Genomic DNA, 256,509 nt, shown 5'->3' on the forward strand with positions numbered 1-256,509 from the left:
GATTTCCCTAGGGCTAGGGGTTGTAGGAGGCGGTGCAAACACGCTCCCCAAGCAACCCAGCCTATTGCTTCCCCTCGGCTAGCCTTTCGCTAGGAGTGGCAGGTTGGCTCTCACGGCCGTCCTCGAGGTGGGAGCGCAGGGGCACAAGATGAGGCCCTTCCCAAAGACAATGCACACAGTGATTATGTATTGGGTCAGAGTGATGAGTTTACAGAGTCATCTTCACAAAAGGATGTTGCATTAGGGCAGAATGACTATGTTGAGTCCTCCTTACTTGGGATGGACAATATGCAAGATGCATAGCTGCAAAAAAACGTGTTTTTTTGAAAAAATAAAAAATGTGTATGTTTCAAAACTTACCGTGTAACTCGTATAATACTTCCCGTTTTAAAAACGTCTGGCAACTATGGCAGGATGCAGTTGGTATGGATGCACAGACATGTTGCCATCTTATGAGGCCTTGCAGGATGTGCAGTAGGATTAATATCATGGTGTCGCGCAAGGCACCCATGCATCACGCACGTATGCAGAGACAGTGCAAAGTCTAGGTCAAAGTGAACATGCTTACATTGGAGTTTTCTCCAAGGATTAGCCCCGGCTACAACATTACGAGAGGCGGGTCCAAACCGGTTGCTTAGGTCCGAAATCAAAACCCTCTCTTTACCATGAGGATTATCTCGTGGAATGTGCAGGGTCTAGGGAGGCTTCCCATGCATAGTAGGAAGCGCCTTGTTAAGGATGAGCTCCACCTTGCCATTACAGGTGGACCTATGGATGCATTGCTTCTGTAGGAGGACAAATTGGATATGTTTCAATGTGGTAAAACTGGTAAGATCCTCTCTGGACACACTTTTTGGTCCTGTGCACAAGGGACCAAAGGTGGGGTAAGCATTTCAATGTCAGCATCACTTTTGCCTCATGTTATTGGCCATGGTCTTATCATACTTGCTAGAGTACAGTGGATTATGGTTATGTAGAAGCTGGGTATCTTGAATATCTATGCGCCTAACGTACGGGGGGAGAGGGTGGCCCTCTGGGGCACCATCTTAGATTTGCTACCCCTCAGTGATCAATGGATTGTTGGAGCTTGGAGGAGACTTCAACACGGTTGTGTAGCGATTCGACAAAAAGGGTGGCCGTGAGGGTAGAACACACCCCTTGGAGAGAGCTTCTTGGGAGAGATTTATACTTTCTTTCTATGGTAGGGATTGTTGGATAGAAGATGATTTCGAGACGAGACCTAATTCCTTATCTTACTCATGGCATAACCGTAGAAGCAGGGACAATGCATCTTTGCACGGTTGGACAGATTTTATGTGGATGGCTGGGACTTGGATAGAGGAGGCTCTATTGCCATCTTGCTAGGTACTACCAAATCAGATCATTGCCTAGTTGTCTTGTGTAGCTAGCCTCATACTTTGTTCTTCAAATTGATCACTGTCTTGCCCAAAACTGTTCCATATGTGAGTTGGTAATTACTAGAATCATTTGAACAAACCATGAACATGTGAATCTTTACAATGAAGCCTAGATTCAAGCTTTGATGGAGAGAAGAGCTGAAGCTAATTCTTTGAAGTCTTTCTTACTGAGAAGGCTATTGCGATTGATGGTGTTGCTACAGCGAAAGTCTTGAAAGGAGTCTACTTCAGAAAAGTCAAAGACCATGAAATTTACTTCACTAAGCTGTAACCTTGAAGTCCCACCATACCCAAGCCGCCTTATCTTGTCCTGAAAATCCTCATAAGGACAAGGAGAAAGCGAAAGAACCACAAATGTCCATGGTGGTTGATTTACCTATGGCTATTATGCCGAAAGGAGTAGTGGTTCATGTGGTTCATGAAGTAACTTTCCAAGTAGCTGCCAAGCTGGAGTTGAAGCCTAGAGAAAAGAGTGTCAAGTTTGAGAGATTCTCAAAAAGTTGTTTTTTAATTAGGCAATTCCATCTTGCTTTTGGTGGTGAAGATTATTCATAAAAAGTCCAAGATCAGGATGGCGAGAATGCACTTGAAGGATGCTGCCTTGAATTGGTGGCTCAAGATTGTCCATGAAGAGAAAGAATTGAAGACATGGAAGGACTTCAAGGAGATGTTCAATAAGAAGTTTTTACCTTCATCCTTTGAAGTTAATGTGCAACAGTAATGGGATGAATCAAAGCAGAAGAAAGGGGAGAATGTTGAAACTTATATCAATAACTTTTCTGCAACCTCTCTCAAATTCACATAGCTCAATGAAATTCCCTCAAATATGGAGATGAGGAAGTTTATCCTTGGCTTACATCCAACGCTTCGACGGCTGTCAAGATGGCAAACCCGGACACCTTGGAAGTAGCTCAAGATATAGCCATAGAAGGAGAAGGATTGCATATGCCTTGGACAATTGAAAAGTCTTACAAAGAAGAGTCCCAAGAGAAGAAGGCCAAGGTGTTTGACCAAAAGAAGTCAGAACAACAAGAGCAGAAGCCGAAGGATGGTGGTAAACCACTAAACCACCTCTGCCATCCAGAAGGAAGCTGAAGTATCGACAGTTGGCAAAGTTTACCAAGGAAGGTAAATGCTTCAACTTTGGAGAAAAAGGACATATGGCTAGATAGTGCCCCACTACACCAAAGAAGGAGAATCAACCGCAAAAATCTCGTCAAGTGAATGCTCTCCCTGAAGAACTCATGTAACTGGATGATACTCCTTCAGAGAAGAGGAAGTTGTTTATCGCTTGGGGAATGGTTGCCAATTAGCCTGTTCTCATCCACTTTGATATTGGTGCTACTCACCATTATATCCATCCTTGGATCATTAAAGCGCTCAAATTGCCTAAGGAGAGGTTTGGCACTCCGAAAACATTAGGTGTTTCCTTTGAAGGGATGCAATCTTAGATCACCCTGATCCTCGGGAAACTTGGGATTGAGATAGGGAAGTATGTAGATCTTGACAATTTTGTTATGGGAAATCTAAGTCATTGTGATGTTGTACTTGGTATGCCTTGGCATAGGAGAGTTGATCTAGCCATTGATTGGGACCGAAGCAAGTTTAGGTTCCCTTTCAAAGGTAAGAATGTATCTTTTGATGTGAGAGTTGAAGGAAACTCTATTCCCATGATGATATCCCATGTACAATTTCCCAAAGCAATGAAATCGTCTATTTCCTCGTACTTGCTTTTTGTAAAGACTCTAAAAATAAAGAGCCTGAGATGCAGTTGTGATTGAGACTGTCGACCTCGCCTGCGAGCTCCGCTTCACCCCCACCCGCTGCTTCTCGCCATCGCGCCCCACTCTCCCTCCCACCAGTCATCCGCTGTCTCCTCTGCCCTCTCCCCCGCCTTCTTCATCGCGCCCCTGCTCGCCATCTCTCCTCCGCCTCCTGCCTCGCGTACTCCCCCGCCTTCACTCCCCCGCCTCCCTCCTCGTTTCCGCTTTCTTTCCCCCCGCCTTCTCTTCCTTCGCCACCTTCCTCGCTGCCCGCCATTCCCCCCGCCGTTTGCTTCCTTCCCCCATCCTTTTTTCCTCCGCCTCTCTAATCACCTTCGCCTCTCTCTCCCCCGCCTCTCTTCTCTCCCCCGCCACCTCTCCCCCCTCCGCCTTCTCTCTCCTCCCTTCCGTCTCGCCCCTCCGCCCACCGCTAACTCCTCCCCGCCTCAGGCCCCCCCCCCCCCCCCCCCCCCCCCCCCCCCCCCCCCGCGCGCCCCGCCCCCGCTATCCTGTAGCCCTCCGCTTTCCTTTTTTCCTCGCAGGGCTGTGTCCCTCCCGTTGGTGACCCGGGTTTCTGGCTTTTTCCCTCTGGAGGACTCCATGGAAGCCGCTCCGACTAACCCTGCCGATTCCGGTCTCCGTGTGGAGTTCACAGCTGAAGATCTTCAGTTGTTTGTTTCCACAGTTTCCGCTCTTGAGGCCTCCTCCTTGGTCTGCAAGATAGTGGGTAGCCGTCCGATGCGGAGAGAGCTTCGCGACCTTCTGCAAGGCAGCCTTGTTGGCGTGCCCGCCAAGATCGTCAGCGTAGATTTTTTGAGGCGTGGCTACTATCAGGTGGATTTCGAGTCCCCACAGGCAGCTCAGATGGTGCTGGCTCGGAGCCCCATTGCCCTCCGCTCATCCCGGGCGTTCCTGGCGCAATGGACTCATGGTTTTCGACCCCGCTTCTGACCCGCTAGCAGGCGCGACAGGTTTCCCCGTCACTATCTGTTTTCCTGGACTCCGTAGGGAGTACTTGCCCCTCTTGTTATCCATTGGCAAGGCGTTCGGGCAGGTGGTGGAGACGCCTCAGACAGCGGCTTCAGTGATTGCTCGGGCAGCAGGACTCCCGGCCATTCGGGTTGTGGTTCCGTCACCGGAGTCCCTCCCGAAGACGATCCTGCTCCCTTGTCTTTCTGGAGGACATATGATACAGCGCGTGGAGTATTCGGGCCTCCCCGGTGAGTGTTACATATGTCGGGAGATGGGCCATCTCGCACGCGCCTGTCCCCGCAAGGGGGCTCATCCTTCACGCTATGCCGCCTCCGGACCCCCTGCAGGAGACCCGAGGGGTGGCCATCCACTTCAGAGACCGGACATCCCTGGCTCGTCACAGCAGGCGCCATCATCAGACGAGCAGACCCAGGCGGAGGATGCCGCGCAGTCCCAGGAGGCTGGCGGATGGCAGGAGGTTCGCCGGCGGAAATGCCCGGCCCGCAGGGACCGTCGTCGCAGACGCCAGCAGGCAGCACAGGCTGGCGGACAGGCGACTCCGGCTGGCGTACAGGCACCTATCCGCACTTATGCTCCTGTCAGGGATAGGCGGCCAGCAGGTCCCACCCCGATGGGGACGAGGATTCAGACTCAGTGCCCGTTGAGGCCGCTGGTGGAGCCTCCCACGTGGAGACCCCGCTCCCGCCTCCCCCCGCGGGGGCCCCGCCCCCTCCTTGGAGCAGATTCCTGAGGATCCTGGGCCGCACTCTTCGACCCCCGGCTCCCCTTCCCCTCACCCGGAGAGCACTCCTTCCACCCTCCCCTCTCCCCCCCCAGCCCCCCCCCTCCCGCCTCCCCCGGCGGCCCCCCCTGACACCTATCCTCTGGCAGATGCCTCTCCATCCTCTCCTCGCTCTCCCCCCTCCTCGCCACGAGCCCCCATCCCTCCCTCGGCCTCTCCAGGATACTTCGCCAGACCACCCACTGCCCCGGGGCAGCGCAGCTGGGTAGGCCAGAGCTCAGTCCAGCGGCTGTTCCACCGCCACTCCGGGCCGGTGGAGATGGCGATCCTCGCTTCGCCCGCCACAGAGTTCTCTCCAGCTTCCCCTGGGGGGCCCCCGCGAGTGATGGGGCTACCAGTGGATTACGGTTTTTTTCAGGTGCCTCCAGCTGGACGTTGGCCCGTTCGAGACACTGGTCGCGCCCTTGCGAGTTTGCGTGGTGTGCCATCCCTCTCGTTCTCCCTCTGTGGTGAGCAGCATGGTGGCTTTCTCCTTTCCTCTCAGTGTTGCCACAGACACAGCATGGGATTGCAACTCTGTAGAGGAAGTTTTGCGTGATCAGATACTGGAGTTTTCTCACCACTTCAGTGACTTGGGGCTCACGGACCTATTGCAGACCCGATTACACTCAGCCCGCATGAGCTTGTTTGGTATAGGAGACTGGCGGGCGGATCCGGTCCACACCTCAGTGGAGGCGGTGCTTCTGATTCTCCTCCATGCCGCCCCGAGGGTGCAGCCTACCTTTAGATACATATATGCAGAGGATTGGTCTCACGCCTATGCCCTGGACAGGGCGAAGGCGGAGTGGGGCTGGACACAGAGACAGGTCACCCTCTTTTTGGAGAGACTCCGCACCCGGACAGACAGTGATTATTCTCCCTCCAAGCCGGCGCCCAAGACTCACAGAGTGGAGGGCAGATCATCTGGGCCGGCTGAGAGGGGTGAGCCAGTGGAGGCTGCTTCACTTGCCATAGCTCATCCATGAGGATCCTCTCATGGAACACCAGGGTCTCGGTGGACATCGCTGCTACATTGGTCGGGGCAGACTTCGCCAGGAGATCCAGAGGGCTCTCGTTGGAGGACCCATAGATATCCTTTTCATCCAGGAGCACCACCTTTCTGCCGGGCGTACCCGCACCTGCGCGAAGATCTTGCCAGGCAGGAGTCACACTTTTTGGTCACCGGCATATGGCTCCCAGGGGAACCAGGGTGGAGTATGCATCTCAGTCAGCGAGCAGCTTCTATCCGAGGTTGTGGACTCTGGCATTCTGGTCCAGGGTCGTGCGCAGTGGATCATCCTTCGGGTTGGGGAAGACCGCATTGGCTTCCTCAACTTTTACGCCCCTAATGGGGTGACCGGGAGAGCTGAGTTCTGGAGCACCATTAGGCAGTCCCTCCCCTTGGCAGACCACTGGTGCCTCGGAGGGGATTGCAACATGCTGGAGGATGCAGAGGACAGGATGGGGGGCAGCCAGGAGACCATTCATGGGCCGGAGCTCGCTGCCTGGGAGGAACTAGTGCTACAGGTGAGAGGCCAGGATCCGTGGACTCTCCCGGAGTTTGGCAGGTTGCAGGGGAGTCTATCCTTCTCGCGCTCGGATAGACGGGCCACAGGAGTTAACCTATCCCGCATCGACAGGTTTTACATTGATGAGTGGGCCTGTGATAGAGGTGGCACAGTGGGCATACTTGCAGGCTCCTCGTTTTCAGACCACTATCCAGTGCTTCTCCAGATCGAGGACCCCACGAGAGGAGAGCAGGGCCAGAGCGTCCGGATTCCAGATTGTCTCATAGAGGAGCCCGAGATTGCGATCAGAGTTGAGCAGGTCTGGCAGGAGCTGCAGTTCAGGAGAGGATCGGCAGCCAGCGATCTTGCCAGTGGCTTGCAGGAGATCAGCCAGATGCTCAGACAGGCTGCCTTGGACCGGCTGGAGGCCTTCAGAGAGCAGGAGAGGAGCCTACGGAGGAGTCTAGTGTCCCTCCAGAGACTCCAGGAGAGGGATCCTACGAGCCCTTGGATCTCAGAGCAGATGGAGTCAGCTCGCACGGAGATCAGATCCATCGAGGAGAGGAGGGTGGAGTTCCGATTCCATACTCGGGCTTCTTTTTGGACACAGGCTGGAGACAGAGTGACTCGAGATTTCTTTGAGGCGACAGGGCCTCGCTTCAGACGAGAGGGTCTCAGGCGTCTTCGGCAGGCTGATGGCCAGGTTGTGGTGGATCCCCCCAGGGTTCGGGCTATAGCCACAGATTTTTTACAGGGACCTTCTCTCTGCTGAGCCAGCAGATGACAGGGTGAGAGAGGCTCGGGAGGCAGTCTGGAGCTTCACGAGACCGGTTGTGCCCGCCCATTTGCAGCACTCCCTTCTCTCCCCCTTCTCGGATACGGAACTGGAGGAGGCTCTTCAGGCATTACCTCGGGGCAAATGCCCAGGAGAGGACGGTCTTTCGGTGGCTTTCTTCCAGAGGTACTGGGGCCTCTTACACAGGGGCTTCGGATTGGCATTCCAGGAGATTATGGAGTCAGGAGTCATGCCGGACAGCATGGCAGAGGGGTTGATCCACGTGATCCCCAAAGAGGGAGGAGACAGACTGGAGATTAGACAGTGGAGACCGATCACCTTGCTAGGCACGGCCTACAAGGTCCTAGCTAAGGCGATCAGCAGGCGGCTTCAGCCTCACCTTCCGGACATCATCCACTCCACGCAGACTGGCTTCATCCAGGATAGGAGCATTCTGGATAACATTTTCTCTTTCTGGGAGGCTACGGCTCTGGCTAGATTTCGGCAGGAGGATCTGGTAGTGCTCCTTCTCGACTTCGAGAAGGCATATGATCGGTTGGACTGGGCCTTCTTGGAAGGCACTATGGAGAGGATGGGCTTCCCCCCTCAGTGGATCCGTGGGGTCTCGGCACTCTACACATCGGCTCATAGCCAGGTGCTGATACAGGGCGTGCGCGGAGAGAGGTTCCAGCTCTCGTGCTCGGTGCGACAGGGGTGCCCCTTGGCGCCCTTTCTTTTTCTTTTTGTGGCGGAGGCCATGATGACTTTTTTGACGGCACAGGATACAGGTTTGCGGGGCCTCCAGCTTCCCATCCGCACCTCGGAGGAGCTCCTAGACTCGGAGTTTGCGGATGACACTGCTATCTATCTTCAGGGAGGTGAGGAGAACTTCTGCCGCTTTGCCTTAGCCATGGACAGGTTTTGCAGAGCTTCGGGCGCTTTGATCAACTGGCATAAGTCGTGTGGGCTGTGGGTCAGCTCTATGCCCCCCCCCGACTTGGAGGCCAGTTGACGGTTTTCAGTGGCTGCCCCCCGGCACTACAGTGCGTTATTTGGGATGCTATGTGGGCATTGACATTTCTCCGGAGCAGCAGATAGCCCCCCTTCTTCTGAGCATTCGGAAGAAGCTTCTGTATTGGAGTACCGCTCGTTTATCTCTGGCTGGCCGAGTAGTTGTGGCCAACCAGGTTCTGCTTGCTACTATGTGGTACATCACTTCTTGCTGGGCCTTCTCTCGGGCATGCATTGGCCAAGTGCAGAGGCTCATCAGGAACTTTCTTTGGTCCGGTGGCGATGGGCGGCCCGCCAGGGCCAAGGTGGCATGGGCGGTGATCACTCAGCCGAGGGAGAGAGGCGGCCTGGGCATTGTTGATCCTATTTGCCAAAGCCGAGCATTGCTTGGCAAGTTGGTAGTTCGTGGCCTCCTGCCAGGCGCTGAGCCGTGGAAGGAGTTTCTTATTTCCAGGATGCTCAGCCGCACCCCTTCTCTTAGCGGGCCCTGGACCCCCAGCATCAGGTGGATCTTTACAGAGCAGCGATCCAGAGGAGTGGGCCTTGGCTTCGAGGAGCGTTTTGCAGCTAGCCTTCTGAGGGCCTGGTCGCATCTGAGGCCGTCACTCTTCCAGACTCCCCCGGGCACCGATCAGGAGCGTCTGAGGCAGCCTTTGATCTGGAACCCCTTGATTCGTCTCCCCAGTGGCCATATGGTTGGATCGCGGTCTCACGTGTCGTGGGGCCCGCTGAGCTCAGGCCCAGCCCAGTCCCTAGACGACTGGATAGGTTTTCAGCAGCTGCCTCTAGAGGCTCAGGAGAGGAGACTCAGTGGGATGAGGGGCAGAGAGTTGATGAGACAGGACATTGAGGCGGCCATCCCCAGGGAGTGGCGGACCCCAGTACAGGACCCTCCACCTCCACAGTGGATGGGTGTCTTTACTCGGCATGAGATCCTTCTAGCGGTCTGCGGCACTGCGGAGAGAGTCGCCCCACTCACTTTCGAGGTGGGAGAGGGTGGCCAGCTTCAGAGGACACGACTAGATCTGGATGGGCTCCAGGGATGTATTCTTCAGAGGGTGCGGGTGGTCGGCTTTCATCAGAGACAGTGGCATGTAGACCCCTCACCGGCCTCGATAGGGGAGGACTGTTCTTGGAGATTATGGGCTTGGGACAGCAGGCCTCTTATTCGCCTTCAGTGGGATCCAGGTGAGTGGTTTTGGCGAGATCCCTACTTGGCCCATACCAGCCCAGGCATCCCCTTTTTTCAGTACACAGCGAGGCTGGGGCGGCGGATTCAGAGACACAGGATAGCGAGCACCCCGGCGGCGGCCGAGCATTGGCGGCGACAGGGGCTCTCCCCTGCCTTTCTTCGGGACTTCTGGCAGCGCCTTTGGGCCAGCTTCCGGCCCCGGAAGGTGACGCTGTTTCTCTGGCTCACAGCGCATAGAGGACTGGCTGTGGGGGCTTGGCTAGCTTTCGGCAATCACCCAGCGTCCTGCCCTCGGTGCGGCCATGCACAGGAGTCGCAGCGGCACTGCTTATGGGATTGCCCACAGGCACAGCAGGTCTGGCAGCGCGCTTTCAGGATGGTTTTTGCAGGCTCCCCAGGTGAGATGCTGGTGACGTGGGGTGCGGTGGCTTGGGCCACAGACAGCGGCCCGGCCCTTGGATATGAGGATGTCCCTGGCAGTGCGACCATCCAGGTCTCTGACAGGGTGATGGCGGTGGTTCCGACGCCAGACTTCTCTTCGGCAGCCCCTCAGGAGGGGGTCGGGCACAGATGGGAGTTGATCAGCAGCATGACGGCTTGGCACATTTGGAGAGCCCGATGCAGGGAGGCCATCGACCGCCAGGCGACTCCACCGACGGAGGTCATACAGGCCCTCTGGGTGGACATCATTCACACCTTGAGAGGACACTGGGGGAAACTCCAGGGCGACTCGGATCGCATGAGAGGGCGCCGCAAGGCTTTCCTCCGCACTTGGCAGCCTGGCCCTTTCCTCACCGCGAGGGGCGAGGATGTCACTTGGCACTATAGGCCTCCAGTTTGGCTTTTCTCACCTCCCACATGTACTACTAGGTAGCCCCCCCCAGAGAGCGGCCAGCCACGGGGGTGGAGCTCAGGAGTTCACTGTGTTTTTATCCCTCCTTGCGAGGTGAGCTTTGTAGCCTTATGGCGTTTTCTCATTAACTAATAGAAGGATCTTTTTTCCGGAAAAAATAAAAAATAAAAAAAATAAAGAGCCTGAGTCTAAAGAGTCCCTCTCTAGTTTAGATACGGAGAGGATTGATTTCTTAAAGAGGTATAAAGATTGTTTTACATATTCTTTACCAGATGAGCTACCACCGGAGTGGCCACCTGGGAGTTCGCCTCCAAACCAGCCACCTTACCACATAAGCCTAGCGCAATAGGAGGAGATTACGAAGCAAGTAACTGAGTTATTGGAACAGGGTTTGATTAGGCCTAGTTCTTCACCCTTTTTCTCTCCAGTATTGTTAGTCCAGAAGAAACTTGGGTCTTGGCGCGTGTGCGTGGATTATAGAGCCCTCAACAAGATTACTGTTAAGAACAGGTTCCCCATACCTAGGATTGATGATATCTTAGACAGGTTGGATGGATCCAAAGTGTTCAATAGGATAGACTTAAAGATTGGCTATCATCAAATAAGGATTGGTCCCGCGGATGTGCACAAAACAGCGTTTAGGACTACCTTTGGGCTATATGAATTTCTTGTGTTACCGTTTGGTCTCACCAATGTCCCTCCTACATTTAACAGGATAATGGATAGAATCTTCAGAGCCCATCGAAAATTCACACGTACTTTTTTTGATGATATTTTAGTAAATTCTAATGATGAGGAAGAGCATAAACAACATTCGGATATTGTTTTTCAAGAATTGAGAAAGCACAAGCTCTATGTAAATGGCAAAAAGAGTGAGTTCTTCAAACGACACTTGTTTCGGCAAAGACTAGATGTTAACCCAATTCTAGGGTTAACAAGAGCTACCACTATTATCTTACATCAAGGAGTCACGATAGATACACCAAAGGGTCATACATTCAAGATATGAAGCAATAGTGTCCAAAGCTACAACTTGGACGGGCGCCCGTAATGGTGTGACGGAGTATTTATGGCGATTCCCGCTTCAAGAGCGTGTGGTAGCAAGCTAGGATGAAGTTCCCTAAGTGATGTACTTTATGGATATAGTATGAGAGTAGTCATTTTAATAGCATTAGGCCTCGTATGAGTCTAAAGTGCCCGGCCGGCCACAGTTTAAGTGAGTGTGAACACTTATGGCCATGTATATAAGTGAATCTCTCTCATAGCACAACATACTCTCCCATTGTGTAATCGACTCTTACTCTTGCTAATCTCTCTCCCTAATGCATGCTAGTGAGTGTCTGAGTGAAGTGAGGTGAGAGGAGGGACGAGTACCCGTAGTGCAATGCGGCGGTGTGACAACGCTCGCGGGAGGCGCGGTGGAATTGCTTCTCAAAGAGTTGTAGGGCTTGGAGACCTCAAGGGTTACGAGCTCGGCCATTGGAAAGATCCTCACGATAGTTGCGGTTCACCAGGTAATCTCTTTTTGGATGTGTTTCAAGGAGGGTTAGGGTGAGCCTTAGCACTAAAGTAAGCGATTGTCTTGAATACCATTCTTTACCGTGAGCACGGCCACTAGGTGTGCTTGGAGTGGTATATGCTGCCCTCGTCCGCTTGGAGAGATCGTGTTTGGAGGCTCATTTTTAAGCACCTAGTACCAAATGTTGGATATTTCATACTTTGATTCGCTTGGCAATGATGTATGGTGTGTCTTAGATTTGGGAGAGGATTGGAGGAGAGTGGAGAGACTGCAAGGATCACATGAAAGATTTCACTACCTCTTTTGGGAGGGGTTCGGGCCACTAGCACGGGTGATGCAGTATGAGGCCCGAGATTGTGTTTGGAGGCCCATTTTTAAGCACCTAGTACCAAATGTTGGATATTTGATACTTTGATTTGCTTGGCAATGATGTATGGTTTGTCTTAGATTTGGGAGAGGATTGGAGGAGAGTGGAGAGACTGCAAGGATCACATGAAAGATTTCACTACCTCTTTTGGGAGGGGTCCGGGCCACTGGCATGGGTGATGCAGTATGAGGCCAGAGATGTCTCGGGATGTACATGATAGAGCTCAGACAACATAGGGACGGAGTATTGAGAGGACATGCTGAGAGACAAGGCCAGCCCATACAAGACGTTGCCCAGAGATCCGTCAGTGATTTCTTCATGGCACAAGTATCCCCTCTTGTCTGAGATGCACTCTTTTAGACCATCACTTACATACAACATCTATATATATTGGCTAGAGATTGTCTCCTGCACTTGGCTCCATGCAGCTTACGTGACAAGGGCAGAGCAGGTCTTGGGTATTCACAGGTGGTTAGCTGGTTTGACAAACATGACCTTCAGATGGGCCACCTACCCCCCTTCGGGTACAGCCTTGATTCACCATTTCTTGATCTCTCCTGGTAGGAGATCAACCACCTTATCGACCTTGATTTGTCAGAGCTGCACACGTGTGTCTCTCCACCAGAGCTTAGTACGAAACTCCAATTCCACAGAGAGCATTTTTTACGAGTTTCAGAGGGTGGATTTATTGTGAGCCTCGGCGATCTTCAGAGGCACGTGTCAAATGGAATGCAGATTTCTGTGATTCCCTAGGTGCTGTCTGAGCACACTCTCTTGGTGGCGGCGAAGCTCCATTAGGTACAGACCAAGGCATCCTTGATCCTCATAATGCATAACCTGTGAGAGAGGACTGAATCCGTCTCAGAAAAGACAATGAAATCTTCCCCAAAAGGACGGGCATCTGAACATGTAATGCTCTTCCCTATTGACCTCCCCTATCGTGCATACTCTGCATGTCCTTGCCTCCCGGAGGGTGCGATCTGCTCTACCAGACTCAATCCGTAGACAATGGGATTATATCCGTAGTTAGCCCAGCGAGATGCCTCTTGGACATCCATTACAGACTTCTTCAGATTGCATTTTCCCACGCTAAGGGAGTACGATCCAGGCTTTGTAGGGTCCAGGTCAGAGACTACATCCCACCTGCTCATGGGATCCTTTGGCCCTGCGCACCCATGGCGCCACTAGTGAGAGAGTGCGATCCTTCTTGAGAGGCAGACGCTCTCCATCCAGGTATCCACGCCTACAGCCTGTTCGTTGTGGATCTAGAACATACTCCTGTGCCATGGAGCGGCCACTCCACAGGCAGGGGTTGCCATGGCAGCTCTAGGCTTGCTTATGGAGGAGGGTGGTATTATCATTGGATGAGGAGATCTGGGACACATTCTTTGGTCATCTTGCTCCGGGATTTTCAACACCACATGTATGTACATGGGAGGCACACGTATTACGCGGGTCTTCTTTTCATTCCATGTCGCATCTCTTTCTCAGACATTGTATCACATGGACTTGATGTAATTATTTTGGTCTCATAGGTCACTTTGGCCTTTTGAAGACGTTAATATATCTTTCTTTCTTTCTTTCTCTTCTGTCATGGCCCTGTGAAAATGGAGCAGGACAAGTGTGGGCATGGTGGTTGCAGGGTCAGAATATTTTATGATTCACATGGGGGGTGCCCGGACAGTGTTTAAAGATGTGTGGACAACCCTAGGTGTGAAGGGGGAACATTAAAACATTAACTTTTAATGTTTATAAAAGTTGCCCCTAGGCCTTAGTGGCCCTAGGGAACTTATTAAGTTGGGCCCTAGGGATTAACTTGGGAAGGAGGTTTTCTCTCTCTTCACTCTCTCTCCTCCCTTTTTGGGGAGTCGTGTAGCAAAAGAGGAGCCTCCCTTCATGCGTTGGAGTACAATCGTGGGAAAGCTGAGAAAGCACAAGGCGGCTGCAAAAGACTGGTTTTAGCTGCTGAACAGTGTGTAAAAGAAGCTGTACAACAGCCGTACAGTACTGTACGACTGTACGGACTGCTGTGGACAGATTGGCGCAGGTCTGTGGGGCTGGTACAGGCGCCTGCAACTGCAGGGTACAGGCTGTACAGCGCTGTACGACTGCAAGTACAGCCCTGTACTTGCTGCAGGTACACTGTACGGCCAGTTCTAGGCCAAGTACAGGTGCTGGACAGTGCTGTAGCAGGAAGGCGCAGGCAACCAGCAGCAGAATCCAGCAGGCGGCCACTTCTAATTTTCTGCAGAAAGACCGTACCGTCAAGTACAGGCAAGTACTGTCAGGTACAATCAAGTACAGTGCTGATTTTCAGATCTGTACTTTCAAGGACAGCATAGGAGTGAGCATCAGGAGGAAGATACAGGCAAGTGCAAGCACACGTGTGAAGCAGGATTGTGGGTTCAAGTGCCTGCAGGCACAGATTGGTGCTGTTGCTTCCTCCAGAGTTGTTTCACGAGCTGAACTTGGTAAGCCTTGACTCTGTTCATCCATCTCTCTTTCTATTGCTTGATGTCTGCTACAGGTATGTGTTATCTGGCTCCTTGTGAGAGGAGGAGTATAGCAGATTGACAAGAGATTAAGACAGGGATTGAACAGCATATGTATGTTGAGCTGAGAATATGTATCATGCTTATGAGTTATGCCAGATGTATGCCCATGGCTGGCCTGCTTTGTGAACTTGGCTGATCAGAGGGAGGCACAGTGTGTTGTTTGAAGACACAGATCTGTGTGCATAGATCCTCTGTGCTGAGAAGGATTTGTGGGCAGTCAGATTGGACTTACAGGTGTAAACTCTCGGCTGGTTTTTATGTTGTACTCAGCCATACATATTATTTTAATGGAATAAAGAAATACCGCAAGGGGCGCCAAGCTTTGGGGCCAACAGGTGTCGCTGTGTATTCAGATTTGGGCACTCTAGCCCCAATCTGTGTTTGGTTTTTCATCTAGACTACAAGTGGACGGGAGTTAGCTCTTACCGCACTCTGGTTTTCTATCAGAGGCCGGTTTCAAGGTTCCGTCCCCGGGACCAATCATCAACTTTCTGAAGGGGGTGAGCTCGTGGTTGTTTTGGAGAAAGCCATCGCTGAAAATTCAGCAATCATGTCTGATACAGAGGAAGAGTACTTCTATCAAGAAGAAGAAGAGCAAGAGTCTTCTCCTGAAAGAGATGTATCTGAGGATATTTTTGCAGGAGAACAGGCTGCAGATGTTGAGCCTTATGAGGATGTAACACAGCCAGAAGATGTGCATAGTAAAGAGGATGATGATGCTCGGTTCAAAGATCGCTTGGCTGGTGTTATGGATACTTTTATGCAGCTCACTCAGAGTGAGAGATTTGCTGAATTTATGAGATCTCGCATAGAACCCCGCACAGAGCCCCAGAAAAAGAAGAAGAAGGTTCGTTCGAAGAATCTTTCTCATGGTCATAGTGGTACCACTCCACAGGATCCATCTCCTGCCCAGTTTCCGAATATGCAGCATGCTTTTGGTGCTAACCCACAGAGTTCCTTCTATGGACAGCCACCTATTCCTCAGCAGAACATGCATCCAGGGTATTTTGGTGGTGGCTCAGTGTTTCAATCCATGACTGGGGGTTATCCTCAGGGAGGCATGGGTATGTATGGGCCTTTTGGAGCCAATTTTCAGCCTGGCATGCAAGGGAATATGTATGGTGGTATGCAGTCCGGTATGCAAGGAAATGTGTTTGCAGGCATGCAACCTGGGATGCAAGGCAATATGTTTGGTGGCATGCAGCCAGGTATGCAGCATGGAATGTTTGGAAACATGGCTGGGATGTATGGTATGCCTGGTGTTGGAATGGGAAATGTTGACCCAATGATGGGTATGAATGTTGGGGGCAGCAATCTCACGAAACCACTTCCATATGATAATCTAACGCCTATGGGAAAGGCGAAGGATTACAAGGAAGGGGGAGCTGCAGTGAAGTTTGACACTTTCAGTGGGGCCAAGGATAAATTGAAGGCACTTACCTTTTTACAGCAGTTTGATGCTGCTTTTTCTGGTGGGAATTACACAGAGTCTTCTAAGGTGAGGAAAGCTGCCACTTTTCTCAAGGGCAATGCTTTGCAGTGGTGGTCTACTCTTCTTTTGCAGGGCATAGCACCCACCACATGGGTCCAATTCAAACAGGTTTTCTCTTCCGTTTGGCTCACATCTACATTTGAGGTCGATGTTATGACAGCATGGCACAAGCTGGATGCTTCAAAGTGTGATAGTTTGGAGGATTATAACAAGAAGTTTTGGGAAGCTCTACTCCCAGTGACTTCTTATCGTGCCGTGCCATTATCTGAGCAGGTTGAGAAATATTGTTGTGGGCTGCCCAAGGAGGTACGAGATTATTGTATAAAGACAAGAGTAACGAACATGTCACAGATGATTGAAAATGCTATGACAGCTAATGCGTTACTCACAGGTGGTTCATCTGGATTTAAAGGCAGTAAGAAGTTGGGCAAGAAAGCTGAAAAATTTGGGCATGCTTCTCGTGATACTAAAGGGTCTTCAGAGACAAAGTATAAGAAGTTGCCAATGCCCAAAAGGACTTCTGAGGAAAGACAGGCTTTGAGAGATGCTCAAAAGTGTTTTTACTGTACTGAAGAGGGGCATATGTCATTCAATTGTCCCAAAAGAACGTCCAAGAAGGACCCAGACAATAAAGGAGAGCCCAAGCCAAAGAAACCAAAGCCTTCTGCAGGCTTAGTTCCTGATCTTGTGGGGGAGCAGCTAGGTGGTGAAGCTACGGAGTTGTGCAGGGCATGGGGCAAAGTGAGAGATCAGAATGCTTTGATCTTCTTTGACACAGGTGCTAGAGCCAACTTCATTTCACCAGATTTGGCTGGCCGATTGGGGATTCGCGCAGAGGAGATGGGGCCGTTACATGAGGCAAATATGGCTTGTCCAGGGTATGCAGAACCCGTTACTCCTATTATTGGGAAGCTTCGGCTTCATTTGCAGGGTTATGTGGACAGCGAGGAGTTCTTCATCATGCCTTTGGATGGCTGTGATGTTTTGTTGGGGATGCCATGGTGCCACAGGGTACATGCGGTGGTGGATACTTACAATAGGAAAATTACTCTGACTCATAGAGGGAAAGAGCATGTATTGGATGTAAAACTCAAAGGGGAATCTGTTCCTATTGTATCCGCTTCGGCGATTTCATCAGTAATGAAAAAGCATCTTTCCGCGTACTTGATTTATGTAAAGGATGCACAGGATGATGAGTCTAAGTCTAATTTGTCAATGTTAGATAAAGACAGGGCTGATTTCTTAAGTGGGTTTCAAGACTGTTTTTCCGAGTCATTGCCAGGAGAATTACCTCCTGAGAGGCCAGAAGATCATGCCATAGATCTGATTCCTGGTAGTACTCCACCGAATAGACCGCCGTACCGTGTCAGTGCAGCCCAACAGGAAGAGATTATGAGTCAGGTGCAGGAGCTATTGAATAAGGGGTTGATTCAGCCTAGCTCATCACCCTTTTGCTCACCTGTGCTCTTAGTGCAGAAGAAGGATGGTTCTTGGCGCATGTGTATAGATTACAGGGCGCTGAATAAGAATACCATCAAGAATCGATTCCCCATACCGAGGATCGATGACATCTTGGACCGCTTACAGGGCTCCACAGTTTTTAGTCGTATTGACTTGAAAAGCGGGTATCATCAGATACGCATTAGACCCGAGGATGTGCATAAGACAGCATTCCGAACCACGTTTGGGTTGTATGAGTTCTTGGTTATGCCCTTTGGTTTGACAAATGCGCCTGCCACATTTAACAGAATGATGGACAGGATTTTCAGGCCTCATAGAGAGTTTGTGGGCACATTCTTTGATGATATGATTGTGCATTCACGAACTGAGGAAGAGCATAGAAGGCATTTGGCCATTGTGTTTGCAGAACTCAGAATCCATAGATTGGTGGTTAATGGCAAGAAGAGTGAGTTTTTCTTGCAGGAGATACATTTCTTGGGGCATATTGTGTCTGGTCATGGAGTCCGTATGGATCCAGCCAAGGTAGAAGCAATACTTAATTGGCCAGCTTTGAGGACCGTGCATGATGTACGCAGCTTTCTAGGATTGTGTTCCTACTACAGGCGTTACATACGGCACTTTGCTGAAATTGCTTCGCCTCTTCATGCTTTGACGAAGAAAGCAACTCCGTTTAGATGGGCTGATCGGGAAATTACAGCATTCAAAAAGCTCAAAGAAAAGCTTACTTCGGACCCAGTATTGGTGTTACCGGACCTCCGAAAGGCTTTTGTTGTCCAGTGTGATGCATGTGGAAGTAGCATTGGTGCAGTTCTCATGCAAGAGGGACATGTGATAGCCTATGAGAGTAGAGTTTTGCAAGATGCCGAGAAACATTTACAGGTGTATGAGAAAGAGATGTTGGCTGTAATTCACGCTCTTTCTACATGGAAACACTACTTGCTTGGGGCTGATTTCACTGTACAGACAGATCATCAGACCTTGCGATATTTCCTCACGCAGACTAAGCTTTCAGAGAAGCATATGCGTTGGGCAACCTTTTTGTCAATGTTTCACTTTCAGATTGTGCATGTGGAAGGCAAAAAGAATGTAGTGGCAGATGCTTTGTCACGCAAGCCACAGGTCTCTGCAGTTTCACTTGCTTATCACCATGAGCTTGATGAAATGAAAGAGCAGTATGCCCATGATGAGGATTTTGAAAGGTTGTATGATCAGATGTCTGAGGGTCAGCGGCATGAGCATTACACTCTCAGAGATGGGTTTTTATTTATGCATGGCAGACTGTGTGTTACCAGGCCATTGCGCCTCAAGGTTATGATTGAAAGTCATGCTCCACCGTATGCAGGTCATAGAGGTATTGACGCCACGGTCAAAGCAGTGGAGACTTTCTTTTATTGGCCAACCTTGAGAAGAGATGTTGATGCCTTTGTGAGGCAATGCATCGTATGTCAGAAGGTAAAGTTTGACCGTCAGAAGACACCAGGGTTATTACAGCCTTTACCTATTCCGGATAGACCTTGGGAGAGCATTGCCATGGATTTTGTATTTGATCTTCCACGGACACAAACGGGAAATGATGGCATCTGGACTATCATATGCAGGTTCAGTAAGCAGGCACATTTCATTCCCGTGAGGAAGACAATTAAAGTGGATCATATGGTGAAGTTGTTCATGGCGAACATCTTCAAGTATCATGGCTTGCCTACGTCTATCATTAGTGACCGTGATCCACGGATGACGAGTTTGTTTTGGAGAGGGTTGTTTGACAACATGGGTACAACTCTCAAGTTTTCATCGTCATTTCATCCACAGACAGATGGTCAGTCAGAAGAGGCTAACTCTACAGTGTTGGATCTTCTCAAGTGTTATGTGTCAGAGCATAAGCAACAATGGGAAAAGTATCTTCCTCTAGTGGAGTTTGCATATAACAACACTGTACATAGCTCGACAGGCAAGGCGCCTTTTGAGATTGTAGAAGGAGGGAAGAAGGTTCCACCCATTTTGCATACAAAGGATAAGATCTTTGAGGCTGATCAGTATGTGGAGAGCTTGGATGAAGCTTATCGGAGAGTTAAGTTGGCCCTCCAGAAAACTCAGCAGAAGCAAAAGAAAGCCGCAGACCGTCACAGACGTGATTTACAGTTTGCATTGGGTGATTGGGTTCTTTTGCGTTTTGAAAAGGCTAGACTCAAGAAGATGAAGGGTAAAGAGCGCTTATTCCCTAAGTTGAGCATGCGATATTATGGGCCTTTTCAGGTTTTGGAAAAGATTGGTGAGGTAACCTATCGTTTGAAGTTACCAGATCACTGGAGGATTCACAATGCTTTTCACGTGAGTCTTCTTCGACCTTTCCGTGGGGATGTGCCTGAGGATGTATCAGATGAGGCTCAGCCGGAAGTTGAGGAACTTGATGAGGTTCTGATTCCAGAGCAGATACTGGCACATAAAGAAAGGAAGGTACGAGGCAAAGTTTCCCGTCGCTATCTTGTGAAGTTCAAGAACTATTCACCGATGGATGCGAAGTGGATGGAGGAAGGTGACTTAACAGATTCACCTCAGGTTTTGCAGCTTTATCTCGATGCCTTTGAGTTAGAGCCGACTCTTATTGTGGCTCATTCAGGTTCAGCAGAGCATGGGTCTGGAGCATTACCTGATGCTCAAGAGGGGGGTAGCACCTCCACTCCCTTGATACGGACAGGCTCAGATGACATCTAGAGGTCGCTTGGTGCAGATTTTATCTCATCCGAAGGTACTGAGGCTGACAGTACATCTGTTTATGGGACTTCTATGATATATGTGTACTAGTCACATGGAGATTTTTGTGGATATGTATGGTTCACAGTGGTATACAACTTGGACTATTACTATGCCATTGGTTTGCAGTGAATGATGATACATGTGTATGGCTCAGAGAGATTGGGACGCTGATCTTGCCATATTGTATATTTCACTTTGGATTTTTTGATGCATCACCAGAATGCAATCGAGGACGCTTGCCATCTTTCAAGAGGGGGGTATGTCATGGCCCTGTGAAAATGGAGCAGGACAAGTGTGGGCATGGTGGTTGCAGGGTCAGAATATTTTATGATTCACATGGGGGGTGCCCGGACAGTGTTTAAAGATGTGTGGACAACCCTAGGTGTGAAGGGGGAACATTAAAACATTAACTTTTAATGTTTATAAAAGTTGCCCCTAGGCCTTAGTGGCCCTAGGGAACTTATTAAGTTGGGCCCTAGGGATTAACTTGGGAAGGAGGTTTTCTCTCTCTTCACTCTCTCTCCTCCCTTTTTGGGGAGTCGTGTAGCAAAAGAGGAGCCTCCCTTCATGCGTTGGAGTACAATCGTGGGAAAGCTGAGAAAGCACAAGGCGGCTGCAAAAGACTGGTTTTAGCTGCTGAACAGTGTGTAAAAGAAGCTGTACAACAGCCGTACAGTACTGTACGACTGTACGGACTGCTGTGGACAGATTGGCGCAGGTCTGTGGGGCTGGTACAGGCGCCTGCAACTGCAGGGTACAGGCTGTACAGCGCTGTACGACTGCAAGTACAGCCCTGTACTTGCTGCAGGTACACTGTACGGCCAGTTCTAGGCCAAGTACAGGTGCTGGACAGTGCTGTAGCAGGAAGGCGCAGGCAACCAGCAGCAGAATCCAGCAGGCGGCCACTTCTGATTTTCTGCAGAAAGACCGTACCGTCAAGTACAGGCAAGTACTGTCAGGTACAATCAAGTACAGTGCTGATTTTCAGATCTGTACTTTCAAGGACAGCATAGGAGTGAGCATCAGGAGGAAGATACAGGCAAGTGCAAGCACACGTGTGAAGCAGGATTGTGGGTTCAAGTGCCTGCAGGCACAGATTGGTGCTGTTGCTTCCTCCAGAGTTGTTTCACGAGCTGAACTTGGTAAGCCTTGACTCTGTTCATCCATCTCTCTTTCTATTGCTTGATGTCTGCTACAGGTATGTGTTATCTGGCTCCTTGTGAGAGGAGGAGTATAGCAGATTGACAAGAGATTAAGACAGGGATTGAACAGCATATGTATGTTGAGCTGAGAATATGTATCATGCTTATGAGTTATGCCAGATGTATGCCCATGGCTGGCCTGCTTTGTGAACTTGGCTGATCAGAGGGAGGCACAGTGTGTTGTTTGAAGACACAGATCTGTGTGCATAGATCCTCTGTGCTGAGAAGGATTTGTGGGCAGTCAGATTGGACTTACAGGTGTAAACTCTCGGCTGGTTTTTATGTTGTACTCAGCCATACATATTATTTTAATGGAATAAAGAAATACCGCAAGGGGCGCCAAGCTTTGGGGCCAACAGGTGTCGCTGTGTATTCAGATTTGGGCACTCTAGCCCCAATCTGTGTTTGGTTTTTCATCTAGACTACAAGTGGACGGGAGTTAGCTCTTACCGCACTCTGGTTTTCTATCAGAGGCCGGTTTCACTCTTCTTTTGATATGTGTAGTAACCATGATCTTCTGCTTGTGCAATTTGGCAAGGTTGTAATGTGTAGATATGCCTTACCCCAGTCTGACTACGGTTCCCTGCTATTCCTCGGTCCTATTGGAAGCTTTTAGCTTCCATAGGGGCATCCTTTGGCCAGGTTCTAGAGGTACCAATCCTCCCGAGCTCTCCCGCCTCCGCTTCCGCGGCCTTTACCGCCACTCTTGATGGTGTACCCCGGGTCCTTGTGCTTGTTCTTGATCCATCAATTATTGATGATCATGTTATGCTTCAGAGACCTGACGGATCTCATTTCTGCCAGAGGATGGAGATTGCAGGCAGACTTGACCAGTATCGGATTTGTCGTCGACAGGGTCACATTGCTAGAGATTGTCCCAGATCGAGGGGCCATGCTAGGAGAGGCTGCGTGGTCCTGCCCATTAGAGGCCTTCTGCAGATGCCAAGACTCCAGTTGCTCCTTTGCTACAGCAGACCACACAGTGCTGGGTTGTGGTTAGGGATGGCAGGCACCCTCAGACCCCCGTACCTGCCCCTTCACCCACACCCCCTGTGGAGCACCCTAATTCCTATGCAGCTCTTGCCTCACAGGATGTTGATCCTTTTTTGGAGGATGAGGCCTTGCAGGCAGCACATTCGCATTGTCATGGTACCTCTCCAGTTCTGAGGACTAGCCCTGGCTTTTTCCCGAAGTGGGAGAGAGAGGTAAGGTTTACATCGTAGGCAAGAGGCCTTGGACTTAGAAAGGGCTATTAGACGTAGATTGGCTACCTTTTTGCAGAAAGAGCACGAGAAACATCCTCATGCTCAGTGGGTTACAGATTCTTTATGTACTGTTAGAGCAGAACTTCATCACTCTCTTGAGCAGCGCGCGGAGTACCGTTTCCATGCCCAGGAATCCTTTTGGAGACAGATGGGTGGCAGATGTAACAAACATTTCTTTGCTTCTCACGGCCCATCTCATGCCAGAGAGTGTGAGGCAATTGCAGGATTCACATGGCACTCTTCACTCAGATCCTCTTATGGTTAGACAGATTGCCACCGATTTCTATTGCCAGCTTCTTAGTGCTGAGCCGCATTCTAATTTGAGACATAGGGCACAAAGGAAGGTTTGAAATGCATTGCCACATTCGATCACTGAGGAGATGTGTGCCGCTCTCGATGCCCCTTTTTCTATGCAGGAGTTCAGTCATGCTCTTCATGCCTTACCTCATGGTAAGTGTCCAGGGGAGGAGGCCTCTTCCCTGTTTTTTTCATTACTTTTTGGGATGAGATTGGGGCTGAGATCACATCAGCTTTGCAGGAGATGTGGGACACAGGTTCTATGCCTTCTTCTCTCAGTGAGGGGCTTATTTATCTTATTCCTAAGAGCGGGGATAAGACACTAATTGGCCAGTGGAGACCTATCACCTTACTTGGAACTGCCTATAAGATTCTTGCTAAGGCAGTGAGCATCAGGTTGCAGCCAATTTTGCAGGATGTTATTCATGATACCCAAAATGGATTCTTACACGGTAGGAGCATCTTTGATGACATTTTCTCATTTTGGGAGGCCGTCGAATGGGCTAAAGCGAGCAATCAGCCCTTAGCCATTTTGCTCTTGGATTTTGAGAAGGCCTATGATAGAGTGGATTGGGACTTCCTTGAGGGTACTCTTAGTCATATGGGCTTCTCTCAGAGATGGATCAAGGGAGTTTCATGCATGTATTGTGATGCCCATCTTTCTCCGCTCCACCGCTGGTATTTCAGGATTGAGGTTGCCTCTTCGTAGTCATGAGGAGTTGGTTGACTCTAAGTTAGCTGATGACGCAGCCCTGTTTTTGGAGGCTTCACATATATGCTTATGTTCCTTCCGGGTAGCACTAGAGGAGTTCTGTTTGGCAGCAGGGGCACTCATTAATTGGCACAAATCTGTTGGTTTTTGGGTTAGTGATTCACCAAGAGTTGATTGGGGTGCAGAGCTTGGTTTTACTTGGATCAGCAAAGGATGCACTGCTAGATATTTGGGATGCCAAGTTGGGATTGATATTTGTCTTGCACAATAGTTTACTCCGGTACTTATGAGTATCTGGAAGAAGCTCCTCCATTGGAGCTCCAGGATATTAGATTTAGCCTCCAGAGCTTTGTTGGCTAATCAGGTTTTGCTTGCCTCAGCTTGGTTTATTGCCTCTTGTTGGTGCTTCTCTCGTACGTGCATTGGCCAATTGCGGAGATTGATCCGCAATTTTCTCTGGTCGGGCTTGGATGGCACCTCAAACACTCGTGTCAGGGTAGCTTGGCTCAAAGTTATTCAGCCCAAAAGAGAGAGGAGCTTGAATATTATCGATCCGGATGTTCAGTGCAGGGCGTTGCTTTGCAAACTTGGGATCAGAGGTTTCCTACTAGGCACTGAGCCTCGGAAGGATTTTTTCTTGTCTCAGATTTCCAGATGTACACCCAAGGTCGGGAGAGACTGGATGCCCAACACACGTTTTTTGTTCAGAGAGGTTGGTATTATGGCATCATCTTCCCCTCTTATTGCAGCCATTGTCAGAGCTTGGAGAAGCATGAGATATTTTTTGCGACAAAGGCTTCCTAGGTCTGTGGACAAGGTTGACCGACAACCTATTATGTGGAACGAGTTCATTAGGGATGAGGTTGGTCAGCCACTTGGTGCATCTCGTTATATGCAATGGTCAGGATGGGAGAGATGCGCATACACAGTTCTTGCTTGGAAGACCTTTAAGAGTCTTTCGGAGGATCGGAGAGGTGCATCCACTCAGTATCTTAGGGGCTCTCGCATTCGTATTGATTAGATTGATGCAGCTATTCCGCATGAGTGGCTTTCTGGGACCTTTCACGGAGACTATCATCCGAGTTGGCTGGGAGATTTTTCGAGGATAGGCATACCTCTGCAGGTCATTGCTCTGCCAGGCCAGGAGGATACAGATTGCCTCATTTATTCTATCATGCCTGGTGGGAGATTGAGGAGATGTAGTATGGAGGAGATCATCCCAAATACTAGGCTTAGTCCAGTGAGGATTGTTGGTCGCTCGGGGAAGCACTAATTCATTGACCCTTCTCCTCAGATAGTGACTCATGGCTCTTGGTGTTTGTGGCTATACGGTGGCAGTCCTATCAGATATCTTCACTAGGATCCAGGAGAGTGGGAGTGGATTGATGCCTTCGATCCTTTGAAAAGCCTTCCTTTTTTCAGTCTCACTGTTCGGAATGCCAGGCTTCTCCTCACTCGACAGATGCATAGGATCCCTACTCTCAGGCCTCATTGGGAGAGCTATGATATTTCTCCAGTGATACAGCGCAGATAGACTTTGGCACTCATACAGGAGGAGCTAGATCTCTCATTTCTTTTGGTTATTCTTACATGGTGCTCTCCCCACTAATCAGTGGAGATCAGTTTTCGGTGTAGCACCTTCCTGTCCTAGATGTGCGGCAGATTTTGAGTCTGTACAACATTGTCTATGGGGATGCAGCATTGCATAGCAGATTTGGGGTTTTGTAGTCCAACTTATAGGCAAATCGAGTGGCCGAGCCATGCATGTGACTTGGGGGGTAGTTGCTTGGCTCTCCCAGTCCAATCCGCAGCTTTTTTTATGAGGACAGTGGTACAGATTCTGCTTTTTTCATTCGTAGAGGTATTGCCCAGCATGGTTTATTGTAGGATGTTCCTCACTCTGATTATACACCCCCTAGACAGAGGATTGACACCAGTTGGGAGATTATTGCCAGTATTACAGCATGGCAGATGTGGAGAGCTAAATGCATGGAGGCTATTGAGGGTGTCCAGATTTTTGGGTCTTAGTGCATTAGCACTATATGGGGTGATATCATCCACACTCTTATGGCTACTTGGGCTCGCATTTAGGGGCCCTCTCCTTTTGCGTAGGCGAAGCGTGTGATATTTATGCGGGAATGGGATCATGGCATCTTCTTTTCCTCTAGTACCACAGGTCTTACATGGCATCATGATGCTCCTCAGTGGTTGAAATCACCTTACATATTGGGGTGATTCTATTCTTTTCCGGCTTATAGCTATGATTGTTGTATGTTTTTCTCATACTTAATAGAAGTCTCTTTCTGAAAAAGAAAAGAAAAAAAGATATGGCGTAACTAAAGAGAATAGGTTATAATGTTTGAGTTACTTGGCTATAATTTTTCTTGTTTTCTTGTATGTACTATGCAAAAGCGTGTTTCTCTGCTAAAACAAATATGTTTGCAGGAACCGTTTATAGGATACACTTCAAGTTCCAACAGGGAGAAATACCTCCTCAATACCCCAGGGAATATACCGGTAATTAAGGCTTCTTTTACTTCTTTAGATTTGAAAACTGGCACTTAACTTTCTTTGCAAGTTTTTATCTTTTGGAGGGGAGGGGGAAATGGAGGCAAAGGGGGTGCAGGGGGGATACGCTATGGGCTGGAGCAGGCAGAAAGGGATGGGGGGGGGGGGGGGAGTGGTGGGGTTTTGGGTTGTGTAAGGCTAAGAGCACACAGAGGTGAAGGGGGGTCACGACCCTCTAACTGGCAGTCTAGCAATCCTCTTTAGGTCCTTATGTGCATCTTGCATGAGGCTTGCGAGTGTGCCGTCAGAGTAACAGTGCTGTCCATCCTGTTTACAGGGCGACCAGTGAATTCCAACATGATTCTGACAAGTATACACCACACATGTGAGTTCCTGCTGTCCTCTGTGCCTTCTGGGAGTTGTACGACCAGATTTTGCAGTACAAAACAGCCTATATGCAGCATGACCAGCCCTGTTGTAGTAGACCAATAGATGGAGCAGCCCTAAATGTAGTCTACGACCAGAGGAGATGAGGCACCAGATGTAGTTGACCAGCACATATGAGTGCTGCAGATGCAGTCGACCAGCAGTTAGGAGTACCTTCCACAAGTTAGCCAGCTCCAGCTCACCTAGAAAACCCCAGAAAAGATACACGCTTAGATGGCGTAGGGCGTTCTTAATCCAGCCCATCCTTTTATGGGTGTCTACATGCTAAAATGGGGTGTCTAGGTGCCACACATGCAAGGTGCCCATCCCTCATGTATCCACTTGTTTTTAAATTCTGGTCCAACTTGTGTGAATAACTTTTAACTTGTCTAGCATTATTTTATGTGGTGTGTACCTGCGAGCACAAACCTTAGTAATTACATGGAAAATCTTTAAAATAAGTGTTGTGAATACTTACCACCTTCAAAACCCATAAGACAATGCATGAGTCCCAAACAGGTTACGCACACTAGTGTCCACAAGGTTGAAGGTGTCAAGCATCCAGCCCCATGGAAATTTGACAGGCAGAAATACCAGGCAATGTCCACACAGACAGACAATTTCACACAAAAGAAAATGATGCCAAAACATCTATCAGGTATGCATATGCACTTGTTGACTTGGAAAATCACCCATCCCCACTGTCTTGTACGCCATATGTCTTGCCTGGCCGCCACAGTACACCGTGTGTACTAACCAGTATCCATAGGTAACCACCCATAAGTCATCAGATGCTCAAAGAGTCACCACTCTCGATGGGATCTATTGTCATGCCATTGAACTCCTCATGGGCACCACCCAAGAGATGAATACACATGTCGAAATCGTCATGTCATGTCCTTGGACTCCTGATGAACCCGTCCATGAGATCCATACACAAACCCAGAGTGGACCTGTACACATATGTCAGTAGTTAGGGGGTTGGTGACACCTATGCCTTCCTTTTTACATCAGCCACACCTCATGGATTTGCCTAGCTGTTGAGATTTCCTAATCATGCATCCACCCTTAGGGAAGGACATGTAACACATACCCTCTTTCACCTTTTACCCACTCTATTTACCAGCCTGTTCAATGTGCTTTTTGTTATCATTTCAGGCCGATGTTTAGCCTCCCTTTTGCACTATTTTCTGTCTCTCTTCTGTGGGTTGCAGGATTTTGCAGCTCTTGCCTTGCATTTGCTTTTAGGGACTAGGGTGCTGTTTGCTGTCTTCCTTGCTGCCCTTTTAGCTTGGGCAGCTATGCCACCACATGCAAGATCATTTGCATCCAGAAGAAGGTTTTTTAACGTAGTGCCGTCGCATGCAGCAATATTCAAATCATGCAGGGTTGAAAAGCGTCATTCTAACTCTTTGTATTTAACTTTTCCAGGTTGCGTTGGAGGTTGTGATTCTATACTAAAGGAACTGAGTGAAATATGTGGAACTGGTTCATGGGGTCCTTTAGGTCATCGCATTCACAATTCGACCTTGGTTACATGTTTGATGTTGTGAAACTATTCCTTATCATAGCATGACATTAGATAAGATCTTCCAGGTGGAGGGCAACCTGGAAACAGAGGAGTACACAATGGGCAAGGTAACTTGAGGCAGGGCGAAGGACGGACCTCACATCAAGATCGAAGGTCAGCACCCCGTCAAACAGGTAAGTGTAGGTACTAATTTCTCAAACTTAGCCCTCAGGTATATAAGCTTCTTGTCACTGACGATTATTGGAAGCGTTCTCTAATGATCATGCATCTGCAACCATGTATAGAGGTTGTAATGTGCCACTGTCAAGAAATATGCTCCTTGCTCACAGCGCAGACAGAGAGTAACCGGGGGAGGCGGTTTTTTCGATGTCCTTCTAACAACTGTGACTTCTTTTTGTGCGTACTTATACCTTGCAGTTTGCATGGCTCTATTTTCTGTTTGTTTCCAGTACATAATGCTTTCAGTTTAGTGTTTGCTATATTGATTTTGATGATCTTTTAGGTGGGAACCTCCAGCAGCATTAAATGCCAATACATCTGACAATCCAGCAAACACGAGTAGCACTGACTATGGTCAAAGGAGAGCCAACTTGCAGACAAGAGCTCCTGGAAACCACCACACTCGTGAAGGGAGAGCAAGTAGAGGCAGACGGACAGGGGCAGGAATAGAGGGAGCATTTGTGAGAGCCACTGGTGAAACTCTAGTGAACGGGAGTTGTTTTGTGTGTGGAGAAAGTTCCCATTGGGCCAACAATTGTCCGAATTCCAGAAGTTGATCTTGCTTTTCAAGAAGTCATCTTGCAATTGAGGATAATACAGTTCAATAGAAGTGCTTATAATCAGCATTTTGGAAAGTGGGATGCAGGTTGAAGAAGAGATTGGAAGACAAGGTTTCTCTCTACACCCTCAGCTAAGTCAGTGACGAAAACTGGGCATCACCTCACTTTTGTTACTTATTGGCCAGTTCACATCTTCAAATTTTGATGTGAGACTTTTTCTGAGTAGATTTAGTGGCTGTGAAAGAATGTCAATGGTTCCCCAAAGAGATTGTGGCACTCTTTAAGATTAGAGGTCTCTTAATGCCCTTTTATTAGTGAACTTGATCTGCTTCTTTCTGCAGTAATCTGGAAGTAAACTGTTTCTTCTGTAAAACAACCTTCACGTGGCTATGAGGGTATCAGAGTGGGAGGGATTCTACCCTGGGTTAGTGAAGTACTGCTGCGAGACATGGGAAAAGGACCACAAGACGTGTGCAGGTGATGATTGATGGCTCTTCAGCACCAGCAGTCATGCATGTACGGTTTTTTAATTCTCTATGTCCTTTGTTTTCATTCAAAGGGTTTTCTGAGAGTACAGTTTGGAGTAGCTGTGCACAGTCCATCAAGTCTGTGCTAAGAATATTTGAGTATTGCGCTGGTGTGCATTAACCAGCCGATAATGTTGTTTAGAAACATGATTACGTGTGGAATCTCAGCAACCTTCAATAATGAAATTTTGAAGAACACCCTTCTCAGATCTTCCTATCGACATGTACGACGATGTATTCTGAGTTACGGCATGGCAGGGTCGGGCCTTCTTGCTGTCAGGCCTGGTGAAGTCCTCAACTAGTCTGTCAGGCAAGGGAAACAAACATGCACGTTCTTGAAGCAGACAAGGCAATCTGGCAGCACTGCTGGATAGCCCTCAACATTAGATCTCAAGGTCTTGCAAGATCATTGTGGAGGGTCGACAAGCTTTACCGGTGATGTCACTTCTTTTTAGTGTAGAGTGACCAATCCTTTTTGCAGCTAACTTCTTGGAATTGCATTGAGCCTCAAACTAAGGGGTTATGGTGTCTTGTATGTTGCAATTTAGTGGATTTAGTTGTCTTTTCTAAACTGGGATGTAGTACCACAGATAATGGCTAAAGGATGTAAAGGAGAGTACTATGCAGCTTTTTGGTAATGAAAGTTTAGGTGTGCTATGGATAATGGTAAGCATACAAACGAAGGACCTTTGTAGCATCTTGGCTATGGAAGATATGTTTTAGATTTCATTTTCTAGCTAGACAATTTCATAGAGAATTTGGGATTAATTCTTCAAGGTCTGGTCGAATTTCTACAATGCTTATGTCATTTGTTATAGCAAGCGTGTGTTAGCGTGAACATGTGGTGTTCCACAATGTATGTGGGTCTGTTAAAATGCTCAACTTGAGTGTTTCTTTTCTCGGTTGTTGGGATAATGACAAGGTTTCATTGGAGCATTGTTGGCAACTCGATCAAGTCTACAATAAATAATGGAGTAGGCCAGAATATGATAAGAGTGGTGGAGGAGTGCATCAAAAATGTAAAGGTTATGGATGTGAGGGGTAGGGGTGAACGTGTACATGCAGGCTTGAGTGTTAGTGGGGCTTTTTAAGGGTATTTGTAATGTGAGTATATAGAGCATGTGTTAGCATATGGCTAAAGTACTCAAGTATAAGCTTAAAGATTATGTGAGAAAGGAAAGGTGGAAGTAGTATTGATTGCAAAGCCTGCACCTCACTTTATTTTTTCTTTTGTTTTCTCGTTTATATTGATGAGAACCTATAAATTTTAATGGTGTGGTTTTTGAGTATTTAAAAAATGAAAAATGAAATTTGTGAACAAGCATATAAATATTAAAGAGAATATTTAAAGGGTGCTAACTCTCCAAAGAGTTGCAAAAGGTAACTCTAGCAAAACACCTCTCTCACTGAACTCCTCTTATTTCTTCTTATATTTCCCCGGGGGAGGGGGGGAGGCAGGCAAAGAGACTTAGGAGCATTAGAGCAGAGGAAGGTTGCTAGGCATGGTAGTGGATTTGTGCATGGTTGTGCCCCGGTCTGCAATGGAGCTTGGCGGCCTTTATGCATTGTCAAGCGCTTGGGCTAGAGGTAGGGTGGATTGAATGGGTGGAGTAGTTGAAGACGAGGCATAGAAGAGTTGTTATATTGATTGTAGAAAATTGTCCAGGCGATGGGCTGTACCTTGGGACAGGCTTACAACTGCCATGGTCCCCCATCTAGAGACGTACTTGGACGGTGTTGTCGGTGATAGGCTCAACGTAGGTTCATGAAAGAATAGTGCCTAATTATATACAAAGCTCGTGATATTACAGGTGGTGTGCATGGGCATTGGGCAGAAGGTGGGCCTATGTAGAATCTTATTCTACACATTGGGCATTGGACAAAAGGTGAGTCTGTTTAGAAGCTTCTTCTAGTGGAAACTTCAAGACGCTACTTTTTTCAACACTAATTTATTTTCTTTCTTCAACTCTTACACATGGTTTAAGATAGGAAACCGGTAGTTGATGGGTAACAAGGTTGGTCGATAAGGTGGGTATGAGGTTGGGATGTCCATGAGGATGGTAGAAGTGAGGACACCCTATTTTGCATAGACATTAGTAAGCTGCAAACCATGGGTGACTTTTTGGACATGGTTGAATGGATCCGAGCGCTTTTTTGAGCCTCTTTTTGAAGTGTTCGTGGCTCTTTAGTCCGCTTGCTTAAAGATCATGGAGATGGTGGATAGAAGGGAAGCATATTACAAAGCGACCGTAGCTTGGGGGTGGAATGTTGGAATGTCAAACACTGTCGGGCTTGCCATGTAGCATTTCTTTGACCTTTTTGGGGCAACTCAGCCTCACTGGATTAGAACTTGGTTCTATAATAAAGGCACTTCTAGTGGGCTCTTATGGACAGCGGGACTCCTACTTCTTGCGATGTGTGTGTTTTACTGGTGTGTATTGTGGGACATTTGTCCTTGGTGAAATGATAAAAGAAACATATTCCATTTACTTGTAAAGTGCAATTGTTGGAGTTATTGTCATTCATGGTTTGCTTGGGATAAAGCCAACTTAGGATAACACCAAATGTTTGAAACATTGTGGTGTTTGACATGGTTTGATTGTTTCAAGTGAGAGTGATCCTTAAGATTCTTGGTCCTACTCACGCTCCTTCACTGGAGCTATGTCCAAAGATAGGACAGCTAAATATTGTGGTGTCTGATATGGTTTGACCGCTTCTTGTGGGAGTGGACTTTGAGAATTCTAGTCTTGCTCCTGCTCCTTCACTGGAGTTACGCCCAAAGATAAGATGGTTAAACACCTTCTTCATAGAATTTAAGGCGGTGTTTATGGACTAAAGGCATGATTTGTTTGAGGTGTGGTTTGATGTGTTGCAATTCAGTGTTTTCATTTCCAAAGATCAGTCCTGATTGGGATTGCATCAAAGGTCCCTAGTGTTGTTGGATTATGTTTGAGAATTATTTCGAACTTTTTTTTGTTGATTTTTTTTTTTTGTTGCTAGACTCCTGTGTCCAGGTTTACACCTCCAAGCTCACATCATTGAACTCACAGCTCGTAACTTATGGCTCATGTGTCCAAATTCACGTCTCTAGTCTCAGGTCTCTAGGTAGGATGATGGCTATAGGCTCACACCTTTTTTGTAACTTAGCTCACATGCTTCCTTGGTGTGAAATTAGCTTATCTAGGGTACAAAATTCTAAGAACAAGGCTTATAACAAGGTTGGTGTGCACTTATCAGGTGATAAGTGTACTTAACTTCCCAATAATTATGATTTTTTTTGGAATTTATAGCTGGTGCAAATTGTATGATAAGTATATCTTTCAAGGACATGGGTAGGTGTGTCCATACGGGTTTTTATGGTTGTAATAGCTAGTACGTACTATATTAGGTATACGTACTTCTAGGCTTACTGCTCACATGGCAATTGTGAAAGTTCAAGTTTCTCCACCTTCTCTCTATCCGAAAGAAAGTAGGGTTGATTCTCTGTGTGCGTCTTATATATATATATATATATATATATATATATATATATATATATATATATATATATATATATATATATATATATATAAATAAAAGACATATATAAGGTGTGTGTGTGTGTGTGTTTATATTTATATATATATATGTGTGTGTGTGTGTGTGTGTGTGTGTGTTTATATATATATATATATATATATATATATATATATATATATATATATATATATATATATATATGAGGGTTTTTAACTTTAGAAAAAAAAATCTTGGGAGGAGGGGGTGTAGAAAAATAATAGAGTAAAAATATAAGGGAGGGGTTTGAAAGATTAAGGGGGGTGGGATGGGTGAAGATTAAAAGACGAGGGGGGATGAGGGGGTGAATAAGGTTTAAAAAAAAGGGGGGTTAGAATTATAGGTGGTGCAAAAAATTAAAGGGAGGGGCGATTTCAAAAAGTTATGTGTGTTTTGGGTGTAAATAGAGGTATGTGCATGTGTGGATATGTGTCTATAAGTGCTGTGTGTGGATAGAGAAAGGGGGAGGGATTGTGTTTTTGTTTTTTCTGTCATTCCGAAGTATATGTGTGTTCAACTAATAGTATGAGGTATTATGTTACATATGTCACATGGGGTTTAAGGCTTCTTGCTTCCCTTGTGGACTCAATGCACGAAGGTGAAAAACCACTCACTCATCCACGAGGAAAGTAGATCTACACACACACACACACATATACATACACATGTATATGAGTGTTTGTGTGTGTGTGTGTGTGTGTGTATGTATGTATACACACACATACACATATGTATGTATGTATGTATGTATGTATGTATGTATGTATGTATATATATATATATATATATATATATATATATATATATATACTAGAGTGGAGATCAAAGTAACAATACACACGTAGATGACACACATAGATGCAACAACCAAGGAGAGAGAGATGGAAGCACAACACGCAAAGTAAATTGATAAGAATGAGTGAAGTATAAGTAAAGTGACACTCACACATTCATAAGAGTGCACAAATGGCTACGAACCCCCCTATAGTGATGATGTGAACATGTATAGGGATTATATGGCTAATCAATCCTTGAATGGCTAATCAATCCTTGAATGGCAATAAGTCCAAGGCTTTTCGAAAAGCTTCAAATTTCTCTCCTCGTGAGAGAGCCTTCTGGATATATCTACCACATTTTTATATGTAGAGACATAAGGTGGGCTAATCTCTCCTGCAATGAGCCTCTCCTTGACATAATGATACTTCACCTCAATGTGCTTTATGCGAGCATGAAATAATGGGTTCCTCTTAATGGCTAACGTACTTTGGTTTGTCAGTGGGAGGCTACTATCCGATACCAAGATCTATAAAAGACGTTTGAGCCATACACACTCCATAGTCATTGTAAAAGCTACTGTGTACTCAGCTTCATAGCTCAAAGTGGCCATTGTCGATTGTTTCTTAATGAGCCACCATGCTATACACGAATCACTAAGGTGAAAGAAAAAGCCACTAGTGGACATGCGTGTCATGACATCTAGCCCAATCAAAATCACTAAAAGTATGTAGCTGAATAATATCAGGCCCACACTCGCGTGCTATAATATCAAGCTGAATCAGAATCATTGATTGTATGTGGCTGAGTATCACCCCCACACTCGTGTGCCATAACATCTAGCCCAATTAGAATCACTAAAAGTATGCAGTTGAATATGATCGGTGTCCCTTAGTATAGAATAGACCAAGGGACTGAGTGCTGAAAGTATATAGCTGACTATCATCCGTGTCTCTTAGCATAGAATAGGCCAAGGGACAGAGTTCCCTATAAGCCTGATAATACTTACTTTAGCATTGGAAGCTACTACTAATGCTTACTTTCAAGACTGTGCATAAACCTCCTCAATTGGGAGACCCCGACTGAATGTCTCGCATGTATTACATAGATAGATGAGGATTCAATAGCCTGCTAAAAAGTGATGCATCAAATGGTCCAGTTGCATCATGGAGACTGAGCCTAGCACCTGTCTCTACTAGTGTAATAACATGCAAACCGTGTAAGAAGCCTCTATACATGTGTATGTACTTTGACTACAACATCACAATACCATCATCACATTGCATAAACTATATGCCCAAATAATAATGTAACAAGTCCAAATCTGTCATATCAAATGACACATGTAATTCAACCATATGGCTAAAATCTTCTCCTCATTAGGGCCTATGGAGTAGTATGTCATCAATGTATAAAATGATGATCAATATTTATTCCTCATTACAAAGAGCATACTCTCAATTGGACTATTGCAATTAATTATGCATTTATCTTCTCAAAAACCATTTGCAACTAAGTATCCATTTATCTTCTCATACCATACTCTGGGAGTTTGCTTAAGGCCATATAAAGCTTTTCTTAACCTGCATACTTTAGACTCTTATCTCTCAATAAAACCAGGAGGTTGAGAAACATACACCTCCTCATGTAAATCACATATAAGAAGGTAGTCTTGATATCCAATTGATGTACATTCTAACCATGATACATTGCCAATGCAATAATACACCCGATCATAGTCATACGAGACGTAGTCAATCATACGAGACATGGGTATAAAAGTCTTATCATAATCTATGTCCTTATCCTAAGCATAAACCTTTACAACAAGCCTTAGCTTATAGTGGTCAATGCTATCATCTACTAAATACCATAAGGTAAATTTGTTACCAAGTGTCAATTTTCAAGATTGAGTCATACACATTCTGCTTAGCTTGCATCCAATGATCATTTTCCTATGCTTAAAGGAAACAAGTTTTCCTTCATTATATATACTTGCCAATAAGATCATGATCCATAAAATAATAAGATGCATGATGAGAATGTGCACGTGTCCAGTTAGGTAAAGGAGTAGCTAATTTGATGTCTTATAATGTCTACACCAGTCATTTTGGTATACTATTGGATACTTATATGGATGTCCTTTCCTTATCCACTACATCATCCATACTTTTGCCTCATCAATCAATTGATCTATGGGCTAAAATTCAAGCTAATTTTCAACCAACATGGGTTGATTTATAGCACATTATTGATAATTCATTTGCTCCACATATGGTTTTCTGACATTGTACAAAGGTAGGAGTGTACCAAAGGTATCTTGTGAGCATACATTTTTGCTGTTTTTTGCATTAAAGCATGGGCTAAACTAAGTTCTTAACAAAGGCAGTATCTCTACTCACGAAAATCCTTTTTGTGTATAGATGGTAAAGTTTATACCCTTTGCTTTTTGAGCTATATCTCACAAAAATACATTTTTTTGTCTTATCATCTAGCTTATTGCGTTGTTACTTAGACACAAGAGCATAAGAAACATAACCAAAAACATGAAAATGATCCACATAGGGCTTTCTGCCATTCTAAACTTAATAAGGTGTAATTGTGCAAGACCTTGGTGGGGCGTTTGTTTAGTGCATGTGGCACACATAACTACCTCTAACTAAAAAACATGAGACAAATTCTGGCCTCCACACAACATGCCATCTCCATGAGAGATCTATTCTTCCTCTTAGCCGCCATACCATTTTTCTAAGGTGGGTAAGGCACTATGCATTGATGTTTTATGCCTCTTTTAGCCATATATGCATAAAACTCCTTTGATATATATTCTCCTCTCAATTTGTACGAAGGGTACCACATATAGATACATTTTTAACAATATAAACAAAGTGTCTAAAGCATGTAAAAACCTTTCACTTTGCCTTCAGCGGATACATCCATGTTTTTAGAGTGGTCATCAAAAAGATCACAAAGTAGAGATATCCTCCAATAGATGGTGTCCTCATAGAACCGCATACACATCACTACGTATAAGTTGTAATCTTACTGATCCATCTTTTAGGAATGATACCCATTATAACTTGCCCAAAATTCACCCCTCATGTATATGTTTGAAAGGGGCCTCAAGCTTTGGCAACTCTATTGCCTTCTTGTAAGGCATAATATACTGCCAAAATTCAAGTAACCAAAGCGGGCACAACACGTGGTAGAGTAACTAAACAAGGATTATGTGCCAATATCTTATACACCTGTCCAACCTATAAATCCCATGACTTAGAGTATTGGAAATACCATAGTGATGTCTCCATCACTCCAATCATGAACTGTACATCTATCATCAACAAATCTAACCACTAGGCCTATCTTAGTAATGGTAAAGATCGACAACAAGTTGTTTTTAATGCTTGGCACAAAATAGACTTCTGAGAGAGTGATTGTTCCACCATTTGCAAACAGTGAGCACAACCTTACCAACTCCTTTCACTAAATACTAGGAGTTGTTTGCACATATGTGACTCTACCTCCTTGAGGAGCAGACTCGAGGGAGGAAAATAAATCATACTGAGAAGAAAAGTCCTTGCTACTAGTAATAGTATCAAAGTCACTTGAGTCTTACAAGATAGAGAGAAAGACATGAGAATGCAAGGGTCTTAACAGTTTGCACCTCAAGCCACTCTTGGTAGAGTAACTCCCTCTTGTGGAGAGCTAGGGTCCTTAACCTTGCCTCCTTTGTTATCATCACCACAAAGGAGCTTTTGAAAATGGGTGGGGAGAAAAGAGAGAGAGAGAGCTACAGAAAGCTCAACCTCTACTTCGATGCCACGGTGAGTAGAAAAGAGAGGGAGAAGAGAGCATACACCAACATTATCACTCACCCCCACACAATCCCTAAGCATGCATGTAACAAGAAGAAGAGAAAGAATACAAGATACTTTACCCCACACCAGCAAGAAGACTCAAATTTAACTATGAGAACGGGATTATGTCCTTTCTCATTAGCCAAAATTTCTTATATATAAGGCTCATTTGTATAATGCCTGACTATGCCACCTATGTCTAGGGTCCCAATAAGTTAGTTAAGGCTAATTTCCTATTCCAAATGTATATTACCGAGATATCACACAAGTCGTAAGCTTGATGTTTGACTATCTTTTGGCATTACATAAGTCGTAAGTTTGGACATTTTTCATAATCATTTTACGTAAAGCACATTGCACGATATAAAAATATGGCTTGAAGATGTTGCCTTGCGTTTTGGAGTGATGTTAGCCAATGTGGTTAACATATCATCCTCGGAATCAACAATGAAGTTCTGTGGGAGACTAGTGATGTTGCCTTGCGTTTTGGAGTGATGTTAGCCAATGTGGTTAACATATCATCCTCGGAATCAACAATGAAGTTTTGTGGGAGACTAGTGATAAAATCCACTACAATTCCAAGCAGACTTCGTATACTAGGTGGTTCGATGATGAAAGGATTTGTAGGATGTCTAGAAGGTTTTCTCAAACATATCTTTGAATGTGAGCATGCACTAGTCGTGCATCCACTGTACTCGCTTATAGTAGCTTGAGTATATGGCAAAGTATTGGATCCTTGATGGTGGAGGCCATGCCTTGTTGTCCTTTATCAAATGTATGCCAATCAAGGGACTCTACCAAAAGGACAATGATGAGCCTGAAAAAGTGGATAGTGATGACCATATCAATATCTAACATTGTATCATAATCTTGGAGGACAATGAGCTTAAAAAAGAGGATAGTGATGACCATATCAAGATCTAGCATTGCATCGTAATCTTGGATGAACGTTTATTCTCTAGCTCATACTCGAAGAGGTCCTAGGCCCATCTACATATTTGATCGAGAAATAAACAAGGCTAATCCTAAGATACCTTGGAGCGTAACGGTATTGTTTCCAATAGTTAACCACCACCACAGGTTGCTCTCCCATGAGGTCATACATTATTGGAGCTATCATGGCCTATGGTCCGAGATCTGGACCATTGATTGAACTTCTATTCTTCTAGATAAAGCTTGTTAAGGCATATATATATGGCAGGTAGTTCATGAGTCCTAGTCTATTTGGAATTACTTGTGTCCCATCAATACTCATCTGAGAAGCACTTCTTCACGTATGGTGCTTGTAGACATAATATAGAACTTCCCTTCCAAGGGGTTATTTCCAATGTAAAACATAACAGTGAACGATCCTATGCATGATGTTTTAAATGTGCGACTCATAAAAGAATTTTGTTGTTGCCTTGGCCTCAGCCTTTGTGGTAGCATGGGCCTTAGCCCGTTTGGTACAGTAGTCCATATAACATAAATCGTGCTTGAGTTCCTCAAGATGCTACTGCTAGACTAATTGACAAAGTCAATTGCCCATTTCTCAAATGGTTATAGAGACACTACAAGGTATAAGGGCATTTTGTCATGGTTGTGAACCCCAGCAAATTGATGACATTTGTTGTAGGATTTTATAAATTTCACTACATCTGTAAGAAAAGTGGGCTATCGCAAGCCTATTAATAGAATTTTTTTGGTCACGGTGTGTTTGCTGAGGAATGCCCTCCAACTAAGCCTAGTGGCCTTAAGGAAATTGAAATATTTAAATTCTTGAGGACAATGCTTCATGATCTCATCTTGGCCTAAATTTTATAATTGCCTTGTAATCAATTGGTAATAAGAGGCTGCCTTTTTTATACGGTGTCCTTTTGTGTCTCTATTAGGGAGCCACTCTAGGGAAAAACCGTTTAGCTAAATTATGGGCAATCTCAATTGAGGGTTCTCTCTAGGGGAAAACTATGTCTCTATTGAGGGAACTCTCTAGGGGAAAACCATTAGCCAAATAATGGGCAATCTCATTGACCCATTCTAGAACAATGCAGAGTTTGAATAGCAAGGCATCAGGTAGTTCGTCCTTCACTTCAACTAAAGTTTCTCCATTAGGGATGCATGATAAGTGATCAATGAGAATTTCCATGTGATCACACCATGAAATCAAACTCTAGTAGGATCAAGATACATCGGGTTATCCTTCTCATGGCACAACCCCTCTGAATGGTGCTATGCCAGTTCCAGTCCCAAGCTGTGGATGAAAACATCCACAAATTCTTTAAAAACATTTTCACAGCCCACACAAGTTCTTGGGCTTTGAGAGCAAGCTGTTCAAGCCAAAAAATATAGCCAAATCTCACCATAATGATGGTGGCATTTTCATCCTTTGGCATGAGCATCTCCTTTCCAACAGGTCCCGTTATTGCTACAGGCTCCCCTGGCTTCAAATCACCTGCGTTAAAAAACTGCTTGATGAGAAGGGCTCCTAGCCATTTGCTCTAAGAGGTGGTTTCCACTGAAGAGCCTTTTGCTCATAAAGCGAGCAAATGGGGTTCATATCATAATTCGTTGAGTTTATGATCGTGCGAGCTATGAGAGGGTGGGTAGTATGGCTCCTCCTTGAAGATGCCAAAATGATGCCTTAAGAAGCGCACACGATAACGACGCAAGAGAAAGAATGCTCTAAACGTGACCCCAACTCATCCCTTGGGAATCCCTCATGGAGGAAATGGCCAGGCTAGCTTAAAAATCACTTCAAAAGAGGTTTTTGGATTAATCGTTGATGTTAGCATTACTTAAGAAGAAGAAAGATAAAGGATGTTATTTTTTTTCTTGTTTTAAAAATATCAAATCTCTTATAGAATTGTTAATTTCTCAAAAAGATAAGGTGGTTTCTCGTATCCCTCATACCATTAGGAAGTTGGAACTCGCTAGTTTGGTGAGAACAATGGATGCTGCCTAGCTTTGTGGGCACAAGCTAATGCAGTAAATAAGCCTAGCCTAGTGCGTAGACATCCCTCCAAGGAGCAGGAGGATCAAGCAACGGAGCCTAAGAGGGCGACAAATAGGCTTGAGTCCTTACTGGCTACCAACAACGAGGTGTATGGTTGTATGGATTGCCTAGTCTATGGAGACTAAAAGGCCAAATTCTAGATTATTGGCAGAATAAAACATGGAATAAGGGAGCCTGGATCTGGCTATTGATGGAATTGAACCTTTATAATTAGTTTTAATTAAGTTATTTGTTTCTAGTTCACCACCAACAAGGTTCTTTCACAAAAGCCACTAAGCTTACTTTTCAAAAGCCAAATTAGTTTAAACTATGCTCTCAATTAGTTAACTAATTATGAAAATATTTTGAGCTAAGAATTAACTTACTTGCAATGCCAAGTCCATACGATAGAAATGAAGATGGCTAACCTAGATGCAAGTAGTAGAAGCCAACAATCTACATTCCCTTTATATGTTGCCTTGGTGGCTACCTTTTCCCTCGTCCCATCACCCCATCTTGTACCTTATCCTTTACAAACCCATCTTATAAGGAGAGACATAGCACCCAGGGTTGTTATAGATGTAGGTTAGCCACATAACCAACCCACGACTTGGTACAAAATGACCAATCGACCACATCATCTGACTTCCTTGATTCACTTCATTTTCTAGATTGCTAAACATCTTTTACATGTTATCACGTTGTTGTGCATAGATCCACCTGTCTTTGCTAACATGTGCATAGTTTTATATGACATTTGGCCTTCACGTACCTCCCATGTCATTGTGGGCCCATAAGTGACAATCTTCTCTAGCATTGTCTTCGTCTTCTTATTACTAGCCTATAAATCATTAACCTGGTTAATCAAACTCGCATTTTGCATTACCATGTCATGCATAGCATCTTGCAAAACATTGTTCTGTTCTTACTTCTTAGCCTCGTCGGTACTAGATCCATAAACCAATCCATGCTTGCACGGTTTTGCCTCACTTGGGATGCTAAGCTCTGGTGGAAGTAATGGTGCCATGATAAGGAAGTTATTGAACACTCCCAAACCTGGGATGACATCAAACAAGCTGTGAAGGAGCGGTATCTTCCCCCATCTCATGAGTCTATCAAGATGAATGAGTTCTTTAGCCTCAAGCAGCTCAGATTAACTCTGGAGGAGTACTACTCTAAGTTCATCACTCTCTGGAAATATGTCCCACCCATGACTACCTCCCAGCAAGTCGCTTGCTTCTACCAAGGCTTAAAGGAACCTTTGGATTCCCGTCTCAGAGCAATGAGGCCGAGTACATTGCAAGATGCTCTTATACAAGCTAAACCTCTTGTAAAGGAGCTGAAGTCTAGCAAAGCTAGGTCCCAAAAGAGATCTCACCCTGAATCAAACCCTAAGGACTAGTCTTACAAGACGCCTTAGCCAAATTCTCCTAACTACAACCGAGGTTGGTTTAGAGTCCTACCATTAGGCATTTATTATGGGATCCTTGGGATGGACTGGTTAGTTGCAAACAATTCCAATATTCACTATAACCATAGGAGGAGTATCACTTTTGAAAATGAGCACGGCCAAGTAGTACTAGTTTAGGGGAAGACAGGTAAACCCAAGTCTAGGGTAGTCAAAGCAAAACATCTTCTCAAGGGAGCAAGTAAGGGACAACAAGTTTTCCTTGTTGAGCTCAACAAAGTTGCTAAACCCAATAAAGAATCAGAACCCTCGGCTCCTAGAATTCTTTGACATCTTTCTTGATGAGGTTATAAGACTACCACCTCCTCGAGAAGTCGACCTAATTCTTAGTGGTCAACCTTTTCTCCAAAAGACTCTATATAAGATGTCTCTCCCTGATTGTGTTGATAATCTTCAACCTATTTACTGTGCTGTTGGCACTGGTGAAAGGTATTAAATCCCAGTGTCACTCTATAAGGCATGTGTTTTCATTACCTTAGAATGTTAAGCACCCACCAACTATGGTGGTATGTTCTGGAGAATGTATCCTTCACTCCTCCTTAGGAGCCCTTGATTATAAGCCCCATTAATTTGGAAATGTGAGGTGTCAAGGAAGCTTGGGTTATATGTGGGCAAACACTGTTGTGCAAGTGGGAATATCTCTTTGCTGCCTTTGGGAAATCCTCCTTCTGCATTGGTTGACTTATTACTTGGTAATGATAATGCAAGTAAGGAATATAGAAAGAATATACACTCTTAAAACAATGCCTTGGCATTTGTTTCACTGGGTGCTAAATTGGATAATCAATTCACTAGAGGGAGGGAGGAGTATTTAATTTTCGAATCCATGGTTCTACCTATCATCGTGTTGGTTTTGTAATATCTGATGAAACATGAGGTACGGCTCCTTAATTTTCCCAACTGTATGTGTATGATTCGGAGCATGAATTGGAGAATAAACTTCATGGAATGCCTTCTTTAAATCATATCGTGCTTCAAAGGTTGCAAACAATGATGTATGAACATAATCCGTACGCCCATGCACTTCATACAATGAGAGAAATGCTGCAAACAAGTCCACATATTGCTTTGAGAATGGTCATCATCACGAAAGCTCGACCAACCTCAAGGCAATACCTGGTTCCTACAGGGAGTGAAGTAGTTGCTATCATGACGAGTCAAGGAGATGATTTTCATGTAGGTCATAGAGATGTTCAAATAATTTCCCAAATAGGTGCTATAAAAAGAATATCTAACTTGCATCGTTCATATATGCCTCTATTATATGTTCTTCTGTTTCCTCTAGGAGAGGACGGCTGGAATCTTGGAATTCCACTTCATGGTAGGAATAGAGAAGGTTTAAATGAGGAGTCAAAGATTGTAACTAAACGACAATATTATGCATGTAGATTACAGATACGAGAAGATACAAATGCATGCCTTCTGCACGGTGGCTGACTTTTGCAATAATTCATTTGTTGATGCATATAGTAGCATGGAAGAATCAAGATTAGTATGGATACGTAATAACCAAAAAGCATTGCGTCCCGAACTAAGCGATGGGGTTAATAGAATCTCTAGAGGCATTGTTGGGACACATGATAGTTCTAACATCTTCATATACTGGGGGTCCTTGATATATGCATCAATTGGGAACTAAATATGTGCTCTCCCTGCATGGTTAATGAGAGTTACAAACATCGATATCCTTGGAATTTTTTTGAGACTACTATTGTTGATGACAATAGGTATCCAACATACATGTGGCGAGACAATGGTAGTTTCATCCAAGTAAAAAATCATAGGGTGGATAATCAATGGGTTGTTCCATATAATCCTTTTCTCTCTATGAGATACAAAGCACATATTAACATAGAAGTATGCTCTACTATTAGAGTAGTGAAGTATTTGTATATAAAGGACATGATAGAGTTACTATAGAGTTGTAAGATACACATGGGGTTATTGACGAGGTTAGTCAGTATCTGGATGCTTGCACGGTACGTGTCTACATCTGCTGAGGCATGCTGGCGCTTATACCAATATGATTTGCATAATAAAAACCTTGATATGAAAAAATTCCATGTTCATCTTCCGATGCAAAATAATGTGATATTCAATGACCATGATGATTTGCATGATATAGTTAGTTGTGAGAGAAACCAAAGAACTACTCTCACTGAATGGTTCAAAGCGCCAATGAGTTGCGTGTAGATGCAAATAGCCTGTTGTATGTTGATTTCCCTTGCAAGTGGGTTTGGAATTCAGCTCTTTGATCATGTACTAAAAGAAAAAGAGGAAATATGATTGGCCGTATGTATAATGCTAGCCCGAGTATGCAGGTGAGCAATATTACCTATACATGTTACTCACAGTGTATAAAGGTTGTAAATCTTTTGAGGATGTGCGAACTATAAGTGGACAATTGTATCCCTGCTTTTAAGGCTACATGTGAAGCCAGAGGAATGCTGGAGAGTGATAAGGAGTGGTGTATGTGTCTTCAAGAAGCTGCATTGCAGAAAACAGGATTCCAACTATGTCAACTATTTGTCACACTGTACTGGTTTTTTATGAGCCTATACGCCCTGGACAGCTTTGGAGAAAATTCTATACATAACTTTTAGGATGATTTTTTTCATGGCTTGCAAAAGAGGCTGTGCTGATAATGGTGTTTATCTTTCTATAGCAAAGAACCAAGCTCTGTTGCACATGCAAGAGCTCTTATAATAATATGATAAATGGATACATGATTTTGAAGGGTTGCCTATTCTTGATAGATAAAGTGTTGCTACTGTCAACAATGGTTTGCTGATGGAAGAGATGATGTTTGATTCAGTTCAACAGGCTGATTTGTTTATATCCATGGAAAGGAGTCTAAATAGTTGTCAATCAAGAGCATTTCATACTATCCTTGAGGCTGTTGCTTTGAACAATGGTGGTGGTTTTTTCCTTGATGGACCAGGTGGATCATGCAAAACATATCTTTATAATGCCTTGCTATCTTGATTATGTGGAGAGAATCAAGTTGCTTTGGCATGTGTATCATCCGAAATTGCTGCATTGTTACTATCAAATGGTCCTACAAAGCACTCACGTTTCAAAATCCCATTGGTTCTCAATGCTTCTAGCACATGTGGTATCAAAGGTAATAGTCCATTGGCTGAGGTGTTGAAGCTTGCAAGGTTTATCATTTGGGATGAGGCTCCAATGATGCATCGGTATGCCTATGAAACATTGGATAGAACATTAAAAGACATTATACAAAGTGAATTGTGTTTGGTGGGGAAATTATGCTCTTTGGTGGTGACTTCGGGAAAATCTTATCAATTGTGGCAAAGGGATCGTGTGAGAATATTGTTGATGCAAGTTATGCTGGTCATATATTTGGAGATATGTGAGTGTTTTAAAGCTCACCCAAAACATGCAGGTCAGACAGAGTACATTTGATTGTACAAAACTAGAATTTGTCAAATGGACTTTACAAATTGGACATGGCTCTTTAGACCATCCAAACAATCAAGGTAGAGTGGTAATTCCATCATGAATGTTGATCCATGGAAACTCCCTTTTGAGTTTGGTTAAATGGGTGTACAAAGGTGTTTAAAGAGTGGAGGACTATGCATGCTTCTTCAAAGACCGTGCTATCCTTGCACCACAAAATCTAGAGGTTGATGAGATCAATGAACTAGCCTTGAGTGCATTACCTGGTCCCGAAAGAGAATACCTCAGTGCAGACACGATTGTTTCATCTGAGAATGACAGAAAAATGTATCCAATTGAGTACTTGAATAGTTTGAATTTAGGTGGTGGGTATCCACCTCACTGCTTGCTTCTAAAGATGAATGCTACTATCATGCTGCTCCGCAATTTGGACCCTCAGCATATGAGCTTTGCAATGGTACCACATAGATATGCAAGAAATTTCACTCAAAGATGATAGAAGAAGAAATTATTACAGGTACAAACATTGGAGATAGGGTCTTTATTCCCAAGATAACATTCATACCAACTGTTCTTGAATTGCCTTTTGACATGAGAAGGAGATAGTTTCCTATGTGAGACTAGCTTTTGGTATGTCAATAAATAAGTCCCAAGGACAAACATTGAGTGTATTAGGACTTTATTTGGCCACACAAGTATTCACAGATGGATAGTTGTATGTTGCTATGTCACGTGTTAGATCATCTGATGTAGTGAAAGTGTGTAAAGGATACCGTGGGAACATGAAAGAAGTATAGAAGGTTCAAAAGAAGTCTACATAGCCAATGTTGTCTATAAAGAGGTATTAGAATGTAAATGTAATCTATGGCCAAAAGGTTGAGAGTGAGCTATTGATATTGCCACCTACAAATATGGCAGAGACTACATTCCTAGATATCTCTGTATTAATCAAGAAAGCATTTGAAAGTGAGCTATTGATATTGCTGCCTACAAATATGGCAGAGACTACATTCCTAGATATCTCTGTATTAATCAAGAAAGCATTTGAAAGGAGAATGCTTGCAGAGATGTGACATATGCTACCTTATGTTGTCTTTCTATAAGTGTGCATGCTTTTAAGTTTATTAATGTTTCTTTTAGAATAATAACTATTTTATTGTGATGTGAAGACATGAATTTTAATAGGAGTTGGATGGCAAATTTCCTTCAATTTATCTCACAATGGCACTACCCTTGCCAGTAATATTGAATTGATATATATAAATCTACTTACATTCTGTGGATTAAATGGCTGGCATTGAGGTAAAGCCGCCCCATAGAGAGAGAGAGAGAGAGAGAGAGAGAGAGAGAGAGAGAGAGAGAGAGAGAGAGACTGAACTCAAAATCTTGATTTGATATCACAGGTATATTACTTATCATGGATGTGGAAATGAGATCATTTATAGTTATTTATGGTGATAGACAAGATATTGAAGGTATCCTTCTTGACATTCGCTATAATATAGTGATCATTGTTTACCATAATGTATTTAATTTTCATGGTTCAATTATAGACCCACCATTTTGGAAAGGACAAGCAACATCTCTAATAATCGAACTATTAGAGAGCACAAGTGTATTACAGTATAAAAACTAGCTTTTTATGTAGCTTTTCTGTTTTATGTCAATAAAAAATATTATTGATTTTTTTGTAATAGAGAATATCTTTATTTTTTGGAACCTAAATTATTGCTAGGTTTCTATGGTCGAGACACTTACAACGATAGTTTTGGGCTCCTTGGAATTTGCCAACTAAGATAGCAAAAGATTATAGATCAACTTAATGTACATGTAATGTTTGTAGACTATGGAAAGCCTAATAAGTTAGATTTTTGGTGCATAGAAAGTCTAATAAGTTAGATTTTTGGTGCATAGGCACTGGACATTATAGAATATTCCACTTTGCTATCTACAAGCCTATTGAAACACCATTCGCTCTCAAATGTTGATCCACTGAATGAGTTTTGTAAGGTTTTTTCTTTTTGCTTCTTCTCGGCATAAATTAAATCTTGCAATAGCTAATGTTATTATCTTAAATATATTTTTTGGATAGATGGAGGCGAGGAGTTTAGGCTTCCAAGGAGAGAGAATCCAGTGGCCCGAAGATTGTTTAATATTTGCTCATGTGTGTTAAGATTTGTCAACACTATTTTGGTTGGATTTCTAGATGTATATCTTTATGCCAAGTTTGGTACTTTATTCAAAGAAATGTAAGTGCTTTAGGAACTTCTACATGGATATATATGGCAAGTATGGTGTGTGTATATATATAGGTTGGCAAGTTGAGGACCGCGAGGCCAAAAATGGGCTTCAAATATAAGGCTTATCTCTACTAACTCCCCACCCCCATGATGAGCCTTTTGTCTGTTAGGGACGAGTCATGTCACTCGGTACGGGTATAGCTGTGTGAGTGTGTAAATAAGTGTGTGTGTGTGTGTATAGGTACAAGTATGCTATGTGAGTGTGTAAAATAAGTGTGTGTGTGTGTGTGTGTGTATAGGTTTAAGTATGCTATGTTTATACTTATTTATGTCTAGAGATAGATAAATGTTGTTCATATGTATAGGTGGTCTATGTGAGATAGATAGACACACACCAACACACACACACATACATACATATGTGTGTGTGTGTGTGTGTATGTATACATACATACATATATGTATGCATGCATGTATGTGTGTGTGTGTATACATACATATGTGTGTGTGTGTGCATGTGTGTGTGTGCGTGCGTGTATGTGTGTGTATATATGTATATGTATATGTATATACATACATACATACATACATACATACATACATACCTACCTACCTACCTACCTACCTACATACGTATATACATACGTATGTAGGTATATACATACACACATACATATATACACATGAATATATGTATGTAGGTATGTATATACCTATATACATACCTACATACGTATGTGTGTGTATATATATATATATGTATATGTATATATATACATACATACATACATACATACATACATACCTACCTACCTACCTACATACGTATATAGGTATATACATACACACATACATATATACACATGAATATATGTATGTAGTATACATACCTACATACATATATACATACGTACATACATACACATGAATATATATGTATATACATACACACATACATACATACATACACACATATATACATACATACATGCATACATATATGTATGTATGTATGTAAAAATTTATAAAATTTAAAAAAACTTTGCACCCCCTTCCTCCCTCAATGGGCATGCAACCCCCCCTCCCCATGTGTATACACATGTGTAACCCCGTATTCTCCCATCCACACATCCCTAGCCACCAAGCTGCCCCCATCTATTGCGATCACCCAAGATAGCTTCCCTCATCTACTACTGCCACCGCCACCCAAGGTTGCTTCCCTTTGTCCACCCGCCATTGCCATATCCCTCGGGCCTCTGCTTTGCCGCCATTCCCACCAACAGAGTAAGGAGCTGTCGAGGATGGTTCCACACTATTGCAGGGGTGGGGTGGGAGAGAAAACCATGGCCATCATAGATCTCATATGCACCCAGTTCACCGCCAGTAAGTGTGTGTGTTTGTGTGTGAAAGTGAGAAAAAGAGCCATTGAGAGAGGTTGATTAGGGAAGTCAAAGAGACCAAGATATTAATTCTCCATGTCTAGTGGTGGTTGATTTAGCATGAGGGCAAAAGAGCTAGGGAAAAAAAAATTTGCTTCTCAGCAAAATTGAAAGGCTATGACATAACATGACATAACATCTTAGCAAGTTGAAAGGGTAGCATGTATGTATGTGTGTGTGTGTGTGTGTATACATACATATATGTGCATGTGTGCAAGTGAGTGTAGCATGACATAACATCTTAGCAAGTTGAAAGGGTATGTATGTATGTATGTGTGTGTGTGTGTGTGTGTATACATACATATATGTGTGTGTGTGCATGTGCGTGTGCGTATGTGCGTGCGTGCATGCATGCATGCATGTGTGTGTGTGTGTGTATATGTATATATATATGTACATACATACATATATACATGTATATACATACACACATACATACCATACATACATATATGTGTGTATGGTATATGTAAAAATTTATAAAATTTTAAAAAACTTTGCACCCCCTTCCTCCCCTAGCAGCAAGCACGCAGCCCCCCCTCCCCCTATGTTTTCATAGGTGTAACCCCGTATCCTCCCATACACGCATCCCTATCCACCACCAAGTTGTCCCCATCTATTACGATCACCCAAGTTAGCTGCCCTCATCTACTACTATCGCCACCCAAGGTTGCTTCCCTTTGTCCACCTGCCATTGCCATAGCCCACGGGCCTCCGCTTTGTCGCCATTGCCACCACCAGCAGAGTAAGGAGCTGTCAAGGGTGGTTCCGCACTACTGCTAGGGGTGGGGTAGGAGAGAAAAACCACGGCCAGCAGCATATGCACCCAGCCAGTAAGTGTGTGTGTGTGTGAAAGTGAGAAAAAGAGCCATTGAGAGAGGTTGATTAGGGAAGTCACAGAGACCAAGATATTGATTCTTCGTGTGTCTGGTGGTGGTTGGTTTAGCATAAGAGGGCAAGAGAGCTAGAGGAGAAAAAAATTTGCTTCTCAGCAAGTGAGTGTAGCATGACACAACATCTTAGCAAGTTAAAAGGGTATGAAGGAGACCATATGTAGCTACTAGGAAAGACCATTATCCATTACTCTATACGGAACATGTTTTGGAGAGAGTGGCTGGAGAGAAGAAGCTTACAGCTTCTTGGATGGATTCTCCATCTACAATCAGGTGTCCATAGCACCAAAAGACTAGTATAAGACAACTTTCAATACAATGTGGGGGACATTTGCATACAAGGTTATGCCCTTCGGTCTCACCAATGCCCCAGCAACATTCCAGCAACGATTGATGTGCACAGCCTTCAAAGACTACTTGCATAAGTGGTTGGAGGTATTCATTGATGATTTGTGTGCACATTCTCAGCAAGTGAGTGTAGCATGACACAACATCTTAGCAAGTTAAAAGGGTATGAAGGAGACCATATGTAGCTACTAGGAAAGACCATTATCCATTACTCTATACGGAACATGTTTTGGAGAGAGTGGCTGGAGAGAAGAAGCTTACAGCTTCTTGGATGGAGTCTCCATCTACAATCAGGTGTCCATAGCACCAAAAGACTAGTATAAGACAACTTTCAATACAATGTGGGGGACATTTGCATACAAGGTTATGCCCTTCGGTCTCACCAATGCCCCAGCAACATTCCAGCAACGATTGATGTGCACAGCCTTCAAAGACTACTTGCATAAGTGGTTGGAGGTATTCATTGATGATTTGTGTGCACATTCTCGACGAGCAGACCATCTGGCTTGCTTAATGAAGGTGTTAGAGCGATGTCGATTATATCGTATATCCCTGAATCCTTTAAAGTGTCAATTTTGGGTCAAACATGGTGTGATATTGGGACACATTGTCTCAAAGAATGGTATATCCACGGATGAGAGCAAGGTCAAGTTGATATTGGAGTTGCCATCTCCCACTAATTACAAAGGTGTGCAAAGATTTATGGGCCACGTGGGGTATTACCACCGCTTCATAATTTTATATGCTAAAATCGCCAGGCCATTGTACAAGCTACTCATTGTCTTTGAATGGACTGAGGAATGCCAGGAAACATATGATCGACTGAAGCAGGCACTAGCGCGCTAATTCTACGACCCCCCCAATTGGGACCTCATATTTCATGTACATATTGATGCATCAAACTTTGCTATTGGATGCGTACTAGCCCTCATGGTTTTTGTAGGAAATACCCTTGAACAAAGATAAAATGTGACGGCTTATCAAGCTTGCTGCACCTTATCAATTTATTGTAGGAGAACTATATAAGCTAGGTGAAGATAATGTGCTAAGAAGATGTGTGAGAGAAGATGAGTTCGTCAATGATATTGGATGAAGCTCATTCAGGGATAGCAGGCGGGCATTTTGCTGGAAAGATCACAGCTTGCAAGGTACTTCAAGTAGGATTATGGTGGCCTACGTTATTCAGATACGCCATAGAATTTGTCTAAAGGTGTGAAGAATGTCAGTGTTTTGCTATCCCACAACAAAGGGACAAGATGCCGCTCACCTCTATTATTGTAAGAAACCCTTCGAAAAATGGGGAGTAGATTTTGTTGGACCTATTAGTCCCGCGGAACACCCGTCACACAAGCCCGATATGTGATCGTGGCCACGGACTATTTCACCAAATGGGTAGAAGCTAGAGCCTCGAAAGCGAGCTGATGCACGAACAATAACAAAATTCTTATATGAGCAAAGCAAAATATCTCGAGGTTCGGCTACCCATTAGAATTAGTTAGTGATCACGGCTCACATTTTATTAATGAGGTAATCGATCATTTACTTGTTTGGTGGGATTCTTAGTGGTCCATTGGAAATCATCACCTTATTATCCCCAGGCTAATGGTCAAGTAGAGAGTACAAACAAAATTTTGTGTACTATCTTGACAAAAACCTTGGAAGCAAGTCGGACGGACCGGGAACATAAGCTAACAAACAACCCTATGGGCATATCAAACATCTTATAAGGTAGCGATGAGATACACTCCCTTCCATCTAGCTTATGGTGTTGAGGCAGTAATGTCTATGGAATACCTAGTTCCGAGCCTAAGGATTGCAATGCAAGAACGTCTGATGGATAATGCATTAGCTGAAAGGCTAATTGACTTAGAGAAGCTTGATGAGACCAGGCTAATAGCATTGCATGGACTCATGGCCGAGAAACTATGTAGGAAGCATTGGTTCGACAAAAATTTGAAATAAAAAGAATTGCAAATGGGGGACCTTGTCCTCATGTATGGTCTAGCAAGCACCAAGAAAAAGAAACTTAAATACAGAGGCCTAGGACCCTTCTGGGTGTCTGAGATCATACCTCAGGGGTTGGTTAGAATTGAGACAATTGACGGCATATAGATGGAGGGTTATGTCAATGGAAGCAAACTCAAAAAATATTATGGACCACTGACCCAAGAGATGCTCTTGCAATAACATCTCTTAAAACAACAAAAACAGCTCGCAACAACAAAGGAAAAATCCAACAAGCTCAAGAAGAGGCTAAGGCAAGGGAGGCCAAAGCTAAATAATTAATCCAGAAGCGGATGTTACACGTCAACATGGCTTCCTTGACTCTCTAGGATGAAGAGGAACTGAACATTGAGCCAGCATGACTCAGGGTGGAACTCTCTATAACTAAAGGTCATGCAATAAGCATTGCACTAATAGATATGGGATCGAGTCATAATTTGATCTCATATGAGATATGGGAAGCTTTAAATAGACCACACCTTGAACCCACTGATGCACAAGTATGCAGTGTACACTTGATAATTACGAAAGCTGAGGAATTTTAAGTGTTAACATTTCCATCAGAAATAATTTCTTGGTTGGGAAAGTGTTTGTCATGCCTTCAGCTTCCATGGAAGAGGAAACGATTCTCGATCTGCACCAGTAAATGTAATATCCAATGGGAGAAGAGGACAATGCTGTTGAACGAGGGCGACAAGGTCATGTCTATACCCTTATGGAGCCTGACAAACAGATCATGATTAATGAAAAAATGACACCGAATATAGTAACATCAGCTCATAAAAGAGAACAAGCATCAATCCCACAAAGCCTACACAAACAATACCCAAAGTCGTAGGGTACACAGAAGTGGGTGCCGAAGGTTCAACTCAAAAACCAACCCCACAAGAAGGAGAAGAAGAATAATATGGGGACAATAAGAAAGATTCAGAAAGGAATCAAAAGTCAGACTTGGCCTACACAAACAAATTGGTAGGACTCCAGACATATCAATATCCCACAAGGCTTTCTCATAAAAGCAATGGGTCCAAAAAGATTTACTACGAGCATAAGGATACTACCAAGGCAATATAGCAGTGTGGGTACCCAAACCCTGCTTAGTGGCCACCATCACAAGCAGTTTCGATATAACAAAGGAAAGAGTAGTAAAAGCATATAGCATCAACTACCAAAACAACCAATGTTGAAACTGCACTAACATTGGTGTGGAGGAAGAAGACAACTCAACAAGATGGGTTGGGAATTGCCAGAGCAATGTCAGTAACCACTTCGATCACAGAACTAGGACCCTAAAGGTAGAAACAAAGAAGTTCAACAAAGGAACATGGATAAAACCCCCAACCATAGGACCCAGTAATAACATTGTTCAGTTGGGTGGAAGGAAGAATCAAAAACTCCCACACAGAGCTAAAGCATATGCAGCAACACTTACCCCTAGGAGTGCCAAGGTATCACCTTGGTTTTCATGGAAATAAAAGATGAAGGTATCCATTTGTTGCACAATGGATACAAGGTAAACTGGGTATCATTCACTCATTTAATACATGTTTGAATGACTAAGCATGAAGGGAAAAATAGAAGGTATCAATCTTGCACATTCATAGTCTAAAAAAGTTCACGTCATGAATTGATCCACCAAAAATGTTCATGCCGTGAACTCGTTCAAATTGGCTCACATCGTGAGCCAACCCTAAAATGTTCATGTCGTGAACTGGTTCAAAAACGTTCACACCGTGAAACGATCATTTCTCAGAGGCCAATCGAAAGACTCCACGTGGGTTTCTTCATTAAGGCAGCTGCCCTATCTGACGGCTGCATTATTAAATAAAAAAATATTTCCTTTCTCGTCATTTCGCATCGTGCGTCCATCGCTACTCGCTTGAGCTCCCGTTTCTAATCATTGTGCATCGTCTTCCCCGGATTTTCCAACCATAATAGACAGTCATCGATTAAGGTGGCAGCTTGGTCCATTTCTCATTTCCTTTTCGTATTCTTTTTCCTTTTTTATTTTGATTCTGATGTTTACGTTCAATCAATATCTTCTCATTAACAATCTTGTACATAAGTATCACTCGTTTCAGTGGTTATTCTAAATAATTCCTTGCGGTATCATCACTTGCATGCATCACATTTTTTTATAAAAAATAAAAACGATATAATAACAAAAATATGCACCTTCACGCTTCACTGAAGTTTCATGGGAATACACAAACCTGTAATTTCACAAAATCACTGTAGTCTCACGGAACCTCATTTCACGAAACCACCTTCACGCTTCACTGAAGTTTCATGAGCCTAACACAAACCTGTAATTTCATGGAACTCCCTTTCACGAAACCACCTTTCACGAAACTTCAGTTCATGAAACCCCATCTCACGGGCTTTTGTTTCATGGAACTGCCTTTCATGAAACCACCTTTCACGAAACTTCCATCTCACGAGATTCCGTTTCACGGAACTCCTTTTCACGTAACCACCTTCCAACGGAACCTCATTACACGAAACCCCATCTCACGGGATTCCGTTTCACGGAACTCCCTTTCACGAAACCACATCTCACGGGATTCCGTTTCATGAAACTCCTTTTCATGTAACCACCTTGAAGAAATGCAAGAGGGTCAAGCTATCCTAGTCGAGACCCAGGCCATTATGAAGGAGATAAGGAAAGGGAGAAAGAAGAAGACAAACAAGAAAATGCAGGGCATCATCCTAAACATAGCTGCATAATCACAAAGACTAGAGGCTGAGGTGGCATTGGAAATCAGAAAGTACCAGGAAGCATTGACAAAGAAAGATGCCATAATCAGCCACGCCACTCAAGAGCAACCCCGCAACAAGTTACTCCCCCGACGACGAGCCCGCCACAGCTAATTTTCACGAACCTATCCCCACTTAAAGATTTAGCTTTGGTAGACACACCAGCAGAGATGGAGCTCGAACAAGCAGCATCAATGCCAGTATAGGCTAAGGAAACACAAGGCATTGAGGCAGCAACAGCTCAAGTGCATGAACCAACAGCCCATACTGATACTAGCAAAAGACCAAGAAGTGCAGAACCATCAAGCCCAAGCAAAAGAAGGGAGGGAGGAATACCCTAGTTGTCCTTCCTACAAAACGTCAACTATAAACAGTTCATGCAAGAAACAATGGAAGGTTTGGATGAATTGTTAAACCTGCCACATACAGAACTACAAGGAAGCGCAAGCACAAGCGCACCATGGGAGCAGGAGCAAAAAGTCTACATTACCACCTCCTCACAACACACATGCTCCATGATTGTAACGTTGCCCTTTGGCAGCAGGTTAACGCGTAAACACACAAGTGCGGACTTTAAAGGACCACTTGGCAGCAATAGAGGCCACACATCGAGATGTCATAATGAAAAGCTTGAAGGCCACGGAGGAGCAAGAGACCAGATACAAGGCACTGTGGAGAGAAATAATGTGGTCCTTAGCCAAACCATTGTACAAAGGATCAAATAAAATATAGACCTCAAGGCAAAGTTATTACAAGCTAAAGAGCAACTCCAGAAGGAGGTCACCCAGACCTATGAGCTCACAACCCTTCATGCCCAGCAAGTACAAGAACTTCAACACAATTTCATGGCCAAAGAAGAGGAGCTACAACGAGACATATCCAATAGCTATCCTCCAATCTGAAAGCACCTGAGGACAAAGCTACTCACTTATTACAACAAGAGAGAGAACAATCAAACAAGGCACATGCAGAGAAAGTAAGAGCACTTAACGATGCCATCAGTGCCAATCAAGTCGAAATGCAAAGGATGGTATTAGCACACCAATAAGAAATGGCACAAATCACACAACATTTACAAGACAGTCAAAGGTTGGTTGCCGAAAGGCTGCAAAGAAACACAGAAGCTCAAGAAAGCGAAGGAACATCCAGCCGTGCCCAAGAGGAAGCAACTCGGAGATTCAAGGAATTGGATGCTGCAAGGATGGTTCGTGAAACTGCAATATCAAACCTCCTCAGCAACAATGACTCTCGTCTACAAGAGTTGGAGCGCCAGTTGGTGATACAAGATTGAAGTCAACGGCCGGAGTCTACAGACGACCTATGCCTACTCCTTGAGCATGCTTTGGAGTTGGGTCAGTTTTGCTAGTAACTCCTCGGGCCCCTCCTCAAACTCTCACTCTGTTTTTGTCTACACACTAACTCTCTCTTTACTTCAATATGATATAAATCTATCTAAAGACCTAGGCCTAGGTGAACTAACCCTCATTAAGCAGAATACTGAACGCGATGCTGACCCTACAATAATAATGGAAATTTTGTAGGGGGACATAGTCTTATCTAATCCACAAGATATCTTCTTTTACCCATTACATCCTATTGTGTTAAACCTTCGTAGCTAGTTTCGGGTACTCCAAAATTTTGAAATTTTGGACAACAGTGTCGAAAAATTAGACCTGTTTGTTCTAGATGATATTCCTAAGACACCGGCCAACTATGAGGTGGTAGCACATAGCTATCACTGGATTATAAGCCATGGGTGGCTCGAAGTTTATAATACTCACCAACATCTTAACTTATGTGAGTTTACCTTATATGATCCTTTTGGAATTCTAAAGCTATACTCTAATATCTACAAACACTTAGAATCCAAGCTAATCAATGTACATTACAATTTTGATGCCACCCATATTGAATATCCTACCGTAAATCCTGAAGATATCCCTGACCTACAAGAGTTTATGAAATCTCACAAGCCTAGCCACCCACCCCCTAGCATAGGTCATGGTCAGGAAGAAACCTCGTCTTCATCTTCAATGCCCACTTACCCCGTCTATTCTAATGTCGCTAGTAAACTCCTTAATCCCTATTCTAATACCCCACCTACTAACACATCTCAAGCCGACTGCATCTTCTCTACTTTCACTCCTCAGCACAACAGATAGATTTTCCCACTAACCCTCTCGCCTCTGAGGAGATACTAACACCTCACCCGTCTCCCCAATGGTAACCTGAGGAGGTACGCTATCCTATTCCCCAGGACAAGATTGAAGCTTTCACTAAGACGATACAATTTTCAAATCATTGTCTGGTGTAGAATATCAGGGCTTCATTCGCGTTGGAAATCCTCTATTAAAGCCCAAGTTGATGTTCAAGGTGCTCATGCAAGTAACCCCCTTTGAACCAACTCAACGGATTATGCCAGAAGCCTACTCCGAGGTCACATCAACAAAGCAGCATTATGTGTTATATCCTCTACGAGCACCTCGCTCGGATTTAGAAGAATTACTTCCCTTGGCTAGAGAAGGCACATTATGGGCTAATGTGGCGCGGCACACAAAAAGAAAGGTTCACCCCGTACACACAAGAGACGGTTATGCCACAATTGTTACAAATGAGGCACAATTGGAATACAGCCAGACTGGTGGAAAGAGTACTCACAACAATTCCACAATACAGCCAAGTCTATATGTGCGCGCCACCAACACAACGGATTGACCCATTGTACATGCCCCTTAAGAGAAGGTGGACTCCATTGGAATTTCAGGAGGCCAAGCCGTGTGACTCCCATGTCTGTTACAACTTTCCGATCTTCATGCCAGCAACCTTTCCAAACATACAGGAGCAAAGGAAACAAATGCTTACTTGGATACAAGCATGGCGCCGTATCCCGGACCCAGTGATCGTGGCAAGTGTTAGATTTTTGAAATTGTTGGTGGTCATGATTGACCAACCTAAAGAGCCCTATGATGGCCATGACACTGAGCACCTGCAGTTCGACATGAATCAAGGCCCATCTGACGGGGCATGATGCTGTATCACCATCGTCTAAGGTGTCTTTTGGCTTACATGCATGTCATATTTGAGGACATGGTGGACACAGGGTTCTGGCACTCCCACTCAGCCTTCAGACGCATACTCAGGAAGCTTCAATCATGAAAGACTTTCGATCGACATGAGTTCGGTGACCAGGTCTTTAGACCTCGGTAAAACAGGTTCTGATGAACAGAACCTACATTAGGAAGGGGAGAATGTTAATCCTATTTTGGATTAACAAGCATACTCCTCCAATTGAGGACATTAATAAGTGTAATGAAACGACACTATAAAAGTTGTACATTATGAGATATTGGCCACCCAAGGCCTAGTTAAGTAAGTTTGGGCGCCCAAGTGTGAATAATGGCCAAATGTATATAAGGCATTTTCTCATAAATTAAAAGACACAATCCCCTTTTGTGCTATAGAGAGTTCTTCTTTGTGTCTTGAGAGAGGTTGAGAGAGAGAGAATTCTAGCATTGTGCCTCTTCTATGCTTGTTTGGGAGAGTGAGAGAGAGTGATTGCCTTACGCGACAATGTGAGCAACTCTACGGTGACAATGTGGAGGTGGAGCTTGGAGGTTTGGAGCTTAACAAGTGAACTTAGAGGCCTCAAGGGACTCAAGTTCAAAGCATTGGTAAGTGCCCTACGATGGTTATGATCTATTGCTCATCCTTTAGGTGAATGCATTGAATTCCCTCTTGGAGGTGTGGTAGCCCATAACATTTTTCTCGACAGCGGTGCCAAAAATGTTATGGGCTACCACACCTCCAAGAGGGAACTCAATTCATTCACCTAAAAGATGAGCAATAGATCACAACCATCATAGGGCACTTACCAATGCTTCGAAATTGAGTCCCTTGAGGCCTCCAAGCTCACTTGTTAAGCTCCAAACCTCTAAGCTCCACCTCCACGTTGTCATCGTAGAGTCACTCACACCGTTGCATAAGGCAATCACTCTCTCTCACTCTCCCACACAAGCATGAATCATACAAGCATAGAAGATGCACAATGCTAGAATGCTCTCTCTCTCAATCTCTCTCAAGACACAAAGAAGAGCTCTCTATAGCACAAAAGTGGATTGTGTCTTTTCATTATGAGAAAATGGCTTATATACATTTGGTCCTTATTCACACTTGGGTGCCCAAAACTTACTTAACTAGGCCTTGGGTGGCCGATATCTCATAATGTACAACTTTTATAGTGCCATTTCATGACACTTATTAATGTCCTCAATTGGAGGAGAATGCTTGTTAATCCAAAATGGGATTAATAGCATCTGCAAGGATCAATGTAGCTTTCACCCATGGATGGGAGTCCTAAATGAATGCGTGTTTTGTTTATTAAACTGGGACACGATGGTTGCCCGCCGACTGTTCTGTATCCAGGCCAAGTTTTCCTGTAAGTTTCGTGGGGCCTCACAACAAGCAGTAAGGATCCCCTTAATAAATAATCTGTTGAATTTAAAAAGCATCATAATTTGCAATTGTTTTTTAACATAAATTTTAGATATTTTTGTTTCTAATTTTTAGAGATTTGATAATCTCGCTCTCTCTCTCTCTCTCTCTCTCTCAAATCATAAGTACACAAGAGACCGCTATGATGGCTACACGCATTTGTGGAGTCACTAGAGAGAGAGAGAGAGAGAGAGAGAGAGAGAGAGACTCTCTGGTGAACTTGGTGCGGCATTGTCACAACTGCGCGCTTGAGGAACTCGCTTTGTAAGGATGGTCATACATTTGGATGAGACATGCATTCCGCATACACACGTATATTAGCCACATCTTCTTCTTGAGGGTGCTTATTAATTAATGCCAGTGATATGGCATTAATTAATATCACCCTTAGCAGAACCTAAGGGTGCTACTAATCAACTTGTCACCCGAAGAGTGTATGCTCTCGCCTACCAGATCCTCTGCTCCTAGCAACTACCACGTACAGTCATGCGAGTGAAGTGCCTCTCTTAAGACAGAAGCACCTCCTATGACTGTACGTCATCTCCCGCTTGCCACCTCATCTCCTCCCACACACCTACCACCTCCTCTCCTACAAACACAACACTCCTCGACAGGTTGGCGACTACACAAAGACAGAGAGAGAGAGAAAGAATCATGCTGAGAGAGGGGTTTGCGACTAGAGAGACATAGGAGAGAGAGTTATGCTACAAGAGAGGGAGAGAAGGGTGTACTGCGGAGAGAAACGTGTACGTAGGTTTTGGACATTCAACATTGCTTAGATTTTCCTTTTCCCAAAAAATAGAAAGCACGTGGACCCCAACACCATTTCCATTTTCGACTCAAATTTCGGTGCCTCCAACCAAACCTTCGCAAATCTAAATAATATTAATCAAACCTACCAAAAGAAGCACACAAATTAATTAATGCCCACCAAAAAAACGTTTTGGGGCCTTATTAGCCACATCTTCTTCTTCTTTTTTCAAATTAAAGGCTTTATATTAAGAAGTTAGGGAAGATTACATGGAGTAGAGAGCTTTAACCAGAGGTTTATCTTTAGTTACAATAATCTCTCTAATAAGCATGAGGTCCATAATTGCTCCAATCTTTCTATCATCCTTCTTTGTCTGAACCTTCTTGTGCAACTGTAGAATCTTGGTATCCAGCTCCTTTAGCCTCCTCCGCACATACTGCTCTCCTGCATGTGTCTTTCAGCCAGATGTGCTGAGAGGGTGAGTTGTTAAATATGAAATCCAATCTATTTAACAACAGCAGCCACAACATTTCACCTCTCAAGACAAATCAAAGTTCCATTGAACAACCTATACTTTCCTACAAAATCAGATTTTTCTACCCCAAGGTCTGACCATTCCATGACATAATGCACTTGGTTATAGAGACAAAACATTGTTGAGCCTATGGACAATGTATAAAGATATGCAGGTCATCCTCTAGCCCTTGACATCGGAGACATTTGCCATCTCCAATCTGGCATCTGAAATCTTTCTGTTGTGTCCACAAGGCTCTGTGCATTACCAACCAGGCCAAGCATGCTTTCTTAGGTTCAACATACCTATTCCATAATTTGTCAAAAAGGAAATACCAATGATATCTGCCCCACAAGAGATTCCATCTTCTGTTAAGGGTGCAGTGTACAGGCGGAGAGCTTTTCCTCGCCGGGATGGGAAGGAGGTTTGATTGATTATACAAATGAAAGGCTTTGGGAAGAGGCATGTCCCTATTGTGTAACAACCAATAGTCAGACTGAGCCCACATGCTAATTCTGTCCCCAATGAGCTCTAATTCTGCATTTGACACATTGAAACATCTGATAAGGTCAACTCTGGAGGTCCATCTGTTGCATCTCTTGTCCCACACATCCCACCAGCTGCATATGCCAGCATTGTGCAATCTGAGAGCTGCCTCAGTCTTGGCCTCCTCTCCACAGGGGGGAAGGGGAGCAGTGGCCACCAGATGGAATCTCTTCCATGAATCCCCCAGGTGTGTCTTGGTTTATCTGAGAGGGTAAGGTCACCTTTAAGAGAGTTCCAAGCATTCCATAAAGAGATAACTAAGGGATTGCCCATCGGGTTTAATAGGGTATTGCTTGCCAATATAGTGAGAGGTAGGAAGTTTTTCCACTTGGGGTGTCTTTTAAGCTTGAATTAGTTGAGATTTCTACTAATTAACCAAGCCCAATCTTCTGAGGGATTGAGGAAGCTTCTCAATATCCACTTGGCAACCATTCTGTCTGCTAGATTACTCACATCTAGGAGACGAAGCCCCAGTTTCAGTGCAGCACCAATCCCATCTCACTTTAGGTATTTTTTTAAACCATGGGTCCCCACCCCACAAGAAGTTCCTGCATAACCTAATGAATTGGTTGAGGTCATCTTCAGGAGGTCTCCAGCAAGCAGCTAAGAAAATAGATGAGTGAGGGGATAATGAAGTGATTGATGATCATTTTTTTGCCTGCAAGGTTGAGTTGTCTTTTTTGCCATCTGTTTAGTTTGTGCTGTACTTTACTAAGAATCCATAATCATCTTTGTTTCATGGTAACCTTGAAACCCATGGGGATACCCAATAGTCTGAAAATCACACCATCCTCCAATAAATTGCAGCCAGGCCTGCAGCAACCACTCAGAGGTTTGTCAACGAGAGTTCTTATCCCCGTTTTCTGATGATTGATAACAGATCCTGAGGCTCTACGATATATGTCCAAGCATGACCAAAAGCATTAGATGCTCTGCTCAGTGTTGGAAACCATTGCATTAGTATCATCTGCAAACATTTGTGTACATTGTTGCTTACCATTAGGTGAGGCTACTCCCTACATCTTCCCTTTGTCCATCCTGTCTTTGATAAGCCAATTCAATCCATCTGTAGCAATGGCATATAGTAATGATGCCAAGGGGGCAACCTTGCCCAATGGACTTGGTTAGAGGAAGGGGGTCAGACAGCAGTACGCAGGAGCTCAGGAAGCATCTGCTTTGTGCCATTGGGAACAAATAGCAAAATAAAGCAAGTTGGTTCCTTGCACAATAGACTTGAAATATTGATTGTTGCTGCATTAACAAGAGCACATCATGTTAAGTCCCATAACTTGGCATACATACTAAACAAGGGATTTACATTCAATGAAAACAAACCTAAAAACATTTACACACCGGCCTGGTTGGGTAATACCAGACTGGAAAAGAATAAGATTTAACGTTCTACACTTGAGGTGCGTTAACTTTAGTCTGCATCTGTTTCATCTTTTATTTGAGTACAAACATCTCTGCATGCCAGTATGTGTAGGTGCTTGAACACCCATTAAGCAGCAGTGGGTGCTTGGCATCCTGCAGTAGCATTTACAGGCTGCCCACCACCAGAAGCCCTAGCAGCAACTGTCTGCCAGCTGCATTGCAATTGACTTCTTGATCTGAAGACATGTCATTTGCAGCAGAAAACTGGAGAAACTTTGTACTATCCAACGTTGGAACATTAATTTTGCAAATGCAAAACAAACATCACTTGGATTCTGGACGAGGACCCGCATAGCTCACCAATCAAGTCTTCAACTACAGAAATTACACACCAAAGCTAGACACTGCTTATGAGTTTCATTAATGGACTGCATCCACCCCAAGAAAAATACCATCAGCGAAAAAAAATGTCTTCAAACATCACAAAGATACTTTACTGTCAATCCTTACACTTAGAATGCATAAACTAGAGCACAACAATTTATGGAAACAAAAACTTAGTGAAACAAAAGCTAAAAAAAGAACCTATCAAACCTCTGGAGATAAGCTACCCCTAGACCCGCTCTATTAGATGCAGCCCTCTTCAGGCCTAGCAAAAGAGAAGAAGACAAAGGAGTCTTCAACCGGCAAAGTGGACTTCAAGCCGGGAGAGAAAAGCGTAACGTTTGATACCTTTTATGGGAAGCGGGACACCCAGAAAGCTCTATCCTTCATCAAACAGTTTGACACCACCTTTGGAGGAGAGGACTTCTCTGTAAAGTCCAAACTCCGCACAGTCCGTATGCACTTAAAAGATGCCGCCTTGAATTGGTGGCTAAAAGTGGTCCAAGGTGGGAGCGAGCCTACTTCATGGGCTGATTTCAAAACCATGTTCAACAAGAAGTTCCTTCCCGCAACCTTCGAGGCAGATGTACAAAAGAAATGGGATGAGGTAAAGCAAAAGGCGGGAGAAAGTGTGGCAACATATATTAATAACTTTTCGACCATCTCATTGAAGTTTACCTCATATACTCCTATCCCACCATTAATGGAAATGCAAAAGTTTGTCAATGGATTGCAACCAAAGATTTTGCAAGCAGTCTATATGATGGGATCTAAAACCTTGGAAGAAGCCTAAGACAAAGCCTTGTAGGCCAAAGCTCTATATATGCCTTGGATGGTGGGCAAACCAAAGAATGAGAATCAAGACTCGTCACAAAAGAAGAAGTTCAAAGGGGGATCTCAAGCAAGGAACGAGCCACAAGAAAAGAAGAACAACAATGAGGATAAACCCCCATTGTACCAAAAGAAGCTATCTCGCAAGCAACTCGAGGAGTATGTCAAAGAAGGTAAATGTTTCCTATGTGGAAAGAAAGGACATATGGCTGCAAAATGTCCTGATAAACCAAATCAAGAAGCCAAACCGCCCCAAAGTAATGCACTACCTAAAGAACTCCAACAGCAAGATGATACACCACTTGAGAAGAGACAACTCTTCAAAGCTTGGGGCAAAGTGGCAAACCAACCAGTACTTATCCACTTTGATAGTGATGCTACCCACCACTACATCCATCCATGAGTGGTTGAAGCCATGAACCTCCCTTTGGATAGGTTCAGAACTCCTGTTACAACAGGTGTCGCTTTTGAAGGAATGTCAGCCAAGGTGACTTCTATTTTGGGAAAGCTTCACTTACAAATTGGAGACTGTGGATCATGAGAACTTTGTTGTTGGTAAAATTGGACATTGTGATGTAATTTTGGGTATGCCTTGGCATAAGAAGATAGACCCGGCCATTGATTGGACTGGAAATAAGATTAGGTTTCCTTTTAAAGGCAAGAATGTAACTTTTGATGTAGGGGTTGAGGAGTCATGTACAAGTTCCTAAAGCAATAAAGCAATCTATTTCCTCATACTTGATGTATGTAAGAGATCCAAAGGAATCTGAGGGTGATGAGTCACTCTCAACTCTTGATCAGTACCATCAAGAACAAGGACATGGGTCAAAGAAAGGCATAAAGATGTTGCCAGAGGAGCAGAAGGCACCACATATATGAGGAAAGACCAGATGCACAAGAGTACCAGATGGGGCTAGTATCACGATCATATGCATGCCACGATTGAGGACAACTGTGATGTAAGAGGGAGAGAATGTAACTATTTGGTCCTCCATGCTCTTTTCATATGATAGAACTCATACCCGGACACATGAACAGGATGATGGACACATGGAAACTGTTACCATATTATAGTAGTGATGTGTGTGAACACACTTAGGACCGCCGGGGCACTTTTTCCCTCACTAGGAGGTTTTTTCCCCCGTGCATTGTATATACGCCCATTATCTTCTAGGGCTTGTTATCTTTCATTTTTGGCACTCATAATACACTACTGTGTTGTGCTCAAGCTTCCTCATCTTCTTGAAGTTGTGTGTGCATTCCTGCAACCCTAATTCCAACAATTGGTATCAGAGCAGGCTTCCTCCTCCCGGGCAGCATCACCGGCACCTGCCGCTTCATCTCCTCCGATTGCGACGAGGTTTCACGAGCGTCTGCAGGTTAGTATATGCCGTGGGAGAGCCCATAGGGCTTGTTCGTTTCAGAATTTTGATCTGAAGTCATTTCGCCCTCCGTTTTCGCATTCCAAGTACTGCGCAGGCAAAATCGTCCTACTGTGCAGATTTTCTGTCAAGATTAAAATCTGCAGGACAGGTGCCCATTCGTCTGTTTTGGGCTGTGCTACATAGCACAGGTCAATTTTATACAGGTTTACCTCTTACAGACAGCATTTACATCTAGTAGTACAGTCATTGGCCATGGCTGACAACAATGATGTATTCCGCATGTTGGCTGCTGAGGATAAGTTGGATGGCACCAACTATCCATTGTGGGCATATATGATGCGACATGTATTGGTAGCAAAGGGGTTATGGAACATTGTGCAGGGTATTGATGCACGTCCTATTGTGGCTGGGAATGCTGCAAACACATCAGAAACAGGTACTGTTGATGATGGTGCAGGCACAAGTGCTGTAGCAGCTGTTCGAGAACCACCACTTTCAGTAGAGCAGATTCGTTGGGATGGTAGAGATGCGCAGGCTCATGCCTTGATTGCGCTGTCTGTCAAACGTACCATTATCCCACATATTCGCTCCTGCAGGACTTCTAAGGATGCTTGGGATGTACTTGCCACATTGTATCAGGCAAGAAATGAGGCTCGTGTTGCTTATCTCCGAAAACAGTTGGAGAGTGAGCATATGAACGAAGGTGATTCTATGGATAGCTTTTTGACAAAGATCAAGGATTTCAAAGAGCAGCTCATTTCTGCAGATGAAATCCTGTCAGACAGTTCACTTGTGCAGACTGTTTTGAATGGTCTACCAGATTCTTATCAGGGTTTTGCTTCCACTCTTCGCTTGATGATGAAAGGCAATCCCAATGCCTTATCATTTGAGGAGTTAGTTTCTGTTTTGCTGCAAGAAGACCAGTCAAGGCAAAACAGGAATATTATGCGTGTCGCAGATCAAGCTTTCGTTGCTAGTCAGAGAAGCGGGAAAGGTAAAGCTGGCTTTTCTTCTAGTAAGCAGAAATCTGCAAATGCTGCGCAACCAAAGAAGGAAGACAAAGATGAGAAGAAGGGTGACAAACAGAAGACATTTTGCAAGTACTGTAAGGGAAATGATCATGTCATCAAAGCGTGTCCTAAGCTGGCTGCGAAAGAGGCTAAGAAGAAAGAGGCTGGTATGGCTGTTGCAGATGCCTCTCCTTCTAACAATGAATCTGCTAATGTTGTGCTAGATACAGAATGGGCATTCAATGCGCAGTGCAGTTATGACCCATCTTTGCATGACACATGTATGTCTGCAGTAGATTCAGATGTATGGTACTTTGACAGTGGTGCCACTAAGCATATCACCTCGCAGCGCAGTTTATTCACTTTCCTTGAGTCTGCTCCCACAGGGAATACTGTCACTTGTGCCAATAACTCCTCTTATCCCGTTAAAGGAGTTGGACAGATTGTGCTGAATGTTGCAAATGGCAACACCTTTACACTTTTTGATGCATTGTATGTGCCAGGGATCAAAAAGAATCTGCTGTCAGTCTCCGCATTTGCCAAAACAGGTTTGGTTGTGAAATTTGTGGATGACAGATGTACTGTTCATGATCTCTCTTGTGGTGACATCATTGTAGCATCTGGTTCACTATGTCGAGGGCTGTATAAGCTCAATATGGATGGCAAATGTGTAGAAGATTCAGCATGTGCTATTATGGATACGCAGGCTATTTCAAATGCAAAACTGTGGCATGCACGTTTTGGTCATCTGAATTTTGCAAGTTTGCTGCGCCTGCAGAAATCTGAAATGGTGTCTTCTTTGCCTAAGCTTGAGGCACCTGTCAAGCATGTTTGTGAGGGCTGCATATTGGGTAAAATGCAGCGTGCTTCCTTTCCCAAAGATGGATCAGTGAGAGCTGAACGCAGATTGCAGCTTGTTCACAGTGATGTTTGTGGTCCCATGCAAACTCCATCATTTGGAAACTACCTTTACTTCGTGACTTTCATTGATGATTTTACCAGGCATGCATGGGTATATCCTTTGAAGGCAAAGTCCGAAGTGTTTTTGTGCTTCAAACGGTTTTTGGTTATGGCTGAAAATGTGTCAGAAAGTAAGATGGGCACCCTCCGTTCAGATCGAGGGGGGGAGTATATGTCTTCAGAATTTAATGCATTTCTGGCTGAGCGTGGGATAAAACACCAATGTACAGTGCCGTATACACCACAGCAAAATGGTGTGGCTGAGAGAAAAAACAGGTCTCTCATGGAAATGGCAAGATGTATGGTTAAGAGTCAAAGTCTACCACATGGTTTTTGGCTTGAGGCTGTCATGTGTGCCACTTATGTACTAAACAGGTGTCCCACCAAAGCATTACAGGTTGTCACTCCATATGAGGCTTGGCATAGCCGCAAGCCATCTGTTGGCCATTTACGTGTTTTTGGTTGCCTGGCATATGCATTAGTGCCTGTGCAACATCGCAGAAAATTGGATGACAAAGCTGTCAAATGTATTTTTGTTGGATATAGTGCTGAGAGCAAAGGCTATCGTTTGTATCATCCACAGACAAAGCGCATTTTGGTTAGCCGTGATGTTGTATTTGTGGAAGATGCAGTTCAGCCCTTGGTTTCATGTACTAAGGAGACAGATATCAGCTCACGTGATGTCTATGATACATTGTTGCCTCTTTTCAGTGGTGCACAGTCAAGTGCAATACCTCATGAGGCAGTTTTTCAGCCTATGCAGGTTTTAAATGATGGCACAGATCAGCCTATATCTGATGCAGATGTGCATGATGCACTTGAGGATGAGAGACAAGAGATTGAGGGCTCTAGGAACATGCCTAGATGGCTGGTGCAGACTTTGCGTGACAGCAAGTTGGATGCCCCTTTGTCTAGTCGCACTCGTTCTGGCTCTCATGGTGCCTCTTATGCGTCAGATTGTTATGCATTGGCTGTTTCTAGTATGTGCGATGAAAGTGAGCCTGTTTCATTTGATGAGGCACAAAGTTCAAAAAATTGGATGGCTGCTATGCAAGCAGAATACGATGCTATTATGAAGAATAGTACATGGTCTTTATGTGACTTGCCCCCTGGCAAGAAGGCCATTGGCACTAAGTGGGTATACAAATTGAAGCGTAAGCCTGATGGCACAGTGGATCGCCATAAGGCTAGGCTTGTTGCAAAAGGTTATGCTCAAGAGAAGGGCATTGATTTTGATGAGACTTTTGCTCCCACATGTCGTATGACCACTGTTCGTAGCATCTGTGCATTAGCAGCTCATAATGGTTGGAATGTACATCAGCTGGACATAAAGACTGCGTTCTTAAATGGAGATTTGCATGAGGAGGTGTATGTATCGCAGCCTCGTGGTTTTGTTCAAAGAGGGCAGGAAAACAAAGTGTGCAGGTTAAAAAAGGCTTTATATGGTTTAAAGCAAGCTCCACGAGCTTGGTATGAAAAAATACATGCATATTTGACTGCACATGGGTTTCAGAATAGTCCAACAGAAAGCACTTTGTATGTTAAACGTGTGGATGGTGTACATCTAATCATTGCTCTCTATGTCGATGACATGCTGCTCACAGGACCAAATGAGAGTCATATTGCTGATTTTAAGGCTGATTTGAATGCCTCTTTTGAGATGTCAGATTTGGGGCATTTGCATCATTATTTGGGGATACAATTTAAGCAGTGTGATGGAGGTATTGCTTTGTGTCAGACAAAGTATATTGAAACATTGTTGCGGAGATTTGGCCTTGAAGACTGCAAGCCTATTGCTACTCCAATGGAGACAGGTTTGAAGTTGAGTCTTCATGATGCTGGAGATCACTTTGATGTCACACTCTATCAGACAGCTGTTGGTTGCCTCATTTATGTATGCATTACGAGGCCAGACATTCAGTTTGCAGTCTCACAGGTGAGCAGATTTATGCATAGCCCAGGCATTAAGCATTGGCAGGCAGTGAAGCGTATCTTTCGCTATTTGAGTGGTACTCGGCATCTTGGGTTGTTTTATCCCAAGGGGGGATCATTGCCGCCAGATTTACATGTTTTTTCAGATTCTGACTGGGCTGGTTGTTATGACACACGCGTGTCCACGAGTGGTTTTTGCTTCATGCTTGGAAGCTCATGCATATCATGGTTGAGCAAGAAGCAGCCTACTGTGGCCACTTCTAGTTGTGAAGCTGAGTACAGGGCAGCTTTCACAGCTACGGTTGAGTGTGTGTGGCTCAGACGCCTTATGGCTGATTTGGGTGTTGGGCAGCCATCTGCCACCACCATCTTCACTGACAGTCAGAGCGCATTGGCAGTTGCGCGGAACCCAGTGTTCCATGCTCGTACGAAGCACATTGAGGTGCACTACCATTATGTCAGGGAGAGACTCTCTGCAGGAGAGATCAGTTTGGCTTATGTGCCAACACAGGATAACCTTGCAGACCTTTTCACAAAGGCTCTGCCTCGTGAGAAGTTCGAAGCTTTTCGCAAAGCTTTGGGCTTACTCCCTTTTGTGGATTCGTCCACATAGCTAGACACTTCCCTATACATGAGTGCTAGCTCTTGTTCACCGCATCACTCCAGGGGGGATTTGTTACCATATTATAGTAGTGATGTGTGTGAACACACTTAGGACCGCCGGGGCACTTTTTCCCTCACTAGGAGGTTTTTTCCCCCGTGCATTGTATATACGCCCATTATCTTCTAGGGCTTGTTATCTTTCATTTTTGGCACTCATAATACACTACTGTGTTGTGCTCAAGCTTCCTCATCTTCTTGAAGTTGTGTGTGCATTCCTGCAACCCTAATTCCAACAGAAACAAGGTTCCTAATGCTAGCATTGGAAAAAAAAGTACCTGTCTTGGTCAAAAAACAAGGAAAAAGCAAAAATCAACTTTGTTGACCAAAAAGCTGAGGGCACCGTTGGAAAGAGGACATCAAACTAGATCAAAAAGCTAAAAGCTGCTCCAAGGGCAAAAAGCAAGGCCTTGAAGATTGTAAAGGCATAAATCAAGGACTTCGACTATTGTTAAAACAAAAGCAAAAAGGCAAAGTAAAAACAAGAAAATAAAACAAAAGCCAAGAGGTAAAAGCAAAACCAAGGCAAAATAAAAGCAGGGACCTCCTATCTACAAGAGGCTTGGACCACTATGAAAGAGCATAGAGAAAATTCTTGGAGTTATTATTTGTGGAGAAAAAAAAAAAACCTTGTTGAAGAAGCATCGTCGTCCCTACTTCCTCACACCACCCATCGCCGACGGCAACACTCCTGCAGCACCAACCTTGTGGTTGCTCCGTCTCCAGTCACCGCCTCTGCTCTCTATTACGCGCCTCTGCTGTACTGCGCCGCCTCTGTTTGGTTGTGCCACCACTTGTGTTGCAGAGATGCCTTGAGAATCTAGCCACCTACGCCACTTGGAACAGCAACCCATCGTCGCCAGGGCCTGCAGCACCTGAATACGCCGCCCGCAGCACTCTGCCCAGCAACGCTTCATGTATTGCGCCGCCTCTACCAGGAGCGCCGCCGCCTGTAGCGCTCTGTTCAACCGCGTCTCCTATAGTAGCCTCACCCATCTCTGCCCTGTCCACAACCTGCGACGACCTGCCCAACAGCACCTCTTGCATATCCTCGCCGCCTGCACCATCAAGGCCTGTAGCACCCACCTCAGCCTGCAGAGCCTGTATCTGCCTTGTGCGCCATCCCCTTGTGTTGTCTTTAAACACTGTCTGAATGTTGGAGAATTCACACGGGGAAGCATAAACAAGACAAAAGAGAGAACAAGACAAAAGAGAGAGTAGAAAGAGCTTGTGGACAAGATCACCTTTTATATTAGCTTAAAGCTTTACAATGGCAATTGACCAACAAGAGAATGTTGAACTTGTGCAAGGGATTGGATGAAAATAGTAATAATGGGGGAACTCTTTATATAGTGCATTAGTGAGCTGGCCAACTGTCTCTAGGGCTGGCCGACTTCTCACAAGACAAATAAATAGGAAAAAAATATATAAAATACCCAATAAATGGTACAGATGCATCCCTCTGCAGCTCATAGTGTGTAAGAGTCGGAAGAAGATAAGTCGATGAAGATGCAACCATGGACCCTCCAACATCGCGAATATTGGAATCACCTCGGAGCAAGGTAGTTTCAAATGTACGAAACGGCACTAGTTTAGTACATGGTGTAGAACATTGCCGACCGAATAAAGTATGTCAAAAACGTCACGTACTTTACAATGTTAAAATCATATATATGTGTGTGTCTATGTGAGAGATTGGTCAAGAAAGCTCGAAGTCTATATCTAACATCCTTTGATAGACAAGGAGTGATGTGTCAACACGTCACATTTCAGCCTATCTAAGAATTTCAATATTAGCACTCACAACATAAACAATGTCTAGACATACCCAAATACACCATGATTGGAATTTGACAATTCAAGTAGATAGTAGAAACAAATGATAAATCAAAATCAAATGACAATGTCACATCTGTCTAATGTCATGAGCACAAACGGGCTATACAAAATGCTCGTGGAACATAATAAATAGAAAAAAGGACACAGTAGAAGAAACCAAAACACAAACGTTTTTTTAGGTTTGAAACGTTTGGAACCATTCGGAAGTCCAAAATGTACTAAATAATAAAAAGCAGGTTTTAAATACAACCTTGCCTTGGAGAGAGCACCCACCAACCTGTTTCCTCGAAACAAAATGCCACCACGAACAGCAAGGAACTTTACTTGGCCACAAATTCCCACACAAGTGTGCAGTGAACTCCAAGAATAGATGATGAGCTGCTGGACACACCGCGCCCATAATCCCCAACAATGGACGGAACACATCACATCCCAAAAGCCTCGAACAATGAACTCGGAATAGATCTAGTTCATAATCTCTGCTACACAAAAGTTAACCATGTCCTGCCAGATGCCTAATGCTCGGAACTCCGAATCACGGTTCCCATGCACCAGAAAGTGGAGCTTCAATCAGCCCCCACTCCTACCCACCACAAGCCTCCTCTAGTTAGAAGCACATGGAGGGGAATTGTATGTGTACTAGAGAAGTACACCATCTGGGTTCTCCTGAGTCGGAAGCGCCCTGGGAGCCCTAAAAGTGGTACTAGAATCTGTATCACTATCATGTGTCGTGTCTTTGCCTTTTCTCTGAGATGAAGCCTTGCCCTTGGTCTTGTCCTTTTTCTTGGACAAACAATCCTTGGACAGATGATCCTCTCTTCACTATCATGTGTCGTGTCTTTGCCTTTTCTCTGAGATGAAACCTTGCCCTTGGTCTTGTCCTTTTTCTTGGACAAACAATCCTTGGACAGATGTCCTCTCTTCCCGCAAGAGAAGCAGCGACTCCGACCTTTTTTCTGAACTGAGTAAAGTGCCTGGTCAGAACTGTTGACTAACACCTTCAACTTACCCTGTGAGACGAGAACGAACTCCTACTCCAAAAGTAGGGAGCTAAGATCATCAAAATCCAATTGAGTGGATGTGACCTGGCACCGCAAAGATCGAGAAATCACATCATAGTCCAGAGGAAGCTTGGTGAGGATAAGTGTAGCTAGCTGAGAAGAGGACAAATCAGCACCCATAGCCAATAACTGGTCATGGATAACCTTGGCCTTCATGAGAGGAACTGCCTTCAAGGAACAACAAACTGTAGAGCTGCCCTTGCAAGGTAACTACCCTCATCGACGATCTCGAGCAAAGAGATCCTCCAATTTAGACCATACCTAATGAGCATTGGTGAGAGTTTGCATTGCCGGTGAGACCACCTCTGTGATTGTCCGCACAAGCACAGAATGCGCCTTCGAGTCCCGATTCTACCAGTCTTGTAATTCTGCAACAAATTCATCCTCTTGATCCTGTGTCCACCTAGAGTTTTGAGGACGCTCGGGCTTCCTTTCAGTGCCCTAAATAATATCCCACAAACCCTTGTGGATGAACCACATCTGCATCTGAAGCTTCCAATGAGCATAGTTGGGTCCTTTCAACTTGTCATCCTTGTTCGTACAAGGGGGAGCCATATCCACAGCAACAAGAAACACAGATCTCAGCTCTCAAACACTTCTCTCAAGTGCTTTCCAACAAAGCGAGGCTCCAGAACCAATCAGCCCCCTCTCAAACTTGAGAGAGGAGGCGGCTGGAAGCAGCCAAACAGTCCAAGAAACCACTAGAAATATCCTACCAGAAGGGTAGGGACTCGTTGAGGAAGAAGGAAATGTACAGCCACTTGTCTGGCAACTCCACATGCAAGAGAACTCGCCAACACTGATGTCGATGCAGAATTTGCAGCCAAAACTCCAACGCTTGCCTCTGTAGAAGAAAATGCAGCAAAATATCTGGCTCGCTGGCCTTTGAAGGAGAAAATGCAACCACCAAACTGGTCGTCAGTAAGGGAAGGGCTGGCTAGACCAGAAAACGCAGTAGTGTATGACAACGCAGCCACTATTCAGGATTGATCTGCAACTAGGAGGAGCTAGGGCAGAAATCGCAAGATACAGATGAGAAGGCAGGCAAATTTGCAGAAGATGGAACAGCCTGAACCTAGGTGAGTGATACCATGTTGGAGAATGCACAGGTGGAAGCATAAACAAGACAAGGGAGAGAGCAGAGAGAGCTTGTGGATAAGATTACATTTTATATTAGCTTGAAGCTTTACAATGGCAATTGGCCAGCAAGAGAATGTTGAACTTGTGCAAGGGATTGGATGAAAATAGTGAATAATGGGGGAACTCCTTATATAGTGCATGAGTGAGCTGGTCGACTGCCTCTAGGGCTGGCCGACTACTCACAAGACAAATAAATAGGAGAAAAAAATATAAAAAACCTAATAAATGGTTCAGCCCCAAAACACTGAGATGCATAAATTCTAACAACCAGCACCTACCAGCTTCCTTGAACCCTTACAAAGGAGGGGATTACCTTGTGGAAACATAGACTCGTCATCTTGGTGTGGAGTCACTTGGGATTGCCTTTGTCCAGATTGAGTGTGAAAGAACTTTGTGGATATTTTGGGAACATCAGATTTGATTCAAACTTGGATCTTGGTACTAGACTGCTGGTGTAAGTCTCTTGTGGGTCATCCTTGTGGTAAGCTCGACCCGATCTCGACGTCGACACTTTTGTTTGATAGTGTATTCATTTGTTGTATTGGTCCTGGCTTGGAAAAGCCCGTGGATTGTTCTTAAAATAAATTCCTGAAGAGGGGGCGGGGCCTGTTCCCCGCTCAGCGTGGTGTACTGTGTGAAACCCCTATTCCCATCTCTCTCTCCCCCTTCTCTCTCTCTATCTTTATCTCTCTCTCCCCCTTCTCTCTCTCTATCTTTATCTCTCGTACACGTGGTTACATCTGTCATTGCATGCTCCATTGGGCTTACAATGGTAGACAGATTAACGAAGATGATACGTTTTTTACCTACAAAAGTGACTATGAAAACACTCAAATTGGCGCAATAGTTTGTTGATCAGCTTTTCAAGTTGTATGGACTACCTTTTGATATAGTCAGTGATAAGGATTCTATGTTTTCTAGACATTTTTGGCAACTCGTTTAGTTTTCCAGAGATTGGAGACTTCACTAAGTGTGAGTTCCTTTGATCATCCTCAGTCTGATGGATAAACAGAGAAGGTGAATCAAATTTTGGAGGATATGCTTTCTGCATACATCTGCAAAGAGACAACCAGATTGGGAGAAGTACATCCCACTGTGGACCTTACAAGATCTTGAAAAAGATTGGTGAGATTGCTTACAGAATAGAGTTGCCTTTGAATATGAAAGTTCATCCAATCTTTCATGTCAGTGGACTGAAAGAGATGCTGAGAGCTGAGGATAACCTTGTTACCCTTCATCAGGATCTTGTTGAGGTTGAGGACTTGTCCTCTCTTCCACACGAACCCGAGAGGATGATAGATTTCAAAGAAAGGCAACTTAGGAACAAGTTGATCCTTGAATATAATATTAAGTGGAAAGATAGGGCAGAGGACTCAACTTGGGAGTCAGCAGAGCTAGTTTGAGTAAGCATTTCCCAAATTTCATTTAAGAGTAAATATTTGAAGAGGGGAAGAATGTTATGTACCTGGACACTAATCTGAGGATTAGGAAACTAATCCAACGGGGTTTGGGGGCCCCACAATTAGGGATTAGCAGGCTGATACTTGGCTAGGGTTCTTGGATTGATAAAACAAGCTTCATGGCCTGAGTTAGTATTTATGGCATAGGTATCATCACTATATAAGTGAGAGCTTGGGTTATTATGAGACATGGTTGTGCAGACACAACACGGATGGTTTGGCTTGGACCCGCCGGAGTGCAGACATGCTCTTGCCACACACATGGCGAGTACGTAGGTTGGCGTGTTGAAGGCCTACGGGCAAGCTTGGGTGGTATGGGATGTAAGAGTTAGACACAAGTCTATGGGATTGTGCAAGAAGCCTTGGCCTTGGCTCGAGGGAGATCGGTGGATGCCGGTCGCGGTTGGGAGGTGAGCTAGCTTGCTACCTCATGATTTGGTTACGGACTAGCCTTGGTTTTCACCTATGTTTAGGGCAGATTCACGGATGGACTTTACAACACCAAGCACACATGAGATCTCCTTTGAATTAATATGGAGATGTATTTGCACATGTATCCACATTCTCACTATGGTGATAATGAAATTAGACATACAGCTGGTGTATCCTTTTGCATGAGTTTTTTTAGTTTCTTTTAGTCTTGTCCATGGCTCACTATTACCCTTGTACTACTTTTGGTCTCATAGACCCATTGGATCTTTTAAAGATGATTCTTTCTTTCTAAAACAACTCAATGCAATTAAGGGATTCAATAAATAAAAGGATTGGATGTAAATTTGACAAAAACCAACGTAATAATCTTTCAAACCTCCATGGTGAAAAGGATTTGGCATACCTTCAGCTACGGTGGAAAACATTTGGGAATAGTGTACTAATATACTTATCAGGGAGTCCCCTGCTTTTCTTTACATAAGGCAGTGGAGGTTCATCTTAATTAAGGTTATGGTTCCTTGGCACACCTTGAGAGGCAATGTTTGCAAGCTGATTCCCATGCCCGCAAACAAAGAAGCATCTTTTGACTCTGTGGTCCATGTATGGGGCGCCCATCTGGGACCATATTGAAAAGCTGCAGGTTATTATGCTTTCTAGGCTTATTAGGAGAAAAACATCAGTCCTCACTAGATCATCTTAGCTGATACGGTGTCTTAAACCTCACCGTTTCCCAAAGATCGCAGACTGCATCCATATAGCTAGCAAATAATGAAACAAGATGATACCACAGGACAACTAGACGGCTTTATTCTAGAGGCATTTGTAGAAATAGACTACCACCCTTCAAAAGTAGACTTAACGCTCCCAACCTCAACCTTACTATTTGGACAGAAACTCTCTAGCTACACACCTTTTGATCTGAGCCACCAAATCTCTCCATCAAGATTGGTTAAAATGTAGTACATAATACTATGGATGGATTCATTTGGAGGCAAGGATACAATCTCATTTGCTTAGAGGAGTGCCATTGAGTCACGGGAGACCTGCAGCATTAGTCAGTTGCCTGACATTGGGGAGATCGAGACAAAGGAGCAGTACCTTTTGGGATACCCTAGCTACTACAAAGGTTTTGGGCATCTCCATTGATCAACACTGTCTTGGCCTCTCTTCCAGAGATGAGAGAGCGTGGAGATGGTCTATTGAGAGCCTGAAAAACTAGTGGAGTCGTAAAGCCTCCTTACACAGGATTGCACAAAGAAAGTGGGGGTATTTGAAGGTCTTTGCTGTCTTCTACCTAGCATCCATAACTTTCAGCTTCTATTATCAAGAGCTGAAGAAGGGGGAAGTGGGGCCCGGAGGAAACTTGGGGTGTGTGGTTGAAATTGCATTGTTAAAGCCCATAAACATGGAACAACTTACATAAACAATATTGGCTAACTTGGATACCCTAAGAATGAACAAGAGACATTGTATGACACCTTACATATGTTCTACAATTTTTGAAAAATTCAAAAAGGTGGAATCATCCCCGCTTTTCGGGCATGGGAAATTTTCCCGGTTTCGGTTTTCGGACCAGCCTAGTCTCGTGCCCGGACGTTCGTGGGCGAGGCCTCGAGTGAGAAACTCTGCCCCGCGCATGAGGGGGCTGCTTCCGCTGTCAGCTCTACCGGGAATCCGGTGCGCGGAGGGGGCAGAGGGATCTCACAGTTGGTATCAGAGCAGAAATTGCCTAAATTTTTAATAGAAATCTCGAAAAGAAATGTTTTTCACTTGTTAATACTATGTGAATGAACTTCAAAAATTGAAAACTTATAAATTGAATTGGAAATTTATAGATGGACACCCAAACCTATCTTGAATTCCTGGACTCTCTCAGAGTCATGATATGATAGCTTTTGCGTTTAATCACCTCATCAACTCTGCTATGACCCGAATGAGCAGAGTGAGACTCGCTCGCCATTTTGAGAGTCTTTACTTTCCTGATCCTCTTGAGCGACGTCGGTATATATGGTTCTGTGGAGGACGGTGTATTAACATCAGTACAAGTCAACGTCAGAGGCTCGGGCAAAATATTTCCTTGGCCATGATTCTGATAAGACTAGGGCTTGTTCAGCACGTTCTACTCTGTGATCATTCACCCAGGAACTTCAAAACTTCATGCCGATTTTTTAGACTTCTTAGCCGCTTTATCCCGAGAAATAGAATTAGAGCACCTCTTTGTGTAATGAATCGTGTATACCATGGTATGTCTTCTTCGCAGTTTCGCTTCTTTATGTGATTACGACTGAGGCGGTGATTCTGGAGCTGAGCTGCTCTATGTACATATTACAACTTATATATAAATATAGAAATGTTTTTTGGAGAGAGAAAAAAAATTCCCTGTTGTAAGTGATTGTTTATGGACGATCTAATAAAGAAAAATCTGTTATCGGACATATGTCATAGATCTCCAATAAGATCATTGTCTTGTTTAAGAAATTGTTTTTCCGAACCTCTTAAGTCTTAGGATCTCGTGGCTGATATCAAAATAAAAATTTAATAATATATAAATTTTTGGCAGAATCATGAGACGAGAAAACCGTGGCCGTCAGCCAGACCCTCTCTCTGAAGATGACGAACTTGATCCTGATGTTCGCAAGGCTCTTCATAGGACTCAGCCAGGAAGGACCCTTCAAAGGGGAAGCGGAGAACCTGGGCGAGGCTGTGGAGAAATGGGTGGAAGCCATGGAAGAATATTTTGATGTCACAGGCTACAATGAGCAGAGCAAAATGGCACTTGCCCGGCTGAAAATAGTAGAAACAGCCAGGGTAGCATGGAGGAACCACTGTGACACCAACCATCTGGACAGAAATACTCAGTCTTGGAACGACCTAAAAACCTATTTGAGAAAGAGATTTTGTCCTCTTGGATTTCTGGAAATCAAAACGAATGAATTCTTAGAGCTAAAGCATGAGAGCAAAACCATCAAGGAATATCACCAGGCCTTTGCTCTTTTACTCAAATATTCACCACCTCTAGACGAAGAACAACTCATGGCCAGGTTTATTTGGGGAACGAACAAATCCTTGGACACACTGGTCAAAAATGCCAAGCCAGTGTCCATGGCTGAAGCAGTAAGAATGGTAAAAGATTTTGCCAAAGCCTTTGTAGTAAAGGTCCCGCAAAAGCCTGCACCCTCTAACTTTAAAAGATTCCAAGCCCAGGGAAGTACTTCAAACTTTCCACCCCCAAAGAGGCAGCAAGGCCCGAATCACAATTAGGATGCAGGAAGATTCCGAAGTGAAGGAAGACCCTTCCCCCAGAATACTTTCTCAGGAGCCCCACCTCTTTCAAGAAATCAGAGGGATGAGCTCAGAACTGAAAACCGATGTTTTGGATGCCAGGATTTTGGTCACCAGTTAAAAGACTGCCCGACTCCTGCCATGTCAAGGGGACAGGGAAGTCAAGGACCCCGAGTTCAAAGACCAACCCCTTCATACCAGTCTAATCAGGGTCCGTCTCGCCCAAGCCAGGGAAATCCCAGAAGAACTCCAGCTCAGCCATCTGCCTCTGTCCAGAGTAACCTTAGAACTCCTTCCCAGAACTGGGGCAACCAAAGAGAAAGAGTTCCGCCTCAGACTGCAGCAGCCAGAGCAATCACAATTTCACATGCAGTAGAAGAGGAAGAGGGCAAATCTATGCTGCAATTGAAAATCAAGGGGCTAACCACAGTCATCCATACTCCAGCAGAGTATCAGGGTAAGCCTTTTAAGCTTTTGATTGATTCAGGCAGTTCTCATTCGTTCATTTCCCCTAGATGCTTGCGTAAGCTAGTCTTAGAATAGAAATCAGGGAAACCTATGCAAGTTGAATTGGCCAGTGGGAAGATTCTTTTCACTCACCATGAGACAAAGCTTATCTAGTTCAAACTAGATGGTAATGTGACCGACTATCAGTTCAAAGTTTTACCTCTGGGAGTTTTTGACGGGATCCTTGGACTGGATTGGCTCCACAAAAATCAAGCTGACATACACTGTCACAATGGAACCATTTCCTTCCATGACCTTCACGGGAACAAAGTTCAAGGAACTAGAGTTTTCGGATCCCCAGACCTTCAGTTAGTAAAAGCTTCCAGGTTACTGAAAGGACTTAAGAAGCAGCAAATTTATGTTGTCAAAATGAACCCAGTAGACTCAAAGCTTAAGGCTAAAGAACCAGAATGGTTAAGTGAATTTGATGATCTATTCCCAGCAGAGCTAACTGAAATGCCTCCAATCCGGGAAGTAGATCATGTGATTGAATTGACCCTCGGAGCTCAACCAGTAGCCCAGCGCACGTACAAAATGCCAGTTCCTGAAGCCAGCAAACTCAAGGAACAGCTTAGACAGCTGTTAGAACAAGGGTTTGTAAGACCCAGTGTTTCACCTTGGGGTGCGCCAGTTCTCTTTCAGAAAAAGAAAGATGGAACGCTTAGACTGTGTGGACTACAGAGGTCTAAATCAGCTGACATTTAAGAATAAGTATCCTATCCCAAGACTTGATGAGCTTCTGGACAGGCTAAATGGAGCTCAGATCTTCACAAAGATAGATCTCAAATCCGGGTATTACTAGATCAGGATCAATGATCAAGATATACCGAAAACAACCATCAATACTCGCTATGGACATTATGAATTTACTGTCATGCCATTCGGATTAACTAATGCCCCAGCTACATTCAATCGCCTAATGCAGGACATCCTCAGAGAATACTTGGATGATTTTGTTCTAGTTTTCTTTGATGACATTCTGATTTACTCAAGGAATGCAGCTGACCATGAGACTCATGTCAGAAAAGTTCTTGAGATTCTAAGGAAGCATCAACACTTTGCCAAAAAGAGCAAATGCACTTTCTCTGCCAACCACATTGAATACTTGGGCTTTTTGGTATCCAAAGATAGAATTTCTCCAGATTCCGCAGAAGTCTAAGTCATAGATTGGCCCGAACCAAAGACAGTGAAAGAAGTCAGAGGATTCTTGGGATTGACCGGTTGGTATAGGATTTTTATACCAAAGTATGCTCTCATAGCTTCCCCCCTGACTAACCTTCTTAAAAAGAATACCCCATTTCAGTGGTCTGCCAGGTTGCAAGAGTGCTTTTGATAAACTAAAGACCGCCTTGGCAACCAGTCCCGTTCTAAAATTGCCAGATTTCTCTCTACCCTTTGAGGTAATAACTAATGCAAGTGGTTTTGCCCTGGGAGGTGCACTCATGCAAGAAGGTCATGCAGTGGCCTATGAATCCCGAAAGCTCAGAACCCATGAGAGGAATTATGCTATCCACAACCTGGAATTACTTTCAGTAGTCTATGCCTTAAAGTTGTGGAAACATTACCTACTCGAAAAAAGATTCACTTTGATGACAGATCATCAGAGCGTAAAGTGGATCTTTACTCAGAAGGACCTCAACATGCGCCAAAGAAGGTGGATGCAGACCTTGCAGGAATTTGATTTTGAAATCAAATACCGCCCAGGCGAAGAAAATGTGGTAGTAGATGCCCTCAGCAGAAAAGCCTCCTTACTTGCAATTACGGTGATATCAAATCCTTTGATTATTGAAGCAAGAGAGAAAATCATGCAAGATAGATTCTTTGGCCCTATTGCTACCCTACTTATGCAGGAAAGCAAAACTCCTCAGGAGTTGAACAGAGTTCAAGGGTACAGCCTGGATGATGGCATTATGTATTATAATTGCAGGCTATGCATCCCCAATGATAAGGGAACCAAGGATCAAATTTTGAATGAAGCCCATGACAGCCTTATAGAGCAGGACATCCAGGTTTCATAATGTCTGTAAAGAAAAGCTTCTTTTGGCCTGGTCTGAAAAAGGATGTACTAAATCATATACGTCAATGTCTGACATGCCAGAAAGTCAAAGCTGAAAGAGTAAAAATGCCTGGGAAGTTACATCAATTGGACATCCCCCAGATGAAGTGGGAATGTATCAGTATGGACTTTATTACTGGATTACCCTCAGTGCAATCAGGTTACAACTCCATTTTCGTGGTAGTTGACAGATTAACCAAAGTTACCCATCTAATCCTAGTAAAAGAAACCTACACTGCAGAGTGGATGTGGCCAGAGTGTTCCTCAAAGAAATCTTCAGATTGCATGGCCTACCCACCAAGAGAATAGTAAGTGATCGAGATCCCAAGTTTACTTCAAGGTTCTGGACTGCATTTTTCGAAGCAGTGGGAACTTTCTTGGATCTTAGCACAGCTTATCACCCTGAGACCGATGGTCAAACTAAAAGGGTAAACCAAGTAATCGAAGATATACTTCGGTCATGCTGTGTGGCAGGGAACCCAAGAAGTGGCTAAGCTATCTGCACCTAGTAGAGTTCGCCTACAATGCTTCTTATCACCGAAGTATCGGGATGAGCCCTTTTAAAGCTCTGTATGGACAAGATTGCTTAACTCCATTAACTTGGTCCGACCCACATTGATTAGGGTCGAGATGTCCAGACAAATGGTTGATGACATGGAGCAGCAGAGCAGATATGCAGGCAATTCGTAAAGATATAAAAGCTACCCAGGATCGACAGAAGCAGTATGCAGATAAGAAGAGGACAAACAGAGAATTCAAAGCAGCAGATATGGTCTTCATTCGAGTACGGCCCAAAAGAAGTTCTTTATCTCTTGGGAAGTACAAGAAGTTATCCCCCAGATATTGTGGGCCATATCTGATTACAAAGAAAGTAGGTGACTTAGCCTACGAGCTTCTTCTGCCTCCTCATCTCAAAGTTCATAATATATTTCATGTAAGCCTTCTAAAGAAATATGTGCCAAGCCCAAATCATGTGCTTGATGATGAAATCCTAACCTCTTCAACCCAAGGGCAGATGGAACTCCAACCTGAAGAAATTCTTGATGTTCGAGAAAAGATTCTCAGAAACAAAATTCTCAGAGAATTATTAGTAAAATGGAAGTTCTATCCTTTTGAAGATGCCACTTGGGAGAATGAAGCCGATTTGTTGCGGGATTACTCCCAGTTTGCGAGATGAGGACATCTCGCGTTTTTCAAGTGGGAGAGAATATAAGATTCCTCCCCAGCCTCTCAAGATGTCCAACATCTTTACCTGTAATCAAATTCCTCTTCAGAAATATAAAAGATCTTGTTTCTACCAGTTTTGGCCTAGAGAGAGAAAATATTTTAGAGAGAGAAAATTCAGATTTTAAATATTTTTGGATGGAAAAAATTCTCATCTTATTAAAATAAGTTTCCCTGAAACAGAAGATCAAAAAGATTTCAGAAGATGCATTAGAAATTAAGTATAATCTGTTCAAGAGGCATTATCCTAGGGGTGAAGATTTTTTAGAAATTTTAAATTAAGGTTCCTATGGACCAATAAGATTCATCCAAATGTAGGGAGGAGATAAATGAAGAAATAAAAGAAAAATCTCCCAAAAATGAGTAAATACTCACATAAGATGAAGATTTGACAAAGGACAAGGTTGATAGTTAAAAAATGGGAGATATTTAGAAGTAATGATGCATTTTTGACACCTCTGCATGGGGGAATTTCCCTCATGAAGGAGGCACCTATTTCACATGCTTGAATGAGTTTTAAACTCCCAAATAATGGGATATTTTTATCTCTCCTCTCTCCTGTTTCAACTAGATCCAAAAAGTGAGCAAAACTAACCTAAAAATGGTCAAAATTTGACCAAACTGATCTGGAAAATTCTAGAATCACTTGGCTTGGTTAGAAGCTCACTTTTTCCTATAAATAGAAGCCCTCCCCTTTGTTGAAACTCAATAGTGTTTTGCACTGTTACCCTGTCTCTCCCAAGTGCCAAAACAATGAATTGTACTCATAATTCATTAGTTTTTTACATTCCCTCTTCTAGAAGATTGGTGGCCACTCTTGTCTCAAACAAGAGTAGAACCCTCAAACCATCAAGCCAAAGGAAAGCTCTCAAATTATCAATGTAAGTTGGAGATTCTTCTCTTTTATATTCTTTTTATGGTTTTTTATGATTTTTGTCTTCTCTACATTGCAAATGATGTTATGCCTCATTGCAAAAGGCATTCCCCTCTCTTCTCTAGTAAATCCAACCATTCCTTATCCTAGGTGAATGATTAATGAATAAAATCAAGTTTTTCATAATGTTTCTCTTACAATAAGTAGAAAAATATTACTTTAGAATGATTTAAATACTCTTGGTGCATTTCTAATTAATTTTAGAGACTTAAAAATTGAAAAATGGTCAGCCATACAAAGGAGGTTATGGCAAAATTTTTCAAAAATTTGGAAATAAGTATTATCTTTCATTATTCTAAAAGAGTAATCCTTATGATTTCTATATTCTAAAGTGTCATTTTCATGCATAGAAGATGCATTTTGATTATTTGTATAAAAGAAATTTAGTTTCATTATAAAAGTATTACTTTCATTATTATTGATTTTTATGCATAAAAGATTATTTTTTATATAAAAGTGTTACTTTTATCATATTTGATTTTCATGCATAGAAGTATACATAAAAGATTATTTTTTTATATAAAAGTGTTACTTTTATCATATTTGATTTTCATGCATAAAAGTATGCATAAAAGATTTTTTTTTAATTATAAAAGTGTTACTTTTATCATATTTGATTTTTATGCATAAAAGTATGCATAAAAGATTTTTTTATTATAAAAGTGTTACTTTTATCATAATTGATTTTCATGCATAGAAATATGCATAAAATATTATTTTTTTATTATAAAAGTGTTACTTTTATCATATTTGATTTTCATGCATAGAAGTACACATAAAAGATTATTATTTTTATTATAAAAGTGTTACTTTTATCATATTTGATTTTCATGCATAGAAGTATGCATAAAAGATTATTTTTTATATATAAAAGTGTTACCTCTATCATATTTGATTTTCATGCATAGAAGTATGCATAAAAGATTATTTTTTTATTATAAAAGTGTTACTTTCATCATAAGTGATTTTTATGCATAAACATATGCATAAAAGATATTTTTTTATATTAAAAGTGTGATTTTCATCATAAATGATTTTTATGCATAAACATATGCATAAAAGATATTTTTTATATTTAAAGTGTGATTTTCATCATAAATGATTTTTATGCATAAATGGGTGCATAAAAGATATTTTTTATATTAAAAGTGTGATTTTCATCATAAATGGTTTTTATGCATAAACATATGCATAAAAGATATTTTTTTATATTAAAAGTGTGATTTTCATCATAAATGATTTTTATGCATAAATGGGTGCATAAAAGATATATTTTTTATATTAAAAGTGTGATTTTCATCATAAATGGTTTTTATGCATAAATGGGTGCATAAAAGATATTTTTTATTAAAAGAGTGATTTTCATCATAAATGATTTGTATGCATAAATATATGCATAAAAGAAATTCTTCATGCTAAAAGAGTGATTTTCATCATAAATGATTTTTATGATGATAAAAGTGTGACTTTCATCAGAATCAGATTTTATGCATAATTAGATGCATATAGAATCTTTATAATTAAATAAGGGTTCTCCTTAATTCTCTATTTAATTTTCACAAAAATTAGAAAAATGAATAAGTAGATAATCTGTGAGAAAAAATGCTACCGTTTCATATTCACTAAGATGGTAATGAGAAAATTCAATTAAACTATCGAAGTCGGAGATTGAGATAAATGATTACTTTATTCCTCATAAAAAATTCATGTTTTAGAAATCTATAAATAAATATTCGTTCGAACAAAATTTAGAAAAAGAGAAATTAAAATAGTACCTTTCGAGAAAGATAGTTTAAGAAGAACCTTTCCAGACCCAAACTTTGATTCTGACTATTGACCAAGACCTAATTCCTTCATCAATGACGATGTGCTCAGTTCAGGAATAATGCACTCAAAACACCCACTGAATCTGAAACTAAGTTAAGACTTTTGATTTTGATCTGAGGATCAAGTTGACCGAATTTGAGGAATTATGTTTGGAATTCAGACCTAGATCTAGAAATATTGAGATACGGATTTAAGATTATTCATGGTTTTCAAACAAAAATCAAAACTGAAAACTTACATAGAAACCCTATTTTCTTAAAGGACTGTCTTACGCCAGAATGCTGGAGGGAGCATTTGGCATATATGTTTATCTAAGGGAAGTTCGGTTGTGCAACAGCTGGCGGGGAGTGTTCGAGGGGGACAGCTCACGCGGCAAAGCCTGCCAAGGTCTTGACCAGCCTCGGTATAGTTAAAATGGTGTGCTTCTGGTACGATGGACGAGGGCCGACGAAGCGGTCCCTGAGTGAAGTGCCAGGACACCTAAGGAGGATCCTGGAGGGTTCTGACCAGGCGATGCACGGACTTGCGGTGCCGAGGACACCCATGCGTATGTCAAGGAAGATATTGTATGACAGACCAATGTTATTGTAATCTATCAAACTGGATCTCGTTGGACTCGCTGGTCTCAACAGAGAGTCCAGAGTGATTCTGTTTTGTGAGAAACAAAGACTCAATGGAAATTTTGAAGTATGACATGTGTAACCAGTAAATTGTTTGTCAATGGATTTTTTTATATATTAAAGTTTTAAAGAGGAGTGTGTGCGTATCTGTTTTCTAAAGCTAAAGTTAAGAAAGGCATTTCAATTATGGGTGGGTGAGTACTTGTTTGGATCTATCAATTCCAGTGGCAGGGTGGTGGCTAACCCATGGGTCGGATGGGGTTAGGCTGGAATCAGTGGAGTTTTAATAATCAAAGTGAAAAATCTTAGGATTACGCTAGGATTTGAGTAGATAGTTAATTCCCTGTTAAATTTCTCGATTGAGTGGATCAATCAAGACGGCTGTGCCTAATCTTGATTAGGAAAAAAGCGTTGAATTGCTCAGATGATCAAATTATATCAGTGATAGTTTCCTTCTATCTAGTTTATTCAGGTGGAGGATAGTTTAGATTTTGATCTCGTTACTCGTCAAGAAAAATTCAAAAAGGTGGAATCGTCCCCGCTTTCCGGACATGGAAAATTTTCTCGGTTTCGGTTTTCGGAGTGACCAGTCTCATGCCTGGACATTTTGGGCGAGGCCTCGAGTGAGAAACTCTGCCCCGCGCATGAGGGGGCTGCTTCCGCTGTCAGTTACCAGGAATCCGGTGCGCGGAGGGGGCAGAGGGATCTCACACTCTTGGAGTGTGAGATGATTCTCGGCATTCAATGGTTTAGGGAGTATGCATCCATTCTTAATTGGAGGCAAGACACTTTCACAATTATTAATGGTGTTCCTGAGCTTGTCTTGATTCTTTAGGATAGAAGCATTCCTGACATTCCTCTCATCTCTTATATCCAAGCCCAAAGAGCCATCAGAAAAGGAGCCAAATGTGCTTTGATTTATGTCCATAGTCAGCAATCTATTGTTCAACCAGAAACCCATTTGAAGAAAAGGATGGACGGTCTCAAGATATTATGTGGAAGGATGATCTTCTGTCTCAGCTCCCACCCAGTCGCCTTGAGGATCATTGAATTGAGTTGGTTCCTAGAACAGAACTGCCTAGTAAGTTTCCCTATCACCTTTCTAAGGCATCGCAGGGTGAACTCGAGCAGCAACTTTCCTAGGAACTATGAGCTGGATTTATCTGACCCTCATCCTCACCTTTTGCTACCCCTTTTTTATTTCTGCAAAAGAAAGACAAGTCCACACAATTATCCATGAACTACAGGGCACTCAATAAGCTCCCAATTAAAAATAGGTTTCCAATGTCCATAATTGAGTATATTCTTGAGTGACTCAATGGTGCTAAGTTCTTTTCGAACATGGATCTCAAAAGTGGCTATCATTAGGTCCAAATCTTTATGGGGGCAGACATTCCAAAAACAACCCCGTTAGGACTGAATACGGCCACTACAAGTTTGTGGTGATGTCATTCGGACTCACCAAAGCACTAGCAACATTTAACAAGATGATGTCTAGGGTTTTTGTAGAGCTACTCACAAGGAAGTGTTATTAGCATATATGCTATGACTTATGCCGCTTATGATATGAGTAGTGCCACATGTGAACATAGGCTAACTAAGGGCATTTTTCTCCCTTTGGGTGTTTTCCCTTAGATATTAGGTGTGAAAGGACACACCACTTATTATGTGTATTTTGATATTGTGGAGTCAACTCACTTGCTCCACATCTATCTTCTTTGAGCATCAATCATCATCTCTCTCTCCCTCTCTTGAGAGAGCTTGCTGCTGTGTACATCTCTATGTGTTCTCTGTTTCTCTGAAACCTTAACCCAATAGTGGTATCAAAACTGGGCTGCCTCCCCTTCTCCATATGCAGTTCCGTCACCTCCTGCGAGTTCCCATCGTCCCAGTCCGTTCGGCTGTCCTGCGCGATTTCGTCCGACAATAGCTACCAAGCTTCGTTCGCCGCCGACGACCATGACTTCCCTATCGCCTGTACTCCGCCCGACTGGCCCTCCGCCACCCCGTTTAGCCACCTCATCGGGTGGTAATATTGGAGAGGGCTCCACCGCCGCCCCACCCATGAGCGGCGCTCGCACTAAAGGAGGCGGGCCCTAGCAGTGTTTCAGCGTCACTTGGGGCTTACGTGGCCATAAACAGATACGTTTGACGTCCATACCCCGCTCTGTCTAGCACTTTCCTACCATCGCCGACTTCACGCTCTCCGACGCCATTTGCTCGCTGCCGTCTACACGGTGCTACCCACCGTCTACACAGTGCTACCCACCGTCTGCTTGCTGCCGCCTACAACTCCCACCGTTGCTTGCATGTGTCACCACCAGCTGCTCTGCTTGGCTCCTACCGCCGCTGGTCTTCTCGCCATCTGTGGGCTGCTTAGTCTTCCTATTGTCTGCCGTCATCCACTTCTCGTCGCCTTCAGCAGAGCAGTTGCTCCCGCTTGTTGCACCAGCAGAGCAGTAGCCCGCTTGACTCCAACATTCTCCAGCACTATGGAGAAGGGTCATTATTGCCAGTAAGCAGCTTGAAGACGGCGGACCCACTCTAGCTGACTACAACATTCAGGAGTCTACTGCAAAAATCAGGGTTCATTAGGTGACTGATTTTTTGTGAACTTATTGCTTCGTTGCAAAATTCAAGTGCAGGCAGCATTAGGGTGCAGGACATAGAGAAAATTTGGGGTTTTGGGGATTTTGAGGAAATTTGTGCTTTTGCAATTGCAGGACAAAGAATTTTGGGGCTTTTCTAAAATTAGTGCTTAATTGCACAATTAAAGCTCTTTAGTACATAGATTTCTGGAGCTTTTGTCAATTATGTGCAATTGACACATAAATGAAACCGGCCTTTAGTAGAGACTAAAGTGCGGTAGACTATCAGTCACCCAAACACAGCTGTAAATCAGCAAATAAGACAAACCAAAGGGAGCTAAAGTGCTCCTATACGACACCTGTTGGCCCCAAAGCTTGGCACCCCTTTCGGTATTTCTTTATTCACATTCAATGGAAGAGTTCAACTGAATTCATTATGGCCATGCATGGCTTATACATAAGCATGTCCAAATTGTCAGTCCTCTTAGCCCTGTGCCCAAAACACCACACTGTGATTCACCTCTAATCTACCAAGACAATACATCCACGAGGCCTTGAATGCGCATCCAATTGGCCCATGCACATAACCAAAAACATAGCCATACACATCAGCCCGTAGACTCTTCCAAAAACATGCTAGATATCCTCCTGTTTCTGGCCTCTTATGCTGCAAATCCCTCCTCTCACAAGGGACCAAGAGTAGCGAACAGCCCATGAGCCGGAGAAAGAGGAACCCTTAGCTTGTGTGCATTTGAAACCGCCAACTAACCTCTAAAAAGAAAGAGAGAGAGAGAGAGAGAGAGAGAGAAATTAGTAGTCAGCTATCTTTGTCTAGCACCACCCCTCCCCCCTATTTTCTCCTGCAACATGTCACCCTCCACGAGAGAGAGAGAGAAAGAGTGTAAGGAAGCTGCTTGCTGTCTAGCGCTGTCTGCAATTCTGTGGCTCAGTAGCCCAGTTCGCCCCAGCCTTCCCAAAAACAGAGAGAGAGAGAGAGAGAGAGAGAGAGAGATGCCCGACAAACCTACCAACGTGTGCAAAGAGGGAAAAGCCTGTGTGTGATGTGTGTTGTAGCCCGACTGTGTGCCCAGAGAGAGAACCACCCACCAGTGTTGTTGCCCGAGTGTGTGCCGAGAGAGAGAGAATCAGCTAGCATTGCTACTCGTCCAGTCCACCTGCTTTTCTACGATCCCCAGTACCTGCGTGTGTAATTGAGTCGCCAGCTCTTTCCAAAAACATGAGAGAAAAAGCACACACGTATCCACTCTCCACAAAAAAAGGGGTTTCTTTTTTCTATGCCAAAAAAAACATGAGCTCTCCCAAATAGGCCACAATGCTCCAAAAAAAAAGGATTCATTTGTTTTAAAGGTTTTTAACCCTTTGTTCCCTCTTGTGGTTTTAATAAAACCTTAGTCCCCTCCACACATGGGGTTGTTTTAATAAAACCCTTGCCCCTAGGATCACCTTGACCCCAAGTATGAACATTCAAAATATGTCTCACACACTGACAACCATGCTCACACATACACTACACAAATTTACAGGGTCGTGACACATAAATCAGCCCATTGGTGCTCATAAATTTGGGGATTTTCAACATTGCTTATCCGCAGCCTTGTATTTGGGCAAAAAATTTGCACGGGACTTTGTGGCATTACACTCCGGTGCGTTTGGGATTTTTCCTACTACAGGTTCTTTTTTACAGCATATTTGGTTGCACGGCATCTCTCTTGCAAGAGATTTTAGCACATGGCTAGAAATGAGACTGATATATTCGGGGTTTTGTCCCAAGAGGACAAATTGGATGGCAGTAATTACTCCCTATGGAGTTTCATGGTCCAAAATCTAGTTGTGGCCAAAGGATTATGGGGTTATGTGTTAGGTGAAGATGTACGCCCTATTGACATAGCACCTAACACGCCTGGCCATGGTGCTCAACAAGTAGCAGTACCCACTTCTCCCTCGTAGAGAGCAGAAAAGATGGGATACTCGAGATGCCCAAGCGATGGCTTTGATTGCTTTGTCAGTAAAGCGATCAATCATACCGCATATTCAGTCTTGCAGGACCTCACGATGAGCTTGGGATGTACTTGAGACCATGTATCAGGCAAAGAATGAGGCTAGGGTTGCAATTCTCAAGAAAGAGCTTGAGAACTTGGACATGAATGAAGGTGATCGTATGGCTGATCATCTTACAAAGATCCAAGATCTTCGGGAGAAACCACTCAACATTGATGATGTCATTTCCGATGATGAGGTCATTTCCGAAAAGGAGTTGGTTTCCAGAACACTATCATCTTTGCCAGAAACCTACTTGAATTTCCACACATCGCTCACTCTATCTATGCGGGGTAACCTTGAACCAATCTTGTTTGAAGAGTTGGTAGCTTTGTTACTACAGGAGGAGCAGAATCGAAAGAACAAATCTTCCAGCATGCATGGTGATGGGGCTTTTGCTGCCCAAGATAAGGACAAAGGAAAAGCCAAACACAGTTTTAAGCCAAAGGCTAATTCGGGACAGCCTTCACAAAAGGCTAAAAATGATGCAAACAAGCCCAAGAAAAAGGGCAAATGTCACTACTACAAGAAGCCATGTCATTACTTGAGTGAGTGTAGAAAGAGGCTTGCAAAGGAGAACAAAAAGGAAAGCGACATGGCTGTAGATTCTTCTTCATCACCTGCAAGGAAAGATGATGCATCAGTAAATCTGTGCAAGATGAGTGGACCTTCCTTACTTGCAGTTATGATGCATCATTGGAGCATATGTCTCTCAGTGTCATTGAAAGATACAACACATGGTATTTTGACAGTAGTGCTTCGAAACACATCACCTCATGGAGGGATTTGTTTAAGAAGCTTATGGCTGCCCCTAACATGTGCAAACAATTCTTTTTATCCAGTTCAAGGTGTATTGTATGTGCCAAGTATGAAGAAGAACTTGTTGTCCATCTCCTCTTTTGCTAAAAGATGATATGCAGTGAACTTTGAGGACGACAGATGCAAAGTGAAAGACCGTGAAGGTGGCTATGCATTGGTCACTTCTGGCACACTGTATCATGGGTTATATCAGCTTGATAGGTTTGACAGGATAGAGCATGATGCTCATGTGGTTACCACTCTTACACCTTCCATGCACGAGGCAGAATTGTGGCATGCCAGGTTTGGGCATGTGAATTATGGTAGTTTGATGCTATTGCAAAGGCATAATACGGTACAAGATATGCCTCATGTAGAGCTGCCCCCAAAACATGTATGTGAAGGGTGCATATTGGGTAAGATGCACAGAAATGCATTCCCAAAAGATGGAACAACAAGGGCTATCTGGAAATTACAGCTTGTGCATAATGATGTGTGTGGTCCTATGCGGACACCATCTTTTGGAAAGCATCTATGCTTTGTAACCTTTATCGGATGACTACTCCAGATTTGCTTGGGTGTATCCCTTGAAGCCCAAATCTGATGTATTTGCATGTTTTCAGCATTTTGTGGCACAAGCTGAAAATCAAATAGGTTGCACAATGCAAACCCTCCGTACAGATTAAGGGAGGGAATACATGTCCATTGCTTTCAAAGCATTTATGGCAGAAAAAGGCATAAAGCATCAATGCATGATGCCATATTCTCCTCAGCAAAATGGTGTTACTTAGAGAAAGAACAGGTCTTTGATGGAAATGGTTAGATGAATGGTTAAAGGCAAAGGATTGCCTCACAAATTCTAGATGGAGGCAATAATGTCTGCTACACATGTGTTGAATAGATTCCCTACCAAAGCATTGAAAACCATCACGTCATATGACGGATGGCACGAAAGAAAACCTAAAGTTGATCACTCTTTAGAGTTTTTGGATGTATAGCATATATGCATGTACCTCAACAGTTGAGAGCTAAGCTTGATGACAAAGTAGCTAAGTGTATATTTGTGGGTTATAGCAGTGGCAATAAAGGCTACTGTCTCTTTAATCCTTCCACACAAAGGATTTTGGATAGCAGAGATGTTATATCTGTTGAAAATTCAAACCAGCAATTGGCTGAATTTTTTGGACAGCCACCTTCGGGCACACATAACATGTTTGAAGGACTTCTCCTGTAGAGGAATTGATGGCTCAACACATCGGCCATCAACACTACCCAATGGACAGCATTTGGGTGCTCAAAATTAGCCCATGAATGAGCTCATTACACCTCAAAATGTGGAGGAAGTAGTGGAGCAAGAGCGGACAGCAACGGAGGAGGCTAGAGTTGTGCCTTGTTGGCTACTCCGTACTTTACAAGAGAGCAAACTTTGAGCTCCACTTGGTAGCAGAACACAGGCTGGTTCACATAATGCAAGATAACACGCAGATGTTGCTTGCATGAGTACACTTTGTGATGCAGATGAGCTAGATTCATTTGAAGAGGCTCATGAGGATGAGCATTGGGTGCAAGCCATGCAGAATGAGATGGATTCTATCCTTAAAAACATCACTTGGGATCTGGTAGACTTTCTTGCTGGCAAGAAGCCCATTGGCACAAAGTGGGTTTACAAGTTAAAAAGAAAGTATGATGGTACCATTGACAAGTACAAGGCCAAGCTAGTGGCCAAAGGATATGCCTAGCAAAAAGGCATTGATTATGATGAGACTTTCGCACCTACTTCTCGTATGGCCATAGTTAGATGTGTTGTTGCATTGGGTGCCCATCATGGATGGAAAGTGCATTAATTGGACATAAATTCAGCTTTTCTCAATGGGGATTTGCAGGAAGAAGTGTATGTAAATCAGCCCATTGGTTTTGTGATGCATGGTTATGAAAACAAAGTATGCAAGCTTCAAAAAGCACTTTATGGTCTCAAACAAGCTCCTCGAGCTTGGTATGAGAAGACACATACTTATTTGATCATGCAGGGATTTTGCAATAGTCCAACGAAGAGCACCCTCCATGTGAAGGAGGATCAAGGCACTTTGATTATGCTCATTATTTATGTGGATGACATGTTGCTAACTGGGAATGATATGGATACAATTTCAGCATTCAAAGCTGAATTGCAATTGTCATTTGAGATGAAAAATTTGGATTGTTGCATTATTATTTGGGCATACAATTTGTGCAGACAGATGTTGGGATTTATGTACTCCAATCAAAGTACATTCAAAAGCTGTTGCACAAATTTGGGTTTCAAGATTGTAAGCCCATCTCTACTCTGATGAAGCCACGGATGAAATTGAGCATGTATGATGTTGGAGAACCTTTTGATATGAGTGTTTACGGCCAAGCAGTGGGCTGCCTCATATATTTATGTAGCACACACCAAGATATTCAGTTTGGGGTTTCCCCGTGTAGCAAATTTATGCACCGCCCAAGTACAAAGCATTGGCAAGTAGTGAAGCAGATCTTCCGCTATCTTCAGGGCTCCCTAGATCTTGTGCTAGTATATCCTAGGGGGGGCAGCTTGGAGTTACATGCTTACAGTGATTCTGACTGGGCTGGTGACTATGATACACGGCAATCCACCACTGTCTTCTCCCTCGCTCCCTCCCTCCCTCCCTCCCTCCCCCCCCCCCTCTCTCTCTCTCTCTCTCTCTCTCTCTCTCTCTCTCTCTCTCTATTTTTTGCACATCTTCTTCTTTGTTTTGTGTTATCTTCTTTGCGAACGATTACTGAATTCAAAGTATTGAAGTTACCGATTCTTCCACCGAGCTTCCTCATGTTACGAGAGCAGCATGAGAGGGATGTTGAAAAGGTCTTGCAACTATTGCGAGACAATGAGCTCTATATCAATGCTAAAAAGAGCAAATTCGGAGTAGTGGAATCCACTATCTAGGATATATCATCAGTGTAGGCTGGATTAGCCTTGACCTTGAAAAGATAAGGGCAGCTCTCGAATGGGATGTTCCAAAGAATGGTCAACGAGATCCGCTCTTTTGTAGGTCTCTATCAAGCATACAATTCCCACATGGACAAATTTTCAGACCTTGCAACACCTCTTACAAACTTGCTCAAGTGCGTGAACAATTACATCTAATAGGGATCCCAAGTTTACTTCACGTTTTTCGAGAGCATTATTTGAAACTTTGGGACCAAGTTATTGTTGTCCAGTGCATTCCATCCTCAAACAGATGGCTAGAAAGAAATATATAATCAACTCTGGCATTTGATGTTCTCAAGGCGTATTGCCATGATCAGCAGTCGAAGTGGAAGCATTATCTTCCTTTGGTATAGGCAATCCTAAACGATACTCAGTCATCCAGTATTTCTTGGACTCCTTAATGGGGGCCTCAAGCTGTGGCAATTTAGACACCATATATCTTGCCTTTTAAGGCCCAACAAGCTACCAAAATTCAAGTGACCAAAGCAATTTGTTATAGCATCATGTACCAATCTCTCATAACTGTCCAGCTTGTAAAGCCCATGCCATAGTGTACCAGAGGCAACAATGATGTCACCATCAAGCCGATCACAAACTATACATCTATGATCCACAAATCTGACCTCTAGACCTGCTCTAGCAATGGCCGAGACTGAGTCCTGACAGTAAGTTCTTCTTTCTGCCAGGTACATACAAGACATGTTTAAATTTACCCCAGCATGAAGATAAGAAGCCTAGGTGTAGGCTGCACAATAATGATGATGAATTGATCTAAGCCATGTCTTTAAGAGAAGCCACAACATCGCAACATGGGAAAGGAGGGCTTGATCAAACCATGGGCTGAGAAGGCTCTAAGGGGGAAAGAAAATTACACCTAGTTCCCTTCTCGTGTCTGTCTAGAAAAAGCTGGGAGGTATAAGAAAGAAGCAGCCATCATCATCCAAGAAACTGTTACACCAGCCATCATCATCCAAGAAAATTACACCCAGTTCCCTTCTGGTGTCTGTCTAGAAAAAGCTGGGAGGTAGAAGAAAGAAGCAGCCATCATCATCCAAAAAACCGTTATATGTTTTTTTCATATGCACAGCAAGCAAACAAAGAAGTTTTCATGGCTGAAATAGAAGCATCAGAATCCAGAACTGAGCAGAGAGAACACACAGAATGTAAGAAGTAAGAGGATTGAAAGGGAGGAGAGTCAACACAGGGAGAGGCATTGCAATACTGTGGGTGGCATGCAGACTGTGCAGAGGAGAGAGAGTCAGGAACGAGGGGCCGAGTGCAAGTAAAGTGTAGAGCAGAAAAATCAGATGGCCAAACAGCAGCACAGAAGATGCATAATGATGCATATGGGGGTTGCCTTGAGCAAAACAGCCTTAAGGACACGTCAAATATAGCCGACCAGTTTGGCTTGAGGGACTTTGACAGGTTAAGGCCCCCCCTTTCTTGAGACCGGAACCAGAAAACCACCCTCCCTCCCAAAATATAACACACACACACACACACCCCTTCAACTTTCCATAACTGCTGTGAGAGTCTAAAAGCACTATGCATGCATGCCTTTGTGCAAGTCTTCCCTCCTGTTTTTTTTTTTTTTTTTGGCACCCTTAAAACAGTCCAGCACAAATGCAGCAGCTACAGAAAACAGCTTCCCAGCAACAAACTAAGCTTCACAGAAAGTACGCCAAGGAAACCCTATTGTAATCTAGGCCTGTCCAATCTTTGTATATCTCCCGCTTTTGCATTTTCTCAAAGAAAAGCATAATTTCACAGAATAGAAAGAATGTTAAATAAGCTTCTCTCACTTACCGATTCTATAAAATCATCTGCAATCTCCAACAGCATATCCTCCATCTCAGGATCAAGCCGCTCACTAGGATCTACCTGTGACATCAAAATGATATCCTCTCAAAAAAAATGTCACATAGGAAATATATACCACAGAGATTTCATACCTGTGCTGCAACAAGCTCCTGAATGCTCCGTTTACCCAAAATGTGATTCCCAGATTCTAAAGGCTGGGTCATTGCAACCCCTGGAGTTGTGGGTGTTCCTGTTGCAGGTGTGCCTGGTTAAATGCCAGTTGGGGTGGGGGGTCGTCGAATAGAGGAAGGCTGAACCCTCCCGAGCTGCTGATGCTGGTTTATTTGGAGACAGCTGGACCTGTTGTGTCTGTCCCTGCTGCAACTGTTGAGAGTAATGTGCTTGAGCTTGTTTCTGCAAAGCTGCTTGTTGCTGACTTACACGGTAAGATGTTTGAGCTGCTGACACCTGACGCATTTGCTTCTGCATCCAGGGCTGATGCGGCTTGCTTTGCAGGTTACCTGAGCCACCAGGTGACTGAGAAGATGCCGTGCGTGCATCTTCTTTAACGTTAGTGAGAAAGAACAAGAGAAATGATGAGAAACGAAGGAAATGGGTTCTTAATCGTCACTTGCCTGTTGAAGGGCTGATAATTGTTGTGAACATAGAAGGATGACCTGTCGCTTGCCCGCCCATTGCCGGTGCAGGTCTGGCCATTTGCTGCTGCTGCATGTATTGGGTTGGATAGATGAAACGAATCGCCGATGACCCCCCCATGATCCCGGGTGAAGTTAGCTGCCCAACTTGCATATGAGCTGTCTGGCCACTTTGAGCCGGTCTCTGCTGGGGAGTCACCACGGCTTGACCCTGAGACGCCCTCTGAGCCGCCAGCATCTGCTGCTGAAGCGAAGCCGCGCCAGGCATTGATGACCCGAACTGGGAGCCCTTACCGGCAGATGCCCTGAGGCCCGTGCTCTGTGAGAGCTGCATGATTCGCGAGGCAGACGAAGTGCGGGGAATGGACGCAGTCGGAGGAGGAGGGGACTGGACCGCCATTGCGGGCGACGCATTGCTGCTGAGAGGAATTCTGTACGTTCAGGCCATAATGGGGCCGTGCCCTACTTTTGCTGCCTCCACCCTCCATCGCTCCGGTTGCAGGATTCAAGGTCATCCCGTCGTTGTTGTGTGCTCCCCTCACTCCTTGGTTGGTTGCTGCTTTTGCTGGAAGGTTCTCTCTCTTTCTCTCACTCTCACTCTCACTCTCACTGGTGTTTGGTGGTTCTGCAAGTCTCTCGCTTGCTCTGGTGGTTGTGCAGGTTCGCTCTCTGGGGTGGTTGCCCTCTCTCCCTCCCTCTCTCGCTCGCTGTGGCCGTGGTTGTGCAGGCGGTCTCTCTCTCTCTCTATCCCCCTCTCTCGCTCGCTGTGGCCGTGGTTGTGCAGGTGCTCTCTCTCTCTCTCTCTCTCTCTCTCTCTCTGTTTTGTTTTGTGGTTTTGCAGGTATTGCGCACAGCCGTCAACCCGGCTTCCTCAACGTAAGCCTGCACCTCCGGCCATGTTAGTGAAAGCTTTTTAAAATAATATGAAAGTATTTTAAAATGTGAATAGCGCCATTTTTTTAAATGTTTTAAATAATATAAATGTTTTTAATTTTAAAATGTTTTAATAATGTAAATAGCACGCGTGTGAAACGTGTGTGTATGCTTTAGTTTTATGAAAATATTTTAAAATGTTTTAGTTTTATGAAAGTATTTTAAAATGTTTTAATAATGTGAATAGTAAGCGTGTGTGTATGTTTGTGTGTGTGTGTGTGTGTGTGAGAGAGAGAGAGGGAGAGAGAGAGAGAGATTACTAATTGATAAAATAAATGTGTGTGTGTGAATATGATATTACTTCCATGGTTAAGGCAACCCAGAAAAATGAGAAATTATAATACCGAATTCATGTTATAGCCGCTTAACCATCGGTGATCTAGGATTAATACGCACAGAAAACACTAGATTTAAGAGCCTAAACCACGCAGATATTGTGTTGGTTATCACCGGCCCAATTTTCAGAATCTGCCAAGTGTGTTAGCCACAACCATGCAGACCCGTACACATGCCATTTGCCGATTATCACCAAAATACCCAACCAAAAGTGGTGTTCCACAATTAGCTTTTGAGGATAAGCCTCAACTTGCCAATAAAATAGAAATCAATTTGTATAGTTCCAAAATATGATATTACTTCCATGGTTAATGCAACCTAGAAAAAGCCAGAAATTATAATACCAAATTCTTGTTTTATTAGCCTTGCTTAACCGTTGGTGATCTAGGATCGATACGCACAAAAAACCGGATTTTAGATCCGTGCTTTACATCTATGTTATATCAGCGTAGTTAACTCGTAAAATGTACATAACCTAACATTCTCAGTAAAATCCAAACACCAATATTCTTATTTGAAAAACAATTCAGAATTGATTGTAGTACAAGATCTGAGAAATATCTCAAAAACTTGCATGTAGATTATCCAGAGTCGGATATGTATTATGTATAGGATTCCCAAGGGTCATCATCCTATAATATAATACAAGTCATACACAGGCGTCAGCATACTACGAGTTTCCATGTAGTCATCAATCCATAGGTCTGCCATAAACACAAAGTACCACCGCTATGCGAGATAAATCAACAACAGTTACCTTAGAAGAGAAACTCCCAGTCGATTCTAATTCTAGAGACATGGCAAACATCCAAAAGGCAATTAATGGGCTAAGTGAGTGTCTCAGCACTCACCTGGCTCCTTTATATAGGTGGAGCTTGGAGGATGTATCCAAAAGCGATATTAAGATCTTTCGCTAGCGTATCTGCAGAGCCTTGATTCTTTCATCTCATCGGCTACCTCCATAACATGTGTAGTGCCATGAACATGAGCCAACTAGCACCAGCTAGCCAGAAAGAGAATGCAGCCAGAGTGGGCTTGTTGGAAATAACTATTTTGTCAGTCGGCGGAATATCTCACATGCATGGGGTTAGGTGAGAAGACTAACGAGTAACCATATGCAAGTCCTCCCAAATTTTAGTTCATGGTGTAAATCAATTTACAAACATTAAGTGATGCATCTAACCAAAGATGTGCAAGAGTGGGTGTTTGCGTGTTTGTGTGTGTGTGTGTGTTTGCGTGTTTGTGTTTGTGTGTGTGTGTGTGTGTGTGTGTGTGTGTGTGTGTGTGTGTGTGTGTGTGTGTGGGAGATAGAGTCAAAGGAATATTATTTAGTGAGTGTGAAAAGCATAGGTTTGTGTGTGTGTGTGTGTGAGAGAGAGAGAGAGAGAGAGAGAGAGAGTGTGTGTGTGTGTGTACATACATACATGTTGCCCATGTGTGTGTGTGTGTGCGTGTGTGCCTTTGCATTTTTGTTTCCTTTAAAGTGTGATAAAAGGTTATGTGGGGTTGTGATTTAGATGTGTGTGTGTGTGTGTGTGTGTGTGTGTGTGTGTGTGTGTGTATCACATGTATATTACTTAGGATAGATGTGGCAAGGAGATCATTTTCATTTGTTTATGGTGATGAACAAGATATTGAAGGTATTTTTCTTTGATAGTTGCTATGATATAGGCATCATTGTTTTCCATAATTCATGGCTCAATTGTAGACCCTCCATTTTTGGAAGGACAAGCAACAGCATCTCTAATTATCGAACTATTAAAGAGCACTGGTGTTTTACGGTATATATAGAAACTTTCTTTTTATGTAGCTTTTGCAATTTATTTAAAAAATAATTATTATGATACATTCTTTTTGCAATAGGGAATATCTTTATTTTTTAGAACCTAGATTATTGCTAGGTTTGTATGGTCGAGACACTTACAAGACGAGGGCTTCGGGCTCCTTAAAATTTACAATCTAAGTTTGCAAAAGATTGCGGATCAGCTTCATGTACATGTAATGTTTGTAGACTATGAAAAGCCTAATAAGTTAGATTTTCGGTGCATAGGCCTTGCACATGTAAGTATATACATGGAGTTTATAGACTTTCCTTATTTGACATTAGGTACAAGGTAAGGTCGTATATGTTCTAGTATTGTCTAAGGATAAGTACCCGTTCGAGCAGTTAAGATGAAAAAGTGCTTTATAATAGGTTGATAATGTATAGCGCCTTATGTCTTATTTAGATAGGTAAGGCTGCTTTATATGTTCCAACACTGTCGTATAAAGGATAAGTGCCTGATCAAGTGGGTAAGATGGCAAAGTGCCTTACGACAGTAGGTCGAAAATGCATACCCTCTCCTTTCCATAACGCTAAATTTTAGATCACGGTGTAGGGTGCTACAAAACTCCACAATCTTCAATGACAATGAGGATAGGTTAGAACTATACATGCTTGATATACCGTCAACTCCCACCTCACTAGAAAAGCTTCAACAGAGTTTTGATTACTTTTAAAACACAAAGTTGGGTAGAAGCTCATGATACTCATCAACATCTTTTATTCATAATAGCACCTTATATCATCCCATGGGAATTCTAGTATACCACAATATATATACACACCTAGGAAATTTATTAACTACTCTAGTGTATGACTTGTTCAAGTCAAGAGCTTACCTTAGCCATGCCAAAGCATATGTTGTTGGGTCTTGCCTTGGAGCCGCAAACTGCAACTTCTCTATGTGCGTATGCTAGTTGGTTCGATGCATCCTCACTCCATTGTCACATTCGAATGCTTCGTTGCCAAAATGGGGTGAAGGGAGAGCTCTCTGTGCCTAGATGGAGACCAAAATAGTTGGTCCTTCGCGATGGTTCTCTCACACAAAAGGTGGGGAATGAAGGGAAAGCTAATGCAAGAAGAAAACCTACAATTAAACCTATCTAGCATGCATCCACCAAGCAAGCAAGATTCAATGGCATATAAGCAAGTAAGAAGAGGGAAGAGGAGAGCTCATAAGTAAACTATTGCAAGGGAATGATTAGTCTTAAGAACTTATGTATATGGAGTCTACAGACTTTCTCTATTTGACATTAAGCATAGGGTAAGGCAAAGGATGTAAGTAAAGAGAGTTAAATGCATATTGGGAAATGTGTTGGATGGGCCATAAGGTAGGAAGGATGGGTCTATAATCCTAAGTGTGGTGGCAAAAGGATGTGAGTGAAGAGGGTTGAATGCACATTGGAAACGTGCAAGGGTCTGGTTATAAGTGGAATCTTATTTGGGTTTGGTATTAGTAAGATTTTCTTTTATTGTTTAGGAATCCATGCCATGTACTTGCAGCAAAACCCAACTATACCATCTCTACCCTCCGTGGGGAGCTAAATAAGCAATAAAGGGAGGGTGAGAAGGGTTTTACCTACACTTACCAATTGTCAGGAAGACACAAGGACATTGGCATTGTGTTGATTTTCATTTGCTAGAATGCCAACAATGGCCGGATGAGGTCTTCTTCTCACCCACCAATGGCTTCTTGTCGAGGGAAGTTTTGCCTTATTGTTGTCAGTGTTGATTTTGGTGTATCGGTTGCGGGAGGTTGGGGAAGGGGTTGGTGATGATGATAGAGAGGCCAATCTCTATCTTCCACTATAATAGCTTGAGCCCTAAGGTTCTTCACACGACTGAATATGGCTTCCTTAAACATTTTCTCACTTGCTTGAAATGTAGCTATAGTAAAGAGCATGTATAGAGTCTCTCTCTCTCTCTCTCTCTCTCTCTCTCTCTCTCTCTCTCTCTCACAGCTTTAAGAATCGATCTCTTCCTCTCTAGATCTCTTACTCTCAACCTCTCAAGCTCTCTCTCTTTTCAGCTCTCTTCTCTTACTCACAAGCTCTTTAAACTCTCTCTCCTTGTTCTATCTCTCATAGTTGAAATCCGCCGCAATGAGCTTGTCTATTTCCTCCTTTACCGCATACTTAGGATTCATTTAGTATGGTTTTTTCCTAGTTGGTCTTGATCCCTCCATTATTGGAATCATATGCTGCACTACCTCAAGTGGTACACCCTTCATCTCCTTGTAATTCCAGGCAAAACAGTCCTTAAATTCCTTAAAGAGGGCAATGCGCTCATCTTCTTTAGCCGAAGTCAAGTCCTTACTTAGCAATGTATACGGGTCTGGCTTCCTCCCCTGGTTCCGCGATGTCAACTTCCTTGACTTCCGTCGGGCCATCGTATGATGTGGATAGCCCATCCTCCTTAACCCTTGTTGTCGTCAGTCAGACCACTTACCGTTCATCAACAGTGTAGGTTCTAAAGTGGTCTGGTACTGAGAGCAATTCTGGTTTATCCTCATTCTCACTTTTTGTTTTAGCCATGACTTTTCTAGCCTCACGTTCAGCTTCTACCAAAGCTTTATTCCGTTTTCGACGCCCAGCTTTTGTAAGCTTAGGTGTTTCTAGCTCTTGATGAAGGGTGATTGTCTCCTTGTGTCTTCCTTCCAGTGATATCTTAACTCCTCACCCCAACCTTAGAAAACTCATCATGTACCTTAGTGGCTTCGAGGTATCTCAGCCACCCACTGGGCATCTGTGGGTTTTCTTTGTAATAGGGAATGTCATTGGGCAATACATCATTTCTATTTTTTGCCATCTTCTGAGGCGTTGAGCGTTAGTACGGCCTTGTGTTACGATCCCTTCTATGCTAGAGGCTTCCTCTTCTGATTCTTCATCAATGGTTTGCCACAACCATATAGATAGAGGTCGTGGGGACATTTCCAGATTCCACATACTGGGTTCCCTTGGGTTGCATCACATCTATGGTAGCTAGCACATGCATCCAGTTTTCATTGAAGTCCGGAATAGGAAGTGATGCATACATTTCCGTTTCTTCTTCTTCCTTGGAATTTTCCACTATGGTTTGGCATATGTGTACAAATGTGGTCCGCTCCATGTGACTGAATCATTACCAAACAAATGCCCTTCCATGGGATGTGCTTTCTATGTTCTCAAATCTATCTTTAAAATTTACAAATCCGTACTTACATACACATGATCTAATGCCCAATCATGCACCAATTGGGATTCTCTCATGAAGGGTCTCCCTAATATTATGTCATATGAGTCAGGTTGGCACAAGAAGTATGATGGTAGAGCGAAACGTAAAGAGTTTGAGTCAAGTTGGCACAGGAAGTCCATTACTACAAATGTATGATGGTAGCGAAACGTAAAGAGTTTGAGTATCACATTCTCCAGAAGTCCAATGGTCCTTGAAGATGTTCTGTCAGCCATTTTAATGATTAGATCTTCCCTTTTTAGATCGGGTTTTCTCTAGTTCTCCCAGCAATGCTTTGTGATGATGCTAACCCCCGCCCCACCATCCAAGATAGCCAGTGCCTGGTATCTGCCATGATAAATCAAGATTGTAGCTTTTGTGTCATCACTTTCTTAATAACATCCCAATTGATTAGCTAGTATCCTGAACGACTCGAGTTTTCCTTGTGTGTCTTAAGGTTCTTTCTGCCAGAGGTGGCAGAACCTTCTCTATAGTATCGACCGGATTTAATCCACCTTCTACCCATTCCTTCATGTGTCCATAGGGTTGGTGAACTGCGTAACAGTTGCCCCAATGGCATTTGTATAGGCGTAGCCAAGTACAGCGACTTCCGATATCGCTGGGTTGTCTGGCGATTGAGGATTCCTCCCAGGTGTGTCTCGTAATCATCCATAGGGAAGGAATGGATGAACTCACCCAGCGCATTTTCCTTAAACATTCTGGACATTGTGTTTGCTTGAGATCCCTCTTTTGTTACTTTTGGAATGTTACTTTTGGAATAGGAGTAGGTATGTCCAATTCCCTTTCCCTTGTTGGCTTGTTTCATGGATACATTGTATCCTTGACCCGGTTAGCCCTAAGCTTGGCTTCATGAAGCCGTTGACATTCTTCTACTAAGGCCTTGGCGTCTTTCGAGGTTCCTTATCTCCTCATTGGCATTGAGGTACTCACCAACTCCTTTTGGAGTTAAGGGTTGCTCCCTTTGCTCCTCTAGGTCCGGCTCTTTGTGGTTGATCCTTTGATCCCCTTCTTCTCTCGAATGGGTGGATCCGGTGTCGATCGTATCTTCTTTGGATCCATCTTGGATTGTGACCCTTGTGTCACCCTTACCCACTTTTTTCACTCTTCTCCTGCGGCTAGTTCTGGAAATTGTCGCATCTGCTCGGTTTTCCCCCTTGTCCCCTAATTGGGCTTGGGCTCATGTCAGGACATTGAGTGGTGTGATATTTCCAGGCTGCACACTAATGGTTCGGATGGTGGCCTGATTAGCAATGGAAGTCGAACCACTTGCGCAATATGGACAATCCTTGATCAAATGATCAATACCACATGTAGTACAAGTGAGTATACTGGCATGTCATTGGGCATAGCAGTCACTTGTTGGGGTTGGTGCGTATGAACCATATTCTTGTTTGGCACTCAGCAATTCGATGCGGCCCTCCACAACCAAAACATTACAGCGGTCCTCTCCTCATGTTCGAGTTCATGTCCTTGCCCTTCCACTGTATCATGGTTTGAAACACAAGTACTAGCGTGTTATTCTGTAGGACGTAGAATTCAGGCATGACCTCCATAGTTTTCTCATAGTACTCTCCACTAAGTTCTACTTCATGTATTATATCAACATCTTCTGATGGATCTTAAATTAATAGTACTCCCCGCTAAGTTTTCTCATAGTACTCTCCGCTAAGTTCTACTTCATGTATTATATCAACATCTTCTGATGGATCTTAAATTAATACTTGGTTGATTTTAACCTGTGGTAGTTGTGGTGGTAGAACTGGTGGTGGTAGAGGTGAAGCGTCTTGTACCCGGAACATCCCCCTAGGTAAATAGGAAGAGTTGGGTTGTCCTACAGTAGAAGTGATCTATCCAGGTGGCATTGGTAAAGCCAATGGAGCTCTAGGTTTTGGTAGCTGTGCAAAAGTTTGGAATCTTGGATACTTGCACATTGAAGTGTCATGATTCCCTAATTTTACATAGTGTGCACAATAGAGTGATGAATGGCCTTGATCTTAATTGTGGACATTCAGTGGTAGTGTGATTCAATCTACACATAGAGCACCACACCAATTCCCTACCAGGGTAAAGATGGTTATGCCCATGCCCAGATGATTCTCTTTCCTCCTTTATCTTCAATTTCTCTAGTATTGCGTTACTGAGCTCGTCCACAATTATGTTTCCGACTTGCTTGCTCCGAGTTCCAATTTCTTGGTGACTTGAGACACGAGAAGTCATAGTTGCTAAAGATATTATGACATCTTTCAGTTGTGGTAATTCCAGCATATTATCTTCATTTTCAGTTTGCAACATGTATCTAGAGTGGTTGATCGGGCTAGGACCAGATAATCATGCATCTTGTGGTCTTTAACCCCTCTCCGGAAGCAAGGAAATAACTAATCTTCAATTAACCTCTCCCGTAGCTTGCACCTTGAATTTAAGTGCTTAAGTTGAGATACATAGTCTCTCATTGACTCCATTTCCTTTTGTTTGATATTGTGCAGCTGTGCCACTGGGCTCCATCGGCGGTCACCACTTCTGGCAAAGCTGGGCACAAACACATTCTTGAGTTGTGTGAGGTTAACCTTATCCTCAAGTTTGAGGGTTTAGAACCACTGATGCTCTTTCCCTTCCAGGGTCAATGAGAAAGCATGAATCATTGTCACATCACTGAGACAGGTCCGCAGGTTTCGCATATGGATTCAAAAATCTCTACATGTTGGATAGGGTCTTCGTCCCCCCCCCAGAGAATTTTTGGACGAGTTTGAAAATGATATGTGGCTTCATCTAGGAGGGTCGGGATTCTAAAGAGGTGCCTAGTTCCCAGACCATTCCTCGGCCCATCTCTACAGCCATATTGAACAGATCCGTCCTTGTGGTTGGATCCACCCTTGGTCTTTGAGCAATAACTCCTACCCTTCTTAGACCTCGTCCTCTTCCTATGTTGCCTCTTCTTTCTAAGTATCTCCAGTCCATGGGATGTTCCTGCCACTACACCTTGGAGTGACTCATCATTAGTTGCCTCTGTACACCTTTGCAGAATTAAAAGTTCCATGTCCTGTAGGAACGGAGGATGATTGATCATCTGCTCAATATCTTTTTTGGTGTACAGACAGTCCTCCACTTCACCCACTATTCTTACTAGATTATCCTCTTCTTCTAGGGTTACAAACCCCTCCTCAGCTCTGGGCTCTTCATTTATGGGTTCCAAGTTTGGAATTTCTCCCTCACTTCTTCCCATGACTAATTCCGGCTCCTTACCCTGTGATTGGAGTAAGTTTACCCCTCCCATCTCCTTTAGTTCAACTCTCGTCCTTCGAGTGACACCCTAGAAGATCAGCCTATGAAGGCTCACCTCAATAAAGTCATTACTACCCTCACGTATAATGCCTATGTGCTCAAAGAGGCATGAACTATATCCACATGAATGCTTCCCCAAGAAAGCTATGAGAACTAGGAGTAGTGGATGAATGATGAATGTCTCCACATGTGAACACCCTAGAAGAGCACCCTGACACATCTAGCACAAGAAACTTAGGCCTATGATCCTCATGGTCCATCATATGCTCATAGGTATCCCATGACCCCACATGTGAAGTATCACCAATCCCATGTGTAACAATGGATGCATAACTAATCACATATGCTCATAGGTATCCCATGACCCCACATGTGAAGTATCACCAATCCCATGTGTAACAATGGATGCATAACTAATCACATACTCATTGTGATCCAATGCATCATTAATCCAATGCATCATCAATCAAATGCTCACTATCCTCTAATAAACCCTCATGATCATCTAATGCATCTAAATGATCTCTAGGAAGGTAAGTGGGCATAACTGTATCATTGCCCACAATGCCATCCTTGCCCTTGAGATCATGTCCACATGATCTAACTCACACACATCAATATCACATACATTATTATCATGTGCATATGTGTCAATATCATCACCATGTGTATGTGTATCACTATCATCATGTGCATGTGTATCATCGTGTGCACATGTATCAATATCATCATGTGCACATATATCAATATCATCATGTGTAATCATCATCATGTGCACATATATCAATATCATCATGTGTAATCATCATCATCATCATTTGAATCTGTATGGCATACATCCTTTGCTAGAACTTATCACAACGACTAAGGAGTGTAGGACACTTATGCAAGCCACAAAAAAAGAATCATCCCCATATAAGCAATGCCAAACCACCCATGTCGAGGTAGCCAAGTAATGAATCAATCAAGTCACCATGTGTGGACCATTTGGACCATGTGTCACAAATCCACCTCATCAAACAAATGCCTAAAGTGAGTAGGCATCAAACAAACAAGCTCAAACATCCAACCATGGCGGGATGAATATGCCACCATGTAATAGCATGAGGATCTAGAGGTCTAGGCCTCAAAGTGCCAAAGATATGTGTGAACTCAGCAAAAGATATGTGATCCATGACATAAAATGACAACTCAAAATACTGAGCATAGAGACATGATGACAATGCATGAGTGGATCTCTACGATCAAAATCTGAGATGGTATCAAAGTGATGTCAATGAGATGGTGAGAGTTCGCGCCATGGAAATCATAAGAAGGATAGAAATAATAGCCCATGATCGCATGTGAATGACCCACCAATCACAAAACCATACACCCTAAGTCACAATTTTGTGTGTGAACACCTCAAACATAGCATGTGAATGACCAAGATAATGCAAATCTGCCAGTCAATGACTAAGGATGTGTTAAAATCCCATAGATCTCTCTAGCTAATCACTATGCATAAACACGCATAATCTAGGCATATACTCATCCACCCGACCACCCCCGAGCCCAAGGGTGCACACATGAAAATAATGAAGAACCACATACTTTACCTTGGTGTCCATACCACCAAGAGGTAATACGCCTTCAATCCAGCAGCACGTAGCTCTAGTGTGAAATGGCAAGAGAGTAGATATACCATGCTCTACACAAGAGAACCCCCCTTGAGAGTTCCTCATGCTCTAATCGTCATTGATCATGCCAAAAGAATCATTAAAATCGATGGCCAACTCATTGATCCAGAGTATATGAACGTGGTGTCATTCAAGCAAAACTCTAAAGTAAGCAAGTGAAACACATATGTGCAGCACTCATTAAAAACCCTTAGACACAAGTGATCTACGCAGAAGCTGATGAGTCCATAAAAAACTTAGAAACCATCCAATCCAAAACAACTAGATCAACTAACCCATGATAGAATTTATCTTTAAAGGCTTAGGAAATTAAGCATAGACCCACACTTAAACAAGTGCAAAATAAACTATCATGAACAAGTGTCCAAGGTGAGACACACTTGGAACACAAATTCCAGCCATCATCAAAGAAAGCAAGGAGCAGGTCCAATAAGAAAGAATTCCACATGAGATAAACTCGAAAACAAATCATGGAAAAAGAAACTCACATGACCAATGGAATCAAACAAAGTTTCAACCATAACACCATCCCATTCACCAACTGTGAATGCGTGCGCCAAAATAAAATTTGTGTACAAAGACACACACGTGGCACAAAAAACAATTTTACTTTGCTACCAAGGAGCCTTGATACTACTCACCAACACAATGCTTGAAAAATCAAATAATAAATCATTTTTTATCATTAATAATATTAATGCCACCATAAAGAAAGTTCTTTTTATGCATTGAAATGCATAATAAACTTCAAATTGCACACATGGATAGACCATCATTAATGTGCCTTGAAAAAATGGACACAAGGTGGAACACCCACCTCTACCTACTAGCAAAGTCTTGCCAAAGATGGTTAATAATGTGCATCTATGCCATCAAAATATTTCAACATGCCACCTTTCAAGAAGACAAGAATAATCTTGACTTCATGTGCAAATACATCTCTGACAATTAATCACCATTGCCTGGTAGAATGACGAAGGTGAGAAACACCTCAAACTATCCACCAAAGAAGGCTGTGGCATTAAGAAGAATAAGGTTGCCTCTTTTGGCGAAATATAAGCAAAGTAAGCCTTTTAACAAAGTAGCTTGGTTTTTTTTTCTGCGGGGCGGGGATAACCCTTTTTTATTAAAAGGTTGATAAAAACCACCCTGCAACCGGCTCTCGGGCGTGAGAGAAAGGAAACGACAGCTTGCATCGAAGTCGAGGGCCGAGTGATTTGTCTTTGCTCTGATGCCTTCAGCTGGGAATTCACCATCCATCCTCTACTTCGCCTTCCACCCACCACGACATGCTGGCTGGCTCTCTCCGAGCATAATATATCTGGGTGGGTAGGCGCCTACACAGGAGGAGGGTATGTACAACTGCCACACGAAAACAGCCCCAGGTGCCATGGCGGGCAACAACAGGCGTCCTCTTTGCAGTGGACTTATTCATGCTCAAAAAAGCAAAGCTATTGAGCACGGAAAAAAAAACCGCTGAAAAGCCTCATTTTGCCGTTTCTATGGTTTTAAAAATGTCTAAAATTTAAGGAAAATTTTCCTTAAATTTCATGAGCAATATCATGTGCAGAATTCCGATTTAAAAAATCCATAAAATGCTTATTTTATCCATGAAAAAGAGAGAAAAAAAACATTAACACTCATGGAACTCCCTCGCATCGTCGATACGTCCATCCAAGTCGAGAAACACGTTCCCAACGTGTCAAACACCAAAATAAACCAAAAAAATAACATGTTTTTGCTTAGTAAATATTAAAAATATACTTTAAAAATGCTTAAAATTTAGTATAATGAGAGAATTAGAGGAGAAAAACATCAAAAAGTAGCTAAAGACCGCTCTCATACCACTATTAAAATCCCATAGATCTCTCTAGCTAATCACTATGCATAAACATGCATAATCCAGGCATATACTCATCCACCCAACCACCCCCAAGCCCAAGGGTGCACACATGAAAATAATGAAGAACCACATACCTAACCTTGGTGTCCCATACCACCAAGAGGTAATATGCCTTCAATCCAGCAGCACGTAACTCTAGTGTGAAATGGCAAGAGAGTAGATACCACATGCTCTACACAAGATAACCCCCTTGAGAGTGCCTCATGCTCCTATTTATAGGAGAGCTCAACTCTTGACCTTCCATTTCCAGAGTGACTCTTGGCCTTCCATTTGCATGTCTGACCCTTCGTTGCCTGACCCTAACCTCAACCCAAGGTCAGGCCTAACCCTAGTCCCACTAAAGCATGTTCCCATGCTCCCATGCTCACATGCCTAGGGTGGGTTAGCCTCCTAGTATATGCACATGATGTGCACATAACAGGATGACAAGAGGAAATGGGAAATGTAAAATGGCCAAAAGTTTGGATATAGCAAAGCTCGAGGGTGTGGCATGGCCAAGGTGTAAATGTGAATGGGCATGTCCTAAATGCTTAAAGTGGACAAAAGGGTGGAAGATGTGAAAAGGAAGGGTGTGAAAGGATCAAAAGGGGTTGAAAACCCTAACGTGTGCAAAAAAAACAAGTTTCTCTTTCTCCTTCTCACACTAGCGGGCCACTTTCCTTTATGAGTGAGCTAAGATGAGGTGAGATGACATTTGCTTAGAGCTCAAGCTCTATGATGTTGGGAGACTCTTTACACTAGTTTAAATTTTTAAAATTATTCATGTTTTTTTTTTCTTTATCCATTTGGTGTGCTTGGACTTCTTGGCTTGCTCCTGCAGATCGTCCTCCTATTTTTTGCTCATTCTTTCTCTGTGGTCAATTTCTTTGTTGAGCTTAGAGCTTCATAAAGCTCCATGGTGGCTATGATGCACTAGTTTTTACTGCTAGCTGGACATGAAATGTGAAGGATGTGTCTCCTCCATTCGCAAAGAAATTAGAGTTGCTTAAATTGTCAAAACATTTGATGTCGATTTGGTCAATCAAGTTGTCAGAGAGTGCAAAGTATAACAAAAGCCGTGAAGAACGAACATCTAGAGGAGATTGGTCGAAAAACAAGACTCATTAGGCCAAGGAACTCTATGTTTGCACTGCATTCTGAAACTCTGTGTAAAATTATTGAGAAGGAGTGAAGGATGTTTGTAGAAATGAAAAGCTTTATCTGTGAGGTAGGTGGAGGCGACATTCGAGGATGGGGTCTTCGTTTGTGAGGTAGGTGGAGGTGACACGACTCATGTTCTTGGTCTGAACATGAATCCTTAAAGACTAAGCTACTTGCAAGGAGACTATGATGAAGGTTGTAAAATCTTAAGACATGCATGCTTTGATATGATGAAGGTTATAAAATCTTGAGAGATGCATACTCTGATATGTTCTGAGCTTTTACCTCAACTATGGAATCTCAAGTTTTGAGGGAATTACATTTTCTTAACTGTGTTAAAACTATTTTGCCTATTTTTTCTTACTGATTGCTTGTATGTAACATAGGTTATCTTTTTCTGCTTGTTGCTTTCTTGTATATAATACATTATCTCTATTTTGTTAGTTTATTTCTTGTATATAACACAGTACGTTTGCCTAGCTTAATTTCTTTGAAGTTGTTTGTGATGAATAGTGAACTCTTCAAGTACACATTCTCTACACCCTTACCCTATTACAAATCCTTTTGCATGCACATTTCTTGCACAATTAGCCTACAAAACTCTTCAAGTACACATTCCCTACACCCTTACCCTATTACAAATCCTTTTGCATGCACATTTCTTGCACAATTAGCCTACAAGTCCTTTTGCATACACATTTATTGCACACTTTAGCATGCTCTACCTACAAACCCCTTTTACAGATTGATTAATGAATTGCATTTCTTCTCCAATAAATAACACTCCCAACCTTGTGGTGTATGGAGCATTTTGGTTTACACGAGTAGATTGGGCTCGGTTCCTAATAGGGTAAAATTGAAGAAAAAAATGTGTATAATTTAAGTAAAAATTGATTAAGCACTAATCATTCCTTAAATATGGATTTAAGTAAAGCTCTGATACCAATGCAAGAGAGGGATCTAGAGAGAGATGGAGATTGCACACTCATGAAGGCAGTACCACCATAAATCTACTCATCATAGTGAGTAGCACCTAGACATGGGAAGTCTGCCATGACACAACCATGAAACCTTGCATAAGCTCCAAGAAAGGTAAATGTGTATAATATGTCTAAAAATGTCCCTAGTACATAAGAGTATGTGCCTTTTATAGTCCCAAGGCCACATGTACCCAAATCGCACATGCATAAAGATGCCCTACGCCCCATGTGCATGTGCACCCTAAAACAACTTCATTACACCCTCCATCATAGAATGCATCATCATTATCATTGATTGTATCTCCATGCTCATTGGAGGGTTCTCTACATCATCATTATCATTGATTGTATCTCCATGCTCATTGGAGGGTTCTCTGCATGGGTATCCACATTCTCATCCATGTGATGCATTTGATCCATAGTATCAAGACTACCATCACCCAAATGCAACATTCTCTTCATCAATTACATCCATATTATCAAGCTCAACATTATCATCTTGCAACACTTCCAAAAACTTCTTGGATCTTCTCCTTGGCATAGATGAAAATCTATTCCAAGTGGTTGAACCTCAAAATGACGTTGGATTTAGGATTTCTTTAGCTTGATGGAAAGCTTATGATCTCTACTTTCTTAATATCTAGGCCATTTCACTTCAATTGAAGGGTAACTATTCTCTATTTTGATTTTTGTGATTCACAAATGAAAGTAGAAAAATGGCTATGTCCCCCCAACAAGTGATTTAAATGGGATGAATTAATGTGAAGCTCTTGAGGAGTACTAATAACCCTATGATGCATTTACCTTCAATACTCTCTAAAGCTCTATCCAACCAACACCCTAAATCTTGAAAATTTTAAGTGTATACAATGTTGCCCGAGACCTGCATGCCATGGAAAATTGCCAAGTTAGTCAAGAATTTGAAATCAAATTTCCATGTTTATGATAGCTTGAAGCTTATGGAATATGCTTTCAAGCTATGTAATCACTTTCATTTCTGTCCACATAGTTTTTTGACTGAATCAAATTTTTTCAATTCTGTGCATGGTGAAGTTTTTGCTACAGTTTTCTCCCAATTTTTTACTATAGTTGTGTCCACAATTGATGCAAAAGGTAATCCCCAACATCAAGTGATCAATCTGGCATGTAGTAGGTATCCAAGATTGTGCAAATACCAATGTATACATATCATACATGTGTCCCATCATTGCCATTTGATTGCACCAATTCATTTGAAATCAAGTTTCTATGTTTATGATAGCTTGAAGCTTATGGAATATGATTTCAAGATATGTAATCACTTTTACTTCTGTCCACATGGTTTTTAACTGAATCAAACTTTTTCAGTTCAACTGTGCATAGTGAAGTTGCAAAATTTTTGCTATAGTTTTGCCCAAAATTGATGCAAAAGGTAATCCCCAACATTAAGTGATCAATTTAGCATATTGTAGGTATCCAAGACTATGCCAATACCAATGTATACATATCATACATGTGTCCCATCATTGCCATTTGATTGCACCAATTCATTTGCCAATTGAACAATGCTGCCAAATAGCCAAACAAGAAGAAAGTTGATACCATGTGGCTCCTCTCCAGCTCACCTAATCTTCCTCCTTACCACTTTTCCATGGCACTCATGGAAAGTAAGATGCATGAAAACCCTCCCCCATGGGTCCCTCTTACTCCTCTAGCCAAAGGTACTCCTCTTCCGCATACTAGATTCTAGTTTGGAATGGAGATTATAGGTGAAATATTGCTCCAAAAGATAGAGTCAAGCCACTTACATATCAAGTGCGTGAACTCATGCTTATAATATTCCCATTGCGCCATCATCTTCCATAAATCCATGTTTCTCATCAAAATTGTGGAATCCATGTTTCTCATCAAAATATTCCCATTGCGCCATCATCTTCCATAAATCCATGTTTCTCATCAAAATTGTGAATCCTCTTACTAATAGGATTTTAAAAAAAGGATAACAATAATGTACCTAATCATGATCCACATTATGAATTTCCACCCTTCAATTGGCATCCGTAAGCATCATTGCACATCTATTGGCATTGATGACCCAATAGTTCTTGCAAATGCTTCCATCTTTACCAAGAAGGTTTGCTTTAGCTCCTAATCTTGCTAATCACATGAATGTTCACCCAATGCTTGTAAGCTATGGATTTTTGAAAAGTTTCATGAAATCCATCACATAGCATCAAATCAAGCACCAACCAAAATATTGGTACTTAATCTTGCAATATTACCATTAAACACCATTACAAGCATGATAGCCACTCATCTTGTAAAAGCCCTTTGATTAGGCAACCCTAGGGTTATGGTTTTCTCTCCAAAATACCATTACCATAAAGCTTTACAAGCTTTGATGAGTGACGAAAATTCACAAATGCTTCAAGAAAAGAAAGAAATGTTTGTAGAGTCTCCAAGAAGCAAGATAATGTCCAAATAGCTTCAAGAGAGAATCATATGCAAGTAGAAGCCTCTCTTTGTGGAAGAACCATGGAACTCCATAGCTATGGAGGAAGCTAGGGTTTTGAGAAGCACAAATAAGCACCCAATAACCAAGATCTAAGTTAAAAAGGCCAAGCAATAGAAAAAACCACTCACCAAGGCTTGCACATAAGTTATTGAATCCTTCATACACTTGATAGAGAGCATCACGGCCATCAAAATGCACTTATTTGCTTCTCAAAAATTTGCCTACAATTGTTTCTTAAAATTGCATCCTTGTTAGGGTTTGATCTTGACAAGATTAGAGTCTAAAAGGTTTAAATCAATCCCTTATAAGCCTACATAGGCTTGGTGAGACTTGGGAGAGGCTAGGGTAAGTGAAAAGGACAAAGAATGTTGAAATAATTTTTAAAATTTTGGGAATTTTTTAAAGCCTTGTTTTAAGAAATCTAAGTCAAGATTAGGCTCAATAATGCTCAAAAGAAGTCGATATGAAGCATTCGAAAGCTAGGGCTTACAAGATTAGGCCCAATAATGCTCAAAAGAAATCTCTACTAAGCATTGGAAAGCTTGTGGAGAGCTAGGGCTTGAAAATGGTTCAAGGATATTTTTAAAAATCAGGGAAAAATCTAAAAATTCATAAATTAGGGTTTTTGTGTAGAATGGATCAAGAGCCAAGTTCTAATACCAATGGAAGAGAGAGGGGAATGCACTCATTACATGGAGTACCACATGTTGTACTCTTGTGGGAGTACCACCATGGAAGCTTGCATGAAGCAAGAAGATGATTAATCTTTGATTAGTAAAGTGATTAGTTCCATGATTAAGCTCATAGTTGTCTTTTATACTAGAGCTCCACCCTTGTGGCCTTGGCCTTCAACCCTAAGAGCAACCATGTACACCTCTTGATATTCACGACCTCTGTATCACCTCTACCATAAGGCTCTCTATCTACCTCTTCCTTGTGAGACCAAGATTCATGTTGATTCTCTCCATAAAAACCTCTTCCTCTTTGACTATTAGATCTCCCTCTCTGACCACATTCTCTTTGTTGATTTGTCCCTCTACTTGTATAATATATTGATTCTTGATATCCTCCTATAGATCCACCCTGCAGGTTGCTTTCTTCCTATATCATTTTTCCTCAAATGTACCTCATCTCTAGTCCATATAGACGTAGTGAACATTTTATAATCTCTCCCAAACATTGTAAGCAAACCTACACTTTGTCATCCTCTTCAACCACATAACTAAATCCGAATATTGCCACATATTCCATAATACTCATGTTATTCCACTTCGCTCCATTTTCAGTTGAAGATTTCTAGCCTTTGATACATTTTCATACAAATTTGCCAAGCCATCACACAACTCCTTGGTTGTTGCATAATCTTCAACATGCGAAATAATTGAAGAAGAAAGAGTCATAGTAATAAGATATATTACCTTTTTGTTCTTTAATTTCCATTGCTTTAGTCCTGTGCTTAAGAGAGAGCCATCAAAGTTGACACTCTTTCTTGTGTCACCAAAGGATCTGAAGTCTATGGTGGAAGTGGTTCATCCTTATCACCATCAAAAATCAAAGCTCAAAGATCCATTGACTCTAGGTACAACTTTATCTTATAGTGCCATGTATGATAATTGCCTTTATCATAGCTGCAAGATTTGCATCTCCAAGCTACAAATTTCTCATATTGTAGTGACTTATGACATTCTATATTGTACATGTTTATCTCACCTCTCTTCTCTCACCGACAAAGAAACTCTCAGCATCACAATTCTCACATAAAATAGAAATTTTTCACACAAACTCTCAACACTCTCTTAAATAAGATGACAATCTATGCTTGATACCAGACAGGTTGAGCTCTGATACCATGAAAAGAATTGAAATAAGAAATACCAAATGCATAGTAGGCTCCAATGATCTTTTCATATGGCTTCTAATTTTTTGAGAAATCATAAATAAATAAGCAAATACTCAAGAATCTCACAAGAATTGAATAACCAATATCTGATCATGCAATAGAAGATGTAATAAACATACAAGTGATTATGATCATAATTAACACAAACCACATGCAGCATGTAGAGAGAGAAACATCAAATTAACACACTCAGTATGTCCCAAATTGATTTCTATTGATGATTAGTGGATTTCTACACGCTCAAAACATTAAAAACGCCCATAATCACCATCTAAAACTTAACACTATTGTAGCAAAACCTTTTTCCCCTTACTTTATCCTGTTTGTACTCATATTTTTGTTGTTGTTAGCTCCACATGCCTTACACTTCCCTTGCACATTATGCATGACTTATTATCTACTCTTTTAACTCTGTAAAGCTATCTCTAATGTTTATTTACCACAAGCTTTCTAACACTTATTTAATTGTTGACTCTAAGGATGCCTGGGAACTTGAACTTTATTCCGCATCGTCAACATAGACATGATTTGTACACCAACAATGAACAAGTCTAGATTCCCTCATAAAAAAGGATTGACCTAGAACTACATTCATAAGAATGAGGTTGCTTGCTGAAGTTCATCACTACGTAGGTGTGATGGTAAGTAAACGATAAATATTTTCATTTCGAGGTCACAAAAAATTTCCATCGGCCTAGTGATTGTAATTTGTGGACATTGAGAGTATTTACAACTTCGCTTGCATTCAAAGCTAATAGTGATATTAGAGCCAAGCTCTCAATAGCTGGTTTTCGATTCAAGCTTCCAAGCTTTTGATAGCTTATTTATAGAGCCGCTCGAAAAACCCACGTACTATAGGGTACTAACAATGTGTTACAAGTTCAATACAAGAGGTTTGCCCATTTCTCCCACTAATGCTTGGGTCTCCCATCCCTTACATATACTATTGACAATGTGGAATTAGTGGTGTCATCCTTCAAAAAAATAGCTACCATGGTGGCTATTGACAATGTGGAATTAGTGGTGTCATCCTTCAAAAAAATAGCTACCATGGTGGCTATTGACAATGTGGAATTAGTGGTGTCATCCTTCAAAAAAATAGCTACCATGGTGGCTATTGACAATGTGGAATTAGTGGTGTCATCCTTCAAAAAAATAGCTACCATGGTGGCTATTTAATGATACTAGGGCTTAGAGATACTCAATAACAACTTTATTCCTATAGCCACCATAATAGCTTTTTAATGATACAAGGGATGAGAGATACTCGATAACAACTTTATTCCTTGCTTGTACTAAAATACCTTAAATTTTGTGAAATTTATCAAAGCTGAGAAAATAAATAATAGGTTTAAAGCTCAATTAATAATGTACACAATGATCCTTGCTTTGGGTATACGACACGAATGTAAATGAACATAATATGGTAAATATATATATATATATATTATAGATTATTGTCAATTTTACACAAAAGCTTCAACTGCACGAGCTATGGAGGAAGAACTGTCCAGACTCAAATCTGGAGTGTCTCTCAATCTCAATCCTCTTCCATGAGCCACTCGTGTGCACTGGTTGTTGTTAGGGTTTTGGGCGGATGGTGACTTCCAATCCCTCTTCTGCAACAAGAGATTTGAGTTATGGAGGAAGAAGATCCGTCTGGAAGCAGCGACGGGCAACGGGCCCCATCGCCTTCTTCTGCAGCACCAGCAGCAAATCAACATCGCCGCCCTCATCATCCGCACCGCAGATCAGCGTCTTGGTGTGGCCCGGCTTTCGGCATCTGCCTTTGGGAAGACGAATCAAGAGGAGAAGAAGAAGAAGAAGAAGGGTCCCTTCCAGTAGCAGAAGAAGAGACAGAGGAGGTGCAACAACTCCCTTTGACGTTGCTAACGGTGTCGGAGAAGGCTCTGACAAGCCGTAACAGATTGATCAACAAGATCAGGAACGGGGTGGGCATGAGGTTGGACCTGGAAGCCGTGGGGAAAGATTGGCGCGACAACGATCAGGGCGGAGACGCGGAGCTCCGGCGGCGGAAGGAGCGCATGGCCGCCTGCGACAAGGAGTGCTCCTGCATCCTGTCGTACCTCTTCCTCTCCGGGAGAACGGTAGCACAAAACCTATCCACTCTTCGTGACTGTAGGATCACGCACATCATCAACTGTGTCGGTTTTGTCTGCCCTGAATATTTTCCAAGTGATTTTGTCTACAAAACACTTTGGCTCCAGGATAGCCCCAATGAAGACATCGTGTGCATCCTCTATGATGTCTTTGATTACATCGAGAATGTTCGGGAGCAATCCGGAGGACGTGTGTTGTTGCACTGCTGCCAAGGAGTATCCCGCTCACCTGCCCTCACAATTGCTTATCTCATGTGGCGCAAGAACGAATGCTTTGAGGATGCTTTCCATGAGGTCAAATGCAAGCGCAATGTTGTGAGTCCCAACATGGGCTTTGCCACCCAGCTGATGCAGTGGCAAAGCAAGATCTTGGACCCTCCTTATAGGCAGGCTTCTCAGATTTATCGCATTGCTCCTCACTCTGTATATGATCCTTTATATTTGGTCCCAAAAGTTGCTAGCACGGAGGCAGCTTTGGATTCTAGAGGGGCTTTTGTAATTCGGATGGCTAACATGCTGTACGTATGGAGAGGTAGACACTGTGATAAAGAACTGCTTGCCATAGCAGACCATGCAGCATTTCAATTGGTCCGCTATGAGCGTGCACAGGGACCGAGTGTGCTGGTGAGCGAAGGTAGTGAGCCCACAGACATGCTAAAGGCATGGTCAGAACTATGTGAGGCCACTGGTGAAGGCAATATTCATTGCAGAAAGATTGAAATGGATGGGAAACACGTCTCTGGATATGACTCAGATTATGAAACATATAAAAAGGCTAAGTCTGGCATGTATGTGCCTCCTGTCATTGGCTCTGGTGTCATCATCAATTTGCCAGTAAGGGACGAGAAATGGAGTCAGTTGCGAGAAACTTTTTTGAATAGTCCCAGACGAGTGATTGGAAAATGTTGATAACCTCTCTGCTGTTTTTATAATGGTTGATTGCATTGTTAGAAGTTTTAGGTGCTGATCAAAATGCTTTGCAGTACATGTAATTAAAACCATCTTCACATCTGGATCCGATACGTTGTAACAACACACATCTTTGCTTTGAAAGCCTATGATCTTTGAGACATGAAGCTCAAACGTGGATACTGCTAGAGTTAACCCATGGTATTCATTATTGTGAAGCTTGGGTTCGTGCTTGTTTACATATCGCCAGATCACCTGTAGTATGTAGTCCATTCTTTGAAGATCTACTCATAAAAAGCGGAGGTTTGGGCCTCTTTTGGACTTATCTCATGTATTCTAAGTTCATGTCATCACAGGTGTCAGATTTCAGAGTGATCTTGTCATCTGCATACATTGAAAATGTCATTGCATACCTGTGTACGTTACACCCCTATACTATCTTTATCGCCAATGACCAAGAAGCAACTGTGTCAGCAATCGAAGGTAGTCAGCCTAGCCAGATCAGAGTGGTAGAGGTTGAAAAATCCTTCACATAGCAATGGAAAACTGTAGTTGATTCTCCTGATGCAAGATCAAGATATGGCTCACAAGGCTTGTGCAAATACCAGTTGTTCTAACAGTTAGGCCAGCCAGAGGAGTTAACAAGAGTGTATCCTTATTCTCTTGCAATGCTTTGAATTGGTGAAAGCTAACAAAATCCAGAACTTTTAAGTTCTGCTCTCCTTGTTTGACCAGTTCTCTTGCATCACCACCTTGTGGTTGGTTTGTATGGCTGAGAGTTGGCACCACCTTGTTGCTGGCTTTCTGCATGTGTCTGGCACAACTTGGTGGCTCTTGTCTCAGGCAATTAATGTGATGGATTACGCACCTGCCTTATCTAAAATTTGTTGATGAGGTTGCTTTTGATCATGGTTGAAAATTAGTGTGACATGATTGGAGTTCATGTGTAAATGTTCTTCCATGGAAATGTCTCTATTGTGTTATAGAACTTATAATTTTAAAAAATAACTTTCAACAAAATATTAGTAGAATCATCACTATGACATGCTTGCGAGAACTATACATACATATATACATATATGTATATACAGACATATATATGTATATATGTATACATATATAAAGACATATATATATATATATATATATATATATATATATATATATATATATATATATATATATATATATATATACATCAGTAAGACACACACACACGCGCATGTGCGTGCATCATTAAGACACACACGTGCGCGCGTGCACACATATGCACATATTTACATGTGTATGCGTGTGTGTATGGGTTGTGGAGTTCGTTTGAGAATCCAAACGGTCGTGGGAGTTGTGTGTTATACCTTTGGGAGAGATTGTTGAAGTAGTGTAATATGGTCCTAGTTGGATGATATGATCTATGATTTGTTGGTCATTTTGAACCAAGTCGTGGGTTGGTTGACCTACGTCCACACAGCCTTAGTTCATCATCGAGTTCATTATGTTTAAGCACTCTTGTAAGCAAGATATCCCTCTATCTAGAGTGTCTTTCTAGATTGCCATTAAAGCTTCTTACTCGAAGTACACGGGTGGATGGACGCCATCACTTTGTAATCAAGCTTGCAAGCTATAATATTATTTACTCTCCACTTCTTTCTACAATTCATTGCTTTGTCTTGTATTGATCTTGCTTCCGCTATTGTATTTCTTACATATAGTGGGTAGGAGAAGGGATCTTCACTCTATGTGGGATAAATCTCACGGCATCTCACTCTCTCCTTATATGACAAAAAAAAAAAGAGGGAACTTGTCTGTGTGTGTTCTTTTGTGTTGAACCCCAATAAAGGTAGTTTTTTTATAGCTACATCTTGGTCATAATATTAAATTTATCTGTGGTTCTTTTTGAAAGTTGAAAGACCATAATTCAAGCTTGTTAAATCGTACTTTGTAGCCTTAATCTTGATGAAATTAAGAAGGTAAAAGTGGATTAGAGTATGCATATTTAGCAAAGTAGATGTAGCAAATAACCATTTAAAAAGAGACACATCTTCCAACTAGAATTGGCTATGGTTCTTTCATTTTTTCTTGGGATTGTTTCGTTCTTTTTAGGAGGAAATTTTGGGATGGATAAAGATTAAATTTTGATTTAGCAACATGGTTTCCCTTAGAATTGGAGATTTAGAGTTCAGAATGAAAGATATTTACATATTGAACCTAGTTCAAATGTTTTAAAGTTAACTTGTTTTCTTTAATAAGAGAGAGTGTGCATACATTAAAACAAATCTCTAGTCGGGTATAAATTATACATCTAAAAGGGTAGGAAGCTAATTTAAGAGTTGACTAGCGGGATTTCTCGAGAAGACGATAGGAAACACCTTAGGAAAAGTTGTCTTCTAGGATCTCTTGCACTTCTAAGTTGTATTGTCTAAGCTTTGAATGAACTAGAAATGAAACGAGAATCAATTATGAAATTATAGAAACAAAAAGTGGGCTTTCTAGTCTATCAAGACTCAAAAGGAGAAACCCTTGTTAATTCTCAAGTTTGAGTGCTTCTTTTTCAAGTCTAGGAGCACACAGATTGCCTGTGTTCTATTTCCCTTTTCCCAAGTAAGGTGGGGTTAGAAATTGTAAACTTTGGCTTTCTTCTAAACATAGTATTCTTTTATTGATTAAAACTAAAAGTTAAAAGGGGCGTCAAGTGATGAGAAATAGCCTTAGCTTCATCTCTAGAAAGGTAGGAAATTCTAGGATTAGGGTTTATCGAAATTTTTCATGGAAGCTCATGGCCCTTGCTTCTAGATTAAAGTGACCACTAGGTAGTTAACTTAGGTATAGGTAACATCAAAAGTGTTTTGAAAATACATTAGTCTATATTCTTGTGGTCTCATATTGTTTGATAAAAAGGATACCTCAACACTGAATTGACATTCAGTTTAAATCATTAATTGAGAGAACCATTCACATGATCCTTCTTACATAAGGATGCTTACCCACTTCTCACTTCAAGTTGGAATATAGGTTGACCGTAGGATTTTACCTGGGTTAGTTTTTAAAATTTCACCCGAAGGTCTTGATCTTTGCATCATAAAGGATGCCTAAAGGTTTAGCTATGTTCTTGCTTGTAAGATTGACCGGAGACCTGTGCCTACAAGAGGTTGGCTTCCCTAGTCTCCCACCAATTCTTGGTGATTATGCTGACACCAACACCAACAGCTAAGATTACATAGATCATCGTGCATTTATAAATACTATAATACGAAGTAGTGTCCCGGCTTGTTTATGGAAACTTTTGGCTGTCCTTTTATCTTGGGTATATGGAAGAAGAGCTTTCAATGTGGCATGGCTCATCCTCCTTTTCACGTTCAAGAAAGTGGGCTCTTAAGTTCCTAATCATCCGGTCAGAAAAGTCTCTCCAAAGTTGAGTTACATTGATAAATGATCTTCATTTCCACACACTTGAGCGGTAAGAAAAAAAGGTACCAATCAAATACTCTCTTATAAGAGAGTATAAAGTTGTGTAAAGGCCCCTGTTATATATGTTATATAACTAAGGTCAATAGAAAAAGGTAAATAGAAATCAACGCATTAACGCATAGTTGGATTGTCGATCCCAAATTTGGATCATCGTCTCCAACATCATCAGATTCCGATCTCGATGATCTCAACTCACAAGTCTGGATTGCTAACTTTGATTCTAAGATCATCCCATGTTTTAGATTTTTACCTTTTTTTTTAATTGGGCATGATTCCGAAGCCAAATTGTGGTCTATCCCCGGTCATCAATCCTAACTTTAGATCGTCATCAATCTAGATTGAAGCCATTACTCTGATCGTTGATCCAATTCTCAAATCGTTTAACCACTTTTCAGATCGTCGTCTTTGATCCACGTCTCTACCATTACTCTGATCGTCGATCCAATCATTGAATTGTCTAACCACTTTCGGGCTTGCCAAAACTCTTAGATCGTCTGTGGGCGATCCAGATTGTCCATTTAGATCATTGTCACTTTAAAAAATCCCAAATTTGGATCGTCGATTCAACTGGATTTTCAAAAAGCAGAAAATAAGAAAAGATAAAAAATGCATACTTGTATTGTTTATATACATCTTGCATGTCTTTTTCTTCCTCTTTTCTTGCATACTTGAATTGTTTATATACATCTTGTGTGTCTTTTTCTTCCTCTTTTCTTGTGAGATAATTTACCATTTTTCTATTAAAAAACCTTGAAAAATACAAAAAACATTATAGAAAGATCATAAAACAAACTTTAAAAAACATAAAATCCTCATAAAAAGAACTTCACTAAGTGATTCTAGTGTTGGATCAAGTTCTTAGGCATTTGTGAACATCTCAAATCATTACTCGATATTATTCTAAACCAACCTTTGAATGAAATGTTTCATGCTCTGAATTAGAGTGTGGGGTGGTACTGGATTTCATGTGGAGTTGACCTCCCTAATTTCACTAGACATTATTTGATAAGCAAACCAATAGTACTTCATAATGGAAGAGATAAGTAAGGTCAATGTTATGGGATATAAACCCTATATAGCTTCCATTAGTGAGAATGGAGCCTAATAAGTTTCAGGTATTCATGGTGTGGTGAATCATCAAGAAGGGCTTAAAGAGCTCAAGAAGCTCACCAATCTAGAGAGAGACAAGCCATTAGTGAGAATGCAGGGGGGAATAAGTTCAAACTTAAATGGCATGTGAAACCTATGTGTTACAACACTATGGTTAACATGAAACTATGAATATTCCAAACTACATTGACCATAACACGGTGCTCTTGGAGTGGTGGTCACTTTCGGTAATGCTTGGGCATGAACTAGAAATCCTGAACAACACAAAAGTTATCATTACTTCACATGATGGACACGATTTCTATGTTGACCTTGAAATAAATATGTATATCCCTACACAAGTCTCATCTAGTGTCCGTTTGTTAGTGTTGTGTCAACAGGAGCATAAGGACCTCATAGAGTCCCCAAGAGTTCAAAAGCTCGCACAGAGCTTGTTGTGATTGAACCTCCAAATGTAATAGATAGATTCTTCCTGAGGCTTTAGTGGCATCCCATCCTCAAACAATCTAAGCTTGGAATCATTAACCATAATCAAGACTAGCATTAAGAGCCATGATTCAAAGAAGGCCGAAGCATCTAAAAGTGCCAAAGACATAGCACGATGTGATCAAAGGACTTCAAGGAGTAATCAAAGCCAGACTGAGGGATTCTTTCCATCCTCATTTAGTTCCTACACATGAAAGGACCTGGTGTGCTCTTTGTAGAAGCAATAACACAACTCATGAATGCCTAGTCCCAAGAGCTAGAGTGAATCAGTGGTGTAGGTATTCCATGAGATACACAAACCATGAATCAACCAAATGTTACGCCTAGAGAATGATGATAACGATAGGAGTGCTAGCATTGTGGAGTGTCGATGTCCCCTCAACCACAAGCTTTTCTAGTGCCACCTCCTAGTGGTGTAGATGGAGCTTACACCAATAGGAACCTAATCATTGTTAGGAATCCTTAGAGGGACATCGCGATTCCACCTCCAATGTTACTTCCTCAACCAGCCCCATCGGAAACCACTCCTATGAGATAGGCTAGTCGAGACTAAGCTAATTATTGATGAACCTCCTACCACACTCAACTTTTATGTTAAAAACCTTGACTCAACAATTGGAAGTCCACCAAGGGGTGAACACCATATGGACCACTTGGGACATTTTATGCTAGAGACCACTTGACCACATTAATGTAAATATCATCATGAGCTTCGATCAAGAGACATCAATACACCAAGCCAGGCTCCCTTAGCATGATTTATATATCAAGGTCCTCATAGAGTAGTGGCTGAATATGCCCAATGAGAGCTAACCCAAAAGTAGTGTTATCGTCTCGTTAGATAGATGGTGTATGAAGTAGTGCCCAATGAGAGCTAACCCAAAAGTAGTGCTATCGCCACTAGATAGTAGTGCTATCACCGCTATATCCCTTAGCATGATTATTTAATCAGGGATACATTGTCTCCCTCCACGTAGTTATCTTGTCCAATATCTTCAGACGACAAAAAGGAAGTTTCATTAAAGACCGTAGCCAAGCAATTGCAAGATCAGGTAGCCCTATCCCTAACACCTTCTGCGTTAGACTCCCCTACGAGAAAAAAAAAAGGAAAAGAAAAAGCGCATACCATAATAAGGGGAAGGCACCAAAATTATCAAAAGAAAAAGAAAAGATCACAATAAGGGGAAGGGACTAGCATTGTCAAATGAACCTATAATAGAACCACTCAAACCAAGGGCTTCCCAAAGTCCTAAGGTGGTGAAGGAAACCAAAGAGAAAGAACCGAGGGACCTACTACTAGGTTATTTTATGATTGAGGATTTTCCAAATTCCTCCAGTCAAATTTCCTTAGAAGAAGAACAAGGAGTGGAAAACCCTGATGGACCAATCCTCATGGACAAAACAAAAAAAAAAAGCCTAAAAAGAATCACATGTCCATAAGAACGAGAGACAAAAACAAACCTAAGATCCAAGCGATAATTCAAGGTACATTGAAAGTGATGATGTTATGGAACCTCCTATTCAACTCTAAACAAGGCACGAGTAATGAAAAGAAGTGATGGATAGATACTAATGAATAGGACACAAAAACTCTTGGAACTAGCCAAGAAAGCAATGGTGAAAGGACAATACAAACCAAGATCAAAATATGAAGAATCCCTTCCAAAGACGCTCGAGCACCCAAGAGAGAAGATCTCAATATTGAATGAAGAAGAGGACTCAATGCAACAAGCCCAGCTAAAAATAGAGGAACCCATGGGACCAATCATGATGTTTCCACACAAGGTTCCTACACCAAGACCTCTAGAGCCAATCCTAGAAGTATCCCATGAAGTCAACGTCTCAAATCAGGGATCGTGAAAAAACTAACTATTGAAGGACCATTCATGATAATAACTGGAAAAAAAGGAAGTGCTAAAAGATCTTAAAATAAAAGAAGAAACCTGATGCAGAAAACCTAAGAGTGCTACATGACCATATCGTGAGAGAATACCTTGAGAGAACAAGATGTTCATAAGAGGCAACTTATGCCTATGAAATCAATGCTAGGAGGAGAAAACACTGAGCGAAATGAGTCAGAATGTGAATGGGTGTCACGACAATCAAAAGAAAACTCATTGTGACCGCCTTTATGCATCAGCTTAGAGGACGAGTCAATGACCATAGCCAAGATGCCTTTGATAAGGCCATAGCTTAAGGGAGAAAAAGGAGCCTTGAGAGTAATCTTGTTTGCCCCTGTGACATCAGTATGGCCACCAAGTTCTTGAAAAGAGACCAAAATCTTGGGATGATGTCCATGAATGAATGAGAAATCAGCCCTAGCTCTTAGGAGACATGAGTGAGACTGACCAAGAAAATGAGGAAATGATACAAAGACATGCCTGTTCAGCATAGTGGGTAAGTACTTTAAGGGTGATGATCTGAAGGCCACCATTCCAATCAAATTGGAGGGCGTGACCAAAATACAATCCTAGATAGAGGAGAAAGAGTGAGCATAGCCACCAAAGACATGTGGGAAAGATGGGGGAGAAAGCCCCTAAAACCTTCAAACATTGTCCTCAAATTAGCCGATGGCAATTTAGGCACACCCATAGGAATTTCGAAGGAGGTGGAAGTAATGTTGTGTGACCTAGCCTATAAGCATACATTTGCTATTGTTGACCAATTACAATGTGGTTATTGGACGCCCATTAATGCACCAAATAATGTTAATCCACAATTAGGGAAGAGATGACATCTACCTTGACAGGACAATAGTGCCATTAAGGCCCAACAATTACGATGTAATTTTAGGTGCCTATTTACCACTCCATTGGTTAACATGATTTTTTTCACCTGACCTCTACTGTAAGGTGCTTTGCCATCTTACCCATATGAATAGATACTTAACTTTTTTAAGATGGCGCTCGAACATATGAAGCAGCCTTACCATGAGCTTGATGTCAAATAGGAAAAGTCTACGAACTTAATGTACATAGTTTCTTAAGACTAGTAATAGAGGATGGACTATTTTTAAGTTTAGACAATCAAGGGTAAAAACTACTCACTTGTATATGTCATTTTTTACAATAAGCAGTACACAATCATTCCCTTGTAATAGTTTACTTGTGAGCTCTCCTTCTTCCCTCTTCTATGATTTTAAATCTTGCTTGCTTGATGGGATGCATGCTAGATAGGTTTGATTGTAGGTTTTCTTCTTGCATTAGCTTCCTGTTCTTCCCCTGCCTTTTGTGAGAGACAACCATCATGATAGAAGACGGATCTCTTGTTGCCTCCATCAAGGCATAGAGAGCTCTCCATTCACCCCTTTAGGCAAGGAGTACCCCAATGTGGTGATGTGACAAAAAAGCTAGTGTACCCACATGGGAAGTTTCTTGAAGGAAAAATCCGACGACACATTCTTTGGCAAGGCTAAGGTAAGCTCTTGACATGAACATTTTTGGCATGCTATCAAGGAGTAGACTAGGGCTTAGCTTTATTTTTCCATTCATTCCAAGCTATTAAGATCACACACCAATTGAGATTACACTACAAAAAAGAAACAATTTTGGAGCATTGGTTGCATTTGTTTGGTTGATTTTGATATCCATTTGAAGTTTATTTTGCAATCTGTTTATCTATTTTTGTAGCATGAAACTTGGAGCCCAAAAGGCTAAGATTTCATTGCTTTGACCAAGAATTAGCTTAGCAATTATGATCAGGAGTGGATTCCCCTCTAAAAGCATGAGCATTGAGCTCCATTAGGTTGAATTAGGTGAAATTACTAATTTTTGTTCATGCATTTCATACGTTTTCATAATTTATTCATGCACTATTGGAATTGGTAGAGTAGAAGCATGTTAAACCTAAAAAAACCAATCAAATGACACTTAATTATTTGTATCATAATCATTAATTAGGATTAAAAATACAAAACATGTCCCATCAAGTCCAAAAAAGCATAAAAAAGCACAAAAACTAGGCCAAACCAACCCCCGGGTAGGGGACATGAGTCCATAGTCCCACACAAAGACATGAATCTAGACACCAAAGCATGGAAACGTAAGTGGTGAGTTTGGACATGTAAGTTGTGAGCTTGAGCACATAAACCTACAAACATGAGCCTGGAGGTAGGTACATCTAGTATAGTATGGAGGACGAATTATTATAGCCATAAAGATCGCATGGACATAGCTACTCATGTCATTAGAAGATATTATTGTCATACAATTTGTACCAGCAGCTATAAATTTCAAGGGAAATTCTTGTCCTTTGCGCAATTATTAGAAAATTAAGCACACTTACTACCTAATAAGCGCACACCAACCCTATCATAGACCCTATTTTGTAGATTTTTGCGCCCTAGATAGGTCTATTTGATATTAGGAAAGTACATGAGCTGAGTTTATACAAAAAAGCTGTGACCTTGCATACGTGAACTAAGACACGTGAACCTATATGCATAAGCGAAGAGACAAGACTCTAGAGGCATGAACTTGGGTGTGTGAGCTTAGACATGTTGTATGGTGGCTGGGTGATGACCTCTACAACACCACCAGCAGCAGACACACAAGAAGAAAATGTATAAGGATCAGAACTAGGGGACACTAGGATCCCAGCTCAAAAGGCACCAATCAGCCAGGAACCTATCTTCTAACCTCCAACTAACACAAATGGACACCTTAACTCCCTTGAATCCAGCTAGGCTAATACCTTCAACTCTCCTCCTAGGCTAGATCTAACTCCCAAAACCTCTGATCTTCACTTTAAAAACCTCAGCTAACTTCCTTTGACAAGCAGAGCAGCTGACCTGAATCCTTCCCAGCTGGCTGGCACACAACTGATCAAATTCTGACTATAGTCTATATCCGATGCCTGCCTACTCCAGTTAGAAACGTGTAGAATGTCTTCTAACATCAGCAAACTTCAAATACTTGCCTCGAGACTTCACAGAACCTGTTAGCTTCTCCTTTGCTGACTCCCTACTGTTGCTGTCGACACTAGTCTGACCTACCTGGTGTTGCAAACTGATCTAGAAGATCAACGCAGAATCCGATCCGATCCTCCTAGCTCTTTTATTGTCCTCTAGGTTCATTTAACCTCAATCCTTCAACCCCATAACCATGCTAAACACCTTCCTTATGCTCCGCGAAGGTTTTGCTGATACCAATCCGATTGATCTTGATGGATACTGATTCAGCTGACTGAGACAGACCAAACCGACTCAATTGCCATAACTGAATCAGGAACTTTCTCTTACTTGTCTGCTTCTACCTCACCAATTGATCCCCCTAGATGCACAATTAATCTGACTCCGAATCCTCTCGATGAGTGAAGATAACTGATTCAACTATAAGTCAGCTTTGACTCTTAGAACATGACATACATTCATAACTATTCTATCTCAACAAAATCAATCAAAATAACTCAAACCAAGCTCCATATCACAAATTCTCATCAATAACAACACAGATTCAAGCTTTGAACTCGCAGATCTCTTCACGAAAACAAAGACAGACTGTCTCAACACCTCTGAGACATGGGTTCTCAAATAGATCAGAAGAACACTCTAAGAGCTTGAGGATCCTTCACAAGCAAACCCCTGCAATTAATCTCCCAAAGCATCAACTTCACCCACAAACGCGCACTGCAACAATGAATTAACAACCACAAATTGTAGATCTTCCTAAATAATAGAGTCGCCATTCAAAAATCATAGGGAAACCACCTCCTATCTGATTTTTTGGTCCACGGTGCATTCTTTGCTTTGGCTTATCCAATTTCACCTCTGTTGCACTGAGTTTCTGTTCTGCAACCTTCAAAAACTGTAAGACCTTCTATCTACTAGGTAGTCTCACTGAAGTCACCTCACTTGCTCTCATTACTCTATTTACCTATTCTCCTTCTACTATCACCTTTGAAAATCTTCTCAATTCCCCTTCATAGGTCGGTCGCCGCCTCGCCACCTTTTGGAATGTTGCGTCGCCCAGTTTCCTTGTTCTCCCATACACCTTCTATTTTTGTTTTTTGCACCTACTCTTGGTCACCACTCTGTCTCACCCACCTAGGATTCATTTCACACCCATACACAATGTTTGATTTTAGTTCTAGACTCCTCTCACATATTTCCCCACTTGAGTACATCTCCATTAGCCATTGATCATGGGCTATAAGATTGATTAAGTTTCTCCTATTATAGGCTTGAGTACATCTCCATTAGCCATTGATCATGGGCTATAAGATTGATTAAGTTTCTCCTAATCTTTATTAAATTTTAGCACTCTCCTTTGAAGCACCCATTTGGTATCATTCCCCTTTTAGCACTCTTCTAGTAGGTGCCTACTTTTGGCATCCACATAAGCTGGCCATTCCACATATTCTTCCATCTTTGGGCTCACTTTTAACCTTTGAACCATAGTCTATGACTTGTGCAACTCTTACAAATGTTTGAGGGTCACATACGACTTCCCCTTACTCCTAACATTTACCGAACATCACTTGCTATTTTAACACTCCCCCTCAAGTGATGAACTGCTACCACCATACATACACTAGATCTACACTATTATTCATTTTCTAGAGTGGTCTATCATAGGTGCCTCATAAGCAACAATGTTGTGGCTATTTCAGCACTCACTTTCCCTCAAATGATGAACTGCTACCACCATACATACACTAGATCTACACTCTGATTCATTTGCTAGAGTGGTCTATCATAGGTGGGTGCCTCATAAGCAACAATGTTGTGGCTTCAAACCTATAGTTTTACACAAGGGTAGAAATATAATGAGTGGGTTAAAACACAAGGTGAGAGGGGTGCCCTCTTGTATTAACGTTCCACTTATTCGCTCCTTCTTGAGAAGCCCCTTCATTTGGCTTTTCTTTGTTCATGATGTTTTCTTGAGTGTTTTTTGGAATCCTCTTCTTGCTCCAATAATCTCTCTATGTGGCGTGGCTTGGCTTGGCTTGCCACAAAAGTTGCACTTCACTCTAGCTCTTGGCCTTTGGTAAAGAGTCCTCTAGTGTGATGAAGATCCACCCACTTAGACTTTGAGTCTTTTTTCTTCTTTGATCAAGGTTGCTTCAATGTCAGTGAAGGTTGGTTTGGGTAGATTCTTCAAGGTAGGCCACAAACAGTTGCTCTTGAGAAGGATTTCTATGGCATCCTCCCCTTCCATTCAAAACCTAACACATGCAAGTTGTTGCATAACACTTTTTATGTATTTAAATATTCTTGAGTGACTCACTCTCTTTGATGTCCAACCCAAAAACTAAATTTTTATATTAATTTTTGAGTTCTTTTGTTTGGCAACAAATAGCTTCTCTAGTTCATCCCATGCTCCTTTAGAGTTATCTTCCGTAATGGATAAAACTATCTCCTAGCTCTAATGCAATAATAGCTAGAGCTCTCTCATCTCTTCCTAGCCAAAATCTTTTTTCTTATCCTTCTAATTTGGGACACTTCTCCCTTCCACTTACTATCCCCCCAAAGCCCATCTTTCATGAGAACAAACTTAATTTTGACTTGCCATGTATAGAAACCATCACCATTAAAATTATCAACTATGAGTATATTTTCCATGGTTTCCTTATGGGGATGGGAAGTTATTTTTGCAATGGGGTTACCCAGTGCTAGTGTATAGTCCCTTACAAGGGTGGAGATATGCATTTCATATGATTAATACTTCTCAATTTTAAAAATTGTAAAACTAGAAAATATCCTAATTTGGGAGAGCTCTTAAACCAAGGAAAATTTTGATTTTGATGATGCACAAGTGTTTATAACACCCCAATGTAAAGTAGAACCCTTAATGGCTCTAAAACGACTGTAATTAGTGTTGATTATCCTATTAAAATAGAGGTAATTTCTACTAACAGAGTAGAGAATGATTTGACAATTAAAGCTCCAATGTTTATTGTTTTATGGTCAACACACTATTGTATGCATCCTCTATAGTCCATTAGTTAAGGGCTTGCAACAATGATGAGAAAACTAAATATTTTTACCCTCTACTACTAGATTTTGATGCTGCTTGTTTTGCTAGGCTAATTTGGAGCATTTGATTTTATCAAAATGATGCCCCCTTTAATTGCTTTGATGCTCCTTGAGTTGTTTTGTAGCAGCTCCAAGTGATGCCTTCAAGTGATGCTCCTTGAGTTGTTTTGTAGCAGCTCCAAGTGATGCCTTCAAGTGATGCTCCTTGAGTTGTTTTGTAGCAGCTCTAAGTGATGCCTTCTTGTAGTAGATCAACCAAGATGTCTTGATTTTTGATGAATTTAGAACTTGGGAAAGAGCCAAATTTTGCTTACTAAATAATTAGAGAAACTAATTATTTTGATAATCTAGACTATCCTAGGGTGCATAGCTACTCATCAAAAACACAATGGGTGGCTATGATACCAACTTGAGATTTGTGTCTAGAAAGGATTAGGGTGTGTAGAAATGGATTAGAATCAACATCTTAACATACTAGAAGTGCAACAAAGAGATTAATCCTAATGTTAATGCTAATGACAAAAATAGAGCATAATGACAAGGCAAGAGGCTTACCAAAAAGCTCATGTGTTTAGTCCATTAGATAGAGTGTATTTTTTGAGCACACCTCCATTAGCCATTAATGGTGGCCCATAAGCTTGATTAAGATGTCCCTAATCTTTCCTAGCCATTCCATATATTCTCCCTTTGAACCATATTCCACGACTTATGCAAGTCATACAAATGTTTGAGAGTCACACACCACTCCCTCTTTCTCCTAACACTTTCTATTTCAACAACACTCCTGTCGGGGATGATGTGCACCAGAGTGTTGTCGGTCTCTTGCTTTCCTCCTGATTCTTCTCTTCTCTTTTTGTCTTTTTTCTTCCGCCTCTTGTTTTGATGCTTTTCTTTCTTCCTCATCTTTCTTTTGCTTCCCTTCTGTGTCTTGCTTTTGTTATTTTTTCTTCATTCTACTTATTGCTTTTGGCTTACCGTTTTTTTTTCTTCCTTCACTCCGTCTTTAGTTTTTCTTTCTTTTCTCTTCTCCTTTATTATTTCTTCTATTTCTCCTTCTTGCCCCCCCCCCCCTCCCCACTTTGTGCTTTCTTGATTTTTGTTCTTGTGCATCTCCACTCCACTTCACTTCTCTCCTCCACTTTCTTCTCTTTTACTTCACTCTACTTCTTCTCGGCTTCTCTACTTTTCTTCTTCTTTTCTTTACTCTTCTTTCCTTTATTTTTGTCTTATATTTGCTTTCTTTGTTTATGCTTTTTTCTCATTCTTCTCTTTGTTTTCTCTTCTCATGTCTTTTTACTCTTTCTTTCACATTTTGTTTCCTTTCCTTCTACTCTCTTTCTTTTATCTCATATCTTTGTTTGGTCTTCTCATGTCTTTTTACTCTTTGTTTCACATTTTGTTTCATTTCTTTCAATTATGCTCTTTCTTTCATCTCCTCCTTCACTTTATAATATGTTGAGTACTAGTCGTTTGATGGGAGCAAATGTTGGGTGGATTTGAGGACATATGGTTGATGTGCTATAGTTTACTAGATTGTCATTTCCAACAATTAGTCTAAATTAAGTTCTCATGCAAGTCTAAATAGATTCAAATGTGTGTTCTTCCCAAGTTGCAAAAATAAATGTTTTTTAAGTTTTTTCAAAACCTTTTTTCTTGCTCATGTGACGTCTATGGGATCACACCGTGTGGGCTTACATCTATTAGCTCAGGTCTATTGGTTCACAGTGCATGTTTTGTGGTTCATGAGTGTGAGCTCACACCTAGCTTGAGTTCATGCTCGTGCCCATTTTTGAATAAAATAAGCTCATGTGAGCCTAGTGAACTAGACTCAAGTCGCACCTGGTAGGTTTATATCTGTGAGCTTACGCTTGGTTGGGCTCAAGTCTTGTGGGGCTCATGACTTATGGGCTAATGCCCTGCAGGGTCACCTCTGTTGGCTCACGGCTCATGCCTAGATAGGGCTCATGGATGTTTTTTTATGAAATAGGCTCATGGATTTTTACTTTTATAAAAGAGGCCTACTTGGTCATGGATTTCAAATGGTGCATTGGGAAGTAAGCCTATGACAAAATTGGTGAGCAATTATTAGGCAATAGATGTACTTAAATCTCCAATAATTGCAAAGGATAAGTATTTTTCTTGGAATTTATTACTCGTACAAATTATATGACAAGAAAATATTTAAACGAAATGGATAGGTTTGTCAATGGCTGGTACAATATTATATTTAACTACCTCTAGGCTCTGTATCACGTCTTCAAAGGCAGTTTCAATTAGCTAGTACAATATTAGGTTTAACTAGGTTCATTGCAAGCTACGCCTCACATTTTTAGGCTCACGTCTTGTGTTTGCAAGCTCATAGCTCATGTCGCGTGTGTCACACTCGCGTCTGAGATTATGGGCTCACATCTTCCAACCCGAGAGATAGGTTGTGTTCGTATTTAAAGCTTTTTGTGGTTTTTTTTCTTGTGGAAATGATCAAGATTCAATACCTTAATTAATAGTATTTATGCTAGTGATTGTGCATTTTTTTATTGATTTTGGTTGATTTTAGATGCTCTAAGCTACCAATTTCAATAATGCATGAACAAAAAATATGAGATGCATAAACAAAAATCACAACATACTCACTCTAATCCAACACCAAATGGAGATTCTAGCTTATGTTTTCGAAGTGTATTACACTCCTAATCATAGATGCTAAGCTATTTCTTGGACTAATGCTACAAAATTAAAGCTATATGGGCTCCAAAATCATGCAAATCACTAAAGAAATAAGTGTCTTCCTCTTACCAAATATGTAAATAGAATGACCTAATGCAAACAAGCTTCAAAACAAAATAAAAATGCAAATAGAATAATCTAACGCGAACAAGCTTCAAAACAAAACAAAAACCATCAAAACTAACACATCCAAGCTCCAAAACCCTATGTTTTGAGGAGTGTGGCTTCCTAATCAACACCGGGCAATATTGGGTAATCCTAATAGCTTGCAATAGACGAAAAAACGGAGTTAAGCCTTATGCTAGTCCCCAACGATGCCTTCATGTCAGTGGTTCTCTCTCACAAGAGGTGGTAAAGAAACTTCAACAAGGAGAAACCTACACTCAATGCTATCTAAGCAAGCAAACCATCAAGCTATGCAAAGGTCCAATAGAGCACAAGCAAGAAAGAGAGTAGAGAAGAGGGAGAGCTCACAAGTATTTTATTACAAGGGAATGAATGTGTAATAATGTCAAATTTGACTTATGTACAAATGCCTTGCTTTCACGAGTGTGGTGCCTGTGAGTGATTTCGGTTGGAGCGAAACCTTGATGGTCATGGTCTTGTTCCTACTTCCTCACAACCAGAGCTTTGCCTGAAGATATGGCAGTTCAATGTCCTTTTCACGAAATTGAGGTGCTATCACTGAGCACGTTGGTGAATCTTGGGCTTGGAGAACCATGGCGCTTCCCATTTTCAGGAGCCCTGCAGTTCGGTTCCCATGTCTCACCACTCACAAATCATGGCTCGCGACTCACTAGCTTTTTATGTAGATCCACAAAACTTGTTATTATATGAAATATATACACTTGGGCATGGATTCAAAGTGTGGTGGCTAGGGCCCCATGCCTAAGTCAAGGTATGTGAGTAATCAATGAGCAATAATTAGACATCAAGGCTCATTATTGAGAATGACAAGGATATTTCTTGAAATTTGATACTGGTACAAATTGTACGATACAAAAATCATAATAGAACATCAGTAGGTGTGTCCTAGACAAGTATATTTGGCCGGCAACTACCCTTCGTCTCACGCTCAAAAGATCCTAGGCCAAGCTCACATCTCACATCTGTTAGCTCATGGCTTATGCCTCACGTCTGTTATAGCTCATGGCTCATGATTCATGTCTGTTATTCTCGCATTTGACATTGGTTGTTATATAGCTCACAGCTTACACCTCAAGTCAATTATATAGCTCATATCACATATTTTTTTCAATGGTACTTTGAAGTAGAGTCCTTTATACGAGAGGGGTTTTCACCTAGATCATGAGATTTTTCAAGGTTTCTTGAGCTTGCACGCGATGATTTAAGGCTCTTAATTCCTTATTTTGGATGATTATGCAAGTGATTTAAGTGTTTTTGGATTGATTTTAATAGATTTTAATTGCTCTATGCTACCAATTTCAACAATAAACAAAATTAAAGAAACGAGAACCTAATCCACTCAATTAGGACTCAAAGCTTATGCTTTCCGACCAATAACCACTCCTAATCACACTAGCCAAGCATTTCTTAGCTTGATGCAATCAATATAAGCCTCTTGCACTCAATTCTAGTACATCACGAAGGAAAGTAAGTTTCCCCTTCCAATCTAAAGATTAGAATGTCAATCTAAAACAAAACAAGCTCAAAATAAAATTGAAAACAACAAATCTAACACTTTCAAAGCTCCAAAATCAAATGTCTTTCAGATTGCGACCTCAATCAACACTGGGCAATATTAAGTGATTGAAGCTAAACCCTTGGCTTTTCCCCCGTTGACGGCCCCAAATGGGGACAAGCATTTTCTAAGCAAAAATTTCCAAGCATACAAGTGAAGGTAAAAAAGTTCATTAAGAAACGTCTTCCTAAATAAATATACACCATGCATATGTTCAAAAATAAAATAAAAACTCAAAATTACAACTTTCCTAAAAATGTTCTCAAAACTTCTTTACCTTTTCTCAAAACCTCTTTTGGTGGAAAAAAGAGGTTTTGAGACGTTAGATTGCTTTTGACCGCAATTATGTCATAAGCCAAGTCAAATTCAACCCCACTGCAAATTAAACAACACTACACATCCAGCGCAAACTAAACAGCATTAGGCACAGGTAAAATTATACACAATCTAGTCTCCCAAAAACACGAGACTGGAACAGTTAACAACTTGCATAGGTATATGAAGACTGGAACCTTCACAGCCTTAGATGCTTCAAAATCTCTTGGTTCTTTTTGTGTGTCACATCCCTAGTGTTGAAATTGCAGCACTTATTCAAAATACACAGCAAAAAATGTGACATGTTTGGTTGAATCAGGATATATATTTATGTAGGCAGATCTCTTCTGCCAACAATGGAATATCAAAACTAAAACACCACTATCTGCATGTCCTTAAGAATAACCACACTGTATGCTTCAGTGTGAGGTACAGAACAATGCCTTTATGCTTTCTTACCGTGTTTTCTTAACCTAAGAGAGCATGGTTTCAACCAGGGCCGTTTTGACAAAATAAGATAGAGCTAGGGTACTGAATACACCCCATAGTCCTCCCACGAGAACCTCCAGTTTGGTATGACCAACTGACTCCTTCAAAGGAATGTGCCGCCAACCATCTAAGCCTCCAATCTCTTGCAAATTCACTTGGCCAAACTCAACACTAGGAAGATTTTTGGCTACTTCAAAGAACTTATCAGATCTGTTATATGGACCCCCACTAAATACTTTGTCATTGATGTCGATAAGTTGAGAATTCTCCCCTGGGTGGCTAGATTGCTCATCACTGGCACTGTACATGATTGAATTCTTCTTCTTTTGACTAGAAGATACGCCAAGTGCCATTAGACCTTCTAATGACTGCAGCTCAGACACTTGCTGACCATTGGGAGCAGGAGGCTGCTTATTAGCAGCTGCAAAAGAATCTGGAGCTGACCCAAGCATCAACGTATTTATAACTTCAGCCTGCTTTCCAACAGCTCTTCTAACACCCTGTTAAAAAAGAGGAGACATTAGTGACAAATGGATCAGTAACAAAGCTTCAAGCATAAAGTTTTACAGCTTGCATGTTATAAATTTCTATTTACATCATCAGTAAAGCAGTTGGTCAGCAGCATCTGACTGTCTGCCCAACTTCGCCACATAGCCTTACCTACCTTAGTCACCAAAAGCACTTCAGCCACCTCCTAAACTGCTGGCAAATAGGTGCTTTAAACACAGCCCGTTTGCTAAAAATACTAGTATGGCCTTATGCCCCCAGGTACTTGCACATGTGCCACATTCTAGCACCCCCCTTACCCCATACAGCAAGGCTCCAGGTTTTGAAAACATTAGCCTCACTTGCCACTGAAGAGCGTTGTAACACACAGCGCAGTTCCATTTAAGTCACAGTTCTTAACATCTAGTCAGGCACAGGAGCCATTTCCAGCTTCCAACCATCGACAGAGCTATTGTCATGTGCGCTCCCACACTCGGATGCCACGTGAACATGTTGTACAGGAGAAGTGCAAGGACCCAAGGCCGGACACTAAGCATTTTCATTGTGAGCCACAATTGCTGGTGTACTGCCAAGGGTGGTCAGTTAGTCGTGCAAGTCTCGTACAAGAGTCAGTGTCTTGCTAGTCCCACACAAGATGTAACCCTCTTGTATGATGTAATGAAGTACAGGCGTCTTGGACACTTATTAGACCCACGGTCAGGATGCCAAAACAACCACTGGAGCAGGCCAAAGTATAGATTTCTAGGTATGAATATTGGCAGTGCGAACCCATGTGCCCCATGGCGCGTGGAGGGGTCAAGATGCCCAGGCCTCTCCTCTGCGTTGTGGCTGAATGATAACTCTCCAGGCCACCTTGGCCCAAGCACGCATCCCGTCACTGCCATTCCACAGAAAGTTGCAGAACAACTGCTGAACCTGACCAATGCACGCCCAGGAGAAGGCCCAGCAGGAGGTGATGTAGCACATGGTGGCAAAAAGAACTTGGTTCACCACGACGACCCGACCAGCTAATGGAAGCCTGGCCGAACTCTAGTATAACAGTTTCTTCCGAATGCTCAGAAGAAGAGGGGCTAGCTACTGCTCCACAGAGATATCGATGCCCACATCCAAGATGCGAGTCAGAGTGCCCCTCGGGATCCATCGAAAGGCCTCAACTCGACACCAAGTTGGCGCTGGCGATGAGCCAACACAAAATCCACAACTTGTGCGAGTTGATCTGTGCTCCAAATGCACGGCAGCAGATCTCCCTCACCTCCACGAGCCTCTAGAGGCGAACTCATAATCAAGGAGCTCCTCCTGCGTGCGGATGGGAATGCGCAGTCCCTAAGGCCCTGTCTCCAGAGAGGAGAGAAAACTACTCATAGCCTCGGCTACAAACAGAAATAGATAAGGTGCCATGGGACAGCCCTGCCAGACTGCGCAAGAGCTCCCTGAATGAGAACCTAGCTGTGTGAGGCCGAGTAAAGTCCAGAAACACCTTGGACCCACTCCAGAAATCCCATCCTGCACATCGTCCCCTTCAGAAAGCCCCAGTCCGCTCTGTCATAGGCTTTCTCAAAATCGAGGAGAACAATAAGATCTTGCTGCCGCAACTTGGCCGAAGCGATCGCCTCCAAGAAAGTGAAGATGCTGTCCAAAATGTTCCGATCCTAAACGAAACATGTCTGTGTGCCATGGATCGAATCGGGGAGGAAGGGCTGCAGACACCGGCTAATGGCTTTGGCTAGAATTTTGTAGGCGGTCCCTAGAAGGGTGATGGGTCTCCACTGTCAAGTCTCCAATCTGTCACCACCCTCCTTCAGAATCAAATGGATCAATCCCTCAATCTCTTCGGCATGGCTTAGCTTTGAAGCCACCTTCCATGAGATCCCAATGTCGGAGAAATAAAGAGACTGGAAGCCCATCCTCTTCTCCTGAGCATTTGCCCCTAGGTAGTGCCGTCATAGCCTCCGCCGGCACATGAAAGTCCAGAGAGCATGAGGAACTACCTCTCTCGTATGTCGCCTAACTCGCTCACGCTTGTGAACATAGGGGGGTACCCGTGACTCGTGAGGAGAGAGCGGAAGAAATCTATGGCAATGTCTCTCACATGGGGAGATCTGCAACAATGGATCCATCGTGGCCTCGCAACCTACAAATACCGTCCCTCCGCTTGTGTGGGCCTGCAATCTCAAAGAAGTCCCCAGTGGCCTTGTCTCCCGCCTGGGTCCAAAAGGAAGCTCTGGCATGGTATTTGTACTCCACCCTCCGCTCCTGGATGGAACTGACCCTCAATCCACGGGCTATTTCGTGCACTCTACTGAAGCCACTGCAAGAAAGCTAGGCTGCAAGACGAATGCTCCTCTCCTGCAGCCGGAAGCCAGCCAATCAACTCTGCACTACCTCTTGCAATAAACTGTTGATCTCTCCAAGGCCTGCATCCAAGGCACCTGCGGCTGATCCTGAGTGAAAATCCAACCTCTCCCAAATCTCCTCTATCTTGCTGCATATCTCGGAATCTTGAATGAGGTTGTTAGAGATCCGGGTGCTCAAATGTCTATCCTGTGTGGGCATATGCTCACTTATGGTAGTGCTATGTGTGAACAGGGCTTAACCAAGGGCACTTTTTCCCATGTGGTTTTTCCCCTTGGACATCAAGTGTGAAAGGACACTCTAACATATAATATTTTGTACTTCTATATTATATGGATGTGGCACACATGCAAGAGTTGACTTGCATTTTGTGGATACCACACTTTTGGGTCTCTCTCTCTCTCTCATTTCTGTGTGTGAGCTTCTCTACCTTGCACCTAACCCTAATGTGCAGGTTTGTGTGTGTGAGTGTGAGTCCAACACCCAACAATTGGTATCAGAGCTCGCCCTGAAATTCTGCTGCTGGAAGAAAATCTGCAAATTTCCGTCGCTCTGCAGATTTCCATCAACGCAGGTTCCGTCCGTCGATTCCAACCGGCGGTTTCGCCGCCTCTGCCTCCGTTAGCCACCAAAAGCCGGCGGCACTACTGGGGAGCCCACCACCGCCGCTCAGCCCACTGGCGGCGCCTCCCTCTCCACCAACGACCCTGCTCCGTCGCGTTCCGACCGCCGCCGCCGTTCTGTGCCAGCCGCCCTCTCTGTTCCGCTCCGGCCGCCTTCGACATTTCATTCCGGCCGTCCGTCGTCTCCCGTGCGTACCCGCCAACGACTCCAGCGTAACTAGCTCCCACCCGTTCCGACTTGCCTGCGGCCTCCGACTCCAGCGCCGTGCTCGCCACCGCTTGCACGACACTTGCCCAGCGCCCGCCTCTGACTGGCCCGACACCTGCCTCGTCAGCTGTGTGCGCCCTAGCTCCAGCACACTCTACACGCCTCCACCTCGCTGCCACGTACATGCCCCCGTCTGCAGCTCCGTGTGCTTCTCCTCGGGAGATGGATGCAAATATTATTGCATGGTTGGTTTGCTTGGAAAGTTGTATGGAATCATTAATTTCTCAATTTGAGGCAAAATTGAAAAATTGCAATTTGGGGGTTTTCTAAATTGAGGTCAAAATCAGCAAATTGAACCTCTTTCAGTTGCAAAAATTTGGGACTTTTGTGAAAATTGACCAATCATATGCACATTGAAGCGATTGGAGTGCATAAAAATTGGGGATTTTCAGATTGGAGCATGTAATTGGGCATTACAGCTGTGATTTGTCACGTATGTATACACATTGTGTGTAATTGGACAATTTGCTGCAGGTTTACACTTGCTTTGGTTTGCAGGCATACATTTGCACACGACATTTGGTTGCCTGGCAGTGCACATTGGTGCTTGGTTTCTTGCAGGTATTGTTGACATGGCACAGAATGCTACAGATGTATTTGGTGTGATCACCCAGGAGGACAATGGATGAGGGTGACTCCATGGCAGATCATCTCACCAAAGTGAAAGATTTGCAGGAACAATTGCTCAACATTGATGAGGTTATCCCAGACAGACAGATAGTCACCAACACTCTTCATTCTTTACCACCTTCCTACTTGGGCTTTCACACCTCTCTCAACCTCTCAATGAGAGGAGGTGGTGATCCCGTCACTTTTGAAGAGCTCGTGGGTTTACTCTTGCAGGAAGAGCAAACAAGAGCAAACTTATCGAGCAACCGTGGTGGAGACAAGGCATTTATAGCCAAGGATAAGGGTAAAGCAAAGAGCTTTAAGCATGGGGGACAACAGTCTAGCAAGGCTGGTCATGGACAGCCCTCTTCTGGTGGTGAAAAGTCTGACAAAGGGGATGCAAACAAGCCCAAAAAGAAGGGCAAATGTCACTACTGCCATAAGCATGGACACTACATTAGTGAATGTAGGAAGCGGATTGCAAAAGAGAAAAGGAAAGAAGCAGGCAATGCAGTAGCAGACTCTTCTGATGACAAAGCACAGTAATCAGCTAATGTAATTCAGGAAGAGTACACTTTTTTGGTCACATGCTTGTAGCAATGGCTGAAAATATGTGTGGATATAAAGTCCAAACACTCCGCTCAGATAGAGGTGGAGAATAGAGGTGGAGAATACATGTCAAATGCATTCAAGGATAATATGCTTCAAAAGGGCATCAAACACCAATGTACTGTGCCTTATACACCGCAACAGAATGGTGTAGCTCAGAGGAAAAATAGATCTCTCATGGAGATGGCAAGATGCATGGTGAAAGCACAAAAGTTGCCTCACAAATTTTCGATGGAAGCTATAATGTGTGCAACTCATGTGTTGAACAAGTGTCCAACCAAAGCTTTGAAAACCATAACACCATTTGAGGCTTGGTATAGCCGAAAGCCAACAGTGGATTATATGCGTACATTTGGGTGTTTGGCATATGCACGTGTGCCAGAACAACTCCAAACAAAGCTAGATGACAAAGCAATTAAATGCATTTTTGTGGGCTACAGCAATGAGAGCAAAGGATACCGTCTTTATAATCCAACTACACGAAGGATTTTTGTTAGTAGAGATGTGGTATTTGCTGAAAATTCAGAATAGCCCATATACAGCTTGTATAAAAACAATGATACAGGCATACAGGACATGTTTGATGGACTTTTACTCATTGCAATTAGGGGGGATTCAGATCAGCCTGCCCCAACACATCATGTAGAACATGTGGAACAGCCAGCCATTCAGCCCCCTTCTATGGAAGAAGTGGAAGATCTTGACAGGGAAGAGCAAACAGCCATAAACACAGCCAAGTCAGTGCCAAGATGGTTGCTGAAAACTTTGCAAGAAAGCAAACTTGCAGCTCCACTCACAGGTAGAACAAGGGCTAGTTCCAGCCATGCTTTGAATATACAGCGTGGAAGGTCTGCATTAGCAATGGGTGGTCTCTTTAATTATGAAGAAGCACATGAGAATGAGCATTGGTTGCAAGCTATGCAAGCTGAAATTTCTTCTATCATGAAGAACAATACATGGGATCTTGTGGAATTGCCTAAAGGCAAGCATGTAATTGGAACAAAGTGGGTGTACAAAGTCAAAAGAAAGTCTAATGGTACTATTGATAGGTACAAAGCAAGACTTGTGGCTAAAGGCTACTCCTAGAAAAAGGGAATAGATTATGAAGAGACTTTTGCTCCTACTTCGAGAATGACCACAGTAAGATCAGTGATTGCATTGGCTGCCCATAAAGGATGGAAGGTGCAACGATTGGACATCAAAACTGCATTCTTAAATGGGGATTTACAAGAGGAAGTATATGTAAATCAGCCCATTGGTTTTGTAGTTCCTAGTGAGGAACATAAAGTATGCAGGTTACACAAAGCATTGTATGGGTTAAAGCAAGCTCCAAGAGCTTGGTATGATAAGATACATGCTCATCTAACCAGCCAAGGTTATGAGAATAGTCCAGCTGAAAGCACATTGTATGTGAAGAAAACCGATGCCGATATTCTCATAGTCATCTTGTATGTAGATGACATGCTCATTACAGGTACTAGCAAAGCACAAATTTCAGATTTCAAAGCTGATTTGAAAGCTGAATTTGATATGTCAGATTTGGGGCCTTTACACTACTATCTCGGCATACAGTTTATGCATATAGATGATGGCATTGTTATGCAGCAAACTAAGTACATAAAAAGTTTGCTAAAAAGGTTTCACATGGATAAATGTAAGCCCATTTCTACTCCGTGTACGGCTTACTATGCATGATCTTGGAGAGCCTTTTGAGGCCGGCATTTACAGTCAGGCAGTGGGATGCCTCATTTACTTGTGTAACACGAGGCGAGACATATCTTTTGGAGTGTCTTTGTTGAGCAAATTCATGCACAGCCCAGGCACAAAGCATTGGCAAGCAGTCAAACGCATTTTTCGTTATCTTAAGGGTTACCCTGGATCTTGGTTTGTTCTATCCCCGGGGGGGCAGCTTGCAGCTTTATGCAGACAGTGATTCAGATTGGGCTGGTGATTATGATACCAGGCAATCCACCAATGGGAATTGTTTTTTTCTTGGCAGTTCATGCATATCTTGGATGAGTAAAAAGCAACCCACTGTTGCTACATCTACTTGTGAGGCTGAGTACAGGGCAGTCTTCACAGCTACAATAGATTGTGTATGGTTGAGGAGACTATTGGCTGATCTTCGTGAGTGTCAGCAGACACCCACCACCATTCTCACTGATAGCCAGAGTGCTATGGCCGTGGCACGAAATCCAGTATTTCATGCACGTACCAAGCACATTGAGATTCATTATCACTATGTCAGAGAGAGGCTACATGCAGGGGAGATCAGTTTATCTTATTGCCCTACACAGGATAATGTTGCGGATCTTTTTGAAGGCCTAATGACTGTTAGGGTTAGGGTTTGGAGAGAGGCTACATGCAAGGGAGATCAGTTTATCTTATTGCCCTACACAGGATAATGTTGCGGATCTTTTTTGAAGGCCTAATGATTGTTAGGGTTAGGGTTTGGAGATGCTGCAAACATAGGCGTGGAGAGCAACAGAGAGAGAACACGACTTCTTATGTACTAGATAATCAAGTGAAGTACAATAGCCACATAATAAGTGACCTAAAGTGATGTGTTCACATGTCCGGCCATAAAATGTGCCGGGTGGACCAAAACACTTATAAACTGCTTATAAGTGAAACTAAGCTAAACTGGGAGAAAAAACCTCCACTAACTGAAGTAAAAAGTGCCCCAGTAATCTACTGATGATCACTAGCACTCCTCTGGGTGCATACTGTAACGTGCGGAAGCTCTGGGTAGTCTTCTTTCAGCCCTAAACACTCTTGAAAACCTTCTGATGCAAAAACGCACCATCTGATGCAAAAACTCAGGTAGAGAGAGAGTAGAGAGAGAGAGTGAGAAGTGCTGGAAATTCAGTATATACTATGGTACAAAAAGGGTACATATCTTGCAGCCCTTGGCCAAGGGCTGCCTTCATAAAAAGGTGGTTAACCCTAAAATCTGTCCCCTATGGGACCTCTAAGGATCCAAACCCCTAGTGGGTTTGAATGATTAATTCTATGAGCACTTGGTGCCTTTTATAGGATTCTTGGACAAGGTAGGAGCTGGCCGACTGCTGGTCGGCCAGTTCTGAATACATTAAATGACTTTTAACTCAGCCGTAATGCTTGTTTCAATGATGCGCCTGCAGCCCCCTTCAACTTGGTTCAGCCGCCTCCACCTCTGGTACAGCCGACTCCCTTGTGGTACAGCCGACAGGCTTTTCCTCTTGCTCTCCAAGCCCTGCTCCAGTCTACACTACCAACAGCCCTCTGTGCTCCATTTTCTAGTTCTAATGGTCCTTTTTCTGGCTGCCTTTTCTGGACTAGCTGAGGAACTTGTCCATGGGCATCTGTGCACATGACATCCCCCTCTGCTAAACTTGATGACGGGATTCCAACCTGCTCTTGGATGACTGTCATCATCCCAATCCTTTTTTCTGAGTCCCTCTGTCATCATCCATCCCTGGCAACCCTTTTTCTTTGAACATCCGGCCTGTTCTCCAAACCACTCTGTCTCTGATGAAGATCTATGCATCTGGTCTTCCTCTAGTCCACAATCCATTCCTGCCCTGACTCTGAACACGGTCTTGGTCTTCATTCCTGGAACTGAGTCTGGCACTCTCACATCACCCTTGGAGGATCAACCTCCCTTGGGACCGTTACCTGAGAACCTATCTGGCTCACGGAACTGCCATCCCCATCTGGCACTGTGGAACACCACCAACAAACCTCCTGGGAGTTCTTCCCGATCTCTGTTCCCGCCTTGGGCTTCGAATCCGTGTACTTTCCTGTACCTTGGACCTGTACACCATCATATGGGACTGAATCAGCGTTTAGCCTGACTGAGCCTGATGCTCTGATACCAATGTAACGTGCGAAAGCTCTGGATAGTCTTCTTTCAGCCCTAAACACTCTTGAAAACCTTCTGATGCAAAAATGCACCATCTGATGCAAAAACGCAAGTAGAGAGAGAGTAGAGAGAGAGAGTGAGAAGTGCTGGAAATTCAGTATATACTATGGTACAAAAAGGGTACATATCTTGCAGCCCTTGGCTGCCTTCATAAAAAGGTGGTTAACCCTAAAATCTGTCCCCTATGGGACCTCTAAGGATCCAAACCCCTAGTGGGTTGAATGATTAATTCTATGAGCACTTGGTGCCTTTTATAGGATTCTTGGACAAGGTAGGAGCTGGCCGACTGCTGGTCGGCCAGTTCTGAATACATTAAATGACTTTTAACTCAGCCGACTGGTCATTAATGCTTGTTTCAATGATGCGCCTGCAGCCCCCTTCAACTTGGTTCAGCCGCCTCCACCTCTGGTACAGCCGACTCCCTTGTGGTACAGCCGACAGGCTTTTCCTCTTGCTCTCCAAGCCCTGCTCCAGTCTACACTACCAACAGCCCTCTGTGCTCCATTTTCTGGTTCTAATGGTCCTTTTTCTGGCTGCCTTTTCTGGACTAGCTGAGAAACTTGTCCATGGGCATCTGTGCACATGACACATACACATCATAAAACCCAACAAACCCCCCTGGAGTGATATGTGATCACTGTACATCATCCACCAAAAGGAAACAAATTCAAAGCAGTGCGGAATGCTTCGAATTTCGGACGTGGGAATGCCTTGGTGAAGATGTCTGCCACATTCTGCTCTGTAGGACAGTAGATCAGACCGATATCTCCTGCCTGGAGTCCCTCCCGAGCAAAATGATAGTGAATCTCAATGTGTTTCGTGCGAGCATGAAACACAGGATTCCTGGCCACAGCAATGGCACTCTGACTATAAGTATAGATAGGTGTAGGCTCCTCCACTGAAATATCCATATCAATCATGAGATGACGCAGCCAAACACACTCAACAGTAGTGGTGTAGGCTGCTCTGTACTCTGCCTCACAAGACGAAGTGGCCACTGTGGTCTGTTTCTTGCTTAGCCAAGAAATGCATGAAGAGCCAAGAAAGAAACAATTTCCACTAGTGGAATGTCTGGTATCAAAATCACCAGCCCAATCTGAATCACTGTAAGCGTATAACTGCATGTCACCCCCCTCAGGATAAGACAAACCAAGAGACAAGGTACCCTGCAAATATCGGAATACACGCTTCACAGCTTGCCAATGTGACAACCGCGGGCTGTGCATGAATCTGCTAAACTGAGAAACTGCATACTGAATATCTGGCCGTGTAGTACACAAGTAAATAAGGCACCCAACAGCCTGAGCATATGTTGTGGCATCAAAGGAAATACTGTCATCTTGTAGTGACAGTTTCATCCCAGGCTCCATAGGAGTACTAATAGGCTTGTAATCCTGAAATTTAAACTTCTCCAGAAGTTTAACAACATACCGAGATTGCAACAACCCAATGCCTCTGTTATCCTGCACAAACTGTATGCCCAAATAGTAGTGTACAAGCCCCAAGTCAGACATGTCAAATGTCTGTTGCAATATCTCTTTAAAAGCTACAATTTTGTCATCATTTGATCCCATGAGCAAGAGATCATCTACATAAGACTGATGACCAGCAGATCTGTCTCTTCTTTCTTTACATACAGAGTGGCTTCTGATGGACTGTTCACAAATCCCTGAGTGAGTAGAAAAGCATCTATCTTTGCATACCAAGCTCGTGGAGCTTGTTTCAAACCATACAAGGCCTTTTTCAGCCTGCATACTTTCCTTTCATGACCATGTTCTGCAAAACCCATGGACTGAGATACATAAACTTCCTCCTCGAGGTCCCCACGTAGGAATGCAGTCTTTATGTCCAACTAGTGAACAACCCAACCACGATGTGCAGCCAATGCAATGACACACCTAAGTGTCAACATACGGGATGTAGGAGCAAATGTCTCCTCATAATCAATGCCCTTCTTCTGTGCATAGCCCTTTGCAACTAGACGGGCTTTGTACCTGTCAATGGATCCATCTGCATGTCTTTTCAACTTATAGACCCACTTAGTACCAATTACTTTCTTGCCTTTGGGCAGATCAACCAAATCCCATGTTTGATTCCTTTTAATAGAATCAAGCTCATCCTGCATGGCTTTGTTCCAATGCACATTGTCTCGTGCATCCACAAATGAATCAGGCTCATCATCATCCTGTAAACTGGCTGCCATAACCAGATTCAAATCCATCATGTGTGCATGCTCATTGGTCCGTGTCTCCCTACGAGTACGACCAGCAAGAAGACCCTCTAAATGGCTGTCCTGTAATGTCCTCAAATACCATCTAGGTATGTGTCTGACCTCTGGTGCCTGCTGCCCCATATTTGGTTCAGCTTCTGGCTCAATTTCCTGCTGAATTTCTGCACCACCTTCATCATTTGCTGGCTGTCCTCTACCCTCCTGAGTTGGATTACCAACTGTGGAATGAAACTCCATAGGTAGTAGACCTTCAAACACATCATTTTCAGCCTGATTTGCATCATAACCAGCCATGGATATTTCTGATTTTTCATCAAAAATCACATCCCAACTAGTGAATATCTTCCTGGATAGTGGGTCATATAACCGGTAGCCCTTGCTCTCATGGCTATACCCAACAAAAATGTGTGTGTCTGAGTAAGTCCAGGTTATTTGTGAATGAATTACCGCTTTATGTGTCCATAGACCGGTTTTATGGTTCCGTTGCCGGGATAGGGTCCTCTTTCCTGCAAGAGCCCGGACACGGATTGGATTGGGTGAACAGGAGACACACATAGTGAGGTACAACTGATTACAGGTGAGAAAGAGTACGGTCTCTTTCTTTGGATACAGGTTCCCTTAAACTTTCAGTTGACAGTATGACAGACAAAGGAAAAGGCAAGCTCCCTGCCGAAGAGAGTTCCTCTTCTACTCGCAGACAGCATATAGAGGTGACAGGTGCCCAGGTGTCAGCCTCTGCTCGGATGGAGCCAGTAGTGCAGCCAGCCTTGTTAGAGGAAGAACAGGAACAAGAGGATTTATTTCATGCGCAGCTCCTGAGCATGGTTGGTACCTTTGAACAGTTGGTGAAGAATCCCAGGATGAAGAGGTATTTGCAATCAAGGACAGGGGATTCCCATGCTGAATCATCTCAGCATGCAGTTGAGAGGGCACAGGAACAAATGCCAAGGATGCCACAGCATGTAGAGCAGACACCAACAGTGGCAGCTGATCCAGTGCAGCATGTTACACAGGCACAAGTACATGCATTTAATGGCCAGGAAAGTAATGTGCAAAGGGTCATGCCGACCATTCCTCAATTCCTTGCTTCCCAGCCTGGCTATTTTGGTGGTGGATCTGTTTTCCAGGCCATGGCTAGACCGCCCACAGTTTTGCCAGGATTGATGTCAAGAGGGTCACCAGGAATGATGCCTATGGAAGCTGTGAACCCTCTTTATGCCAATATAGGTGTGCAGCCTGGATTTCAAACTTATTTTAGTCCAGCTTTGGGGCCCGCAACACCTGTCAGTGTGGCTGAATTTTCTCAACCTAGTGGACAAAGAGCAGTAAGGACTGATGCAGAAAAGGTGCAAAAGGATTACAAAGAAGGAGGTCAAGCAGTAAAGTTTGAGACTTTCAGTGGGATGCAAGACAAATTGAAAGCGCTGACTTTTATTCAGCAGTTTGATGCAGCATACACTGGGGGTAACTTTACAGAGTCTTCTAAGGTGCGGAAGGCTGCTACTTTCTTGAAAGGTAATGCATTGCAGTGGTGGACCTCACTGTTGATGCAAGGACAAGCACCTGCTACATGGGTTCAGTTTAAACAGCAGTTCTCTTTTGCCTGGCTTACAAATACTTTTGAAGTGGATGTTATGACAGCATGGCACAAACTTGATGCAGCCAACTGTGTAAATTTGGAAGAGTATAATAAGAAGTTTTGGGATGCACTCTTGCCAGTAACTTCCTACAGAACAGTGCCATTGTCAGAGCAAATAGAGAAATATTGCTGTGGTTTGCCCAAAGAAATCAGGGATTATTGCATTAAGACCAATGTTTCTAATATGACTCAGCTCATTGAGAATGCAAACATGGCTAATGCATTGTTACGGGGAGGTTCACGTGGCTTCAAGAGCACAGTGAATAAGGAACCTCAGGGCAAACAGGAACCACTTGTGAAGAGGGATTTCCCACCTAGACCATTCTATAGAAAGAAGCCATTTGAGAAGAAGACTTGGCAATCACAACCTCAGAAAAGTGTTGGTCAAGGCAAAGGACAGAAGAGGCCACTATATGGCAAGTCATTTGAAGAGAGAAAGGCATTGATGCAAGCTGGGAAATGTTTCATCTGTGAACAGAAAGGGCATATGGCTGCAAAATGTCCACAACAGCCAGCAAAAGATGCCGAGGATAAAGAAGGGCCACCCAAGAAGAAGACAATGCCGAGTGCAGGATTGGTACCTGACATGGTTGGTGACCAGCCATGTGATAATGCTACAGAATTGTGCAGAGCATGGGGTAAAATCAGAGATGCTACAGTGCTGATTTTCTTTGACCCTGGTGCTCGAGCCAACTTTATTTCACCAGCATTGGCAGCCAAGTTGGGAATTCGTGCTGAAGAGATGGGACCAGTTGGACAGGCTGATTTGGCATGCCCTGGGCATTCAGTTCCTGTCACTCCTATACTTGGCAAACTTCGCATGCATATACAGAGTTATGTGGACACAGAGGAGTTTCTTATCATGCCCTTGGAAGGATGTGATGTCTTGTTGGGAATTCCATGGTGTCATAGGAAACATGCAGTGTTGGATGCTTTCAACAGGAAAATCACAATTGTACATAGGGACAAGACTCATGTTTTGGATGTGAAGCTGAAAGGAGAGTCTGTCCCAGTCATTTCTGCTTCTGCTATAACTTCAGTAATGAAAAATCATCTTTCTGCGTACTTGGTTTTTGCAAAGCAAGTGAATGAAGTTGAAACTGATTTGTCTACACTAGACGAAGGTAGAAAAGCTTTCTTGGATACGTTCAGAGACTGCTTTTCAGAGTCTTTACCAGGAGAGTTACCCCCTGAGAGGCCAGAGGATCATGCCATAGATCTTATTCCAGGGTCTAGTCCGCCCAATAGGCCACCGTACAGGGTTAGTGCAGCCCAGCAGAAAGAGATTATGACACAGGTTAATGAGCTGTTAGAGAAGGGACTAATTCAACCCCGTAGCTCCCCGTTTTGTTCACCTGTGTTACTAGTACAAAAGAAAGACGGTTCATGGCGAATGTGTATTGACTACAGAGCCTTGAACAAGAACACGATCAAGAATAGATTTCCGATTCCGCGCATAGATGATATTCTTGATCGTTTGCAAGGAGCACAAATGTTTAGCAGGATAGATTTGAAGAGTGGGTACCATCAGATTAGAATCAGACCCGAGGATGTGCACAAAACCGCATTTCGCACTACATTTGGTCTCTATGAGTTCTTAGTCATGCCCTTTGGATTGACAAATGCTCCTGCCACATTTAACAGAATGATGGACAGAATTTTCTGTCCTTACAGAAGCTTTGTGGGTACATTCTTTGATGACATGATAGTCTATTCAAAGAGTGAAGAGGAGCACAGAGACCAACTGACAACAGTCTTTAACGAGCTGAAACACAACAGATTGCTCATTAATGGCAAGAAGAGTGAATTCTTTCTGAAAGAAATTCACTTCCTTGGGCACATTGTATCAAAGGATGGTGTCACAATGGATCCTGCTAAGATTGAAGCAATCGTTTCATGGCCAGATTTACAGACTGTGCATGATGTTCGCAGTTTTCTTGGCCTATGCTCTTACTACCGCAGATTTGTAAGGCATTTTGCAGAGATTGCTTCACCGTTACATGCGCTTGAAAAGAAGGCCATTAAATGGCAATGGACAGATAAAGAGAAATCAGCATTTAGATGCCTGAAACAGAAAATGACTACAGATCCTGTGTTGACATTGCCAGATTTGTCTAAATCATTTGTTGTGCAGTGTGATGCATGTGGGAACAGCATTGGTGCTGTCTTAATGCAGAATGGCCGAGTCGTGGCATATGAGAGTAGAATACTCTCTGACACTGAGAAGAACTATCAGATTTATGAGAAAGAGCTGTTAGCGGTGATCCATGCACTTACCAGTTGGAAACACTATTTACTTGGTGCTGATTTTGTTGTGCAAACGGATCATCAGACGCTCAGATACTTTCTCACACAGGCAAAGTTGTCAGAGAAACACATGCGTTGGGCAAATTTTCTGTCAATGTTCCATTTTCAGATAGTGCATGTGGAAGGCAAGAAGAATGTGGTTGCAGATGCATTGTCTCGCAAACCACAAGTGTCAGCTGTTTCTATTTCTTATCACCACGAATTGGATGATATGAAAGAACAGTATGCCAATGATGAAGATTTTTCTAGAATCTATGAGCAGCTAATGAATAATCAACATCATGATCACTATGTTCTGAAAGACGGCTTTCTCATGATGCATGGAAAGCTATGTGTGACTAAGCAGTTAAGGCCGAAAGTAATGCTAGAAAGTCATGCTCCACCGTATGCTGGATATCGAGGCATTGATGCTACAGTGAAAGCAGTTGAGACTTTCTTTTATTGGCCAGCTTTGAGACGTGATCTTGATGCTTATGTCAGATCTTGCCTAGTATGCCAGAAAGTCAAGTTTGATAGACAGAAGGCACCTGGGTTATTGCAACCACTGCCTATTCCAGAGAGACCATGGGAAAGTAATGCCATGGACTTTATTTTTGATCTTCCAAGGACAACGACAGGCAATGATGGAATCTGGACTATAATATGTAGATTCAACAAGCAGGCACACTTCATTCCTGTTAGAAAGAAGATAAAGCCCGAGCACATGGTTAAGATTTTCATGCAGAATATCTTTAAATACCATGGTATGCCACAGTCTATAGTCAGTGATAGAGACCCAAGGATGACTAGCTTGTTTTGGAAAGCATTGTTTGAGAATATGGGCACGACCTTGAAATTCTCATCTTCTTTTCATCCTCAAACTGATGGGCAGTCTGAAGAGGCTAACTCTACTGTTTTGGATCTACTGAAATGTTATGTGTCAGAACATAAGGCAGCTTGGGAGCATTATTTGCCATTAGTAGAGTATGCTTACAACAATACAGTGCATTCCTCTACTGGCAAGGCGCCTTTTGAAATTGTTGAAGGTGGCAAGAAAGTACCTCCCATTCTGCAGACAAAGGATAAGATATTTGAAGCAGATCGGTATGTTGAGGGATGGCAAGAAGCGTATAAGAAGGTCAAATATGCCTTGGAAAAGTCACAAGCTAAGCAGAAAAGAGCTGCTGACATGCATCGTCGAGAGCTCTTGTTTAAAGAGAATGATTGGGTCTTATTGCGCTTTGAAAAGGCACGACTGAGAAAAAGAAAGGGCAAGGAACGTCTGTTTCCTAAGCTGAGTATGCGATATTATGGTCCTTTCCAAGTCTCAGAGAAGATAAGTGATGTAGCATACAGGCTGAAATTGCCAGAAACCTGGAAGATACATAATGCATTTCATGTGAGCCTTTTGAGGCCTTTTATTGGCAATGTGCCAGAAGATATAGTGCCAGAGGAACAGCCTGAAGTGGAGGAATTGGATGAAATTCTGGTTCCTGAGCAGATTCTGGCCCATAAAGACAGAAAAGTGAAAGGACAAGTTGCAAGAAGATACTTGGTGAAATTCAGAAATTATTCACCAATGGATGCTAAATGGATGGATGAGGTTGAACTGGCTGATTCACCTCAGTTGATGCAACTTTACAAGGAAGCCTTCCTGTTAGAACCTGCAGTGGTTTAATATGCTTTTTCAAGCTGAATTCTGAATGACCTGTACATTTGTATTATATGTTTGGCAATGTACAGTTTTGACATTTGTTGTCAATGACTTAATCAATGAATGAACTTTCAGTGCTTTGAAGTTGTATCTCTTACGCTTCAAATGAATGATTTACATGTTGTGACACTAATAGTACAAGATATATGCTATCGCCCTATGTTGCATCCGGAAACATGTATTTGAAAGGCTTGAACCTGCGATGGCACAAATGGTAGTGGGGAATTCCTATCATCGCCCCGTGTCATCCGTTGGCAGGAGATACATGCGATGACACTAATCACCTGCGGAATCTTGTGATCGTCCTGTGTCATCCGTTTGCATGTGGACTTGCAATCGAAATCCCTTGCTTCTTTCAAGAGGGGGGTATGTCACCAGGAGGTGAAACTTTTTGCAGTTGATTTCCTTATTTACATTTCTTTTTAAATATATATATATATTTTTCTTTTCTTTCTCTTTGGTTGCTGTTGTTTTCCCCCGGGATCTCTTGGAAGGGCTTGGGCCATTGCAATGTCAGAATGGGTCAGCCAGTGGGACTTTGGACCAGTGGTTGGCTAAGCCTGAGAACTGCATTGAAAGATGAAGGACAGTGTCCAGGACATGGGCACTGAAAGATGAATGACAGTGTCCAGGACATGGGCACTGAAAGATGAAGGACAGTGTCCAGGACATGGCCACTGAATGAGGGTATAGGCCAGTTTACATTAGTAAGTGGCCGCCACCGAAATGTGAATGTATCTTGAATTCTAAGCAAATTCTGAAGTGACCATAGTGGTCAAAGATGGTCAGGAGACCAAAAGGAATGCAGATGACATCATCCCTAAAATTTAGGGAACTGCTATTTTTGGCAGTGTCGGAATTGAAAAGTGTTCGCGTCAGTTTGTGCGGAATGTCAAGGGGACCAAAAGCTGGCAAAGGACTGTTGTGAGAATGTGAACCAGTCAGGAGATTTTTAGCCTGGAAGATTGCATGTCGAAAAGGCTTAAAAATGTGCCAAGTGTCAAATTTTGGTACATTTTCCTCATTGAGAAGAGGGAAGCGTGGGAATTTGGGGAAGGAGGCTCATTTGCAGCCATCGTGTGGTTTTGTTGCAGGAAAACCAGCATTTGTGGTGCACTCCCTTGCCCTACAACTCATGAATTGAGGGTTGAGCTTGCTCCCCACAGCCTCTTTCTCTCTTTCTCTCTCTTGCAGACTATGGAAATGCTTTCATCAGATAAAATCAGGTACAATTGTGTGAATTTCATGCTTATATGCAAAGGCTAGTTGCCTCCTTGAACAGGAACAGGTGTAGTTGGTTCCTACACCAAAGCAGGCACAGAAGAGGGTAATAACCTCTTCAAAACAATGCTGTTTCAGCACTGTTTAGGTGCTGTTTTTGGGCTGTTATGTTGCCCGGTTGATGCCAAAATGCAGTAGGACTTTGCTAAAGTCCTCCAGGACAGTACAAGGGTTATTTTGGGCTGAAAACAGAGCTGAAAACAGGCCTGTGCAGAAACTTACAGCAAGCTGAATTGTGATGTTTTGGACTCCATTGGGAAGTTTGATGCCTATGGAAGTGTGCCTGTCAGTTGGGACTCATTCTGAGATGTTATGGAACAGTTTTAGTGCAGTTATGCTGGCAAATTTCCCTCAGAATTTGTAAAACTCGGCTGATGCAAGTAGAGTGCTATGTTGCACTTGTGCTTTGTAATTTCCAACCTTTTAACAATAAAGAAATACCGCAAGGGGCGCCGGACTTCGGGGCCAATGTGCTGTTGAGCGAGGGAGCGAGGATTCTGTGATTGTGTGTCTGAGTAAGTCCAGGTTATTTGTGAATGAATTACCGCTTTATGTGTCCATAGACCGGTTTTATTCTCCACCTCTATTTGAGCAGAGTGTTTGTACTTTACATCCACACATATTTTCAGCCATTGCTACAAAATGTCGAAAGCATGTAAACACCTCTGCTTTCACTTTCAAAGGGTAAACCCAAGCAAACTTGGAGTAGTCATCAATGAATGTGACGAAGTAAAGATGCCCCCCTATGGATGGTGTCCGCATTGGACCACATACATCACTATGTATGAGCTGTAATTTACTTTCAACTCTAACAGCTCCATCTTTGGGGAATGGTTTTTGTTGCATCTTTCCCAAAATACACCCCTCACATACATGTCTTGGTGGAGACTCAAGAGGCGGCATTTTATCAACCATATGATGCTTCTGCAAAAGCATCAAACTCCGAAAATTTACGTGCCCAAAACGAGCATGCCATAGCTCTGTATCATGCATAGCAGGAGTGTTGGCAGCCACTGTGTTTGCATCATAAGTACGCTTGTCATAGCTGTCCAGCTTATACAAGCATTTGTATCATGTTCCAGAAGTGACTATTTCATAACCCTTTGATGGGTCTTTTACCAAACACTTCCCATCTTCAAATTCAACCTTTAAACCTTGGTCATTTATAGCTGAGACGGAGAGCAAATTTTTCTTTATGCCTGGAACATGCAATACATTTTTCATACATATATTGGCACCATTGGCTGCAATAAGTATGACATTGCCAATTCCCTTTACTGGATATGTGGTATGATCTGCACATGATACAGTGTGGCCATTTGAAGCATAAACCAAGTGCTGAAATACATCTTTGCATGAAGTGATGTGGCTCGAAGCACCACTATCAAAATACCATGATACATCCTGTCTGTCAGATGCAATGCAAGACATATCATTGTCTGAAGCACTTGGTGTGTCACTAGTGCATGTGACCAAAAAAGTGTACTCTTCCTGAATTACATTAGCTGATTACTGTGCTTTGTCATCAGAAGAGTCTGCTACTGCATTGCCTGCTTCTTTCCTTTTCTCTTTTGCAATCCGCTTCCTACATTCACTGATGTAGTGTCCAGGCTTATGGCAGTAGTGACATTTGCCCTTCTTTTTGGGCTTGTTTGCATCCCCTTTGTCAGACTTTTCACCACCAGAAGAGGGCTGTCCATGACCAGCCTTGCTAGACTATTGTCCCCCATGCTTAAAGCTCTTTGTTTACCCTTATCCTTGGCTGTAAATGCCTTGTCTCCACCACGGTTGCACAAGCAGACTAGCACGATGGGTGCTGTTGTTACAGGAATTTGAATATAGTATGGTGCATCGACCAGGCAGTCAGCAGCTAAGTTTGCTCTTGTTTGCTCTTCCTGCAAGAGTAAACCCACCAGCTCTTCAAAAGTGACGGGATCACCACCTCCTCTCATAGAGAGGTTGAGAGAGGTGTGAAAGACCAAGTAGAAAGTGTTGGGTTTTATGCTGTGTATGCACCCAGAGGAGTGCTAGTGATCATCAGTAGGTTACTGGGGCACTTTTTACTTCAGTTAGTGGAGGTTTTTTCCCCCAGTTTAGTTCAGTTTCACTTATATGCAGTTTATAAGTGTTTTGGTCCACCCGGCACATTTATGGCCGGACATGTGAACACTTATCCTTTAGGGGTCACTATCATGTGGCTTGTACTTCACTTTTCTATCATTGAGATATACAGCAGTCGTGTTCATCTCCTTCTCCTTGGTTTCCATGCCTGTTTGCTTTCTGTAAACCCTAACCCTAACCCTGCTTTGTCTTCAATTGGTATCAGAGCCATTGAAGCTCTGCTCAACACTACCCGTACATTTGTTGCTGCTGCCCGTACAGTATACGCACATTCAGTCAAGCGCCGGCTTCAGCATCTGCTGCCCGTACACCAAGCCTGCGCCGCCTTCAGCTATACGTGTGCGCCACCTGCCCGTGCCTAGTCGCCTCCAGTTCGCCTTCAGCCCGTACACCTGTGCGCCGTCAGATAGACTCTACGCGTGCTGCCCGTAATCGGTTGCCTTCAGTCGGGTACTATAGTACGCCGCCTACAGCTACTACACGTGTCCTTCAATCGGGTACAGCGCGCCGCCTTCAGCCCGTGTACCTATGCGCCACCTACAAGACGTCGCCTGCAGCCCCAGACAGCGCCGACTGTCACCTGCGCTTCAATACAGTACCTGGTGTGTACCTGTTCGCACTGTTCAATACAGTGCTCCATACAGTACCAGCTGAGTACATCGCCGCCTGCAGCTGTGCGACGCATTCTGTAAAGTGGTCGCCTTCAGACAGGTACTGCATCAGTCAAGCGCCGCCTTCGACTTGCTTCTGTACAGTCAGCGCTATTGTCACCTGCGCAGAGAAACGTGCACTGTGTACTTTCAGTGCAGCATTCAATGCTGTGTATTTGAGGACTGTACCTGCAGAAATAACTTCGGTGGTAAGCATTAAAATTCAATTTTTGGGCATTTTTATTTTCTCTGTGAAAATATCCAGGCACAACAGGCAGATTTTCTAGCAAGAAAATATACAGATTTTTGCACAGTTTGGGTGCAGCAAATTTGGGCATTTTGGCATTGTGTACGCCATTTGCTGCTCTACTCAGTCATTGGTGCATTAAGCTGCACATTCAGAGGATTGAGAGTGCAGGCAGATTTGGGTAAACTGTATTCAGTGGAGTACAGTTGTTATCAGGATTTTTGCTATTGGGTTTTTTGGTAAACAGGTACAACATTGTGCGTAAAGCATAATGGCAAATCAACAGCAAAGTGATGTATTCACATATTTGTCTAAGGAAGACAAATTGGATGGCACGAACTACTCCTTGTGGAGTTTTATGCTGAAAAATGTGCTTGTGGCAAAAGGTCTTTGGGATTTTGTTAGTGGTGATGAACCACGTCCAGGTCCATTGGCTCCAGAGACTCCTCCCCAAGGGGGTGCTCGTGGACGAGGACAACAAGTACAGGCTCCAGGACAGCCATTGCCTGTTCAGAGAACAAATGCTCAAAAGACATGGGATGCCAGGGATGCACAAGCTTTGTCACTCATTGCATTGTCAGTTCAGAGGTCCATTATACCTCATATTCGTTCAGCTGGCTCTTCACAGAATGCATGGGTGACTTTGGAGCAGATGTATGCTGCTCGTAATGAGGCTAGAATCTCATTTTTGAAAAGAGAGCTGGAAAATCAGAAAATGAATGAAGGAGATGATATGTCTAGCCACTTGAACAAGCTGCAGGATTTGAGAGAGCAACTCATCAATGTGGATGAGATTATTCCTGAGACACAGCTTGTGTCCACCATCTTGCACTCTTTGCCAAGATCTTACTTGGCTTTCCATACCTCTTTGAACCTCAGCATGAGGAATGCTGTTGAACCCCTCAAGTATCAGGAACTTGTTGCTCTCTTACTACAAGAGGAGCAAATGAGGAAGAATATGAATATGAACACAAATGCTGAACAAGCATTTACTACAGGTCAAAAGGGGAAAGGGAAATCTCAGCCAAAGAGTGCAAATCAAAATTCAGGTGATGGTGGTTCTTCACAGGATACCAAGAAAGGTGATGGACAGCCCAAGAAGAAGGGCAAATGTCATTACTGTAAGAAGCCAGGTCACTACATCACGGAATGTAGGAAGAGGATTGCCAAAGAGAAGGCAAAGGAAGCTGGGATGTCTGTTAATGATGCTCCTAAAGCTCCTCCAGAGACTGCTTCTTTTGTTGAGGACAGGGATTACTGTTTTTTTACATGCAGCTATGACGCCTCTTGGTCTTCACAGGCACTCAGTTTGACAGAGCATGCATGTACTTGGTATTTTGATAGTGGTGCCTCAAAGCATATCACATCTCACAGGGATTTGTTTAGTCATGTTGGCCCTGCCCCTGTTGGCAAAACTGTTCAGTGTGCCAACAATGCTTCATATCCAGTGTGTGGCATTGGGGAGATTCAGCTTACAGCCATTGATGGCTCCATTCTCCGCCTTACAGATGCCTTATATGTACCAAGGATAACGAAGAATTTGTTGTCCATTTCTTCTTTAGCACATTGTGGAATGCAAGTCCACTTTGATGATGATAAATGCATGGTCAGAGACAAAGCAAATGCCTTGACCTTGATGCTTACTGGTACATTATGTCATGGACTTTATGAGTTGGATGCATTTCAGCTAGTGGATCAGTCTGCTTATCATGCATTCACTCTTACTCCAGCTATGGTTGATGCGGAGTTATGGCATGCTCGCATGGGGCATGTACATTTTGGTAGTCTTATGCTTATGCAGCGACATAATATGTTTACAGATCTACCTCTCATGGAGAAGCCTCCAGATCACATTTGTGAAGGATGTATTTTGGGAAAAATGCACAGGTTTTCCTTCCCACGTGATCAGGCTCTAAGAGCAACTGCAAAGTTGCAACTTATACACAGTGATCTTTGTGGTCCCATGCAGACGAAGTCATTAGGTGGTTGCTTTTATTTTGCAACATTTATTGATGACTTCTCTCGTATATGCTGGGTCTATGCTTTGACACAGAAATCACAGGTATATGATGCATTTTTGGCCTTTGTAGCACTTGCTGAGACAGAGTCAGGATGCAAGGTGAAGACTCTCCGTTCTGACCGAGGGGGGGGATATATGTCACATGTGCTGAATTCCTTTCTTGGGAGTAGAGGTATAAAACATCAGTATACTACTCCTTACACTCCACAGCAGAATGGGGTTGCAAAAAGGAAAAATCGGTCACTCATGGAGATGGCCAGATGTATGCTAAAGGCAAAAAGACTACCACATATCTTTTGGGTGGAAGCAGTAATGTGTGCTTGTCATATTTTGAATAGATGTCCCACAAAGGCATTGGTTTCTATTACTCCTTTTGAGGCTTGGCATGGCCGCAAGCCTTCTGTATCGCATTTTCGTATCTTTGGGTGTCTATGCACACATACCCAAAGAGTTGAGGAGGAAGCTTGATGATAAAGCCACAAAATGCATTTTTGTTGGGTATAGCCGTGAGAGCAAGGGCTACAGGTTATATGACCCACTATCCAGGAAGATATTCATCAGTCGGGATGTGATTTTTGATGAAAAATCAGAAATATCCATGGCTGGTTATGAGGCAAATCAGGCTGAAAATGATGTGTTTGAAGGTCTACTACCCATGGAGTTTCATTCTACAGTTGGTGATCCAACTCATGAGGGTACTGGACAGCCAGCAAATGATGTAGGTGGTGCAGAAATTCAGCAGCCAAATGAGCCAGAAGCTGAACCAAATATGGGACAGCAGGTACCACAGGTCAGACATATACCTAGATGGTATTTGAGGACATTACAGGACAGCCATTTAGAGGGTCCTCTTGCTGGTCGTACTCGTAGGGAGACAAGGACCAATGAGCATGCACACATCATGGATTTGAATCTGGTTATGGCAGCCAGTTTACAGGATGATGATGAGCCTGATTCATTTGTGGATGCACGAGATAATGTGCATTGGAACAAAGCCATGCAGGATGAGATTGATTCTATTAAAAAGAATCAAACATGGGATTTGGTTGATCTGCCCAAAGGCAAGAAAGCCATTGGTACTAAATGGGTCTATAAGTTGAAAAGACATGCAGATGGATCCATTGACAGGTACAAAGCCCGTCTAGTTGCAAAGGGCTATGCACAGAAAAAGGGCATTGATTATGAGGAGACATTTGCTCCTACATCCCGTATGTCGACACTTAGGTGTGTCATTGCATTGGCTGCACATCGTGGTTGGGTTGTTCACCAGTTGGACATAAAGACTGCATTCCTACATGGGGACCTCGAGGAGGAAGTTTATGTATTTCAGCCCATGGGATTTGCAGAACATGGTCATGAGGGGAAAGTATGCAGGCTGAAAAAGGCCTTGTATGGTTTGAAACAAGCTCCACGAGCTTGGTATGCAAAAATAGATGCTTTTCTACTCACTCAGGGATTTGTGAACAGTCCATCAGAGGCCACTTTGTATGTGAAGAAAGAAGATACAGATCTGCTGGTCATCAGTCTTTATGTGGATGATCTCTTGCTCATGGGATCAAATGATGACAAACTTGCAGCATTTAAGGAGATACTGCAACAGACATTTGACATGTCTGACTTGGGTCTTGTACATTACTATTTGGGCATACAGTTTGTGCAGGATAACAGAGGCATTGGGTTGTTGCAATCACGTTATGTTGCTAAACTTCTGGAGAAGCTTAAATTTCAGGATTGCAAGCCTATTAGTACTCCTATGGAGCCTGGGATGAAACTGTCACTACAAGATGACAGTGTTTCCTTTGATGCCACTACATATGCTCAGGCTGTTGGGTGCCTCATTTACTTGTGTAATACAAGGCCAGATATTCAGTATGCAGTCTCTCAATTGAGCAGATTCATGCACAGCCCACGGTTGTCACATTGGCAAGCTGTGAAGCGTGTATTCCGTTATTTGCAAGGTACCTTGTCTCTTGGGTTGCTTTATCCTGAGGGGGGTGACATGCAGTTACATGCTTACAGTGATTCAGATTGGGCTAGTGATTTTGATACCAGACATTCCACTAGTGGGAATTGTTTCTTCCTTGGCGCTTCATGCATTTCTTGGCTAAGCAAGAAACAGACCACAGTGGCCACTTCATCTTGTGAGGCAGAGTACAGAGCAACCTACACTACTACTGTTGAGTGTGTTTGGCTGCGTCGTCTTATGACTGATATGGATATTTCAGTGGAGGAGCCTACACCTATCTATACTGATAGTCAGAGTGCCATTGCTGTGGCCAGGAATCCTGTGTTTCATGCTCGCACGAAACATATTGAGATTCACTATCATTTTGTTCGGGAGAGACTCCAGGCAGGAGATATCAGTCTGATCTACTGTCCTACAGATCAGAATGTGGCAGACATCTTCACCAAGGCATTACCACGTCCGAAATTTGAAGCATTCCGCAATGCTTTGAATTTGTTTCCTTTTGGTGGATAATGTACACTAATCACATATCACTCCAGGGGGGTTTGTTGGGTTTTATGCTGTGTATGCACCCAGAGGAGTGCTAGTGATCATCAGTAGGTTACTGGGGCACTTTTTACTTCAGTTAGTGGAGGTTTTTTCCCCCAGTTTAGTTCAGTTTCACTTATATGCAGTTTATAAGTGTTTTGGTCCACCCGGCACATTTATGGCCGGACATGTGAACACTTATCCTTTAGGGGTCACTATCATGTGGCTTGTACTTCTATCATTGAGATATACAGCAGTCGTGTTCATCTCCTTCTCCTTGGTTTCCACGCCTGTTTGCTTTCTGTAAACCCTAACCCTAACCCTGCTTTGTCTTTAGAAAGGTGGTAAAGAATGAAGAGTGTTGGCGACCAACTGTCTGTGTGGGATAACCTCATCAATGTTGAGCAATTATTCCTGCAAATCTTTCACTTTGGTGAGATGATCTGCCATGGAATCACCCTCATCGATAGAAAGAAGATCCAATTGCCTCTTCAAGTAGGCAACTCTTTCCTCGTTGCGTACCTGATACATTGCTTCCAATGTGTCCCATGCAAGCTTCGATGTCTTGCAAGAACGAATGTGTGGAATAATAGTCCTTTTCACTGAAAGGGCTATCAATGACATGGCCTGAGAGTCCCATCTCTTCTGCTCTTGTGTGGGAGCAGGTTCTACTTCAAAAGCTCTTTGAGCGCCTCCCCTTTGAGGCGTGGCTGGCTGTAGTGGGCGTGTGTCATCACCACACACAATGCCCCAAAGCCCTTTGGCTACCAGCAAATTACGGATCATGAAACTCCAAAGGGAGTAGTTAGATCCACCGAACTTGTCCTCCTGGGTGAGCACACCAAATACATCTGTAGCATTTTGAGCCATGTCAACAAAATATACCTGCAAGCAAACCAGCACCAATGTGCACTGCCAGGCAACCAAATGTCCTATGCAAATGTTTGCCTGCAAACTGAAGCAAGTGTAAACCGGCACCAAATTGTCCAATTACACACAATGTGTATACATATGCGACAAATCACAACTGTACTGCCCAATAACATGCTCCAATCTGAAAAGCCCCAATTTTTAAGCACTCCAACCGCTTCAATGTGCAGTTAATTGACCAATTTTCACAAAGCCCCAAATTTCTGCAACTGGAAGAGGCTCAATTTGCTGATTTTGACCTTAATTTGAAAAACCCCCAAATTCCAACCCAAACAGCATGAATGGCACCACCTGCAATTTTTCCTGCAAAGGAGAATTTTGGCAAACCCCAAAAGATTGCTGAACCTGCCCTGCCCTAAAATGGCTGCAAAGCTGTTTTTGTTTTTTTAAATTTGAAAAAAAATCTGAATTGAAGGTACCTGCAAGCGTGGATAGCACTGATGGCACGGTTGTCAGACTCGCAGCACGGGAAGACGTAGGTACTGAAGTCAGGTCAGGCCGACGAGGGAGCTGTAGGGTAACGTTGGAATGGAGCAGTGTGTGGACTGGATGACTCTAAGGTACACGCGTTGAGCGAGGGACTTGAGGCGCATCAGACAACACGGACGCTGGCCGGGAACGAAGACGGCGCAGTGATGACGGCTTGAGGTCTAGGCGTTGCGGAGGCGGAGGTCGCAAGGAAGCCGCCGGTGCGGGTGGCGCAAATGGGCGGCGGCGTTTCCGTGCGCACTAGCGACACCGACGCTAGCGTGGCCACCGACGGACTCCGGGAGGCGCTCAGGGACAGTGGTGGTCTTGCCTGCACTAGTGCCACCGCCTGGGCTGGGCGGAAGAAGCCGACGGAACGAGCAACGGACGGACTGGCTCCGTCGACGGAATTTCGCAGGCGACGGACGGATTGCGTTGACGAAATTTCACAGGCGACGGACAAACTGTTTGCTGTCGATGGAAATCCAGATGCAGCTGCCCCAGCTCTTATACCAATTGTTGGTGTTGGACTCACACACACACACACACACAAACCTGCACATTAGGGTTAGGTGCAGGATGGAGAAGCTCACACAGAAATGAGAGAGAGAAAGAAAGAAAGAAAGAAAGATTTTATTAACGTCTTCCAAAAGACCGAACTCGGCCTATGAGACAAATCAGTGTACCTGTATGGGGTATCCTCTGTCATCCCAACAAAATGAAAAAGTACTTGACTAAAAAGCTGAATCTGGGTGTGCAATAAGTACAATGAGTGGTGGAGGGGATGGAGCTCTACTACTAGGAGAATGCAAAGCTATATGCATGGAGTATACAATCATGATATGCAACCTAGCTAGCTCCATCCTGTACCATACAAGGCATATAAAATGGTATACATCAATGAAGAGGGTGTCCACAACTCCCTGAAGAACATGCCTGGGTGTGCTCTTGATTCATTGGTTTCTACCTCTGGGGGTACAATATCGGTGTCCAGAACTGGTACGTCGATTGAAGCCGTTGAACTCGCACGTTGAGAGTGTCAAGACTGCATCTGCAACGTAAGAGTCTCCAAAGTCTTCTGGAGTTGACTTTGCATAGTTGTCATTTGGTTCTGCATCTCTTGCTGCCATTGGGTGAGAGCAGATTCGTCTTGAATGATTGGTTCATCCGCCATGGTAGGGAAGCAACTGGATTACTTTGTTGAAGCTCCTGCTGGCGCTGTTGGGCCCTGGTGAGAACCATCGCCAAAAGAGCGAGTGGGTGCCATGGAGGAAGGCAGAGGCGAGGTTGTCAATGGAGGAGTAGGAATAGACCACCCGGTGTAGCGTGGTCGATCAGGAGGAGAGAGCAAAGGGCTAGGACTGGGACTGGCAACTGGTGGCGAAGGAGTGGGTGTCCGAGGAGAATATGTGGGTGTGGAAGGTCGAACACTGAATTCCAAAGGAGCCTGCTCAGGGTAAGAATTAATCTCGTGGTAGACGAGAGATGCCTCCGAAATGGCGAGGCCAAGATAAGGGTGCCGCTCCAAGAGGAAAATGTAATGATACAGGTCTCGGGGCGAGGTATGTATCCTGAAAATCCACACGTCAAATTCCCCGTCACGGGATGTGGGTGTGGCAACCTGGATTCGGAAGTAGGCTGGAGGAGCAGGAGTTAGCACTGGAGCAGGAGAGGTTGGAGCAAGAGAGGTTACTGGTACGATAGAGGGTGTGTCCTCAATATAGTTGAGAACTCGTATGGTCCCTCGGCCATAAGCCACCACCGTAGGAAAATTTACTGAAACTTGAAAGACGGTGAAGTGTGTCTAGCGAATGTGAGTTGGTGTTTTCAGCCCGTAACAAGTGATAGTGGCCCCGGATAGGTGTTGGGGTTTCTGAGGTATAAAAATGCCACATATTAATGTTTACAGGCACAAGGAAAGATCACACCTGAGAACTATGTGGAGAATATTGCCATTGAGAGTTGCAGAGGCCATGATGATCAGCAAGTAATGAAGAATCATGAACCAGGCTGGAGCAAACAGAATCTTGGTCAAAAACAGCACACCAGGTTGGTGTTCTTTTTTTTTTTAATGCGATGGTTGCTGGCCGTGGGTTCTCCTTTTATTTTATTTTATTTTTGTGAGTGAGCTGTGAGTGAGCGCTGGTCACTACCATGGGCGTCTTCCTTCTTTTTTTTTCTTGTGCGTTGCACTGGTCCGCTCGCCAACGTTTCTTTTTTTTTTGTGCTGGTCGGCCTGGGCACCGTAGGTTGGTGTGGAAGCCTTGAGTTGTAAGGCTTTAAAGCCTTATGTTTTCTTTTCTTTTTTTAATAACGTTGAATATATATGCGTTATTGCTTAAACCTCAAACGACGTGTCGAATCAGGGAAGAGGTGGCGACCTTCTGCATTGTTGCCATTTCCGCCTAGACAAGCCCAAGGATTGACATATGGGAGTTCAGAAGGAGCAAGGATACTCGATGAGGCTCACAGCTAGCCATCGTTTTTTTTTGTGAGAAAAAATTAGGAAAAATGGCTAATCAAGTAAAATTGTCAAAATTGGGCAAAAGATTCAAAATTGGATGGGGCATTCTCTCTTGCTCTTCCATACAACTCTTGCTATCCCTAATTCTAAGGTTAATTTGTTGATTTAGGGTTTCAAGGTTAGGGTTAGGGTTTTTTGGATGTGGGCATTCTACAAGTTGGAGCTTGTTTGCTCTCATACCACTGTGAGGACTTCCTAGTCTATGAAGACATAATTAAAATTGAATACAAGTACTAACGACAAATTAGAGAGTGGAAAGCTAAGTTGTTTGCATTGAGACACAAGGCCTTGTTTAATAGGGCCCGAATAGGTAAAAATGAAGAGGCACATCCCTGGCGAAAGGGTGTGACTCTTGAATGAATAGTTATGTCTTTTGGACGTAGAGGTGTGTCCTTTAATCAATAGATGTGTCCCTTTGAAGAGACGTGTCCTTTGATGATGACCCATGTGATTAAGTCACAATCGTAACAAAGGCGTGCCCTGATACTTGAAGATGTTCGCCATGAACAACTTCACCATGTGATCTACTTTGATCTTCTTATGCACGGGAATGAAATGAGTCTGTTTATTAAAGCATATAATAGTCCAAATGCCATCATTCCCCGTTTGTATCTCAAATATAAAATCCATAGCAATGCTCTCCCATGGTCTATCTGGAATAGATAAAGGTTGAAGTAACCCTGGTGTCTTTTGACGGTCAAACTTCACCTTCTGGCATATGATGCATGCCCTAACAAAAGCATCAACATCCCTTTTCAAGGTCGGCCAATAAAAGCAAGCCTCAACTGCCTTTACCGTTGAGTCAATGCCCCTATGACCTGCATACGGTGAAGCGTCCCAAGAAATGTATTTCCTCCAAGAAGAATTCACTCTTCTTGCTATTTATGACCAACCTATGCTTCCGGAGTTCCTCAAACACCGTGGCCAAATGTTCCCTATGCTCCTCCTCTGAGCGTGAATACACAATGATATCATCAAAGAATGTGCCCACAATGTTCTCTTCCACATAAGAAGACGGAAGTGGCTCCAACATCGCCTTAGGAGGTTCAGAGGTTCACAAACGACAGAGATGATGTGTGAAAGGATTCCACAAATAGGTCAATGGTGACTCAAGTGTTTCCAAGCAGATTTAGCAACATTTGCCATTCAGTTTCCACAGTGAAGAAGTCTTTGGCTCAAAGGATTCAACTCCTACAGTCGACCTCAGTCCCGGGAGAAGAAGTCAGAAGGGGGCATTGGTTTCACTGGAGGTGGATCAAAAGGTTGCTAGGTCACCCAACAACAGTTTAGCAGAGGGGAATGTCACGTGCACACCCAATAGGTGTACAAGTGACATGGCATTCTTAGCATCCATAAGCATTAATCAGATAGCATTCATGATCATCAAGTATTAGGCAGAGCATTAAGCAGGACATTCAAGCATTAATCCATTTTATCACAGCATGTACAGCAAGTGTATGGGACTGTTACAACCCCAATAGCAACACCTAAGGCATCCTGAGCATTTAGGGCATTTAAAACATGAAGCCGTGGACTGTGGTCAGCAACCAATAGAACCCGGTCAACAGCCTATCACCAACCGACAGCATCTTTTGGCATTTATTGTATGTCTACTCCTCATGGGTGTGAAACCCATGGAGCCCTCTAACAAAGAGGAAAGAGCCATCAAGTCTCTCGAAGGAACCATCAAAAGAAATAGGAAAAGCTTACTGAGACCTTCACCCGTGCATCGTGTGATCTTCTGTGTTTAGGTAGCTGTGATACCAAGTGTCACAACCGGATCTCCTGGACACAACACAAGTGATTAGTAGAAACCCCCTAAGAGGAGTGTTGTTATGTACCTAGCACTAAACCTTGAGGCTAGAAACTAATCCAACAGGATTAGGAGAGCCCTGGCTCCTAGGATTAGGGAAAGCAGGCTTGGATGGGTGGCTAAGATTCAATATTAATAAATCCTGGGATGTATTATGTTTCTGGCTCCCTTAATTTGGGGATGCATTGGACTTATGGAACTCATGGCTATCTCATGGATCGAGGATTTCTATTGGCGGCCGAAATGCCTGTAAAACTTTTGGTGACCATGCCCACCCCCACACTCACTTAAAAGTGGGGCTCCCCACCTTGGCCCCAAAGTGGGTGCCCAAAGGGGGTGCCCACTTTTAAATAAGTGTGAACACCTAACCTTAAAAATCAAAGGGTTAGAATATAAAACATTAAAACAACATGTACCATATACTTACCACCTGTTCACATGCACTGAAACTTGTCAGAATACAGGGCAGACTTCACGACTCACTGGCAGGCGTCCCCGCTCAGTAAGTAACACGTCAAGCAGGCAAACACACAAATACATGTCATGCGAAAACAGTTTCAAACATGCAAAATATGTGTGCATGTGCAAATAGTAACATGGACATATCTCCCGTTCATGGAACGTGTACAAAATATCTGTCGGCACAAAACTGGCACGACATAAAACATAAAAACCTGGTCTTCCTATGGAGTGACAGTCCCATAGGTAAGATACAGTTCCAGGCACGAGTTTCCCTATGGTGTGACAGTCCCATAGGTAAAACACGGCACGAATACTGGCTCTTCCATGGCGTGACAGTCCCATGGATCGAACACAGTCCAGGTCATACACGGGTGGCACTGATCTAGCTCCCGTCCATACGACACCATCCTGCTAACACACGGGTGGCACCAGTCTAGCTCCCGTCCATGTCAGCAAAATACTGGCCTCTTCACACGAGACACCGGCCTGGCCTCAAGTGAACGAGACGCAAAAACTAGGAATGGACCAAATGGTCGGCCAATTGGTGACAACTCCTCTGGCATCCATTTCACATCTAAAGGCGAATAATTCTTAAACTTCAAGAGAAACTTTCTCACCACTGCCTTTCCTCTTTTTCTCACAGACTGGAGTACAATCTGTTTCGGCTTTAAGATTTCTTTTTGTTCTTCCACCTCTGTTGGATCCTCCAATACAGCCTCCTCTGGGAGCAGTCCCGTATATGGTTTCAATAAGCTAACATGGAAGGCATTATGTATCCTCCAATGATCTGGAAGGTCCAACCAATAGCATACATCGTTGATCTTCTCTATAACCTAAAAAGATCCATAATATCTAGGAGCAAGCTTGGGGTCCTTGTGCTCCTTAGCTTTAGACTTTCTGAGTCTTGCTTTCTCAAATCTCAATGAGCCCAATTCCCTTGTTCAAAAGTGATCTTCCTTCTATGCTTATGTGCAGCTTACTTTTGCTTAACTTAAGATGTCTCAATAGCCCTCCGAACCTATGTAAAAGTTGTATCCAAATCTCAAACAAACTTGTCTACATGGAAGATCTCTTCCTTGGCTCTTAGAATGGGCAACAACAATGGTTTGCCATAGATAATCTCAAAGGGAGCTTTGCATGTCGAGGAATGAGCAGTGTTGTTGTTAACCAAAGGCAAATACTTCTCCCATTGATCCTTCGCTTCGAGAGCATAACACTTTAGCATATCCAAGATAGTGAGGTTTGCAATCTCATTTTGTTCATTTGTTTGAGGATGATAAGCCGAAGAGAAATTTAGCTTTGTCCCCATATTGTCGAAAAGAGCTCTCCAAAAGAGACTAGTAGTCCGAGGATCTCTATCCCCCACAATGGATTTAGGTAGTCCATGGTGCTTGAAAATCTAGTAAATAAACAATCTTGCCATACGCTTTGTGCGAATAGTCTTCTTTACTAGAATAAAATGGGCTTGCTTACTGAATCTATCAATAATAGTCCACATTCCATCATTCCTAAATCCTGACTTTGGCAATCCAAAGATAAAATCCATAGCAATACTCTCTCATGGAACAATGGGAATTGGCAAGGTTTGCAATAATCTTGCGGGTTTTTGTCGATCAAATTTGACCTTTTGACAAACCAAACATTCTCGGAACATATTGCTCAATGTCCTTTTCATGCTAGGTCGATAAAAATAACTTTCTAAAACCTGATTTGTCGTCAAGATGCCTCTATGCCCCATGTGGCATTCTTCCATTACTTTTGGCCTCAAATCTTTAGTCGCACATACCCAGGTTTGTATCATAAGGAACCCTTCCTTAATGACATATGAGGTCACCAAGTCTCCATTCTACAATCTATTCCAAGTATCTTTGAAATCCTCAGCTGTAGCATAAAGATCTTTCACCGTAGTGAAATCCATATGATATTCTATAGAGACTGCATGAGTAATGGGTCTCCGAGATAAAGTATCTGCTACTTAGTTGTCCTTACCATGGATATGCATAATCTCGAAATGAAATTAGGCTAAACTAGCCCATTTGATGTACTTTTCAGATATCTTAGGTTAAGATAGGAAGTACCTAAGACATTGATGATTTGTCTTGATAGTAAACTCAACACCCATAAGGTAGTGCTTCCAAATCTTCAATGCATGAATGATAGCCATCAATTCTTTCTCATATGTAGGTGCCATCATTTCGGCTCCTTGAAGTCTTCGACTCTCATAGGCCACAGCATGGCCCTCTTGGTTCAAGACTGCTCCAATGCAATCTCCTAAGGCATCACATTCTACCATAAAAGGCTTTGATAAGTCCGAAATAATCAACACCAGTCCTTTACTAGCATAAAATTTGAATGCTTCAAAGGATTCTTTTTCAGTTTTGGCCCACCGAAATCCCACGGCTTTCTTTGTCAAGTCATGCAAGGAACTAGCTACCACTGCAAACCACTTGATAAACTTTCTGTAGTAAGAGCACAAGCCAAGGAAACTTCGAACTGCATGCACACTAGTCAACTCTGGCCATTCCATAATAGCCTTGACCTTATCTGGATCCATCCTGACCCCTTCCTTGGACACACTGTGGCCCAAATAGTGAATTTCTACAAAAAGAACTCACTCTTCTTGCCGTTCACATATAACTTGTACTTCCGCAGTTCCTGAAACACGATATCCAAGTGCTTTCCATGCTCTTCCTCATTCTTAGAATGCACAATAATATTATCAAAGAAAGTAGCTGCAAACTTTCTATGTGGTTGAAACATCTTTCCATCATTCGGTTGAAGATAGCCGAGGCATTGGTAAGACCAAAAGGCATCACCAAATACTCATAGAGTCCAAATGTGGTCCTAAATGCGGTCTTGAGAATGTCCTCTGGAACAATCCTAATTTGATGGTAACTACTATTCAGATCAATCCTGCTAAAAATGGTGGCTCCATCCAATCTATCTAGAATGTCATCAATCCTAGGAATAGGAAACCTGTTCTTCACAGTGATCTTGTTAAGAGCCCTACAATCAATACACATACGCCAAGAACCATTCTTTTTCTAAACCAATAAAACTGGAGAACAAAAGGATGATGAACTAGGTCTAATCAAACCCTTCTCCAATAACTCATTCACTTGCTTCATAATCTCCTCTTGTTGTGCTTGACTCACACAATAAGGGAGTCGATTAGGAGGTGAACTTCCTGGCATGATATCAATCGGGTGATCTTCCAGTCTCAGAGTTAGGAGTGATTCATCACTCTCAGATTCCTTTGGATCTTTGACATATACCAAGTACGAAGAAATAGATTGCTTTATTGCTTTAGGAACATGTACATGACTGATGAGTCAAATAGAACTCCCCTCAACTCCTACATCAAAAGTTACATTCTTGCCTTTAAAAGGAAACCTAATATTGTTTCCAGCCCAATTAATGGCAGGATCTATCTTCTTATGCCAAGGCTGAATGGGAGAGAGAATTAGGGTTAGAGATTCATGTGGGAGACATACACAGAGAAGCAAGGGGGAGAGAGAGAGAGAGAGTTGTGGGGATAAGTCAACTCATGGGAAAATGAGTGTGTGACTCCCCTATCACACATGTATATTGCACTAGTACACATAGTGCACTTAGTACATTAAAAGTACTAAGTATACTATGTACTATAACTTATGGGCTTGTACACACTATAAGGGTGGGCATAATGCCTTTACCCCCAACAACCTCCCACTTAAAGGCAAAGTGCCCTTAAGTAAAGGAAAAGAAAAATCAACATGTACATGATAATATACAAGGCCATATCAAGGCTGAAACTGGCCTCATCCAATGCCCATCAAGTGTCTGCAATGAGCAAACCGCTCCGGAGGCAAACTCTTTGTCAACAGATCAGACGGGTTGTCATCCGTATGAATCTTTACGAGCTGAATTTGCTTGTTCTCTATCACCTCTCTGATGAAGTGATACTTCACATCCACATGCTTCGTCTTTGCATGAAAGACAGGGTTCTTTGCCAACTGGATGGCACTCTGACTGTCACAATGCAACAATGGAATATCCCCTGTATAACCCAAATCAACCACTAACCGAGATAGCCATAATGCCTCCTTGCAAGCCTCTGTGGGCTGCAATATACTCGGCCTCTGTAGTAGATAAGGCAGTGCACTTCTGCATCCTGGATATCCATGACACAGCACCTCCTGTGAATGTAAACACATAACCGGTAGTAGACTTCCGGTTATCTGGATGACCGGCATAATCCGAATCCGTGTAACCATGCACTAATGCATCCTGTTTGCCAAAGCATATGCACATATCCTGTGTGCCCTTCAGGTATCTCATGACACCTTTCACTGCTTCCCAATGCTTCTTGCCAAGGTTGGCCATGTATCTAGAAACCACTCCCACTGCAAATGCAATGTCCGGCCTAGTAGCAACCATGGCATACATGAGACTGCCACAAGCTGAAGCATACGGAATCTTGGCCATATCAGCCCTGCCACTATCTGACTGTGGGCTGTCCATAGCACTGAGTTTCACATATGGAGGCAAAGGAGTACTAGTCTTCTTCCCCCCGTCCATATTGAACCTCTACAAAACTTTGCCAATGTATTCCTTCTCAGACAAATACAACACATGCTGATTTCTGTCCCGAAGTATCCGCATACCCAAAATGTGATTTGCATCACCCAAATCCTTCATATCAAAGGTTTGATGCAGCCTCTGCTTCAAGGCATCCATCTCTTTACAAGATTTCCCGGCAATCAACATATCATCAACATACAAGATGAGGATCAATAGACTGCCATCCAAAGCTTTCTTGGTGTATAAGCAGTGATCAATATCACTTCTCCTGAATTTCTGGGATTTCATGAATGTATCAAATTTATGATACCATTCCCTTGGTGCCTGTTTGAGCCCATAAAGACTCTTTTTCAGCTTGCATACAAGCTTCTCCTTTCCACTCACTGCATAACCCTCTGGCTGTTGCATATATATCTCCTCATGGAGATCACCGTGAAGAAAAGCAGTCTTCACATCCATCTGAATCAAGTCCAGATCATCATGTGCAACCAAAGCTAACACACCTCTAAGTGTGGTCATTTTGACCACTAGAGAGAAGATCTCATCAAAGTCCACACCATATTCCTGCTTGAAGCCCTTAGCCACTAACCTGGCTTTGTATCTTGGCTTTGCATCTGGTGCAACTTTGAGCCTATAAACCCACTTGCATGGCAAAACCTTCTTGCCTGCAGGCAAATGCACCAACTTCCATGTTCCATTTTTGTGCAGAGAATCCATCTCTGACTTCATGGCACGCTCCCATAGAGCCTTGTCTGCCCTCTGTAAAGCCTCCTTATAACATGAGGCTCCCCACAGTCAGTAAGCATCAAGTAGTCAACCCCTGGAACAAACCTGTCAGGGGCTCTGGAGGGTCTTGTGGACCTCCGTACCCAATGACCATCATTTGCAGGTTGCTGTCCAGCCTGCATATCACCTATTGGTGGCTCCTGTTCCGTGCCATAAGACTGAAAAATCATGCCCGGTATTTCCTCTAACTGTGGCATATCCATAGGGATATTTTCTGCCATCTCTGGCTGTCCATTTGGACCATTTTCAGCACCATTTAAGGGCTGGTTTTCCTGCTGTAATGGCTGATTTACAGCCCTTGGTTGTGTCCATGATGTCCATCATCATCAAAGATGACTCTGCCAGGCTCCTGTTGCCTTGCAGGCTCCTTATACATGCATGTTTCATCAAAAATGACATCATTGCTGCGTATAATCTTTCTATTCACGGGATCCCAAAGTCTATACCCCATTTCACCTCTGTCACCATATCCTAGGAATATGCATTTGTGAGACTTAGGATCAAGTTTGGTGCGCATTTCCCTGCGTATGTGCACGTACGCAACGCAACCAAACACTCTCAAGTGCTTGTATGACGGAGGCTTCCCTGTCCATACTTCTTCTGGCACTTTCCCACCAAGCCTCGTGTTAGGTGACCTGTTTATAAGGTGAACGGCTGTCATAACAGCTTCAGCCCAAAAACCATGAGGTAATGCAGCATGTGACAACATAGAACGGACCTTCTCCTGAATGGTCCTGTTCATCCTCTCTGCTGTCGCGTTTTGTGGAGGATCATAAGGAGTAGAGAGCTCCCTCTTGATGCCTTTAGCATCACAAAAGTCCTGAAACTGTTTGGACATATACTCTCCACCATTGTCGGAACGCAAAGCCTTCAGTGTTTTGCCAGTTTGATTCTCAACATGAGCAACAAACTTCTGAAACACTGAGAATGTATCACTCTTCAAACGAAGAGGATAAACCCACACCTTGGGTGTGGCATCATCAATAAAAGACACAAAATATTTTGCCCCTCCCAAAGAAAGCTGAGACATCTCACATACATCTGTATGCACAAGCTCTAACTGAGCATCTTTCTGTCCAAGAGCTTTCTTGTGGGGGCACTGTAGTTGCCTACCATAAATACAATGCTCACAAAACTGAAAACTTGAAAACTTTAGAGAAGGCAAGTAACCCAAACGAGACAACTGCTCCATTCCCTTGACACTCATGTGTCCCAACCGGCTATGCCACATAGAAATTTCCGGCAGCTCAGTTGCATTTACATTAGCATGGTGACAAACACCTGCATGCATGAAGTAAAGAGTGTCCACCTTAGAGCCTCTGGCAACAACCAGTGAGCCCTTACTAATCTTCCACTTTCCACGACCAAATGTGGTAACATAATCAGCATCATCAAGCTGTCCAGTAGAAAGCAGGTTCTTCTTGATCTAGGCACATGCCTGACATCATGGAGCATAAGCTGTGAGCCATCTGAAAACACAAGCCTCACATCACCTCTACCAAGAATCTTGCATGCATGGTTATCTCCCAAATAAACCACTCCTTCATTGCCAGCAGTATACCTGACAAACAAGTCTCTGCAACCTGTGACATGAAAGGAGGCACCTGAATCAATGATCCATGAGTGCATACCATGACCACCTGTAAGAAGTGAATGGGCATCAAGTGAAGACGTAAATAGGACCTCATCCTCACTGTCACCTGCATGTGACACATTGATTTCTTCAATCTTGACTCCACTTTTGCCCTTTGGCTTTACATCTTTGGCTTCATCTTTGTCTTTGTCTTTGCCTTTTCCCTTTTCCTTTTGATCATTTTTCCATTTGTAGCATTGCTTTTTAATGTGTCCCTTCTTGCCACAATAATGGCATTCCAAGTCCTTTTTGGAGCGGGACTTGCTCCTTCCCCGTTCTTGGCTTTTACCCCTTTGAAAGCATAGCATTCGAATTGCTAGTGGCTGTCCTGAATGTGTCCCAACTCTCTGGCAAAGTGCATAACAGAAAAATGGCTTTGAACTCATCGTCCATTGCCAACTTTTGATTTATAACTTGGCTGACAATACCATTAAACTCATTTAGATGGGCTGCCATAGATGCCCCTTCCTTCATCTGAAGACCTATGAGTTTCTTCAACCAATACACTTTGCTTGAGGCACTTTGCTGGGCATACAAGTCCTGCAATCTCTGCCACATTCCCCAAGCTGTCTTCTCTTCACGAATGCTGAAAAGTAAAGTGTCTGACACAGACAACATGATGGTGGATCTTGCTAGCTCATCCATATCTTCCCACTCTTCAGCAGTAAGAGAAGCGGGCTTTATACCCCTTTCTTTGATAGGCTTGTGCTGCTTCTTCTGGAGCAACACATTATAGCACTGGGTTTGCCAAATATCATAGTTATGTGAGCCTTCAAGCTTCTTGATGTGAAGCAATGAAGAGCTCTCACCTGTGGTTGCCATAGCAAAATGCAACCTGTCAATGCCTGACTCCCTGCAAAATGTGCAAACACTGCACCAACAGCACACAAAGTGCTCACAATTGTGCTCCCAAGCTTTATCTCCCACTGCGGAAGCACAAATGCAACTTTTCTCCCACTTTATGTGATGAAATCACCAAAATCTGGTTGCTGCAGATTTAGGACAGCACCTTAAATGTGCTCTGTTGCCCTTCCAAAGTACTGTACAGCAGTACTAAGTGCTCACCTGTGATGTACCAAACCTGTACCAGCAAGTACAGCAGCTGTAAATGAACCTTTTGCTCACTCAAATCAATGTGCAGCCATGCCAAAACTTGTACAAAGCTGTAACAAATCTGTACCAGCAGGTACAGTAGCAATAAATGCTCTCCTGGCTGTCCAAATGAGTGAAAAACAGACTTTTACAGTCTCGAACACTGCATACAACAGTTCCGAACAGAAATTGGGCAAAAGCCCCTTGACTGCAAGCTGATTTCTGAGGATTCAAGGAATAAATGTTTTGCCTGCTGCTTTGCCAAGCTCAACAAGCATAAAATCTTGAAAAGCCCCTTGATTTAAGATCAATTGCTGATCATACATGGTACATTGACGCACATGAAGGCATCCAGAGTCTTCACGATGCTTCCCCCTGGCCACATATACATCCAATACATGAAAGCCCCTTGATTTACAGGCACATTGAGTGCTTGCCAGGCATCAACACATTGCCCACAGCATCAAATGCGATTGCCTGCATGCAAATCAATCAAATCGGCACAAAGGCCCCTTGATTTGCGCGATTTGCTGCAATTTTGCCCGAATGTGCGATTTCTCACACCATACAGCATGTATGACTGCTTAATTGCACAATTACATCAAAAGCCCCAAATTTCGACATCCAATTTCCTGCAAATTGATCTTGATTGTGACCAATGTCACCCAATTTTGCCAATTTTGCTCAGAAATTGAGCAATTCGACACCTATACCTGCTCAATTGATTGAATTGATAAGAAATTCCCAAAATTGAAGGCAAATACCTCTTAATTTTTTGAATTTCTCTGATCTGCAGGCTGAATTTCTGTTGATGCTGTTGCAGAAAGGGGGGGGGGGGCTTCTTGCTGATGTTGCTGCAGAAAGAGTGCTGCACGATGATGCTGCTGCTCGTCAGGCTTCTACAGTCGTATTGAAACGGAGGAGGTGCTTATGCGCCTGCAGCCGTACGGATGGCAGCTTTGTAGTCGGGCTTGAGCAGGTCGACTAGGCGACTTTCTTGAATCGCTAGTCGGGCAGGTGTTGAAAGGGCCTACGATTTGAATCGCTCTAACGCCCCAGCGCTCATACAGCCTTACTGCCTTCGCATACGTGTCTTACGCCTTGTGGCCAGGCGCCTCGCTTACTCACGTTGTGTGCCTTCGCCTAATGGCCTTGCGCTACGATGCGCTCGCTCACGCCCAGCAGCCAGTCTACGCCCAGCGCTCGAAAGCCTTCGTCCGCGTGTACCTGCGATATTACGCCTTCGCCTGGTAGCGCTACACGTTTACACAGCCTTACGCTTGCTACGTGCGAGCCGCTGCACTCCGTGTCCGACTGGCTGCTGTAGGCGCCTGGCTGCGCCTGGTTGGCTGGGCAACCTCCTTTTGCCACGTGCTCGCCCAGCCTGCACCTTCCGCCAGGTTCGATGGACGCCCGACTGCTGTGCGCTTAATAGCCTTACGCTATGTGTAGCTCTGCCCGTCAACCCCTAGACGACCTGCTGTGCAGCGCTTTGCTGCGCTGCCTGTCAGCTGACACCTGCAACACCAAGCTAGCCAACAGCAAGTGCCACCGGTGTGTGAAGCGACCCAAGCACTTGTCCCTGCCGCCCGTCAGGCTGAATGTATGACAGTACCCATTCAGCACCCAGCTATGGAAGTACTACAAGCTCTGATACCAGTTGAATGGGAGAGAGAATTAGGGTTAGAGATTCATGTGGGAGACATACACAGAGAAGCAAGGGAGAGAGAGAGAGAGAGAGAGAGAGTTGTGGGGATAAGTCAACTCATGGGAAAATGAGTGTGACTCCCCTATCACACATGTATATTGCACTAGTACACATAGTGCACTTAGTACATTAAAAGTACTAAGTGTACTATGTACTATAACTTATGGGCTTGTACACACTATAAGGGTGGGCATAATGCCTTTACCCCAACAAAGGCATACCCAAAATTACATCACAATGTCCAATTTTACCAACAACAAAGTTCTCATGGTCCACATAATCCCCAATCTGTAAACAAACCTTTCCCAAGATAGGGGTTACTTCAACTGTTATTCCCTCAGAGGCGGCACCTACAGAAATAGGAGCTTCGAACCTTTCTGGAGGGAGATTCATAGCTATACTGGTGGGTAGCACCACTATCAAAATGGATGAGCACTAGTTGGTTAGCCACTTTGCCCCAAGCCTTGAAAAGTTGCCTTTTCTCTGGCGGTGTATCATCCTAGTGTTGAAGTTCTTTTGGCAAAGCATTGGTTTGGGGCGGCTCAGTTTCTTGGTTTGGCTTGTCAGGACATTTTATAGCCATGTGTTCCTTCTTCCTACATTGGAAACACTTTCCTTCCTTAACATACTCTTCAAGTTTCTTGCGGGATAACTTCTTTCGGAAAAATGGAGGCTTATCCCCACTCCTATCTTTCTTCTCTTGTGGCTCGTTATTTGATTGAGATCCTACTTTGAACCTCTTCTTTTGGGATGGATCTCGATTGTCGTTCTTTGTTTTGCCCACCATCCAAGGCATGTGCAAGGCCTTGTCTTGTAGGGCTTTGTCTTGTGCTTCCCCCAAGGTTTTTGGTCCAGCCATGTACAGTGCTTGCATAAGCTTAGGTTGCAATCCATTCACAAACTTACGCATTTCCATTAGTGGTGGAATGGGAGTATAACAAGTAGGCTTTAATGAGACGACTGAAAAGTTATTAAGGTAAGTTGCCACATTCTCACTAACTTTTTGCTTTACCTCATCCCATTCTTTCTGCACATCCGCTTCAAAGTTTGCAGGTAGGAACTTGTTGAGCATGGTCTTGAATTCGGTCCATGTCTTTGGCTCAATCCCATCTTGTACCACCTTTAGCCACCAATTCAAGTCGGCATCCTTCAAATGCATACGAACCATACGAAGATTGAACTTTTCGGAGAAGTCCTCACCTCCAACAGCAGCATCAAACTGCTTGATGAAGAATAAGGCTTTTTGGGTGTCCCGCTTTCCATAAAAAGCATCGAACTTGACGCTCTTCTCTCCTGGCTTGAAGTCCACTTTGCCGGTTGTTGAAGGCTCCTTTGCCTTCTTTTTCCTTACTTGACCTAATGATACTGCATCCAAGTGAACGGGTCTAGGGATAGCCTCCCTGTCTCCTCCACGAGAAGCCGAACAACTAGAGCTTTTAGATAATGAGATTTGGGGGAGGTTCCACTGCCTCTTCCGAGCTGGGTTCGGACCACTTTCTAGGATCATGGACTTCCCGGATCAGAGATGCCTGGGACTTTTTCATCTAGAGCTCCGTAGACACAGGGCGTCCTTAGTGAGATCCAGATCAGCTGACTTGCTTGAGGACCAGCACAAGAGCTCTCACCGACTTCTTCCATACCAACACTCCGAGGGCCGATCCACCCATCATACCCAAACCACGGGCTAATGTAGGAGCTCGGCTGAGAGGTGTGACACTCGACAAAGCCGCTCGACAAAGCCACTGAGTGATGCAGAGCTCAACGCCCCAGACCCCATGGCCCTTGCCCACAGCCACGCCACCACGGGAAGATCCGGGCCATCATCTCCCATCATCACAGGCCCTTCTCGTGTCAGGTCAATTTTACCACCTTGAGCACCATGTCACATCGGCCCATGAGGGATGTATTCGGGTGATATGAGAGCTCTCTGCTCATGTACCTAGATCAGATTTTAAAGTTCTAGATTTTTGTTATCTTTCTTTATTACTATTTTGTACCCAGGATGATGTACCTCATGGATATGATGTAACCTTTTGGTCTCATAGGTCATTTTGACCTTTTGAAGACGTTAATACAACTCTCTCTCTCTCTCTCTCTCTCTCTCTCTCTCTCTCTCTTTGTGCATGCATTTTGCATCAGCATGTTCCAAGATGGTGTGTAGGGCTGAAAGAAGACTCCCAAAGCTTCCACATGTAACATATGCCCCCACGGTGGTGCGGGCCCAAGCAGCATTTTGGCTAGCAGTTGCCTCTTCTCTACCTAAGGCTGATTCCTGGGTTATTGAAGGTGACTCAACAACATGGAGTCCTTGGAGGATCAGAGAAGAAAAGGGCCAGAGTTTGCAAGCATTGCACAGGCAATGGAGGAGGCGTGCTCTTCCTTCTTGTTTGTGGTCAGTGGCAAAGACAGTTGGCATGACCCGACTTTTAGGTGGTGGGTGAGCAATTTGGATTACTCGCGGGGCTTCCGGCAGAGAGGGCGGGCGACTCTTGGAGAGGCTGGATCGGTTTTATGTTGTTGACAGCCAAGGTCGACAACATTTATCAGTATTCATGGTGAAGAGTTTGGCATTTTATGTCACACATTTCATGTCAGAGGACACAGAAGCTGGTCGACAACCCCTGGAACTGACCGACCAACATCCATTCATCATACATAAGGAAGTACTGCATTGGCTCATATATCATCTCTCTCCCTTTTGGAGACTGGTCTTAGATGGTCTTATTTTGAAGGCCATCGGCCAAGCATACATGTAATGTATGCATGCAATAGGTTGATCGTCATAACGCGCAACAAAGCCTTCTTTAATCCCATGAGTTTATGCAATTCCACTTTACTTTGAGAGAGAAGATAGAGTCAACACAGTATTGGGTCCCAATTACCCACTGAAGAGCAGCCCCCCCCCCCCCCCCCCCCCCGCCCAACCCCCCCTGCAAGCAAGAGTATTTGCTTATATTTCTTGGGAGAACTTTGTACGATGAGTATGAAAGATGACTACAAAAGCAAGGACGAAGTAGACCGAACGCAAGCTAAACCATATGCTGTCCAAGCTCCCTTGATTTGCTCTTCAATGACCACTATGCAAACCCAAAACTGAGGGATGCAGGGCTTTCTTTTGCCCCTCAACATAACCCTCCTGCTTATCGTCAAATACCCCCGTGGGTACTACGTTTAAGGCAGGTAAGAGTTGGACGGCGTTGGTGGCCGATGTGGGAGGTGTAGATGCAGCTGTAGCAGTGGTTACTGATTGCTGGTCTAAGGTCTCAGGTTCCTGTTATTGCGGTATGCCATGACAATTTTGGTGGAGAAACTACTCTTAGTGTTTGACCAGCCAAATTCAGAAACACAAAGCTTTTTCCTATGAGCTATTTTGTGGGTAGGGTGATTACCTGGAAGAGGTCCTCTCTTGTTGAAGGATCGATCGGCACATCAGCTTCAGGTTGATCCAACGCCATGGGGAGAACTGAGTTTCCTTTATCACTGTTTTCTATGGCATACACTGTTGAAGTTTCAACAGTTTCATGCACCTTCACTCGTTTACTTTTATTAGGCTTTTTGGGGGGGTTGTTTTTCAGCCCCTTGACTTCAGATCCCTGGTATTTTGCCCATCAAATCTAAGAGCATTTCTGGCGAGACCCCTGGTCCCAGTCGTGGTGATCTTCTAGTACTCTCACAGCCCGCGAGATTGTCCCGTCTTCACAGCCAACCTATGATTTCCTGGCCTCTTCTGTTGGTGAGTACCACCCATGGTACTCTCGGAGGGGGGCTTCCTAAAGATTGCTAAAATCCTTGTTGATGATCATAAAAATTAAACATTTTTGCGTTGGCAAAGCTGATATGACATGGATAAACACTGGAAAGTTGAGAATATAATATAATAAAAAGACTCTCACTTTATACTAGTTTTTGAGCTACATGATAAAAAGAGAGGAAGGTGAATTAACCTGAGCATCATACATGACAATCCCTGCAAAAACTACAGATAGGCCGAACAAGGAATCTGCAAGACCCCTGCAATTACCAAAACCGTAAATAGAGTAGCAAAAGGTGTTACACAACACTCCTTCTGACCAAACAAAGCAAAATAAAATGCAACTACCTCTCAAGGGCAATGGAAGTGCAGGCCGCAGTTACGCACTGTATGGCAACAGCGCGAGCGAATGTAAGAAAATGCAAAAGGCAAGCGCAGAAAGCAAAAAAGTAAAAACAGGGGACAGGTGCTACCGCAGAGTGGGTGGAAGGCATGCCCCCGGAGGCTACAACCAGCCTCCAATTGAAACCCTTTCCTTGTAGGGCGGAAGTGAAAGGCTTAAGAATCTGACCTGCCAGGCTAGCAGTGACTACTGCCAGGAGAACCTGCAACAAAGAAAGGAATCGGACCAGGCCTTTACCTGTAAAGGCAGAAATCTCAGAACTCTGATTTTTGGTATCTTACATGGTTGTTGGAGAGATCTTCGAAGCTAGCTTGCGTATGCAGAGCCGTGGTGATAGACCGCGGCCGAGGCCTTGAGGCCATCTTGAGCTCATAGCTTCTTCCTCGCCCCAGCCAGCCATTCCGCAGACTGTTGCTTGTGCTTGCCGGTGGGCGGGGCACGGCTGGACCGACTCCGCACCACCAACACCGCCCGGCCAGCATTGCCCACACAACACCACTACCGGCAAACCCTAAGCTAGTGCAGGCGACAACACACCTAGGGAGGAACCTACGCCCACAAATTCCAAAACGAAATGCCACTCATCGTGACACGACAAAAGAAAGATCGTGCTCGTCTCTTCCCTTCCCACTAACATAGAGACGGCGCTACGAGCATTTCTAGACACCTCGATTTTTATTTATATCTTTTTTCCAACCAATCAACAAACCTCATCACGATTTTGATTTTTATTTTTAATATCTGTTTTCCAACCAATCAACAAACCTTCGAATTAACCAATTATTATCTCTATATTATCTTAAGGACGAGTTTCACGATAGGACTACTACTTGGCAGCATGGTAAGAATTGGGGTTAAATTTTTGGAGGCTCGCGCACGCAGTTTGGAGGTTCGGGGGGGAGAGATAGGCTCCTACCAGTCAAAGACGAGTGAGGTTACTCATAATTATGAAAATGAAAATGTGACTCTAAATGCCACGTTGTGATTGAGAAGAAGAAGAAGAGAAGATATATTAAGGTCTTGCAAAAGAACCAACATGTCTATGAGACAAAAGGTGTACAATCTATCCGTGAAATCTCATCATGGAAAAAGAGACAACAGAACTAAAAGAACTAACACTAATCCCTAAGTAAATGTAGATATGTATGGATCATCATCACCATCCTCATCATGGAAGATCACCATCCTCATCATCGTAAATACAAAGTGGGTATAGAGGATACGGGGGTGTGAGTGTGGATAGGGAGCTATCCATCGATGTGTGGTAGGGGTCCATAAAGGATGCCCAACATCGGCCAGGTGAGGAGGGCCCCTAGATCTACAAAAGGGCCAAGGAGAAGCTGGGACAAGGTAGCAACTACAAATGCTCAATGGCGAGTAAAGATGTCATCAATCTGGGGCTGCTGAACCTGAGGTGCTCGAGGTCCAAGAGGATGAGGCCATTTGGCTCTCCAAAGTGCAATGGCACGAGGCACGATAACTCCACTCGAGGGGTGAGATGGTGGACCCCTCATCGGTACTGTGGTGGCCTCATCCGTTTGAGTGTCCTCCTCCTATGGGCAGAAAAACTGGCAATGGTAGACTGAGGGATAAATGGTTTGCTACATATCAATCTGGATGGCATCAAAATCTATGGACTCTCTATGCATTGCCAATCTGCCACCCGGTGCCCAGAATGGGGATGCACATCGGAGTCACTAGTGTGTCAAAAAGCTAGACCTTCGTCTTGGGCTCCAGGAAGTGTGTTAGGTGGCACTATCTCTCTAGGAGGGCAAGTGTAACGTATCCTCTAGTCAATCTATCCTATGAGGCCTGCCTCATGGAGAAGTGTCTGCCAAAGCTCGTGAAAGTGACCCCCCAAGGAGACATGAGTTTGCTACCTCCACCCAACTACCCATGTAGGTGATCTATGTATGTTTCCTCACACTAGGGGAAGTATAGAATACCACGACCTTGGTCTTCCCAAGGTTAACTAACAAGCCTCTCTACAAACAAAAGTCCTATAGGGCATCCATGTGTTTCTATAGTCCCTCTTGTGAGTCTGCAAAATAAGCACTATATCATCAGCATATAGGTTAATAGACACAAGTTTGCTTGCTAGGGATGCCCTCCACCTCCTGCTCCGTCAACAAATAAAGTTTAAGATTTTGTCAATGTATAGCCCAAAGAGGGTGGGGGATAGCGGGCAGCTCTGTTTCACCCCAATAGTACTAGATATCTTCTCTGAGAGGCACCTGACCCTCCCAATCACTGACTCATATGAAGCAATAATGCCCCAAATCGTGTCTAATGGAACCCCAAGGATCTGTAGGCGCTGTAGTAGGCGATCATGTGGCACCATATCAAAGGCTTTGTAGAAATCCACAAAGCAACAGTGGAGGTGTCAACCATCAACCTTGGCCTACTCAATGAGGCTCCTGAGTGTGAAGATGTGATCTAGGGTGGAGAAGGTATGCATGAACCCTACCTCGCCTCATGCTCTATGCCCCTCTCTCTCTGCCACAATGAGATGAGCTCTATCTCCAGCACGGATCCATATAGCTTGTATGGACGATCATGACAGTCCTATAGTTATTGGGCTCCTTAGTATCCCCAAGTTTGTGTATGGGTGAGATGATGTGTGATAACCAAGTGTGGGGAAAGCCTTCCGCTAGTGCCCTATTAAACATGTTACAGGCTATCTGATTAGCCACATAGAAGATTAGGCAATAGGGGTGTAAGGGTGTTGGTTGCATGTGATAGGTGCTCCGATCTAATCCCCTCATGATCCTAGGAGTGCCCGTTTTAGAGTTTCTGGATGGCCTTTTCTACCATGGTTGATGTGAAGAAAGTGGATGTAGTGGGGGGGGGGCGAGGTTCGGGTGGGAGTAGGAGTGGAGGCTGATTGGGAATATGGTAAATTGAGCATGCATAAGTGTGCCAGATGTGAGAACCTATGATTGGTGTTGGGTGGGCGTTGTTCCCTCAACCTATGCCAAGCCTCCTCAGAGTTGTCGCCGCTCAAGAAGAGCTAGTATATATCCCACTATTACTCAAGAAGAGTTATTATATCTCCTAGTATTGGTTTATCACATATGCTCGTTTCTTGCAGTGGCGAGTGAAATAGCGGTAAATCCTTTACGCATCATGCTTGAGGATTTGACCAGTCACTCCTTGTTGCTTGAGAGATAAGCATGTGTGGTGTAGCACATTGTCATCATACCAAGCATTATGGGGCATGGTACCCATCCGAGGCTTAGCATTGGAGTGGGGGCTGTACGGAAAGGTGGCTATGGTGGTTGCAAAATGTATGTTGGGAGGTGAGGGTGGCAAGGGGGACTTGACGGGTCCGTATCTACCAAACCACGATCAATGTTGTTGCCATATATGTGGCCACATTCGTGTGTGAAGTGGATTTTGGTATAGCGGGAGGTGGGTGGGGGTGGCAGAGTGAGGGCTGGGTGCGGTGCGGTGGGCTAGGTGGTGTACAAGCAATGGAGAACAAGAGGTAGGTGTGCTCACCTCCAAAAGGGCATGTTTGAAATTGGATGTATAGTGGAGGGGATTTCAATAAAAAGACTGTTGTAGAGGCATGGTGGCATATGAATGAGGGAAAGAATTGTGCGAAATTATGAGTACTAGCCCAAATATTTTTACCCTCTTTAAAACTTTACACAATGATTGGTGATGGAAGAAAAGGATTATTAAAATTTTGCTTCTCATTAAGTGAGGAAGCTTATATTTCTCAATTGTGCTAGATTGAGGTTAGAAAGGATGCTTTGAGTTTTTTGTTGGGCTTGTGCAGTGTTACAAGATAAGACCAAAAACTTGGAAGAAGAATGTAAAGGCATGCAACTCAAGCATAGCTCAAGCATGAAGGAGGTAAAATCATCAATCAAGAGGAGATAAGGCAACTCAAAGTAACTCTTTCGATTTGAAATATCGGAGGTAGAGTTCCTTGTGAAAAAAGTTGTTAAAGAAACTCTTCAAAATTATTAAATAAAGAAGACATAAGGTGTCTAAAAGAAACTCTTTTGAATTCAATCGTCGCCTATATTGAAAAGTGGCTGAAAAAAACTCTTATAAATTCAGTTATAATAAGTAGTTGGCTGTCACCATAGGTGGAAAATATTAAGGAAAGTTAAAAATAGTCATTGGCTCAAGGACCATATGCACAAGTGGGAAATATTAAGGAAAGATAAAAAATACTGAAGAAGAGTCATTAGGCTTCATGACCACATGCACACTAGATATATAATTTGTCACCAAAGTTGGGAATTAGTAAGGAAAGTTGGAAATAATGAGGAAGAGTCCAATTAGGCTTATCACACCACAAATATAATGTTATTGCAAGGTGGTGCTCAAAAACAGGCATTGCACTTTTTAAGGGATTGTTGGTTACCCACAAGATCTAGAGCTCAAGCTATGGAAAGTGGAAGATTTCAATGATGTGAGTGAAGGAGAGATGAGGGTTCAATCCATAACAATGGTGGAGAGAGAGAGAGAGAGAGAGAGAGAGAGAGAGAGAGAGAGAGAGAGAGAGAGAGAGAGAGAGAGAGAGATGTGATGGATCACAAGAGAGAGAGAGAGAGAGAGAGAGAGAGAGAGAGAGAGAGAGATGTGATGGATCACAAGAGAGAGATATTGCACAACTCAAATTATATTCTTACTGTGACAAGTACATGCCTTTATAGGCATCAAGCCTCATCTTTTGACCTAGATCTTAACAAGGGTTTTTCACACCAACCAACTCCAAAGTCTCAATACCCCCATTCATAGAGTTGGAGGTGATAAACTAGCTAGCCTTCAATAGTCTCAATGCTCCAACACTAGCAAAGAAATAAGACATGCTCCCCGCAACTAGCTCATAGGCATAGAATTTTGGCTCATAGGAAGATAAAGGAAGGTTATCAGCACGATTGTGACAATTGTGGGAGGTCAAGTCTAGCCTTGGGAGACAAAGATAGCCTACATCAGCATACCAAAACAAACCCTCCTTGCTCTAAGCAAGGTAAAGAGGGAAATACGGAGCATTACAAAAAGAAACCCTCCTTGCTCTAAGCAAGGTAAAGAGGGAAATATGGAGCATTACAAAAAGAAACCCAAAATATTCAGATTTTTTGGGACTTCCAAAGTAGAGAACCCATGACTACAAAATATTTAGATTTTGGGGGACATCTGGGGCAAGGAACCCTTCACACATACTTGGAAATATAAGAACTTTTGGAAGTTTATAAACTTTCAATCAATGTGTCGATAAAGATTTACCCTTTTTCAATGGCATTACCAACCGATCAACACTTGGGCTATCTTTTTAGACTCGAGGACCAAGGTAGAGGACCTATACTTGCAGAAATTAGGAGCTATATAGGAAAAACCCCAAGTTTCCATTGATGCAGAGACTCCAATTTGATGCTGGAAACTTAAGTTTGGAAAATCTCCACTGAATATTTGAATCTTTAAAATATGCATGGAGACACATATCTCCCTAGTTTAAGATCCCTACTTTAGTAAATTTTCTAAGTAAATTCTATTTTTCCCTTCTAAGTATACTAGACCCCTTCCAAGTAAATTCTAGTTTTCCCTTCTAAGTATACTAGACCCCTTCCAAGTAAATTCTAGTTTTCCCTTGCAAGAATACAAGACCCCATTGCCTAGTTTACTAATTTCTCTAGTTTATGAGTTTATTTGCTTTCCCACAGTCACGCCGATAACCCTACTTTATCTTCCATAGTTAAATAGGATTCGATAGCCCAGAGTATCATATATCCCATCTGCATGGGCATTTAAAGCTCTGTGCTGCTAGATAGTGTTGAGGGAAGGTGATTGTGGTCTATATGAGACAAATAAACCATATTTCAGTGTATACGTTGTGATATTATGCATTGTGCACTGGGAAAGTTGATTGTGGTTGACATGACACATATGTTTGCAAACACCAAAAAATCATTCATATTAATGAAAGAAGTTGAACTCATACGTCACAATGTACTGAAGGCATCAAGGTGGAAATTGGATTTTGATGAGTAATGTGATTCCATTGAGATTTGTATCATGGAAGGGGAAAAACAAAAAGAAAAATGAGATTCTTGTGACTTAGAGTCTTCTACTTTAAAGAGTACTAAACACCAAGTAAGTAAGTAGAAAAGGAAAGTATTCATGGTTGAGTATCTCTGTAAGATTTTTCTTCAAGGAAGTCACAAAACTAAGTAAAGTTGCCTAGGGTCAGTACGAGACAGTATTTTTCACCATACAAGATCGACAAAGCATATTTTTGGGGCATACAAAAGTATACAATTTTCTAGATGTGTATGGGAGGTTAAATTATATAAACTCTACTAATTTATAGGTACAAGTGTGTTTCTATACCCCTAGTCAAGTATTATGAGTATCACTTTAAGATTTTTCTTCAAGGCCACAAAACTAAGCAAAGTTGCTTGTTTTTTTGTGTGTTTATGGTTTCCTTTGTTTGAAAAACTAGAGGAATTGCCTACAAAAGCTACCTATCATAAGGTGACATGAAAAAAAAGAATGCTAAAAAAACTAAATATCTAAAAATCTTTTCGAACATTCAAAGAGCCATTAATTTACATTACCTTTCCTATGCTAGGCAGTTTCTTATCCAAACTAACCATCTCACATAGCATTCATCTTAGACCTAGTCAAGCATCATTATTGTATTCCGCATGCCATCTTGGGAGCCTAATAAACTTTTTATTGTTAATATCATCATCTTATCCATGTGGAAACATGTATAAGATGATAAGATCCTTACATCTTATGGTGCTTAGTTTCACTTCTTCAATTCTTAAACTTAGGATGTAGTGTAGAATGTTATTGAATTGAAATATGGCTAAAAAAACTACATCCTACTAAAAGTAAAAGATTTATTATATTAAATTTCTTACAAACTCTTGTAAGATTTATTATTTTAGCTTTTAAAATCGTGTATCTCTATTATTTTCAACTCATAAATTGAACTTTGTGAGCGGTTATCTCACTAGCAAAATGTCATTCTACTATTCTGAAGTGCGCTTCTTCTAAGACATTTACAAATTCATCTTCCCTTATGCACCTCATTAGTACTACATTGACTTTTTGGAGCTTATATAGCTGCCCCGCTATCCTTGATAAAGTGTATCTAGCTTGATAAAGCCATGACATCTTTTAGAGAGATATTGTGGAAAACATAAGCGAGAAATTACAATATCCCATCGTTCCATTCAAGTACCTGATTATGATTAAAGTCGAATTCCAATAGCAAAATCAACTAGCACACGTGTGTGTGTTCTAATATGTAGGGCTTGTTTGCAAGAAAGATACAAAAAACCTTATGGCCCTTAAAGAAAACAAAATTTTTGGGCCAAAAGATAATGACGATATTTCTTTATATTGTAAACCACGACCAATCCTTCTCTTTCTGTGGTGGTATAATTCATCTCAGCCATCATTGAGTTTCCTACTGGCAAAACAAATAGTGTAGTCTAATTTGTATTCTCTTGGTTGTACCAACACACACCCAATTGTAAAAATTGAAGCGTCAATGTGTACGTGAAAGATTAAGTCCAAATTGTGTTGTCTCAAGGTAGAGATGTACTAGCCAATGCATTTTTAAGTTCATTATATGCTTTTTGACATTCTTTCATCCAATCAAAGAGTATTAAAGTTGATATAATGGTCGACCAGTTTCAGTATAGAATATAAATAAAGCCAACCTTGACGCAATAAAGCATTTATCTAAGTCACAAACAAATGCGAGCACTTAATGCTTGTATGATTTTGTCTTTATATTGACAACAAACACCAGATTAGCTTTCTTCTTGGCTAGAGATGAACTCTCTTACCTCTTTTAACTTTAGCTTTTCTAGTATGGTTGTGCTTTCCATCCAAAGTCATGATTGACTACTTGTTTTTCCCATCCAAATTCATGACAACTTGAGATTCAAGATGGTGCAACCATTGATGGAGACTTCGTATCATGGTGGGGATAACTCTAGCGTGTTATCTTCATATTCTATGGCCATTATGCAACATGTATCCAAAGAATTGGTAGGGATAGGAGCAGTTATTCGTGTCTATTGGGTGTGTCATACTCCCTTACTAAAACACGGCAACAATTGATAACCACTCGCAAAATTTACATTGAGAGTTCAAATGTTGTAGTCAAGAGACATGATCCTTCTTTCACTCATTCCCTTGTTGCTTAATGTTATGGAATTGTGCCACTAGGCTCCATTTATCACCACTTTGTAAAACTTAGCACAAACATGTTTTTTTGTGGATAAAAAATGGCCACTATTATAGTTGGGCCAACATATTGATCTCTTTTTTTGTTGTTTTCGAGCTACATCCCCCCTTATTAAGTTCTCACTGACATCAATGCCGTATTGTAACAAAGAGAGGTTTACTCCAAAAAAATATAGAGTTAAGGTTTGAGGAGGGGCCATTGGGGTTACCAAACAGAGAAGCCAAGTGGGAAGAGCCTGTTCAATGATCTACTTCATTTTGTCATGTGGCTTTACGTTTTCTACAAGTTGTGTCTCCATCTTAGCAATCCTTGTATCCTTTACATTTATTATAACAGTGCTTCCTCTCTATTAGCCCTTACTATCTGTAGCTTTGCATACTTTTTATAAGTGGTCTTTTCCTCTCTTGGTCTACTTCCAGTTTTTCCTTTCCTTGTATAAGCTCTGTTTTAATTGAGGTGGCTTCCTCTTGCACTACCTTCATGTTATCAATTAGATGATTGTTGCTGTGTCATTAAGCGTCAACTCCATCTCCTCTTTATTTGCTTTTATTACTTTTCACAGAGCACTCTTTGAATTAGTTTGGCCTTTTCTTGGAGTTTACACTCTTTGTTTTGCTTTATTCTCTTCAAATACCTACTGTAAATCATCCTTTGTTTGCTTTAGATTTGTTTGCATAAGATCCAACCTTCCTTACTCTAGTTGTAGTTGTCTCTATTCGATTTTATAGTGGTGTGTGAGGCCTGGCAAGAAACATGTCATGGCAAATCATCTATTCCGCATACCATCTCCACATAGGTTACTCTCCCATAAGATCCTATATGATTGGGCTACATTGGCATGTGGTCATTTATATCCCCCTCTCCATATTGCCATGAGATCATGACCACTGATAGAACTTCTACTCTATATATAAAACTTGATGAGGCTTATGTTGAGGTGATAAGTGATCATGTTAGTGTCGGGGATAGAGTTTGGGCATTGCCTTTGGTCCAATATTCTGAGTGTTTATTCAATACATGTCCCATCGAGAGGATCATGCCAATTGAATGGGCAGTCAGGGGGTGCAACTATTGTTGTTCTTTGGTGGGGGCTTCCGGGATCTCACCTTCTTATAAGACCTATAGTGGGAGAAAGGGGTGGTCAGTTTGCGAGGTTGAGGCCTTGGTGAGTCCATTGAGGATGTATTCGAGAGAGCTTGGTGGTGGGGCCGACTTGGGAGAGGAGGGGGTGACAGTAGAGTTGGAGAGACAAGTGGGGATATCCAGGGAGGAGTGATAGGTGGCGAAGTGAAGGCGAGGAGTAGCTGATGTAGAGGGTTTGTTCGAGGAGAAAGGCATTGAGGCTTGTTCCTCCTCTTTGCTTTTGGAAAAAGTTCCCAAACTAGGTGTAGCTGAAAAGGGGCCTCCTAATGGTGAAGGGCCCTGGGACCACCTATTGTTTTGGTTGGGGGGCCTTCTTTGGGATGGTCTTTGTTGTGCTGCTAGACACATTGTCATTGTTGTTCTTTTAACAGTGTCTATGGTGTCCTCTTCCTCATCCTTGACTTCAAGTGTAGGCTTCATGGACTGATAGAAATATAGGGCCTCTCCAGGTTCCTCGTCAGAGATATCCTAAGGGTAAGCCACATTGACCATGTTGAAGAGATGGCATTAAGTGGTATGCATCAACTTTGCGACTACTTCCAGATGTGATGGTATAATACAAGGATGCCAATGGGGGCATAAGCAATGTTGGCCTTGGTGATGGCCTTTGTGGTGAGATGGTGATATGGCAAGCTAGCCATGTCCCCCTTATCTCCAGACAATCGAAAAAAGTGAGGATATGGCACTAGGAATGGAGATTTAGGCACAAGACGTGGTGAGGGAAGCAAAAGATAGTGGAGGGCTCGATGAGGGGGGAGATAGTATTTTAAAAGAAGATCATGGTGAGGGTGGTGTGGGAGGCACAAGGGACATTGGAGAGGATGGTGGAGAAAGTGGTGGTGTGGGAGGCATAAGGGACATTGGAGAGGATGGTGTGGGAGGCATAAGGGACATTGGAGAGGATGGTGAAGAAAGTGGTGGTGGTGATCTCCTCATCGAGAAATATGTTGTGTTGGAGGAGGTTGAGTTAGGGTGCAGTGTTATAGCTTGAGGAGGTCGTGTTGGGGTTTAGCCTTGAGATCTAATAAAAGTTGCTCGAGTTGAGCAACGGTAGCATCCTTGGCATTTACTTCCCTGTGAAAGTCCTTTTGCAGTGCTTGGACATCTAGTTGTGGACTTCATCCACGCCCTATTGGCGGTTGTGTGCCATTGTCTCATCAACTCTCTAAAGTGCAACAGTGGCTCGAGTGAGCTCTTCCTGGGTTTGGGCTCTGGTGGCTCGGGCCCCTTCGACCTCTGTGTGAAGGACTTCCAGCTTGTGCTGTACGCGGGTGATCCTCGAGTCAACCTAGGGCCTAGAACTCTAACCTATCGTTAAGGGCCATGTCCACATTCTTCAGGGTCTCCAGTTTGGTGAGGTTGGCATGTGCCAAGAGGAGGGCTTGCTACATTACACCAATTTTCTCCTTTTGCCGAGCTATATAGGCTATCATATTCCCTGCTAGGTTCTGGAGTAGTGAGGAGGAAGCCGCAGGGAAATTTGGGAGGTGGCCTTGTGAGTGGAAAAGGGCCTATGAAAAGCTTTTGATGGAGGAGAGGTTCCCTTCCTAGATCCAACAGAGGGCCTCAATGATGTTGTGTCCTTGCTGGTTATTGGTGGTGGCTAACATTATTTAAAGACTATCATTTTTATTATCATAAATGTGATAAATGTCAACAATTTTGGTAGACCATCTAAAAGTTATGCGACACCATCAATGCATATCTTAGCACTGAATTCATTCAAGAAGTTGGGAAAATAAAATTTGTAGGACTGATACATCCTTGTCGCGTTACAGATCCAATCGATACATTTAGTATGTACAGATTATGTGACTAAGTGGGTGAAGGAAAAACCCCTGAAGATAGACTGAGCCATTGACGTTGCTAAGTTTCTATATGAGAGTATTATTATGCGTTTTGGATGTCCTTTGGAACTAGTGAGTGATAGGGGTTCCCATTTCTTAAATGATACCATTAATGAGTTAACTGAGATTTATAAAATTAAACATCATAAATCAATGCCATATTATCCTAGAGTGAATGGTCAAGTGGAGGTTCCCAATAGAGTTCTATGTAATGTAGAAGCTAGAGAAGCCCCATTGCTTGCATTTAAGCGACTTTTTGATGACCACAACACTCCCTATAGGATGAATTTTCCGCCAATGTAAATGCTACTTTAGAGAAGAAGCACAAACATCTCATACTTCCAAATATGTTCTAGGGTTAGTAGATGATGATTATGATAGCCCTTGATCACTTTGGAAGCTTGGGAATGGGATTCCCTCATGGGAAGAGGAAGAAAATCGACAAATCCATGCTTCAAAACTAGCTCAAAATGGTGCCTATATGTTGCTAAGAATGTTCCTGACCAAAGCCCCAAGGTTGTTTTTGCAAATGGCTATTGTGTGATGAACCTTAGCCTTGAAAAGTTGAGGAAAAATGGAAGATAAAGTAAAAATGTGATTAAAATAAAATTAACCACCACTAATCACTCCCAATTAGTTCAAATTTGGTCTACAACCCTAAAAAGATTTGGTCCAAGAACCATAGTCTTAATAAAAAATGTGCAAAAATCAATGGAACCATGGATCAAAACACAAGAGCTCTGATACCAATTGGAATAGAGTGACCATAAGCAGATTTGGGACAAATCATTATGTAGATTAACATGCAATTAGTAAGAATCTTACATAATGCCTAAGTGATTTAGCCTTTCACCAAAGGATGGAAATAACCTTCCATAGGCCAAAGTATGGTAACTCAAGGCTCCAATTTACATCAAAAGTCATATGATGAAAAGATACAAATGAAGATCCATGAGCCCCTTTTATAGTTAAGCTCATGCCCATGTCCTAACTAAAGTTCCTACTTTATTATAGGAAAGTTCTTAGAAGTTACGATCCGAAAGGGGCACTATCCACCCTACTAGTCTAAACGTAATCCTAGAACAAATTAATACAATCTTGTAAATAACGTAAGTGTTTATATTGTAATATGTTTCATGGTTTTCCTTACATTAGGAGTATATATATGCACAATCATAGAATCTATAACACTAACCAATAGACACACAATATAACATCTTTTTGGCTCTTTTATGCCATGATTTATATGCATATACTTGTTGTTGAGAGGTCGGATTTTCTTCACCAATCTTTGGCTCCTTTTTATCACTTGTGATGAACTCCAAATATCCTTCTTCCATTGGAAAATTGATTGCTTCCATGCTTATAAGTTATTCTTATGCAGCTTCCTGTTTATAATCTGAGATAGAATGTAAGATATGATTACCTGCAACAACTTATAAGTTATTCTTATGTAGCTTCCTGTTTATAATATGAGATAGAATGTAAGATATATTACCTGCAACTTACTAAATAGTTCTTGCAAAAACTTTTTTACTTTGCAGCAAACCTACAATCTTTAATAGAGAAGTACCAAAGACCTATTATACTTCAACTACGTATAGAACAGTCACATAAGCATGTATCCACCAACAACTTGTAAATTTGATTTTCTGCACAGACTGTTCTACAATCAAATTTTTGCTATAGCTTTGCACCGAACCAACAATTGGGCATGCACAGTCAAAATCAACATTTAATAGAGTACTATGGAATACTTGAAGAGTTAAAACAGGGCCTGAAACACGTAAACACATCCGAATCACATCGAAACGTGCCAAAATGCAATGAATAACACATAAGGGTCTTCTTCCTTCTCCTAGGAGGATGTCTCAATCTATAATGACTTCCCTGTTTACATGTAGCTCTCATAGATGCAAAAGGTGTTGCTCTTAAATCAAAGGGAGAAAGAGATGAAAATATCCTTATCTATGTACCACTTCCTTACTTTCCTTGTTCTTGCCTCCTTAGTTCTCACACAAACTAGATCTTTGGTAAAATAAAGAAAATATGGGGGAGAGGGAGAGCTTGGGTTCCTTGTAAGTAAACACACACATAAGAGAGAGCAAGACACAAGAGTGAGATGGATGGTTGAATTTTCTTCTATCTTCTTCTCTTCTCTACAACCATAAACTAGAGAGATAAGGGTACATACTATATGGGAAAGTACTCTCTTACTATAACATACAACAATGGTCGATCTATAGTGTGAACCCAAGTATATGAGATGACACTATAACTATGCCATACTCTAGTAATCCAAATATGGCTATCACATAGCATGTTGTCCACCACCACTGGTGGAGTATCAACCATAATCTCACCAACCGTGCCAATGGCATAAGTGTGGAAGTTATCACTTAGGCGGGTCATCAATGTCCATAGCACGAAATTAAGCTTGATATCTCAAACACTTCTCCTTGATCTCAACTTCACACCTTGTACTTCAAGTAGGCTTGTAAACCTTTGAAGCTTCTTTGTACCGAATGCCTTTATGCAGATGTCACCTAATCCTCTGTGCTTCATATACCAGATTTACATCACTTGCTAGAACCTTCTTCTGCACAAAGTGATAATGCACCTTAATTTTCATCATCTTAGCATGGTATATTGGGTTATAGTAAGCTATATGCTACCCATGTTGTCACAATAAATGATAATGGCCCTATCCACCCATGGGCTCACCCATATCACCAAGTAGCTTTTAAAACCAAGCTACCTCATAAGCTACCATAGTAGCACCATTGTACTCTACCTCTGTACTCAACAAGGCAATTGTTAGCTATTTCTTGCTGCTCCAATTCACAATAGCACTCTTAAAAGTAAACATAAATTCGTTGGTAGATCTCCTTTTTGTGACACTACCAGCCCAATATGTATCGTCTATGTACCCATATAACTGTATCTCTATCTTCTATCTGTGACACTACCACCCCCATTAGTATTATCTATATACCAATATAGCTGTATCTCTATGCCAGCCTCATAGAAAAGTTCGTAAAATTAATTGTGGACTTTATATACCTAAGAATCCATCTAGCCATATCCAAGTGTGGCTTCCCGAGGACTTGCATAAATTGACTCACATGTCTAATGACATAGCTTAAGTCTAGGCCTAGTAGCTAAAAAATCTACATTGGATATCTAAAATTTAATGGGTAACAAAAAGTAATCTCTAATCTTGCTTGACCATGCTCTAGGTGCGTGGTTCAAGCCATACAAAGCTTTGCATAACCTGCACACAAAATTTGGGTATGCGTATCACTCTTATAACCTGATGGCTACATCATGTATACTTCTTCGTGCAAATCACCATGCAAGAGAGCATTCTTTACATCAATATAATGTAAAGACCAATCCTCTGCCTATCGCCATAGCAATGACAACTCTCATAGTTGACATTCTCGTAACCTGGGCTGAATGTCCCCTCTTAGTCCTGCCATAGGTCTATGCATTACCCTTACCAACCAATCTTGCCTTATACCTGCTCAATGATCCATTCGAGTTATGCTTGACCTTATACACCCAATTACCTTATTTTCCTTTAGTAAAGGTACTAAGTCCCATGTTATATTTACAATCGAATGCTTCCATTTCCTTATCCATGGCATCTTTCCATTTTTTAAAATAGGTGTGCTCCAACTCCTATATTGCTTTAACCATGTTAGCATAATGATGTGTTGCATATCCATCACATCTCAACTTATCAATAGGGTATCTAACCCTCATAGACCTGCGTACAACTAGATCACTACTAAGTGCCCTCAAAATAGGGTATCTAACCCTCATAGACCTGCGTACAACTAGATCACTACTAAGTGCCCTCAAAATAGCCCTGGTTCTCTTTGCACTAAGAGTAACCCATTGATGGAATGCCAAGCTCCTCATCAAGACCACTCTGCTTGGAGCTACTAGAGTCACCATCCACATATGAGTGACCTGCTAATAGATGAGAGGCACAAAAGGTTAATGTGTATCTACATCTGTCCTCAATCTACCTGACCATGGACTAACATTGGATCCACTACTAGAGAGGAGGACTCTTGAGGATAGCATCATTACTTGTTATATCTACATCTTTTATTGCCTTCATTAGTGCATACTAGCTACTTGTCTCATTGAAGGCAACATGTCTATTTATTCGCATCTAATGGTGGTAGGGCGTTATAACATTTATAACCTTTCTACTCCAAAGCATAACCAATGAAGATACATTTCTTTGCCTCCAGTATTAATCAGACCAAAAAGCCTAAATATAGTCATCTCCTAGATTAATACCCTCTCTCATAAGCCAAGCTAATTTTGAAGTTTGACAAAATGGGAGATCCCTACAACCATCTAGATGTGTTCAAATAGATCTCTGCTGTAGAAAGGGTGACTGATCCTCAAAATAAGATTAATGATTTTAGCTTAACTTTAGAGAATAATGCCTTGCTTGGTTTCAATTGCTAGAAGATTCCCAAAGAGAAACCATGGAAGATTTGGAGCTAGCATTCACAATATGATTCTCTAAGATAGGTGTCAAGCAAAGCTCGTTAACTTGACTTTACTAATTTAAGTAGCTTGAATAAAAAACCATGAGAGACTACACCGTCTCAAGACCTTGAACAACAAGTGCCCTATTGAGAACTAAGACAAACCAAATTGATTCCAATGTTCTTGAAAGGGTTGAGTAAGAAATTATATGATGTGTTATATGCAAAAGGCATCAAAACGCTAGTGGAATGTTGATTGGATGCCATAGACTTTGATGATAACTTTACTGGCATCCAAACCATAGACAACAGTGAAGACAATGCCTAGCATTAAGAGCTAGGATTCAAAGATGTCTGAGGCACTCAAGAGTGCCGATGTGATCAAAGAACTGAAAGGAGTACTCAAAGCTAGATCAAGAGAGTCTTCCAATTCTCATTTAGCTCCTAGACAAGAATTGACATGGTGTGCTATATGTAGAAGTAACCACATAGCCCATGAATGCTCAATTCTGAGAGTGAGAGAAAACTAGTGGTATGGGTATTGTAGAAGATATGAAAATCATGAATCAGCCTTGGAGTGCTAGCATTTTCGTCACTAGCCAATTATAGAAGCATCTCATGAGGGTAGTGTCTTGAGCTGAGAATCACAGAAAGATTAATGGTCGCTCAACACAACAATGGGAAAACGGCCAAGCACAAAATGAGCTTAGAACTAATAAGAAAACCTAAAATATAATCCTAGATGGAGTGGAAATGAGCATAACTACCCAAAACATGTGGCGAAGATGGGGAAGCAAGCTCCTAAAATCTCCAAAAATTATCCTCAAATTAGCTGAGGAAAATTTAGGAATGCTTATAGGAATCTTGAAGGAAAAGTGGAACTAATATCGTGTAACCTAGCTTATGAGCATATCTTTGCTGTTGTTGACTTCAAAAGGCCCACTAGTTATGATGTTATTCTTGGATGCCCTTTTATGCATCAAATAATGTAAATCCACGATTGGAAAAAAGATGACATTTACCTCCACTAGGAGGATAGTACCATCAAGGTGAACATAAAGAACCATACCTATAGGGGTGTGACCCCATGACACCTATCAATGACTTAGGGTTTGATATGATAGCACGCTTAGAGAGCTTAAACTTATATCAAGTGAATGAACATAGTTCTAGATGAGGAGAATTGGATGCATATATTGGATAAATGGATAATTGTCCTAGAACCATGGGAACACAGTTTTATGACAAAGATGGTAACGATATTGTTCCTATTATTAGAACCATACCCATCATACATACAAAACCATAAGCAGTTAAACCAATAAAAAACCATGAAGAAACAACACCTAGGAAATACGTTGTAGTACCACTTAAGGACTTCCTTAAGAAACAAATTACACTAAAGTCTTAAGCTATTATAGGACTACAAGCTTGAGAACAAGAAGGTGTGCACAAAAACACCAAAAAGAGAGCAAAAGAAACGAGGTATCTTTTAATGGACCAAAAGATGCAAAAAAAGTCGACTAGCACTACCAGGGGAAGAGGATCTTTGTTGACTTAACCCCTGAAGAAGAGATTGAATTAGATGTGAGATGATGTAATGTGAGATGAATGGATGTGAATGAATGTGAATAGATGTGAGTGGATGTGATGTGAGATGGATGGATCTGAATATGAATGGATTTGGAATGTGCTATTCATGAAAGCATAGAGCACCAGAGTTAGAATCAACAGTTCTTCGTGATCCAAACCCCCACAATCTATTAAGGAAAGAATTTTACGATTTGGGATTGATTCAGGTAGCACTCATTCATTCATTTTGCCTACATGTTTACATAAGTTAGTTTTAAATAAAAGGTAAGGAAAACCAATGCATTCATTCATTCATTTCATTTCACTTAAATTCTTACATAAGTTAGTTTAATCAGAGGTAAGTGGAGGCAAGGCATTTATTCATTCATTTCACTTAGATGCTTACATAAGTTAGTTTAATAAGAGGAAAGGAAAGAACCCAAATTCAGAGACCAATTCCTTCATACCAATCTAATCAGGGTCCGTCTCTCTCAGACAAGATTGCTTAACTCCATTAACTAATTTCGACCCATTGATTAGGGTCGAGATGACCAGTCAAATGCTTGGCGACATAGAGCAACAGATGTAGGCAATTCATAAAGATGTGTGTGACAATACGGCTCTTTCTTTATCATCCCTTTCAGCAGATGCACCATAAACATTTGATAGCAGAACAAAGTCTGCAGCATCCTGTGATTCAAAGTTAAGAACTTGTTCTGCCACATGGTCTGCTAGCTTCAAGCTATCGTGGTTTTTACAAGCACCAAGCAAGGCCCTCCATGAGACAGCATTTGGCTGAAAGGGCATTCTTTTAACCAGATTTTCAGCCTCCTCTATTTGTCCGGCACGACCAAAAGCATCTACCATGCAAGCATAATGTTTTGTTGATGGCACAAGGCCATAATCCTTGCACATCAACTCAAAGAACCGTGAAGCCTCGTTCACTAGACCAGCATTGTTACATGCGGCAAGGATGCCTATGAAGCTCACATGGTCAAGCTTCATATCTTCCTGCTGCATTAGATCCACAAGTTCAACAGCCTCCTTGCCATACCCATGTTGGGCATATGCAACAACCATTGCTGTCCACGTGACCACACTACATGCCGGTATTCTGTTCAACACACAGTGTGCATCCTGTAAGCGGCCACACTTGGCATACATATCAACCAGGGCCGTACCTACCTCAACACTTGATTCTAAACCACCCTTACATATCTGTTCATGAATCTGGGTACCCTGTTTCAAGGCTACTAGGGAAGCACATGCACTGAGGGCACTAACAAAGGTGACCTCATTAGACTTTGTGCCACTTACCTGCATTTTCTCAAAAAACTCCAAGGCTTCTTTGCAGTGCCCTTGCTGAGCACATCCTGTGATCATTGCAGTCCACAAAACCACATCTTTTCTGTCTGAGTTATCAAACACTTGGCAGGCATCCGCTATCCAGGAACATTTAGTATACATGTCGATGAGGGCGCTTACCACATAAATGTCCCCCCAAAAGTTGCCTTTCACGATGCTGTCATGGATGATCTGCCCTTCCTTCAAAAGTGCAAGGTTGGCACATGCTTTGAGGATGCTAATAAAGGTAACATTGTTCGGCTTCACTGTCTCATCTTGCATTTGCTTGAAGTAATCTAAGGCAATCTCTGCCTGACCACTCTCAACGCATCCAGTGATCATCATGGACCATGATGCCACATCTCTTTTTTCCATTCCTTGCAAGATTTTGCTTGAAGTCTCTAGCCTGCCACATTTGGCATACATGTTAATAAGCGCATTGTCAATTGAGATAGTGTGCTTTGAATCTGCATTGATAATTATAGTATGATACTGTTTACCCATATCCAGAGCTCCCAGAGAAGTGCATGCCTTCAATATGCTCATGAAAGTTACATGATCTGGCTTCACTCCTTCATGTTGCATTTGCTGAAAAAGATCCATTGCCTCCTCTGCAGACCCATGGTCAGAGTACCCTGCAATCATTGAGGTCCATGTGACCACGTTTCTATCCAACATTCTGTCAAACACTCGCCGTGCTTCCATCAAGTACCCATGCTTCATATACATGTTCACAAGGCAGCTTGCTATGACTATATCCAACTCTAGACCATGTTTGCATACAGTTGCATGTATGATCTTACCATCTTTCAAGGCTTTTAGGCATGTGCATGAATTAATAACACATACAACCATGACCTCATTCGGCTTCACATCTTCTAACTCCATTTTCCTATACAGAGCTAAGGCCTGTTCATCATGTCCATGCTTAGCATGACATGTAATCATGACAGTCCATGAGACTGTGTTTCTTTCTGGCATCATTTCAAGAAGTCTCACGGCATCATCTAAACATCCACATTTTGCATACATACTAAGGAGGGTATTTCCTAAGAAGGTGTCTAAACTAATTCCTGATTCAATGATATGGGCATGGGCATGCATACCTTTATGGACGTTGCCAGAGTTAGCACATGACTTCAGCATGGTCATCAGGGTGTGTTTTTCTGTGATTCTTCCTTGGTGGTGCATGGGCCATGAGGGTTTGATGGTCATGGCCTCTGGGCAATGTCCATGTTGGTGGACAATCATGGCATGGCACGTGCAGAATGCATCCATCATGGTATGGCAGGTGAAAATAGTACGGACAGGTGAATTGAGAAGAGCGTGCAATGCTTTTTCCATAGCCAGTTGTCCATCTACCATGGATTTTAGGGTTAATGCCATCTGCATGAGGGTGAAGCATGTGCAACCATGTGCCTTGTTTAGGCAGTGATCAAAGTAGGTATGCCTGCCTTAGCCTACCTCTCATTTTCACCGGCGTATTTTATTTTTTAGCCTGCCTTTTGTGGTGTGAAAGGCACTTATAAAGTGATTGTGTGTGAATGGAATTGCTGTAAACTAACTGACTACAATGATATTAATAGAAGATGATGCCTGGTGAAGGTTGACAGTTGGCTGGGTATTTCACTTGGTGTTTTGGTGGAGACGACCAGCTGAGCAGATCACAGCATCCAAAATTTGAAGATGATGGCATGCACACACACACAGGGGACACAGTCCCAGCTGGTAGGGCGGATCAGTTGCTACATTCTCTTCATAGTTTGGTGCTGCAAGTAAACACCACAAATCAGGCCCTAATGACACTTTTGACCAGCATGATCAAAACATACAACATGGTCCTACTTTTTTTTTTTTGGACAAAAAGAAGGCATCTATTATGTATGAAAGAGTCAATACAAAATGATGGCTAGAAGCCGGAAAACCTCATCATAGAGTGTAAGGTAGTCACAGCCAGTCAGGAGTGTGGTGATGCCAAGAGAGTCCAGCGGAAACTGAAGAGAAGAAAATCCCATGATCCCACTCATATCTTGGCGGGCACCACTTTCTCTGATCACACTCCGGTTATTCTGTCCTTGGAGGACCCCTGGAGGCAAGACAGGCATGTGAGCACAAGGATTCTGGACAGCCTTATATAGGACCCTGAGGTCTAAAAGCAGGATAGAGCAGATATGGGAGGGACTGGATTTTATCTTAGGTTCTGCTGCGCGCTCCTTGGATGCGGGCCTCGGCGAGATCAGCAGCTTTTGTATGCCCAGTGGGGCGTGCAGTGGCAGACTCAACCACATGTCCAAGAGATAAAGATATAGAGAGAGAGGGGAAAGAGAGAAGGGAATAGGGATCTTGCACAATACACCACACTGAGCGGGGAACACGCCCCGCCCCCTTTCAGGAATTTATTTAGGAACAATCCACAGGCTCATTGGCCAGGATCAATACAATCAATGAATACAAAACAAACAGATATGCCGACATAGGATATCCAAGTCGATGTCGATGTCGAGGCACAAGATCTCTCATGCCAAGCAGACCACGGGGATGACCCACAAGTACCTCTCACCGGGCTAGTACCAAATCCAAATCCAATTAATCCAAGTCCAGATCCAAATCCAAATCTAAATCCAAGTCCAAATCTAGATCCATGTCCAAGTCATATGCTCAAGATCCATGTTCATGCTCAAGTTCCATGCCCAAGCTTCAAGTCCAAGTTCAAGCTTTCATGTCCAAGTTCCATGTTCATGTCCAAGCCTCATGCCCAAGCTATATGTCCAAGTTCCATGCCCACGCTCCATGTTCATGTCCAAAAACAATTCGACCAATCTAGCTACAGGCGGCAAAAAAACTCAGCTGTTGCTGTTGGCGTGGGAGCTGGTGGTGGCTAAGGCGTAGGCACTACTCACACTGGTGTCAAGTTAGGAGAGGTGGTGCTGATAGGCAATGCAGGCATAAACAAGGCGGCGAAACCTAGCAAACAGGGCGGTGGCAGCAACAGGGACGGAGCTGGCTCAGGGAGGTGGCGGCGCATACGGGGGCGGTGGCGCAGGTGGCGCTGCGCAGGGGTAGTGGCGGCGGCGTTGCACATGCGCAGCGGCGGTGGAGGATCCAGGCGGCGGGGGTGCTGCACAGGGACGGTAGCGGTGTTGCACAAGGGCAGCGACGGCGGATCTGGGCGGCAACCGGCACTGAGCGGCGGCAGCCAGCGGAATCAGGCGGAGGCGGCTCTGGGGCGGAGCAGGGTGGCGCAAAGAGGTGGAGAGGAAGATGATGATAATGGCAACTGAGCTCCTGGTTCTCCACAAGAAAAATTCCTCCAAGATGGCTCTCCACAAGTAATGATGTAGAGGTGGAGAGGAAGATGATGATAATGGCAACTGAGCTCCTGGTTCTCCACAAGAAAAATTCCTCCAAGATGGCTCTCCACAAGTAATGATGTAGAGGGGAGGAGGAGATGATGTCAAGGTTCTTGCTCTCCCCAAGGTGGTTCTCCACGAGTTCTTCTTCTATCTCTCTCCAAGAGAGTACAAGCTTCTTATATACTTGATAGGGGTGCTTGCTTTTGCCAAGCTTTGCTTTTGTTTTATCTTCTTGCTTTTTCTTTTTATTAAATATTTTATAAATAATACCCAAAGTTCTTGATTTGTGCTTTTACAACTTCAAGGCCTTGCTTTTTGGCCTTGGAGTTGCTTTTTGAAAAAGAGGATTTTAGCTTTTTGGTCCAATTCGATGTCCTCTTTCCAATGGTGCCTTCAAAGTCAGCTTTTGGTCAACATAGTTTGACTTTTTTGCTTTTTCTTGCTTTTTGACCAAGACACGTGCTTTTTCCAATGCCGACTTTAGGAACCCTGTTTCCATGTGTCCATCAACTTGTCCATGTGTCTGAGCATGAGTTCTATCATGTGAAAAGAGCTAGGAGGGCCAAATAGTTACATTCCCTCCCTCTTATATCGCAGTTATCCTCAACTGCAGACTGCAAGTGTTCCAAGCACATCCATATGTTCCATGTATATCCACGTGTCCCAAGTACATGAAGTACTTCCATATGTTTGAAGGTACTAGCCCCATTTGGTGAGCTTGTGCATCTGGTCTTTCCCCATATCTGTGGTGTCATCTGGTCATCTGGCAACATCTCAATGCCTTTTCTTTGACCGATGTCCTTGTTCTTGATGGTACATCTTCATGGCCTATCACGTGTTAGAGAAAATAAATGCATACTTACCTCCTGCAAAAACTAGACACAAGATAGTCAACAAACAAGTATACATCATTTGCGTCTATTAGGTATTCCAGGTACTGGCCAGGTAGTCTGGAGCCCAGTGGACTATCACATGCCATAAATCCAAGCGTTGTCCATACATCAAAAACAGCACACAAAGTCAAGGAAATTCAAACATACATTAATATGCAATGCACAAGTAATGATCATGGACAGTCCTGTTTGGTTTCATCAAAACCGTGCTGATCCATCTGGCCACTAGGACCGCTCAGACTATCCTCATGGCCATCTGGTCACTAGGACCGCCCAAGAGTTCATCAATAGTCATCTGGGCCATCTGGTCACATTGACCGCCCGACTATGTAATCCAATACAGTCATCGGGGCCATCTAGTCGCAATGACCGCCCGACTACAAAATCCAATACAATCATTTGGACCATCTGGTCGCAATCACCGCCCGACTGCGAAATCCAATATAGTCATCTAGGCCATCTGGTCGCAATGACCACCCAACTGCAAAATCCAATACAATCATCTGGGCCATCTGATTGCAATGACCGCCCGACTGCAAAATCCAAGATATCTGGCATCATTGCCATTGAATGGGTCATCTGGCATCGTTGCCTCCCATATACAAATCTCATTCTGGCATCGTTGTCTTCCATATACAAATCTTGCTCATTGGGATATTGGGCATCATTGCCACCCAAACTAGAGCATGCCCAAGTAACCATTATATAAGTAGAATAATGGTCAGTTCGAGTCCAATATATATATATATATATATATATACAATGAAGAGAGCTAGAGGCACAATCCCTCCCTCTTGAATCTGTCTTGATTGCAAGACGTCCATATCTGTACTTCAAATACATCTGGACCAACCACTTCCTCATAAGCTCGAAGTATATCTGAGTACTTCTTTGGCATCCATTTTTAATTCAATAGCGAATAATTCTTGAATTCCAAGAGGAGCTTTCTGACCACTGTCTTTCCTCTTTTTCTCACAGAATGAAACACAATATGTTCTGGCTCTTCCACCCCTAGTGGATCCTTCAAAACAAGTTCCTCTGGGGATAACCCGTACATGGTTTCAATAAACTATCACGAAAAACATTATATATCTTCCAACGATCTGAAAGGTCCAACCAATGACATACATGGTTGATCTTCTTGGTATCCTGAAAGGTCCATATACCATCATTCCCTGACTTTGGCAATCCAAAGATAAAATCCACAGCAATATTCTCCCATAGATCATTCAATGGGTGCAATAATCCTGTTGGTGTTTGTCGATCAAACTTGAACTTCTGACAAACCAAACATTCTTGAATCATAAAGTTCAATGTCCTTCCTCATAGTAGGCCAATAGAAGTAGCTCTCCAAAGCTTGAAGTGTAGTCAAGGTGTCTCTATGCCCCATGTAGGGAGGAGCATGGCACTCTTCCATTACTTTGGCCCCAATTCCTTGTGTTACACTTGACCTGGGTTTCTATCATAATAAAACCCTTCTTGATGACATAAAAAGTCACCAAATCTATATTCTACAATCTATTTCAAAACATCTTTGAAATCCTCTTTGGTAGCATAAGGATCTTTCATCAAAGTGAAATCCATACGGTAACCCATAGAAACCTCATGACTCAAGAGTCTTCGAGATAGAGCATCTGCTACTTTGTTGTCTTTACCATGGGTATGCATAATCTGAAAATGAAATTGGGCCAAATAACTAGCCCATCTTATATGCATTTTTGATATCTTAGGTTGAGACATAAAATACCTAAGACTTTGATGATCCGTCTTGATAACAAACTCAACACCCATAAGATAGTGCTTCCAAGTCTTTAAAGCATGAATGATAGCCATCAATTCTTTCTCGTAAGTGGGTGCCGTCTTTCAGCTCCTTGAAGTCTTCCACTCTCATAGGCCACGTCATGGCCTTCTTGGTTTAAGACTGCTCCAATGCAATCTCCTGAGGCATCACACTCTACCATAAATGGTTTTGATAAATCTGGAATAATCAATACTGGTCCTTTGCTAGCATAAAACTTTAGTGCTTCAAAGGATTCTTTTTCAGCTTTGGCCCACCAAAATCCCATGGCTTTCTTTGTCAAATCATGTAGTGGACTTGCTACCACGGCAAATCACTTGATCAACTTCCTGTAATAAGAACATAAGCCAAGGAAACTTCGAACTGCATGCACGCTAGTCAACTCTGGCCATTCCATAATAGCCTTGATTGTATCTGGGTCCATCCTGATCCCTTCTTTGGACACTATATAGCCCAAGTAGTGAATCTCTTACAAAAAGAACTCACTCTTCTTGCCATTCACATACAACTTGTGCTTCCTCAATTCCTGAAATACCATATCCAAGTGCTTTCGATGCTCTTCTTCGTTCTTTGAATGCACAATAATGTCATCAAAGAAAGTAGCTGCAAACTTTTTATGTGCTCGAAAAATTCTTTCCATCATTCGGTTGAAAGTAGCCGGGGCATTGGTAAGACCAAAAGGCATCACCAAATACTCATAGAGTCCAAAGGTAGTTCTGAATGCGGTCATGTGAATGTCCTCTGGAACAATCTTGACTTGATGATAACCACTCTTCAAGTCGATCTTGCTAAAGATAGTGGCTCCATCCAATCTATCTAGGATATCATCAATCCTAGGAATAGGAAACATGTTCTTCACAATGATCTTGTTAAGAGCCCTGTAATCAATACGCATACGCCAAGAACCATCCTTTTTTTGAACCAATAAGACTGGGGAGCAAAAAGATAATGAGCTAGGTCTAATCAAACCCTTTTCCAATAGCTCGGTCATTTGCTTCATAATCTCCTCTTGTTGAGTTTCTTAGCATGATGTCAATTTGATGATCTTCCAATCTCTTTGGTTTCTTACTTTGGCTTGTCAAGACAATTTGCAGCCAAGTGTCCCTTCTTTCCCCCATTAACTTTTCTGAAGAAGCGGCATCTAAGATAGCAGGCCTATGAGTAGCCTCCTTGTCTCCTCCACACGAGAAATAGACCAAGTAGCTCTAGATCCTTTTGAGATAAGCTTTAGCAGCTTCAACTCCCTTGGCTTTGGTGGCTCGATCCTTGATGGAATCTTCAAACATTTGAGCCCTTCTTTGATCTTGTTCCCTCGTGGTTCTCCAAGCAAGGACTTCTTCGTCTCTGAGAAATCGCCTAAACTACTGAAAGTCATTATGACCCTGGTTCCCATCCTGAAGTCCTAGATCGGCCTTTCAGTTATTTCCTTCATGAGGCCCTTGGTCTCCCTTTGCTCTCGACATGGCTCTGTCAACCCAAGAAAGTTTCTTCAAGAGAAATCCTGCTCTGATACCACTATAAGCCCAGTAGGGTGTGCAGCAACAGACTCAACCACGTGTCCAAGAGAGAAAGATATCGAGAGAGAGGGGAGAAAGAAAGAAAGATTGTATTAACATCTCTCTCAGGCCAAAGAGAACTGGCCTATGAGACAAAACCATGTACAATGTATGTGGTATCTCTGAGTATCAGATGGTGCTCAGTGCACAATACAACAACTGGAAGAAAACTGAAAGAAAACTACTACTATGAGGTCGGGATGTATGTACATATATAAGGATGAAGCACTACTGGGGTAAATGCACAACTATATGCCAGGGTCATACAACGATGCTCAATGTAGGCACGCTCCTAGTCAGCTCCATCCTGTGGTGAGGGGGGGGCGTAATATGTCATACATGTCAGCGCCAGTTGTAATGATATGCAAGATGGCCGCCAGATCAATGGGTCCCGGCTGTCCTCTCTCCTGTAGTCACCTCTGGTGTCGTGCCCAAATGTCCCTGATCATATGTCAATGTCTATGGGAAGGTCAGTATCCGGGCGCTTGTGGATGCCGCAATGCTCGAATCTCCTCTGCTCTCCTCAAAGTGACCCCTCGGCCCATCACTGTGGGATCTGGCATGGCTGTCCTCTGGAAGAAATTGGTCAACTGAGTGTCGGATCTGGGCTCTCCTCTCTCCTGACTGGAGTAACTGCTCTCTGTGTCGGTATATCTCTAGTAAGAAGCACCCAAGTACTCGTTGGTCTGATATCTGCAAGATGGACTGAAAAGATGTGTCTGCTCCTCTAAAGAGAGTAGGGTAGGTGGCTCTCTGATCCCATCATAATATGGACATCTGCATACAAAGAGTGACTCGGTCTCCACATCCTCTCTGCATAATTTGGATAATCTCTCCTCCCGCGGGATGCGGGCTGCTCATCCAGCCTCAATCTCCAGGGGGTGTGATGAAACTCGAAGCTGTCCAATCACTACTCTTAGAGCATGTGGAAGATATAGATCCATGTAGTGCAGTCTCTGAACGAAACCATCATAAGTCAGCATCAAGAAATGATCTCTGTAGTATGCCATCTTCGTACGGAGAGGCTGTGATGGTGTCAACCATGTGTGCATGATGTCTCTGAATCAGCTCCTGCCTGATGACTCTATTCCTCTCAATGTGTGAGAGGGAGAGGTGTGGGGCATGTAGATCATACTGGGTAGATGGTAATCGGTCCATATCATACCCAAAACTCTGGAGCCACTGGACTACCTGTGTATACCATGAGCGATTGTCCCCTGACTCTGCAAGCTGCCTCGATGCCTCAAAAGCAATGCACCGGAAGCAATGCACCGGAGTCGGTCCACCGGCATCATAAGTCAGCATCAAGAAATGATCTCTGTAGTATGCCATCTTCGTACGGAGAGGCTGTGATGGTGTCACCCATGTGCGCATGATGTCTCTGAATCAGCTCCTGCCTGATGACTCTATTCCTCTCAATGTGTGAGAGGGAGAGGTGTGGGGCATGTAGATCATACTGGGTAGGTGGTAATCGGTCCATATCATACCCAAAACTCTGGAGCCACTGGACTACCTGTGTATACCATGAGCGACTGTCCCCTGACTCTGCAAGCTGCCTCGATGCCTCAAAAGCAATGCGCGGGAGTCGGTCCACCGGCATGTCATAGAGTCTGTGCAAGAAACATATTGTCTGAAAGAGTGCCTCCACTAGCATCCGTGGTGCAACAAACTCTGCTCTCACAATGTCATGGGGAACGGATGGCTTGCTACGAACCATCCGGGATAGCAATATAACCTGTGGGCGCTCTATCTGGCTCCATGTGGAGGCTGCCAAGCCTGGTGTCCAAACTAGGGCTGCGTACATCAGGGCTGGGGTGACTAAAGTGTCAAAAAGCCACCCTTTTGTACGGGGCTCCTGGAAATGTGCCTGATGGCTCTGTCTCTCTAGCATAGCCAAGGCTGCATAGGCTCGGGTGAGTCGATCATGGGCTGCCTGCATCATAGAGAATCGCCCGGCGCTACTGGTGAATGTAATCCCCAAATATACATAAGATGTAGAGACCTCTACTTGGCTGCCCTCAAACATAAAAACAAATCTCCTCCTCATTGCTGGCGATGTATGGAAGATCATAACCTTGGTTTTCTCAAGGTTCACTGTGAGGCCTCTGTCTCTGCGCAAAAAAGCTCTCGAGCCCCTAGATGCTGCTGTAGTCCCTCCTGTGTCTCTGAAATCAGAATAATGTCATCAGCATATAGCATAATATGTACCTGTGTGTCCAGGATCTGCCCGCCGACTCCACCTCCTCGCTGAATATAGTCTGCTACCTCGTCGATGTATAGCCCGAAGAGGGTGGGAGATAGTGGGCATCCTTGCTTCACACCAATGGTGCTAGCAAAGTCTGCAGACATACCTCCTAGGCATCTGACCCTAGCTGCCACACGCTCATAAAGAGCATAAATTCCCCACATCATCTCTGTCATAAGTCTCTGAAAGAGCCACTCTCGAGGAACCGTATCGAACGCTTTGCGGAAATCCACAAAGCAGCAATGTAAGCGCCTGCCCCAGCTCCTGGCCTGCTCAATCAGTATCCTGAGAGTGAAGACATGGTCAATGGTGGAGAACCCCGCCAAAAACCTGCCTATCCAGGGGCTCGGAGACTGTGGGCCTCTGCATAGTGACTAAGCTCTGCCTCCAATACTGCCCCATATAATTTGGCCAATGTATGACCAACCATGATAGTCCTGTAGTTGGCAGGGCCCATACGGTCCCCAGCCTTATGTAAAGGCACTACAGTATGCATAGTCCATGTCTCAGGCAAACCCTCTGCTAGAGCTCTATTAAAGAGCCAGGCAATGAAAGGTGACACAGTCTCTGCTGCATATATAAGGTGCTCTCCCTGGAGGCCTGTGTGATCCGCGGCTCTCCCATGCTATAATCTCCGTATAGCTCTAGTGACCATCTCGCTGGTGAAGAAAGTAGGGGTTGTGGGGTGCTGCTCTGATGGCTGAGGGATAGGTGGCTGGGCTGGGATCTGGTATAGTCTCTCCGCGTAAGCATGCCATGTAGCAGGGTCCTCTATCGGTGTGGGTGGGGAAGGCTTCCTAAGCTAGCGCCAGGCCACATCTGCATCCTGGCTCATCAGTAAGTGGTAGATGTCCCAATACTGTGCCTCCTCATATGCCCGTCTCTTACCTCTAGTAAGGGTGGACATCTGTCGTCCAGCCTGGCGTAGTGTAATCTGGCCCAGCTCTCGGGGCATAGTCCTAGAACGGTGCTCTCCATGCCATGTGTAGTGTGGGGGAAGCTCTCCATGGCTGCTGAATGCAATACTGATGTAAGTCCATCCGTGAATGCCGATAGAGGTGCTGATGGATCTAGATGTAGTATCCCCTCATAGACATGGTTTGTGTATATATCCTCCAACTCTTTAGTGAAATGGATGATGGTGCGAGGTGGTCGTGAGGGTGGTTCTAATGGTGTGTGGCTGGTTGCTAGTGATAGCACAAGATGTGAGTGGTCAGCTCCAATAGGGCATGGGGGGATAATAAAGTCCTGAACAAGATCCATACCTCCTATGGACCCCATGACATAATCGACTGTGCTGCCTCCACCCGCTCCTCCTTTCTGGAAGCATGTAAGCCCTCCAGAGTCCGACCAGCACGTCATATCATTATAGATAAGGAGCTGGTGTGCTGCACCCAAGGCCAGTAGGTGTGATCCCATCCATATCAAGAGCATCTAGTAGTATAGGATCTGCAAAGTCAAAAATATCACATTGCCGGCTCTGGGTTCGGGCATTGAAGTCCCCCACAAGGAAGACTTCACCCTGCTGTGAGAAATGAATGATGTCCTCAGATAAGATCGAGTAGGGTGACTGCTCTGTCAAGGAACTCTCCTCCACCGCCTCCTCATGTCTGCTATCCAGCTCCTCCCCCATCTCACCAGCATCATCTGTGTCCTCCTCAGCCTGTCTCTGAATCCTCCTATGTCTGGAAGGTGCATATGTGGACCTCTTGGGTGGAAAATAGCATAATGTGAAGAAAGCCGCCCTCATATCTGAGAGCTGTATCCGTATCCACATGTATCTAGCCTCCTCATCCACCTGCTCCACCCTCACCAAGTGCTGTAAGCCACTCCTCACAAGTACTGCTACTCCTCCAGACCCCCTGGAAGTACCCTGTCGTCTAGTCCTCCTGTATGCAGACTGCCATTGATAGCCCTGTACTCGTGGTAGTCCCCTCTCCGGGCTTTGATGCGTCTCTGTGATCATGATGATGTCTCGGCCCTCCATCACCTCCTCCAATCTCCCCGGGTGTGTCCACAAGGAACCGTCACAATTCCATATGACAATCTCGAAGTGATGTCCTCCATCGATGTCTCATAGGAGAATAGGGATCTTGAACAATGCACCATACTGAACAGGGAACAAGCCCCGCCCCCTTTCAGGAACTTATTCAGGAACAATCCACGGGCTCATTGGCCAGGATCAACACAATCAATGAATACAAAACAAACAGATATGCCAACATAGGATATCCAAGTCGATGTCGACGTCGAGGCACAAGATCTCTGATGCCGAGCACACCACGGGGATGACCCACAAGTATCTCTCACCGGGATAGTACCAAATCCAATATCCAAATCCAAATCCAATTAATCCAATATCCAAATCCAAATCCAATTAATCCAAGTCCAGATCCAAATCCAAATCTAAATCCAAGTCCAAGTCTAGATCCATGTCCAAGTTCCATGTTCATGCTCAAGTTCCATGCCCAAGCTTCAAGTCCAAGTTCAAGCTTTCATGTCCAAGCTATATGTCCAATTTCCATGTTCATGCCCAAGCTATATGTCCAAGTTCCATGTTTATGTCCAAGCTTCATGCCCAAGCTATATGTCCAAGTTCCATGCCCAAGCTCCATGTTCATGTCCAAAAAACAATTCGGCCGATGTAGCTACACATGGAAAAAAAAACTCAACTGTTGTTGTTGGCATGGGAGCTGGTGGCGGCTAAGGCGTAGGCACTGCTCACACTGGTGTCAAGCTGGGAGAGGTGGTGCTGACAGGCGGCGCAAGAATAAACAAGGCAGCGAAACCCAGCAAATAGGGCGGCAGCAGCAACAAGGGCGGCGGCGGACGCGGCACTGCAAAGGGGCGGCGGCGGCGGCAACAGATCTGGGCGGCAGCCGACTCTAAGCAGCAGTGGCTGGCGGAATTGGGCGGAGGTGGCTCTAGGGCGGAGCAGGGTGGCGCAAAGAGGTGGAGAGGAAGATGATGATAATGGCAGCGAAGCTCCTCGTTCTCCACAAGGAAAAATCCTCCAAGATGGTTCTCCACCAGTGATGATGCAGAGGGGAGGAGAAGATGATGTCAAGGTTCTTGCTCTCCCCAAGGTGGTTCTCCACGAGTTCTTCTATATCTCTCCAAGAGAGTACAAGCTTCTTATATACTTGATAGGGGTGCCTGCTTTTGCCAAGCTTTGCTTTTGTTTTATCTTGTTGCTTTTGCTTTTTATTAAATATTATTAATAATACCCAAAGTTCTTGATTTGTGCTTTTACAACTTTAGGGCCTTGCTTTTTGGCCCTAGAGTTGCTTTTTGAAAAAGCAGCTTTTTGCTTTTTGGTCCAATTCGATGTCCTCTTTCCAATGGTGCCTTCAGCTTTTGGTCAACATAGTTTGACTTTTTTGCTTTTTCTTGTTTTTTGACCAAGACTGGTGCTTTTTCCAATGCCGACTTTAGAAAACCTGTTCCCATGTGTCCATCAACTTGTCCATGTGTCCGGGCATGAGTTCTATCATGTGAAAAGAGCTAGGAGGGCTAAATAGTTGCATCTTCTTCCAAGAGACAACTCAGAGAAGATTGGCGGGATTTCGTGAGCAAGAGAGGAGCATTCGGAGGGGTCTTGCCTCTCTCCACCGTCTTCAGGAGAGTTCCCCCGATAGCCCGTGGATTGAGAGTCAACTTGGTGCCGCCCGTAAAGAGATCAGGTCCATCAAGGAGAGGAGGGTGGTGTACAGATACCATGCCAAAGCTTCCTTCCGGACCAAGGCCAGAGATAGTCACTGGGGACTTCTTTGAGATTACGGACCCTCACAGGCAGAGAGATGGTATTCGCACGTTACGTGGCCAAGATGGAGCTATCATTTCTGACCCCACCCACGTGAGAGCCACTGCCACGGAGTTTTTCAGATCCCTCCTCACGGGTGCCCATTATTCTCCCAGGCAGTGGATGCACGAGAGAGGGTTTGGTGGCACACAAAAGAGGTGGTTCCCCCCGCCTTGAACCTTTCTATTGACTCCCTTCACAACAGACGAGCTGGTGGAGGCCTTGATGGCTCTTCCTAGGGGAAAATGCCTAGGGACGGACGGGCTTCCGGTTTCCTTCTTTCTTCGCCACTGGCATCTCACGGAATGCGGCTTCGAGCAGCCTTCAATGAGATTATGACTACAAGCACCATGCCCGAAGGGCTCTCAGAGGGTTTGATTCACTTGATTCCTAAGGAGGGTGGTGACAGACTGGAGATCAGGCAGTGGACACCCATCACCCTCCTTGGGACCGCCTACAAGATTTTGGCCAAGGCCATCAGCCAGAGACTTCAGACTTTCCTCCCCAACTTGATCCATGACACTCAGACAGGTTTTGTTCAGGATCGGAGCATTCTGGACAACATTTTCACCTTCTGGGAGGCGACAACTTCGGCCAGGTTGCCGCAGCAAGACCTCATTGTACTCCTGGATTTTGAGAAAGCTTATGACAGAGTTGACAGGGGCTTTCTAGAGGGCACAATGTACCGGATGGGGTTCCGAGTGGAGTGGATCTGCGGTGTTTCAAGCCTCTACTTAGCCTCTCACAATCAGGTTCTCATTCAAGGATAGGTTTCCCCTTTCTCGCTCAGTCCAGCAGGGCTGTCCAATGGCAACATACCTCTTGCAATTTGTTGCCGGGGCCATGAGTTGTTTTCTTTCAGCTCAGGAGTCGAGGCTCCAGGGATTGCGTCTCCCCATCCGTACTCAAGAGGAGCTTCTAGACTCAAAGTTTGCAGATGACACAGCAGCATACTTATCCGGAGATGTGGGGAATCTCGAGAGATTCGCAAAGCGATTGAGATCTTTTGTCGCACATCATCGCACATCAAGAGTGCAGATCAACTGGCACAAGTCGTGTGGTTTTTGGGTAGACTGTACACTCGCCCTGACTTGGCGTCTAGTTGAGGCTTTCCAATGGATCCTGAGAGGCACTCCAGTCCACTATCTTGGATGTCACGTGGGCATCGATATCTCCCCAAAGCAGCATCTCGCCCCTCTTCTTCTGAGCATTCGGAAGAAGATTTTGTAAGGAGAGTGACTAGGTCCAGCAGTTACTTGTTCCTAATCATAGTCAAATTTTGAATCTAATGAGGCCAGTTATTATTATCCTTTAGCCTAGATCTGCAATCCTGGAAGCAAATGGTCACTTGTGGCATCTAATCAAGTAAAATTGCCATAAACTAGAGTTTCGGCGAGTGGTCATGGCAAACCACGTCCTTCTTGCCACCATGTGGTACATTACTTCTTGTTGGGCCTTCTCCGGAGCCTGCATTGGTCAAGTACAGCGGTTGATCCGGAACTTCTTGTGGGCTGGCAATGATGGGAGGCTTGCCCGGGCCAAGGTGATCTGGAGAGTGATCATTCAGCCAATAACGCAAAGGGGGCCTAGGCATCATAGACCCGGCCATTCAGAGCTCCGCCTTGTTGGGCAAGTTGATTGTTAGAGGACTTCTTCCAGATGGTTAGCCTTGGAAGGACTTCCTCTTGGACCAGATTTCTGCCTATACTCCGAGCCTAGGGGGCCCTTAGCCACAGAGAACCAGATGGATCTTCACAGAGATGCGGACCTGCGGCTTTAACCCAGCTTTTGAGGACATATTTGCAACCAGCCTACTCAAAGCTTGGGAGCACCTCAGGCTGGCCCTCCAGCAATCAGCCCTGGTAGCCTCGAGGGAGCACGTCTTCGGCAGCTCGTGATCTTGAACCCGCTGATCTGTTTACCAAGTGGCCACATGCTAGGGGCCCGACCTCATGTATCATGGGGAGTGTTGAGCATAGGACCTCCCACGTCCCTTGGAGATTGGCTTGCATTCAGACAGCTTTCCTCAGAGGCTCAGGAGAAAGGCCTGGCTGGAATCCGGGGTAAAGACAGACTCAGCCTTGACATCGACTCTGCTATTCTTGAAGAGTGGCTGACACCTATCCCATACCCGACCCCCCCAGTGGGTGGGCGTATTCACTAGGCATGATATTCTCTTGGCAGTGCATGGCACGGATCAGAGCTGTGCTTTGCTTACTTTTTCTATTGGACCCCATGGTAGATTAGAGAGATGAGAGCCCCCTCTGGATGACTTCAGTGGTTGCACCTTACAGAGGGTGAGGGTGATCCGGTTTCAGCGACAAAATGCTCATCCAACTCCACCCACATGCCAGTCTTGCAAACCTCATGCACTGACAAAAGATGAAAGCCAAGAGATGGGACATAAAGAACTTGGGAGGAATGCTTCCCCCCTCTGCCATCGGGAACGATCTCCAACCTGCACTCACTGTGAATCGGGATAGTGGATTTGTCACCAATAAAGATGTGACATGTTTGCCTTCGAGAAGATCTTGTAACAACTCTCAGGAAGGAGTCGTGTGCCTAGAAGCATGTGCCTGGAAGCACCACTATCTAGAATCCACTCCTAAGTATCCCCAACAGTGAGACCAAAAGCCTCCTTGCTCGAAGAAGATGAAGCTCCAGTGTCCATAATCTCCAAGTGCACAAAAGCTGGAATCTTTGCGGCTGCAGAAGCTAAGGAATCAGCACCTTTCACGGTGCTTCGTTGAGGACATCTCCTCCAATAATGACCCTTCTGGCCACAATGGTTACAGGTCCGCTTGGCCTTCAAAGCATCACGCTCTAAGTCGGGCTTCGCCTATGAAGACTTCCCTTTGCCCTTGTTGTTGTTGTTGCGGCCTTTCGACCGCTGGCCAGTCAAAGCCTCAGAACCTCCGCCCTATGGAGGGTTCAGAAACTGCTCTGCCTGATCCAATACCATCGGCACAAGCTCCTCCCATGTAATGATGTTGAGCCTCCCACTCTTGATCGAAGAAGAATAGAAAGCTAAGTACTGAGGGGATAGATGAGACAGCAAGGTGATGGCCATATCCTCTGATGATATCTCCTTCCCAGCCTAAAGAACCTCCTACTGAAGAGCTTGGAGTTTGTTGATGTGCTCTCGCATCGTCGAAGACTTTGCAAGATTCATCACTCGCATCTGCACTTCCAAGGAAATCCTCTTCATGGGCGATACTCTATTGTACAAAGAAACCAAGTGCTACCAAATCCCTCGAGCCAGCATCATGTGTTTGATGTGGTTGATCACTTGGAAGTGTGCAATTAAGGAAGATGAAAGAATGAACATGGGCATTGACATGATCCCACAACTGCGCTTGAGCCTCCCGCTTTTTCTTGGTGGATAGTGAAAGTTCCTCCTCCTCCAACTCTGGCCTTGGAACTCCAACCACAATGAAATCAGCCAAATCATAAGACTCCAAGACAGACTCCATCATTACCTTCCAGATGCCATAGTTGTTCCCGTGCAACTGTCGGCCCACGGGAATGTCGTGAGGGTGGGGATCTTCACATGTTTCTCTGCCATCTCGAGAAAATCTACCATCTCAAGGGTTTACTTGGTCTTGTGAAGGGAGGGTGGGTGGGGAAAAAAAATATGAAGAAGAGGTTGTAAATAAATGCAAGGTGGCTGTCCAACAGTGATGCCGCCTTCTAGCTTCTTCTCCACGTCCTGAATAGCCCAACAATACTCCAATCAGCACCAAACACAGCAGTCCCGAATGCTTTCGCCGTCTCCAAAGCTTCAAGCCACCTGGGGCTCTAATACCATGTCAAAATGGGCAGCGGAAATGAGACAAAGTACTGAGAGCATAAAGTTGTCAAATCCCCACGGATCTCCTCGTAGAGCAGTCCTGAAACACGACTCGAAACCTGCAAAACAAAGCCATAAAACGTGAACGGGGTGCAAGCCTGGCTCACCACCCAACCATGACAGCCGTGGGCAAAATCCACAAGACCTGTCTGTCCTCACCGAGCCACGAGCTGAGCTAACTAGCAAGACGCACTGACCAATCTCTACTCCATGATGTCCCATACCGCCACGGAGCTACCCTCACGGGCCTCGAGACTGCTGGCGGCCTCAGCTGCATGGAGCAAGTGCACGTCTGCACTAGATCCAAGCTCCTAACCGCAGAGCTCTCACAAAGACTCGCGAAACTCTGACCAACTGACTGACCTTGGCCACCCTTTTATAGACTCTTGGCCGGTCACCGTACGTCATCACTTGGGTGCCAGCCCATCAGGGCATCCCCACTTGGGCGCCCGCCCGTCAGTCCATCCAGCTCGCCAATCAACCTGCCTAGCTCCAAGCTACCCCGAGCCTCGAAGCTAGTCTTGTGTGCATGTTGCACACGATAGATACACTCTGTGCACATGACATACTCCCCTTCCTCTAAGAGCTCACTCCTGAGCTCAGTAAAAACCCAGGGAGTCTCTCTGAAGGGTATGTCTCCCATGGAGCGTCCTCCTCAACACGATCCTTCCACTTGATCTTGTATTCTATGAGTAGCGTATGCCACAATCATCTTTCGCGAAATCCAAGAATCTTTTCTGGTTCGTGTGACACAAATGTCATATCCTCGACATCTATGATTTCTTGAGGAGTAACTAACTGGTCTGCTCCAGCCAGTACTTCCTTAAGTCTACTAACATGAAATACGGGATGAACTTTCACATGAGAAGGCAAGTCCAATTCATATGCAACTGAACCAATCCAGCGTGTAACCCGAAATGATCCGTAGTATCTAGGGGATAATTTCGGAGATCGGCCTGTCCGTAAAGTCTCGAAATCTTTCGGAACTCGCAAATACACCATTGTTCCTTCAAAGAACTCTCTTGGTGAACGATGTCTCTTAGAATAAAAAATGTATCTGTCTTGAGCACTTCTAATAGATTCCTTCGCAACATTTCTTGCATGTCTTGCAAAAAAGTATGCGTTGCATCATGTTGAAGTCCTGAAAATCCCACAGTAACAGGTGATCTAGGTTGAAATCCGTACATAAGCATAGAAGGACTAAAACCTGTACTCGTATGCTTAGTACTGTTATATGTAAATTCTAACATAGGAAGATAATCTTCCTATGAACCCTGTCTTTTGGAGACATATGCATGAAGCATGTCCTCCAAAGTCTAATTGACCCTTTCAGTCTGGCCATCAGATTGAGGATGATCTGAGGAACTCAGATTCAAAGTTGTTTCCAACTTCTCAAAAACAAGCCTCCAAAAGTCACTTGTAAACTTAGAGTCCCTATCACTGACTATGTCTTGCGGTAAAAAAAAAAAAAAAAACGCTGCCTGCAACGTAGGTTTTAAAAAAATACGTAAAGCAAACCCACGTGTGGATTTTACACATTGATGAATGGTTTTACAAAAGCAATCCCGTGTGTTTTTTTTTTAACATAAAAGCTAAAAACAAACACATCAGCTTTTGGGGGGCTTATAAAATACGCCTAGAGGGCTTCCAGCCACACAGCTCCTGGAATTCTCTTGCATCATCTCTTACTTGCAACTAGGATTTTCTCACTTTCCAACTTTTCCCATTTGAGATGTCGACCCAAGAATCGGAGATAAAACCCATTCCCAAACGCGAAGACTTGCCGATCTTTTCGAAGATTTCGTAACTAAATCTGATTTTCGGGAGTTTAAAGTTATTTTCAAGGCTTCTTTCACGTCGCCACACAGATGCAGACTTTGCAAAATTCCATCTCTCTATTGACCACTACCCTGTCTACTCTCTCGGGCATGGATACCTTGGCGTCTCCTTTAGGCCCCAACATCACTCCGGAGCAGTTTGGGAGCGAGCAAAAGTAGCGTACCAAGGAGATTGTGGACACGTGGCTACATAAGCGGCAGGTCCACTTCCAATTTCATCCAGATTCCATATGGCGATGACAAAAAGATTCAATTGGCAGCAGCACTCTCAGGCAAGGCTTTGTGTAACATCCGGAAGGTTTGGAGACGAATCGGTAACTTCAATGCTCAGAAAATCAGCACTCTTTTCGCGACGGAATTAACGCACAAACTGAATGAAGATGTACAGAAAATAGAGAGAGAGAGAGAGAGAGAGAGAGAGAGAGAGAGAGAGAGAGAGAGAGAGAGGACACAATATTGGGTCCCAAATACCCTCTGTAGGGCCCCCACCACGGATGGTGTATTTGCTTTATTAGAATGATGTAAATCTGAAAGAAAATACAGAAATCCTTGACCTTTCTTGGCTGGGAATTCCCTACCCTTGACCTGCAATCCTTCACCCCTTTGCTTAGCACCTTCTTGGCTAGTCTAGCCTCTTTATGCTTGAGCTCTTGGTGAGAAAATGAGATGAACTAATGGGATTGTGGACTCACCCTTTTATACTACTCCAACAATAGCAGTCGGCAGCAGTCGGCCAGTTCTAAACCAGGCGGCCAGCATAAAATATTCCCACGACTGAATTTCCAGCATTTAATGCTGAAATAAATCACATAAAATGCTGCGTTTTTTTCCTAACTGGCTGGGCATCATGCACCTGCTTTTGGGTGGCTGGACAAGGCTTTTGCAAACATCTTTAGGGCTGGGCAGCCTGTATGGGCTGCCCCATACCTGCCCTACAGCGCCACAAAGGCTGCATCTCCTGAGATCTGCCTTTAGCTTGCCCCTAGGGCTGTCCTACAGCCCCTCCATGGCTGGTGGGTTCAGCCAGGGCCTTCCTGGCTCTCATGGGGGTGGTTCCACACTATCCCCATGCCCACACAAAGACCCGGGGTAGCCCTATGGGCTGGCCCCTTGTTCTAAACACAAACCCTAACTAACTACTCAGTGATCTGGCATCCGGTACCATACCAGATACACAGAATCACTGACATCATTCCAGAGGGAGACTCACAGCGCGGACTGGCACTGTTTCATGTGCGGTCCTAAAACTTCGTGAGGAACTGTCTTAGTCTTCGGCCTGAGCCATGCTTGAAACGGTGCACAAGGATATGTTCTGGAACCATAACTTCTGCTTCATCAACAATATCTGGTTCCGCTTCGTCTTTGACTTCTGAAGGGATAGGACCTGCATATGGCTTTAACCAACTGACGTGAAACATATCGTGCATAGTCCAACTCGGAGGTAGCTTTAACTGCATAGACACTTCATTAATCTTTTTCCAGATGGAAAAAGGTCCGAAGCTCGTGAAAGACAACTTTGGGCATCAGTATAAAAAACTGAGCGGCTAAATCATACAATAGGGGGGGGGGAAGAGCCAAACAGGTGGCCTGTAGTGCCAACGGGGGGATCCCGTGTGTAAGGTGTAGAACGGGCCACAGCGCCAAGTGGTGTGAAAGGCCTGGCGCCGTAAGATCGCCTCATCCGAGTCTCCCCGGATGCGATCGTACTGTCCTCGCAGGGTGTGGATCAACTCCTGCCAAATCCCCCGAACAGTCTCTGCTGGTGGCTCTAATCTCCCCTCAAAGGCCGTAAAGCACCGGGCCCTCTAGGTGAACCAGATGGTGAGGCTGCTGAGGAGCTCCCATCGTAAATCCCTCTCCTGTGTCCAGCTGGCGGACGAGAAATCCGGTGCCAGAACCAGGCGAGGCTGGCCCCTAATAAATCTGATGGCCTGACTGCCCTGCTCCATCTCATAGCCCATAGCAGGCCCTGACGAAGTCGACCAAGCAGCGGCACCCCACGTAAACATACCCTCTGGAGAGAGGGGGGACAGAATACGCAGTATCCGCAGCCAAATCTGCTGTGCCTGAGGGCAGTCCCAAAGGCAATGTCTTTGTGTCTCCATAGGGTGGCCGCATCGGACGCAGGCCGCCGGAAGACCGCTGTAAACAAGCCAAGTGCCAACTGCTGAGCCCCTGTGGTGGGCGACCAGCCACTGAAAAGCCGAGATCCTGCGGGCCTGCCGACTAGCCCAGAGCCGAGCCCAGAAATCCTCCAGGAACTCCTGTGAGAGTCCCTGCAAAAACCGCCAATGCCCCGCTGCCGCTGGAGAAACCGTCGTCCTCGCCGTCAAAATATGCCGTCCCAGCCGAACAGTATACTGGAAAAAGGTGATCTCTGTGGCCTCAAGGGATGCATAAGGATCATGCCACTCGTACTCCCCAGGGTCCCACTGTAGCCGAGCCAAGGGGCGCGCTGCATATGCCCATATGCGCCAATCCGGGAGCACATCAGCAGGGTCGGGGTCAATATGCCACTTCCGAGAAGCGGCAGCCACTACCCGAATCCTCTGGAAGGTGCACTCTGCAACCAAAGGCGACTCCACCTCCACTCTCTGGAGTCTGCCCTCATCCTGAATCTCATAGTAGAGGCATCTGCCATCCTCAGTGCTAGCTCTGACAGCAATCAGGATCTCCAACTGCGTAAAGGCTCCCATCCACCGTGGGGCCACTGGCTCGAGAGGTGTGAACCACTCCTCTGTAAGTGCCTCCTGAATATCATCCCTCATAATCAACCCCCCTCTGAAGTGACTCAGCCTCTCCACCTGGATCTCCTCTGGTAGACTGTAGAAAGCATGCCAGTCTCCAAAGCTACGAGCTGGGCCTGCCGCTAAAGGTCCCCAGGCTAGACGAGGCTGAGAACCCAGCATATGACCCTGCTCCGTACGAACCGCTGGGCTCTAGATGAGCGGCTGCCTGGCCCGCTCCTCAACACAAGAAAGAGGCCGCTGAGAGAGCCCCGGTCTCAGCAGCTCCCAAGCTCTCAGGATACTCAAAGCAAATCTGTCCTCCCATCCTCTACTGAGGCCTGTCCTCCTCATCTCTATGAAGATCCAGCGAATCTCTGGTGCCCAAGTACCCCCTGCAGGGGGCGCCCGAGCCTGCAGTCGCTGCAAGAGGAGCTCTTTCCAAGGCTCAGCGCCTGGAAGCAACCCCCGAACAATAAGCTTCCCCAATAAGGCTCTACTCTGATCGACTGGATCTATAATGCCCAAACCGCCCTGAGCCAGCGGAAGTGAAATAACTGCCCATGCAACCTTTGCCCGAGCTGGCTGACCGTCCCGCCCAGACCACAGAAAGTTCCTGATCAGCCTTTGTACCTGGCTGATGCAAGAGCTCGAGAAAATCCAGCAAGACGTAATGTACCACATGGTCGCTAACAGCACCTGATTTGCCACCACCACCCTCCCAGCCAAGGATAGTCGAGCTGTACTCCAATACAATAGCTTCTTCCGAATGCTCAAAAGAAGCGGGGCAATCTGCTGCTCAGGTGACAAATCGAGGCCAATTTGGCATCCCAAATACCGCACTGCTGTGCCTGGAGGAATCCATCTAAAACCGGGGTCCGGGCTCCATGCCGGAGTGGGAGCACTACTGATCCAAAAGGCCACTGTCTTGCGCCAATTGATCAATGCTCCCGAAGCTGCACTAAAAACCTCGAGCGACTGCTCAGCCCGAATAAGATTGGCCTCTTGGCCATGCAAAAATAAGCCCGTGTCGTCTGCAAACTCAGCATCAAGCAAATCCTCCCCCCGGACTGGGAGCTGAAGTCCTCTCAAACCAACCTTCCCTCCTCCTCCCAACCTCGTCCTTTCTTCCTCTCTCCTTCCTTTCCCTCTCCCTCACTCTTCCTTTGATTGGGCGCATAGATGTTGAGCACACCCAATAGCTCATCATGCATCCTCAGAATGACATACTGTGCTCTACCAGGCACAATGATCCCTCGATCCACAATGGCCTGCCGCCATACATCTGCAATAACCATGCATACTCCTCCCTGTCCACCCAAAGGACCAAACCCTGCAGACCAAAAAGTGTCCCATCTACCAGGCATCACCGAACCATATCTCCGGATCCTGCTCTCACCCAAGTGGTGCTCTTGCATCATCAAAATGTCAATGCTGCCACCAACCAGGCATCTCTGAAGCTCCTGCCTCAAGCAACCTCGATAGCGTATAAAGTGTGCTCCGCCAAGGCCCTGTACATTCCATGAGATGATCCTCATGGCTGCCCTGCTGAGGTGGATGCTGTCTCAGCCGTGCGGCGGGCCTTCGCAAGCGGATTGGATGGAGAGTAGTCCCCATCCGAACGGCTACGAATCTGCCCACCCAGTGTAATGCAAGAATCCCGGATCAGGCGCCAGTGGCTGTGGCCCATGGCGACTGCCTCCTGCTCTGACAGAGAAACCTCGTGTATACTCACATATCCAGGGTCGCGTGCCAAGTCTGCCACTATGCGCACGACCAAATGCCGAATCCCTGAGGTATCCACACTCCCGGGATCCAAGAAAAAATGAGCCAACTCCCAAAGTCGGCCTATCACATCTGTCACCTCCAGATCGCTCATGTGGTGAGAAAACTCAACTGCCTGAGTCTTCAAAGTGCTGAGAGCGAGCTCTAGAGTCCACTCCCGATCACAAGGTCCACATAGAGGGAACGAGAAGGCCACCGCTGAGTCTAGTGCCTCCTCCCCGCGGGCCGGAGGTATCACTACATGGACTCGAATGGGCGCTGGCTCATGGGGGCCCTCTGCTCCAAAAAGCCGTGTAAAGGTATAATCAAAGGCCTCCGAGCGCTGTCTAATGCCAAGGCGACTCAGCCGACTGCGGATAGATGAAATCCGTGAGGCCCTAATCGGCATAGGTCTCCTCTGTGATGCTCGAGCGAGGTCAGTGCTCAGCGCTCTCCGGACTGCAGGTGAGCGCCAGGGAACTGCCAGGGTCTCCCGGGAAGGTGAGGCGGGCGGAGGGGGAGGAGGGGGAGGCGAAGGAGGTGGAGAGGGAGCCGCTGCCGAAACCGGAGCGGGGGCGGGAGGAGGCGAAGGTGGAAGCGAGGCGGTGGGAGGGGGCGGGGGTGGGGGGGGTGAAGGAGGGGGAGCTGGCATCTCCTGGTCCTCGGTCGCTGCAGGGGTCTCCTCCTGAAGGGGAGCAAAGCTGTTCCTCACGGGAACCCAGTGAGGCTGAGACTGTGGCTGCTGCTGCAGCGGTCTCTGGGCGTGCTGCTGTGGCTGTCTCCCTCGGCGGCGCCCCTGTCCAGGCTGCCACTCCGAGGTCTCTGTGGCCTGAGCAGGCATCCCTGAGGCAGCCTGCCGAGCCGAATCTGTGGGCGGGCCATCAATAGCCTGCTGCTGCGGTGAGGGTCGAGGTCTGCTGCGAGGGCAGGCCTTGGCCAGATGACCGACCTGCCTGCAAATGAAGCACTGGTTCGGGAGCCCCGAGAACTCCACTCTCTAATCTATCCACCCCCCCCCTATCCTAGGTAGCTGAATGACCTTAGGAAGGGAGGAGATGTCAGACACGAACACTCTGACCGAAGGTAGCCCAGCTGCTCTGGCCACCACTGAAGCTGCTGAGGGGCCCGTCTCTAGTACCGAGCCCACCAATGCTCCGAGCCTGGAGAGGAGCGGAAGATACTCCCGGCGGAGACCAGGGAAACAAACTGTAATATGGAAGAGGCGCTCTCCCTGCTCCGCCGCTGCTGGGTCAAATCCATGCTGCCAAGGTCTGAAGAAAGCCCGAGCACCCCTGATGTCCAGAGGACTCATGGCAAGGACCTTGGCAACGCACTGGGCGGCCTCGAACTCGATCTGATAATGGCCCCGGCCCAGGAGCTGTACATCCAGGATCTTGCCCACATCTGCAAGAAGGCGAGCCTGAAGAAGATCCCTGATCTCCCCTTTGCTGGGGCGAGTGCCGACTATACGGCAGATGGTGGAATGAGCCTGGAGGCGTTCCACCTCTGCGGTGAGGCTTCCACCTCTGCGGTGAGGCTCGCTTCCTCTTCCAGCGAAAGAGAAAGCCTGATGGGGATGTCCTCGGGGGCGGGCGAGGGGGCTGCGGATGAGTCCCTCTGAGGCGAGGCGGGAGGAGTCTCCATCAGAGTCTGAAGCTCAGGCGAAGGCGAGGCGAAAGCGAAAACCTGCAAGAAGCGGGCTGCACACAAAGAGGCGGAAGACCGATGAAAATGAAGAAAAACAAAACCCCCTAGGGGTGAAAAATAGCACGAAAGAGGAGGGAGGGGACGAAAACGAAGGAGAAGCCCTTAGGGGGGGCGGCAACAACGTGAAAGGGAGGGGAGGCGGGGCGCTGCTGAAGGGAGGCGGGTGCGAACAGGCGGAGAGGTGGGGGGCGAACAAGCGACAAAGGGGAGGGGGGGCATACAGGCGAAGAGGGGGGGGGGGCGAATAAACGAAGAGGCGGCTAGGAGGGGGGGACGAAATGGCGAGGAGGGGGGAGGCGCAGCAGCGAGGCAGGAGGGGGGCGCAACGGCGAGCAGAAGGGGGCGAAGGCAGGCGGGGGGTGGAGGGGCGAACAGGCGGAGAGGTGGGGGGCGAACAGGCGACAGAGGGAGGGGGGGCGAACAGGTGCGAAGAGCAGGGTGGAGGCGGGAGCTTCAGCGAGCTACGGAGCAATTTATCTGTTACTGCAAAGGTCACCTTTGCCTGTTTCAATCTTTGCTTCATAATCCAAAGATAAACTTAATCCCCTTCCGAAAACTTCATATCCCTTCGGTCTTTATTGGCCTATCAAGTGTAGGCCTCTTACGCTTTAGCCAATCTATCTTTTACTGACTCTAAAATCTCCTGGTAAGCCTCCGTCACTCTGTTCGCTTCAGGTACTGAAGACGAGGTCCTGGTCAACAATGACTGGAAAGGTCTTCCAAATGCTGCCTCATATGGAGTCCTGCCAATAGCTAAAGAAAAAGAATCATTCAAAACAGCTTGAACTAAAGGCAAATATGATTCCCACTTACCTTGCTGATCGTGGACATAACACTTCAGCACATCAAAGGCCAACTGGTTGTATATCTCTGTCTGGCCGTCCGTCTGTGGGTGGAATGCACTAGAAAAATTCAATTTAGTACCAAAGTTATCAAACAATGCCCTCCAAAAATGACTGGTAAACTTGGCATTGTTCCCACTTACCTTGCTGATCGTGGACATAACACTTCAGCACATCAAAGGCCAACTGGTTGTATATCTCTGTCTGGCCGTCCGTCTGTGGGTGGAATGCACTAGAAAAATTCAATTTAGTACCAAAGTTATCAAACAATGCCCTCCAAAAATGACTGGTAAACTTGGCATCGCGGTCTGACACTATGGTCCTAGGAATCCCGCCAATAGGGTACCAATGCCGAATGAACAACTGGGCAACATCCTCGGCGGTCACATTGGCCCTGCAAGGAATAAGCATAACAAATTTGCTAAATCTATCAACGATAGTTAAGCACTGCGTATTACGCTTACTTAGACTGGGAGGCAGATTCGTGACAAAGTCCATTGAAATATGGAAAGGACCCTCAGGAATTGGCAAGGGCTGTAACAACCCTATCTTCTTTCCACGAGGAGCTTTCACCTTTTGACAAATATCACAGCGTTGTACATATGTAAACACATCTCGCCTCATCTTTGGCCAATAATATTGCCGTTCCAATTTCTCCAGAGTCGAATTCATGTCCCTATGGTCGACCACCTGTAATGGCGTCATGGGCATCATGGAGAAGAGCTGCTCTGAACGACTTCATGACACACACTCGACCTTTGTAGAAAAGCCAACCATCGCGTATCAGAAAGTGGCATGGTCCTGTGGCATCCAATGCCTGTTCCCACTGTGTACCGAATTCCTCGGAATCCGCGTACATGTGCTTCATGTCATCTAGTCCTGTACCAACAAGATCAAGTCTAGTGGTTTGAATCGTAGTCACCTGTCCCTTCCTGCTCAAAGTATCGGCCACTGGATTGGCCTTTCCTGGAAGGTACTCAATCATACCACCGAATTGCTGGAATATCTGACTCCAGCGGTGTTGTCGATCACCTCTTTTCGCGACGGAATTAACGCACAAACGGAATGAAGATGTGCAGAAAATAGAGACAGAGAAAGAGAGAGAGAGATGGGGAGGACACAGTATTGGGTCCCAAATACCCTCTGTAGGGCCCCCACCACGGATGGTGTATTTGCTTTATTAGAATGATGTAAATCTGAAAGAAAATACAAAAATCCTTGACCTTTCTTGGCTAGGAATTCCCTGCCCTTGACCTGCAATCCTTCACCCCTTTGCTTAGCACCTTCTTGGCTTGTCTAGCCTCTTTATGCTTGAGCTCTTGGTGAGAAAATGAGATGAACTAATGGGATTGTGGACTCACCCTTTTATACTACTCCAACAATAGCAGTCGGCCAGTTCTAAACCAGGCAGCCAGCATAAAATATTCCCACGACTGAATTTCCAGCATTTAATGCAGAAATAAATCACATAAAATGCTGCGTTTTTTTCCTAACTAGCTGGGCATCATGCGCCAGCTTCTGGGTGGCTGGACAAGGCTTTTGCAAACATCTTTAAGGCTGGGCAGACTGTATGGGCTGCCCCATACCTGCCCTACAGCCACACAAAGGCTGCATCTCCTGAGATCTGCCTTTAGCTTGCCCCTAGGACTGTCCTACAGCCCCTCCATGGCTGGTGGGTTCCGCCAAGGCCTTCTTGGCCCTCATGGGGGTGGTTCCATACTATCCCCATGCCCACACAAAGACCCGGGGTAGCCCTATGGGCTGGCCCCTTGTTCTAAACGCAAACCCTAACTAACTACTCAGTGATCTGGCATCCAGTACCATACCAGATACACAGAATCACTGATATCATTCCAGAGGGAGACTCACAGCGCGGACTGGCACTATTTCATGTGCAGGACAGTGCACACCTGACCTTGGACTCATGTGCAGGACAATGCACACCTGACCTCGGACGACTGAGATGGATCCCTAGCTGACTCGTCCCGGACTGGGCTCACATGGGACCAGTTCACCATCCCAGACCCTGCACCTTCTGTACAGATATGTCTACGTGGCATCCAAGTGCGGGATGCACGTGACACTTTGCTCTGGTGGAAAGAACTCAAACCTAAACCAACAACCTCGGCGCAGTTTGAAGAAGTCTTCATCAAGAAAGAGTTCCTCAAGGAGGATGACTACGACATAGTTTCTCAGTTTGCCAGTTTGACCATGACCTCGCAGAACCTCACTTATGAGGTCTACCTCCAGAAATTTAGAGACTTGCAGATGAAAGCTACGAAGATGGATTCTGCAACTCTTTTGGGTTTCTTCGTAGCAAGATTACCCGACTCGTACCGTTTACAAGTCAAGAATAACAAGTGCAAAACTTTGGACGAGGCCATTCACTTTGCGCGTATTTATGATGATACGATGGTCTCTTCCAAAACTAAACCCGTAACCGAGTAGGGAACAAGCACAAAAGAAAGTTCTCCGCGCCGATGACTAGCATGACAGAAGGAAAGTCTTCGGACCAACCTTCGAAGAATTCTACTTCGACTCCAACAAAGAACCATCTCCTCAAGGCTTTGAAACTCAAGAAGGAGGGACGTTGCTTCATCTGCGAAGAAAAAAGACACATGTGTAATGAGTGCCCGAAGAAGAAGGGTACTAAGCCCCATGTAGGACCCAAGACTAAGGCAGCTGTCACGTGCACACCCATCAGGTGTACAAGTGGCATGGCATCATCAAGCATTAATCAGGACATTTAAGCATTATTCAGGCATTTTCAGCATATGCAAACATATGTTTGGGGCTGTTTTTCAGTACCAACATCAGTACATTAGCCATCTTCAGCACATAAAGGCATTTAGAGCATTTATGGCATGTAATCGGGGCTGTTATGATCAGCTGACAGCACCTCTACAGCAGCCGACAGCATTTATGGCATTTATGGGCAGGTCGTGAGCATCTAGGAGCTGGCTGACCAGCAGCATCTCATCATATATATAGAAGCGCATTATTCTTCAGTAGTTAGGCACCTTTCTCTTCAGCGTTTCCACCTAGGGAGCATATGGAGTCTCCAGCATCAGCATATATTCAGCGTTAAGGCAGTTTCCAGCACATCATCATCATCAAGCATCAGATTCAATCCATCATCTCAGCTTCTCTTCAGCGTTTCCTTCACAGGAGACAAGGGAAGTCAACGGGACAGCAGTTCACTCAGCATATAGTCATCATAGGCAGCATATTCAGTCCATGATCTCATCTCTCCTCACCGTTTCTCATCCATGGAGCAAGGGAGAAGCAGATCAGCAGTTTAGCCAGCATATTCAGCACATGGTTCATCATTCCTACCTCCTACATAGAGGGAAGCCAGCATCGAAGGGTGGACCTCAGCATTGGAGCAGGGAACAGTGCTCAGCATCAGCATTCACCATATCCCTCTCATCCCGAGAAGGATCTTCATCTAGGACAGCATCATAGATCTATTTAGATCTCATTGTAACCCATTCATCTAATATAGCTGCATTGCATTGCATTGACACTATTTGTCTATCTCTTAAGCATCATTAAGTGAAGTTTAGTTAGCCTAAGGTTGTGATTACTACGATCAATCCCTCACATGTCACAGCAGCCAACCAGTTGTCTTTGACAGGTACTTCAGTCACTGTACTTTCTCGCCCTAGTTCATGTTCTGATTGTCTGTTCAACTCTAAGGTTTTTGGTTTGCACGATCTTCTCCGAGTTTATGGAGAAGTAAATGGCCATAGAATCCACATTCTTCTGGACCCTGGAAGCTCACACAACTTTGTTAATTACAAACTTCTGCAAAAATTGGGTCTGGACACAATGCCTAGCAATCATACCTACGAGGTACACCTACCTGCGAGAAGCTACCAATCCAGATTCAGGACTACAGAGATATTCTAGAGTGCTATATTATGCACCTAGAGCATGTAGACTTGTTATTAGGGATTGAGTGGTTTAAGACCCTTAAGGTCCAAATAGATTGGTCTAGTCATTCTTTTTCTTTTGCATATAGGAACACCCAGTATTGTATCCTAGGTGATTATATATATCCCTATCAGGGTCTGATTTACCGTTTAGTCGAAGCGAAGTATTTCACAAAGATCGATTTACATACTGGCTATCACCAGATACGTATTCATGAAAGGCATGTCGAAAGAACCGCCTTTCAGACTAGGTATGGCCATTACGAGTTTCTCGTATTACCTTTTGAGTTGACCAATGCTCTAGCCGCTTTCCAGCAAATGATGAACGATCTTTTCGTAAACATTGGGGGAAGTTCGTGGTTGCGTTCCTAGACGATATTTTAGTCTACAGTCGAACTCTCGAGAATCATGTTAGTCACCTCACGATTGTCTTGACTATTTTAAGACAGAATCGACTGTATGCTAAATTTAGTAAATGTGAGTTTTTTATGACAAAAATCATTTACTTGGGACACAAGATCACACGAGACGGGTTGAGCATTGACTATGACCGAGTCCAGAAGGTTTTGGCTTGGCCAATACCGCAGACGGTGAGATAACTTCGTTCTTTTCTCGGCTTTGTTGTTTTTCTTCAAAAATTTGTGCGAGAGTACTCTCACCTCACACTACCAATGACCGACTTGTTGAAAGGTCGTGGACGTAAGTCGAATCAACCTATCCCTTGGAATAATGATTTGGATATGACCTTCAGACTTTTGAAAGATAAAGTCAAGGAAGCCCCTACCTTAGCACTACCCGATCCTAGTCGGCCTTATGTTCTTGAGACTGACGCGAGTGACTATGCAATCGGGGCTTCTCTATTCCAAGATGGTAGACCCGTTGCTTTCGAGAGTCGAAAGCTGGACGACACTCAATCTCGTTGGCCAACCCTTGAGAAGGAGCTTTATGCTATCATTTACGCTCTCAAGGTTTGGAGGCATTATTTATATAGCTCCAAGTTTGTGGTATTGACTGATTATCAGTCAATCAAGTATGTGTGTGATGCGGATGATTTGAGAGGACGAAAAGCTAGATGGGCAGACTTAATGCAAGATTTCGATTTTGAAATACACTATCGAAAGGGGTCCATGAATAGTGTAGGAGATGCGCTCAGTCGGATCAGAGAGATGAATACTTTGTCGTTTACCTAGATTTCCACCGATTTATTTTAGTCATTGAGAGGGCTTTGCAGCACTAATAATTATTTTGGTCCATATTGGCAGAGGATCCAGGACGGGAGCTCATTGATTAACCAAGACTCAGTGACTGAGCAACCTACCATTCAGGCTGCGGGGGGACCAATGGATGATTTGGAATGGTTTACTGTTCCGTAATGACAAAATTTATGTACCAGATGTCCCGGACATTAGGTCCAAGATTCTTAAGGAGTGTCATGACGCCCCTTCTACTGGACACCCCGGGGTACACAGGATATTAGCTTTAGTGAGACACTTTCTATTGGCCAAAGATGAAAGGGTATGTAGAAGATTATGTCCTCAAGTGTTAGATTTGTCAAGCAAATAAAGCTAAACGCTTTAGACAGGCCAGGATGTTGCATCCTTTGCAAATCCTAGGTAATAAGTGGAAAAGTATTTCCATGGATTTTATTACTGGATTGCCAAGAACACGTCAAGGCCATGATTCCATTTGGGTTGTGGTAGACCGCTTGACAAAGATGGCTACATTTTTACCTACATGGAAGATTGTCACGGCCACGCAACTAGCAAGGCACTTTATCGAGCTATTGTTTACGACTGTATAGTTTACCGCTGGACATAGCCATAAACGTGAAGGGGGTGCAAGCCTGACTCACCACCCAACCATGATAGCCGTGGACAAAACCCACAAGACCTGGCTGTCCCCACCGCGCCACGAGCTCAGCTAACTAGCAAGACGCACCGACCAATCTCTACTCCATGACGTCCCATACTGCCATAGAGCTACCCTCACAGTCCTCGAGACTGCTGCCGACCTCGGCTGCATAAAGCATGTGCATGTCTACACTAGATCCGCAGAGCTCTCACAAAGACTCGCGAGACTTTGACCAACTAATTGACCTTGGCCACCCTTTTATAGACTCTTGGCCGGTCACCAGGCGTCCACACTTGGGTGCCCGCCCATCAAGGCATCCCCATTGGGCACCTGCCGATCAATCCATCCCTAGACAAGCTAGCCAATCATCCTGCCTAGCTCCAAGCTACCCCAAGCCTCGAGCTAGTACCTTGGAGAAATTAGAGCGATTCTTTTCTTGGCCAAAGAAGGTTCCACACTCAAAGCAAGACAGGTTTTCTACAACCTTTGCCTATTCTTGAGGAACCTTTTGCCGTATGGATTTTGTAGGTCCTTCTCCAGCCGCCACGGGAGCCAAGAATACAGAGTGTTTGACCGGTTTAGCAAGTTCTGCGTGCTCATTCCATGCAAGCACATGGCCAGAGCAGAAGACATAGCTCACTTGTTCATCCGCCTTTGGTACCCAATTTGCAAGGACAATTACTTCAGATAGAGATCCAAAGTTAACTTCTCATTTTTGGAGAGCATTGTTTGATTACTTTAGGACTAAATTACAGTTGTCTAGTGCATTTCATCCGCAAACAAATGATCAGACAAATATTTACAATCAGTTGGCCTTCCATGTTCTCAAATCACATTGCCATGACAATCAATCAAAGTGGGAACATAACCTTCCTTTGGTACAAGCAATCCTCAACGACACTCATTCATCCAATAATTGCAAGACTCCATGAGAGGTAGCATTTGGTCGCCATTTCTCGTCTCTTCTTACAAGGATGGTGTCACCATTATTGGAGGCCAACTAGGCCATTCAAACATTCTCAGAGATCATTGAGTCAATAAAGGAGCGCCTCACCAAAGCACAAGAAACATACACCAAGCAAGCCAACAAGTCTTGTAGAGATGTTAACTGCAAGGAGGGAGATTGGGTATTTCTCCGCATCATGAAGCAATGGTTAAAGTTGGTGGTAAAGCATTGTCCCAAGCTCTCTTTCCGAAGTTTTGTCATGTTCCCTATTGTAAAGAAGTTCAATGATGCCTCCATGAAGTTGAAGTTGAAGTTGCCACACAATTGGACTATACATGATGTCTTCCACGCCTCAATGCCGTATGTTAAGCCATCCTTACAAGAGGATCCAAATGAACAAGAGCTTGAAGTGGTCGATGAATCCGAAGTCATCGAGCCCAAGTAAATTCTCCTCCATAAGTGGAAGCATGGTTCTGGTTGAAAAATCAAATAGTTCTACCGAAATTCAAGGACAAAGACACTCATGAAGCCATTTGGCTTGACGAGGATTTCTTCCAAGAGTACCCCCAATTATTGGCAATGGTTAAAGTTGGTGGTAAAGCATTGTCCCAAGCTCTCTTTCCGAAGTTTTGTCATGTTCCCTATTGTAAAGAAGTTCAATGATGCCTCCATGAAGTTGAAGTTGAAGTTGCCACACAATTGGACTATACATGATGTCTTCCACGCCTCAATGCCGTATGTTAAGCCATCCTTACAAGAGGATCCAAATGAACAAGAGCTTGAAGTGGTCGATGAATCCGAAGTCATCGAGCCCAAGTAAATTCTCCTCCATAAGTGGAAGCATGGTTCTGGTTGAAAAATCAAATAGTTCTACCGAAATTCAAGGACAAAGACACTCATGAAGCCATTTGGCTTGACGAGGATTTCTTCCAAGAGTACCCCCAATTATTGGCAATGGTTAAAGTTGGTGGTAAAGCATTGTCCCAAGCTCTCTTTCCGAAGTTTTGTCATGTTCCCTATTGTAAAGAAGTTCAATGATGCCTCCATGAAGTTGAAGTTGAAGTTGCCACACAATTGGACTATACATGATGTCTTCCACGCCTCAATGCCGTATGTTAAGCCATCCTTACAAGAGGATCCAAATGAACAAGAGCTTGAAGTGGTCGATGAATCCGAAGTCATCGAGCCCAAGTAAATTCTCCTCCATAAGTGGAAGCATGGTTCTGGTTGAAAAATCAAATAGTTCTACCGAAATTCAAGGACAAAGACACTCATGAAGCCATTTGGCTTGACGAGGATTTCTTCCAAGAGTACCCCCAATTATTGGCAATGGTTAAAGTTGGTGGTAAAGCATTGTCCCAAGCTCTCTTTCCGAAGTTTTGTCATGTTCCCTATTGTAAAGAAGTTCAATGATGCCTCCATGAAGTTGAAGTTGAAGTTGCCACACAATTGGACTATACATGATGTCTTCCACGCCTCAATGCCGTATGTTAAGCCATCCTTACAAGAGGATCCAAATGAACAAGAGCTTGAAGTGGTCGATGAATCCGAAGTCATCGAGCCCAAGTAAATTCTCCTCCATAAGTGGAAGCATGGTTCTGGTTGAAAAATCAAATAGTTCTACCGAAATTCAAGGACAAAGACACTCATGAAGCCATTTGGCTTGACGAGGATTTCTTCCAAGAGTACCCCCAATTATTGGCAATTATTGGCGGACTACTTGGAGGCCAAGCAACTACCACCAAGCTAAGGAGGAGGGAATGTCACGTCACATGCACCATGCACTAAGGTGCAATGTGACATATTGGCTCATCATCAATGCTATATTTATACAAAAATCAGTACCTTTTTAGGATATTTGTTGTACGCCGTGATCCCATTGTGAGCCCCATCCGGGACATGTTAGGCACAAGCTACATAGGTCAGTCTCCCTACCTTAGATGTCAAGGTCAATCCCTTAACCCACTTGGAGAACAAGCACTTAGGTCATCTGAGGGAAACCTTGCTATACTTGATCCAGCCCTAAGCCTTTTGATTAGGAACACCAATGCAGTAGCAAAGAGTAGACAGCAGAGAGGAGAGAGAGAGAGATGAACTGTATTTTCCCGACTGCATGCTAAGGCCTTGTATGCCTACAAGGTGTGGACTACGGTACCCACAAGCCCATTGTTCATAGGCTGGCCCCTCAAGGCTGGCTTTGAACCTTAATACCTTTGTCTGCTGTTTTATCTACTTTGTGTATGCACCTAAAGGACTGACTTTTCATGCCCTACCAGTGTTGGAAAAACTCTAACAATATAACTTGAAGCTTCAGCACAAAAAAATGTAAGTGAGCATAAATTATATTAAAGTTTCTTGGGTTTATTATTTCCAAGGCAGGCATCCAAATACAACAATTCCCAGTTCCTCAAAATGTGAAGCAACTCTTATAGGGATGCTGAAAGTTTTAACCTGTTTCATGCCACAGGTGGCACACGCTACACAACCACTACGGCAGTTGCTTGAGAAAGGCATAAAATTTTAGTGGGATTTCCAATGTGAAGAACCATTTGCACAGTTAAAAGGCATTAATCAAAGCAGCAGTCATTCTACAGTATCCAAATTTTCACAAGCCATTCTTGTTACGAACAGATGCTTCAAATCAAGGGCTGGACGCAATATTGTTACAAAAGGATGACACAAGTGGATGGGCACCAATTTTCTTTATTAGTAGAAGTTTGACAAAAGATGAGGCACATTATTCCACTACTGAAAAAGAATTGCTTGCAATAAATAGTCTGGGCGTTCCAAAAATTGCATCCCTATATTTATGGGTCAACTTTGCATGTGGAAACTGATCATCTCTTTGATCAAAAAGAAACATCCACCTGGTTGGTTGCTTAGATGGGTATTAGTATTAAAAGATTACACATTTTCTCTCAGCTATTGTGAAGGGAAGAAAAACCAGCTAGCAGATGGACTATCTAGGATGTATGATTGTCAAACAATCAAGTAATTGGCACAGACAACTTTACCAATGGACACAAAACAGATGGCAGCAATGGAACAGCAGGATGCAGGATGCAAATTTCAACAACTAATCATGGAACTCTGTTCCCAACCACATTCAGCTGTACATCACAGATATGTGATACAGAATCATGTCTTGTATTTTGTCAGCCAGGAGGGTCAACACAAAATTTACGCATCAAAAGGCTTACAAGGTTATTATTTTCATTCCCACGAGTTGTTTGATCATTTGGGATTCCATAAATGTTTAGCCTTTATCAGGAAGCAATTTTATTGGCACAGTTTGTGGTTTGCGACAAACAATGGGCGCTAGGCTTAGAACATGCATCAAGTGCCAGACTTTCAAAACCTCCTGGGCTTTTACAACCCATTCAAGTCACGAAGCCGTTTCAGATGGTCACTTGGATATCATTGGGCCTCTTTTAGAATCAGTCCGCGGAAATCAATACACTGTGCTGCTCACACAATATTTGGCTGGGTGGTGTGAGTGTCCCAGATGCAACATCAAATACCCTTGCACGGTTCCTCATGGAGGATCTCATTGTTTGGCATGCATGCTCCTTTCCGATCAAGGAACAACTTTTAAGTCACAGGTATTTAAGGTTCTGAGTCAATGCCAGGCAGGGGTTGGAGCAAAAATTTGCTTCCCCTGTACCATCCGCGCCTAACGTCGCTGCTCAACAAAACTCTTATCCATGTATGTGGATCCTCTCCGCCGATCTCAGTACCTAACATGCAATGTTCATCGACAATAGGTATCCAGAGAATAATTACTCACACACAATGATGCAGATGGAAACCTACCGAACACCAGAGCTTGAAGCAATCGGGTAGCTGCTGAGACTTGCAGAAGCTGAATGAAGCTGCCAGCTGAAAAGGGAGACGTCTGGCTGCTGCAAGGTGGCCGATCTCAATACCAGCATTGTTATATCCTTAACAGGCCATTGCTTTAACATACGGCGGAAGCACACTCTTAACATACAATCACACACTTCTAGCAATTAAACACAAAAAAAACAAAATGATTCAATGCATCATCAAGACAACAAAGCCTTGCAAGCTCTACATCCATGCTCTATCAAAAAGGTGTAACTGATCACATGTGTTATTACACACTTCTAGTAAATAGAGAAAAAAACAAAATGATTCAATGCATCATCAACACAACAAATCCAAGTACTATATTCATGCTTTATTCACCTTACCAAAAAAGGGCCTATGAGAGTTCCAAAACATGCTTTGTGCCAAAGTAAGGGTGTGCATAATAGCTAGAGCCTAGTAGGAGACTAGAGCAATTAAAAGAAACACAAAAAGGTTCATAACAAAGAGTTATGTTGTCCATGAAAACAAGAGGCCCATACAATGCAAGGCCCTCGTAATAGCTAGAGCCTAGTAGGAGACTAGAGCAATTAAAAGAAACACAAAAAGGTTCATAACAAAGAGTTATGTTGTCCATGAAAACAAGAGGCCCATACAATGCAAGGCCCTCACTATTCATATGGATTCTATATAGCATACAAGTCTAGATCATCATCAAGCATAGCACTTTGGCCATCATCATGGTGTTTCCTCGTTCTATCCATGGCTTTCACAAGAGGTAGCACATGGTCACGTATAATGCCCACATATGTGTCAAAAGCCATGCATGTGTGGGGCCACACCCATGCATGCTCCAACTATAGGGGCCATCCATGCATGGGTGTGTGGGGCCACACCCATGCATATAGGGGCCATCCCGCAACTAATCTCTATGACGAGCCCTCTAAGCAAGTACACATCTCAAAATAGGATGCCAAAAACAATGGCTTCTCTCCACCCCTCACATTAGACGAGCCCTCTAAGAAAGCACACATCTCAAAATAGGATGCCAAAAACAATGGCTTCTCTCCACCCCTCACATTAAAAAAACAATTGGAAAAAATTTTCCCCTTAAAGGCTCTCTCTCTCTCTCTCTCTCTCTCTCTCATGAATCAAGGAAAAGTGCAAAAAAATGTTATAATATAATGTTATAGTATTGCCTCTCTCTTTAACTTTATAATAAATTCATTTATTATTTTATTATCGGCGAGTAGTGTCCCCTGTCCATCCAACACACTCGGCATGGTTGAATGGTTTCAACAAATGGAACCTATGACTTCTTGGAGTCAGCACCAAGATTGAATTCAAAAAGGTGAAATAAATGCCCCCAAAAGTCACCTTCACTAAGTACTGGAGGTGGTAGGGGTCAAAATCCAAGGTTGAAAGGAAACGATGAGGAAAAGTACTACCATGTAAACCCTCTAGAGTGGGGCGTGGGAAAAATGAAGAGCCAAGGGTCCTTTTTACAGTGGAACACCCACCCCCCCCCTTTATGCATGGGAAGGCCCCCAATATGGTATAGCCATTGTGCATCGTAGTTAACTCCATCTTACTTGAGTAAAAAGGAGTTAAACTCATGCATGAAATTAAAATTATGGGCTAGACTAAGGTGAAGTCAAGAATCACTCAGTAAACTAATAGCATGAGAAGCCTGACATCACATCACCAAACTACTTTGGCAAATACCATCTATCCAAAACCACAAGCGAGAATACTACTTACCATTTTTCATAAACCATTTGCCCAATTCCACATAATATTACAATAAACCATGTTTTTCTCCCAACCATTTAATCGTAGCCCTTGTAGCATTATATGGTAGTGATGTGTGTGAACACACTTCGAACCACTAGGCCACTTTTTCCCTCACTAGGAGGTTTTTTCCCCCTACGTATGTACACCCTCTGTTCTACTCATTTTGGGGTGTGTACTTATCTTTGCAACAGCATCTATAGTGTCTTCAACAACATTGACCATCATACTTTCGCCAATAACACTCTATTCTCTACTCTGTGTTATTTTTCATACACTTTGCAGGTGATTCAGTCAATTGGTAGCCATTCGGGTTGCATTCAATACTTAGTACTTGCAGTGTGTTGAAAGATTTTGCATTTGGTAGATAGTCATGGCTGGCAGTAGTGATGTATTCAACATGTTGTCTGCTGGGGACAAACTTGATGGGACTAACTACCCGTTGTGGTCCTATATGATGAGGCATGTATTGGTTGCTAAAGGCCTTTGGAATGTGGTCAGTGGTAGTGAAACTCGTCCTGTTTCATAACTACCAGTGCAACCAGGTAGGTACATCTGAAGAAGAATCTGATACAAATGTGGCTCCTCCGCATGCACCACCAGTACCTCCCACCGCTGCTCAAACGAGATGGGATGGAAGAGATGCACAGGCACATGCATTGCTTGCACTTTTTGTGAAGCAAAGCACTATTCCTCATATTCGGTCATGTAAGACTTCAAAATAGGCATGGCATGCACTTGCAGCATTATACCAGGTGCGCAATAAAGCACATGTTGCATATCTGTGCAAACAATTGGTGTCTGAGCACATGAATGAGGGAGACTCAATGGACAGCTTCTTGATGAATATCAAAGATTTTAAGCAGCAACTCGCTAGTCTGGATGAGATATATCATGATAGTACATTGGTACTCATAGTTCTAAATGCATTGTCAGATTCTTCTCAGAGTTTTGCCTTTACCCTTAGACTCATGATTTTGATGAAGGGAAATCCAAATGCCCTTACATTTGATGAGTTGGTTTCAGTACTCTTGCAAAAAGAGCAGTCTAGGCAAAACAGACCTGTTATGCGAGTTTGATGGTGACCAAGCTTTTGTTGCCAATCAGAAAGACAAAGGTAAAGCTTCTTCGCATGGTGGCTATAAGCCAAAATAAGAATCCTCAGGTAAGGATGCAGAGAAATAAGGTGATAAGCCTTAAAAGAAGGGCAAGTGTCACTATTGCAGGAAATCGGGGCACTACATAAATGAGTGCAAAAAAAAACTAGAGAAGGAGAAAAAGAAAGAATCAGGCATGGTTGTGGTGGCTAATGCATTTGCGCCAAGTGCAGAGAAGAAGAAATTTGTAAGTTTTGCTCAAGATGATTGGGCATGGACTATACATTGCAGTTTTATGACCCTTCTGTTCATGATGTATGCATCATGCGTCAGTGGTGGCAGAATCGGATGCTTGGTACTTTGACAGTGGTGCTAGTAAAGCACATTACTTCATTAAAAATTTTATTCTCGTCTCTGGAATCTATCCCGAGTGTAGGAACCGTCACATGTGCAAATGGTTCCTCAAATCCTATCAAAGGAGTTGGTAGAGTTGTGCTCATTGCTGCCAATGGGGGCGCATTTACTCTTTCTAAAGTTTTATATGTGCCAGGCATTAAGAAGAACTTGATGTCACTTTCAGCCTTGGACTTGTCAGGTTTGATGGTGGTGAAATTTGTGGATGACACACGTAGAGTTCATGATAGAAATGATGGTTATTCTATCATTGCCTCAGGTACCTTGTTTCATGGCCTATACAAGATGGATGTATTTGAGAAGTTGTAGCATAATGCTTGCTCAGTCTCTACGACTCGTGCTATGAGTGATGCAAAATTATGGCATGCACGATTTGGCCATCTGAATTATGGCAGTTTGTTATGCCTTCAAAGGCATGATATAGTGTCTGAGTTGCCAACTCTTGAGACCCCTACTAGACATGTATGTGAGGGGTGTATTCTTGGTAAAATGCATCGGACATCATTTTCAAAGGATGGATTTGTGAGAGCTGTTAAGAAATTATAGCTTATACATAGTGATGTATGTGGTCTTATGAGGACACCATCTATTGGGGGATATCTCTACTTCATCACTTTTATTTGATGATTACTCCAGATATAGCTCAGTGTATCCATTAAAGTAGAAGTCAGAGGTTTTTATGTGCTTTAAAAAATTTGTATCCATGGCTGAAAATGTATGTGAATGTAAAGCTGGCACCCTTCGTTCTAATCGAGCGGGGGAGTATATGTCCAAAGAATTTCATGCATATATGGCTGAAAAAGGCATAAGGCATCAATGTATAGTGCCATACACACCTCAACAAAATGGTGTGGTTGAGAGGAAGAACAGGTCTCTCATGGAGATGGCACGATGTATGGTGAAAGCCCAAGATTTACCTCATGGCTTTTGGTTAGAGGCAACTATGAGCGCAAACTATGTGTTGAACAATTTCCCTACTAATAGATCCCTGCCCCCTCCGCGCAACGAATTCAGGGGTGCTAGCAGTGGAAGTAGCACTTCTTGCACAAGACAAAGTCTCCCACTTAGAGCCTTGCCCACAAATATCTGGATAAGAGACTAATCTCTCGGTTCTTCCAAAACCGAACTCGGAAAAACTTCCCTCACCCAGAAAGCATAGGTGATTCCTCAAGGAAAAATTATTCTAACGTAGTCAAGAGCCTTAAATTACCCTTTTTCATTCCGACCGAACCCGTAAGTCACATGGCCAGGCCAAGGGAGGAACTTGCACTTGCATCATAGAGACCAACGCTTTTTTCCCCGTTAAGAGGCACAGCCGTTGATTCTTTTCCATAGAACAAGGTTTATCCGTGATTTACTTCAACTATTTTAACTTAACATTATTGAGTCTTATTTTTGGGATCCATCAGTCCAGCCTAACCCCATCCAATCCCATGGGTTAGCCAACCGCCCAACCATTGTATTGATAGGATCCACTTAGAAATTTGGTTATGTTTTACCCCGAGTACTAGGGAAAAGAGTTCCTAGGTTCCCTAGCCGGTGCTTCAGGCAAAATTCAAGATAGTCACACCACTTACACACCCAATATGAAATTGCCTTTTTCATAGATTCGACTGTATTTAAAATAATCTTTTAATGAAACCATAGTATCACCTGATCATAATCCTCCAAAATATCTAGCTTTAATTCCAATTTCCAATAATTACTTCATCGATGTACCTATGGCATCATTGGCAACCAAAACGCTCACCACCTGCTCACTTAAGGGCCTTTTCAATAGTTCCTAGTTCATAGTGTCCGGGAATATAATCATATAAAAATCCAAATAAGCTCTATGTTGAAGATCAGCTAGATCAATCAACAAGATCCATATAAAAGGGTCATGAACTCATCTGTTTTTGGAGACAAGCAAGGTCAATCAACCAGATCTATGCCCGTGATCAGAAAACACTCCAACTCATTTTTCTTACCCGACGTATGCGTGGGTATCTTCGGTGACCCAGAGCCCGAGCACCGTATGGTCAACACCCTCTAGGCTTCGCAGGTCACCTAGTGCTTCACTCCACAGGTCACCTAGTGCTTCACTCATAGGCCGCTTCCTTGGTCCCTCATCCACTATACCGGAAGCTCACCATTTTAATCGAACCGAGGCTGGTCAAGACCTCAATCGACCTTGCCACGCGAGACGTCCTTCATTGACTCTCAGCTGGTTGCAACCTTATCACTTAGGTCCTCTCACGACCTTAATCTACAAGATAATCAAAATGCTTCCCAGCATTCTTGACATAAAACAATCTTTTAAAAACAGGTTCCATGTACAATTACAGTTTCCAACAACTCCCATCTGTCCACATCATTCCACGTCATTTCTCATTATTCCACATTCTTCTACATTAATGGGTTCATCATCTCCAAAGATGGCATCTCAGTAGATCCCACCAAGGTCAAAGATATACTAGAGTGGCCACCCCCTAAATCAGTTCGTGAAGTTCGTGGGTTTTTGGGAATCACAGGATGGTAAAGGATTTTTATCACAGATTATGCCCTGGTAGCTGCACCCTTGATAGATCTTCTTAAGAAGGATTGCAAAATAGTGTGACTGCCAATCCATCAAAACAGTTTTGATCAGCTCAAGGCCATTATTACTTCTGTCTCGGTCCTGAAACTCCTGATTTCACCAACAAAGAGTTTGAAGTGGTTACTAATGCCAATAGTCTACCACTTGGTGGTGTCCTCCTAGGGGCCAAGAAGGAAGACCAGTCGCTTATACTTCCTGTAAACTGCAGCAATATGAAGCAAATTATGCCACCTATGATTTGGAGCTCTTAGCAGTTGTTCATTGCCTCAATCTATGGAGACATTATCTCTTGGGGGGCAAATTCCAGCTTGTAATAACTGACCACAAAAGTCTGAAGTGGATCTTCACCCAGCCTAATCTCAACATGGGCAAAGGAGATGGATTGAAATTCTACAAGAATATGACTTCGACATCAAATTCCACCCTTGGAAAGATAATGTGGTAGCACATGCACTTAGCCGCAAATCTTTCTTAAGTGCAATTTTGATGCCAAATGATCCCATACTGGTCAAGGTGAAAGAAGTCACATCTCATGATCCAGATTATCAGAGGATGGTGAAGTTAGTTGAAGAAGGAGAAAATTCAGAGAAAGAGAAGAATCTAATCAAGGAATACTCCACTCATGAAGGAAGCCTCTACTTCAATCACAGGCTATGTATTCCCCTAAGGATCCTGCTTTAAAGAAACTAATCCTCCATGAAGCTCATGATAGTCCCGCTGGCACGGCACCCAGGCTATGCAAAAACATTAAATTCCGCAAGGAGGAGCTTTCATTGGGTAGGCCTGAAAAATGATGTCCTTTGGTACTTGAAGCAATGTCTCTCATGCCAAACGATCAAAGCTAAAAGGGTCAAGATGCCTAGGAAACTTCAACCCTTTCCCCAAATGAAGTGGGAGTGCATTAGTATGGATTCAAGTCTCCCCACTGTAACAAGGAGGATATGACTCTATTCTGGTAGTAGTGGACTTACTTACCAAAGTAGCTCATCTTATACCAGCAAAGAAGACCTTCAAAGCTTCTAATGTTGCTCGATTATTCATCAAGGAAGTATTCAAACTTCATGGTCTTCCAAAGAGAATAGTAAATGATTGGGATTCTGACTTCACTTCAAAGTTATGGCAGTCCTTATTTCAAGCCTTGGGCACTCAACTTTGCTTTAGCACAGCTTATCATCCAGAGACTGATGGCCAAATTGAGAGAGTCAATCAGGTAATTGAAGACATTCTTAGAGCATATTGTGGACGGGAACCAAGAAGATGGATTCAATACCTTCCTCTGGTAGAATTTGCCTACAATACATCTTATCATCAGAGCATAGGAATGTCACCATTCAAAGAACTCTATGGGCAAGAATGCTTATCTCCTCTAAATTTCTCTGATCCGACCATAAGAGTTGAGGCAACCAAGAAAATGCTCGAAGAGATGAAGGAACAAACCAAGGTAATCCAAAAGGATATTAAAGCTGCTCAAGATCGGCAAAGCATTATGCTGACACCAAGAGATCTGAAAGGATCTTCAAGGAAGGAGATAGTTCTTCTACGAGTGCGACCCAAACGAAATTCTCTATCACTTATGAAATATAAGAAGCTCAACCCTAGGTATTGTGGTCCCTACTCAGTTATCAAGTGTTTAGGTAAAAGTGCCTACAAACTCTAGCTCAACCCTAGGTATTATGGTCCCTACTCAGTTATCAAGTGTTTAGGTAAAAGTGCCTATAAACTCTAGCTCCCAGCCCTCAAAATCCACAATGCATTTCATGTAAGTTTGTTAAAACCAGTCTCGATCATATTCTTGATGATGAACAAGTTGTAATCCCTACCCAAGGAGTCCTTGAATTACAGCCTAGTAGAATCATAGATTCTAGAGAAAGGCAACTCCAAAATACAACTCTTGTAGAACATCTAGTACAGTGGAAAGATTACCCTGAAAGAGGATGCAACTTGGGAAGATGAAGCTACACTTTTAAAGGATTATCCCCAATTCATGACGAGATGAGGACATCTCGATTTCTTTAAGGGGCCAAGGATGTAATATGCCCATCTTCACTAATAAAGAAATGTCCATGTAATAGATGAATTTATGAGCTTTTATGGTGTAAAAATCATTGATTTTATTAAACGAGCCATTAGAATCTTCAAATTTCGAGTCCAAATTTGAAATATGTGTGCGATTTTACCCTAATATAGGATTTTACAACATCCAAAACAGACATCGAATCAAGTTTATACGCGAATTTTGGTTATTTTTAGTTAAAAACGACGACCTTTAAACCTTAATAAACGCACGACCGAACATCCGATTGACGAACGGTCTGCACCCCAACGACCAGGGGAACATCTTGGACATTTTCGCCGAAAAAAAAATTTCACCTCCTCGGGCGATCAAGCACGCAAATCAAGGCCAGTGTCCGAAATTCGGGGACCCTACCCCAAAAAGAGACCGTACACACTCACCAGGGTGCCCTTACAATGGTCGTGCAAGGACCAAAGGCCGACCGCCCACTGTACAGTCCACACGCACCACCACGTGGACATCCATACTGCCTCTGACCAAAAGAGTACATGTGTACCACTCCTTCGCCTGTGCACCACCACCATACCTTTCCCTAGGCCCATGCAGACCACTGATCGGCATACTTTGACGGTACACTGTCCTCTCAACCGTACTTTGCTCAATGCCACACCCGTACCCCACAGCTATATGAACCCCCGGGGTACTCCATGGCCAGCATGCATTCTTATGTAGAGTATACCCTGCTTAAGGCCATACTGCCAACCCATACTGTCCTTCTGCGCCTGCATATTGTACCTACAACAGCACCTACAGCCGCCCCTTGTTGCAGCCTTCCTCTCAGCCCCCCCTAATCTCCCAACTCTTAGATAAGCCCATTTCCAGCCACCCCACCCTTGTAAGGAGAGACCTTTTCCTTAAGGACATCTCACAAATTCCCCCCATTTGCGTGGACTTTATTTAGCAAGAGGTTTTTTACCTTAGAGAAGGTTCGCACGCTGCAGATTTTGGCCCATAGAGTGGACAAACAATCTCGGAATCAAGATCCGACTAAAGCATTACGATCGCAGCATCGAGCACTACAAGGCGACATTCAAGATGGCTCCATCCCAAAAACGTCAGAATGTCGCCTCGGAAGGAGCACGCAATAACGAGATTGGAGAAGATGCTCCTAATGCGGCTCCAACCCTCCCGTTTGCGAGCTCCACAAGGGAGCGGTGACTAGGTTAGCTTGGTTATCTTTTAAAAAGAGTTTTTCTTTAATATTAATGTCAATAAATGAAGAAAGAAGATGTGTATCTTTTCCTTTGAAAAAAAATGTATGAAGTTACTATTTGAAGTGATGCTACATTCAATGGTTTATATTGAAGTTGTTATCTTTAAGAGAAAGAGTGCAGGTTTTTCTGGCTTCGACGCTAACTCCGTTCCGTGCTTGTGTAGCCAGGCGGCGTCGTTAGCAAAGCCCGAGATTGGCCCATGGTATCCCTCATACTATTGGGAGAATAAGGTTCGCCAATTGAAGCGAGAGATTGTGATGCTATCTAGTTCTGAGGGGCCCAGGCTAGTGCGGTGAATAAGCCCACCCTAGTACGTAGACATCCCTCTGAGGGGCGGGAGGATTGAGTGACGAAGCCTGAGAGGGCGACAGGCCGGCTTGAGTTCTCGCCAGGCCGACGAACGAGGTGTATGGTCCCGTAGGGTTTTGCCCAGTATGTAGAGGCTAGAAGCCCGAATTCTAGATCATCGGTAGTATAAAGGAAAAGAATAAGAGAGCCGGTTTGGCTTGTATGGAATTGATTCATGTATAATTTTTTTTATAAATCTTATCTTTGGCATTATTGTATTGTGAAAAAAGGGCTGTTTTAACGAACCTTGTGAAAAGGGCCTTAATTAAGGAACATGTTTATTTATGTTAAACAATGTGATAGAATTAATTAGAAAACAAATTGACGCGTAAGTAGGGTGGAAAGTGGGAGGATGGAATGCCCCGACGGCACCATCTACGGACGGGTGGATCCGATTAGTCGGGTAGCTTTCCAACAGATTAAGCGAAAGCTCTACGCTAGATAAATAGGTTCTCGAGCAACTCTATTCTAGGAGACTAGGCCAGCAGCTGTGCCTTGCATGGATAAGGAAAAAAGCGTTGTCTCTAGGAATCAAGATTAGTAGTTGCCCAAATTATGATCAATTACCCTATGGGTAATTTGACTTTTAGAAGACCACACTTCCCCTGCAGGAGGATAGGACTAGGTCTTACCTACAAATAGTATCCTTGAATCTTTACATGGTCAAGGTGTCGACGAGTAGGAAATTTTCTCCAAACTAAGACTTAGTAGACTATCTTAAGTGTTTCCCCTATTTTGGAAAGGGGGGAACCTTACAGAAAATGCTTCAGGGCTCTTAATGTGTAACTTGATTTGAGCATCATGCTGCCCAACCACATTTCACACAATGTGGAGAACACTCCCGAGCGCAAGCAGTATAGAAAGAGAGAATCACGGACTCATAGTGGGATGTATTCAAATGTGGATGCCATGAGGTGTCAAGTGGAAGATCTTAACCTCTTAGAGCCTAGATTGTTATCAATAATCAGACACAAATGTGTGGATCCACCACCACCGAAGGTCTGGCTTGTTGGACCAAGCTCACACATGCTCATGCTATGCATATGATAAGTACGTAGGTTAACATGTGAAAGGCCTTAGAGCACACTTCGGTGGTATGGGGCACCAGAGTAGACATGGCATATGGGATTGTGGAGCCCTAGGGGGAGATCAGCAGTGGATGCCGATGATGGCGGTAGGGTGATGAGCTAGCCTACTACCTCATGATTTGATTTAGAACTAATCGTATTCCCAGCTGTGTTTAGGGTAGATTTTGGGAAGGACTTCACAATTGGTATCAGAGCAACATTGGTAGGTTTCGGAGATAGCAAGGGGAGATGGGACATCATTAATAGCATCTTCTTTTACTCTAAAGCCCTATTATGGGGGAGAAAAAGTAGTGGAATCAAGGAGACATGAGACAGTTGACACGTGGGGCACACACTTTGAGTTCCATCCTTTTCCTCGTGAACAAGAAGATATAGATGGTACATGGGTTCTTTATGGGAAAATCCCTTACCTAGTGGAAAGAGTTACAACGTAGTGGATTTTGGAGTTCTCCGAGAAGAGTTCCTGTAGGCCGAGGATGAGTACAACATAGTACCCAAGTTTGAAAGCTTGGAAATGAAACCTTCTTCTATCCTATGAACTACTTGTTTGTCCATCTCCGCTCATCCATGTACTACCTGCTCTACAAAAGGTTGTTACAATGAAAGACCACTGGTTCATGATGAGTTTGTAACAAATGAGGCCACTACTCATCCGTTTGTCGAGATGAACTGTGGGGTTTTTCACCCGCCACCAGCAAGTGCCTACCTTGGTGTTTGGAGGATTCCGTGAGCTCATTCATGCAGACGAGGTTGCCAACTTTGATCCTAATGAGCCTCACCTAGAGTTTTCTTGGTTATAGGATACGAGATTTCTTGTGAAGTCCTAAAAATCTACCTTAAACATAGCTGTGAACACGGTTAGTTCTAAACCAAATCATGAGGTAGTATGCTAGCTCACCTCTTGTGCATTGACTAGCATTTCCTACATATTTACTAAGAAATCCCTAGCGGCATCAGACCCTGGCAGTTCGCATAACTTTGTTAACTACAAACTTGTGCAGAAATTGAGTCTTGACACGACACTCAGCGACCATACCTATGAGGTACGTCTACCTGCCGGCAGACAAGTTTGGGATCGCAAGGTCGAGATGCTTCCAATCCAGATTCAGGACTACAAAGATACTCTGGAATGCTATGTCATGCATCTGGAAAATGTAGACTTGTTATTAGGGATTGAGTGGTTTAAGACTCTTGATGTCCAGATAGATTGGTCTAGTCATATTTTTTCTTTTCAGCATAGGGACACCAAGTATAGTATTTTAGGTGATTGTATTCATCCCTCTCAGGGACCTCTTGTAAATACAATTGATTTTGGAAATATAATGAATTCTTCTTTGTACACCGCTTTCCAGTGTGTATTGATTCCACTTTCTTCTTTTCTCATCCCTTCATTGGATGTGAATGAATTAAGTGTGTTTGAAAGCAAAGAATTACAGAAGATACTTGATTCGTTTCAAGATGTATTTCCTAAGGAACTGCCCATCGGCAGGTTTACCACCTGAACGGGCAGTAGATCATCGTATTGACTTGATCCCTGGTGCTCATCCTGTGAGTATTCCACCTTATAGGATGAGCCAAGCTGAGGAAGATGAGTTGGCTAAACAACTCGAAGATTATCTGAGGATGGGCCAGATCCATCCAAGTAAATCACCTTGGGGTGCACCTGTGTTGCTTAGGAGAAAGAAGGACAATACTTGGAGAATGTGTATAGATTACAAAAGATTGAACAAGCTGACAATTAAGAACCGTTATCCTCTCCCTAGATTAGATGACCTAATTGACCGGTTAGCAGGAGCGAAATATTTCACGAAGATAGATTTGCGTACTGGCTATCACCAGATACGTATTCATGAAAGGCATGTGGAAAGAACCGCCTTTCAGACTAGGTATGGCCATTACGAGTTTCTCGTATTACCTTTTGGGTTAACCAATGCTCCAGCCACTTTCCAGCAAATGATGAACGATCTTTTTCGTGAACATTTGGGGAAATTTGTGGTGGTGTTCCTGGATGATATTTTGATATATAGTCGTACTCTTGAGGATCATGTCAGACACCTCACGATTGTCTTATCTATTTTAAGACAGAATCGACTATATGCTAAATTCAGTAAATGTGAGTTCTTTATGACCGACATCATTTACTTGGGACACAAGATCACTAGAGATGGATTGAGCATTGACTATGACCGAGTTCAAAGGGTTTTGGACTGGCCTATACCGCGAACAGTGAAACAACTTCGTTCTTTTCTCGATTTTGTTGTTTTTCTTAGGAAATCTGTACGGGAGTACTCTCAGCTCACTCTATCGATGACCGACTTATTGAAAGGTCGTGGACGTAAGTCCAATCAGCCTATCACTTGGAATAACGATTTGGATATGGCCTTCAGACTTTTGAAAGATAAAGTCAAGGAAGCCTGATCCTAGTCGGCCTTATGTTCTTGAAACTGATGCCAGTGACTATGCTATCGGGGCTGCTTTATATGGCTCCAAGTTTGTGGTATTGACTGATCATCAGTCAATCAAGTATGTGTGTGATGCGGATGATTTGAGAGGCAGGAAAGCTCGTTGGGCAGAGTTAATGCAAGATTTTGATTTTGAGATCCGTTATCGGAAAGGGTCCATGAATAATATTGCAGATGCGCTTAGTCGGATTAGAGAGGTGAATACTTTGTCGTTCACCGAGATTTCTACTGACTTATTTCAGTCATTGAGAGGGCTTTGCAGGACTGATAGTTATTTTGGTCCATTTTGGCAGAGGATCCAGGACGGGAGCTCATTGATTGACCAAGACTCGGTGACTGAGCAGTCTACCATTCAGGCTGCAGGAGGTCAGTGGATGATTCGGAATGGTTTACTATTCCGTAATGACAAAATTTGTGTACCACATATCCCGGACATTAGGTCCAAGATTCTGAGGGAGTGTCACGACGCCCCTTCTGCTGGACACCCTGGGGTACACAGGACACTATCATTAGTGAAACACACTTTTTATTGGCCAAAGATGAAAGGGTATATAGAAGATTATGTTCTGAAGTGTCAGATTTGTCAGGCAAATAAAGCTGAACGCTTTAGACAGGCTGGGTTGTTGCATCCTTTGCAAATCCCAGGTAATAAGTGGGAAAGTATTTCCATGGATTTTATTATCGGATTGCCAAGAACACATCAAGGCCACGATTCTATTTGGGTTGTGGTAGATCGCTTGACAAAGATGGCTAGATTTTTACCGACCCGGAAGACTATTACAGCTACGCAATTAGCTCGGCAGTTTATCGAGCAATTGTTTAGACTGTACGGGTTACCGCAGGACATAGTCAGTGACAGGGACTCTAAGTTTACGAGTGACTTTTGAAAACTTATTTTCGAGAAGTTGGAAACAACTTTGAATTTGAGTTCCTCAGATCATCCTCAATCTGATGTGGCCAGACTGAAAGAGTGAATCAGATTTTGGAGGATATGCTTCAAGTATATGTATCCAAAAGACAAAGTTCATGGGAGGATTATCTTCCTATGTTAGAATTTGCCTATAACAGTACTAAGCATATGAGTACAGGGTTTAGTCCTTTCATGCTTATGTACGGTTTTCAACCAAGATCACCTGTTACAGTAGGATTCTCAGGACTTCAGCATGATGCAGCACGTAATTTTTTGCAAGATATGCAGGAAATGTTACAAGTTGCGAAGGAATCTATTAGAAGTGCTCAAGACCGAGACAGGTTTTATTCTAATAGACATCGTTCACCTAGAGAGTTCTCTGAAGGAACGATGGTGTATTTGCGAGTTCCGAAAGATTCCGAGACTTTACGGACAGGTAGATGTCCGAAATTATCCCCTAGATACTGTGGACCATTTCGTGTTACACGACGGATTGGTTCAGTTGCATATGAATTGGATTTGCCGTCTCATGTGAAAGTTCATCCTGTATTTCATGTCAATAGACTTAAGGAAGTACTGGGTGGAGCAGATCAGTTAGTTACTCCTCAAGAAATTATAGATGTCCTGGACATGACATTTGTTCCGCACGAACCTGAAAAGATTCTTGGCTTTCGTGAACGAAGATTGCATCATACGCTTATCACGGAATACAAGATCAAGTGGAAGGATCGTGTTGAGGAGGACGCTACATGGGAGACATTGACTTCTCTTCAGAGAGATTACCCTGGCTTTTTAATGAGCTCAGGAGTGAGCTCTTAGAGGAAGGGGAGTATGTCATGTGCACAGTGGGTATCTACCGTGTGCTATACGCATGCAAGACTAGTTTCGAGGCTTGGGGAAGCTTGGAACTAGGCAGGCTGATTGACGAGCTGAGTTAGGGATATACTAACGAGCGGGCACCCAAGTATGGACGGGCGGGCGGCCAAGTGTGGACGCCCGATGACCGGCCAAGAGCCTATAAAAGGGTGGCCAAGGTTAGTTATTGTATTATAGAGAGTCTCGCGAGTTTGTGAGAGCTCTATGGTCTTGGAGCCTGGATCTAGTGCAGACGTGCACTTGCTTTATGCAGCAAAGGCCGGCAGCAATCTCGAGGCCCGCGAGGGCAGCTTCGCGGCGGTATGGGACGTCGTGAGGAGGAGATTGGTCGGTACGTCAACCTAGTTAGCTCAGCTCGTGGCTCGGTGGGGACAGCCAAGACTGTGGGCTTGCCCACGGCTGTCATGGTTGGGAGGTGAGTCAGGCCTGCACCCCCATGCTTGTTTGTTGTTCGTTTGTTTGCAGGATTCGAGTTTCGAACCAAGATCGATCACGAGGGGATCCGTGGGGATTTGACAGTGGGAGTCTCGCGAGTTTGTGAGAGCTCTATGGTCTTGGAGCCTGGATCTAGTGCAGACGTGCACCTGCTTTATGCAGCCAAGGCCGGCAGCAATCTCGAGGCCCGCGAGGGCAGCTTCGCGGCGGTATGGGACGTCGTGAGGAGGAGATTGGTCGGTCATCAGGCGTCCACACTTGGCCGCCCGCCCGTCCATACTTGGGTGCCCGCCCGTTAGTATATCCCTAACTCAGCTCGTCAATCAGCCTGCCTAGTTCCAAGCTTCCCCAAGCCTCGAAACTAGTCTTGCATGCGTATAGCACACGGTAGATACCCACTGTGCACATGACAACTATCAAATTACGAGACATGCTAATCACTGAGATGCATACATAATGGAGAGAGGAGTCATAATTTGAGTGCACAATGAATGCCCAATTATCTTGTGTATATTTTTTTGAGTCCTTCTTTTCAGCACTTGGTTCTGATGCATTAGCCATTGCCATGTCCCGAGTCTTTCTCCGTCTCCTTCTCCAACCTTTTTCTACTTTTCGACAACAATTACATTTACCTTTCTTCTTAGGCTTATCATCCCCCTTCTCAGCATCCTTACTCTAGAAGACTCGGTTGATTCTATCTTTGGCTTATAGCCCCTAAGAAAAGGCTTTGACTGGCAACGAGTGCTTGATCTCCCACACACATACTAGTTTGGTTTTGCCAAGATTTCTCTTCTTGTTGGAGCATTGTAACCAACTCATCAAATGTAAGGGCATTAAGATTACCCTTCATCATGAGCCGAAGTGTGATACAAAACCCTAGTATGAATCTAGTAAAGCTGTGAGAACAATAGACACTAATAAACTATCTAGATAGCCCTCATCCATACATGCTAGCTACTCCTTAAGATTTTTTATCCTCATGAGGAACTCATCCATTAAATCTCTCTCATTCATATGCTTGGACTCTAAATGCTTACATAAGTAGACTACTCATGTCTCGTTATGTAACTAGTAAAGCGCAACAAGCATATCTCAAGCCTGCTTGGCAGTTTTACATGAGCCAATATGAGAAATAATGCTCGTTTTCACAAAACGTTCCACCAATGTATGTGTATGCGCATCCTTTCCATCCCACCTCGGTTGTTCCACTGTGGGGGGTGTAGAGGCAGATGCCACACTATCATCCGAACTAGTATCACCATCATCCAAAGTATTTGTACTATCAATAATGAATCTTTGACACAAAATGCAAATATGTTAACTATATACAGGTATTATCAATACCCATTGAATGCAACCAAGATGGCTGCCAATAGATCTCATTGACAAAGGAAACCTGCAAAGTGTATAAAAAATGGCAAAGTATAGAGTGTAGAAATGTTACTACGAGGAGTGCAAA

General features: G+C 43.6%; 4 protein-coding genes and 1 pseudogene across 12 annotated transcripts in view; 2 read left to right on the forward strand and 3 right to left on the reverse strand.

Moving 5' to 3' along the window:
* Positions 1 to 30,433, forward strand: part of TOP3A (topoisomerase 3alpha) — a 192,042-nt gene extending 161,609 nt beyond the window's left edge. For 7 of the 8 annotated variants that reach the window (XM_086788003.1, XM_086788005.1, XM_086788007.1 and 4 more), the window contains 5 exons: positions 26,343 to 26,414; positions 28,263 to 28,337; positions 28,428 to 28,535; positions 28,647 to 28,758; positions 28,865 to 30,433. In XM_086788003.1, the coding sequence (XP_086644129.1) occupies positions 26,343 to 26,414; positions 28,263 to 28,337; positions 28,428 to 28,535; positions 28,647 to 28,758; positions 28,865 to 29,138 (641 nt within the window). In that variant the 3' untranslated portion in view covers positions 29,139 to 30,433. The remainder of the gene's footprint in view (positions 1 to 26,342; positions 26,415 to 28,262; positions 28,338 to 28,427; positions 28,536 to 28,646; positions 28,759 to 28,864) is intronic. The other variant, XR_015264278.1, reaches the window with a different exon arrangement.
* A 66,337-nt stretch (positions 30,434 to 96,770) lies between these two features.
* LOC147609679 (uncharacterized) lies at positions 96,771 to 98,180 on the reverse strand (annotated as a pseudogene).
* Positions 98,181 to 118,677: 20,497 nt separating this feature from the next.
* Positions 118,678 to 120,283, forward strand: LOC147609680 (protein-tyrosine-phosphatase MKP1-like). Its single transcript, XM_086787848.1, has 2 exons — positions 118,678 to 119,308; positions 119,429 to 120,283. The coding sequence occupies exons 1-2, from the start codon at positions 118,841 to 118,843 to the stop codon at positions 120,227 to 120,229; spliced, it is 1,269 nt and encodes a 422-aa protein (XP_086643974.1). The 5' UTR covers positions 118,678 to 118,840; the 3' UTR covers positions 120,230 to 120,283.
* Positions 120,284 to 138,090: 17,807 nt separating this feature from the next.
* Positions 138,091 to 184,819, reverse strand: LOC147609681 (uncharacterized). The gene is made up of 5 exons (XM_086787419.1): positions 184,464 to 184,819; positions 184,253 to 184,384; positions 184,128 to 184,165; positions 183,973 to 184,039; positions 138,091 to 138,995 (listed from the first exon to the last, which is right to left on the reverse strand). Exons 1-5 carry the CDS (start codon positions 184,662 to 184,664, stop codon positions 138,480 to 138,482), a joined length of 954 nt encoding a protein of 317 aa, XP_086643545.1. The 5' UTR covers positions 184,665 to 184,819; the 3' UTR covers positions 138,091 to 138,479.
* Positions 184,820 to 202,058: 17,239 nt separating this feature from the next.
* On the reverse strand, positions 202,059 to 240,098 carry LOC147609682 (pentatricopeptide repeat-containing protein At2g13600-like). Of its 2 annotated transcripts, none has more exons than XM_086787420.1 (2): positions 239,749 to 240,098; positions 202,059 to 204,598 (listed from the first exon to the last, which is right to left on the reverse strand). In XM_086787420.1, exon 2 carries the CDS (start codon positions 204,219 to 204,221, stop codon positions 202,080 to 202,082), a length of 2,142 nt encoding a protein of 713 aa, XP_086643546.1. In that variant the 5' UTR covers positions 204,222 to 204,598; positions 239,749 to 240,098; the 3' UTR covers positions 202,059 to 202,079. The 2 variants fall into 2 exon arrangements, with proteins under 2 accessions (XP_086643546.1, XP_086643547.1); XM_086787421.1 differs by lacking the exon at positions 239,749 to 240,098 and having other exon boundaries at positions 202,059 to 203,464; positions 203,936 to 204,354.
* Positions 240,099 to 256,509: the final 16,411 nt, after the last annotated feature.

The sequence above is a fragment of the Cibotium barometz genome, chromosome 51, assembly GCF_041138505.1.
Source record: "Cibotium barometz isolate CiBa-2024 chromosome 51, ASM4113850v1, whole genome shotgun sequence".
NCBI lineage: Eukaryota > Viridiplantae > Streptophyta > Polypodiopsida > Cyatheales > Cibotiaceae > Cibotium > Cibotium barometz.

Excerpts from the sequence above, each read along its gene's own strand:
- LOC147609681 (XM_086787419.1), bottom strand. The coding sequence starts at position 184,664 with ATGCTGGCCGGGCGGTGTTGGTGGTGCGGAGTCGGTCCAGCCGTGCCC. Across the intron at positions 184,166-184,252 it reads TGCCTTCCACCCACTCTGCG|TGCGTAACTGCGGCCTGCAC; the intron begins GTAGCACCTGTC and ends GTTGCCATACAG. Across the intron at positions 184,040-184,127 it reads ACTTCCATTGCCCTTGAGAG|GGGTCTTGCAGATTCCTTGT; the intron begins GTAGTTGCATTT and ends TGGTAATTGCAG.
- LOC147609682 (XM_086787420.1), bottom strand. The coding sequence starts at position 204,221 with ATGCAGATGGCATTAACCCTAAAATCCATGGTAGATGGACAACTGGCT.
- LOC147609680 (XM_086787848.1), top strand. The coding sequence starts at position 118,841 with ATGGAGGAAGAAGATCCGTCTGGAAGCAGCGACGGGCAACGGGCCCCA. Across the intron at positions 119,309-119,428 it reads TCTTCCTCTCCGGGAGAACG|GATAGCCCCAATGAAGACAT; the intron begins GTAGCACAAAAC and ends CTTTGGCTCCAG.